The sequence below is a fragment of the Falco rusticolus genome, chromosome 5, assembly GCF_015220075.1.
Source record: "Falco rusticolus isolate bFalRus1 chromosome 5, bFalRus1.pri, whole genome shotgun sequence".
In the NCBI taxonomy this organism is placed as follows: Eukaryota; Metazoa; Chordata; class Aves; order Falconiformes; family Falconidae; genus Falco; species Falco rusticolus.
The window spans coordinates 79,285,342-79,489,127 of NC_051191.1; the positions used below are offsets into that span (position 1 = coordinate 79,285,342).

The following is a 203,786-nucleotide window of genomic DNA, read 5'->3' on the forward strand; positions in this document are numbered from 1 at the left end:
ATAACAAATGAAGTAGAGCATCTGTCTCCCAAGAGGAACATGCATCATCTTAGAAAATAAGCTGCAGCATGGGAAATCTATTACTGATGAATGTAATCTTCTTTACTGGATGATGAAGTTGTGGAATTTTTTTTATTATTATTATTTAAGGCACCATGTAATCAACATTAGAAAATGGCTTAAGCAGCAGTGCCCCCAAAGTCAAGCCACAGCACAGAGCCAATTGATTTACTTGCCACAAATATTGTCACTTGAAGACACACATTTGCTGTTGGTCCCCAGAGAGGAACCAAAGATTAAGTACAGTCTTTGTATAAAGTTCCTTCAGTTTTGAGATTCATTCCTTTTGTGAAAAGGCCCGTGACATGCCAGTTTTGGCCATTGAAAAGTGGATGCAAGATACCTGTTTGCTATGGTGCTCTCTTCATCTGGGCAGGTAGCCAGGATCTCTCTTGTGGGGGGAGGTGAAAAAGGGAAAGACGATTTCTGACGTGTCAAGAGCTGCTGCTTTGAAAGTTGTTCAGTTTTGGTTTTGTGAAGCACATTTCCATAACAAAATGGTGGGCATAGTAGATGTGGGGGTTTTCTATTTGTTTTTGTTCTTTAAATAAATCAGCACTTGGTTATGGACAGGAGGGTAGATGAGAAGAAAAGAAGGGGTGGTTTGTTTTGGGAACTGTTATTCATTACCTTTTCCATCACAAGAGCCAGGAGCCATCTGATGATGCTTTTAGGACCCAGGCTGGGGAAAAACAAATGGTGGTCATGCACGTGTTGGTAAACCTGTGACACTCCTTGCTAAAGCATGTGGTGCACACAAAAGCCTTACAAGAGCTCATGAAGCAATTAGCCAACTACCTGGAAGAAAAATCTCTTGAAGGTTACTGACAAATGACATGAGGTTCAGAAGATGCTCTGAGCTAAAAATAGTCAAAGCCTGGGAAGTAACTCAGGGAAACATCACATATGCTTCACGTATTATTACTCTTCCCTAATTGTCTGCTCATGGACCCTGTTGGATATAATATGCTGCACTAGATGGATCCTTGGTCTGAGCCAGTACAGTCATTCCTATGTTTTTATATTCCTCTTGAGGAAGACCAGGAGTGCCACACCACCCAGAAGTGTGGTGTCTGAATGTGGCCACATGGAAATTGGCTGCTTGGGAACTTTTGCTTTCTGAGACATTCCCAAGCCTAGAAGGGGAATGTAACAAACCAGTCTCCACTTCCATTGCTTTCTAGTGCCATGCCAGGCCCGCAGGACTACACAGATGTTCTCTAAACAAAGTGATTCTTAATCAGTGAGAACTTATGGTACTAGTAACCCCTGATCTGATCTTATTTTTGTCAGCTGGTTGGATCCAACGTGTTTCTGGTGGGAAATTCAGAGTGGGAAACAGAATAGTTCCCTTTCCCAAGGACTCTCAACTGCTACAAAATGAGACCCTTTTCATAAGATAACAATGGAGCTCTAAACAGTCTTCCCATTTTGAAGCTGGAGAATGAAATAGCATTGCTGGCATTCAGGGGTTGTCTACACATAGAAATAATTAACTTGCTGCTGGGACAGTAGTTTAAGATTCTAACATGTATTTGCATACACCTGTATAAAAATAGTAATGCCAATATTGCTGTTACCAGGCAAAAAATAGACCATATGCTATGAATACACTTACACAGGAACATCGCTGCATCACTGTCCACACAAAAGGTTGTGCCACAATGTTGTTGCATCAAGGGAGAAAAAAGGAACCCAAAAACACTTCCAGCATGAATTGCTCTGCCCATAGAAAAATCTACTTATAGGCTTAAATGACTTACTGGGGCAGCTAAATTCTTACCTGACTGAAATGGCTGTTTCTGACGTCTTACCGAACCAAGTTCTTTACAGGACCACTGAGGTGTGACCCTGTATGTTTCCACTTGGCTTCCACCTGTGTGCTGCTGTCACAAACCTAATAGCATTTTCAAAGAGATTTGGGAGAGCAGGTGAGGAGTTTGGGCGAAGTCCCAGTGAGCACTGCACAGCCAAAGCCCTCCTTATAGCCTTACCCACAACACTTGCAGGAAAGGGTGTGCCAGGCTGTCACCTGTAAGGAAAGGCTGTAACAAGGAAGCGATAAAGAACAATGGATGCTTTCACTGCCTCTTCAAACAGGACATGGCCAGAGTGATCCTCCATTGCTCCTAAAGAGCTATAAAGCTGCTACAATTCTGCAGGAAAGCACTTTGTCACTTATGCTCCTCACGCTTCCTTGTCCTATAACAGCTGAAAACCAACACATGGTTCGTTGCCAAAAAAAGCATCAGGCTGGAATGTGCCCTTTGAATTTTGAAGCTACTTTTTTGCTTATGAGACTGCTTTTCTCTCTATGCCTGTTTTCATTGCATACTTTCTTGAATAAAAACCAAAAAAGCTGGGAATTTATCAGCAAAATAAGTTGTCTGCTGACGTAGAAGTATGTGAAATAGTTCTCATACTCCAAGCACTTTGGGTTTGGTCACAAATTCTTTTTTACTCTTCCAGTCCTTCCCACCCCATAACTTCTTGCTGCTCCTTAGGAGATGATCTAGTGGTCTCAGTGCAACTTCTGATGGGCAGAAGGTGCCCCCACTGACAAATGTCTCTGCAAGAGTTTCAGTGTTGGTAGCGTCAGTGCAAAATGACATGGACAGACTGCTACACAACTTGGTATTTTTATATTCTCATGCCCATGCAATCAAAACCATTCATGAAAATTCACTGCAGCATCACCCATGGGCAAGAGCTAAGGTGTACAATCTCTGTTTTTCAGTGGTGCAGCTGAGGTGCTGAAAGATAGGTCTTGCTCAGGGTACCACAGAAAGTGCCATTCTAACACTTCCATCTCAAAATGACCCAGGATCGTCTCATCCCACAAAAGACATCCTCAAAGTAGGAATCAACTGCCATCCTAATATGGATGGTGTGTCCTTACAAGGAGTCATGAGGACATGAACTCACTGGCCACATGTGCTGGACCAGCAGAGGACCAACACATTTGGAAGCATTGACCTTTGCATCCTTCACCTTGCTTTATAGAAGCAAGTGGCCAAAATAGGTGTTGTGCAGAGCTGCATCAGGTGCAAATCACTGTCTCTCTTTAATGGGTACACTGAAAGGCAGCTTTTATCTCACAGGGATGTACGAGGCTGATGACTGAATTCAGGGCACTCCTGAGGATGGAGGACTGTGCTGTTGACGGTGGCCAGAGGGTGGTAGCACTGCACAGCTGAAGTGCCACGGCCCTCTGCACCAGGAGGAGGGAGAGGTGGAGAGGGGGAGCCTCTGATGCCGCTGATTACCTGTGGAAGAACAGGCAATGAAGTTGGAATAAGTGGTGGAAGCTTTAATACCGAAAGAGTGTTACTAAAAATAGCCCTTATCTTTTATATGGCTCTTGCCTGATCCCTTTGGCACGTGTGTTACACTGGTTTTCTCCTCTCACTTTTATGCTGGAGGACGCTTCTCTGCCCTCCTCAAACTAAGGTAAAAATAGCTGTGGCTTTGTCATTTCTTGTGAGGAAAAGGAGGAAAAAAGGCAAGGAAAGGTGATTTTTGAAACGAAGAGGAACTTTTACAAAAGCATCTCTTTCTTAGGCCCTAAAAACACTGTACTACCTCAAAAATGTAATCCACCAGTAACGTTGGCAGCTATTCCTGGGCTTCTGCTTTTTCAGATGATGCTCATTTTGGTGTGGCAGCCACAGCCTGTCAGACCTATGGTTTCTGCTCTGTGGCACATAACCATCACCAATAAATGACCCCATGAGGATGGTGGTTACGTGCAGCTTACAGATAATTGTAGGTCCCTTCCAACTGAAATGATTCTATTCTATTCTATTCTACTCTATAAAAGCACTTTGGGAATCTAAGAATACTTGGTGTTGAGAAGGTCTTCTGGAGTATAAGTGTGTCTCCATTTTGTAGTCATAGATACGAATTGTTGACTTAATTTTGCTGAAAGGAGGCAAACTGAGGAAATAACTTGTTTAAGGGCATAGACCACACTAATGCTAGCATCAAGGCTTGGGTGCGAATGTATTTGTGTGTGTGTATATATAGTGGTTTATTTGCCTGTTTAGTATTCCTTAGCTTGTAGTTTAAAGCACAGAAGATCCAAAGCTCACAGCCTCCACCTGTCATTTTGCTTTGCATTTTGTATTCTGGAGCTATAAAAAATAGATTTGGGCAGCTGACATCAGTCATCTCTTCTCTTTTTCTCTCCTATGCCACTGAGAACAATGTGTCCCTGTCTGTCCCCCTCTTATTTCAAGTTGCATTTATCTTAATAGTTTAAACCAGAATAATGCGTTGGCCTTGCTGCATGACCATAGGCAAGTGGCTTCACTGCTCTGAGACTTGGTTTTCCTGTAGGTGAAACAAAGGTAATGATGCTTATCCTGCTCCACGGAAGCTTCCAAGATCTCCAGCTGCTGTGCAAGAGACAATACTGTGATTATAATTGCCCAGGCACTGTAAGACCCCATGTTCAGTGGCGTTTCTTGGTCTGCCCCCTAACATGACAGCTTTCAAACACCACCAGGCACATTCTCACTGGATTTTTTTTCTCCATTTCCACTCCCTTCCCACTGCTCTTTGCTTTCTTGCTGCCTCCCCTCTCTCCCCTAGGCCTCTCTCAAGAAAATCTACCTTCTCTAGTGACCCATTTCCCCACCCTGTTGTTGGGTTCTGGTTTGTCAGCTCCCTTCCCCTTGTAGCTGCTCATATCTGGTTACTTCACCACCATCCCCTTTCCCGCTCCCCTCCTCTGAAATTCTCCCTCAGCCCTGACACTTTCTCTAGAAACAGCCGCGGGCTATTTCTAACCTTCCTTCTTTCATCAAAGTGCTTGAGAAATCAGCTGGCTTTCATTTCTCAGCAGGGAGGCTGCCACACCAGCCCGGTGTGCGGGCTGGGCTGGGAACTGGGAACGGGGAGCTCCTGGTTGGTGATGGTGGCACCACCACTGACTCACCACCTGGCCTTTCTTTGGCAAGCTGCTTGCCCTCTCTCCTCTCCTAGCTTTAAAATAGGAGTGATAATTACACACTTACCTCACATGGGTGTTGTAAAAATTTAATTACCGCTTGTAAGGATCTAAGAGTGAAATGTGTCTTTATCTCTTGTGGTGGTAGCTGTGACCACTAAAATCTGTGCTTAGTTCAGGCTCTGGCATACAAAATTGTCTTCTCCAGGCAGCCAAAGCCTTCCCTCCTTCTGGTCACAAAGGTCCCTGTGCCATAGTCCTCTGACACAGAGGAGCCTCCCTGGCCACAGGCCTTTCCCCCGGATAACAGGCAGGGAGGCTGAATTCCCCCCCAGTCAAGGTCACCTACCCAGCTGCTCCCGCAGTCACTCTCTCCCTCTCTCTCCCCCTGCAATTGCTGGTGAGGCTGCAGCTGAAACAAAATCACGGTCCTCCTGACTGCTTTGTGCATCCTCACCCATTGCCTTGCTCTTTCCTTTCCCTCTGCTAAAGCTGACAGGACTTGTCCAAGCTGCCCTCCCTCCTCCTCCTTCCTGGCTGCCCTCTCAGCCTGCCTCGACTGGCACAACCCCAGACTTGGCCTCCGCTTTCCTTAGGTGCTGGCTGCAAGGACAGGTCTGTCTAGTGAGATGCTGTCCGCCCACGAGGGTGGGAAGGGGCGGTGGACCGCATGTCAGGCGAGCAGCCGTGGCAATGCTGCCATCCCACCACTGCCCAAGTGATGAACTATAGGTTGCGAGGAGAGTGCAAGGCGGTGAGCAACACGTCCAGAGCCCAATCCTCTGTCCTCCCATGCACGTACATGGAGATTCCATCTTCTGATCCTCCAGCACCACCCATGCCCAACACTAAGTAGGAGCAGAAGCACACTCAGATACTGCTTGTTGCACATGAAAAGGACACAAAACCCACTGGGCTGATGTTGCCAAGAACAGAGCTCAAGCTGAAATCAAGAGGAAGGGGTTGGCAGGTCTCCGTATCCACCAGAGACCCATGCAGAGTTGGGCCTGGTAAGGTCCGGCCTTGGCACCCAGGTCCACCCACCTCTGCGCCTCTTCTCAGCCATCTCCCAAGCTAATATTGGGGTCAGCTCAAATTTCCAGGCTTAATTACAGCACTCCCTACATGGACCAAAAAGATTGTCAGTGACTTGGGCTGATGACCACCCCTTTGCTGTGAGCAGGTATCTGTTTGCTCTGATGGAAACTGCAGAACATGCAGCGCCCGAAGCAGCCATGGTTAACACTTCTGGATGCAGAACTGCTTTTGGAAATGGAGGACAACAACAGAAATTAAGGCCATTTTAGATCACAGCAATCTGAATGACCTGTAACTCAATGGGAATAGAAAAGTTAATTTTTTGTAGTCTTGGCCAAAATCTTTGATTTTGGGGTGTATTTGGCAGTTTCTGAGCTAAAGTTATAAAAGGGCTTGAGGATGAAGTAAGACCTGTGAGTGGAAACTGCTGCTCAGCCACCGGGAGGCTACTGCCTATTCATAATGCATGCACTCTAAACTATATCCATAAACGTCAGGCATGATTTAATAGGCTATAAAATCCTACATCATGATGCCACTGGAACTATTGAAAATAAAAGCAGATAAATCACAATTCTGTGCAACAAGCTGTACTCACGCTGCTTTTTTTCATTTGCTGGGGTTTCATTCTGCCATTTGCTGAGCATGCGCTACTCGCCCTCAGCCCTGAGCTGAGTTTCCATTTCCTTTTCCTTTTCCATTCCCAAGCTTGAGTTTCCACATCGGCCCACTGGCTTTGCAGCTGTGTGGTCATGCTGCTGTAAGCCGCTGCCCTGGAGGGTGCTGAACTGGGCAGAAAAGTACTGAGCTTTCACAGGCTTGGAGCAGTAGTACTCTTTCCCCCCCCACCCCCCAGCAATACTGGATAATCATTGTAAGCAGATTGACTGCTGTTGCTCATATAATGTTATTCCTCACATTAGATTATGAGCATTAAATCTACTAGACAATGTTTATCTGGCAGGAAAACAATTTGTGTCACTTTTTACTGCCAGCAAGATATAGAGTTACAGTGACATGGATGACAGAGCATGCACCACAACTCCAAATGGGCACGACAGCTGTAATCCTGTCACCCTGTGGAGAAAATGATGCTGAAGAAGGAGGGAGGGGGTGGTGAGCCTGTGAAAATATTACTAACAGAGAAGACTGGGTTTTGAGAAAAGTTTGCTTCACTTCTGCAGCTGAGGTGAGTGGAGCAGTAAAAACCAGCCATATGCATGCAAAAGGTAAATTAATTTGGACTTATCAGAAACAGAATATGAACTCTGTCCCTTCAGCTTCTCTTATTTATTTATTTTTTGTTCCAAATGTTTTGCAGTAAATGAATATAGCATGATGGTTTTTCTACTCTTACCTTAATTTTCATCATCTACTTAATTTTCCCGGTCTGACTCTTGTAAATACATATGAAATAAGAAGGCAGGTGGGAAGGTGAAAAGGAAGGGAAGGAGGGAGGGTGAGAGGGAGTAAAAAAGAAAGAAAAGAAAAGAAAGAAGAAAAGAAGGAAAGAAAGAGAATAAAGAAATCTTCTAGCACTGAAAATCTGGGGGAGAAGTTTGAAAACACGTACTTTACAAGACAAAATCCAGAGTCGAGATATGAAAATGCAGGTGCATACAATTTAAAGAATTTTCCAAAGTAATTTTTCCCCTCAAAAACTTGTGACTTTGAGGTGAGAGGCAACTGACTCATTATTCTGAATTTATGAGGCTGTCCTATTTTTTTGTAACATTTTTTTGCTTTTCCCCATTTACTGGTGGTTTTGTGCACCCTATGGAGCCCTGCTTGCTCAAGAAATGAGCCGATGCCCACAGAAATCTCTCTGTGGCATCGAGAACCTCGGTCCTGGCTCTGGCTGCGCACATGCATGACTGGTGTAGCTCTGCCCCTGTCACTGCATGTCTTCGGGTGATGCCAGGAAGTTCCTCACATATCTGCAGAGATTTAAATTCCATTTAAACAACCACCCCTGCTAAAGTAGGTCAAGTGGGGAGCTTGCGGTCCAGCCTCTTACCCTAGCTCCTCTGCAACTCCCTGCTACTGATCTTCTTCCAGCAGACTTCCCTCTTACCCCTCTCAGGCTGAGGAGCCACCGTCCCTCCTCTGAAGAGCCTCCAGTACAGCCTGCCTGGCCTTGCCCATCTCCAGCCACAAGCAGAAGTCCCCTGCTTTTAGTCCTTGGCACTTGCATGCCTGGTGGCCCTTCCAGGCATTCTGTCAGGGCAAGATTTTGTAGGGTCAGGGCAAGGACCAGGGCAAGGACCAGAGTCTGGCCAAGCCTCTTTCTCTTTGGTAGTGAGCAAGAGGGTTACTAGCACGAGCTGAGGGGAGAAGCTTCATCTGTGCCTTTGAGGGACCACAAGATGCCATTTTAAGATATCCTTTCCAGGCTCCATCTGCTTGCACCACAGCAAGGGTAACTGAGCTGGCTTTAACCACAGGGATGCACACAGACAGACACACAGATGATATATTCTGTGTATCTTTTCACAGGGCTAAAGGCAGCTGCTGGCACGGCCAAAGGAGGGTGTGCTGTGACCTGCATAGCACAGCAGTGTGGGAAGGGGCACTTCTACAGGGTGGTAGCCCTGGAAACTTTGTTTTGTGGCACCACAGTGTGACCCAAACATTAGAAGAGGTTGGCAGAGACTTGGCTGTGACAGACTTGTGGTGCCATGGTGTTGCTCCATGGTGGTATAAGAGGGGCCCATGGTCCCATGCAGTTTAGTCCAACCTGGTAGTCAGGTTTAGTTATTGCCAGGTTGGTATCACTGGAGCTGGTGCTCCCAGGAGCTTTGTCAGGGCCACTCACTGCCTCATTTTTACCTGCTGCAACTTGGAAGTATGTATCAGGAGTAGCACTGTCAACACGTGTCTGAGCAGTGACTTGTGCAATGAAGTCTGCTTTTCAAACAAGACTATGAACTTGTGTCTCAGAAGAGAATGCACTGGTCTGAACAACAAAGAGGAGTTAAATCAATACAGTCCTCAATCCTCCTTCCCCTTTCTCCTAACAGAACAGTCACAAAGTGGTAGAAAAATATATCTCTTATTTACAGAAGTAATATACTAGATGATTCAAAAAAATCCAGTATATGATGATGTGTGAGGATGACATAGCTTAGAGCATTAAGCATTTTCAGGGTTGGTTTCTTACATGTATTTGCTGCTGGATGAATAGGCGCCATACCTAGGATTTTTGCATTTCCAGTTTGACTGTTGTGGGTTTCTGAAACGGGAAAGCTATGCCAGTGCCTATGTAAATTGTCTAAGTATCTTTATATCAAAATGCCTGTAGCTTTACAGAATGCACTAGTATTGCTATTTTGATTTAAAAAAAAACAAACCAAACAACAACACAACAAAAACCAAACAAACCTTTTACCAAAACCATTATACTGGTGCAAATCCTATTCACAGAGCATTTAGAAGACCACTGAATCTCAAAGAAGCTTAGGCTCTTAGGTGAACAAACAAGAATGCAATTAATACAGACATAGCATTTCTCACCCTAACAGCTCAGACTGAGTTTCATATATATTCCTAAAAAGCCAAGGATTTGGGACTTATACCGCAAGCAACATTAACCTGGCTGAATCTTGGAATAAGGACTTGCTTGACAATTTGAAGTGAAAGCTAACCTTACTGCTAATGATAAGAACCAGCATGACTCATGCACACCAGTGTCATAAAATGCAATTTGGTTTCAGAAACCAAAATGCAATTCGGTAAGGGAAAAAGAACTGTAGTGCTAAATGTGCAATAGGGATCACTTCCACAGCACCTCTGCGCACCAATGCTCATGGCTTTCCTGGTGTGCCCTGAGGACTAAAATCGCTGTTGCATACTAATATCAACATATCCTTGCATGTTCTTGGAATTTACTACTGTCTCCTACTGCATTTTGTCCATTAAGAGCCTGATTCTGTCCCTCAATATGGAAGAAACATCTCTGTTGGGGCTCAGTAATGTCAGCAGACCCATCAAGTCACACCAAGTGCCTATTTGTATCTGCTCAAACATTGGAAGACAAAAATAATACTAGTAATAAAAATGAAGCAAAGAAGTGAGCACTAAATGAGTCAGTTACGTTATGCTGGGGAAAGATAAAGGGAAGGAAAAGAACAGTGGAGAAAAAGTGGAACGAGTTAATGATAACTGGGCACTGGGAACTAATGAGTGCCTTTGCAAATATAAAGAGAAAAGAAAAAATACTACCATGAATAAAGTCTCCTTAATAAAAGTGAAGTCAATGATCATTGCAAATGTCTGAGGCACTGTTCTACACTGCTGAAATTAGAAAACCAGTACACAAAAGAAGAAATGAAAACCTTGGCTTTGGGTGGCTGTAGGTTTCTAAGTGTCTAACTCCTTCAGGAGAAAGGTTCCAACAGCTTTTAGGGGCATATGGAAAAAAACTAGCCTAGCTGTTCAGAAAGTGCAGGTAGGAAGACATTGGGAGTCTCATGGCTGTAGAAGAGGCCCAGGTAACAGAGAATCAGTGGAAGCTGGTATGTGTAGGCACCACTGTGGAGAGAAAATGAAAAGTCCCAACGAAAGGCTGGTTTGCCACCTTTTCTTCAGGGATTGCTCTGTTTTCAGGGACAGACTCTAGACCAGAAAATACAAGCATCCAAAGCCAGGTTTTCGGGCCACTATGAAGAGAAAGACTGTATTTCTGTCTACGGGTTTTCTCATCCTGCTGCTGTTCCCCAACATGCCAGCCATCTCCCTTTCCTGGGAGAGCCCTAAGCAAGGCAGGAACTTGGCTTCACTTCACAGGCCAGAGCACAGTTACCTTTTGCCTAAATTAGTATTGCCACCGTCTATCCGAGCAAAAAGTTAGGGGATTTCTGGCTAGGGTGTGGATGAAAGGTGGCTCTGTGGGATCATAAATCCTGCTTTTAAGTAACGGGTCCTCCCTGGAAATAAGCTGAGCAGTAGCCTTTAGGTGAGAGGGAAGGAAACTAACTGGGAGCCTGTTCAAGGTTTAATATGAGCTAATGGACTTCCTTTCCGCTCTGTGCAATCTCCACGTGGTGTGGATCTAAAGGGGAGCTGACAGCTGGAGAAGCTTTCTCCTCACATTTCCAGAGCAACTGTCCTGCAAGCACAGACCATCCTGCTCACCAGGAGATTTGGTAGCGTTTCTCTTTTCCCACAAAAGCAGCAGCCAAGACCACATGGTCTGAGGTCTCAAGAGATAGAACTGTTGAGAGGAACTGTGAGAAATCAGCCCAGAGAAACACGGGTTTCAGAACCAAGCAGAGAAGCCGACACATTGCAAGGACTTTGGCCGTCCTTGTTCAAAGGGGTCGAAAATGTTCTCCAGTCACTGTAGCCTAGCATCTGGTTAGCATGGTTGAGGCATAGCTGCTTCTGTTGGCACTGGCAGGCAACAGGGTAGAGTGGCATGCATTTTGTCCTGCTGCATTTCCTTCCCTGGCTTTCTTACAGCTTCAATGGGATTGACTTCTGCTGCACTCACGCCTGTGGCCTTCCCTACACAGTCACCATTTCTCTCCCTACCTTTTCTAGTTACCATCCACTGCAATCACATTTAGTAGGAGCAGCAGAAAAAAAGAACAGAAGGAGCTGGAAGAGAACAGCTCTAAACCAGGTTGTGATCTTGGACAGACACTTGCAACCATTCATACTGGTTGAGAGGTCTGCCAAGATGGATCAAGGCCTGTATTTGTAAGGGCAATTAATAAAAGTGGGAGGAAAAGCAGCTACCAGTGACCCCAGAAAGAACAGATGTTGAAAGTCCAGGCAGAAAAATGGGACTCGGGACACATAGCTTCACCACAATCTCTGTGGAGAAAAACAGATTGCAGTTGCACTACAGGAGGGAACACTGAAGAGTAACAGGACCAGATCTGATTCAGGGTGACGGCAGGTGAAAAATTTTGTATGAGCTTCCGAGGCAACTTGGAAACAAACTAAACTGTGATGGGGTTTTTGCTGCATTCACAAAGGATCAGACATATACTTAGAATCATAGCAATCATTTAGGTTAGAAAAGACCCTTAAGATTGTTCTCAAATGCAGGCATCCACGGGCTGAGGAGATGATGACCCAGTTGGACGGGAAGCAGAGAAGACCAATGACAATGACCAAGTGGCTGCAGGGACTGTCTAATGAGAAGAGAGAAAGAATGTCAAAGGCTAGGAAAAGAAGCAATACCTGGGTGCAAGGCACAAACAGCCAGAAAGGAGACAAATTGCTTAGGGGAGTACAATACATGGTTATAACCAGGAGTAATTGGGTGAAACTGGAAAAATGAAAATACAGGCCAAATATCTGCCTGACCATGGGACTTGTTGGACCATGAAATAGTCTCCAAAGGAAAAAGGTGGAAGCCCCATTATCTGAGGCATTTACAATGAAAGTGGACAGAGCAATCAGGCATGTGCTGTAAATCCTCTACCAGCAGGGGAGCAGAGTAGATGACCTAACAGGTCTTTTCCATCTCTGATTTCTACATTTAATATAAGGAGTCACAAGCCCCCCCCTCCAACTTGCCATGAGATGCAGAATAAAGATTCAGCACTTGGGGAACAGCAGTGGTAATCATGCAGGTAGAAAGGGAAACCGTCATAGCGAGGAAGCAGAGAGAATAATAGGGGAGAGCGCGGCACTGTAAAAGCAATAGAGATGCAATGACTCTACTCCAGCAGTTCAGCCACACTGAGGGAAGACAGGTAAGTATGAATCCTTTATTACCGAGTTGGTGCTTTATTAGAAAAGGGTCGTTGGTTGCTAGGCTGAGAGGGCATAGTCCCTTTCCTCCCTCTTCCACATTTAGTTTCAGGGACTGGCCAAAACGAAGCTGGAAGAGGCTGCAGGGAGTCAGATGGTCCAGGTTTGCAAAACGGCCTGCTGCAGCCCACCAAGGGATGCTGGCTGGGAGATCCCTGCGGTCTTGCATCTTGGCCATGCAGGGGAAGGTGCGCTGCATTTAATGCAAGCCTGCCACAGTTAAGCAGATGCCATGTAACCTAAGCAAAGGCTTGCTTTAAAACATCGTGGTAGGATTCCCTCGGCTGCTATTTTCAGTAGCACTGAATCCCTTAATAGGAGCCTCTTTATCCCAAGGCACAGCATCCTCAGGGTGGGCTCCAGAGGCACCTCCACCTTGCAGCGACACGGGTACAAGCAGGGCTGTGCTCTCAGGCACGTTTGGGACTTGCAATAAAGTAGGTGCAACCAAAAATCAGCCGGGGCATCCAAAACTGTCTTTAAAATAGACAAAGAGACGTTTAGATGAAGAGACGGCCGGGTTATTTTTTGCCGTTTCCTCCCTCTTTTCACTCCCATCACAAGGGCCAGGGCTGTACTCAGTCCTGGGGCTCCAGGAGCTGGAGGGTAGAGGAGAACTGCGTAATACCATTGCAGCTGGCAGTAACACGCCTCGTAGTATGTATCCCATACGTTGCGGGCCCCCTGAACCTCTGTGCTGGTGCGACCCACTCCGGCGTCTAAGCACAAGCCGTGCCGCCGAGGCTTCCCCCGCCGGCGGGCAGGGGGCTTCCGCCGGGGCGGCCGCCCTCGGGGCTGCAGGGCCGGAGCACCAGGCCACGGGGCGGGGGCGACCGCCCCCCCGGTCCCTTCGGCCGCACAGTCACAGGCGGGGGCTCTGCGGGGGGGGGGGGGGGGGGGGGGCGGGAAGCGCACAGGCCGGCGGTGCCCCCCGCCCCGGACTTCCCGTGCCCCGCGGTAACCCGAGCCTCATTTCCTGGTCGAGGCTCTTAAAGGGGCAGCCCCAGCGGTAGAACAAAGGCCATTGTGCTGCCCGCGGGCCGCTGCTGCGCCCCCCGCCGTGGCGGTGGTGGTGGTGGTGGTGGCGGCGGCGGCGGCGCCCCCCCCCCCGCGGCTCAGCCCGGCGCTGAAGGCCGCTACCGGCGCGCGACGTTTAAAGGGCCCGCGCGACCCCGCCCCGGCACCCCGCGAAGTCAAGTGACACTGAATAAGGCGAAGCGACCCGGCTGCGCCCCGCCAGCCTCCCTCCGCCGTGCGCGGCCCGCCCCGGCACCCGAGGGCGCCGGCAGCTCGCCGCACTCCCGGCCCGGCCGCGGAGGCGGGGGGGGGGGGGGGGGGGGGCGCGCGCGCGCGCAGGCGAGGCGGCGACGGCCGTTGGTGCCGGCGGGCAGCTGCTGCGGCGCGGCCCCTTTAAGGGGCGGCGCGGGGTGCCGGGAACCCACGTCAGTTTCGGCCCCGAAACTCCGGATCAATGAGCGGCGCGGGGCGGGGCGCAACGCCCGGCCAGGCCCGGCCCGGCCCCGCCGCCTTTCGGTTTCTCTCTTCCAGGAAGGAAAACACCGGCGGGCAGCGGGGCCGCGCCGGAGGCGCTCGCCCCTCCCGCCGCCTCGCGCCGGCACCCCCGCCCCTCCCCCCGCGCCGCCTCCCCCTGCTCCCTGTGCCGCGCGCGCGCGCACCGGCTCGCAGGCGGGCTCGCGCGGGCAGAGCGCGCGCCGTCACACGCGCGCGAACACACGCACAGAGCCACAGGCGCGCGCGGGGGGGGCGGGAGCGGGGGGGGGGGCGGCGTGTGGGAGCGATCGCGCGCCCTCGGAGGAGCGGCGGCGGCGGCGCTGAGGAGGGGACTCGGGCGGCGGGGCGCCTCCCCCGGGCAGCTTCGCGGGCCGCGCCGCGCCCGCCGCCTAGGCGATGGTGGCGGCACCAACTTCCCCTTGAGGGGACGGGCCGAGTCGGGCCGTGCCGCCGGGCCGGGAGAGGAGCGGAAAGTGGGGAAAGCCCGAGAACTTCCTGTCCGCCTCCGCCGCGTCCCTCCTGAGAGATGTCTGAGGCTCCTGCTCAGTGTTGCATCAAGGTAAAGCCCCGACCCTGCCTGCCCGGCCCCTGTCACCGCGGGACGCGCCCGCCGGCGCCTCGGGGCGGCGGGCGCTGTGCTTTGCCCAGGGTTATTTGGGTGAAAATAACTGTTTCTTCCTCTTCCCCCATCTCCGCGTGAAGGGCGGCACCACGGGGGTCGGGGTCGCACTACGCTTGCGGGGCGCGCAGCCCCCGGCCGTGACAAGCAGGAGCGCGGAGCCGGCGCGGGCGGGGGGAGGCGGGAGGCGGCCGCCGGGACGCGGCTCCGGTCGGTTGTCAGCGCCGTGCGCCTGCCCCGGGCGACACGCACCGCAAAGCCGCCACGGCCGGGGCTTCGCGGCGTGGCTGTTGGCGGCAGGAGCCGGCGGCTCGCCCGGTGCTCCCACGGCGCCCCGGAGACCGGCCCGGCCCGGCCCGGCCTGGCCGCCCGCCGGGCTGTGCGCGGTCCTTCGCCAGCAACTTCACAGAAAGTTTCCTGCCGTCGGGGAGATGCGGCCGCCGCTGCTTCCACCAGCAGTGCGTTGTGGGGCTTTCTTCTTATTGTTGCCTTTTTTTTATATATATATATGTATATCTCCATATTCTTATGATTTATTTTTAGCCGCTGCCGTTTACTGGCATCGCTTGCCTGTCAGCAGGTAGGGGAGCCCGGGCTGCGTAGCGCGGTGCTGCGCTGCCAGGGCCTGGGGGATGCATTTCTCTGTGGCTCGGCCTGTTGCAGAAGGGGTTGCCCTGTCACGTTTCTCATCTTAAGTGGAGGCAGCGTGAAGCTGAGACAATGGAAACAAAATTGAGTTTCCTTTTTTGTCTAGACCCTTCCTATCTAGCAGCCTGCTAGAAACAGTGCTTTCTTCTCTCCTTCCCTCACCTCTCGGCTTTGTTGAATCGTGAGTTTTCTTCAGGGGTTGATTTACTTTGTTGCCAGCCAGGAATCTCCCTTCTGCTTAGACTAACTCTGGCCAAGTAGGAGTGCTTTAGCGGTTGTCTCTCCCTGCCTGGAAGGAAAAGGTGACTTCCAGACTCTCTCTAGGGGGAAGAGCCTGGAATAAACACTTATTCAGCTTAGAAGTATGACGCTTTTTTGTTTGCTTGTCCCATGTATGTGTGTGTATGTTCATGGTGTGAGTCTTGCCTTCTATACAGTGCGACCATAATTTGAAAACTTCGGGGTGCATTTTCTCCTGCCGTGTTAAATGCGATCAGGCTTGTGTCCCATGAAGTCTCCTGGCTTAGAAAGTCTAGTTTGACTTTTCATAACACAGATGGCCAAACTGGATAATGGGATATTGTATGTGCATTACAGCACGGCAAAATGCTAATGCAGGCAAAAAGTGTACAATTAGAACTAAGCAGATCTCTATAAATATATATAAAATGAAATACAACTACTGTTATTGCTAGTGTGGAAAGTTAGGATGTGTTCTCTGAACAGAACAACACGAATGTCACGAAAAAGTAGAGTCATATGAGTTGTGTTTCCTTGTTTTCAACATGTCATTTTGAAAATATGAGGCTTACTTCTGCTCTTACTGAAGTCAGCAACAGCACTACAGTTGATTTCAGGAACAGTAAAACTGGTCCTTACCTAACCTCACTAAGGTATGTTATGGAATCATTACTGTAAGGGAGCAGCTATATAGCAGGAGAGACAAGCAAACTTCTGTTTGAGTCTTGAAATGATTAAATGCCAAATTTCCATTACATTTAGACAGATAATGGGAAACTATTTTTTTTTAACTGACCGATTACAAACATCATGGTCTGAATTTATTTTTATTTTTTAATGTGTAGTTTGTTTACATGCTGACGCTTGCAGTTATCTTTGTTGGAGGACAGAAACTACTGTTAATTGGCTTCGCTGTTGATGATTATTTTAATAGTTTCAAAAATAGAAAGTACATATTTTCAGACAGAAATGTGAATTTCAAATGCTATTGTTTCTTCACCAGTCAAACCATTCTGGGTAACTTTCTTTTCAGTTTTTCTAACTACCATTGGTTTTTGGACACTTGTTTCAACTAGGCAAAGTTAAAGGTGGTTGCAATCAGCAGCTGCATTTTAAGAGGAGTTGTTTAAACGGTAGTGTGATCATGCAAGTACGACTGATTATTTCTTCAGTGTGCCAGTCTGGTTCACAGCGTGGAGTGTAAGGTTGAGGCAGAGGAGCAAGCTCTCTCTACACTGTACTCCAACTTACTGCAAAGCTGCTGTGTTATTCTGAAAAGTAGCCAAGTATTGTGCTGTGAGGGTATTGCAGAGTTCCATTAGGAGCCTGTGAACTGGAAGCAGTGGTGCTGGTGGATGTATTTTTGTGTTATTTTTTTTTTCCTCCTCCAATACGGGGCAAGGGTGCATGCAGTAAGTGCCACAGCAACTGAGGTGATGAACCATGGAAAGCTTCAGTGGAGGGAGTGAAGGCTAGTGCTTTGTTTATGCCTGAGCTGCTCAGTGCACAGTCTCCCTACCTCACCTTGTTAGAGAAACACTCGAATAAGATTCAGGAAAACTGTGAAGAGGTTGAAGTTTTGGTATATATTTAAACTACTGGTAATCAATATAAACTTGCAGCAATGTCTTGGTTCATGTCAAGTACTTATCGGTATGTATGTGCAATTATATATTGATATGTGTTTGTTTTGCGGCAAGTATGTGTGCTTACTTACATTAACTCTTTCTCTGAGAGAGGAGAAAGATAATCCTAATTTCCTGATCTTGCCAACGTTTGGGTGTGTGCTTGCCTGGCTGATGGCAAGCAGACCCGGTAACTCCCAACTGTGCTGTTGTGGCAAGGAAGTTAAGTGTGTGCGTAAAGACTCTAAAGCTGCAGAGAGAAGTCATTGCTGGGTTTTAGAAAACAAGATCTTGAGAGAGGAGAATGAAGGCTGGACCCTCAGAGTTTGCTACAGCTTAGGACATCAATGTGTTCTCTGTGTGAACCGATAGGTTTCAGGCTTGTGGTGGGCTCCAGCCTGAGAGGGCCTGAGGGCCTTGGCTCCAGGGTGGTCTGGGAATGGACGTCTGGTGTGGTTGTCATATTTCGACATTTTTTTGTCCCAGCTGTTGGGATGTCTATGTTGGTAGTAAACCTGTTCTTCTGATTCTGAGCCATAGTAGTTAGCTGATCATATTTCTGTAAGTACTGCCACAATGCTGGCATTTGTTACAGTATTGGCAAGTGATTCTTCAGGCCTTACCTCTCCTCCTCCAGGTGGGAGAAATGAGGCACAGGAAGAGTGTAAACATCTTGGCAAAAGCTTACAGGAGAGCAGAAGCTCAAAGGGAGACAGGACTAGCAGTTTAAACACAGGTGATGATTTCTGTGATTAATTAAGGTCCGTGTGGTGATGAGTTCCCTTTCTAAAACCTCACCTGAAGCCTTCTGATTGTGAGGATCTCCCTGTTTTTTTTCTTGAAATTAGAATACCTTGAGAATATTGCCTTGGTGTCATATGGAGGCTCAAAATTCAGTGGGCAAATAGTTATGAACGTTGCAGTTTGTTTATTTTCCTTTTTATAAGTCTGGCACTTTCAGTTGCTTAGTCTGGTTTACCATGCAACCATACAAACAATTGTGCTGGCACAAGTGTGGAGCTGTGGGGGAACTAAACCTGGGAATATGGTGGTGGTGGTGGTGGAGGATCAGCTGCTGCAAACCTCACAGACCAGGGCTTCTCCAAGGCCAGGCTTCCTTGTGTGTGCCTGGCAGATGCTTGAGCTGAGAGAGCTTTCTACGGACAGCACTGAAAGTCATGGAGCCTTCCTGTGAGTCAGGCTGCACAACTGACTCCAGTGGAGATTTTATGCAGCCTTGCGCTGGCGGATGCGAGAGCTTTCTCTTGCAGTGAACTGTATGGTGGCCGTTGTGATTGCATGGGCACTGCAGGAGTCAGCACAGAACCCTGTAGCTCAAGGACTGGTCTCGCTGGTGCTTGTTTTGGATTCAAGGATGTACTTTGTAATCATTTTATAAAGAGGAAGAGGAAAAAGACTGATCGTATAAGCCGAAGGGCAAGGAATGAGCATAGCATTTGAGCTTTCAATCTTAACTGGCTTCCCCAGATTTACTCAGTTTTTAAGTAGGGCTTTATATCTCCCAATACTTCATTGATGCTGTTGTTGCAAAGAGCTCTTTCCCACCGAAGGCTTCCCATGCTGGGGGACTGTTCAGCACCACACAGCCAAATTCCTGTTACCCTTAACCAAGGCTGAGTATCTGTTAGTGAAGAGTGTGTTTCTTAATGTTTATTAGCAAACTTGTGTACTAGGAGGAGGATCCTTCTTCTCTTAGTGTCAATGACAAAACTCTCATTAAGTGTGGTGGGTGTAGGATTGAATGGTGGAAGACCAGTGTTTAGATGTACACACTATTTAACACCTGATTAATCACTTAACTCCTTGGCACCAGCTAAATTGAATCCCTCTGAAGCAAAATTTTACTAACACTGTCCCAATTAAACACTGGTCATTAGTATTCACTGTGTCATTACAGGTGAAGTCAGTTTCCTGGGAGGCAACCCATTAAAACAGCAGTCTGAATCTGAAATGCCCCAATTAAACAGAGGATACTTTAATGGTAATTTACATGTATATTGCACCTTGCATCTCAAAGTGCCTTTTGGAGGGAGGTGGCTAAGCAGTGCTCTGCTGATAGAAGTGATGATAAGTAGGAGGTGAAGTCTTGTACAGTTAACACAGAAGTGATGTTTCTGCCTCTTAGAAAAGTTATCTGATCCTTGAGTGCTTGCCTTCTGAAGTCTTCTGACAAAAGTTTTCCTAATAACCTACTTACCGAGAGAAAGGAGAGGTAAAGCACCTGTGTTTTTGGCCAGTAGTGTGGTTCTGACCTATAGTCCAAAAACTGGCTACTTTGGGAGTTTTTTTGCATGCAATTATTTTGCATGTGTTTGTGGTTCATTGCCTTCAGCTGGGCATCCCCTGAGTGACAGCAATTCAAAAGCCAGTGCTTCTGAAAATGTTGGCTTCGGCCTTTGCTTTTCCTATCTGTGAAACAGGCATAAAATAATAATGAACTTACCTCTGCAGGGCAGTAGCGAGGCTTAGTATTTGTAACGCAGCATGGGAACAAATTGTGTTTATTACAGAAATCAGTGACGGCGTGATCTGATTCATTCCTGGCTTTTTAGTTCGCATGGTGTTTGAGAGCATGGGGGGTGATTGTTGTTTGGCTGTTGGCTTTTTTTGGTAGGGGCCACCTAGCTGGAGAGAGCAAGATATGGCTCCCCTGTGTCCCGATGGCAGGGTCAGCCACACACAGGCAGGGTGGTGTTTCTGTGCCCACAGCCCACATTGAACACGGCTTTGGGAGGGGTGGGCGCGTGGTGCAGGTGTAGCTGTTCTGCCACAATCCCACTTCTGGCCCGGGGCAGGAGCACCTGGCAGGGATGGCAGCCAGATGTGGCTGCCACAGCAATCCCTGCTGCCTTTCCCTGACTGCCACCCTTCCCAGGGCTCCCTGAAGCTGAATGCAGAGCAGGCTGCACACTCAGTTGTCCCACATGGTTTTTTGGTTTGCTGCCTTTTTTTTTTTTTTTTTTGGTGGGGATAGGAGAGCATCACTCTCTGCTAGATCAGATACACCTTCATCATCTGACAAGGGGGGACTTGCTCACAAAGGCAGTGGTTGGTGGTCAGCTGCTAGCATTGTCACTTAATTTTTAGGTCGCGATGTGTCCCTGTGCCTCCTGAGGGAAGGAGGCTGCCCGGGACAGCCCACAGGTGGGGTGTTCCTTTAGACAGTTGTGAAGAAGCCAAACTGAGCCCAGGTACATGCTCGGGTTCAGGCTGAGCAGAGATCTGACAGGCCACCAAAACTTCTCTGCCTTTATCTGTAGAGTTGCAGCAATTGATTCCTGCCATCATGGGTTATTTTTTTAGGTCTACAGCCTAAGCCAGATTTAGACCATATTGGTTCTGGTGTCACTGAGTTGTCTTCAGGCAATGTTTTGTTGGAGCACAGAGGACAGCTGCTCTCTTTATCTACTACTTCAGTAACAAATGGAACTTAAGGCTAAACTATACTGATTCCACCACCACCACCCCTCAAAAAAAAAAAAAAAAAAGCCACTGCTGGCAGGAAAATAAATGCAGAAAACTCCAGCTGAAGTTGAACTTGTTTATGCAATGTCTGGAGCAGCGATAAATAAAGGATTTTGAAAGTAGTTAAATTTTTCACTGATGGATGCTATAGCTTCTCTTCTATAATGCTACTGAGCTCCAAAGTGAACTGGGTATAGCAATTAAGGAAAGCTATAAGTGATTCTTCCTCTAAACGATTTTCCAAAGGTTATTCCTTGTTAGGCCACATGCAGTTTCTTTGCTTCAGTGTCGTTCTTGTACAGTTTATAAATACTGTCCTGGTTAAGGCAGTCTGAACAGAAAATGAGTATGAAAGAGAGAGAAGAGATTTTTACTGTGGTGTTTGTGTTGGTGTTCTGTGGAATGTTTGCACATAGAAATAAATAGCATTGTAAATCACCTTAAAGATGTGTGTAATGCCAGGAGTAGCACTGGGTGTGACTGCAAGAGTTAAGTATTAGTACAACTCCACAAAAATACTTTGAATGTGACAACTGAGCTTTACATGTTAAACTATTAACAGCTGGCTAGTATTAAATCCAGAATTTGGATGTTTAATTTTAAAATAAAAATAACTGTGGTTAAAAATAGGAACAACGGGTGATTTCTTGCTGTGTTTTCTTTTTTTCTTTCTTATTTTTTTCTTTTTGTGTAGTGGTGGTTTTTTTTTTTCTTTTGGGGGGTGTGTGTGTTAGCTTCTTTGTAGGTATGTTTTGGTTTGTTTTGTGTTTTTTTTCCTAGCTAGCTCAGGTAGGGTCTGATCAAGCTGGGAAATTATTTGTTTTGAAAAGTCTTGAGAGTTTAATGTGGAGGAAACCAGCTGGCATCCAGTAAGGAATATCCTTAAAACTGATGGAAAGCAGCAGAGAGTGAGATTCTTTATGTAGTTTGAATTTCAAGAGAATATGGATGAAGTGATTTTTCCATTATGTCTTCAGTGGGATCCTCCAAAACATCTATTAACAGAAACTAGGAATGTTTTCTAAATGGTATAGGATTCTGTGGAAATCCAAGAGCTTGGAGTTCTACCAGATAAATGAAATGTTTAGTAAAAGTGCCAGAGATAGTAGTACTAGAATCCAGAGACAGATTTATCCAGTTAGTAGGGCCACAACAAGGCATTGATATCTGCAAACTGTGTTTTCCTTTTCTCTCCCTTTTTTTCCTTAAAAAGACTTCATATCAAAGTGGTTTCCATCATTGATGGAGCACTGTGAAGCTCTGCTGATGTACTCGGAGGTCAAATGGAGCAAACCCAGCATTACAGAAATATTGGGGAGCTCCTTCCCACTTTCTAGGAACTCATCTGAGGTCTGTGTTGGCATTCCTCTCACGACAGAAGTAATCCTTTTTTTCTCGGGTGGATCAGGACTGGAGATTGTTGTTTCACCATATTCCCTCTTGAACAGTGAGTTCTCATCTTCCTACCTGCCCTATGCTTTAAAACACAGCAAAGCCAAGCTTTTTCAAACCTGTCCAGGAATCGAAGTGAGAGGTGGTAGGGTGCAAGGAACCAGAGGCTCTGGGATGAGGGTGTTGGTTCCAGTTATCACTGGAGGCTACTGGAAAAAATCTTCCCTGGCAGATGGGTCTTCCTTTCCGCATCCCTGAGAAGCTGCTTGGATATTTCCAGTGGGCATATTGCCACTGTGCAAGACCAGCTACACTTGAAGCCTGCAGAGCAATTGGGCTACCCCCCATGGCACTGATGGGCCATTGTCACCTGTGCCACTGTCTTTCTACTGTGGCGACTCTGGTGCCAGCAGCCTTACCCCAGTTCCAGAGGACCAGCTCCCTCTGGTTTAGAGCACTGCTGTGCTGGGTTGGGCAGCCTGGTATAGGCACGTGTAGGTGCCAGGTGCCTGACTGGGGCTGTGCTGTGACTGTGGGGTGACGGACCTGCCATCTCCCTGGGGCTGAGGGAATGAAGGGCTGAATTGTTTTCACAGAGCGATGAGGATGCATTCGTTCCTAAGTCCCAGGGTGCCAGGAAGGGCACCAGGTTGCAGGAGCAGGAGTCCTGATGGATGTAGAAAATATTTCTCGGTTGGCAGCCTGAGTGGTTCTGTCACTGTCAAATGGCTTGAGCAAATGGGTTCTTTGGAAGAGGGCTTGGGGAAGACTGTGGGAGCGGCTTCCAGGGGAGGAAGGTTATGGGCTATAAAATATTTCATGGCATGTGGCCTGAGATATGTATCGCATGTTGTACAGTAAACACTGGGCTCAAGCACACAGGCAGTGGTGTCTTAGCAAGCTACCTCACACCAGCTGAGTCATCAGAGCCATCCGTGACTGACCGTGCGCTGGCTTTTATTACCTCCCAACTGGGACAAATTACAACTTCTTTTAAACCTCAAGGAAAGAGAAGAGTGAATTAATAGTGTATGCACAGCCAATTAGCACAGCCAACTAAACTGTGTTGATGGGCAGTGGCAGAGTTTTGCAGGCTTGGAGAAGTGGGCAAAGAGCGCAGTATTTATTTTTTTTTTTTCCTCTTGGTAGTTTTGGTTGTGGCTTTTGCATGGCTCTTCTGCTTAACAGAAACAGTGAGGTCTCCTTCACCTGTTCGGTCTTGTTTGCTGATGGACCTCCCAGAACTGCTCTGGCAGCTGGAATCGTGTTTTGGGAAATGATTTGGTTGGTGAATGAAAGAGAAAACTGAGCTCAGTTTTCATTTTGGGGTGAAATAGGCAAATAAAATTGGTGGAAAAGGAGTGGGGAGTAAAACAGAAATCTGTATATTGTAGTTTGAATCAATGGTGTGTATCAGTTCTGATTATAGCGTGTTTTCCTGACTACTAGGAGGGTTTGTAGTGGCACCAAAAAAGATACAGGAATGACCTGTGAAGTTGTTTGGGGAAACTTCCATAGGAAGAGAAGCTAGATTGCTGAGGACTCTGGCTCAGAAAGGAGACTGCTGAGGGAAGTATAACAGAAATCTATAAAATCACACAGTAGTATAGTATGGGGAACAGTTATTTCTGATAGTACCAAACTAGAGCAGGCAATATAATTGCCAGACAGCAAGACTGAAGCAAGTATTACTTCCATCTGTGTTAAATTATGGAACTCACTGCTGCAGGATGCTGTGGAGGCTAAAAGTACAAACAGATTTAAAAAAGAGGGTAGAAGAATATGGGGAAGATATTAAATCTAGCAGCCTGTATGGGGGTGGGGGGGAAATCCTATAATGACACGGGGGAAAGATTGCTTTTTCTGTCTGTTAAGCCTTTCCTGAAACAGAGACTTCTTGTCTTTTGGGAACAAGATCCCAGGCAAGATAGACTTGCTCTGATGATGTATAGGCATTCAGATGCTTCAATTTAAAATTTTGCACCCTGGAAGGCTGGTCTCAAGTGCTTATTAGTCTCCTCCGGATTGTTTCCTAAGTCTCAGCCCCAGCAGTCTTAATTTCAAGAACACTGGTTAATTGTAAGTGGGAAGAGAGCTAAGGAAGAATTTGTGTCTGTGATTCAGAGAGATTTGTGAAGTCTGGATTGCTAGAACTAGCAAGAGATTGGCTTTGTTGCTTTAATTACCCAGATTCAAATGAAAGGGGAAAACCTTCAGGGAACACATGGAAGAGGAATTACAGAGCAGCATTTGAAAAAGGGAAGTTTTTTGGTTATGGGGAAGAGACATTGTTTGCTTCCAGAAGCCAAATGTGGGTTGACCTATGCTTTTCCAAAGGTCTCCCAGTTCCCATTATCACCCATGTGAAATGTGTTCCTGCAGCATTAACTCTTTTTCACATGTGATAAATGGTGTCCCAACCAGAGCTTGCAGCCACAGGTATAAGAGTTGCTGCTTTCACTGCCTGGCCAAATGTTGCAAGCGGTCACTGAAGGGTCTCACTCGCTAAGAAATGCTGTCATTTGTACAGACCTTGCATCATGCTTTGGTTTTGACTTATTTATTTTCTTTTTAATGGCAAACAGAAGAATGGATGTACAAAATCAATTCCGATATTGTTTTGCATATGTACTTTTTATTTTTCCTAAAGAGAGAGTGATTGAGTGTTGGATAAACATTAAAACATACTGATGTGCAACTAAATATGGCCTTTAATCTAAATTTAGTTCTCCTTTCTGCTAATCTATATGATGTCCACAAGTATCTATTTAAGTAATTGGATAGCCTTATATGGATTTAGTTAGGTTTTTATTTTGGAAAACAACAAGTTACTTTTATTTGCTGGATGATTGATTTAATTTTTTTTTTATTTTATATGCTGTTTATGATAGACTGCACTTGGCTTTGCAGTGAAATGCAATTGCATGTGGAGTCTTCCCCATCAAAACCCTGAGCATTAGAAGTACTTCTTAAAAAAATTTTATAACTGTAAATGAAAAGGAAATATCTGGTACATTTTGGGGTAATATTACTTAATAAATAACAACCTTTTTATTAAATGAAATATGATATTTTTTAATTGCATTGATTGTTTCTTGTCATGCTGATCTAATATTAGTAGATTTTGCTCCCTCACCCCTCATTTTTATTTGTTGACTGGAGGAAGAAAACAAGCTTCCTGTTTCTGCAACTCCAAAGTATTTCCCAACTTTGGGTAAACTAGTCATTGTAATAAACTAATTGACTAAACTGAAAGAAGAAAATAGTCTCTCTGTATCTGTTGCCAAAAGTGGGCTTGGCTCTTTGGCAGGCTGAGGCTCTAGGTGTATAATAGTGTGTTCCACTCATTGGAGTGGTAGGACTTCCTTTTATGCTTTGGCACAAAATTTTGTACTTGGGATTTATCTTTAGTGGTGAGACCCATCTTTAGCCATGGAGGGCTGGAGCTATGGAAAATCAGCTGACATGAGGGGTATTTCTCCAGTTTAGCGTGAAGGTTTGGCTTTGCAAACAAGAGGGGAAGCTGCTGTAGATCCAGAACAAGCCTCCTGGTTCCAAATGAAACCAAAACACTTAATGTACTAGTGCTCCTGGAAAGGAAGGGCTCTGAAAAAACAGGTTTTAACTTGTGTCCTTTAATAGAGGTGTCTGTATGCTTTCTAAGATACTCAAAAGTCTCTATTAGCTCAATGTTTTAATAGGTTTGTTGTTACAGCTCCCTGGGAGGCAGGGAACTAGGATAGCCCTGCTTCACAGATGGGGAGTGTAGCAGCTTCATGTAGTCTCTTGGTACCTATAGCTGCAGCAAAATAATGCTTTGCTCTCCAAAAGTGGTCTCCTTGGGCCCTTTGCTGCCTACCTGCGATGCTCTCTCACTATTTGCTTAGCAGATGATACTGTGCTTAGGCTGGCCTGTCCCATCACTCACACTTGCCCTTCCTCCTTGCTGGAGTGAGAACCTTGTGGTCCTACTGTGTGTCCCTAGAAGGTGAAGAATTACGTCACCATAACTTCAGCTAGTCCAGTTATAAGGTGAACTTAAATACTGATGGAAGAGAAGGCTGGTTCCCTTCAGTCTAGACTTGAGTTTAAGTCCCTGTCCATTTTTCATCAGTGATGTGTAGAGCACTCTGTCATATCCAAAATACTCATTCATATGGGCCTTGACCCCCTTTTTTGTTGAAAGAGAGGAAAAAACCCTCCCCCAAACAAAAACTGAAGTTCTATCACTTTCTTCACCTCAATTGGAAAATAAACATAGGTAGACCCAGGTTGTCAGCAGGTAGTTGGCACAGAAAGTGTGAAAGCTGTGGACTGAAGACACAGATAGCTCATTCAATGATTTGCATGCAAAGGACACTGAGCAGCTGGCCTGGAGTAAGGCTTAGATTTAGAGCGTGTTTAAATTTAAGCATTACAGTGAGAACAGGTATATTTAGTTTTTCATCTTCTAAAGAGAAAAAACCCACAACAAATCCCAAAATGAATTAAGGGAATTAATTAGTGGAGGTGATTAGAATGATAACTGTTGGGGATGGAGTAGGTTCCATTTTTGGGTTGCTTTCTGTGTGACACCTGAGAAGCAGAGCCAGCCTGAACAGCTTTGGTCAGCAAAAATTTTTTTGCCCACTGTTCGAATTCCTGGCTTGCAAAAATTAATGGCTTGGTTGGTAGCTGTGCTTCTGGAAATAACATAATTACATATACTTTGAAAATAGAGTTGGAGCTTCAGTCTTCATGTCAACCAAAGTTCCAAGAGTAGACTGCTCGCAGCCCATCCACCTTCACAGCCATTTACACACAAAAATCTAAAGATGTTCAGCACTGCTGCAAGATGCAAGCTTTGACGTGGGGTGGCTCTGCACACCTATGTAGATAGGGAGCTCTTTGGACCAAACAGATCTGGTATCTCTATTTCTGTACACCTACTCTAAGCTATGGGACTGGAGGTTAGTGGGGGAAGGAAAACAGGAGCCAGGGAAGTAGGGTGGGATTGAGAGTGACGGAATTAAAAATGAGTGCCATGGCAGCAACTGCAAGCAGGTAGGCCCATTGCAGACTCCTGTGGAAATACTAAAAATTTGCTTTAGAAGGTCATGAGAGGCAGAGACAGGGAGAAGCTGAATTGGGAAGGGTTGTATCTCCTCATATGGGAGCAGCAAAGATTAGATGAAAGCGTGTGGCAGTTTTAAACAAGGGGAAGTATGTTTTGACAGGACATACAGTGAGGTTACCAAACTTACTGCCAGGAGTGGTAATGTAGGGCTAAACAGACAATTAGTTTCAAAAGACAGTTCATGCTAGATGGATTCGTTTGGGACCATTGACTATAAAGATACAGCTGCTGGCCTTGGGTCCGAAAGCCCTTAACCTGTGGATTGCTGGTGGAGCGTGCAAGGCAGAGTTTATTCCTTGTGCTCCTACTCTGCGCATTTCCTGCTGGGTGGGGCTGGAGATGTGGTACTAGCTTAGGCAGACCTTTGGGCTGACCAGAACTACTGTGTTTTTCCATTTTCATTTAGGGCCTTCATACTTTGGTGCTGGACTCTGTACAGATGCCTCTGACAAGTGGAAAAAAAACAGTTGAGAAAACCTCTCGTGTGAATCAGGCCTTCTGCTCTGTTTCTTGATCTTGTTGGGATGTTTCCTCAGCAGAGGTAACCAGACCATCTGAAATTCACGCAGTCAATGTTCTTCAGGTTATGAAGTGAATTGTGAATTGTGTTTGGAAAAATTCTTGGGGATTTTCCTGTCCTTGACTCTCCTCTTAGGCTGTGACGCCATTTATTGGCCTAAAGTGCCCTGACCTATTTTATTTCTCTAGGTTTTTCCCAAGATTTGGCTGACAGAGGGTGGAAAAAACAATTAAATTCTGAGATAATTCAAATGCTACGTGCTGTGTCAGCCACACCTTTTCTGATGGCTGATAAGAGACAAATGAACACAGTTCCTTGCAAGGCAAGGATGCATTTGTTTGGATGGCACAAACACGTAACTGCATGACTGTGGCTGATGAACAGGTGTTATACAGTACAAGGACAATTCCAGCACTTCCATTAATTTATTCCATCAGCATGCCTGAAACCTGCTTTGGAGTGACTATCTTGATTTGATAGTTCAATCTCTTTGCCTTTCAATCCCTGACTCTTCTTTTCAAGTTCCTAATAGCTGAGAAAATTGAAGAGGAAGTGTTGTTTACTGGGAGCCTAGGCTTCATTTTTCTACACAAAACGATTAAGAAATGAGTAAGCTGACAGACAGGACCTTCTTGTGGGACCCTGTGTACACCAAATGTTTTCCTTCAGTGCAAGTTGAGCTATTTCTCAAACCATGCTTGTCCTGTGCTATTGCATTTAGTGACCCATTAGAACTAGAAAGATGAGCTGGCTAAAAGGGAATTAAAAAAACCCACTTGCAAATGCTTGTGTGTCCTTTACCAAGCCCTACATCTAGAATGGTGTCCTACAGTAGGCAGAAACCATAGGAGCTTGCTGTCATGTGGTGTGTACTTGCCTGTCTTTAGGCTGAACTTAGTTCTGATGTCTGATGGTCACTTTTAACTGCTTCCTGAGGTCCTGTCCTACTGCACCAGCTTGGATTGTCTGTCCCTCTGGGGGCACGCTCTTCCTTAGCTGTTTCCAAGTGCTGACTATAGAGCCTGAATGTCTGAAGATATACCCACTACCAACACAGTAAAAGAGGAGCAGAAATTCCCAAAAGACGCTGAGAGCTGAAGGAATTCTGTTTTCCCAGTGTTAAACACAAGGAAGTTAATTTTATCATTCCATGCAAAAGTGAATTAAAATATGTCCATGTACCACAAGCAGAGCCTGGACATGCACTTTCCTACTGCAAGCACAGCAGTAATACGATGTTGTGACCAAGGAGTGTATTATTTGCCCAGGTTTTGTAGGTCATCTTTAATTTCTTACTTACTGATATCCTAGCTGTTTGCACTCAACTGCTTAATTCCTGAATTTACCACTCAGGCTTCATGGTGCTACAGGAATGGGTGGTGGTATGCCATCTGTGGACAAATGAACAGTTAACAATGCGCTCTTGAATGCAGCCCTCATTTTAGGCTGATGAAGCCGGGCTTGATTTTCCCCCATCTCCAAATGGATAGCCTATTTGTTCATGCAGTCACCATGCTGTGTTTTCCTTCAGGTTTGTACCTCAAATTTTACCTTGCCTTTCACATGTTTGAAGCCGCAGTCCTTAAAAGTAGGGGTGACAAGGCTACTGGGAAAACACAGCCCTTGGAGATTGCAAAGTCTGTTTGTTCTTCAAGTCACTTGAAACAGGAGCTAAATGATATGCTTGGTTTTAGAAAGCAGCAGTATTCTATCTGATCTTGTCCTTCCAGTGGAAAAAAAGGCGAGGGTTTGATAATCTATATGGCAGTACAGTGGTAAACTTGGAGTGATTTAGACCGTTAATGGAAAGTACTTTAACTTTGATTTTTTAACAGTGTGTCAGATGAAAGGATAATCTTAGCCTGTCTGATTTCCCCTTGCTGCTGGCTTGCATAGCATCTGCCTAAAATGAAAAGGCAGCACATAGATCCCAGTGTGCAAAAGTAGCAGGCTGCTCGTGTGGCCAGGTCGTTAACTTCCTTCCCTCCATTTCTCAATCTCAGGTCTCGCTGTTGTCCATTGTTAATTATTCTGGCTGTGGGCTCATTAAAAAGCCCTGAACACCAAGCATTTTTCCAGGCACAAGTAATTTGTGCTTAGATGTTTGTTTTTCCCATGGCTAACTAGTGTCTAGCCTCCTCCTATTGGCCTCTTACTTGTATGCTCTGTCATTTCCCTTTTCACAGGGTAAGGGTATTCTCCCTAAACTCTGCTCTATTTTTTACTGTAAAGAGCACGCAGGAGATTGTGGACTATATTGTCAGGCTATGTCATAACGTATTTTCTTTTGAAGTACAGTGGGGTTTGGCATCGTAAGAGGTGAGGCTCTTTAAGCATGATATGAAGAAGAGTCCTGCTCTAGATACAGTGGTTGAGGCTAGTGAAAATTGTGGCTTGAGCAGGAGTTCTGGGTTTTCATCCTATGTTGAGCCTGCTAGTTCCTGAATTCTTCTGTGGTGTAGCTGTCCAATGCTATCATGCTGTCCTTCCCTGCCTCTGGCAGTGTCTCTGAAGGATTATTTGCCCATATCCAACTCTGGGCTGACTTGAAGCTGTTTTTTTTTCCATAGGTTTTTAACCATTCTTTAAAGGCACTACGCAGGTGCACTATTGTTATTTTGCTGAAGTAGCTTGATGAGATTCTTAATTCAGGATAAGGTGGTAGCACCCTGAAAGATCTTGTCCCACCCTTCCCCTTCCCCACCTCCTGTGGCCTGGCACAAATGTTAGGGCAGACATGTGCTTGATAGGGCAGCAGATCTGGATTAAAATGGACAGCTTGTGCTAGTGCAAGGCAGAGCATGGTGTGGAGGTGGGAAATAGCAGCTGGGAACACGAGGAGGGCAGGGCACGTTTTTTCACTGGCGGTGCCAGTTGATCTGGGATTAAAGCATCGATGAAACTCACAATAAAGCTTTGGCCAGATCTTTGTTACCTGACATCAGAACTAAAGCTTTTAAAGATTCATGCCTGCTTTCTTTACTAGAACTGTCCCTTTAGGCTAGATAGAGTAGCTACAGGAAAAGTGGTCACTGATACAGGAAGAAAAACATTGTGGTTCTTGTGCTGAAAAGCCATCCCTCCTTTTCTTATGCCAGCAGACACCTAGGGTCTGAAACAGCACGGTTTGCTCTTCTAGTGTGAAGGGTAGAGCTGTTGCCTGGAGGTATGAATGAGCCTTCTGGTATCAGCGTGAGGCCCCGCTGTTGTCATCTGTGGACTTCCAACCGTGCTATGACTTGCTTTGCCCTTTTGAACACACCTTGGCTGTAATGTTTAGGTTTAATTGTAGGAGAAGGCTACTTTAATAAATGCAGGCACTTGCACATACTGAGTTTTCAGAGATAGACTGAGAACACTGAATGCCAACCCCCTCACTTTCATTGCAAATTTATGCTGTTCTGTACCACTGATGCTGACAGACGGTCTGGACCTGTTTAACCATGCAGCAAAGCATGAAGCCTCTCTGGGTCAGGGGAGGAAGTTTGTCCCATGTGCCTAATCTAGAGGTCATTTCAGAGTTTCAATTATCTATTAAAATTGCGTCCTTGAAACATGCAAACACAGAAGTGATATGTTCAGTCCATAAGTGCTAGCTCTCTATAAGCCACATGCACTGCAGCTTTCCGGGTAACTTGCTATATATGCCCTGTATTGGATTTGGTGTGAAAGGTATTTGTGGCATCCTTTCTAGAGAAAACTGGGCCATAGATCTTTATTTTTCTTATCTCTTTTATGCTGGCCTTGCGACACTGTTATAAAAATATACCAACCTGGTACATATAGTCATTATCCTGGACCAGGAGGATAGGCTTGGGTTAAAGGTCCTGTATGGAGATGCAGGAGGCTTTCGTGCAGTCCCTGCTCTGTCACTGCATTCTCTGTGACCTTGAAGTCTGTTGATGTGATTGCCTTTCTGTAAAGCATTAATGCCTAGTAAAACTGAGTCAGATCACTGGTGGAAACTGCTTGTGCCTCTGTAATACAAATAATTAATAATGATCTTGCCCTAACCACTTGCTGGTATGATTAATATTGCAGAATTATTGGCAGTAGGACCCAGGGTTTAACAGTACCAGGGTATGATTTTTGGATAGTTCGCTTTTTTTTTTGGTCTGTTTTGAATTCTATCTGAATAACTCCTAAAGATGCCACTGTGTTGGTTGATGCATAAAAGGAGGTTTGAACCATGTCTAGGATAATCAACTTAAAATTTAATGAAAATTAATATTAAAATCTGCACAGTTTAGAACTGCTGAGCTATCAGTTTGGTATTACCCCAATGTTGGCAATTTGGGTAGATTTTAGTGAAATGGTTCAGGTCATGGTGAAGACCTGAAAAATTCTCCCTCCTCCAAAGTTACTTGAAAAACTAAAGAAACTTTTCCAGCTAAAGGGGGAAAGAAGTCACTCTTCAAGACCCAACCATTTACCAGAGATTGTAAGAGAATTGTGTTTTATTGGACCTGATCTCTATGCTCCACTGAGTTCAAGAGGATTTGGCTGAAGCCTATAGTGATATAACTGAGCAAGAGATAACGGATAAAGGAAAACTCATTATTAGTCAGTGGCACTGGCCATAATGAAAGCTAGTCAAGAAACAGATTTTTGTCATGTGGGTAACATCACTACTTTTAATTCATTTTCTGAAAGTTCAAACATGAGGGAAAAATGATGTCTTCAGTTTAAAAAACCCCCACCAACAAACCCTGGTGAGTTTCCTACGGATTTGTTAACAGCAAGGTCAGGGGGTTTTTGTCTGTTTGTTTTTGGGTTTTAAATTACTATTATTTTTTATTTTGAGGTATTCTCATATGAAGCAGAATGATTCAGCATTTCAGAACTCTATTCTTTTGTTTTTTCCTGACTCAGCTTGAGGAAGTTGACTGAAACAACACCTTTTCCCTCAGAACACAGACAACATGTTTTATAATAATAACTTCTGATTAGCAGATGATGACAACAGCAACAAAAATAGGAAAATGATGGTAAGAAGTAGCACTTTTTTTTTTTTTTTCCAGGCCAGAGGGACTGTTAAGAAGCCATGAATGGAGTCCGTTGCATCTCTTTAACCAGTGTGTTACATCTTATCTGACACCTGCATGACAGGCAGGTGACAAACCCCCCAGATGTTTTTGTTCATGACCCGCCCACCCAGATACCTGGCCATATCCCATGTCCTGTCTCAAGTAGCACTGGTGAGTGCGTGAAGCTGTGCAGACTCTGTATCTCTTGAGGCTGCATGATGTCTCTGCCTGACAGGGCAGCCTGGTCAGAGAGGGAGGCAACTCACTGACTGTTCTTGCTCCCAGACAGAGGGTAACATTCATGCTGTTGCTTCTCTGCAGCTGCAAGAGGTGGCTTGCTGTCTGATTACCTGTCTCTTCCCCTGTACCCACTCAAGACTTTGCAACTTGAGGCTCAACAGATTTTAAGGCTGACCTTACTTGGATGAGTCATCTGTCTTTGATGTGTGTGCACCGCTGATGGGAGAGAAAGGAGGCAGGGATGCTTGCTGTCTGTGATACAAGACTGCTTTCCACTGCCCTGTCTCAGTGCATCAGATGGAGGCATCTTTTCCTCCCGAGCCTCTGCGCTGCCTGCAAGTTGGATAGCTAACTGGGCTCACATACTGAGGAAGGGTTTGTAGTTCCACCACTACAAACAGTAAAACAAACAAACAAAAATAATTCAGAACGTCTCTGGCAAATATGAAATTGGTGCAGGATCTACTTCGTTAGTTCGGTTGACTGCTATCCACCTGTCTTCCATTCATCTGGTTATTATTTTATTTTCAGTTCCGTGTGTGTGCTGTGATTGAAAGAAATCTCTATTTGTTGTTAAATCCCTTTCAGATTTATTTAAAGTGCTTGGCTGTCCTGCTTTTGTCTCTTGTCCCATCTCAGAGATCTGATTTCCTCTTTCTGCTACCACCCCTCACCAAACACTTTGCACCATAAAAAGGTATCTTAAGTACCAAGGTAGACTAGTAGTACTGTAGACCTGTTCAGCATGGACTGATATCAGACTGTGAAGAGGTCCCAAGCTGAACATTTTTTTGTTTTGTTTAAATTAAAAAAGGAAAGGAGCCTTAGTTAGAACACTTCCCTATGCATAGATAGCCATTAACTCTTGGAATATTGTAATTACCAGAGAACACTCCTAAATATCTGAAAGTGAGATAATTTTTTTTTTGGTGGAAATGAATTACATAAGAATGGAAATTCTTGATTTAGAAATGTAGCTTCTACACTAATCCTGATGAATAGCTGCCCACTGCCCCCCCTGTTTCTCTGCAATAAGTCCTGCCAGTGCTGCTGTGTCACTGGTAGTGTGGACTCTCAGCTCAGTTAAGGGACAGCAGCTCTGACCCGACAGTCAGCACCCAGGGATTCCTTCCTTCCTTTTCTTTTTTTTTTTTGGCTGAAATGGTCAAAGTTTACCACTTTGCTTGAGAACAGGCACTTTCCAAGCTGCAGCAGCTGTTTTTACAGAATCTACGTTCCTCTTAGGTTATGTGAGCAATGGGACAGAGAATTTTGGAGCTGCCCCTGCTGGGCTTTCTTAACTTTGGATCCATTCTTGCATTAGATCAGCTCAAGCAATGCTATTGTGCAGTTTTTACTCAGGACCAGTACAGCAGACAAGGAAAGGTGTGTGTATGTGTGTGGGAGGTTGTTTTCAGCCCTGTAAATAATAGTCTCCAAATCTTCACAGGTCACTTTCTTTCCTCTCCCATTACTCCCAAAGATTGTTCCTGCATGTTTTACTGGTGCGATGAGGTTTCCTTTGGAAGTTAGGTGCCAATTTGAGCTTCACTCAGAAGCTTCATGAAAAGGTGGTTGAAATGCTGGGGGAGGGAACTGCCTCTGAGCATCTTCCCTCGCCTGCGGGGCATCCCTGTGGAGAACTTTGGGTTCTTAAATGCCTTGAGAAAGATCAGGAGGATAGGTTCCTGGAAGAGTTTTTTTTTTTCCCTGGGGGACCCCTGAGAAATTTAACTTGCACTTGTAGCCACTTTGTGGTGAGTACAAATGCACCTCGCTCTGCACTTCTTGGAACTGGGTCTTACTCACCACTTAGATCTGAAGTAGTGCTGTTGCATGTTTTTGTGTACCCCCCCTGACTCCCACAGTCCTTTGGTTGTGGTGGATTTTTGGCCATCTGTGGTTTGAAGCAGTTGCTGAGGGCTCTGTGTGTGTATGTGTGTATAGGAATAGCAGATTAGAAAATGAGAGGTTGAGAGCCTCAAACAGCTTCCTGAAAGTGTGGGAGCCAGGGAAAGGAAATCTTTTGAAGCTATATCAGTGCTTTACACAGACAAGAATAGCAGACAGAGTGTATTGACAGAGCAATCTGAGGATAAATGTGGCCATGTAGCAAAGTGTTAGTGCTGTAAAAATCACCACTGTCCACTAGTGAAACAAATTCTTCCAGCATGAATACAGTTTTACCAGTATGGTTGGGTCCTCAGTACGCACTTGTGATGGCACAGCTATGTTAGTCAGACCTGATGGACATCGTAGGTCTGTGTGTGTCTGCAGTGTACGTGCAGCCCTTGTAAAAATTATGGAGGCGGTGTGAGGAACAACTTGGATCACATCTTGTGACATGCACTGCCCCTGGGAGGAGAGACAAGATAGCTGGGTATTCTCCTATTGCAGATCTGTAATGTATATGGTTCATGCTAGATACTGGTCCATTGGTGCTTGGATCCTTCCTCCAGCTCCTATAAGGTCTGTCCTGAGAAGGATTGAACTCCTTGCCTAAAGCCTGTAGTGGGTGGTAACCAGGCCTTAGGTCCTTGGGGAAACTTTTGTTTCATGATTCAGTTACTGTTTCCAAGGGCTTTATAAAGCAAATCAGTGTAATTTCCTCTGTTTTTCTAATGGGGAAACTGAGGTAGAGGGGAGCAATGGTGAAAAGGGAACAGCTTATTTAACATCTGCCATCCCAAAATAGAAATAGCAACCTGTTTTGTTCTAGCCTGGTACTTTAGGTGCTTGTTCAACAACACATTTAAGCACATGCTTAATGATAAGTATGGCAATAGCTCCCTTACCGTTCCCTCTTTTCAGAGCAGCAGGAACAGTACTGCTTACTGAACCCAAGTGGCAGGGCCATTCCCACTTATGCCAACCCATTAGCATATTGGCCAAGCTGCCAGTCAGTAGAGAGCTGGTGTAAAGGATGTCAGCATCTGGCCTGAAGAACCTGTGCTAACATTAAGGATGCAGGAGATGGAGCAAAGAGTCATCTTTACAGTAAGGAAGTGTTACCAGTTGAGTTGCAGGAGATGGACACAAACTTGGCCTGACAGTTGTTTTTTGGATAGAAATGATGGGAAAAGAAACTCCTAAACCTCCAGGTGGGCTCAGAGCAGTCACACAGGCAGCAGGGTTGCCAAGGAAACACTTCCATGCAGCAGTGTACTGGCCCCATTAGTCATGCATTGAGCACTTAAGCAATGTAGTGCCTCTGTTTAAAAAAAATAACAACCTAAACCAAAAAGAAACCCCAAACCAAATGAGCAATGACTGTTCCAGTACAATGACTGTTCCAATACATCCGCTTGCCTGTCTTCAAAGAGAGCTTCAGTCTTCGCAATTGTCCTGGCATAAAATGTTTCATGATTATGCCAAGAGGCAGACTTAGGTCAGCGTTGGAAGCTGCTTTAATGAACTCCAAAGTTTGACAACCAACCTAGCTTTTGTAAGAGCAGCAATTTATTGTTGCCAAGAAAATTACCTTTTCCAGGATCTCAACTCAGGAGCTGTTTGGAGGGTAGTGGGATTACTGTGCCTAGAAAGTGTTACAACTCCATTTGCTGCTTGAGTTCTTCTCATATATAACATGAGACACTGTTGTTTTGGGTTTTTGTCTCTGTAGGCCAGCCTCAGTTCAGTATATCCCTCTGGGCATTTTGATCATCTTGGGGTCTTTGCCATTGATTTCGGAAGGATATGATTTGGAACTTTCACCTGGGTTGGATTTTCTCAGTGAGGTTCTTTATGAGAGAATGAGTTTCAGGATCATATCTCAGGAATTTGTGTACTTTTGTTTCTTTCCATCTATAGATCCAGGATTTTTCAGAGTGTTGCAATCTTAGCATCAGGACTTAATCCATTCTGATTAGAAGCAATGGGAATTTCCATTACTAATTGCCACTGACATAAATTCCAGCTCATAAATTTGGGAGCAAAATGTATGTTGCCTGTCTAATTGTTATATGCTACATTAAGTGCAATGTATATTATATACATCATAATGTTATGTGCATATGTGCTGTTGCCTGTTACATTTACTTTTAAGTAATGTTACTTTCTAAAATTAGAGACTACTGTATGCTCTCTGAAGAGTTAGTCTGAAGTGGATTTTTTGTTCAGGCCTGCAGACAGCTGGATTTTCTTATGGTTGAGTCCTTGAGCTCCCTGTGAGCTTCTCACCTATGCCTCAGTATCCCCTTTGTGTTGGGGAGGGTGGGAGAGGGAGAGAGAGATACATGGATGCTGCTCTATGACTTTGTAGCACTGGGAGGCTTTAACTTTGCTGCTGCCTGTACAGCGTGCAGCAGTCTTCAAGCATCTTGTTCCACAGAAGGCAAGCACAAGCTTGTAGCAAGGATGGGCTGGTTTTATCTGCATGTTTCAAACTCCACAGGCAACTTAGTTTACATAGAGGAGCAAATTCTATGAAGGATGGAAGGGGGTGAATTGGTGTCTAAAGATGGGTGAAAGAGAAGACTGATACGTAGAATGAGGAGAGGACTTGGTCACTGCCATAAGGGTACTGTCAAATTGGGTAGCACTGGGTTAAAATCTAATTCCATAGCCAGAAGAATTATTTAAATAACATCTACATAGTGATTTATTAAATGGTTAAATGATTTATTAAAGTGTATTAAATGGTTATTAGAAAGCTAAAGCCATAATACATGGAATGTTTTCTCATTTTCCTCTTTCGTTTTGGGAGATGCATAGGGCAGACGGAACTGATGGTTCAGAAAGGGTTTGCTCATCTCTGCAGCATCTTAGAAGGTCATAATTAGCCACTAACAGAGCTTAGCTGAAGAAAAAGGAACATACTCCCCCCCTCTTAGAAACTTGCAATTTGTGATGCAAACTCGGGGGGGGGCATATATAACAGTACTGAAATGTCTTTAGCTCACCCAGGTAATTGCCATCCATGAGATTTTGCTAAACTTTTGCAACCAGATTAGCAGAATTGTGCAAAACTTGTGTGATCTAAGATTTTGTGATTTAGGCTTGGGTCTTGCAAACATCTACAGAGATTCTGGACCTGCACTTAGTTTTGGCCAAATATAGGTTTAGCATCTTGATGGTTTGAGGGTGAAATAATTGAAAACTTTTATGTTTACAGTGATGATCATAGCTAAAAGACTAAAACAACAGCTCTTGATCTGAACATTCCCAAATTTGGAAGTCTGAAATCCACATCTGGTTAGAATTTTTAGATGGAAAGATTTTATCCTTAAAAAAAAAATATCACTGATGCTTAAACTTAAGCAGCCACAGAATAAATCCCTAAGGAAAGACAAAATGTTTGAAGTGATTTTTTTTTTGTTGTTGTTGTTTGGAAGAAATTGATTGCAGTGCTTGTCACTTTGATGTCCTTAATTCACACTACTAATTTCATATTGCTCAAGTTAAAGAAGAGGATGGTGGATTAAAGCAAGGTATGTATCATGGTTGAACATACTTTGAGACTTTCTCTTGGACCGCCTGTCAGTGAGAAAGTTAGGGGTTAATGATTTGCTGTGTCTGCTCTTGATGTATAGATGTAGTCTTCACACACCAAGAACAGTTTTACAAATGCACATGGGTCCCACTGGATTTGGTGGGATTACTCACGTGTTTGAATGCCTGAAGCCTTGCAGCTCGGTTTTATATGATTTTTTTTTTTTAGAATCCTTTTAAAAAATACACAGAAATTAGGCAATTTCCTTTATACAGTGCCTCAGCCAAAGCCCACTGAAGTCATTGGGAAGACTCCCACTGTTTTTTAGCTGGCATGCAGATCTGTCCTGTATTCCTTATGGCCTAGTCTACTGGGTGTGGGTATGGGGGTGTATAACCATCTTGGTTCTTCTACAATGGCTATCCTGTTGCAGCTGAGTTACCACGGAGTAGATTGCTTACATTACTGGCAGCATAATCATTCTGGAACAAAAATACTTTGATTCCAGCATTGTCTCTATTTGGGAAGCTACTCCAGAATAAAAATTGGGCAGTGGCTTCATCTACAATAGCTGTGCTACTTGATTGCTTTCTGTAGGCAAGTTGTTTTAAACAGAGGTGAAAGGCAGTAATGTGAATCCCTTTTTACATCAGCACAACCTGTCTGCTGTGAATTTCTGCTGAGCTGTAGTTACCCTAGTTATTCTAAGACAAAACAAAACATACAACCCCCCTAAACCCAAGTGTAGACAAGCCCTTACTTTAGACTCCAGCCAAACTCCTGATCCTGCAATCAGATCCGTGTAGGTGGACCTCTGTGCCTATGACTTCAGCAGGACTCTCTATATGTGCAGATACCCACCTACACAGATCTGATGACAGGATTTTGGCCCCACACTAGTCAGAGGGCACAAGTGTTGCCCTTTGTTTAGGGATGAACACAAGGGAAATGTGGGTTATTACCCAGGCAGTTCAAAGCATTGGAAGTGTGCTACCCTTGAGATCCCTGAGCAAACCTACCCACTCTCACATTTTGATGGGAGCCCGATTTATGGAGATGTTGATAAGCAATCTGGAGGAAAAGCTTTATCATTGCCTTTTTGTACTAGTACAGATGAAGCAAAACACTCAAATTAACTCTTTTTGCAGTGTGTGTATGGATCCTGTGAATGGACTTGAAGCAGACTCCATGGCTGAGATTTTTGTTTCCATGTTTGGTGCCTGAACCCATGGGTCTAACAAGAAGACCTGTAGGCCTAAGCATTTTAAGCTCATTTTCAAAGCTGCTACATTACTCTTGTCTGTTTAGCTGTTCCTGTAACATTCTAACAGCTCTATTAATTGTAAGTACTGGCTAATATGTTACACATATGCACATACAGTGTTAATTCCACACATTTAACAAGGTGGTTTTTAGAAATTTACTTACATGATGATATATTAACTTTAAAGCATGTACTTCAGAAATAAAGGAGTTTAACTAACAGCAACAAAAAAAGTTAAAGTGAGATTTACTCAGTCTCTTTCTGTGTAGTACATAAATTCATGCACAAATACGGAGTTTGCAGGAGGAGACTGGTTAGTGTTTTTGGTTTTTTTTAATTAATTGGATGAGAATGTGATGCATGTTCTTGCATGTGTGTAGCATATTTATTACAAAGAAATAGAACTGGTATTAAGTGGCATTTCCCATGAAAAATGTCCAAAGATAAGATTATTTTTTTTAGGTAGATTTTCCTTGTAATAATAAAAAAAAAAGTTTTTATATCTAGTTTCACAAGAAACACATTTTTCCGTAAATACAAGGACCTATTTTCTTAAGCACAAACAGAAAATCAGCCATTTATCTGTATTGCTTCCCATCTTCAGATCTCTGCTCTGTCCTTAACTGTTGAGTGTCCTCAGCTCTCATCAATTAAAATAGATATGGAAGCTTATCAGCATGTCACTGGATTGGACTCAGAGAAATCCAGTTGATGACCTGGTTAGACGTGATGTTCTGGCTGCAATTAATCCAGACTGAAGAGGTGCTGCCTCAAGTACTTATCACAGTATTATTTATCTCTTCCACCTCCACCCCACCTGCCTACAAAGGCTCTTATTCGCTCACCTTTGCCTCTGTAGTTGCTGCCTAATCCATTTCTAGCAATTTTTTTCCTTAATGTATTCTGGATATCAGTTTTTTAAATTTATTTTAAATTTGCACTTAAAAAGTTGTCATTTTCTTTAAATGGTGAAACTGGGAAGTTGAAAATCCTATCTTGGTAGAATTTACCTCCCACTGGTCCTGGGGTCTGTCATGGTTTCCTGAACCAAATTTTCCCTGTATCCAAAGCTATTTTCTTAGTGGCATCTACATACTGAGGTAAAGATGTTGATTAAAAAGCAAAGCCTTGTTCTGTTTTAAAAATAGCAGAGAATCTATTTTTCCATTATAGGGAAATATGAAAAGCAGATGGTAGGAATTTTTGGCAGTGGGAGTTACTTTATTTGTTAGTGGAAAAGAGCTTGTTCTGGAGAGGGTAGGGTGTGGGGTGTGTGTGTGGAGGATGATGTGGTTTGCATGCTCTGGTGCTGCAGAGCTGTCCCAGATGTATCTTGACCCATGCTGCGAGCAAAGCTTGAAGTAGTTCAGAGAAGATGTCTAGGCAAGGTGTGCTGGGCAGCAGCCTGCCGTCTTGGGTTGGGCTTGTCCAAGCAAAAGCCAGCCCAGACCTCGCTCTCTGTGGAGCCTCCATCTTTTTCTACTTCCTTCAGAAGCAGGAGCCCCTTCACTGTATAGCTGCTTGGGCACAGGCTGAGTGCATACTCCCTCTTTCCAAATGCACCTGCCATGCTTTGGTGTCAATACATGTGGCATGACCATGTGTGGGTGATGGTGGGAGAGAGCTGGGCCACTTTCCTTGGCACTGCTGCTGGCTGGAGAGGTGAACTTGGAAATATGCTTCACTTGGTTTTTGCATTAATAAGGTGGGTGTAAAATGTGGGTCTCCTTTGAAAGGTGCTGTATGGAGAAGGCAGCAATGCAGCTGATGTGATACATTGTGGCTGGCTGTGCATGTGTGCCTGAAATCTGCCCAGGACTTCAGAACCTAATTGGTGTAAAAGGGATATTTTGCTGGGAGCCGCGGCTTTCTCACACCCATAGAGAAAAGCGAAGCATGCAGGGTGAAGCTAGTGTAACAAGTATGGTGATGGTTGCCCTTCTGCTGGCTGGGCATGTGGGGCAATTCCTTGTGCCTGGCCTCACATCACCACCCCTGGCCTTGCCAGTGCGGTCTCTTAGCATTTCTAGTACAGGGTTTGCCTTGCAGCAGAGTTCCCTCATTCGGGGGGGGGGGGGGGGGGCAAAGAGACTCCCCTCCCTCATAATCTAAACCCTGCTGTGAACTTAGTGCTGGCACATGGCTTAGTTTGAGCTGCGCAGCTGAGGTGCCATTCCTGTCTGCCTGTAGGCCGGGTTTCAGGTTCAGGTAATTGAAATTATCCCTTAGCAGCTTTAATCAGCAGGTGGTTCATTGCCATGATGTATTTTGTGATCCCAGTGTTGCTCGGGCTGACCTGCTGCCACCCATCTGCTGGCTTGATTGGGCAGAGTTACCACCCTGGGTCAGGAGGTCTTCCCTTCAAACCTGGGCTCCTCTGCCTCTCCAGCTATTATGCGTGCACTCTGTATGTTAACGTTCCTCACCCTCTATCATGAGCCATGCAACATCTGCTCAGTTCAGTTTTCATCCCCCTACTAGCTAGTGAGGAAGTGACTGTGCTTTGCAAGATGGTGGGGGACGGAAGGGAGGAAAAGCGCTAAAGCAAAAATGGGCTTGTGAGCCTGGTGGTGCAAAGCATCCCTTCTTTCAGGCCCTCTCTTTTATACTAAATTTAACTACTGTTGCAAATGAGCAGGCTCGTGCTCAGTAGCAGCATGCACTTTGTAAACTGTCTCTGTTTCCTGCCGATTTCATGTTTTGCTAGGAAGGACACAGCACAAGACTTGAGATGGGATTAAGCAATGAGCATGGGCATTAGTGGAATGACTGTAGTGAGAGATGGGCTTGTTCTCTCCCTCAGCTCTGTCCAAGGGGAAGTAGCTGTGACCTATCATGTAACGACAGACTTTTCCTTTAGTGCTGGAGCCATTCTCTTGTGCCATGCTTTAGTTGCCTCCCAAAATTGCCTGGTGCTGAAGATTTATTAAGGGCTTCATGATCTGATGTTTGTGGTTTGACAGAAGCAGCTGACAGTGCTTTAAAAGGAAATATGTTGTAATATTCCCTCCACAGAGCCACTGATGAGAAACTCTGGACAAGATTTTTACTTGACAAAATTCTGCTTTGACATAGTTGAGAGAGTCAGGAGATTTCTCCTGTGGTTTTTCATTACAAATGATGTCATCACGAGAGCAGCACCTTTTGCATCTTGAGGATCTGCCTGTCCCTGCTGATAATTCCCCACCTAAAATCTTAACTTACGTGGGTCACATTAGATGCACTTCAGCAGCAGCAGGCTGTGAAAGAGAAGTGTGAACAACCATCTCCACGGTAAGGAGATTAAGAAGAGTCAAAGTTTGTTTAATCTATGGTTCAAGTACTTTTATAGGGACAAAATCATGTCCAAGTTGTCTGGAAGCCTGTTTTCTGCATGAAACTTGAAGAAAATGAGGCCAAAGTTCAAGTAGACTTTGGGGGCTTTGCAGTACTGAAGGAGATCTGTTGCATCAGTGTAAGTAAAATTTAACTGAAGAAATAATTTATGGGTTGTTTTTTTCCTGTAAGTTCCTCCCCACCCCCCTCCCCGCCATTGGCTTTGGAAGTCTTTAAATAAAGGTTTGTATTTCTGAATTCTAGCTGAATGACAGCAATGAAACAGTGTATGACATCTACTGTTTGGACAATCATCCTTAAGGTGCTCATACATCACCTAGAATAATCAGGTACAGATTTTTTTTATATAGACTTGAATTTTTCTGAAAATTGAGATGACATTTTGGCCAAAGTTTGTATAGATGCAGGAGAGAATCATAACCTCAAGTGCAGTGCAAGAGCAGAGAGGATCCATGTGGCCTTACCCCTTCTGCTCTCAAAGCTCAGTCAGGCCCTGCTCCTCAGTCATCAAAGCTTATTTAGGCTTTTGCTATCCACACTGGTGTGGCAAATAATAGCTAGCATGGAGAACTATGCCTTCACCTTCTGTATATGTTTAGAAATTAGTCCTGGCTCTCTGAGTGATGCTTTACCTACTCTTGGCCCAGATTTGGTGTCTGTGTGTGTGAGTGTAAGTGAACAAAGCTTACCACCACCCTACCACCCTCCCCTGCCTTTTCTTTGGAACAACAGTTTCTGAAATTGATAGGTAGAAAAAGATACAAAGGAAAAGACAGGCAAATAGTCGTGTGGGTGCTAATGTTTTAATGACAGAAATTGCCTGTCTAAATCTGTGTCAGGGAACAAAGCACTTGTATAGTGATGAGGGTAATCCCAGTTGCAGATTGGCTGCCAGGAGTTTAGGAGTAATCTGTGGATACGGGGAAGGGGAAGGTAGATATTTTAAATGTATACATAGTATGTGAAAACACAGATGTATCACTTGTGCTAGATTTTTTGGAGTTGAGGAGCATGGTGTGGGGTATTTTTGTTGTCATTTTTGAATACTGATGTAGATTGCATGCCTTAAATGACATCCTTTAGTAGAAAAAAAACCATCTTGAGAGATTGACCACTAAAATTTTGTCACTGCTCTGGCAGTATACCTTGGAACTCCAGTTTCCCCACTACTCTCCCTCCTGTTCATATGCACATCCTTTACCTCCACTAGAGTGTTGCTTTCTCCTTGAGCTTAAGTGGTTTAAACTCAAGTTATGAAAATAGTAGAGAGTGAACAACCCTAGTTACATTAACTCTGCAGCTGCTGATGCAGTCACTGTGTGTAGCTAATCAAATGCTTTTGTTTAACCTGAGGGTCACTTTTGCTTTGGTTTGAACCCCCAGTAGCTTCAGGTAAGCCCCTGGACTTTGCTCTGGAGCAGATAAGGAGCACTCATGCATTGTCTTCTGTCTAGTTTGCTTCAGGTTTGTAACTAATGGTGGCAGGGTGGTAAGGAGCAGAAATTAAATCCTGCAATTGTTTAGTAAACCCTGAGTTTTGACTAGATGGGTATTTGTGGTCCAGTAGAAATTGAAATGAAGAGATAACATTTGACTCCTATTAATTAACACAGTTGTAAAATGTACTAGCCCACGTTTGCTTCAGAGAGACTGCTTTGGGTGATTTCCATAAGTTGAAACACCACTTTTGAGACCAGCAGCATGCTATGTTTGGTGCATGATTTGTGTGGTGTTTTTTCTTATGTACAGAGGTAAGTTAGTTTGTATTAATACAAGACAACACCCCACCCCACCCAGATGACCCCTAGCATGGCAATGAGTTTTATTGCAAGATTAGCATTGAGTTGTGTCTCTGCAAAGAATGGGGCAGCTTTGTTTCAGGTGCAGCTAATTTTAATGGATCCACAATGACCAAAAGAAATTTCCCATTTTTATGGTTTATGGTTTAATCAGAAGGACCAGTTTTGCTAGGGTGTGAGGGTGGAATAAAATGTTCTTATTTTAGAAAAAAAGACTTGATTTATTCATTGTATTAACAGGCAGCTGTAGGTCTTCTCAATAGTGAACACAAACATACTTTGGTCTCTGTTCTGTAAGACTTGCTGAGGTATTTGGATTTGCAGTTGTTGTGTCTGAAGTTGGCACACCTAGTGCCCTTAGAACTCTGTGTTTCCATAGAGAGGGGGCAAAAAACCCCTACCACCTTTAATAAAAAAGTTTTTATAGTTAAACCTTGAAGTTAAGAGTCATCGCTGCTTCTGCAGACCAGGGAGTCTGTGGAGTTTCCTCCCACTTACTCTCACGGGTGTCTTGTGTTTTCTTTCCACCCTCATCAGTGAGATCTGATTCTTTTCTGTGTTCTCCGCTATATCTGGGGCTGTCAGTGTTTCCCATTTTTCCTATGCGCTAGTGAATTTGTGCCCCTAAATTCTCACCTGTCTTTTAGTAACAGGCTTCTTCATTCTCTCCCCAAAGTAGGAACTCTGGGTACATCTAATAATAATATTTTCTGTTGTGCCAAGGGTGCTATATGCACCTTCCGACAGGGTTGATCCATTTTTTTTTCATTTGTTCTGTAATTACAGGCTTAGCTATGGCAAGGGGTATTGTCGTGCTGCAATATATCACAGATGATGTCACCAGCCAGCTATTGCAAATAATAGGGGCAGGTATTTCTGCTCACTAAAGATACCAGTATCTCCATTTCCCGCTTCTGCAATTTCCAGTGTTCATCAAAACCTGTAGTTCCTGGTGTCAGTAGGAATGTGCATGTTTGCTCATAGATATTTTTTTTTTTTAAGATCAGTTTATGCAACATCAAAGTTCTTGCATTTATTTTTACACACTTCCAAGTTGAGATTGATGTGAGGGGTCCCTGTGAGGCGAGGCTTGCCCAGCAGCCGCCCGTCGCAGGGCCCGGCCCAGCCGCTTGGCCGCGGCACCCTGAGGAAAACCTGCTTCAGGACGGGTGAAACACCACGGAGACAACGAGGTGTGAGGGAAAGAAATGTGAGGAAGGGCCCTGGGAGCACAGAGGGCAGGGAAGGAGGGAGCTGCAGGCCTGGGATTGCCCTGCAGCCCCCGGAGAGGAGGCCTGTTCCCCCTGAGGGGCCGCAGGCCACGGCGGGCGCTGGCGCTGGGGCAGGGCAGAACCCCCGTCCCCGGCGCCACCCAGAGGGGGCAGAGGAGGTGAGTGATGCGAGAAAATGTAGTGAAAAACCTAAAACTACAGGCAGGAATTGTAGATAACAGGAACCATCAACAGGCAGGCAGGAGCCTTGCTGGGTGCGAAGAAGGTCTGGGGCTCAGCCCACTCAGCACTTCAGAAGGGACAGTTAGTACAGATGCAGATGAGCTCCACAAAAATGTAGATCAGTAGCCTTCTGACAAGGATGTGCTAATTGCTAAAAGAAAAAGTACTGAAGTGCTAAGACTCAAGGGCACTAGGATAAAATAATTGTGGTACTGGGAGATCACGACCTCCTACTCAAATGCACCCTCCCCCCAAGAGAGTGAATCCTCCGCTTGGGGAGCATGCCCAGTAAATTTAAAATGAACTGTACCTTTAAATTGAAGCAAGAAAGCAATTTAACCAGTACTTAGTTAGTAGGTGTAGACTTTGGGCAGAACTAACCAACTTAACCAACTTCACTGTATAGATATGTATTGTGAGTACAAGTAGGTGTGCAAGTTAGGAGGAGTGAACCCCCTTGGACCTGGTGCCGCAATAAACATACCTGCTTTATAACTTATCCTGAGTTATAGAGTTTAATTCTGCACGTCAAGATGACTTTCAGCACAAGTTCCTGATTATTACTATAAATTTTGACATTAAGGTTAAAGTAGCAATGGCAGTATGTAATACGCATATATAAGTGTATGTGCATATGTGTGTGCATGTGTTGAAAGACAGAAGAGCTTTGCCTGGGAGCCTGTCTACTCTTCCACCTATATCAACTAATCTAACAAAAAGCTTTAGGGTTCTGTACAAATGAGGCTACTCTGCTTTTAGATGTGTTAGTATCTTTAATATTTCCTGCCTGGGGCCTTGGGTCATTGTGTTTTTATTGCTAGGATTCTAGTCTGGATGGGGACATGAAGATGAGAAGCTTTTGGAGTAAATAAATAAATGCAGTTTTCTGTGGCAGTTTAGAGTTATGTAATTTTAGCGCTGGATTAGCAGGCAAGAGGCAAGTGGAGTCATTGCTGGTTGTGTGATGATTGCAGTTTATTGTGTGAATATCATGCCATCATGCATACGGCGTGCACCGTTCTGTCTCATTCAGATTGGATTCTCCTGGTGTGAAGAACCATGCCTGCCATTAGTGGGCTGTCTGAATGTCTGAGCCTAAAAGTGGCTCAAGCATGCATGCTGTGGAGGAGGAGCCTGTGTAGGATGGCTGCACTATACCCGTGAAGTCTGATCCACACAAGTTATAAACATCTAGGCTGTTATGAGAGATCCTTCCTCACACTCCCAAGTGGTTACGAATGTAGATATTACTATTGAACCCCTCCAGGGTGGCCACAGAGGGAGCTGGACCAGCTTAGACAGCTTACAGCCATAGGGGATGGTGTTTCTGTTGGGCTTGCAGGGTCAGGAGGGCTGGCTGTTCTCATTTAAGATTATTTTAAGGGTTCCTGTACAGCTGCCTTTCTGATGTAACTGGAACCTTGTGAATGATTATTTTTTTTTATTTTCAGGTGTGTAAGCAGTGGTGCCCATTTACTTGTGCAGTAAGTTTGTAAATCCCTCAGAAATTGTTTTTAAATCACTTTGGGATCCTTGTGCCTGACAGGCAGATCCTGTATAAGTACATCGCCCAGCCCTGCTGAGGCAAGGCAGCCCTGTGAAGCCCAAGCCTTCGGGAGCAAAACTAGTTGCCAGAGAAGCAGGTGTGTCAGCTCAAAGTGGCCCTTTGGGAGCAGCTGTAAGCTCGAACTTTGCCCATTTATTTGCTCAAGGTTTTATCTCATCCTTTATTATACAGCCCGGTGGAAATGAATATTTACCATGTCAGTTAAACCAGGACCATCTGAGTGGCAGGCTCCATGTGTACTGCGTGGCCTCGCGGGTGAAAGAGTGGAGTGATACGTGAGTGTCAGAGGGGAAGGCCATGCTTTCTGTGCCATTGGAGAAGACAGGGACACCTGAGTAAACAGCGGGCACCCAGGGCTGTGTGGGTAGGGTGACTGGTTTGGTATACTCGATTGATTCCCTATCGCTGCCCCCCCCCCCCCCTTTTTTTTTTCTCATGCCCATAGAATTTTTGTTCTGTGAGGAAATTCTGACATCAGAGCAAGACAAGAGTGCTCTGAATGGAAGGCTAAACTTGCATGTTATTTTTCATTTTGCTTCAGGATTTTGAATGTGGATAGCAAAATTAATACTGAAACATATATTTCTTCTGAATTGAAGACTAAATGTTCCACTTGGAAAGTGTAGGACCACAGTGTGCTGCTGTGCTTGAGACAAGTTATTCTGAAAAAAACCCAGCAAACCTCAACATTAAAAAAACCCTGTGTAGAAATTGAAAGGGCTATTTTTGGTGCAATGTGTTGATTCTTAGCAAGATTGTGTGTATTGAGGGAAATGTTTACTATAAAATTTGTTACCACTTCTGGTCTTCTGATCCCTGGCAGCGGACTTACAGCCAGGCAGTTGCAATTGATGATCATTATTTTTTGTCTGGTGCGTTATAGGAGGATAAAGCAGCATAATTTTCTCGGATTGGAAACTGTTTGGTGTTTGAGATAAGGCTTCCATATCCACATACAGTAGCCCAGCCTTGGTTGGGAATTAAGCATGTGTACATAGGGGAAGCCAGGTAAATGCTCAGAAGACCTGCTCCCTGTTCCTGGCTCTGCCTACCTTGAGCAGTTCGTTTGACTGCTCTGTGCTTCAGTTTCTCATTTTATCTGCCACAGAACTTACCTGTTCAGATGTTAGAACAATTTGAAATGGGACTGCCTCTCACTATTCAAAACAGCTGCTTTACCTCAACACAGTCTTAATAATAAACATAAACAACTATGGTCTTTGGATGTTCAAAATAAATTTAGGAAGATTCTAGTTAATTTTTTATTTTTCAGCTGTGTTACCAAGGGATTGATCTTTGGACCTATATAACCAAACTTTTTCCTTATTTCCTTTCTGTTATTCTGCCTTTCGAAGGACTTTGTGGAAAAGAAAGCAGAATAAAAATCTCACAACCGGTTTGGCAGGTCCTGTATAAACAGGAGAAATGCCAGGAAAACTCTCATGTCTTTGTTGCCAGGTTTTTTTTTTTTTATATATATATATATTTTTTTTTAAATTCCAGTTAATTTTCCCCTAATGGAAGCCTCAGCCATCACTATGTGTGAGCAGGACCGTGGGGAAGGTCATGTGGTGGAAGGGGCTGGAGGATGCTTGCTAGAAGGAACATGTGTGTCCTCAAATACTGGGAATGTTCCTATTCTTGGGCAATTGTCCCAGTCACCTTCTTGGCTGTAGGAACAGAACTGTTTTGTCATGCTTCCTGTAAGCAGGTTGGTTGGGTGGTTTTTTTTCTATTCCCCCATCTCCTCTGACAGTCTCACAGCTCAGCTCGAGTGTTAAACACACCCTGCTTGATTAGAGGGGGGTGATTGATGCCCCCCTGTTTTGCTTTGCTTGTGCCAGCAGAAAACTATGCTGGTTTTTAAGGCCATTTAGCAGTGAGCTGGGTTGGTAAGGAGACCTGCCTTCCTAACTGGATCTGTGCCGTTGTGTAACTGTGGGAAGGGTTGGAGTGCCTCTGTCCCTGATTCTTATGGCAGAGGAGGGATGTGTTTCTGGAACGGGTTCACAGCTTTCTTCTGATGCAGGCCATCTCTGCTACCACTTGTGAGTCAAAGGATTTCAGTCAGTGCTTTGACAAGGAGGAGCATTAGAAATCAAAAATGCTCATGGGGAGAGTGTTTAAAATCGGTGCTAAAATGCAAAGTGGAATGATGTCTTCTCATAGCTTTTGCATGATGACTATATCATTTTACTTCTCTCTTGTAGCTCATCCTGCTGTTTCCAGAGCAGCAATATAATCTCAGAAACACGGCCATATGGGTAGAGTGGCGAAATGGGAAGTAGGCAACTTGCTGCTTCTTCCTACATCTCTGTTCCCAATTGTAAAAGAGGATTTAAAAAGATCCTCTGGTGCTTCTCAACCTTGACTGTTTTGGCTTTGAGCTCTTCAGGGCAGTCCTCTGCTCGGTGGTTCTGCAGTGTCTTGGACAATGGCCCTGTGGTTCAGCTTGCCTGTGAGTGCCATCACTATATAAATGTCAAGGCCTAACGGCTGGGTTCAGATCCCGATAGAGTTCTGAGGAGAGAATATTTTCTAAGGTGTTGAAGTAGGTTTTCGTGCACCCTGTGCTCCTGATGGGCTAACCACCTAATTTGCATATGTTTTGGTCCCTTCATGTGTAAAGCTATAATAATCCTTCTCCTCATTGCAGGAAAGTGGTAAAGGTATTACAGGAAATACTGAAATAGTGTAATAATGAGGACTGTGGACGAGCCTTCAGATTGAGTCAAGACAGGCCCAGGACTAGCACTTCACACTTTTTCTTAAAGGTGGCTGCAGTTTGCTCCATCAGCTGGCTCAGTTCCCAAGCTTGTCATTTATATAGTGAGGCAATATTTGCAGCTCATAAGCAGCCTTATGGTAAGGATGGAGTGGCTCTCACTAGTGTCCATTCAGCTGTGAACCAGCAATGCATAGCTGTGAAAACAAGCCAAAGATAACCAAAGTGAAACTTCAGCACTTCTCTTCTGCCAGGAGCAATATCACAACCAGTGCTTTGGGATTATGAGCTAAAACAAAATAATAATTTGAGGAAGAACAAAAAGTGATGCAAAGGTTGAAAGGAACAATTAAAACAATTGGGGAACTTAACAAACAGGAAAAACTATGGCAGAAGGAGAGCAGCTAAACTGGGATTTTTTGTACTTAGCCATCCCAGGGCTTGACAGACCTGTGGGATCAGCATTATCCCATTGCCCTGTTGATACAACCAAGGCAATGAGGGCTGTGGTAAACGCCACAGCTTGTTTTGGAGAATCAGTAGCAGGTCTGGGAACAGACTTCTGTCCTTCTCACCATTTCTCTTCAAATCACTTCCATGGAGCTCCCCCACACACCCTCCACGTGCTTTGTGGTGTGGCATCTGCCACCCAGCCCTATACAGCAGCACTATGCAGGGGGTGATCCACTTCTTGTTCCCCTGCTGAGTACTGGGAGTGCCGCTGGAATTTCCAGAGTGAAGGAATAAGGGCTGTGTGGGATGTACCCTGTCACATGGACAGGACATACCTGGAAGGCATCTCTTGTTTTCAGAGCAGTTGGGAAAGGTTTGCTAATAGCTCTCCTTACACAACAGAATATTCATCCGCTTAGTTCATTACTTACTAGCTCCAGGCAGGGACATTGCAGATTTGTTAATGGTAATGGCCAAATCATTAGAGTGTGCAGCATTAATGGAGGAGAAAGCATTTAATAAAGAGCCATCACTTGACCCTGTCATTGTCCCTGGAATACAGTCAAATTCAGGCTCTGCTCTCCTCTCACCTATCCTTTCTTAAAAGGATCGCTTGCTCGGAAGCATCACCTTTTCAAACACATGTGAAAGCTCATCTTTTCTTGAGTCAGATATACTGTACCATGACCGGCTGTTTCTGTACAAACTTATTTAAAAAGTCTCCTTAAAGTTCTGCCAATCCCAATGGTTCTGTGCTGGAAGGACCACGTTTTGTATAGCAAATAACATCTTTCTGTGCCTCAAGCTATCCCCCAGGTGGCTTGTTTACTTTTTCTAAGTAATGTTTTGTGTCTGATGCACTGATCAGCAAGAAGTTCAGTTTCTTATCATTTGCATTCTCAGACCCATAGGTTGCTAACCGGAAAGACCCTCCAAAAGCTGCTAAATCGTTAAATACATTGTAAAAGAAACCCAACCCCGACTCTTGTACAGGTTCACCTGTCTGTAGGTTTTATTTCTTTTCATGTAACTCTGTTTCCTTCAGTGTTTTAATCACAGCTTCTTACTAGCTTGTCCTTCTGCGGTATGTCTTCCAGATTATCTTGCCTTCCCTCTGTTTCTTTTTTTCTTTCCTTTTGGTTGTTGGGCTGTATCTATCATATCTCTTTCCATCTCTGTAGTTCCTTTATTCCTTCCTTACAAGCTAGACCTTCTGACTCTTGTAAAAATTGTCTGACCTGCATATATAGATGTGTGTGTATATATGATGCAGAATGAAGAGCCTGAAATATGCAGGTTTCAGTATTCCAAGTGAAATCCTATCAGCTGTTTTTTATATACTTTCCTTTGTCAGCTAGAGTTTCCTTTTTTAGTCACACTGTTCTCATGTTGTGCACGTTAAAAAGTAAGTGGCTGGAGTAGGTGAAAGATAGTGTGAGAGGAAGATCGTAATTTGATGTTTCTTCCATATCCAGTTTCTGTACAATAGACAAGGTCAGTGCAAGTATGGTCCTTTTTAGGAACTCCCTCTGCATTTAATATGCTGGGAGTCAAATAACCTGAGTCGTTCTCATATTTTTATAGTGGCAAATATCCATCACCACTTGTTTCTGGACTAGCCTATTAAGACAGTCTTTGAGAATGAGTATTTTGTTTGGCCGTCTTTCTCTCTTTGTGGATTCTGTTCAGTTTTCCTGGGCACCCAAGTGGATCTGCCCATTTTTTCACCAACAGCCCTTATTATAGCTATTCTTTTCCTGGGATGGCCTAGATTCCCTCTGGAAAGTTGCCTTTACCTACTTAGAGTTGTTGAACAAGGGGATATAGCACACTCCCTGGCATGCTGTGTATGCTGAGTTACTTTTATGCCACTTGAACCTTTAGGAGCAGCAACTGTAATGTGTAGGGTTAGACCCTGTCATGGCACCCCCAGGCTTATCTGTGTATTTGGTAGATCCTTTTTCATGGAAAGTCTGCCAGAAGTCTGAAGTGTGATGAAATGCTGTCATGAAAATGCAGTGGTGCTTTGTATGCCAATAGTATTCTGTTTTGATGGTGAGGAAAGTCGTAAAGATGTCACCCATGCAAGGTTAAACTATTGTCTCACAGGATAACAAGTAGGTACACCAGTTCTCTGGTCTGAGTGGTCTTCCAGTGCCAGAACTCAAGCCTGCAATCAGGGCTGTCTTCTCAGTGCCTCCAGCAGTAGTTAACTTTTCTTTGTAGAGGAGAGAAGTTCTCATGCTTATCAGGATAGGCACCTATGTGATCACACATAAAGAACTTTTTTCTGGTTTGTTAAAGCAGCTGTTTTTTGGATGTGTCTGTAGTTTTAAATGGTAACAGATATAGGATAATTATGCATGTCATGATGCGATTTGTTTCCAAAGAGGTATATATACATACTGTTCACCCTCAGGTTCAAACTGATTTTGTGTAGATAAGGGAAGAGGGTAAACTTGAGTGATTGAACTGGAGAAGACAAAGATGTGAACTTTTACTTCCACTAATGTAAATCAGGACCAGAACCATTTTTTTTTTTAAAATCACTGGAGAATTTTGCAGGTATAGATGGGAGCAGAGTCCAGGTGTGCAATGGGACCAAGAAGGGTCATTTCTTATGTTTTTAAATTCTATTTTTGAAGTGTGTATTTCAGAGTGTTGTAGCTCAGGAATTTTGTTTCCATCAGTGACTGAGGATTAAAAGAAGCTATGACTTTCATGTGAATTACTCTCCCATGATTTTTCCACTACTTAACTGATGGGCATGTAGATAATCCATGGCAGTGAATGAATTGACCTTGTCCATGTGACAGTTCTGACCTGTGGTTTGTGCTATGGAAACATTTGATATCCCTTGCTGTGAAGGATCCTGTTCATGGTAATTGTAGCTTCAGTAAAAATGTTCAGAAACAACCCTTGTAGAAAGAGCAGAAATTCTGATTGTCCTTGGAAATGTGTTTGAATACATAGTAACATTGCAGCTTGCCAGTATATTGACAGCTCCATGATGCAACCAAGTGAAAAGGTTTGTGCTGCCATGTCAGCCCTGAGATGCTGAGGAGGAGCTCCAGGATTCTTCTTTCCCTTAACATGTGAGAGGGCAGCTCCCTGTACACCATGTTTCCCCTTGGTTTTCCCGTCTCAGTTTCATGGCCTCCAGAAACTCCAGAAATTTTGCACTGACGTGAGCGTATGACTCCAATAACGGGCATTCAGGGTGAATTCCCACGCATACAGGCAGAGTTGTACAACCACCGTATGTTACAGAGACGAGGCTTCCCAGCACTCCCTGTTTTAGAAAAGAGAACACGAAAAATATGCAGTGAAGTATCTCTGACACGCAGCTGTCTAAGCCTGGAAAGTCTTTCTCTGTTGCCTTCCCTGCTGCTTACTCGCTGGCTACAGTACTTAAAAACCTATGGGGTTTTTTTCTAGCTGTGCAATAAACTCTTTGAGTCTTATGTTTTACTTTGTGCTAAGCGAGTGTGCTAACAAAATCATGATGTAGGTGCAAAAGGAGATGCCCTGTGGATCAGAGCGGTGGCCCACCTTCCTCCATGCCCTGCTTAAATGGAGGTCAATAGCAAGTTCTCCAGAGGAGTGTTGCAGTGACAACCCCACAACGCAGATTTTGGAGTTGCATGTGGAAAGGAGCCAAGGACAGACAGTTTCTTAACATCAGGCAGTTGAATCTGTGATTGTCTTCTGCCTTGAAGTAGTGTAGGTTAGGTGGGCCAAGTCCCAGCTTTACTGCCACCTTTTGGAGCCTTGCTTCAGAAGGGTGGTTGGAAGAGTCTTTCACATCAAATAGATATGTCTTTACTCCCGTTTTGCCATGATTCCACTGCCAAATTCTGAACCAGAATCTGTCTCCCATATATATTTTTTGCTGCCTAGCTGGGTTATCTATGGATAACATTCTTTATTATTAATATAAATGACTAATCCTTTCATGAATCTTACTAAGCTTTTTGCCTTAATATTGTCCTGTAGTTTTACCTGATACTATCTTCCAACAGCCTGTTTCTATTCCCCCATTAGCAGTGACCTCAGTGCAGAAATACTTTTTGAGCATGTGGTTCAGCTAGTTTTTTGCTTCATTTATATTTGCTAATTTGAGGTATTTTGCAGTGCTTAGACAATAATGCAACTGTATCATGGCATTTTCAACAACAACATTGACCTCTGCAAGCTGCCTTTTCACAACACTCAAGTGCATCAGTATTGCTGTCTGTACAATTTTAGTTTAATTAGAACAGTGGCTGTAATAATTTTGGGAGAAGCATGAACTTACCCACTGTCTCCTTTCCCTTTCCCTTTTGTGATGAACTGTTGCACTTCGATGTGTGTTTCTTATTTGCTTGAGTAAGGATTGAGATGTGAGAGGCTAGCCATCTCCTGCCCCTGTGCCAGGAGGTTCGTCAGAGGCAGGCTGGAGGGAGGAGGCAGGGAGGAACTGAACTTCACAAAATCACGAAGGTCACTGAGACAATCTCTGCTCTCTATGCGCAGGAAATGAGATGTTAATCTTTTCCCAGTGCTGCTTTGCATAAGGTCCATTCCAGAGAGCTGTGTTTGTTTTAATTTCTCTAATTACTGATAGTGTGCTGATTATGCTGCTATAGATTTGACGTGAATTGCTGTATTAATGGGATTAAAAATGAGAAGTCTGCCATGGAAATTAAGAAGACGACAGCAGCTGGGGGAAGGGAGGGAAGTGGAGAGTTTAATTCATACCCCGGTACTGCAGAGCTCCTCTACTTTGCTTTTTCTGGAGCCTGATCCTTTGTCCCTGGCAGAAGGTGGAGTATGCAAGCTGTAACATTGACCAAAATCCCAAAACATTTTAATTGTGTATCCAGTGCCATACAGTCTCTTAAGGGCTCTGATTTCCCCCCTCCTTCCTGTAACTCATCTCATAGTGGTCTCTTGGACTTTCATATCCAGCTATAGTATTGCATACAAAACACTGGTGAACACCGTCTTCCTTTCCTTTGGTCTTCCCCTCGCTTGTTTCCCTAATGATTAACTTACTTGAATCTTCGGCTGTTGTCCCCTGTGCTACTCTGTGGCTGGTTTGCTGGCATTGCCCGGCTGAGTGCCCAGACATGCAGGGCCTTCTGAATCTTTCCTGCAAGAGCCTCATTCCCCCTCAATAACCCTTTCTCTAAGGCCATTTCCCCTGCTCTGCCATACATAAGGTACCTACCCCTAGGAGGATCCTCAGCAGCAAAACCAGCCAAACAGCCCCCCCTGCCCCGACTCCCCACAGCTCCTGGTCCCTTGGCTTGTCTTTCCACTTCCCGTGCCTCAGTGTGCTTGCTGAAAGAGATAGCAGCTCTGGTCCCGTGTGCTTGCAAGAGATGAATGTCCTCCATGATTCGCAGTATACAGTGTTGTGTCCAGCTTTCACAGTCCTGAGAGCTACAACCATGTATTTCAGACCTTGATTTACACAGGCCAAGGACATGTTTCTCGGGGATTGTTAAGCCTAGGGCTTCCTCAGAAATCTACAAGGGCACCAGAACATGTGCCCCACTTGCTAGTGCTGCCCCCTTTGAGTGGACATCCCACAGGCGAGGAGCTGGAGCAGGGTGATGGGATGATACCCAGGGAGCTAGAGGCTTCCCTTAAAGCAGTGTCTTGCTGCCACAGTCCTGTGAGTAAGCAAGGATGTCCTGTGAGGTAACTCTGCCTTTACTTCTAACTGTGGGCTTCCCAGTAGTTATCACAGCAGAAATTACTCTATCTCCACCTTGCAGTAACACCTGCTTCTCTGGGGAGCAAGAGGGGTCTGGGCTATTTGGAGAAGCAAAGGTGAACAGCAAATGCAACAGGGCAGGCATGGAGTGGCACACATACACCAGCAGCCTGGGGGGCAAATACATGTCAGCTTTTACTCTTGGTGAATTTCACCCTGTGTGGTATCATTATATGGGGTATAGCAGTAAGTTTTTATGCAGTGATAAGTCAGATAGATGCCTTTTCTGTCCAGCACAGGGTATTTGCACACCACCTTGGCTGTTTTGGTTTCCTGAAAACTGCTGCATAGGTAATGCATTTCTTTGCTTTATCAATTAAAAAAAGTTGTAGTATACTGCCTATCCAACTACTAAAGTAGTCATGTCATTGGGACAATTTGAGGGCTTGCTTAGCATGCTTTCTTACATATTGTATTATCATTTCTGCAAAAACATGTATTTCCTTCGTTCCTGCCATCTGAGTGAAGTTAGTAAAGGGACAAAAAAACTATCAGACTGTAAGCTGGAGAACATTCACGATGAAGGCTGCTGCTTTGGAGTTTGGAAGAGTGTGATTTTAACAAAAATGTGAAGCTGTTTTTACTTGCAGCCTCACTTATCCTCAACTGTTAAGACTTTTTTTAAAAAAATGGCTATAAATTTAATTTTGCAATTTTGAAAATGTTTTTTATCATTATTCTTATTTTAGCAATAGAAATTATTTGTGTTCCTGACAGAATTTTCTAACTGTTCAGGTAGGTTTTGTCTGTGAAGGATCTACCCCAGTTCTTCAAACTGAAATCTGTGTGTGCTTTGATGACATTAGGAGTCTAGTCAGCTGTTATCTACATTCCTACTAGATAATCATGATCAATATATCTTCTGAGTTACCTGCCTTTTTTAGACAGGATGATCTAAGTCTTTCTCAGCACCTGGATGTTGAGTATTGTGTACTTTTCTAGTACAAAGAGAAGAAAACCATAGCTTGTCTTGATTCTTAGCCATGTGTTTCAATCTGTCCCTGCTAGATCGGGGAGGTGAAAGTGTGCCCCACTCTTAGCAGACCTCGGTGATTGTCTAGATGGCACTGTTGGAGCACCAGCCACTAGTGCTCTCCAGGGAGGGTCTGTGTAAAGGTTTACTTAATGCATCTCTTCCTTTATTGTAGTCAAGGTGAAATACCATGGTGAAACTTTCCTGACTCACTGGAAGCTGAAGAAGCCTTTAAAAATGATGACAGCAAGCAATATGCCAACTGTTTTATCCACCTCATTGTGGCTACTGGCAAAATACTAGGGAGCTGTTATTTTGAAGTTGCTTGTACGTGGCAGTTTTTTGGGCCAGAGCGTTTGGTTACTTGTGGGTTTAAATGTTTATAGAGTCCCCTGGAAGGCAGCATTCTGGAACGTGGTACTGGCAATCTCTTTCCTAGCACTCATCACCAATAATCTCAAAGGACCACACCAAATGTGTATTGGTTTAGCCTCTTTTACCAGGAGACTGAACTGAAGTAAGGCAGTTGGCTCAAGTACACGCAAGGTTCATGCTGGTTCTGCTACCAGCGCTACCTATCCTTCCTCCAAAGCTGTTGCTTGAACAGCCCTGCCATTGAATGATCTATTCTTGGCCTTAATGCAAAAGGAATTATTAGATGGACTGTTTAGGAAATTCTTTCAGAAAAATTCTTAGTAGATGGAGTGTCTGGTTGCATAACCTTAGAAGCATGAGATAACAGCCATGTTTTTGTTTGATAGATCCCATAGAGAGAAGCACTAGGCAGTTCTGGAATTGTGAAGATTAAAGCAAATCTGTTCTCCGTAGTGTGAGCACAACAGGTACCTCCTGGTCGTGTGACTCTAAAAAGCCTCAAAATGCTTGGAGGAGGGAAGGTGACCTTGTGTGTTCTTGCATCCGTGTAGGCCAAGAGTTGCGTGTAGCTGAAGCACAGAGCTATGGTAGGTTGTAGAACTGGACTGATGTTTTCAGTTCTGCTTCCAGCCATGTTACTGACTCATGCTGCAAACAGAAATGAAGCTCATTTTTCCACAAGCCTGGTGCCTTGACCTCCCTGTGCCATTACCATTCCACACCTTTTGGAAATCTGGCCAGGACAGTTACAAGGGCAACGCTTTCAGGATGCACTTGTTAAATGTATTGCCCTTGAGAGGCACATGCTGTCCTTTTTCAAGACAGCTTAACTCTGAAATTACTTAGCTCATTTGAGCTTTGCTCTTTCTGTAACTCAAGTTGTCTGTGTGTCTAATAAAAAGAAAAAGACTTAACTAATGTCTGTAAATTGCTTTGATATTTGGGTTAAAGGTGCTGGGAAAAAAGGCAGGATTATTAAGAGAGGGCATTTCAAAGGCTCTAGTAGGAGTCGGATACCTAACTCCCCTTTGTGCCTTGTAAAATGTGTTCTGCAAATACTACCAATTCACACATTACTGTGGGCATCCAAGGTGTATGGAAAAAAGTAACTGCATTTCCGCAACTTCTTTTTGGTTTTTACTGTCCTGTTCTTATGAATACTAGGAAACAATGAATCAAATGTATTTATTTAGAACAGTAAATCTCAATGAAGCTGCCTTGGTATAAATCAAGCTACTGTATGCCTTTAGGAGGTTGATCAGTGTGGAGAGAAAGGCAGCAGGTATTGAAGGCATAATGTCTTCATTTGATACAGCCCCTCCTGGGTGTTGAGGGAAGTGTGTGTTCTGGATTTGATTTTGTCTTCTGCTTGCACTTTCCTCCTGCTGTTGGCCAGTGAGAAGACCCTTTGAAGCCACTGTGACCTGAGGTTGGGTTGTATCCTGTGTTCTTCGGGAGGAAAGAAAAGGACTTCAGATCTCCCATGTATCCTCTAGTCCCTGTTTGCAGAGGCAGGCATCTGTGTGGCTGTGTTTCAGAAGTGTTCCTCTTTTTATAAATTCTCATTCAATAAAACAAGCAGCTGTAGTGTGGTTCGATTATCTGAGCTGTGGATCATAGCAGGAAATGCTAGGAAGTGGCTGGTCTCATTGCGAATCGCTGTTATTATGCACCAATGGTGAGAAGGTGCAAATGGGCAATGAGATTGCAGAATGGGCAGGGACAGTGGCACCTTGCAGGAACGTGAAGCGTAGTCAGCTGTTTTGGGTCAGGGAAGGAGTTGCGTAAGGTGAAAGCAGAATGATGTTTTGTAGCTCCACAGGTGCATCTTTCACCGTGTCTCAATGAACACCCCTGCTTGTTAACTAAGAAAAACTAAATTCAGATGAGCTAATGGATTTCTGTTGCCTGGACAGTGATGAGTAGCAAGAAACTGACTGAACGCAGTAAGATGTTAAAGGGCTTTGTGGGAGACTGGGACATGAGGTTGAACAATTTCTGGTTAAAAAGTACTGAGCTGAAAGCCATGGAGGCTGTAATTGCAGAAATAACATAGTGATGGTGGAGTGAACCAGGCCTGTCTTCCCACCCGTCTAAACCCAGAATAGTTAGAACAGTTAATTCTCTACATGTCATCAGTCTTCCCTGCCATGACTGTCAGCAGTGGCGGCTATAGCGTAGTGGTGGGACTCCAGATGCTGAGGCAAGACTTCTGGTTCTATGTGAGCTCCTGAGCAGTAAGCTGATAGCAGCACCTTCTCCAGAGTGAACTGGGCTTTCTTTGAAGTGGTGGCTGAGAGATGCAAGACTTTCATGGTGCTCCATGTCCCATTTCTTTTTGGACTTGTCACCTAGTCAGCCTGAAAAGTTTTCTGCTTTGGTACATTTAGTAGGTATTTACTCATGTTGTACAGACCTTTCTTTCCCTTTGGTGGTCACGGTGCTAATGTAAGTTCTGTAGGTGCCACTGTTGGCCTCAGTCTAGTTCCCTGCTGCATGACCATAAGAATGTTGTAGTTTGTAATGGAATTAACTATCTTCTCTTGCTCCAGTAACGAATTTGTCTTTTCCATTTGACAGATATCAGGGTCAGGGTGGGGTACTCTTTTGCAATATACTCTTGCACAGGTACTCTTTTGCAAATGCTCAGAAATGAAGGTAGCTCTTTTTGCTTCTGGTATGTATGTGGATGTAAATCTGTGCTGTTTGCACTGCCATCGTTAAATGTCAGCAGCACAGTTTTGGGCAGTAACATGCATTGCCTTCTAGGAAGCATATGATAATGATTTTTTTTAATGATCCTGTAAAGTTGTGGCTGTGTATATTTACAAAGGGTATAATTTGTGCTGTGATTGGAGTACAGGCTCAGAATATGGAAGAATTTTCCCATCAGATCAAATGAAATTTCAGTCTTAAATTTCTTGGCAGACGTTTTCAGAAATAAAAATCTAACAGTGACAATTATTAAATTCATGCAACATTAACAAATTGCCCTTTAACTCTATTTGACTGTCCTTGTGTAGCTGCTTTCTGTATGCTGACTTACTTGGTTGCAAGTTAAACTACTTCAAAGAAAGTGCTAATAACTAGTTTAGACAAGAAAAAAAAAGTACTGCATTACTCAAGGGTAAATAGAGTAGGTTTTAGTGATAGAGTATGGTTTTCTGCAGCAAGAAAACTAATTCCTTAGTGTCTTTTAAAATGCTATGAAGGAGTAAAGCATTAAATACTTGATAAATGTACTCACATCGTGACTGATCTGTTAGCATAAGATTAAGTGGTTTTGGCACTTTCTGTAATGGTACTCATGCACATATCCTGGAATTGCTGTCAAGATTTTCAGTGACATAAAAACCTCAGTCTCCCCACTTGTGTGTCATTTCCCTTTCCTCCCTCAGCAAATTTCTGAGAAGACCCTTGGAAACTTCATGGAACTTTTGAAAATGAAACTTACTCCCCTAAAAGCTGTTCGGACCCTGGCTGCAGCACTGGGCAGCACGTCGCCTGTGCAGCGCTTGCCTGCAAGTGTGCTGTGCTCCGTGGCTCCCCGAGCAGCCGGGTGCATTGCTAGTGCTGCTCACCCCCACCACCGCGCACACTTCCTTCCTTCCACCCACTTCCCCCACCCCTGCCTTGTTTCACACCTCTGTTTGTTCCAAAGTTCACGTTGTCCTTTTTCTCTGCCTCCCCACTCCCCGCTTTCTTTTTAACAGCAGGAAAGAATTTCGTACACACCTCCAGTGAGCCCGGTACCAAATTACACTTCCTCGTCACCACTACATGTCCCAGTGCCTCCAGCGATCAGGATGGAGGAAGACACGATCAGACTGCCAGCACACCTGCGTGAGTGTCAGCGTGGAAGCTTCTTACGTTCTTGGATCGAGGAGGGTGCGGGGTGGGATGAGGAGGTGTTTCTATTTTTATGGAAGAGATCAGGGAAGCCCCTGGCTTTAGACTTTATTAAAAAAAAACACAACAAAACACAAAAAAAAACCACAAAAAACCCAAAACATAAAAGCTCTAGCTGATTTGATTTTTCTAAATATTATTTTTAACCAAAGAAAATTACTTTTAAATACAGTACATTATATCACCCACCCACCCCATCCCCTGCACCCCTTGTCAAGGATTTGGCTTATTTCTCATGACAGGCACAAATGTGGAGGTTTTGTTTTGATGGGAAGTGTTATGTTTCTTTCCATGGTATAGGAATTGCTCAGCAATATGCTGACACAAGGTCAGAGTTTCACAAACTGTGGCAAGTGGGGTACATTTGTGCTGTGTGTATTTTTCAGGTTGTTACAGGTCTCAATATTAAGTACTTGTAGTGCCCAGGCTCTCTACTACAGAGCGTGTGTGCTGACAGAGGCAGTGGGAAAGGAGGAAGAATGAGCTTAGCTGTGCACAAAAGGATGCTGCAAAGGAGGAAGGGCATATCACTGACATTGGAACAAAAACTGGAGCTGGGGGCAAGGCGAGAGCCAGGAGCTTCCTTGCTGAGACAATTCAATGTTTGAGGAATAGGAAAGGCCAAGGGCTGTTGGCCAGCAAGATGTGAATTAGTGAGATAGGATGGAGGACAAGGAAAATGGGAATTTTCCTTTTTGGAGGGGAAGCAGTTCCGATATAAATTGAGAGGGTTGAAGTAAACTTCTGTCAGGTGTTGCATTCCTAGGGTACTTGAGCTACATACAACAAGCAACAAAGCCAGGAGCAAATGTAACTGTGTGTTGCTATCTGACAAACAGGTTTGGGATTTCTGAGGGACGGGAAAGGTCCATGTTTATCACAAAGTGTTCTCATTCCTTTCCTTAGCTGTCTTCCAGGCACACTCTTCTTCTGGATGCAAACTGGCCTCCCAGTGCTTCTGTAATCCCATGCTCGCTCCCTTGCTGGCCACTGAGATGTTCTGCCCCAAGGTCACTTGTTGCCCATGCTGTGTTCTGCATGGTTCTGTTTTCATCTGCTGCTGCCTCTTGTTCTCTTCTGCCTGTGCTGCAGTATAGCCCACGTTATACCTTTTCTGTGCTTTCTGATGGGAACGAGAGCTGGTGCTGCAACATTTCTGGCCATGTCTGGTTGCTGCCTGAGTATTCACGAGTTCCCATACCCTGCTTGCCTGTGCATGTGGCTGCTGGCCTGTTTCCCCAGCCTGGGGAGGACTTGTTGCCACACTTAGCAAAGCATAGAAATGCTGTGTCAAAACTTAAAGACACAAAAAACCCAACACAGAAGCAGTTCTTTTCCCCACTGGCACTTTCAATCCCCTGAGATGATTTTTTTTTTTCTCTTTGCATTAGTTGATACTATTTACTTCTGTGGGAGCCACTGTCTGTCCTCTCCACAGCTAGAATCGTGGCTGGCTTTCCAGCTACTTACTGCCTTCCCCACTGGGTCTGGCATATGGACAAGGCAGGAAGGCATAGACCCTGGATACTGAAAGGGGTGAAGGTGTGTGTTTACTACCTGCTTCCTTCCCATCAGCTAGTCAGCATGCTAGGTAGTGTGAAGTTTATGCAGCTTCCTCTCAGTGAAGACTTTTTATCCAATATTTTTAGGTGTGATTCAACCTTTCACCTTAGTTGTTATTTTTTTTTTCGTTATCTTTTGATTGGCACATTTTTAAACTTGCAAGGAGGCTTCTTTCCCATTAGTATTTCCATACCAGCTTGACTTGGAGTGTGAAAACATGGATGATTAATCATTAAATATCTATGGAATAGTTTTTCACAAAGTTAGTGTCTCAGGTCATAAACAACACAGAGCACATTTACATAGCCTTACTAGTTGTAGTCCCTGTCAGTACAGTATTTTTTAGCTGAGTATGCAGTCAATATTGACCCAAACACTGTCACCAGTCAACTGGTGTTAGAACAGCCAACACTGTTAGAACCACTCTTCAAAGTATATAGATTCATAGTTAGGCCAGAAGGGACTAGTATAAATTCCTAAAACAATCTTTGATGTAACTTGACTTACAGAACTTCACACAGTAACTTGTCTTGTGTTTAGGTCCAGTAACTGAGCTACAACACGTTATGCAGAAAGATTTCTGCTCTTTCTGTAAAGACTTCAGTGATGGGGAGGATATAAGGTCTCTAGATGTTCTTTCAATGCTTAATTATCCTCCTTATTTGCCTTTTTTTTTAAGTGCCCTATTTATAGTTTGAATTAGTCAAGCTTCAGTTTCCAACTATTAGATCTCATTATCTCCTTTCCTGCTAAATATTGTCAAAAGACTACTCCTGATAAAGGTGCTTTTAGATAAAGACGCTTCTTAACCATTTCTTAGCTAAACTGGATAGGAGGAGAGGTTCTGAAGGCTGTCAGTCTTCCTGTAAAGCTTCCTAATTTCAGATTCTTTTTGTACCATCTCTGTGAACTGTTTCCAGCTTCAGACATCTTTCTGGAAGTGAGGATAAGAGAACTGAAGATCACATTCCAGGAGTAGTTTTCCTAGTACCAGGTATAGAAATAATAAAGCGTCTTTTGGATCTCAGGTAATGAGGTTTAAGACATATTAACATGGGATTTTGCAGTTCCTGCGTGGACCCCTTGCATTTTATTTTATTTTTTTTAGAGATGTGTCTCAGAGACAACTTTGATCCTAAATCCAGACTACCTTAGAAGTCAGGTGAAATAGCTAATTTCTTGTTCAGGCTGTGATACTGTGTGTGAAGATTTGGATTTAGAGCCACAAAGTCTGAGGGTTTTCTAGATCTGAGATTTTGTTTGGTTCTAGCCTTATTGTTGTTTTTGTTGAGCAGGAGAAGCATTCAACCCTCACTCATTCCACTGCAACGGGGAGATATGGTAAGTTTCTCCAGTCACACACAGAGCTGATAGCTTGTCAGGTCTCCACTCATTCTCTGTTTCCATGACTTTCTGATGGCATTTATGAAAATAAAGTCAGCGTTCAGTCCAAACTCGTAGATCTTCATTTCTGCTAGCTTGTAAGTTCAGGAGATGCGCTCCAGGTGCAGATGAAAACAGCAGTTGTCCCAGGCAAAGATAGAACTAGAGAGAAATGTTTCAGATGGAACATGAAGTGCACTCTGTGGATTTAGACAGTGTTTTATGCCTTCCTATTAGAAATTTCACTGTTTCTAATGTTTAAGAGCACTCTGAAGGTGCTAACAGCCAGTAGTGTCAGGACAATTAGTAGAGCAATTTCCTTTGGTGCAATAAATTATTTCTCACTGTTTGGTGAGCAAATGGGTCTTGACTATACTGAGGTGATTTCATCCAGAGACTGGAAAAGGGAGAAGTGCAAAGTTTTAGAAAGGTGGAATGCAAATCCCTCTTGGCTACAAGTATGCAGTGGAGGACTGCTTCTCTTTGGTCGACATAGCTAGAAATATGTAGCGAACCCCCTTTTTCTTGGGGTGTTGTGAAGTTACTTTCCCCTTCTCACACAGCCTTTCTTATATTAATTAGCTGCTTTCTTCCCAGCCTGCCCTGTTCCTGTAGTATCGAAGTACAATCAGTCTTAACTTTAAAGCTCTGGCATAGTGAGAATAATTTTCTGATAATACACATCTTTCTCTGACACTGCATTTGTCTGTAAGGGAATTTTGAACCATACTTTTAAACATACTTATTTGCCTAACAACTACTGCATGCCTAGTAACTGAGTATTGGGGGCATTGTAAACAAACTATCAGTAGGGAGCTGGAGAATATGCTTTCCTCTATTTTAGATATGTAGTCAGAAAGTACAGTGATCTCCAGTTCGCTCTTTGTCCCTTGTGTGTATGTTGTGGTAGCTTTGGAGCGTATCTGATCTTCACTAGACTACGCTAATGTCAGATGGAAGGAGTATTTGAAAAATGGAGATATTTACCAAGATGAGCAAGTTCAGCTCTCACATACAGCTCTGCCCTTGGTGCCTTCTGTGACCTTGGGCATCTTTTTTTAGTTTCCCCACCGTAAAATATAAAAACCCATGAGTGAAGAGACTGAAAAGTTTTGAAAAGTAGTGCAGTGACTGCCCAGGTATTGTGATAATGAAGAATGCTGAGACTGATGGAAGCTTACTCCATATTACCATGGAAAGAAAGTTTGTTTTGGTGCTGGGGTTGTTGTGGTTGGGTGGTTGTTTTTTTTTGAGGGGTGGGGGTAATTTTTTTTTGTTGTTGTTTTTATTAAAACCAATCTTTTTGTCTGTCTGGTACAGCTTCATTAATTACTCATTGTGTACTATGGCCAATACCTTGTGGTAAAAAGATCTTGGGACTGGGTAGAGGATATAGCATTTAAGAGATGGATATGAGGACCCTTCCCTGTGTCTATTAATATACTCTGAATCAGAGAGAAAATAGCTTTTTCCTTTTTTGTAACATGCAAGATGAAAATAAGGTGGTTTGTCTTCTACAACGGCAACTAAATATGTGCTAAAGGCTTCATGGTTTTCTTTGTCTCCTTCAACATAAAACTTCTTCAACAAGAGACACAGAAATAATCAGTACTGAAAAAGGACTTCTTGCAAGCCCTGATCCTGTGCAGCAGCATTCCCTCTTGCACGTTTCTGTCAGTTTGTACAGTCTGATTTTTATCTCTGAAGGGCATCTTCCCTTGGGAACACGTGTGTGTTTGTTTAGGGAGATGGACCTCATGGACAAAGATTTCACAGTGTTTTCTATTGATACAAGCATGAACAAGAGTTCATTTCTTCCTCTGAACTAATTACTCTTCTTTCTTTACTGTTGGCATCCTTCATATGCCTGCAGCCCATTATCATAGCAAGGCACGCTGCACATACTTTTCTGTACACAAGAAGCAATTATTCATGGCAGCAACTAATTTTTCTTGCTGTTGCTTTTTTCTGAACCCCCAGCAGCCTGCACTGATATTTAGAGTAAAATGACACACTCTAGATGTCAGGGTACATGCATCTCCTCATAGGGAAGAACTTTTACATGGGGACTGCAGTGTCATCGACTTGACTGCACTCCCCTTTTGGGGGCTTATGGTGGTGGCAGTGGTGGTGAAAGCTAAAGACCTATTTGTAAAATTGTTTGATTACTTTCTGTTTCAAATGTAGGCTTAGGTTCTGTTCTTTGGTTTTCCACTGTGCAATGTGTTCCAGGCCACAGATGATTTTGATGAACCTCTGAGTATCCAGATCTGATCACACACAGCTAGTGAGATCACATTTTTTGTTTTGTCCTTACTGTCTGTTCTAGTGCCCTCATTAAGGAGGCCAGAAGTGAAATTTGTTTTCTGCAATGATGATATTAAAAGTTTTTAAAGAGTGTTTCATAGGAATCTTTCTGCATGTCTATTCATATTGGTGTTTGATACTCTGATTTGGTGGGGACCAGTCCTGTAGCTTTGTATTGAGTCAACATCTTTGTGACCCTACCTGTACCACATTGTGCAAAAAAGCCCTTTGTATAACCCCCAACTGTGGATGTGAATGTAGAGCAGGCCAGACAGTTGGGCTCTCACTTGGGCAGGTTCTTTAAACTAAGGTATTTATCAGACTTGAAAGCAGTTTATTACAAGTTTCTTTCTCCTGATAGCATATTGTTGCTTATATGCATCATTTGTGTTTTAAGGGCACCAGTTTTCTTTCTTTCTGTCTGTCTGTCTGTCTTTCTGTCTTTAAAGGAAAAGGAATGCAGGAAACAATTAAGAGAAGGAGGAGGAAACAACACTGTCAGGGTTGCCAAGGATCCATTTTTTCTGTATAGTGTTTATTAATTATGCTGCTCCTTTTATTAATCCTTTGGCACCTGTTAATTATTCTACAATTTTGGCTAGCAGCTGGAAAGCCACTTTGAAGCATCAAGCATATTGTTATTTAGTTACTAGAATATTCAATGCATTGAACTGAAAATATGTTGTGAGACGGGAAGAAAAGCCCTTCACCCTAAGTCACATTTAGAGCAGCAAGCAATAAAAATATTTGCTTTGGAAGGATCTCTGTGGAACAAAATTGACTGACGCACATACAGGGAAAATAAAATAAAAGCTGCATAAGACAAAGGGACTGTGAGAAGTGGCCAGAGTATCAAATTAATGACTCTGAGACTAATCCTGGTCCCACTGAAATGAGTGCTTAAATTCCCACTGATTTTAGTGGGATCTAGACTGGCCTCTTTTTCAGATTGTTGGCTCCTTCCAGTCACCTCTTTGGTCTTCTCTGATATTATGGCCACTTAAGCCTTGTTCCTCCCTGTTACTGTCCTTTATGTACTTGCCTTTCCTCCTAATCTGCTTTTCACCTTAAACTTCATTCTGTCTCTGGGTAGCTAGTCCTTTCCTAACCACTACAAACCCACTACCAAAAAAAATAAAATAACCCAGAACAGTGGCACTGCTTGCTAGCACCTGACTGCAGTATTTAATCTTCTTGATGTTGCATCTTCATCTTCCACCATAGGTTTTTCTTGCATGTTTCTATTGCGAGCTATCCAGGGCAGGGCAGATCTGCTTTCTCTGTTCAACTGTGCCTCATGGTCTTTCAGTTCATAACTTGTAATAATCTGTTGACATCTGGGACTGTGGAAATCCCATCCATCCATCCTATCAGCCTCAGTACTGGACCATATTTCAGTCAACCCTGGTGAAGTGACTGGGCCTGGTTCTTTCATGATTGTGAGTTACATCCAGTTGTTAGGCAAATGGGATGAAAATCACATGCCAAGGAGACATCAATTATGCCTGCTTCTTACCTGAGGTAGGCTCTTCCACAGGCAGCCTCAGGTGTTCATCTGGATTTAACTGCTTGACTCCAGCCTGCCTCCTGAGTCTCAGGCCAGCTTTGAAGCAATCATATGGACAGGCAGTTTGGATGGGTGGGAAGCCCAGTTTCAGATTCACTCTTGTACCATGACTGGGCACAATATAGTTGCTGCTATTTTACTTGAAAGTGCTTTGCCTGGAATATGTTGAACTGAGGCGAGTGAAACCTCATTACTGATCCAGCTGGGAAAGCTGTGGCCTTTGGATCAGGGAAATCCAGCTTTGTATTTTTCTGGCCATGGTGTTTGTACATCACCTGTGGAAAACTGAGCCCCTTGTCACTGGGTTTGCATCTGGATGACTCAGGGGCCACCTCAGTTGTCATCCTTGATGTAAACAGCTGGTGAGTTGAACTCTAGATTTGTTAGCTCCTAACTGCTGTCTGGTGACTGTGGCAGAGGCATCCAGGTTAAGTGTGTAAAAACTTGTAAAGGGCCAGTGCTCTGAGCTGGTTTCTGCTTCTTGAGAGAGTATTTTAGAGTCAGGTGCTCTGGTTTTTTGTTTGTTTTGCCTTTTTTTTTTTTTTTTTAATGTACCTGGTTATTACCCAGACAGTGTTAACACAGAGGTTTCTTGCACCGACAGTCCCCAGTGGAAGTGTGTAGAAGGATGAGATTCTTCCTGCCCTGGTGAGAACTTGAAAAGCAGTCCTGAGGTGGAAGGGCGAGAGACCTGTGCTTCAGGGTACAGGTAGCTGGGAGTGTCAAGAGTCCCAGTGGTGGTAAGCCAGTCTTTTACCTGCCTGGAAAGCTTCACTTAAGGGTTTTAAATCTTCAAAACACAAATTTGCCTCTATTCAGAGGGGAAAGGGAGCCATGTCACTTTAATCTGGGATTCAAGCTGATCCCTTGTGGAATTCCCCTGGAAAGTATGGGGAGGAATAAGAAGCAAAAGCAGCAGGACATTTATGGTATTGCTGGGTTTGAAGCATTTTTAGCTTTGTCTTAAAGGGATGCTGTCAAATCAGTGAACCTAAAATTAGCTTGCTTTTCTCTTTCCATCCCAAATGTGTCTGTTTAATTTCCCATTTGTGTTATGTTATAAATGCTTCCATGTTTTTTCTTTTTAAGAAATAAAATTAATGTAAAGAACCCAGCATTCATAAATAGCCCTACAATTAAAGAAAACACAGAAGAGAAACTGTGTGTAAGCCATGACTAACAACTCCACAATAACAAACCATTGTGTGGTGAGCGCCTTGCAGCAGAACACAAGTGTGGTAGAAACCCCTGTGGAAACAGCATAGCATACATGTGATGTCCACTCCCTTAATAAAAAAGAGCTGAGTCTCTAAACATTGGAAGAGAGCACCACTGTCCAGCCTTGAGGGAGCACATCTTGTGTGAGTAGAAACCTGCTGCAGCTTCAACGTACCAAGAATTAATGTAATAGGTCATGTCATGTGTATGCATACACACAGAGAAACCAATTATTTGATGCCCTTTATGAGAGGCTGGATTTCTTTCTGTACTTGTATGTCTTCTTTTTCCCGTGTTGACACTCCTTCTGGTGCTTAACAAATACAGCCTGACAATATCTCCATTAAACGGAATTTTACACCCATTTTACAGCTTGAGCAGAAGAACTAAATGATTTGTGAGTTCGTTGAAGAAATTTTTGGTAAAATGATTCTATCCAGGTTTAGTGACCCAGTCCAACACCTCAGCCAAGAGCCTCTTCTCAAGATTATTTTCCAAAGATACTTGGGAGGGGGAAGCACTTGTGCATCAGCCCTTCCACTGTTGTGGATGCTTATGTGCTGTCTGTCTTTTATGGGAGGAATATGTCTGAATGTGCTCACTCCTCATGTAAACTGTTTTGTGCAGGACTAGCACGCTGTTATTAATGTAGCAGTGATCCTTGTTCAAGAAGGTATGAGTTATTTATATATTTACTAGTCATATGATTGGTGAAATTGTGAGTTAATAACAGTCTCCATTGATTGGCTTTCTAGAGTCAAAGCATTAGGATACTTGCTCAGTTCCAAATCTTTGTTTATGAGTCTTTATGCATAAAAATCATACCTCAGGAACAGCCCTAAGCACCCTGTTTTATTTAGTGCATATGCCTGCCTAGTTTTGATCTCCATATATTTTTGTATCCTACTGAAAATTGTGTCCATTCTGCACTGGCAGCATGATCAAGTGGCTCTATGGTAATTATACAGACCAGAAAATGAAAATGTTAAATTACGCCATGACAAGTTAAAATGAAATTAACATCTCTTATGATTAACCAACATATTCTTCCTGCCTTCAGAGTCCACAGGCATAGTTTGGGGTGTTCTGCAATATGGAGAGGTAGGATGAGGGACTTGGTGGCAAAATTCCAAAGTTATGGGTGTTGATTTGGAAGCAGTGCAAGTCTTGCTATTTGAGGGTTTATTGAGTAGATCCTCATAGACAGAGATTCACTATCCAAGTCCCAGAGTTAGTTGTAGCACTGGATCCCACGTGCTGCAAAAACTGGAAGCAATATTCTACCCATGGCCAACATGGCCTTTGTGCTGTCCTGGCACTGTGGCATGCAGAAGGGGATGGTATCGGAGTACAGGCTTTTGGCATTACATATACCCTCCTCAAAGGAAGAGTGGTAGTTTCACTGGCTTTTGGACTATGCATCACTGGACATGCCCTTGGGGTGGAGGAGGAAGCAGGGAATTGGGTGACAGGAGTTCAGCTGGGAGGGTCTGACAACTATACTGACCACAGCGAAGATCTTCTCTGAAGTCCTGGTCTGAACAAACGAGTTTGAGTCAGCTCTTTTCCAGAGTGACACATTTTGCAAATGCTTTCTGGTAAGGATAAGCTCTAGGAAGACGCTTATTTCAGGGGAAAATAGTGTAATTTCATTACCAGCACTGTAGTATCTCAACATCCAGTAAAGAAGGTTTATTTTCTTAACTTATCAATATGTTCTCAGCATTCTCCCTCTTTCAGTTCTCTAGAAGCATTTTTTTATGTTTCCCTCAGGTGTCTTAAAGCTTCTTGTTTGCAGAACAAACCTCCCAGAGGGGCTGTGGCCTGGCCAGAGCACTGACATTTTATTTTAAACCCACCAGCAGCAAAAAGACAGAATATTTTTTGAAGGGAAATTTCCTTTTTGGGTTTTTGTATCCCTGAAAGAATTTCCGATGTAGGCAGACAGTAATTCCCAGCTACATACTTCCTGATAAGGAAACAGCTCCAATAAATACAGCTATAAATAGCTACCTTTTTATTTTTTAAAAATGTAGGGAGATTTGTTTAGCCTTTCTTTCAACAGTTTGAAATAAAGGGACAGTGTAGAATAAGAATCTTAGGTTTGGCATCCATTGGCTCTTTGGGTGAATAAATTAAGATTTTAATCTGCATCTGTATGTTTAATTGTGTAAAGTTTCGATGTCTGTTTATTTCTGCTCATCATTCTGCCCATACTGTAAAAGGAAAAGCCACCTCCTTTTTAATATGGTATAGGTAAATCGCATTTTACTTTCCTCATGAGAGAAAAGGATTACCTGCTTTAAGCAGAACTCGTAATGTTTTTGCTATGTGCCTATATTTTAGCGCTTCTGTATATATAGTTTTAGGTGCTTTGTCATCTCAGTAAGTAGCATGATCTTCAATTGCAGTTTTTCATGTTTACTGTGGATATGCTGTAGCAAATTCATAGTTAGACATAAATTTCCTTTTTTCTAAAAGTAACTTGCTGGGACAATTTTGTGCAGTTAGTTTATAAACCTGAACTTTCTGTGTTCTCCCCACTTTTTCTGGTTCTGTGTCATGTATTTTTAATGCCATGCCTTTCACTTTGGACTCTTGCTAAAATTCTATTTGCCGGTCCTGCTTTCTTTGTTCTTTTAACAATGCCAAATACACAGTACCTTAAGAAAAACAAATAATTGTCTACCTACACAAAAATGTATAGGTATTAATAAATATGGTGCAAGGGTTAGTGTGACAATGTCTTTGCAGGTTAGATTTCAGGCCAGCTGTACCTGTTATTCAGATTGCAATTGAGAATATATTCCTGTACACTGGCTTGATTGTTTTATAGAGGATGAGTCTTCTTCATGAATCACCTTGATCAGCACTTGGACTATAGTTAGATCTTTGTTTCTGTCCTATGGTGGGGAACGATCTGTGGGTCTGCTTGCAGGCTGGCAAGTCCTGCATGGCTGCTGATGGGCAGGTGTCTCCAGCCAATTCCCAGGGTGTGTCTGGGGACGGGCTTCTTCACAGGGGGTGTCAGTGGCTGGGGCGTCCTCTCTTCTCACTTGCTCCTGTAATAAACACTCTCCCTAGTTTTCCTGGGGCGGGTGAGGTGCCTGCAGTGAGCTCCCTGCCATGCAGTGCCAGTTGCGCCATGGCCAAAGCCCCCAGAAGGGCAAGGGTGCAACTTCCTTAGTGCCTGGAGTCAGCGAAGAGTTGAGGCCCAGCAAAGCAGAGAGGAGGTTGAATAATCTCCCTTTTCCTCCTCCTCCCGCTTTTTCTTTCCAGTGATTCCACAGGATCTTATGACTTGTGGCCAAATCCTACCCACAAGGGCACTCAGCTGCTGTGGGCCCCTCCTCTTGGCCCGCTGATTGTGCTCCCAGCTGGCCCAGAGCCAAACAGATTGCACAAGGCTGCAGCTGGTGGAAGATCCCTCCTTGTCCTTATCGTTTGTTGTTTGCTGAAATGCCATGGCAAGGCTCAGTATGTGCCCCTCCTCAAAATGTTGGTTGTGTAGCCCCTGAGCACATCACTTGTACTCTTTCTCTTTGTAGCTACCTGAAGGGGTTTTACCTTCTGCCTCTTGTGCTCCTCTCTTGGCTGCACTGGGAAGGTTGATCTGCACGTGCAGACCTTGCCACAACTCCTCAACAGGCCTGTGGAACATGCACAATTAATACGGTATTAATTAATTATGGGGAGAAGTCGCTGCTGGCACAAGAACCAAGGCTTGCAGCTTAAAGTGAATGCTTTGATGCTGAGCTTTAAAGAACATTTCCATCAACTCAAGCCAGCAGAGAGATTCTGTGATATTTAAACCCTCCCTCCGTACTGAGTCCGGAGCTCACAGTTCTGCCACCCTGCGCACTAACAACAAAAATAGTGGTGGCAGTGGAAGATTCAAAAAGCACGACTAGGGATAGACTCTCCTGAGTAAAATTGCACAAGTCCTAGGTGGAAACACTGGGGCTGAAACAGAAATGTTTTGTCGAGCCAGCTTAATAGATGCTTGCAGTGTGAAAAAAGGCAACCTTCTGGACACATAGAAATTGATAGTTCCCTCACTGACTTCAGCAGCTGCCACTGTTTTATCCAGAATATGTGTGTGTGTGAGCAAGTGTACAGGTTTGTGCTGTGCTTCTACTTACTCAGCCAATGTTTGGGGGAGGAGAGATGAAGGAATGACTGTGCCTCTTCGGTTTTATGCAATACTGTGAATTTCTCCCCTTCTACTTCCTCCTTCTCGGTAGTGCAGAAGGAAGTAGCCCTGCTCCCTGCCGTTCCACAAACCAGTTACTCATTTCAGTTCTGCTGCTTGAGTGGATCCTTGTGTATTTCCTAGTGGGGGAAATCTCCCTTTATGTATATAAGTTCCTCCTTCCTATTCTCTCTTATGTTCTGATTTCTTCCAAGCAATCTGTCTCCTTCAATTTTTAACCTCCTTGCTGGCTTTCGCTTCCTCTCCGTGCTTCAGTGAAGGCGTTTTGTCAGAAAAGCCCCTCTGTACACAGATACGTCTTTGTTCCCTTTTTTTTTTTTTTTTTTCTGTGTCATACTTCTTTGTATCTCACTTCCTTGGAAACTTCCTTAGTAGTCTTATTACCTCTGGGCTTTTAGCTGCATTACTATGGGTAGTCATTACTGTGTTGCTGGGTGTGTAATTGTTTAAGGCACCTTGATCTTTTTATGAGAGGTATTTTTTTTACTGCTCTTTAAATACTAATAGGCAGTGGTGACAAATATCGTTATTAAATACACAGAGCCTGTTTCATCACTCCTTTACAGCTTGCTTGGTGGTTTTTGCTTGTTGAAAGTAAGTGTAACCAAATCGCAGGAGTCATTCTCTCCTTCCAGTTTGTGGTGTTCTCAGGGATGCAATGCATGGTGTGTGGTAGTAGTGAATGGGTCACATGCAGTAGAAATTGTTCAAGGTTTGGTGCAGAATTTCAAGCCTTAGAGCTCAGCAAAACAGGACAAGGGATAGCACTCCATGTCTGTAAGAGCTGGAACATTTACAGTCCTCCAATTTTTACACCCTCTCTCTGTTTTAAAATCATAGAGAACGAAAAACAAGTGGAGGGACTGGGGGTGACAACAGAGGTAACAGTGACAGAGATGAGCATGTTTGTGATGGGCAGACCTGAAGCAGCTGGGCCATTAAAGGAGTCAGTATTTGCTGTTGGCCTCCTGCTGCACCATTATCAGTGTATGCAGTAGTGATGGCTGAATCACAGCAAGTTTGGTGGCTGATTCAGTTCAACAGAACACCCAGAAGTAAATCCAGATGTCTTTCAAATCGGTTGGATATGCAGTGTTGTGATGAACTCTCCATAATTATGATTTTCTTGTGAGAGTGCTGGGAGGATCCAGCCAGTCCAGAATAATCCTGAGAGCACAGTTCCTCACCTGTGACGTTTCTGGTGCTCCATCATTTGCAGTGAGAACATGCATGCACAAAACCCCCCATTTGAAAGGAGAAAATTTATTTCAAAGCTGAGAAGTTTTGGATTTACTTTTTTAAAAATCTGACACACTTCATTTATCTCTGTGTACATGTACATACTCAGATCCTGCAGAAAGGAGGCTTGCTGAGGTACTCAAGTTTTATGCACAGAGACTGTTACTCTTCCTTTTTCTCTTGAAGCTGATTAACACAACATGTTACAACCATTTCTTTTAGGCAGAGTTGTAAAATTACTGCCTATGATCAGAAAAAAGGGATACAGAAGATGGTGGAAGGCTCCTTCCATGCCAGATGCACTACCCAGTAGGCTCGCAATGCTGTCCTCCCCATGTCTCTGCTGAATTAGGCACCAGAGAGTGAGCCTGTGTTTGAGATGAGAAGCCCACAGTCAACAGAATTGTATATGGTTTGAAATCTCTACATTAGCTTAAAACTGTAGATGGGGCTCAATCAGCTGCATTTTATGCTTTCTTACTTCATGCACTCCATGGGCCACTTCCTGAAGACTACTAATCTGAAGGCTAATCCACAGTCTTTGCACCACTTTAGAAACTGAAATAATCAGTGTTATAACCTATTGTGAATAAAGGTAGCTCACACAGATAATTTTATCTTGAAGTGGCTGGGCCTGTACTCTGAAGCATTTTCACAGTACAATTTTGTAAGTCAGTATAATATCAACAGTGTAAAGGCTGCAAAAATACAGTTAGTGGTACAAAATCTGTCTGTTAACCAGCTCTAAATTACACATATGCTTTGTATAATTTGAGCCTCAGGACAGCCGCACTTTAATAGAACCTGACAACTGGAAGAGCAGGGACATCATCTTTCTCTGTATGAATAAAATGCCCAGCGTGTCTTTACCACTTGAAGCTATGGTCATCTACTAAATTAACTGCTCCCAGTGTCGCTCAGGACTGGGATGAAAGTAAGTTGTTCTTGTTTTAATAATACTTTCTCAATTCTTCTCGAGAGACAGCGACTTATTTATACAGGACCACAGCACAGGGAAGTCTCATCCACAAGGGTGTTGTGGTTGTTCAGCAGAAAACAATTACTGATGCGAGTAGCTCATGACTTTTTCTTGTGGTTTTACACTAAAACCTGTGAATGTCCCTTGACTGTAGAGTTAAGCAAAGATATTTGTCAGAAATCAGTCACCAGTCTCAAGTTTGTTCAGCAACTCTGCATTGATTTCATGATTTTGCACCAAAATTGTTAGGAAATTGAAGTTCTAATACAGTCTGGTTGAAGCTCATGGACTTCTAGAGAGGATTCTTAGTACCCTGAGTTTGTTCAAACTCAGTCCCACTCAGGTGTGGTCTCATTCACACTGTCATTTTTAATATGATAGGGGGCCTAGCTAGAACAGACTGCCTCCCCAGTTTTCCCATTCCCAGGAGACTAGAGCGGAGGAATGCACTCTGCAGGTCGAGGAAAAGATAGTTTTGTAAGTTAACGGGTTGGCAGGGAGAATATTATCATGTGGGTATGAAATCATACTTGATATAGAGAAGGTGAACAGCGAATGATTATTCACAGTTCCTCACAGAACAGCAAATCCGGAGATCCAAGATAAATCATTAGGCAACATGTCTAAAGAAACAAGAATGAGGATGCATCACTATGTGAAAGAAGTCATTGCAAGATGTTCTAAGAGCTGAACGTGTTAATGGATCTGGTAAAAAGGAACCAGATAAACCTGTGGAGAGAGGGGTAGGCCATTTGGTCAGTATGGAAACAGTGGCCTGGATGCAACCAACCACAGCTCATGATGTCCTTAAATCACAGATTACCAGAGACTAAGATAAGTAATACATATTATAGGCGAGCTTGCTTAATGTTTCCTTAGTCCTTACACTTTTTGCTTATGCAGCCATTTCTGAAGAAGACACTTGGCTAGACGGGTCGGCGATCTCTTCTAGTATGGTGGCTTTTACATTTTACCCCATCTCATTATCATCTCCAGTGATTTGACAGTAATGTGGATGCCATCCAAGCAGATATATGTTCAGTATGCATATGCAATGCCAGGGGGCTCTTTTAGGTGATAACTAACTCATCAGCTAGAGGCCACGGATAAAAGTTAAGTGGGGGGATTTGCCTTTAAGCAATTCTGACAAAAGTCTCTTTACACAACAGCTGACTGAATCACTGAATGTAATGCCAAGGGCAGCAACAGAAAAAAAAAAAGTCATGTAAATTAGCTGGCGAGGGAACAGGGCAAAGCTATCTGGTGAAGGAGGGAATGGGAGAGGAGGGCAGGCAGCCACCTGCTGGAGCTTCAGCTTCAAGGACCAGATCTTCCCCATCAAGTGTTTGAAAAACAAATTTTGAAGTTGAGACTGAGGGGAAAACGTGGAAGTCTCTCTCCCTAGCGTACAGGCCTCCAGTGGATTGTGGTCACCCCCGTATGCAATTCTGTTATCTCTGCCTAGCGTTTGTTTCTCCCACATGCCCTCAAAGACTCGCTTTCATTTTCCTGCTGTTGTCCAGTCCAAGATCCAGTTTGGCCTGTGCCCTTTCTATGGCCTTGTCTTGTCCATGTAACACAAATTTCAATTCTGCTTCCTCTCTTGCCCCAACCAACAGTTTGGGTTTCTGGGCACAGTCATTAAAAAAAGTTATTATTCAGTATTAACTTGCAGTTTGAAATGGTAAATTAAAAACTAACTGGAGGTCTGGCAGTGTTTCTGATCTGTGTCCCCTTTCCTGAGGTGCTCCATAAAATACTGTCTGTTGTTATTCACTCTGGCCTGGATGTTCTTGGCTCTCTCCCACTTAATGATTCACAAGATGTCTGTGAGATTCATTTTTGTAAATGTGGTTTCCCCCCCCTTCCCTCTGTATATTCTCCCCTCCCTTCTCCTTTACTTGTGAGTCTTCACTGCAAAAGTTCATTAAATAAACCCCATAGTACTTGTAAGGGGCAGAGTGCAGTCTCCGGTGTGCCACTGGAAGACATCTAAGATACGGTGCAAATTTTCCCCCTGATTTCCAAGTAGGGGATTAGAGTAGTGTGGGAAGCTTTTCTACAGTTCCCCCTCCTCTTCCCCTGTTCTTTCTCAATTCTTTATGTGTGCTTCTCTCCTGAATAGAGATTTTTTTTTTTTTCATAGTAAAGCCTCAGCACCTTGCCTCCTCTGAATGCTCCTGACTGGCTTGAGGGAGGGGGAAGCAGGAGAAAAGCTGGGTGTGGCGGGGTCCCTGCACGCTTGTGCGAGGGCAGAGCTGCTGATCCTGGCATGCCGGGTGCAGTAAGCAGGCAGGGGTGTTTGTGGGGCTTGCATGCCAGAGTCTCTTCAAACAGCTCTGCTCAAAGGCATGAGCTGGGCTCACTTCTGAGGGAAATTTCCTTTTTGGGGAAGTTGCTGCAAAGGAATTTCCTGTGTGGGCAGACAGAGCTTCCTGACTTGAAGGCTTCTTGGAAGGGAAACCGTTTCATAATGAAATGATAAATTAAAGACATACCAGCCTGGTTCGCTTCAAAACAGCTATTGAGAGAGCTCAGGCAGTGCACCATTATACTCCCGCGCAGAATGAAAATAAATTGCATCCTGACAGGATTCTCTATAGTGGAGCATATCCTTCCCACCAGCCTTCCTCTTTCTACATCTCGCTTTCCCTCCTCCTTTCCCTCTCCCCTGCTATTTGCTGCCCTCTCGTCTATCTTTTGCAGCCCCCTCTAACCAACCAGCAAAGGAGCATGATGCTGGAGATGGTTTTCTAATGTAGTCCTTTCTCCATGGAGCAGGTGGCTCTGGTTTAAGCCCTGCTATGCTGGCCAGCACAGTGAGGGCCCTGGATGTAAGACATAGAAATGGCATGTGGCTGCCATGAAAACTGGGTGCCGTGGTTGTGGCAAGGAGAAATTAGGGTTATCAGCAGTTTAAGTCAGTGCCTATAATAAGGAATGTCTTGGTGTGGTCATGAAAATAGCTGGGAGGAAGGGTTGCAGATATCTATTTCCTGTTAAATAAGAGGAAAAAAGGACCTTTGCTCCATCCCAGCCAAGACACAATGGAGGGAGGGCATCCCCAGAGAGCTTAGGCTGTTACAGCTGAGTTTTCAATAGGCACAAACTGGCTAATATTACTTCCCTGCTCTGCACCATCAGAATCAGTTGAAAAGTGAAGGCAAGCACTTGTGGGTGTCTGTGCTCTAAGGGATGCCTATAGCTGTGAGCTCAGGTGAACTGGGTGAAGAGCTTTGATTAGACTTCTTGGGTTGCTGAACACATTGTGCGTGCAGATGAAGGATATGATTTCAGATGGCATGGAGGTAGGGGGAACAAAGAAGCAAGAGTTTCATGTCACCTTTCTCTGTTTCAACTATATAATCTGGAAACTTGGTGGGTGAATCTGCTCACAATACCTAGTTCCACAAAGTGATCTGATGTGTGCTGCTACAAGTGTGGCATCAGCATTTTCTTTTCTCCCTTGAGAGCAGGCCTTTATTCCTTGCCTCCTATTCGGCTGGCAATTAATGGTGCTTTAATTCTTTGCAAGAGTCCCCTGAATTGGTGTGTGTTATGTGTCTTTTTCTGCCAAGGAGGCCTTATCCCTTTCCATTGCTTAGGAAGTTTCTTAGTTCTGAAACACTTAAATCACTGGCAGAACATTGCATGTTTTGTAATGAGTGTTGCAGTTTTGGGAAGTTTTTCTTAAAAAATGCATCTGCTGAAGTCACATGACAATGAAAGAATTTGAGTTTTTATTTGTGTTTTTTAAAGCAAGTTTCTGGCCTGTATAAAGAAATGCTAGAAAAGGTGATTCACAGGGCTCAGAAGTCAGGTACGAAGAACCCAAAGAAAAATTTGTATATGTGTGATTGTATGTATATGATACATTTTTATAGCTTTGGCAGTTTTTACTTTCTCTTTGTTGAAGGTGTGTTGCCTCATTTTCAGATTCTTGGGATTGGTAGTCCTGGAGATATTCAAGAAACAGGACTCCAGTATTAATTTGGGAAGTTACCTTGTAATAACAGTGTGTAATGATTCCTCATATTGTACAGATACACAGTGTAAAGTATGAAATGTAGAACTTTGCTCATTGTGATTGGCATACCACACCACAGCACACGGCCACGATGCATGACAGCACCGTGAAGGCAGATCTGACTATGTTGTGGTAAGGGCTGTCTTACAGCTGTCTGAAGGGACAGTGCTGCTGCTTAAATGAAAGTCAGGAAGGATGTGTCCCGAGAAGCCTGTACTAGGGACATGCCAGCCTCAGAGCTACAGTGTACAGGAGGTCCTCAGAGAAACAGACTTCTTCTGTATGGTACTAGACTCTTACTCATTCAAGTATATGAAACAGTTCCTAGCAGAAAGATCCTGACCATGGCTTGCATTTTTACCTAAACTGGTGAAAATTGTGTGGAAATACTCAAATGGCAACACTAAATATGGTTGTAAGTAGTACTGATCTTAAGAAGACACTTTCTGTAGTCAAGGTATGAACAGTATGGCAATACCTATTTTGTTTTGAATCTATTTTGTAAGACACCTGGTAACTTTTACTTGCAGTGCTATTGCTTGTAGAGGGAGAGATGGAGTTGAGGATGGTCTCTCAGAAACAGCTTCTGTGCCAGATACAGTGACTGTTCAGCCTGAAAGGGCTTAGAGGCTAAAATGTTAACATTTGCCTAACGTGGATGATATACCTCGGATGGAGCCTTGTGTGGGATATTTGACAGGCTTACTGCACAGCCTGTTTCACTTTGAGTTGTGAGGCACCAGAAATGTACTAGGCAATCTGACTACAAGAGTGAATAAACACTGGGCTCAGGACTTTGATGCTGTCACCACCTTTTGATAGCATTAAACTGATGATTAAAATCAACGTACCACATAGTGTTTGCATAAGTTGCTCCTCTTTCTGCCCATGCTAATGTATTTTGTTCAGCTGATCTCCACCTAAAGAAATGTCATTGCATTTTCTTTATTGCCTGCCTCTTTCTTAGGCTAGGGTGATGTGTGCCTCTCTCTGTCTGTGCTTGACAGCCTCAACCAGTTCTGGGATTTGCCATCCCACCTTCCCAAACTGTTAACTCCCAATATCTCATCTTTCCCTCCAGAAAAGATGGAGCTCATTTCTGTCGCCTTTTTTTTTTTTTCTGCAAAAACTAAACAGAATTACTTCTGATCTACTCAGAAATAAAACCTAGGTAACATCCTGCAATGTTGGCAGCCATAGCCATGCCAGGAGGAAATATGAGTGGGAGCACAATTGTTGAACTGCACACAGGACAGAACAGTTCCACCAAGTTTATTTTTGGTAACAGAAGTTTGCGTTGCTAATCAGATGCCACTCCAAGCTCACTATTCAGCTTAATGGTAGTGAGTTCCAGTAAACTGTGGGTGGGAGGACACTTAATTTGTGCTGGTTTTTATTGCTTTAAACGCACACAGTGTTTTTTCTTGGCACGATATCAAAAGAGTGCTGGAAGGAAATGAGGTAGAAAAAGGACATGAAAATCACAACTGCATGACTGATCTCTAAGGGTATTGTTCCTACTTCCACGTGGAAAGCCCAGAGATTCCTAGTAGATGTTCTTGCTGGGTTGGCAGAAGATGGAAATCTTGTATTTCACTTCTGGCAATAGTTAGTCAATAGGGATTTCTCTAATCAGCTAAAAACTAGCAGTGATGGAGTTTAAATAAATTGTAGGCAATTATTCCTATCATAGGAATCGCTTCTGCAATGCAAGGTCTTTGAGGACAAAGGAAAGACTGGAGAGCTGAGGTAGGATGCATCTTACTACCCTTGCTCTTGCAGGTGATGTTCTAGGCCTTATCTTGAGCTCTGTCCTTCCATGTAACATGTATTTCTTCTTGAAATGAGAAAGCTGGAGGTGGTGAGAGGTATAGCGCATCCCCACTCTGGAACAGTTCATTTCATTATATGCGTGTATGCTTTGGTGGAATTACTGCGACTTATCTTGTGAGACAATTAGGTCTCGCACATAGGAGGTTGGCATTCAGCCTCCATTTTCCTTTCATCAAGCTAAGTTTCAGTCTTCTGAATTACACTGACTCCGACCACTCTAAATCTGCTTGCGGGGTGCTTATACCAATTATTTGCAGGCATTTCTCTCACTACACTCTCTGCTTCTCCTACGGTGCTGCATGAAGTATGTGCAGTGTTTTTGAAAGCTCAGCAGATTTGGTCTTGGAAAGGTTGGGGAAGGAATATGCAAGCCAAAGATCATTTCAAAGTAGCCATTCTTTGTGTTCTTTTACTACTCTGACTTGCAGGCTGTCGGGAGAGTAACTGGTGTTTTATCAAACTGGATCTCACCCTGATCATTTGAAATGCTTCCTTTTTCACCTAACTGTAGTTTACAATCACAGATCTATTGCAGCAAGAAATGTTAACAGGAAAGAACTGTAAACACTCCAACTGTGTTTGACTTCCTCTAAATATCTATATGTTTGTGTTGAGGGAGTTATTCAATTACGAATAAAATAAAGCTTTCCAGTCAGCCCTGGGAGAGCCTAACTTTGAGATAGGTTCCTCTCTTGGGGATCCAGAGGGAGGGAGAATTACGTCTGCAGCAATGCTAGTTGGTATGTTGCCCAAGCTGTCACTATGGCAGCATTTCAACATGGCATCAGAGACAGCTCTACACCAGCTGCGTTTGCTTCCCATGAGAAAGTGGATTGGCATGGAGAACTCTGAGGTTGAAAGTGAAAATTATGGACGAGTTTCCTCTCTTGCACAATCCCTATTTGGGGTTTTCAATTTCTATGCCTGATTGTATACAAAAATGCTTAACTCCTTAACTGCTGAAATATGTAATGATTTTCCCCAGAAAATCTGTCTCAGTATTTAAACAAATGTTACTCAAGGGAAAGGGTAAAAAATGCACATACCTCACATTGCTAAAACATGGATAAGAGTGAATCAGTGTGCTACTTTTTTTAGTAGCGAAGACTTGAATTAAAATTGAGCATAATGCACAGATAAGATAGACAAAGTCAGACTCTTCATAATCTCTAGTAATTTATGTATTTTTTCAGTGCTGCTCTTTTAATTTTTTCCAGGGCAGGTGACAATCAGTGTATAGCTGAGCAAGACATATTGACAGTAGGTTTACTTTTTCAATTATGTTTCAAAGCCTTCTTGGAAGTAGTTTAAAAGACTCCCTGAAATCCACAAACTAGAATTTGAAAAGGGAATATTTGTCCTTTTCACAGAACATGTTTAGTTCAGCAGCCACAGGACTGTAGGAGGATGGCAGGAGTTGTCGTAGGCTCATGCTGATGAGCAGTCTCAAAACACATACAGACTGAGAGCTGGAATACTTGAAACGATAATCATCTGAATTTCCCTTGTCTTTTTTACACGTGTCAGAGATTCAACTCTGCCCAACTATACTAATGTGACCATAAGTGTCTAGTTTAAATGTTTTTGGGGATGGATGCCTTTCTGAAGCAGGTGAAGAGGGGTGCTCTCTGTCTTCATGCTGACACTAATTGCTTATACCTGTGAAAAACTGTAAGAGACACAAGGTGGTACTTTTCTTAGGGAAATTTCCTTTCTAAGGAAGTTAGTCATATAAAATAATAATTATTATTTTTAAATTCAGTATGAGTTGAGGGAGTGCCCTGATTGCACGTTTCCTGGAAAAGGCCATTGGTGACGTACCATTGACTAATGAAAACTCGTCGATTAGAAGTAGCTTGTTTCTGTTAACTGTTTGAAAAAGTAAGAGTATTTTAAAAGTACAGTTTTTCAACATTTCCTTGTTCTTTCTTTTTTTAACCCACCGTCAGTTGGCCTGTTTACCTCATTAGCAGCTACAGATTCATGGGCCTGATTGGAAAATACTGAACTATTCTGATACAACAGAATAAGTAAAATCAAAGCCTTCTTGCCATCATGTTGCCAGTAATGCGGCTGAGCAGCTTAATGCCACAACCTAAAATGCAGGAAGGAAGAGGAGAAGCACAAAGAGGGGACAACAAGCACGACAGCAGATCAGTCACTTTTCTCATGAAAATCAGGATGATGCTTTACCTGTTGGTGAGTGGCAGCCCTCAGAGAGCTCTCTAGTACCTACCTAGGGGTTAAGGATGGAGTTTTGTGTCTGTGTGAGTAATTCTGGGAAGGAAAAGAGGAGTGGTAGAATTGAACTTCTGCATTCCATCGCTACTAATTCAGGTTTTTCTAGCATGTGTAAAATCAATGTCCAGGAGATCTGGGAGCGGATGAGCCAGAACTTCTAAATACCATTTTAGCTGTTATGTCTAAGACTCTGGGAATTGTGTTGCTTATGCTCAGAAGAGCATGACTTGCGACTGCAATTTGTTCAACTTAGTGACCTCCAAGCCTTACTGGAAGTCAACTTAAAAAAAAAGTAGATAAACACCCCCCACTCCCCACGCCCCCCAAGAGATTTTTCAGTTTTAAAATCATCATCATGCAACATTTTGTTTTGAGTTTAACTCCAACAATATAAACATGACAAAATTATGCAAACAAGGAAATTTCCATGGGCTGAATTGCACAACTTCAAGAAACAGTCTGAGTTACTAAATAAACGTAAGTGCTGATGTCTTAACATTGAAGGGCTGTGCACTCTCTGTAGCTGTTGAAGCAGAGAGAATAAATACACCTTTCTTCTCCCCTGTTCATTGACTGAACACACAAGTGGATATGAATAGTATCTGGCTAAGTGTGCAATGCCAAACCACAGGGGTTGTTTGGAGTGCTAGTGCATGAGATTTAGCATTCAGGCAAAGAAGTAGCACTAAGAGGGAGATACGAGCAATGCTACTATAGATTTTAAAGCTATGCAGTAAGAGTCTACAGTTTCCTAGTGCATTACAGATTTTCCTTTGTAGGATTCTGTATGGTCTGTGACAACAGCTAGCTCTGGGTTATAATAAGAATTGCCAACTTCACCATGAAGATTTCTGTGAAAGAAATCAGGCACCAACACAGGCACCAACCCGGCAGTGATCTGCATTTCAGCTTTCAGCAACATGCTGGACTTAAATCAAATAACCTTATGTTCTCACCTAGAAACTTGCCCACCAGGCTATATCCTAGGTATGCTCCCATAAATGAACTGCTAGGCTGTATTGTTGTACTGGTGTTTCCACTGTAGAAATTCACATCAGACCCTGTCATGCATATTATGCCTGTAAGGGCACAATACCTTTTTCATCTCTCAGTACTATAGCTATCATTATTACAAGGTTGCTCGACTATGGCAGGGATGAGCCTTACAGGAATTAAGATAGTTAAGTGATTAAGGTAAGTAAAAACTCAGTACTAGGCTCTGACTTAGCATGAATGAAAACCAAAACCAGTAAGGGCCATGAACAAATTTATGTGCGATATGTAAGGTGTACAGTTGTCAGAGGAGTGAGATTCTAGAAGAGTCATCCTGCAGGATTAATGGCTGAAGCAGCCTAAGCAACTGATGGAGCTGGTACTATTTTAAACAGGATTATTATAGAGAGGATTCAATTTGGGGATACTTTCTGAAGGGTGATGCACTTAGAGGTCCTTTATAAACCAGTGCCTTGTGGCCTTAAAACTCTGTATGCTGCTTGCACAAATCTGGAGTTCTCAGAGAACTCTCCCAAGTCAAGATTTATGAAGGTGCCTGAGATGTGTGCAGAACCTGAGATTTATTGACTTTCCTGTGGTTATCACATGCCTCAAAAACCCTTGTCCCATGCAGACTGTAGGTGTGTATATTTGTGGAAGGGATTAGACTTGAGACCAAGACGATGAGAGAGAGGTGAGATGAACAAAGGGATTACATGTGGAGTTAGGGAGTGATAGAGTAGGTGCTTTCTGTGAAACCAAGATGGGGGAGGGTAGGAAAAATATCTCCAGTCTGCTCTGTGAAAAAAGAAAAACGAGGATCTGGGCATAAGTTACCTGCATTGGGACAGAAGAGTGGTATATTTTGGCATCACGTGATTTGCAAATATGTGCAAAACACATTATTCCAGCAGAAGTCGATTTTCTGAAAGCTTAGTCAATTAATATGAATGAATCAATATACTCTTACATTTTATTGGGTGATAATCAACTGGTGAGACTCATCAGCAGAATGACAGATGTGTTTTCTTCATCTGACTGTCAAACAGAGAGTTTATGTGTTATTCTTCACTTATGTGAGTTTGCCCAAGGCTTGCGTTATTGGTAAGAACTGTCCCATTTGCTGTATTTAATGATCTACAGGTTATCAAGCCTTCTGCAATCCTTTACTGGCTGTGACACTTTATTATGTGATGCTACTTACTTTCCCTATCTAGAAAAAGGTCCTTTGCAAAGGATAAACACATTAATTCTTAGAAAATATTTTGAAATCCGCTGATGAAAGGTGCTTCTTTCCACTATCTCCAGAGTATTAGCAATAATTCTGTCTGAAGAAAATGGAAGAATAGCGAATATGGGTCAAAAGGCATTGACAATTAGGAGTTCATATAACAGGCCTGCCTTAGTGTGAAAGAGCTGAGACCATTTGAGGAAGGGTAAACTGAATGCAGGAGCATGCCTTTGCACTGAGCAATGCTGAGAGAAGCTGGAGCCCCCAGAATATCTTATCTCACCACATCTGTGTTTCCAAAGTCTGCCCTAGATGGATGGCAAGTCTGTAGCATACAACAATAACTTGAGAGAATATAGTGAACAAATTGTGATCCAGGGAGGTATTTCCTCATTTGTAGTTATCAGGACTTTGAAGGTAGCTACGTTGTTGTTGACAGCTTAATTCTGCTCCATGGTCCATCCCAAAATGGTCACAAGAGCCTGCGTATACTGACAAACATGATGGCTGCATTTTGGAAAATGTTCTGGCACAATTACTGTAAGCAAGACTAGTTAGCTTGGGTTTTTTTTACCTCTAGTGGTGAATGTACACACTGGGAACTTCAGAAAGAGTAGCTTCGACATTGTTTCCTGTGTGGGATCTTGTTTTAAATTTCTCTTCAAGCACATAAAAACAAATGCAGATTTTGTATTTTCCACAGGGTTTCTGTACTATGAAAGGCAATATAATCTTAATTCAGTTTAAGAGGCACTGATTTGACTGTGTTTGATGTAAAGATGGTTTCAATCTTACTGTCATTTGAGAAGGACAGCAACTGAACAGATCTGTAGCAATGCAGAACTTCCGTAAAAGGAAAAAGAATTAAGTTTGGATAGTTGAGATCAGTGTCAGTATTTATCTTTTGTCTTATTTTAAAGGCCTTGACATATATAACACTTAATTCCTTCCCTTTTGTTACCTCTCATTATTGGTACTTTACTGACCTGGGTGGTTTCTGTCAGTCATAGACTTCCAACTATTTACTTTCCAGCTAAATATAAAGATGACTACTACACGTGTAAGTATAAAGAGATAGCTATTAAAATAAAGTAGCCGTCTGAAGAGCCAAGTTCTTTGGCAGTGCCACACAGGTGTTTTCAACTTCAGAAGACTGACTGAGGTAGGAACGACATAAAGTTGTTGCTAGTTAAGGACTGTCTGGTGGTTTTAAGTGACACTCTACAGAACCAGTCCAGTAATGCACAAAAATTTCCAGCTTGGCTAAGCCGTTGTAAGTGAAGGACCTAAGTTTTTCATAGTCCAGGTATCTTCAGGAGCTTTAGAAAACAATGAAACAGTGTTGCTGGGGTTGGTTCAGAGCCAGTATTTCCAGTCAGCTCTTTCCCATGAGGTGCTCTGGTGTTTTTAAGGTTATGGGGAAATTAGGAAGTTCAGTCTGAGCCTACTGCTCCTGTGGCCCTGGTTGTCCTGAACCAGGACACGCTTCATCATATTCTACGCTTGTTGTGAGAGAACCAAGGTACCGAAACTGCAATCTCCTTTGCAGAGATAATAAAGAAGATGGATGAGGGAATCTCAGGCTGCACTGGAGAAATTGTTCTGGTGAGATGATCCATATCCTTTGACTTTAAGCCTCTCACGCAGCCATAGCCGGGGACACTGAACAACTTTAGCTGTATAAGCTCTGGCTGCAAGACCTGAAGCTGCTTTTTCAACAGCTTTTTCTGACTTACCGCTCCCCCTGCAAACACACCAGAATGTAAACATGTTTGAAAGGCGGGGTTCCTTGTTCTATAGTCCTCCTATCTGCTGAGGTTTTGGGTTTTTTAACTTTGTTATTCTGACCTTTTGATTGGTATAGGCTTTGTTTGCTCAGCACCACACCAACTCCACTTCTCCAAAACCCACAAGATGGCCTAGCAGATGGGGTATAAAACCCATGTAATGTACATCACAGACCCACTAAACATTGATTTTTATTCCACTCATGGATCAGTCTAGGGGGAGAAGGGGGGTGAGGGCAGTGAGAAGGGAGAACAAGCTGGCTCAGGGGAACACTAATAGATTTGGTTTGAGTCCAAATCATGCTGGAAGTGATTGCAAATAAACACTTGGTGGTGATTCAGTGTCTTCTGTGAAATGATCGGATGGTCTCTGTCCTGTCCTCAGTGAAGAACTGTCCATGCGCATCCATCTTCTGTCATTAAACCAACTGTAGGTGTAGCTCTGAGCTCAGGGCTAATCTGCCAGGCCCAAGGGAATTGGAGAGCAAAACAGGTTCTCACGGCTCCAGGTGGCCTCTCTGTGTCAGGGTTATCCCATGCCTGAGGCAAAGTCATGTGGTTCTTTTCTAGTCTACATGGTAGAGGCCTTGCTGGCCGTGACACTCTTCAGAGCTGGTGCTTCATGCTTCCCAAAGCACTGACTTCCCCACTGATACGGAGGTGTCATGGAGAGTGATAGAGAAAACTTAACTGAATGATGCAGTATCAGAAGGGGGAGGGAAGCCAAGAAAAACCCACTTGTCAGCTGAACAAATTAAAAAATTAGAAAAGTCAGCATTTTGTCAGTCACTCCACCCCCTGGCATTTCATTCATGGTTAGGAGTTTAATCATCAGTAAAACAATAATAACAAAACATGTACAAGGAGTCCAGCCATCAACTATCATAATTCTCTTCAACACAGCAAGACGCTCTTCAACAAATAACCATTAAGAGATTAAGCCTCTTTGATGAATAAATGGTTTGGTATGCCGAAGGCAATTTGTTTGACATTATTTTTGCAGAATTAAGGAGTTGAAGACCTTGACAACATGCTAATTGTCTATACCTGGCATAGAGGCAATATTAAAGCCTTGGTAATACTCTATGCCATTGACAAATGTAGCGTTCACAGGAGATTGTTTGCTAATTTAGTTCTTGGTCTGGCTGCTAATTAAAGCGAGTGAGCGTATATTATGATGATGCCTTTCATTCCAAGATCCCCAAATACCATTTTTGCTGAGGGTCTTCCAAACCCCATACAGTCCCCCAGAGGAAGGCAGTATTAGTGTTATTATTGTTGTCCATTTCAGGAAGGGGAAAATGGAGGCTGCACTTTCCCCAGATACTGTTAAACCAGGGCAATGTAGTGCCACTGCCGAAAAATGCCAGTCCTGCCTCCCATTGCTCTGGCTGTTCTTCCCACCTGCATGCTGGCCGCTGCCAGAATTTCTTTTTCTGCTGTGTAAATATTCAGACTGAGAAATTCCTCTGGGTTGTTGGGAGAAAATAGTTTGGTTTTGGTTTTTGGGGGTTTTTTTGTTTTGTTTTGTTTTGTTTTTACCTTGGCCATTTCCTTGATCAGACTGCTTATAGCTACTTGAACACTAACAAGGTTTCAAGGGAGCTGTATGAAAACTGGAACATGAGGCGGGAGTAGGTAGGACTGATTTATTGTGGCAGTGCCACTTTAAACCAGCCTAAAGTGCTCATAAAACTGTGGCCCAAGATACAGTTAAATAGCCTGTTTAAGGGCTTGCACACACCACTCTCGTGGGCTTCCCTAAGTCAGCTTTAGTCTAGTGAGCTAGCATGTACAGGGTCCCGGGCAAACTGAGTCTCTTGCTGCTGCATCTGAATTGTAGCCAGCCTGGCTGGACCGCACTGGCTGGAGCTGAAGCAATGAGTACAGAGCAGAGATGTCATCAGTAGTGCAAGATGCAGAATCCAGTAATCCTCATCTGTCTTCTCCAAAACAGTGAAAGCATACTCCCCACAGCCTGATAATAGTACTTAATCGGTTATGACGTTTTCCTCTTCTTTTTAAAACACTTGATTTATGGGTGTGAAGCCTCTACTCCTCAAAAGTAAGAGCAGCCAGGGGAAAAAAAGGGACAAGGAAGCAATTTTCCTGAAGCTTATCTCCTGGCAAGGCACAATTTTCAAGCAGGGAGAAGTCCTGTAAAGATGTTCACATATGCCAAAGCTCCTTGAGCTTTTGCCTTAGCCTAAATCTCACAGGACACGCAGACTGTGGTTAGTTGTCCTCTCAGAGGAACTTGGTATTAAATTGTAAATTCCATACACATAAAGAAGAAAAAAAGAAGTGAGGCTGAGAGAGATACCTCTTTTCATAAAAAAAACCATGAGTCTTCGTTATTTCCTCTCCGTGCTTTCTGAAATACTTGTAATCTAAAAATCATGGAAGCTGAGGTCATCCCAAGGAAAGTTAGAATAAACATGACTGGAAAAAGCCCCTTGGGAAGACATCTCAATCTCTTGCTGCTGCACAATTGTAAAAGCCTTCCTTCTTGTTTCTGCAGTTGAATAGGTATCTATAAAGTACACATTTCAGAAGAATGAGGCAACTTCACTTTCTTAGAAGCGTGATGGGGGATCAAAAGAAGTCAAGTGGCAATAAACTCTGTCAGTGATTTGCTTTACTATATATCTGTCCAGCATCTCCTTTTTTTTTTTTTTTCTTTTTTAAAGTGTACTGCAGGAAAAAAGCCTGCTACTTTGCTTTATTCAGGCAAGGTCCTTGTTATGCTGCATTGTAAATGCATTGGCTGGTGCACGTGTGAACGGTCTGTGTATGGGTGTGTGCATGGGCATGTTTAACACTGAACATTGCATCTCAGTGTTCTGACTTTTGCTTGATGCAAAGCGAATAATGTCACATCCCTCTAAGCTGGATGAAGAGGCAGACACCACACACCTGTCCAGCACAGGACATGTCCTCTGCAGCTTGTCAAAGGCAGCTCATCCAAACTTCAGGAGTTTATATCCCTGGTGCTGGTCATCACTTTACAGTCAACCTCACCCAAGCTTCTGCCACACAGATGAAGGACATTATGATGTTTAACTGAAGAGCTGACCCCTGTGCTGTGGATCCTGAAGGTTCTGGCTTTTACCCTTACATGTACTACAAGGGAGGCTGCATACCTCCTCTACTGGTGTGATTATTGCCACTTTTTGGTTTAGATAAGAGTAACAGCTTTTAGAAAGCAGAGAACAGACAGCTGAGGTTACAACTTTGAGCTTACAGCAAGGAACTTATTTCCAAGTGATGTCCTTCAGTGTAGCTCATCTGTTGGGAGAGCTGGGTCTGGGAGGGGCTGGAGGATGTGGACATTTCTCCTATGCCCACCTAGGACTGTCAGAAGATGACTGCACTGAGCTCAAGTATTGCTGTGGGTAGGATGGTGTTAGGAATAAAAAAGTAGGGCAAGGGAGCCCTGTTAGCAGCAGGCTTCTGTAGCTCCCTGCTATCCATCTGGGGTTTACAGCTAGTGAAGGCTCCTGATTATGACTGTCTGGAGGACAGGTCAGTAGCTGTCTTGTCTCACCTGTCTGTCCTCTCCTGCTCCTTCACTCTAAACCACATCCAAGTCCTTGGCAAAATTCTGTTAGGAGCAGAGAAGAAAAAGCTATAGTATTTTCCTCATACCAGGCCTGCTTCCTGGTGGTTTTCTTAGGAAGGCACATTTTGGTGGTCACAGGCTGTAATGTCCTAGATTACTGTGCCCCACTCTGAGAGTGCTTCTTGCAACAAAACCCCTGCTCACAGCTCTAAGCACATTTAATTATTTCTCAGATTTTGTTCAGCAGCACTGTTCTTATAAAGTGGTTATGATTGTTAATGGCAAGCTTTGACCATTAGGACTTCAGTTTAAACACCAGGAGGCTTGTTTTTCTGAAACAAGAATGAGGTGCTGAATGAGGTCACTCTACCAATAACTCTTCTTGTGTATTGATTGTCTGATTGATTGATTATCAGCAGCAGCTGATAAATAAGTGAGAAGGATTTTGTTGCGATGTAGATCACAGCAGGTCTCAGAGTCAGTCAGCAATTTTTTGTCAGTGGGAAGGAGTGAAGGGGTTATCGGTATATGCACCTAATATGTCCATGTTCTCTGTTTACAGCTGGGTGTGCTGACTGAATTCTTTAGGTCAGTGTGTGTGTGTATACATCTGCTTCATCAAGCATTGGTGATTTGCAGAAATTTGTTGCTGCCTACTGTAGATTTTAGAAGACGGATCTTGATCAAATAGCCAGTCATTATCCTGGCTACCTGATGCATTTCATCTATACTATGCACTATGCCTACTTCACAGACTGCAGTTACCCCCATGCTACTTGGCACTATATTTCTCTCTTTCTCTGTATTTACTTGCAAATGGGTGTGTTTCACTATATATTTAAAACTCAGTGCCTTTATGTCTCACTGTCTGAGAATGGGAGAGGAAGATAGTGAGCTGCCAATGAGGAAATAGTGTCTGAAAGCTAGAAGAATGGAAATAGTGAGAAGCCAGGCACATTTTTAGAGAGATGTAATGGGGAAAACAAAATTCTATTACAAATCTAAATGTCCCTAAGAGTCTTGGAACCCCAAATGGAAACTAGCCCCAGGTACTTGCTTATGTACAAATGATCTATATATCAAATTCCAAGTCCCCTACGGATTGCACAGTGCCCACGTCAAGTTTTTTCGGAATGCATAAGTGTAATGACTTTTACTGGATAGGGTGTAACACTGGCACTTTCAACATAACAAATGGTCTGTTCCAGAGAGCGAATATTCCAGGAAATGGTGCAATTGTATATTCAAAGTATAATAAAGGGATCACTACAGCTTTTAGGGCATTGTTAGATGTTCAGGACAATATGTAAGCCCTGAACTCACCAAAATTGTTATCCAGCTGGCAGTGGATGCCATGGGCTGAATCTATCTTGTAGGACAGCTCTCTGTCACACTGTCTTCCTTGGAAATGGGAAATGTCTTCTGTAGTACCTTCTGTTTTAACTGTCTGACACTTTCTAGAGCGTTGAATGGCTGAGTATTTGCAGAGCAAGCTACAGCCATCACCCTGACGTGGGAAAGTAGTTGAGGTCTGGATGCTGCGGTGATACTTGCATAGTCCATCAGGGGCTTGATTGGTTACTCCCCAAAGAGACTTTGTCTTGCAGCAAGGTTAGCTCTAAAGTCTCTCAGTTGCTTGGGGTTTTTTCCTGATTTTCTTTCTTTTTCTTTTTTCTTTTTTTTTTTCCTTTTTCTTTTTGCAAAGATCTTCTCCAAAGCAAATCACCTCTAAAAAATAAGATGACTTGTTCTTTATTCTTAGTGATCTGTTTTCATTAGAGACTAAAGAAAAATCTTCGGCTCTGAACCTGCATGCTAGAACTTGCTGATCTTGACTGACCGGATCTAATGTTTGATATTTGGATGTAACATTTCTGTTGGTGGCATAGAAACACATCATTTGTTCTGCCCTAGCCTCCCAGATATGCCGACAGCATTCTGGACTGCATTAGGTAGACCTTTGCTAGCAGGTCGAGGGAGGCGATCCTTCCCCTCTGCTCAGTGCTGGTGAGACCATATCTGGAGTGCTGTGTCCATTCCTGAGCTCCTCAGTATGACAGAGACATGGCCATGCTGGAGGAAGTCCAGTGAAGGGCCCTGGCACTGCTTAAGGGACTGGAGCATCTATCATGTGAGGAGAGGCTGAGAGAGCTACAGCTGTTCAGCCTCAAGAAGAGAAGTCTTGGAGGTATCTTGTCATTGTGTATAAATATTTGATGGAAAAGAGTAGAGAAAGAGTCAGGCTCTTCTCAGTGGTGTACAGTGAGAGTGGCACAAACTGAAATACAAAATACTGTCTTTACACATAAGAAAATTTTATTTACTGAGAGGATGATCAAACATTGCAACAGGCTACCCAGAAAGGTTCTGGAATCTCTACTTTTAAAAATACTCAAAAGCCAACTGGATGTGGTCCTGAGCAACCTGCTCTGGCTGACCCTGTTGTGAACAGGGGTTAGACTCAGAGGGGATCTCTGAAGGTGCCTTCCAACCTCAACTACTGTGTGATTCTGTGATATGTGCAGGCTGATGAACCCTGAAAAAAGCTTATAGTAAGGAACCTCATGCTGCTGTTGACTGTTATCCTTAGTCTGCTGGGAGGTTAAAATATAAACCAAGCAAAAGGAGCTGAAATAGGGAGAAGAGGACTGGATGGGACTGTAATTGCTAATGGAGTTTCAGAACAATCTTGAATCACAAGCATTCACTAAATTATTTGAAAACCTAGTTTACAGAAGTTCATCTATTACTTTTATTTTCCTGGTTCTGTCTTTTAGATGGGATAGTAAGCTCTAACTCTCTCTCCTCTTGCCATTTAAGAAAAATTGTAGGCTGAAGTAGTGTCAAATTAGAACTTTAAGGGATAATGAGTCATATTTACGAAGGTATTTAGGATCACAGAATAATTAAAGTTGGAAGGGACCTCAGGAGGTCTCTATTCCAACCTCATGCTAAAAGCAGGGTCAGCTATGAGGCCAGACAAGGTCCCTCAGTGCTGTATCAAGTTGAGTCTTTTAAACCTCCAAGGACGGAGATTGCACAATGTCCCTTGGCAACCTGTCCCAGTGCTTGAGTGTCCTCATGGTGAAAAAGATTTTCCAGTCTGAATCTTTTGCTCTTCCACCTGTTTTTTTTACTAGGTGAATGAAAGTAGCAAGTATGTGCCTTTGGGGGTTTTCAGGAGCGTGTAAGCAAATCTAAATCTCTTACTCTCCGGGGCGCTTCTAGAAGTCTCCCTGGGCCTTTATTTTGAAGCATAGAGATGCATCTGAAAATTTTACCCGATGTCTCCTGGGCTTTATAACTTCAAGAATTTGGAAGCTTGAAACTGAAATCTCTTCCCTTTCCAAAATTTTGTTACCTTTCTTGTGTTTATGAGCAATGATGTAGGATTTGGAGAAGCTTTGACTGCAGGAGGGTGTGTCTGGTGAAATATACTGGAGCATTTCTTTTTGAGTTTTTCCTTCTCTTGACTTTGCTGATGTTAATAATGATTAGGTAAGATCAGAATTAGGGCCATAATCAGATGAAGTTTGCAAAGAGAGGAGAGATTCAGAATTCCTTTCAATTGCTTAGTACATTTCTAGGAAGCTGCATCACTAAAGTGTTTTTAAAAGGCAAAGAAAAGTTGCATGTGTAATCTTAAAAATATTACATCTGTGTATATCAAATAGGGGTTTTTCTGAATAATGCTTAAGGTAGAAAACCTTACAAATCAGCTCCTGTAGCATATATTTTCTTGTGTGACAGAGGCTAATTTGGTCGTGCTTGTTACCCTAATCATAACTGCTTTCTCTTTTTGCAGCAGTGTTTGCTTTTGCTCTGTCCGTTTCTTGTTGTTCTTAAGAACAGATATTTGCCAAAACAAATGTGAGTGAGTGATAAAAGCCAAGAGGAATGTCTGTTGGACCACAGGAAATTTCCTGTGCAGGAAGAGATCTTGGGAACTTCCTGTGGAGCAGAGCATTGTGGGTCAGTTGGCAGAAGTCCCTTTACCACAGCTGCAATTAACTAGAATAGGGTGGAAAATAGTCAGCACTGCCTTTTGCAGTCATACAGTTCAAGAGAAGAGCCTGAACTAGATACTTTTAAAAAACCACTGTATGAGCAAATGTTAAATCAGAGTTGTGGGTTTGCAGATGATTGCTCTCATAACCAAAAAACAAGCAAATAAGAATGGTGCAGAGTTACAGGTTACCTCTGCTCATGCTCCCATACTTTGTGTCCACCTTAGAGACTAAATTGGCGTACATAGGAGTATCGCAAGGTTTGAAGCTGCTAGAAGGAGACCTCTTCAGGCTTGCTCCCTGAGAATGAAATGTGTCTTTGGTCCCTGCATTTTGTACACCACGATAGCCTGTTACCTTGCAGGACTTAGGAGACATTGCTAGTCAGCCTGCTAGCTGACTCTCCTACCTACAACTCTGCAGCAGGGTTTTCCCATGTCAGTACTGTCTGTGCATCTTCCACGAGGCTTCCCACTGGGTACTTCCCAGGCAAGTTCAAATCTTCAAGTGAGCCATATCCCATGTTTTGTATTAAATCTGCCTGATGCCATAAACTTGACTGCCAGATGTTCAGCATGGAAGACCCTTATTTTTGGGTCATCTTTATTTTATTTTTGTCTCTAGCAGGCATGCATCTTTTTTCACACCTCTCTGAGATGACACTTGCAGGGGGCAGGGGAACTGCTTCTGGAGAGAGGAGTGAAGACACAAAAACTGAAGAGGGGTATGGGATACTAACATAAAATAAATGTCCAGTAAAAAAGGAGGGGAGAGGCAACCGGATAATAGGGGGAAACATGTGTAGTTCAAAGGGCAAAAAGACAAGGGGAGAGAAAGAAAAAGACACCAGAAGCACCGATTTTATAAAAGGGAAAACTGGACAGTCTGGAGACAAATGTATTTTTTCTAACAGTATGTACAGAGCATAATTAGATTCTAACATGAGGCAGGATTTGTGGGGAAGGGGGTGTCAAACCGATTATTAGGTGCTGGCAAAGTGAGCTTGATATGGACACTTGGCAGTACATCCTAGACTTCAGTCCCAACTTCATCTGTGAAGACAGTCACAAGCCCTCCATGTGTACTCAGTCCTTGGCCTCGCTGGAGAAGGCACCACAGAAAAGGCCGCTGAAATGATGCTTGAGATTCTGGTCTGTGCTCTCTGCAGCCCTGTGTTACATGGAGCGTTAAGGCTGTTGACTCTCTTTGGAAAGGTCCAACAGCAGATGACTGTAACATGGGACCTTCAGCCTTGTGAGCCAGACTTCAGCATAATGGTCTCACCTGGTTATTTGTAAGCTCCAGCCTCTCGGGTAGCATGGCTGTCCTTATGGAGTTTGGGTCCTGTCAGCTAGCATCCTTGCCCATGCTGCTTCAGCATTTGTGTGGGGTTTTTTCTTACAGCTGTATGTGTGTGCACTTTTCTTCTGTACCAGGGAACTCTTTGTTTGCTTACTAAGTGCTTCCCCACAGGAAATTTCCTGTGATGGAAAACTGTGGGGAAGCTTCCTGTCAGACAAGATGCTGCGGGGGGCAGATAACAGAGACACTCGAGCCCGCAGACCACAGCAGCTGAGGCGGCCTTGTCACCTGGTGCTTTCTGCCAGAGAAGGTTGGGTGGCAGGAAGAGTCAGCCGCTTTTTTGAGTGATCTGGGGTGATAGGACAGGGTAACCACTTGCTGGAAAACCCACGACTGCTGTTGACTGGTGAAGTCTTTACTAAGGCTGGGCACTGCAGTTTGGTCTTGTTGAACCGAGGTCCCTGAAAGCTCTGGATTAATTTTTATTGCAAGGGACTCCTTGTGGATCAGCTAGGTCAGCATTTTTCAGGCTCTGAAGAAGGCCTGTAGTTAAGTGTCCCATTGTGAGCTGGGTACCAAGTGTGGCTCTGAAGCTTACAACCAGCTGAGGAAAAAGCCATTGCCTCATGGAAGAACCCCACCTTTTGATAGCGTTTCCCATCTCCTAACAGTTCTTTCCTGAAGAGGGAGGATCCTGCAGCCATACCATTTTTGAGCCCATGGCTGTCCTTGGCAGTCTGTAGAGAACCGCTTTGTCTTGCTTACTGCGATTTGCTTTTACATTGGTACAAAAAGAATGGTCTGGCTGTCTACAGATGGCACCCCAGGCTCCAGCAGAGACCTGTCGTCATTTTGGACAGGGATTATGGCTTGGTAAGACTGAAGCTTGGTGGTTCTCCCAGGAACTGTGGCCTGGGACTGTGCAACAGTGGTTCAGTCAGTCCAAAGCTGACAGTACAAAACTTACTTGGGGAAAAGCACAGCGGTGCAAGAGAGCTCTTCAGTCGAAGGCACACAATGTCAATGGTCATCGTATTGCCTATGTGGTTAGGTGGGACCTTAGAAAGAACACTGAGGCCAATAAGGTACCTGAAAATTACCTACATCATTCCACAACTCTTGCCATTTAGCCTTGTGGTGCCTCAGATTCCTCATACTAATGCCATGATGCTAGTGCTTCTTTCTGCCCCCATGGACATCTCCTTTGTCAAGATCAGTGATGGCCAACTATATGAGGAGGTAGCACTTCAGAATTGTCAGTCTGTCAGCACAGAGGTGTGCCTGCCCCATAAACAATCCTTGGAGCTTCCCTGTCACCAAACTACCCTCTGCTCTCCACAGTGTCTTCTTTCAACTCAGATTTTTTCCTCTGCCACTGCAATACCTTAGCTTTCCATGCTGTCTGCTGTATTCATCTGTACCATGCAATGATTTTTACAGTTGCCCCCACAAAGTTGCTGGCTCCTGGTAACATTCCTGAAACCTCATTTTTGGTAGTACTGTCATCTTCATTTTGTGATCAGTTGCCTAAATATTGCCTACACAATGGGGCTGCTTGTTTGCGTGTAATTCTTGTATGTTTATCTGTGCCAGGAGCTTATGGCAATTTTTTGCCAAAAGATGGGAGAGAGAATAATCTTCCAGACATTTTGACCTGAATGTTCCTGTTTTTCTTCAGAGCTCAGCCTCTTGAATCTGGTGAAGGCACTTTATTTGTTTCATTGCTTTTGTGTTTGTGTTATTTTAGAGATTCAGGTTGAGATCAAATTAAATTGAACTATGAAGTTCTGAAGGAACTTCCTGAGGTCCGCTCCCCCTAGATTAGGAAAGGCAAATGTCTTAAGCTTTTAGTTTTCATTACAGCATAATTTCGATGCAACCTTCATTCAACCAGCAGTAACTGTTTCAGTTTGATTAATGGACTTGACTTATAAATATGTACAGGCTGGCCAGCTGGCTGTCACTTCTTGGCTGATAGGGGACCCCAAATTACAAGCACTGCTTCTCAGCTATGGGACAGACAGGAGTGAGGCGCTGCTTTCAGTCTCCTGGTAGGGCAAAGAAACAGCTTCAGGGTTATACGTAGGCATGAGTCCATATGCTGTGTAACCTGCCATAGATTGAAGGCACCTGGGAAAAATGACAAGCTCTTTTTGTTTTGCACCACTTGTTTTTCAGGTTTCCAGGCATTTCCCATGATAAGAACTTGGTTTTGATAATTCTACAAGTTTTTTACTTTTTAACTGCTGTGGCTGACAACTTCTTTGCCAGGACAGAGAACAACACATCAGTGTGGAACTCTCAAAATGTCTGGTGCCCTAAGATCTGGAACAGACTTGAAGGAAGAGAGGTGGTCTCTCCTGTGCTATGGATACCCCAGTGCTGGGCTGTGCAGATGGGAAGGGAGTCTACCTGTCCACAGGCAATAATGAGAAGAGCTCAAACCTAAGGGGCAGGAGAAGAGCCTGGAGCAAGGAGGTTGGTCAGGGAGACTGACATTGCGCACTGGCACAATTGGAAGTGGAGAGAGAAGGACATGAAGTCAAGCTAGGAGGATGGGTTTCTTAATCTTGCCCTTCCTCTGCTGTCACATACATCTGCTGCACAACCTGCTGGGAAAATGAGTCGGTTGTGGCAAGGTGTCTCATGGCTTCCTGCCTGTGTTGGTTCCTATAACAAATGGCAGTATATTCCTGCTGCTATCAGTTGCCCCTTTAGCAAAAAACAGCAAAGGTCTGTATGTTGGACCTAAAAGTGCTAGCCCTGCTGCTGACCCATGCAGGTTTCATTATGGTAGAATTTCTGAGGTTTTTTTTCACCACTACTGATACTTTAAAGAAAAGGGGGGAAATTACACTCAATATGTATATTCTGCATTACAGCTACTAAGGTTGTAAAGGTGAGGGAATGTCAGAATTAACATTGCCTGTGTGAACATTGATCCTTCAATTACATGAGTTTTGCATATGCATCAACACATGCAACATCTTGTAAAGTGTGGACTCCAAGGGACTGCATGAGTAACTACTAAATACTGATAAAGAGGAAAGGGGATAAACCTTAGTCAGTAGAGAGGATAACTGCAGGAGAAAGCTATTAAGTCTGCAGGGACTCTAGGTCTGCTTGTTGGTATCTCAGGAGTAGTGCTTTTGCAGCTCACAGGTTGTCCGTAACCACATCAGCTTTGGTAACTACAGCTGTGCTGGAATGGTTGTCTTGAAGCATGTGAGAGTTTCTTCCTGGCTGCATTCAGTACGTGTGGGTTTGCTAGGTCTGAAGTGGTTTGTACCAAATCACATAGAAGGCCTGTGGCTGAACTTGGGGTTTCCTGGTCCCTTGACCAGTGTCTTCCTTGCTAGAAGCTTCTTCCTTTTGCAGCAGTGCACAGACCTACCTTCCCTTCCATTCATATTCAGTATCCCTATGGCAAATAACTCGGCTGTTTACATGGGATAGTAGGAAAGTATTTATTATATTTTTAGCAGTCTGTAATGTAATTTAGCAGATGGAAAAAATGAGAAGGAGAGCCAGCTTTCTGCAGACCACCAATATGTGCTTTGTAGGCTGGAGCTGGGAGATTGGTAAGCTAAACTAACTGAGGTAGTGCAAAGGTTGCTGAACAGATACACATACTATCAAGCTGGAAGTGCAGTCATGAGAAGACCTGCAGTTAAAACCACTCAAATCAAGAGTAAGCTCTTCCACTGACTGTAGTAGGCTTTGAGTTAAACCCCATTAGGTCCTAAGATGTTTAGTTCGGAGATCTGCATAGTATGGTATGTGTTTGTAAAGTGTGTTTGTCATGTTGTGGAGGTAATAGGTAATACATAAACCTCACCATGTACTTGAACAAACTGAGTAAGTCTGCTACAGAAAGTCAGCATAAAGCACTGTATTGTTCGTTCCCAAAATGTAATTTGTTTTAATAATTTATAACTCAAATAGTACACTAGGAAAGATATAATATATTGGGCAAACATAATAAAGTATTGGGAAAATTTTAGAGTTCAATACAGATCGGCTATTAAATATTTTCAGTGAAGTAAAGTGAAACAGCTCAATGCTGCAAAAAATGATCCAACTGGCAGATTAGTAAACTGAAAATTAACACTTAATTTGTAAATATAAGTAGTGAAGTTCAGAAGTTAAGTCATTAATAGAGCTCATCTGTCGGTAAACTTTCCTGACATTAATTTTTAATAGTATAAAAGCAGCTGGTTTTGAAACAAAATTCTTCTTAGAAGAGGTCAACACAATAAAATTTTTACTGTTATTTCCAAAATATTCTAAGTTTTAAAAAAAGAGCTTTTAGCAATGATTATCAAACTGATCCTCATAACAATTATGGAAAACTTGGCTTACCCCAAAACTTGGCTTACCCCAAAACTCAAAATAGACATTTCAGTAAGTGTTGTGAAACCAAAGCACCAAAAAGTGGTTGCATCTTGAATGCAGTGCATTAATAGCAACTTTGAAATATTGCACTTTTTTTCCTTTCTTATTTTTTCAGTGGATCTGATTTTGTACCAGTCTCCTGAGTGCTATGAACTCTTTGGTTTTTTTCTTTTTCCCTCTGCCTGCGGAGACCAAGATGATGCCTCCTATAGCAAAATCTATGACGTTACCCTAATGTTACCCCATCGCTTCTGTTTTGTTTAGCTTTCCTGAGCTGAAGATTTGGGAAGTATACCAATAAACTCCATCCTCTTAATAGCTCTGCACAGAGATTACAATCTAAGAAAACTCTGGACAAAAATATCATTTCTCTGCTGTTTGTGTGCATTACCAAGCACACCAGGGTCCTGGTTTATGATTACAACTGAGACACCACAATTATACAGAATAATAATGCAGGCCTATTGAATTGAACGATGAAGATAAATTGATTTCGGTTAGGACAGTACCTCCTGGCCCTTCATATGGACTAGGGCCTCATTGTGTGAGCTGCTGTAGTTAGTGAAATAACTGTGTTCTGTCTTTCTGTACAAGCAGGGCGTAAGGCCTACTGATTTATAGATTCTAGGTATTTTTAAGCTTCTATGAAAAACAAAGTGAGGACTTGTGCTGAGAACTTCAAAATGTGACAAAATTTCAGCATAATCCTTCCCAGAAGAAAAAATGTGGAATTAAAGGGATACCCTGCCCATGTTAGAAATACGTATTTTTTAAGAAAACTTAAACAAGAGAAAGACTCTTTCAGCCCTTTCTTTCCCTGGATGGCAGTTATCCAAGCGAGACATCCCACTAAAATCACTGGAACTGCTTGTGTAAGTAAATGCTCACAAGAATATGGGTTAAACTGTGCAATCCTCAGTGTCTTGTTTATTCCTTCAGTGTCATATTTACTTAAATTCAGGCACTTCGGTATTCATCTTGCTTTCCACTATTCATGAGGGTTGCTTTGCAATTTTACATTTATCTCAGTTTTGACAATACAAGTATGGATATCACTTATACTTTTGTTTATAATTGCTTTTAGTTTGAATAAATTTCAATTGTTTCATTTAAACAAATAAAATTAGGATGCTCTCATTTAAAAGCAGAAAGAACACCCACAGCCATTTTGACTGAATGTGAAGAGAAGGCAGCATTCTTTTTGCACCAACAGCACAATTTTTCTTTATTTAACATTGTGCAAATAAGAATAGAGTTACCAAAATGTATCCTAGGTCTTTACAAGAAATAAAAATAAATCAGTAAGTGTATAATGGAATGAATATTGGGATTAACTATAGATAAGGTTTTCCTAGGGCTTCTCTGACACATGGAGAAATGCCTGAGAACTGAAGTGGAGAGAGAAGGAAAAAGAAGAGAAAAAAATATATGCAAAGCCACTTGGGTAGAGTTATGCAAATGACCTTATCAGGGCAAGCAAAAGGCTTCTCCATTGTGCCTGCCAATTAGGAAACAGCAGCTATGGACATACTCAACTCCCTCTTACTGAGGAGATGCAGCTTTAGCCTGTGATGTTGGCAACCACACCGTGAAAGGAGATTAAAAATTGTCTCCTCTTTTATGTCTTTTTAAGAGGTTGGCAGAGATGCTATATGAATCCTGGACAGGGCAAGCACCCTGATAGTATCCCAGTACCATTTTTTCAATTTCGTATGGATTCCAGCAAACCAAGAGAGCAAAGAAGACACTAGGTTTTGACAGGGCTACAGAAATAGTCCCAGATATTTTTTGAAGGCACTGATGTCTCTTCATCCTGAGTCCCATTCTGAAGAGAGAAGGGAAAAAGAAACACTTTCTGCTGTTCAGCCCAACTCAGCCTGCCTGGTTCAGGTGTGCTGGTCTTTTTTTTCTTACCTCTTATGATTAAATTAACTCTCACAGCTGGTCAAGCTGGAGGGAAACACAGGAAAGCAGCATCTAGTCTTAGATTTTCCAAACACTGAAGTGTGTCGAGATTTATGAAGTGGTTTTGGTAATTAACACAGAAGGAAGACATTATATTCTAAATTAGTAACATGAACCTTCTGATATTATGGGAAAATTTTCTCTCCCTTTTGGTGCCTTAAATACTGTTCTTAGCACTGCAGCTAAATTGTCAAGATTACCACTGATTTCCACAGGAGTTGCAGATACGTTTTTCAGGATTGAAAACCAGTGTTTTCAAAACCATGAGCAGGCATTAACTGGTCACTCATTTAACATTCAGCTGGGTTGAATAAGTTCATGGTCAATATAATGTGTTCATGAGGATTTTTAATAGCTAGGGTTTGACTGGGCCTGAATGGTCTGGAGGCAGTCGGAAAGGATGGTCAGGTGAATGGGTCAGCTGAAGTATTAGGCTCAGGACTGGGTGCACACCCTGAGGGTGCATCCAGTGTGTTAATGCTGCTTTATGCAAGGCGCTGCTTCCCAGGATTGAAAGGCAACCATGTGAGTAGCAGTACTTAAGCAAGAAGGCAAAGACTGAAAAACCAGTGTGATCTTTCTGCATCCTAAAATTGTGTCTTTCTCTCCAAACCTTGTGTCTTTCTATCCTTATCCCCATAGTGAGAGAGAGAATGTCCTGTGTGGAAGAACAGGATTTAGTGGAGGCTAATGGAGTTGCCAGAAATGTGTGTGCATTGCAGCTGCCAGAATGCAGGGCTGCAGGACCAGCCAGCCCTGGTGGGAAGCTGCAGAGGGAGGCATTCCTCATGTACCCAACAAAAGCTCTGAGCCTTGAAGGTCCTTGTTACATGGAGATGCAGGCTGTGCAAGAAAATCAACTCAGGCCTTCAAAATGAGCTCTCTAGAGAGAGAACTAGAAAGTTCGATGCAGAGGAGCTGTGCTCCCTGTCCCAGGCAGGGTCAACATTGTGTCTGCTTCTGTGAACAGTACAGGCTGAGGGCTGCCTTTGTTTATGTATCTTTGGCAAAACCAAAAACAACAGAAAATGAACTATGTCTCAAGAAATGCTGGTACTTCATGTGCAGCTTTGGGTTAAGTTCTCTGCTGATTTCCCCTCTGCCGTGATAATTCCTTTTGTGGGCACAAAACTGAAGAGACAGCAAGATGCCCAGATACGCAGAAAAATCTCAGTGTGCATTGTCTTAGACTCTTCGGCTTTACTAATGCATGCCTCAACCTGTTCTTCTAGATCCTTTCTTTGTTGTAGGTTTTCAAAATCTTGTTTTCTTCAAGACTAGTTCCTATATAGAGTATTTAATGCCCCTTACTGAGAACAACCTGTTTCCCAGTATCATTTCTCCAGGTTAGTGATTGTTATAATTGCCTCAAGGATGCCGTTTAGCAATGAAGGAGAGGCAGTGAAGCAACACTTGTTCTGCATGCCAGCCCTTCTCTTACACACAGAGGCTCACTTATAGTTCTGGGAAAGAAGGGGGGAAAACAGAATAACAGTGCTGTGATTTTTTTTTTTGTTTTGTTCAGTGCACACTGCTCACTCCTTGTTTTCTTTCTGATAACACCAAGGTATTTATGTGCAAACAAAAGACTGCTCTTGCCGAATCAGCCTCCTCCTCCTCCTACCTGATTCCATCAGCAGAGTTGCAAAAGTGACTGTGAGAGCACTAAATGAATAAGGGTGAGGTTGGACTGACAAAAGAAATCTTCTCTTCACATGGTATGCACACCTCAGGGGTAGTGGGGGGAAGAGGAAATCTAGAAAAAGTTCAAAACAAGGCATCAACAAAACATCTTGTCAAGTGAAGTAGTGTTTCAGCACCTAGATTAACGAATTTAGTCAGAGCAGGGAAGAGTCAATGTTGAACAGGACCAACCTAACAGTTGCCCATTCCAGTGCTTCAGAGGAAGGTGTAAGAAAGAAATGCTGTAATCTGTTAAGGAATAAACAAGCCCACAAAGAAACCTTTTTCTGAATTTCCATTATTTGGTTATCCAAACACCTGAATAACAAGGATGTAAATCTTTTCTGAAATTGCATTCATATCCTCAGAAACTCTGCACGGTGTCACACACGGAGGACTGTGTTTTCATGAACATACAGTATTTGAGTCCATATGCTGTATGTTTATTATCTGCCAGAATGGTGTGAGACATCTAAAGTCTGCAGATTTTTTCAGGGTTTCACAGGAAAATTTTTGGCACTTTGCATTCCCTAATGTCATTTTGTGTGAAATTGCTGAAGAAGACTTCTGCCCCCCTCCTCAAATTGACAATGTGCCCATGTCTGCATTTCTGTACCATGCTGTCAGTGCTAAGACAGTTGACCCCAGTCATGTGAAAAAATCAAAATCACGTTAATAAGGAAGGCATTTCAGAAAAGTAGTCTTCCACTTGTAGCGTATTAAGAAGAAAGACCTGGAATGTCAAATTGGTTTGCACTGACAACATGTATCTGTTAGCTTAGGAATTTCTGTAATGTAGGCATTAGAAAAACAGGCACGAAGGGAAAATTTAGGGCAACTTGAAAAGTTTAAAAGGTATCCTTTCTTCAAAACATAGTTCGCTGTCCTTCCCTAACGTGCGTGTTCACTTCCTACTTTCTTGTTTCTCAAGTCTGTCTTTCTATTTGCCCTACTCCCTGCCATCTCCTGCTCGTACACACGCAGTCTTTGATCCTGAGAGGTTTATAAGCTATGCAGTCCTGCTGCAGTCTGGATTTGACTCCTGTGCTCTAGTTACCAGGAAACTTCCCTTCCTCTGATCTAATACTGAATAGCATTTAAAAAAAATTGCTATTGCTGGTACAGTTGGCAAAAACAGCTTTCATGGGTACTTAATTTGTGACAGTCGGCTTAACCAAAGAGAGGATATCCAGGCAGGTGTGTCTTAGTAGGACAGCAGATACCACATCAGGGATGGCCAGGTTCAGACAAGTCCAGGCGCATGACCAGTAGGTCCAAATGGTGGATTTTTAAAAAGGTGTTACGTCTTGTGCAAGTTGGTTGTGAATCAATCTTCCCAGGAAAGCAGAAACTTGAGATGATTTGGAAGTCGCGATACAAAAGAATGAAGCTAAACTGGTTTGGACTTTGTAAACCAAGCAAGTCTTGAAGCATTGGAAGAACAGAAAGAGAAATTACTACTTTATAGAGACACCTCTGTTGCATTCCTGATTTTAGCATGATTGTGATTGTTTGAGTTTTTGTGAATAGAAATTGTGTGAACAGATATACCTATAAATCTGGATTTCTGCAACAGAAAAGATATGTAATTTGACAAGTGTCCTTCACAGAGCTGGCCAAAATTTGCCAAAATACATAGGAGCACTACTATGAAAATTTTAATTAGACAAGTTGATGAAAAAGTATTTCAACTACATTTTCACAGTATCCTCTTAGTAAAGAGTGTATGGGGGTTCCAGTAGTTTCAGCTGGTTCCTAGGAGACCAGCATCGTGTGCACACCATCATGCTGCTCACTTTGCTTGTACATTCAGTCTTTTCCCTCTCCTATCTATGTTGTAATGTCTTCCAGGCAGGGACTCCTTATTCGATGTTTTATACCATCTGGCACAACTGTCAGCCATGTAAGAAAGCCATTAGGAGTTATAAATATTTCTGAAGGTGGTACCAGTTAATTCTCTCTCACAATACTTAAACTAAGAAAAATAAGGTTGCTACCCCTCCCCCCTTCAAAAGAGGGGGCACTTTTAGTGGGACTGAAAGGGGTAACTCTTTCACCCCTCCCTGCTGTCACAGCTCCACAGCTGATCCCACCTCAGCTCTGGGACTCCCAGCTGCAACGCACAATGTCCCTCTCAAGAGACAGAGATCCCCTTTCCCCCGGCACATCTGCAGCAGTTTGTTGACGATAGCAAGCACAGGGATGGCCACCCTTCCTGTGGGAAAGGAAGGGTGGAAAGGACAGCACAAGGTAGCTCCAGTGATGTTGAGGTCTTTAGGTGTCTAGTGTACTAGTGACCTAGCACAATAGGTTTACAGAGTATTAATCTGAGAATCTGAGATGGTGTCAGTTACCCATCATTACTAGTTATGCAGTCTCCCTCACGCACCTTTACCTTTGCAAGAAACCTGTCTCACCCATTTGTTTTCCTTTTCATTCAAAGCTTGATTCTTTACTGGAAATGCGTAGGTAAATTATTTGCCTCTATTGACACTGCAGTAATTTTTCCAACCCTGGAAGCGAGCCTTTCTTGGTGACATCATCAAGATTAAACTCAAGTAATACAGTGAGCCCATGCATTTTCCAGTGACATGACATGTTCTGTAACAATACTAGCTGAAGCATTTCTTCCTTTCTCTGTCACCACATCCAGCTGTTACTCTTTTTGCAATTTGCCACCTCCCTGCCAGTTGTGTTGACCTAACAATTGTGCTCTTAATCAGCTCAGAAAGCTGATCTGGCAGAAACTGATGTACATATATATACTTAAATACAAATTATCTCTCTCATCAAGATCACAGCATAGCTCCTTCACCAGCTGCACTGGCACATCAAAGGGGTGGACAAAAACCAATACTAAGTCAGCTTATTGTGTGAGCTGTGGCCTGCAAGGAGCTGGTTTGAAGGACAGTATAGTGATTGCAGGCATCCCAGTGCTAAGACAGAAATTACTTTGTTCTGGTTCCTTCATAACAGGCGGAATAATAGAAAGGGATTCCAATATACCCAGTTCAGGAGTGGGGATATTTCCCTCAAGCACAGGACTCCTGCAAGACACCTGTGAAGCCAGAGGGGAGAAACTAAAAGTGTGTATTTCCAAGACCTGAGGCTGTCACAGAGAGGTAGCTGTAGCTCAAGTGTGCCTCTCTGCTGCAGTCGGAGGTGAGTTGGTGTCGCAGCTGCCCGGGAATTTGCCAGAGCCATAGTACCCACAGACCTCAGCATGAACTATCTGCCGTAGCGTCAGATAGACTGTGCTGAACACGCAGCGTATGCTCAGGCCCTTGTTGTGGTTGGCACATCAGGAAGCTAGTTCAGAGGGCATCCCAGGGATGACTGCAAGTGCTGCAGCCGTGACTGCAGGATGCTCATGTCTTTGAGACACGCAGCACAGCATCCTAGCACCAATCTGACAAGCTCCCAAACAGGATCTTGCCTGCTGTCCCAATTAAAAAAGTTGATTTTTAATTCCTTGGACAATATTTTCAAGTGGCCCCAAACAGAAGTAATACCTCAACCTCATAATGCTTGCATAGAAATAGTAAGTGGAAGCCAGTGTTTTGGGGGCCTAATATGAGAAGTTAGTGGGTGTGCTGACTAGCTTCAGAGCAAGCAGGAGTTAAACCCTGGAGAGGAAGCAATTCTCAAGCTGCAGCAAAGATAATCATGATAATTTATCATCTGATAATCAAAGAGCACACACTTAATTTGTTCTCATTATCAATGTATTTCAAGCAGAAGTACCTTAGTACGAGAAGCCTTTCTGTGCACAAGTTGCAGTGGAAGGGTAAAGGGCCCCATGTAAATAGAATGTAGTTACTTCTCTTGTTTGAGTAATGTATTGTAGTGTAGTTTGGCATCCATCTCAGTGGCCTCTCTGTCCCCCTGGATGTGGAGTAGAACCCCAGGGATCTAAAGCTGTTGTTTTAAGCACTTGACCTTTCTCTAGGACAGCAGCGTCTTCTTGGAGAAATGACTGACAGTTTGTAAGAGCTGCAGGGATTTGGTTCATTAAGGAACCATCAAGAAATGAAGCTAAATCTGGAGGTTTTAATCATGTCAGAACTCTGGTTTGCAGCATCTTGGGAGCGGGAAATGTCTGCAGCATGCTAAGAGTGGGGTTTTACTTCCAAAGCCCAAGATGTGGTTCAGAACTGAGTACGGCATGCAGTCTCCAGAGCTGTAATTTGCACCGTATCCCCCAGTTATTTAATATTTAATGTCACCTGAAGGCAGGTCTTCACATAAAGCACAGAACTCCTCATATACTGGTGGATTGAAGCAGGCTTTTATAGCCCTCCTGAATTAGGAATCTGAAGGAGAATGCCTGCATAAGCAAGAGACAGGTCCAAAAGTGAAATCAGTTACAGTAGAAGTATGACATGCTTTTACCACATGCTGGTGGTAAAATTTTCTCTACACTGATTTGCTTAATGGTTACAGTCAAAAGTAAGCCATGGTTCTGGCTGTGCTGCCAAAACCTGCTTTTACAGTAGCAGCACAAGTGCAGCTGCAGCTCACAAGGCTTGAAACCCCAGTGCAGAAGAGGCCAACGGATGACATCTTGCTGTCACGGTGTAGACTGTTCTGTAGTGGAGCTGGCCTCACGTTCCCTGGAAACAGCCTGGAAAACACGCTTTTTCTATACACGCTCACCCCTCCCCAGCTCTCACAATCACAGTTGAGTTGGGAAACAAAGTCCCAGCCAAAATTCCTGAAGGGAAAGGGACCCAACTTCTTCAGGATGTCAGCCTCTGAGAACAAAATCTCCTTGTGAGAAGAAAGCAGCTTCTTAATACAGGAGGATTACTATTGCTATGTTGTTGGTGGTGTTTTGTTGGCATGTGAAACTGAGATTTCAAAACTTTCCACTTGATTCAGCTGTACAAAAAGGACTTCTTAAACTCGCTCTTCCAAAACAGTAGAATCACCTCTAGATTTGCAGCCACTGGAAGATTGAGGTGACCTAGCTGATGATAGGTTAAAGTGTTAAGTTGCTGAAAGACACCATCTTCATTTTAGCAGCTGCATTCATCGCAGCTAGCAACTATTTCTTCAGAGTTTCACATCTTTCTGGAGTGTTGATCAGGTACCTAAAACCAGAGCTTTCAGTTCCATCACCAGCATTACTGCCCCATACTGTAAGCATGGTAATAATCTGAGCACTCCACTGTACAGCAATTAGGCAGCAGGCAAAAGACTTAAGTAAAACCATATGTAGGTCAAGACTACCAAGATCAATTTATTTCTACTTACTTACAAATCTTCAACACCTCAGCCAGGGATCAAGGCCACATTGTGTTAAAAGAAAGAAGCGGCATGTATTGACAGTTCATTCTAATACAGGTTTGTTGTTTGGGGTTTTTTTACCTTAAAATTACTGTTGCTAGGATGCACCAATTAAGTGACACAAGAATTGGGAAGGAAAAGCAGATGTTAAGGATGTAAAGATACTCTGGATTTGTCCACTTGTAAAGAGGAGCAGAATGTAGTTCCTGGATTCAGTCCCTCCTATAAGAGATTCAGTGTATGGGCAGGTATCCAATGACTTTGTGCCTCACATCTATAAAACAGATATAACAATCTAATCCGTTTGTAGTTGAAAGGCACTGTATAGTGTAAATGTGCAAGTATTACTAATAGTAGTATCAGCAGTGGCCATATCCAATACAGGAAAACTGTAAAGAATGTTTGTTAGACCTGAATTTTGACCTGGATTAAGATAAATTGGTTTGAAACAATGAAGAGCTGCCAAGAAGAAAATTAAGTTTTTATAATCTCCTTGACTTCTGCTTATAAAACTGCTTGCTTCTGTCAGTGTTGTCTTTTGAGCTAGCTAACCCATGCCATTGTCAGAGCACAGCTAGTTTTGTTTAGGATATAGTTTTTGCACATACAAGGAAAAAAGCAACAGAAGACATTTATTTCAGCTCCTTTTGGAAGGGAGCAGTAGGAAAGCAATGTCTGCTCCATGGAAAATGGCCAAAAAATTGGTTGAGAAGAAGTCAGGAGTGGATTAAGACTATAACTGGGAGCAGATCCAAACTAACATTTCCCTGTTCCCCATCCCGCTGCCAGCTGCTTGTGTTGCACAGGCTGCTCTGGTAGGAATCCCATGGTCACCTGCCCTCTCTGCCTATAGGCACAACATGAGCAAAGAGGGGGGTCGTCTGGGACCCAAGCAAGTCCTTTCCTGAGTGCAGCAACTGCAGTAGCAGCCGAACGGCTGCAGTTAGCTGAATGGTATTGTGCTGTCCACAGCTCACTGACTCACTGTTACGCTCTGGCCTTCTCTGAATGTGGTGCCCAGATGCAAAAAGCCAGCCTTCACTCTGCCCTGGAAGGAGAGCTCTTGTCAGGCTTCTAGGAAGGTTTTGCAAATAACACAAAAGGAAGCTGGAGCCATTCTGCACGGCTTTTGAAAGATATTGGACATGGCTCATGGAATGAATGCCTAGAAAACAGGTTGGTCTTTTCATCACCTCTGCGGTTGCTTGCTTCTTTGGCTGATAGCTTTTCCCTTCCAGACCTTCAAAGCCTGGCCACTTCAGCATGCATACCAGCACCATTTATCTAGACTGGTTTGCCCCATCCTGGGTGAATTCTCTTTTCAGGCCACAAACTGCCTGCCAGCAGCAGGTAGACTGCTCCAGCATTATAACATTTTCTGTGACTGATCCCAAAACAGGGCAGCTCACAGAGGAAAGAGGGCTGCATCCGAAGGTCTGCTTTTTCTGCAAGTGAACTCTGGATGATGCAGGTGGAAACAGAAAGGAGAGAGGCAGCTGCTATGGGTCAAATACTGATGTCAGTTACAAGAAATGCAGCACAACTGGCCACGTTAAATGACTGGGGTTGAACTTGAGGCTTTATTCTGACATCAGGTACAACTCTTAAGGACTTCAGGAACTGGTCTGCAGTGTCAGGGACTTTTCTGATTGTTGCTAGGGTAGGGGGTCTTAGGCATAGCTGAGTAATTTTGTGTAAGAGTGTTACTTCATTTACTAATTTGCATCTGCAAAGAAAAGGGTTCGGCTGCAGAGTGAGAAAGAATATGTTCTTCACATTCAATTCTGTAGAGTGTGGCCTTTCCTCCCTCCTTTCCCCCTTGCACAGACTTCAAATTTTGTGGGGTTTTTGTACTGGTGACTTCATCTGCCGTCATTAATCAGCAAGCTGTCTCATCCCAGCCAGCTAATTTAGAGTCCTGCTTGTGCATTTGATCAGCAAATGCAAACCATGTGTAATGTCAGCAGGTCAGGGGAGGTGATGGAACATGGGATTTTCACCTCAGTTCCAGAAAGGGCCATAGTTGCTTCCAGGAAGCTGAGCTTGGCACTGGGTGTGGGGAATTGAAAAGATTTATTTCCCTGTATGAGAGCTTAGAGGTTGATCATTCTAATTGAGCATTTTCCAATCAATATGTTTCTTACTGGCTTTCCAAAGGCTGCATTAGAAAAGCAATTTTATTTATTTTATGACCCTGAAGCCCTAAGGGATTTGGGTGTGTCAACTTTCCAGGGTCTCTTTACAGTGAAGGGCTGGATCACAGGGCACCACGCTAGCAAAATCAGCATGGTAGAAACCATGCCCAGTGCTTCACTAGGTTTGTTTCTGTAGACGTTCGCATACACTGGGGCCCCAGAGCAGACTTCGTGCACAGAGCATTACCTGCACTTGTGCTCTACCTCTAATACCCTCTTCAACAGGACAGCAGGAGACATAAGCCTATGCCTTTTATTTCAGATTACTACTAAAAAAGCCGTTTCACCCTCTGTTCCCAGCAGTATAGGAAGCTTCCGAAAGCCTTGTCATTCTGATTACAGGCAGTTTCAGACCTTTTTAAAGGGCACACAGACCTTACTGGGATCTCTCTTCCTGCCCATTGCATGACTCCTCTGTTCCCTATCCAGTCGTTTTTTCCTTAACAAGACCTATAAAGGCACATTTTCATCTGCTGCCATCCATTTCCCTTGTACCAGTTTGTACTCACCTCCCAAATAATTCTCTCTGAGGATTAGCCAGGATTAACCTTTTCCTCCTTTTCTACCTTTGCTTATCTCTGGGCCTCAAAGCTGCAGAGCCAGCACTCTGCTGTAGGGTGAGGCAGTTTCTGTGGCCCAGCAGCAATGAATGGCCACTGCTTCTCCACTACATGAGTCACCTGCCCTCTCTGCCTATAAGCACAACATGAGCAAAGAGGGGGGTCGTCTGGGACCTGCTGGAAAGAGCAGGTGGTCAGGCACATCACTGAACTCCAGATCTCTGTCCCTTACTTGTAACAGCAGGAGCACAGACCAGCAGAGATACAGGATTTATCCTGTGGTAAGGCTGCATCTTCCACATGTATGCCAACCCAAGAGCAGCCCCAGGAGGCAGTTGTTTAGGCTGTCCATCTGCATGGGGATAGCTAAGCATGCCACAGCTCTGCTACCCATTGCCCCGCTCTGAGGAATTGAAAAGGCTTCTTGAGAAAGCAAGGTCCTTAATCTTCCTGCCTTTCCCAGCCATAGCAGAGGCAGTCCTAAAGAGCTGCTGAGCACCCTGTGGGTGGGAGCCTACCAGCGCTGGTAGCTATGGGGAAGGCACATGTGGTAAGAGATCGGTGCAGCAGCTCCGGCAGACACAACATAAAATTCCTGCCTCAGGACAACCTTAGAACCCAGCCTGGGTTTTAATTTGAAACCCCCTTCAGCCTGATGGGCACACTGCTGTTGAACTCAGCTCAGCCCTTCCTGGGGAGCAGCATGTTGTGGTTTGTGCTGTCAGGATTGAGCACAATGTCAGAACAAGGCCCCTGGTCTGCAGCAACAATCAATACCTCTGAACAGGGAACCAGGGAGCAGCAGAGACAGCACCATGGGAGTATTGAACCATAGTCATTTGAAGCAGCTGTGCAGCATTTTGCACTTTCAAAGCATTTCAGATATTAAATGGCCAAGCCTCATGACACTTCTCTGCATTTTGGTAATCTAGCTTTCCAAACAAAGAAGGGAGACAGAAGGAGAGGGCTTTTAAAAAGTTGCCTGGGTGAAAGATTTTAACCTGATCGTATGTTTTTCCTCCAGACCGTGTTGCCTTTAAACAGCAATGAAGAGAAAAACACAACTTCATGCCCCCCTTCTGCTTGACATATACACCATCATATGCAGAACCACATATTCTGCTTTATGGAGGGATTTTGTTAATTAATTAATAATAATATAATAATAATAATTAATAATAAGAAAGAGAGCTTCAGTTCCTAAAGAGCTAGTTGATAGCAGATGTTCAAGACTTCTGAACTTTTCCAGCATCATTTTCCGACTAAAGTACTCTGTCCCATAGTCAGGGATGACGTGCCTGATGCTGCCAATCATGATGCATCTGTCCCTGGGTGTTTGGCAACCAGCTGCTGATTTGCATGCACTGGCCCCTTTGCTGTTTGCCCTACTACTGTGCTAAGCAGTTTTCGGTGTGGGAGTGAGAACAATTCTGAAAGCTGGGATAAATGAGAGGTCTGTCTTTACCCGCTTCTTGCCTCATCATCCTGCCTGCCAGGCAGCCAGGCGTAAGGATGGTGTGCCTGGCTGAAGTGGAACAAAAAGTTAGACGAAACTTACTGTGAATGCTGTTTCTGTCATACATGTGGCTGCATCCTCATATCGAAACTAAAACGGAACAGCAGCTCTCAGTGGTACTGTACATCACACTTTGCATTGGATTTGTGTCTTCAGATTGTTCCAAAATGAGTCAAGGTGAAAACAGCCTACAGTACCTTATACTTAACGTTTTAGATTTATCTGTTACATACACCATTCATGGCAAGTCATACTGTAAAATTCATACCCTGTCTTCCAGAGCAAAGGAGGAGATGCTGAATACAATTGCTTTGCAAGATTAAAGTGTTGTTACATCTCTTAAAAAAAAACGTTGTAACCCCACCAGAAGTTTGTGGTCAGATGCAAATACTGTTGGCTGTGTATTTTTCTGTGCAGAACGTTATACTAGGTGAGCGAGCATGCTGTTTTTCCAACCTCAAAGCCTGACCATGCTTAAGTTTCCTGAGGGGCTCCCTGTCAAAAGGAGGTGAACTCTAGAGACCATCAGCTTAAACTCCTCTTCAGCAGACCAATACATTCTGTTGCGTGTGTGAGTGCACTATGTGTGTAAGTGCTTGAACATACTTAAACAAGTTTACTGGCTACTTCAAGGTGTAAATTACCCCATCAGCCCCTCTTCAATGTACTTGGTTTTTCTTCCCAAGAACAGAAAGGAACAGAGAGTAGATTTCTTCTGCAGTCCAGATGGTTATCAGATTGTACCCTGGAGCATGAGAATTGATTGCTCTTACAATTTATAAGGTAGCTAGTGTAACAGGTGTTAGAAACAGGACTTCAGGTGAGGAATAAGTAACAGAAGTAGATAATCTATTGAGACACCAGTGCACCAGCCTGCAGCATTAGGAAGGTGAGCACGAATTTTTCTCCCTGTTTAATGCATATGAGGCTGTCAGATTATAAACGTGTCTATAAATTACTGTATTTTACTGTGCTGGAGGTGGTGCTTGAAAGCTGACAGAAGACAGACTAGAGAATACGCTGGATCTTGCAGGGCCGGATTGTGATGATTTGCATGGCTTTGTCTAACCTGCTTTCAGCTATTGAGTTCAATAAGTTTTTGTTTACTTTTACACTACACAAATAGGGAGACCAAGATTGGAAAGCTTGCCAGATTTTGCCAGCAGAGCAATGGTAGAGATGGGAGCAGAGCCAGGTCCTGCTCCCAGGTCAAAATTCACACTCTGAAGTCCGTGGCAATGCTGGCCACCGAGAGGGCAGACTCAGAGAAAGGCAGCATGCCCCCTGTCTGATCTACACCTACTGAAAGCACCAAAGCCTTCCCACTGATTTCAGCAGTTGGTTCAGCAGGCAAAACTCTGTCCTTATTTTGTAACACAGCACTTGTTTTCCTCACTTTATTCTGCTTGGTAAATATCTTTGTTAGTTGAAGACAACGCTGTTAGCTTTCACAGAAAATAAAACTGGAGAGATTAAAAGAGACCATTTTCCTCCACTGTGGGCACAACAATAAAAGAGAGGATGAAGAGGGGAAAAATAAGAAACAGCATCCAAAAAAGAAAAATTGTATAAGCAGGATTAGTTTTTCTTTCATGGAGAGTATAGGAAAGCATTTTCAGGACCTACTGATAGCTAGATGTGCTGTGCTGTAAAATCCCTTCAGCTGCAAAGCCAACCCTCTCATGCCCTTGTTTTCACAAAACCAACTGCTTCTTTTTAAGAAAGGGCAAAGAATGTGGGATACAAGTTTAGTAAATGCTGTACTGCACATGAAAGAATTATTTTTTGAACAGTGGTTTCTGAAGTACTTTCAGCAACACCAGTCTGCACTCCCAGAAAAGCCTCCTGCGACTGAACTGGTTCAGCTCACATCGGCATGCAGTGGAGGCAGGCAGCTAAAGAGGGTTTTTCAGAGAAAGTAACTTCCCAGGAAAGCGGCTGGGCAGGGAGGGAGGGAAATGAGAGAAGCAGCAATCCATCTATGGAAAGCAGTTAACATTTTACGGCACTTTCTATCTTCCAAACACAATGTAAGTATTTAATTATGGTATCACCCCATGGGTGGAGAGATGTGGCGCATCCACCCACTCATTTTAGCAATAGCCAAACTGAATTAGAAGGGCTGCTTTTGCTGATTCTCAGTAACTAGAAGCCAAGTGGTCCTAGGTTGTACAACTTTGCGGCTTTTCTCACAAGCTTCGGAGATCCTGCTGAAACCCAGAGACCTGATTTGCAGTGTGAAATGCTGGGTCAGTCTCAGAGTTGCTGGCACAGCACACATGGCTTGTCCCTGTCTGTGTAGCTTATTTGGCTGTTCTGGGTCTAGCACCAATCAATCCCTTTAGACGTGGTACTTTTGTGTTAGTTGGACGGAAGGCGCAAATACACTGTCACCAGTACCTGGGAAACATTGATCCATGTTTGTACAGGGAATGATTTATTTATTATGTGATCTATAAGGGAGCGTGCACCTCACGTGAAGCTGTCATATAGCTCTATCCATGTCGGCCTGATTTTTCCAGTGATGTTTTGTTTCATACCACATCTTGTGAAGTGCACATCAGAGGTTCAGTTAGATTTCCACATGACAGTACTCCTTTGGGCAATTTATTACTTGCATGGCATGGCAAAGAGGGAGGCAAAGGAAACCACTCATGAGCATTTCAAGCACTCCTCAGATAGTCTTTTAAACCCTTTGATACAATGTGGTCTGGCTGCATCATGTCTTGACTTCTTTCTCTTTTAGCTGCAGTCATTGTGCATGCTGCCCAGCAGCAGCCTGTGGTCTGGAGTGTGTTTTCTGCAGGAATAGCTCCGTATTCAGCAAAAGATGAACCTCACTAGCATTTTAGATGACAGTTTCCATGTCCCTGAGCAGAGCTACACCTCACTCCTGTTCTTTCAAAAAGAAAGGTCCTACAGACAACTCTGACCCCAGTAATCAGACACTAATTCAATAGGGGGAAGAGAATTTAAGTCCTTCATAAATAAATAAATGCTACTTCTTGTTTCTGTGTGGCACATAATACAGTGCTACAGGGGCAGTTGAAAGCCAATGGAAATTCTTGCTGCTGCCATGCAGACGTCCCTTCCTTAGGTCAGCTCTGACCCTTTCTCAGGCTCGATCTCAATTCCTTTTCCAACTAATATTCAGTTCTGCATACAGCTGTGGCTCTGGGACTTTCCAAAGCCAGTGTCTGGGAATCTGAGGTAGCAGCAGAATGCAGTTCACTGCATGTGACCTCTTGCTAAAACACAGAAAAGGGTTGCCTATCTGTTAAAGAAGTAAGAACCAAAACAAAACAGTGACACAACTCTCTCAGCTTTCTTCAGTGCTTGGTAGGAGAAGGGTAATTGGATCTCAAAGAATGGTGTGCCAGGAACAAAATTTCTTCCCATGTGCAGCATACATTCAGCCAGGTGCAATATGAGGAAGGGAGGTTCGTCTTCCTCTGAAGCATAAGGTATTAGTCCCTGCCAGAGGCTGTGTACCTGAGATCTGATCAGATATGGCAAATTTTATGTTCCTACACACAGTGTGAAGCTTTCATTTCTACACAACGCATTGTAGCAAATCAAACAATGAGTCATCTCACAAGGAGGGAAAGAAAAGAAAGCTTTTTATCTCCCGGTGGACAGGAGATAATCTCTCTACCTGGGTATAAACAGCTCTTCACCGTGCTGCCTTCTCTCCAGGGGAAGGAACTATTTTAGATTTGTCTGTAAAACAGATATTGAATTGTCACACCTCCCAAGCCTCTCTGCCTGGGCCCAATAAAGGTAGTAGGCAAAAGGTCTTTGACTTTCACGGTAACTTGGTTGGGCCCCCGTGAGTAAACATGGTAGTCTAGGCTGTATATGCTGCACGAGCTGGCTGGGAGGATGGAAGTGCCAGATTCTCCTTGGAGCCCTGAAAAATCTGTGCCCAAACCAAACATACCTGCTATTTTACTATAAAATGGCATACCACCCTTATGTGGACGGAGTTACGCTGGTAGTATTTTATCACTATACAGGAAACACAAGCTAAGGCAGTGCTAAAGGTGCCACAGCCTCAGCACTTATTTTCCCCTCCAGTGTGGGAATAACATCTGCTAGCGTAACAGCATGTGCAGGAGGGGTGGGCCAGTCTGAATACAACTTTTTTAACTGTACCCATACTGATAACCACTTACAGACGCACTGTTACAGAGGCTGTGTTAAGCAGCCCTCTTTACAGACCCCAGCCACCTAGAGGGAAGTACAGCCACAGCTCTCTTGCATCTGGTTGCATGTTCATTATTCTTGATCAATGACTTTACAAGGGGCATGAAGAGAAAGCATGGCTCTCTTCCATGAAAGGATACACACCGAGGATGGATGGTGCCAAGGGCTTTGCCTCCTGCCTGCTCTGCACCTCAGAAGGAGCAGCTGGAGGAAATTCCCATTTCACAGTGGAAACCTGGAATGAAATAATGTCCTAGAAGCTTTTTTCACGATTCTGAGGCAGTTTTTGTTTCTCAGTATTACTGTCACAGATAAACCAAGGTGCCTAAGCTAATGAAGTATTTCACAGTCCAGTGCCTAGAGTAATTCTCTGTCAACGTGACATTCCTCTCCTATACCTTCCCCTGAGACTTTGCACATTATGGTGTGTGGAGAAAGTAGGATTCACTAACGTTTGCCTATATTCCCATGCCTCGTCTCAATTTGGTAACACAGTCATGGTCTCTTCCTGCCACAGGTTTGCAGCCCGTTTACTGGAGCAGGGATGATGTGGCACAGTGGCTCAGGTGGGCGGAGAAGGAGTTTTCCTTGAGGCCGATTGAGAGCAACACTTTTGAGATGAACGGCAAGGCTCTGCTGCTCCTGACCAAAGAGGACTTTCGATACAGGTCTCCTCATTCAGGTGAGGATTACTTACAGAAGTTGTGACTGAAAAGGGAGAGGAAGCTGCAACAAAATCTGGAGAGGGTCAGAAGAGGAAACTCGTATTTGCTGTGGTGGACTGGGCAAGGGGAGGAGAGGGTGGACAGAGATGCTTGTATGAGGCAAGGACAAAATAGACAAGGAGGGAATGAAGTCCTGATACACCTGAGTTGTTGTAGGCAAATTTGAATGCAAATCCAAACGCAAACATCCAGCCTGTTTCTGGTTAAAACTCCCTGCAGAGCTCCCAGAAAGCAAGCTTCTCTGGCAGCAGTTTGTGACTTCCAGCTCTTCCCTGTAACAGCTTATCTTTTCACAGACAGAACTACAGCAGCAAGTTAATCAAGTGCTCCAGCCTCTTTAAGAAGCCCATATTAGCATTTTGCCTCACAGTTGGCTTGGCTGACTTGCTGCTAGAAGTGACTGCAAAACTCCTCCCTGGGGGACCTTTCCTCTAACAGCCCCTGTGGGCTTTGCTTTATTTTACCATATCCTCTCACGTGCTGGAGGCCAGCCCAAGGCACAGCAGACAGGTGTGTGGATCAGTCTGCCTATTGCTCAAATTATGTCTTCATTTATTCACAAAGAAGATTTAGAAATATGTATGTTGCCTGCCTGTATTTATATCCCCTGCGGTCTGTCTGCTCCAGTTTTACAGCTAGAGTAAGCCTCTGCCCTCCTTTGTCAGGGATGTTTAACTAAATATGAGTTGTGAGCTTTTCTTTTGTGACCATACAAGGTATTCCTGTTAAATATAAAGGCTCGTAATTCAGTCACCATAGGTGATCAAAGAGTTTGGACCAAGTGGTGACAGAATTGCTGTGAGAAGGCTTTCACTGCAAGGCTCACTAGGTGCTGAAGTACAGCTGGTGCTGCCTGGATCCAGCTGATAAACAAGCCATGGCACTAATTCTGCATCAAGCTGCTTGGCTACTCCCTTGAATGCACCCCCACAGCCATCCTCCTGCAGCATCTGCCTCACAAACTGTGGCTTATATTTAGTGTATACGAAGTTTTTTAAGCATGTGCTTCAAATCCAGGACTAATTTTGCATGGAAGGAGATGCCAAACATTCATGTCTATTGCCAGTGTAATACCGTAGTGAAAACTGATGCCTACAAACGTCTGCTTTTTAAATTCTGGTACACCACTTTGAATCATTTAATTAAAAATTAGCCCTGCTTAAGGAAAAAGGAGTACTGAAAGTGTAGATGTGGGCAAGGACTATAAGGGTCACCTTTATGTATCTTGTCTGCAACGCCCCTTATCATTCCAGTGCCTTGCTGCCTGCAAGTTATGCCCCTGCTTTTCCCCTTGTGTGCTGTGAGGGCACTTGAAATGAGTAGGATTAAGATGTTTGTAGGCTGGAAATAGAGCGTTCCCAGAGAAGAGCCTCTGGCTTGCAAAGCCTCACTTTATGCAGAAGGTTAAGCTCTTACTTAACTAAATTTGAAATGCAATAACCAAACTAAAGGCCTCCTCCCTTGCTTTTTCTCTCCTCCTTCTCTCCAGTTATTTACCACTGATAATAATAATTTTAGAGCATATCTGAGTCAGTCCCAAAAATTTCAGATGACTGTAGGTAAAGGGACATTCCTGCAACATTGCCCAGAAATTAACTGTACGTGAAATTTAAGAGCTATGAAATAATGTTTGGCATAGAGGTATTAAGTTTTTAAAGATCATAGCTACATAAAATGTGATCCTTTTCCCTCATGGTTAAACCGAGAGAGCTGCATCCACTCCCCCCAGTGGTCCTAGCCATAAAGTAGGCTTACAGCCCCACAGCTATTCTCCTGTTTAGGGCTGGCCAGGGAAGGGAGGGAGAGATTGAAAAACGCTTTTCACTTTAGCATTACTGCATCTGGGTGGTGCAGAAGCATAACTCTTTTGTTAGGTAAAAAGAAGGCATCCAGCTTTAAGGGTGTTTTCAGTAGTCTGTCAGGCCAAATCAAAAGAGGTGCAAATTTGCTACCTTATTGCTTGGAGTGTTACAGTACTAGTTATGATTATGCCACTATTGCATTCAAAGATGCAAATTACGCGGTAAAATCACTTTTTAGCCTTTCATGTACTAAACATGGAAAAGGTAACTGGGTTCTCAAGGCTTTGTTTTTAATTAGATTTTCAGGTATTGCAGTCACCTATTAAAAATGCCCTAAAGTCACCGCTGAGACAGTAAAAGCAGCCAAGATGCTAAAAATAAAGCTGAACTATGGAAAGCAGGATGGCTTTAACTGTGTCATGTGAAGACACTAAACTTGCCCACAGATAGAGCATTGGCAGTTTATGGAGGCAAGGGACAAACAGCATACAGCTTACAATCTCATAGAAGTAACTACTAAAAAAAACCCCACACTCTTGAGAAAAGTCTTTCAGAAAATCCAAGGTTTCCTATGTGAAACTTCACTAAGTTCCTTCTCAGGTAATGTTATTGCTGCAACCTGTTCCTCTGTAATATGAGGAACATAATAAACAGGAAAGAGCAAGCAGAATTAGAAGTCGATAGACTTCCTACCCTGTGTTGTACATTTTCACTTTGAGATGTGCAAACAGTTACATCAGGCAAAATGTATACGTACCTGTGTGTTTCGTGTAGATGTTGTTGGAGGAATGGCATCGGTACAAGAGGCAATACATAAAAAGACACAAAATAAGCAGTTAGTCCACTGGTCTTCTAGATAACTGCAGTGATGTGTTCCACTGAGAAAAGATACAGCAATTCTGGTGCCAGGGAATGGGGGTGGGGGGAGCGAGGAACAGCCTGCCTGCAGCCCAAAAAGAAGCATCTTGATCAATTCATGCAAAAGCTTGGTGCAATACAATTTGCTGCAGATGTTTCTGTGGAAGAGTGATACAATAGCGACTCACAGACTGTATTCACCCATACCAAGTTCACTGTGTTTTGTTCCTTAGTCTGCATCATATGCATCGTATCTGTGGTCTAATACTGCCTGTTGAAGTGAGCTCCGTACAGATTCTAGTAGCTGGAAATAACTAGCTTTTCAGGGGTCCCACCCATGACACCAAGAGTGGCATACACAAGCTCCTAAGGCACCTATAGCACTGGAGTACCGCCAGGGTGTTGTCACCAGAGCAAGGGTGTTCAGGACACTTAAATCTCTCAATTATTTTCAAGTCTTTGAGTCCGTCCCAAAGTAACTTCTCAAAGTGAGAGTTCTTCCTTCTGTGGGTTTCCTAGAATGGAGTATCTTAGTAGCACACTGCCTCTGGCTTGAGACACCAATAAAGAGGCTTTAGAGCATCTTCTATCTCCTCCCCCCATAAAGCCTAAATTGTTCAGTAATTGAAGAAGAGCACCATCTTTGCTCCCGGCAGCTCACTGCATAAATCATGGGCTCTACATTTAAGAATACTGTGTCCTAAGGTGTCTGTCTAAAAATCTGAGTCTGTGAGAAGGTGAGACACTGAATGAACTACTGCTTGTAAAGCTTTGGAGCTGTTGGATGGGCAGTCATGTAGCCTGAAAAAAACCTCTGTATTGGGGTAATAAAAGACATGTGTTATCATTCTCCCATTTTTCCACAGTCACACAGAGGAGTAATGTACAGCTTTTCTTTTTTCTTTTTTTCCTTTCAGGGAAGAACCTTGCAAAGCAGTGACATGTAGGATTTTACTGCAAGCATTTTTGGGTCTGAGAATAGCACCCAGGAGCCATGAATTCATGCATCAGATGGCTAAATGAGTCTTCTCAGCAATATGTAGGTTTTCATTTCCTTTTTCCTGCTGTTTGTCTTTCAGGTGATGTTTTGTATGAACTCCTTCAGCATATCCTGAAGCAAAGGAAAACCCGTATGCTCTTCACACCTTTCTTCCACTCTGGGAACTCTATCCATGCTCAGCCAGAGGTCATATTACACCAGAATCACGATGAAGGTAACTGTCTCATTCTTGTGGGAGCTGCCATTATAGAGGCGAGTAGGGTAAGGCTGTGAGGAATTATGTCATTTTCTGGCTCCAAAGTTACATAAGTAAAGCTACTCTCCTCCCTTTGTCTCCATAGCTTTAGAACAGCCAACTGGTCTAGGGAGTCAACTGTGCATTCTCTATTTATCTGCTATTATTTTGCCCTGTTCCCAAAGTTATGCCAGATGCAGTTTAAAAAAATACCGGAAAGTTTTATTGACCCTGTTGATTAATTTTTCATCACTCCTAATTACGTAGACAAAGATGTTTCATGGACTTGTAGTGTCCTGGAGTTGCAACTAGATACAATTCTTTGCAGAGCAAGGGAGTAAGCAGCCTCAGAGAGGAACATCTAACTCAAAGTCAGTTCAACTGACAGTCTGTCACCGCATCATGCCAGAGTTCCTAGCACTGAGCACATCACCTTGCTTAGGTTTTGAGCTGATTGAACAATTCATGTTGAAAGAAAGTTTCTTCTGCAGGTTTTCTCTCATTTTTACTAACAGAATTACTTGCTTAGCCTTCTAGTAGTGTCCACACATACCATACCTGTCAGAGGTGGTGAAGAAAAAATAGCTATGTTTGTGGGATTGCAGATTTGGGCTTCTTCTAGTCATTATTAATACAGATTGAAATGTAAGTCTACCTCCTTCAATGGAAAATTGAGGGTTTCTTTTCTTTAAAAATATACACACTAAAGTACTTTTTGGTTTTCTCCAATAACAGAAAAAAATAAAGCCTAAGCCTTTTAAAAGGTCCTCTGCATGAAATGATTAGGCAAAATTCACTTTCTCAATTAAAAAAAAATATAGGGGAAAGTCGTGTTATTCCCTTTTTAAGTAAACAGAAGACAAGAGAAGAGAGTTAGGACATTGCCCTAGTCTCAGCTAACTGGAGAAAAGATGCACAAAGTATTTCAAGGTTCATCATGGTGTTGCAAAAGAAGATTCAGGGGTACTGTCAGACCTGTACAAGTTGCCTGTGACCAGCCTGAGCAAGCCAGAATCAAATGGCACCAGCAAAACTCTTGAGACTAAGCCAAGAGCAGGACAGCAGCAGGTAGGATAAGGACACTCCAAAGCATTTCCACACAGCTGTGTAAATATTTCAGATTAGAAGAGCGTGCTACAGGTCAGGATGAGGTTGAATTGGCAGAGTTGTGCAAGAGGCGGTTGCCCAGTGTATTAGGCTAAGCGCTTTAAAGAGTCCATTATTAAAATCTCCATTTTTTCCTGAAGATTGGCATTCACCCGGAAGTGTGCCCTTTCTAAATTTCAAACAGAAATACTGGCTATCCTCTCAGACACCCCTACATGAAAGATATGGAGCAACCTCCACTCGAGAGGATTTCACAGGGATGTTGATTTGGCCTTTCATGTGCGTATCTGAAAACATAAGTCCTTTTCAATCTAGTCCAACTTCTGTCAGAACACAGGATGATTAAGAAACAGCTTTGATTTCTTCCTCACTCTGGCTGCTGATAGTGCCATTGTTCTTGCTTAGAGAACTCTGTGCTATTACTTAAAACTTTTCTTTATAATGACAAAGTGAGTTAATCCAGAACCAGATGAGACCAACATTTACATCAGTGGCTTTTTACTAGCTTAAGCAAAATGGGTTTGAGTGAAATCAGTTGATAGTGGTCCAGAATACCTCCAAAGTGCATTGAAATTGGCTTGGAATCTGCCCTGTGGGCATCGGTCTCTGTCTCTGTAAAGGGATGAGCAATGGAGAGAGAATTACCTACATCTCCAGTGGTCCTTCTGACTCAGCACTGAGTCATTTGATGGGATGCCATACAGGAAGCTTACACTGTTGTTCCCTGCACTTCTTTTGTGGGTAAGCAGAGTGCCAATCTTTGGGATTGTTACGCCAGCAATTGCTCACTCCCAGAGTGAGTGCAGCCCCACCCATCACTATATGGATCACATAGGTCAGCGATTTTCCTGGCACCTGAATTTCCTTTCACAGTTTTCCCTTCAAGAAAAGAGTGTTGGTCACTCGGAACAAAGAGCCAGACTGATGAGTGAATCTATTCCTGCAGGAAGTGATATACCATATGTGCTCAACTTATAGTCATCAGATGTGCCAAGGAATGGATGTGATGAGGATATTACTCTGTTCAGGGTCATTCATGGCAGTGGAACTGCTTGGAGCTGAGTTTGAATCGTTTTATGGTAAATGACAATTTCAGCCTTGAGGGGATTCTTTAGTTCAGTATTTAAAGAGAAAGATCTTAGAGGAAAGTGAACAGTACTGTGTATCCATTTGTGGTTTTTCTTCTTGCTGCTTTTTAAAGAGTTCCTTGGTCCCTACCTTCTTTCCACCCTGTCCTGGTTCAGGATCACTGTGGTTTGAGAACAGGTAGATAGGTCTGCTTCTGTTTGGAGCTTGTTAGAGCCAGCTAATGCTCTCAGAGAGCTTGGTGGAAAGCACAGCAAGGCATTCCTTCCTGCTTTCAAGATTGCTGCTCCTCACAGCCTCACACTTTAAATAACTAAGACAAACAATACAATATTCTGGTCTGTATTTATAGGCCAGGAATGAGTGCAGTGCATTTGAATGTACGGTGATGGGGCGGGGGGGGGGGGGAGGTCTGTAGAAGATAGGATGCTGAGTAAAACTGGGTGTTTGGTTTTCTTTCTATTGTGGCAAAGAAAGGTGACTTTAAGAAAAGACGTCCACAGAGGTAGGTCCAGTTGTAAGTTATTTGGTCTTTGACCTTCACATCATTTGGGCTATCGCACATTAGCTGGCCACATTGTATTTAAAGCTGTTTGGGCTTAAACAAGAACAATATATAGCTCTGTAATTTCATGTCCTCCAGCTGTTTCATTGTGAGTATCTAAACAGCTCCACAAATGCATTTTTCTTGTCTGGGATCACAGTTGTGTGAAATAAGTGTTCTGGAGCCATGTAGTTTCTGACTAAAATTTCAGGTTTTCCAGTAGATTTTAGTGTCCTTGTATAGATGAACAGCCCATTGATTAGGCAAAAGAGTTGGTGCTATGTCATTGCCTGGCACTACATTTTCTCAGGACTAGAGCTTTTCTTGTTCAGGCCTTTCCCTGGGTAAGTGCTGGTCCTTCTCCTGATGCCTGCTTGGGTTCCAGGGCAGCAGGAGCCCCTGGGTCTTCACCTTGACAGGGTCCTCAACAAATATCACTGCCTTGACAAGAGTGCAAGAGAATCATTAAAGAGGATCAGAGCAAATGGAGTGAACAAACAGGCAGCCACAAATACGCAGCTACTTGTTTCAGCTGTTGACATGTACCCAGCAGTTTCCTCCTCTTATCATCCAAGACTTTCAACAAACAGCACTGAAATTTGATCTTTGTTTTTCAGATAAAAACCTGTTAGTCATTGCACTCTGGTGGTATTTTCCTCTTTGTCAGTAATTTCCCAAGTCAAAATTGATGGCCTTAGCTAAGCTGAAAGTTTGCACTGTTCGTGTCAAGCATTTCATCTTGTGAGAGGATTGTTAGTACCTAAAGACACTGACCTGGAGCTGCGATTTATCTCCCCCCTGCTGTTAAGGATCACAACTGGGGAAGTATGCTCATGCAAAAGTGATGCTAGAAACCCTCCTGCTGAAATGAGTGCTTACATGGGACAACCCATCAGTAGACAGCACAGACGAAATAAAACAAGGTGAAAATACCCTTATGAAGATGGATAAACTTTAGCTAGTGTTTCACAAAGAGCTTCCTACCAGTGGGTTTTTTTCAGATAACCCAGTCCATATTTCAGAGAAAGGTATCCTCTACCTTGACCCAAGCCTCTACCATCTAAAACTTACTACCCAGTATTTTCCTGGACACATTTTCCCTTTCTGTCTCTGCTGTCTGTCTACCTTACAGTGCTCATCTTGGTACGATAATAGGAACCACATGCAGAGACATGAATGGCACAAGATAAGTTTCAAAGCATTTGCACAGGAACACAGTTAGTACAGCTGAATCAGATCTTACTTTCTTCACGTGTGTTCCCAGTCAGCTTCTCAAAATGCGATTTCTCTTTTAACACATTTCCCCAGGCACTACCGTTACATGGTGGTGGAGGGAGATTGTTTTCATGGTACTGATTTAATTCTGTGTAGTAATCACTATCTGCATTTACATGGCGTTTTTCTGGCATCTGTAGGTCACACAAATAAAAACATTTCCAAGCTGACAGCAGTACCCAATAAGCCCAGCTAGCAGTCTGACAGTTAGATCCTCACATCATGATCACAATATCGACAGTCTGTATTTTTCTTTTTTTTTCTCCACAGATAGCTTTGTCCAGAGACCTTCAAGACCATCCACAGAAACAGTCCACCACAACCCCCCAACCATTGAACTGTTGCATCGTTCTAGATCACCCATCACCAACAACCACCGTCCATCACCAGATCCCGATCAGCGGCCACTGAAGTCCCCTATGGACAACACTATCCGTCACCTCTCCCCAACTGACAGGGTGCCGGGGACAAGGCATCAGCAAGAGAATAACCACCAGGAGTCCTACCCTCTCTCAGTGTCCCCGATAGAAAACAACCACTACCCACCTCCTTCTGAGGTGCTTCAGAAGCCCTCCAGCCCTCGCCAGGAAAACACCAGGGTCATCCAGCTGATGCCCAGCCCTATCATGCATCCTTTGATACTGAACCCCAGGCACTCGGATTTCAAACCACCAAGGTTGTCTGAGGATGGGCTGCACAGGGAGGTAAAGCCAATCAACCTGTCCCACCGAGAAGAGTTAGCTTATATGAACCACATCATGGTGTCCGTATCCTCTCCTGAGGACCATGCGATGCCAATTGGAAGAATAGCAGGTAGGTGACATTCTCTAGGCTACACCAAAGTTGATGCTCTTCATTCATAACTAACCTTGCTGTATGTTAAGAGCTTCTCATTTCCTTTTGCTACTCACAAGAGTTTACGGGCATTCTGCAAGTTTCACCACGTCTGTGGTTTAGACAGTTAAATGTGATTAAACCAGTTTCATGGCAGGTAAGCAAAGGTGCAGAGTGACTTGCTTGTGACCACAGAATGCGTAATTGGTATTGAAACATTTATGTTCTGACAGTCACTGCCTCTCACTCATTAGCAATCCATTTGTTTCCCAAGATACCTATCTCCAAAGCCTTGTCCTGCAAAGAGGTAATTTTCCAAGAGATGCGCTCACATTAGTGTCCAGTTCCGTGGAAAGGAAGAAACCCTCTGTTAGTGGCCTTTGAGATAATGCAGTGTCAAACTGCTATTATGGAGATGGCAAGACCGATGAATTATCACCTTGGAGCCCTACTTCGTGGGCTTTCCTCTGCTTCTCACACTAGGATTGTCCCTTTTTACGGAAACAAGGTTGCTTTTGTCCCACGCAAACCACAGGCATTGTCTCACTTTTGATATCGTAAGTAACTGACAACATCACAACAGCTGAATCAGGAAGCTGAGGTTACAGAAGTGTTTTTTGTACTTAAAAGGGAACTCTAAATAGATAGGGAGAGTGGGAAGGGGAATCCAGCCACTTCAGAAATATCTGAATGCCCCAGTAACCAATTTCTTTTGAAAGGTGTTAATATACACCACACCCAAAAACATTCCATGCATTTATATGAGCAGCAAGCTGACATGATACTCAGCTCCTGTGGGGTATAACATGTCCACAGAGGTACATTTTATTCTTTTCTGTCCTTATATGCCTTAAATTTATTACAGATGAAGTGCTGCCTCAGCTTTAATGAGGAGGATTTACTGTTTTCTTAAGACTTAACCATTTAAATTCAAAAGGTACATATATCACTGTCTAGTCAATCATCGAGCATGAGGGTCATGATCCATTCATGTAATAGAGAGATGGGTTACAGAAATTAATCTTTTGACATTTTTTTCTGGCCGACATTTGTCTCTTTCCTTTTGATTTTTATTACCCACACTATTCTGAGCGAATTAAGAAATACACTTAATGTTTTATCATGGTTGCATCACTGGGAGATTTCTTTTCCATAAAGTACTATTGGGGATCGGGGGGGGGTGTTAATTTTTTTTTTTTTTCAGAAGGAAACATTCTCTAAGCATAAAGACTGAAAAGAATATAAGAAAAAATATGGGGAGCAGGTGGTGGTACAATTTTTTATTTTAAACCCAGGAGTTTTCTTACATAATTGGGAATCTTTGGTTTCTGCATGTTGTGCACTGGGCCCAGTGACATCAGCCCTGTAATCAGTACTCTCACGTCTTTTCCATCCCTATGTTGTTTGCGTGGCAACAGAGCCCAAGCCCATGGATATTTGGGCCTATGTTGTGGTTTAACCCCAGCTGACAACTAAGTACCATGCAGCCACTCGCTCCCCTCCCTGCCCCCCACCCCAGCAAATATGTGTAGGAGTTTAAACTGTTACACACAAGGCTGTATTTCCATGCTTAGCCACTTTCACTTGCACTCTGGTGGCTTTGCTTAGAGCCATCGGCATGTCTTCAGGAGCTGGTGAATTATTTCATGCCAAAAAGACCTGAAGTGTACTTAAGAATTCAGTTCAGATCAGGGCAGTGTTCTGTGGCAAAAGGTCAGGGGATTACATAGTTGGTGGTTGCTAGCATCTTAATTTCTACTGATAAGTTTGCCAGTGTACTTCCATCAGTGCCCCATGTCCTCTAATTGTAAATGCCAACAAGCCTCACTTGCTGTACAGGCATAAACTAGTGCTATTCTGGTTGGTTGTAGTGGCTCCTGAACTGTAGCTGGACCCTATAAAGAGCTCACAGCCAATTTAAACGTGACAAAACCCAGATTACTACCAAAAATGTAGACAGTCCATGACTCATGCCTGAAGTCAACTTCATCAGTGCTATTGAATTCAATGGCAGCATACTTAGACCCCCTAGAGAGAAAGTACGTACCTTTCTACCTGCTTCCCACCCATCTCACAGTCTTCGATTTAGAGCTGTTGCCATTAAGTGATTTCATTTTAAGACCATCTCTTTCTTATGTCAGCATAAATCTGTTTTCCACCTGAGTGTCCTTGTCTTCACTGACAGTACTATAGTTAACGTGGAGGCTTTTGTCCAACCATGGCTTGCCACTTTAATTTGAAAGAGACTATGAAAATTACAACACTTGGTTCTTGAACTGCAAATATACATCAGTACAGATTTATTGTTAAAAAAATATTTTTACAGATCGCTGGCATTATTTCCATTTTATGGATGAGGAAGGCTGACGAGTTGAGTAATGAAAAGATTTACCAATAGCCCAGTGCCAGAGCTAAGTACTTATCTGTTTACACTGGTGAGAAGAGAGCCTTGACTTTCTACTGGCTTAACCATTTGCATGCAGGTGATTTTCAGGGGAGATAGTGTTCAGGAGCCAGCTACCAGGGAAGACCCATGGGCTGCTGACTAAAACATTGGGCTGAGCTCCAAAACATGTTCTATTCCCAGCTCAGATATTTTAAATTGTAAGAGGAGTTCTTCCGGGACTTCAGGTACCTTACAGCCTCATAAACCTGTTTACTTGTAGATAGAGTCTGCTTTTAAATGCAGCATGCAATTACTTGGTGCTGGGAAAGAAAACAATGTTTCTGCAGTGATGTTGCTGCTATCCACAAACACTTTGTTTTCAGGAGGTGGATCAATAGAGCTCTGGACTTCCTGTCAGACAAAATAATGACCTGTACTCACCGGCTGACTAATCTTTCCTACCTTTTTGTGTAATATCATTTCACAAAATATTAATTTTACTGGTAAAGCACTTTCCCTTTTACAGCAAAGAATTTCAGGTTGAAGGTCTTACTCTTTTCCTCTAAGGCCATTTTACACTTCTCTAGCAAATGAAGAGGCATAAAGTCTCTTTATGTTACTCATTAAGGTCCCATATATTATTCTGCAGTGCTAGAGCTGATTTTTAAAAATATGTTTAGCTATCTTCTCAATACAATATGCACGAGTCTCTTCTATAACTTTGTTAGAACTAGAGGTCATTATGTTGGGATGATCCAAAGGCAGACCTGCATGCCCTGTAAATACACCAGGCAAGGGTAAAGCTAACTCAAGCATCAATAGTCATCTAGCTCCGACAGCACTTAAAAAATATTAAAAATACCTGAGAAAGGGAGTTGAGCAGAGTGGTGTAATGGACCATTTTCCCCGCTGGAACTGCTAATTCAAAGCAGTAACAGTGTTGGTAGTCAGCTCCTAACTTGGGCTGTAGCAAACAGGCAGTCTATCTGGCTTACTTTTAGCTCTGAATTTTTAAAATAGGCCATCTTTGTTCCCCCCAGATAGCCTCCAAGGGTTTCACTCTGTGGGGAGAAAAAATACACTTTTTCTTTCTTTTTTTTTTTTTTTTTAATGCAGTTGCAGTTTCGATCAAGAGAGACACCTGAAGTTAGCTCTGCAGAATGGAAAGTCCAGTCCCCCGCACCTCTGACTGGGAGGGTTTTGTTATCGAACATTTTAAGACCTTGATATCTCATAAGAGGTACTTCCCCAGGGTACAAGGAGAGGCAGGGGTTATTGCATTGGCGGGCATTTGTAGCATGTCATGGTTGAGGCATGCACTGCAGCCCTGGTGGAACCACAGCCACCAGTAACCCTCCCTGCAGCCATCCTGAAGTTCTGTCCCCACAGCTTTCCTTGGAAGCTCTGCTGTTGACTTCAGCCAAGGCAGTTTTTCACCACAAACCTTTATTTAGGTGTCAAAAATGTCCTTTTTTTCAGATATCCATGTCCACCGCAGCTTGTTAGCATGCAGGAAAATGGGAACTGACATATTAGATCTCATCAGAAACCTGTCAGTGGCCTAAAGGAAGACACAGGAATCCCTGCAAGAGGCAGTTACGGGACTACAACAGGGTTGGTTTTGTCCTAACTTTTATCACATAGAGGTTGGCTTAGAAACATCCAAATTAATTAATCTCATTACATGCTGGTATTTACCTCACTTTTGATTCAGTCATTTAAAACTCAGTAGTACAATTCTGGATGTTTCTCGTGAGGGGAAGTAGATTGCTGAGCAGGTTCCTGGAATTTCCAGCTCGCAGTGTCTTCTTCTGTAGTAGCTCTCTGAGACTGAAAGGGTTGATCACTAATCCACAGGAAATGCTGGCACTGAAACTTTGGGATACAGATAAAACTGTCCCTTTACCCAAGCGTTGTCCAGTACAGATACTAACCAGAAGACTGCCTGGGAGTGAAAGGCAGAGTGTCGCAGAGCAGTGGGAGGTGCAGCTGGATTCCCCCCAGGGGCTCCCTGTCCTGTCGGAGTTGAGACCCAATAAAACCCATTAAGCTCCAGGTTCACTCTGTACGTGTCTGGGGCAGACCTACCCATTCATACAAGCAGCTTGAAAGGATGAGTGTTGCTATTCTTCCACAGAGCTCCGCCCTGCCTATTGCTTTTGATTCTGCTCTGCATTTGGTGGGGGCGAAATCTAAAGGCAGGTGAGTCTTGTGCCTGTTGTTGTCTACTGGTATGCTGTTCTTATCAGCTGGGTTACCTCAGCAACTGGGCTGTATCTGACTTTATGAGCTGCCAGATTTGTTTCCTCCCCTTCATAAGTCTGAGGCAAAGCTAGGTAATGTTTAAACTGTTCAGAGGCACATTGTCTACTACTGTATCGGTTTGGCCCATAAAACTATTGTCTGCTGTTGGAATGAGGACAAGCAAGATTCCTACCCTCCCAAAGTCATGAAAGAGATCTACCTCCAGCTTTGCTTCTGACTTGTCTCAGCCTCTCGGTGTGCCACACATCCAGAGGGTACAGGGGCATAGCATGAACCCCGCAGATTTGTAGCAAGACACTTAACAAGTGACTTCTCAATAAAAACAGTCTGATGGCCAAAACTGAAAAGGCAGTCCTCTGCTAAGAGCGCATCAGCTATGAATGACTCACATGCTACTGAAATCTACAAAAGAGCACTTAGGATGGATGTAGGCTATGGGCTAAGTCTGAGCATGGGGAGCTCTCTAAGGACAACTCAGAGTAGTTGAGTTGGGTTGTTTTGTGTGGGGAGAGAGGTTGGAGTAGGAACAGGATCAGGGTTTCTCTTCACCCTTTGTTTTAAAAACTTAATCACTTCTCATAAACTTGCATGGGAAGGGAAAAGACAGGAGGAATTAGCTAAGTGAATTTTTCACAGAATGCTTGAAAGAAGTGCAAATCAACCGATACTTTTTCTTTACTTCGGGGTTGAGCTGGAAAGCTTCTTTTAAAGGAGGATAAAAACTCAGCTGATTGAGCTATTATATTTGTAACAGCAGACATTTAGAACTTAAACATCACAAGACACCAAACTTCAAACCATAGCACCTTGGTCAGCAGTATCTCCCCAATTTATCTGCTAGTGCCAGAGCCCCAGTACCCACGTTTGCTCCAGATGTGTCAGTGAGACATTTACGGCTGTGTAGGATGACCTTTTTAACTGATACACCAGCAAAATCCTATGTGCAAGTGCAGTTATACCACATTAGTTTATTTTCCTTTCTGTACAAAACAGACATAGTTACTATGCAATGGCATATGCTGGGTGGGAGGGAGAGAGGGAGAAGGGATGGGAAAGGATGCAAAGAACAGTTATGCCTATATAGTAAAGGCAGTAAAAACTAACAACTATGCACAACTTAGAAGTTAAAAGTTTTGCAGCAGCTGATACTGTTAGCCCTCACAGAAGGGCTGGAAAAAAATATGGAGAAGATGATGCTGCGTACTATTGAAAGGCATTCAAAGAATAATGCAATCATCAAGCACAGTCAACATGGGTTCACAAAAGGAAAGTCCTGTTTAATGAATTTGATATCCTTCTATGATAAGGTCACCTGCCTAGTGGGTGAAGGGAAGGCAGGGGATGTAGTTTTTGTGGATTTTAGTAAGGTTTTTGGTACTGTCCCTCACAGCATCCCTCTGGAGAAGTTGTCCAGCTGTGGGATGAGCAAGTTCACAGTGTGCTGGCTGAAGAACTGGCTGAAGGGCAGAGCTCAAAGGGCTGTAGTGAATGGGGCTACATTTGGCTGGAGGCCGGTCACCAGCAGTGTTCCTCAGGCCTCAGTTCTAGGGCCAGTGCTGTTCAATACACTTATCAACTATCTGGATGCAGGAGTTGAATGCACCATTAGCAAGTTTGCTGATGATACCAAACTGGGAGATGCTGGTGCCTCTCTTTGGGGACAAGACACCTTGCAGAGGGATCTAGATAGTTTGAAGCACTAGGCTATGATTAGTGGAATGAAATTTAACAAGTCAAAATGCCGGATTCTGCACCTAGGACAGAGTAATGCTGGGCACAGATGTGAGCTGGGAGAGGAGTAGCTGGAGAGCAGCCCTGCAGAAAGGGACCTGGGGACCTGGGGGTGCTGGTTGACACAGGCTCAACATGAGTGAGCCAGCAGTGTGCCCTGGCAGCCAAGAGGGCAAACCACATCTGGGGGGCATCAAACCAGCATAACCAGCTGGTCAAAAAAGGTGATTATCCTGCTGTGTTCAGCAAGGCCTCGCCTTGAGTACTGTGTGTAGTTCTGGGCCTCATGGTTTAAGAAGGATGTGAAGGTCCTTGAATGCGTCCAGAGGAGGGCAACACAGCTGGTGAAAGGGCTGGAAGGAATGTCTTGTGAGGAGCAGTTAAGAACCTTGGGTTTGGTTGGTTTGGAGAAAAGGAGGCTGAGGGGTGACCTTACTGCTCTCTACAGCTTCCTGGGGAGGGGGAGTGGGGAGGGAGGTGCTGATCTCTTCTCCCTGGGATCCAGTGACAAGGTGCATGGGAATGGTTCAAAGCTGCACCAGGGAAGGTTTCATCTAGACATTCTTTACCAAGAGGCTGGTCAAACACTAGAACAGGCATTTGGAAATGCCCTTAATAATGTGCTTTAACTTTTGGTCAGCCCTGAAGTGGTCAGGCAGTTGGACTAGTGATCGTTGTGGGTCCCTTCCAACTGAAATAGTCCTGTTCTATTCTGTTGCAGGGGATGCAGCTTCCTGTTCCATTTAATTTTTAGTGTTTGAAATACAGTAGTATCTATAGGCTCTATTGTGCTATAGTCCCTGCCCCAAAGAGCTTACTGTCCAAACAGGCAAGGTAAATTTAAAGAAAGGCCAGCACACAAAGGTGAAAGGTGTTGGAAAGAGAGAGCTATACTGCATAGAAAATAATGCAGTACAGTGTATCAGTAGACACCATCTGACCAGCCCCTCACTCAAAATTGTAGGTTAAATTTACTTCCAGATTTTAATGACTAATAACACCTCTTGTTATGTTATAATGCCTTACATTTACATGTTCCACTTTGTTAAAAAATGTATTATCCAATTTAAAATTGGAGCAACCAATATCTTGCATTACTGGTCAGCCTGGTATTTCCATGGGGTTTTTCTTCACTGGATGTCTCACCATGACAGCATCCCAAGCTAGCTGTAAACTGGAGAGGCTGGGTATATAATTTACACTGAGCTATCTGCTGCTGCTTTGGTCTGTTGCAGCATTTAAAGCTAGTCATAATGTTTCTGTGATACAGCCACTTCTGTTTCAATGTTGCAGTCACATCCTCCAAGCAAAAACAAAATCTGCCCAACTGTGGCCATCTACTAGGGCAATATCTCAGATTCCTGAACCCACATCAGTCTGGTCTTTTTTGTTGTTGTTGGTTGTGAATTCTCTACATGCATAAGGCAGTGAGCATGAGTGTTAGTAGTAAAAAGGCTTGAACTTAATTCCCTTATATTGTCATTTGGTGGTTGTTGAGTGACTATTCCAGAATGACGATACTGCTTTGTAATTAGAAACCTTCTTAAAGAAATTCACTTATGTGGACAGGAATGTCCCACAGACCTGCTGTGGCACTTGATATTGGCAAGAGCCTACACCAGTCAGGTTCTCTGTGTGCACCAGCCCTCAAGCATACTATCCTTCCAGTGATGTGCATCACTGTTTCATTCATTACTATTCCCCTTTCCAAAGCAAAATCACCACAAGCTTCACTGTGGTGAATTCTTCTCTAAACTGAAAATGATTGCTGTATCCTCCTTTGGGGAGGATGAGTGCTGGCAAACTAAGCTGCAGAGGCTTAGCTTTTGTTGTATGCACAGACTTTGGGGGCAACTGTGGCAAGACAGTGTCAGCAGCTGAACAGTTACAAGTTATAGCCTGGCAGGCTGTGGAAACCGAAACAGTGGTTCACTTCAGCATGGTCAGTTGTAAGTGGTGGGGGTTCAGCACCTGCTTTTCAGGCAGCAGACCCTCCTTTCTATAGGGCAGCAGCTCATACAGACAGATTGGAGCCTTGAAACAGCCTGAGAAACTTGGTGTAGGCATGGCCTGTCACTCCCATTTGGATATGGCAATGATAATGTCACTGGCCTTGTTTAATGCCCTTGCAGCCATGTACACTTTTACATTTGCAGTACATTGCCACATTTATTTCAAGCCCCTTGTGGAAAGCCAGACTATTATAAAGAGTCTAAAGTATGGATGAGAGTCAAGCTCCTAGACTTCATATTCACAGAAGTTTTCATTATAACCTTGAGAGTCATCTTAACACAGCATTAACAATTAATTTCAGCATGAAAGTGTGCCTTCCCTGCCAATTTAACTAATGACACTTAAGCAATAGCTGAATGGCAATAGCTTGGATAGGTGGTTGCAGATTTTCTGTGAAGTGTCTTGCTTTATAGCTGCCTCCATCCTTACTGCACAGTTACAGGAGCAGAAATTGTGGTTGGGGCTTGTTCAGGTCCACTCAGAAGGCAAGACTGACCAAGCCAGAGGAAAGCTCAGTCATTTAGATTTCATCCTTCTCATTACTGTCCTGCAGCATCTACATGCCATGGCTAGACAGATGTCATAAATGGGTTCAGAACACCCTCTGCCTCCATTGGGGTCAGCAGGATGTTAAACACTTTTTAAAAAAACTTGCCTTTTAATGAAAACTTGCCCTTATTTTCCCTGTATATTGCACGCTTTCTTCAGGCTAGTTGTGTCAGCAATTCAGATTTTCTTCTACAAAGCAAACTTGCATCACTTTGAACCTGTTTAGTTAAACGAGGAAAATAACACTGTAATGTCGACAGTGTTGACACTGCACATCACTCTCTTCGGAGACAGGCCTATTTAAGTCTGGCTTTAATGCTAATCACTTAGAAATGGCATACAAAAGCTTGCATCACTTTGTGTTAATTCAAATTACCTTTAAACTGCTAAGAGTACTGTTTTCCATCTCGGCTGAGGGAACGGAAGGACAGAGTTTGGCTATAGCTAAATGTGGAGATTTAACCCCAAGAAGGGGAGGTCACATTTCAGTTTCCTGCAGGTGACCTATCAGAAGTCACAAGTTTACGGTTTATGAAGTCTCTTCAGGGGGAATTTCCTGGGAACGCACCAGAAGCCACATCCTCCAGCCATGCTCACACCTCTCAGAGCATTCTAGGCTTTCTGGTGGAGCACAGAAGTGAGGTTCTTGGGCAGCAGTCTGCTACAGACAATTATTTTGTGCTCTCAAAAAAACCCTAGAAGTCTAAACCTGAGGGTGAACTGAGCTAATGTCAGAAGATTCTGGAGATTCTCACCTTGTGGGGTCAAAAATTATTACTCTTGTTGGGAATGCCTTTGCTGTAGTTAAGTCACTCCTGCTTTTGCCCAGTTCTCTGAAGTACAAGTCAGAAGATAAAGCTTCATCCTTTATTCTTCAATTCCCATAATTAAAGTGTTTGGCCAGTTTTCTGATGCCTGCATGGTTGTGAGGTGGTTGTAGGATGCACACATGAACAGGCGGAGGTTGAATTTATTTCCCTTTTCCTAGTCATTACCCTTCATGATCAAGAAAGGGGAGGAAAAGCCACAGGAGGATCAGAGGCAGATTTCTTTAGCAAGATAAATGGAAGAGTGCTGTCTGCCATTATGGTGGAGCAGGAAAAAAACAACACTTGAAACCAATATCGGAAATAGTCCGTTTGGTGGGGATGGGGGGATGGAGCAGGGGAACAAGACAGGAGGAAATAAAAGTCATTTTTTAATAGAACAGACTTCAGCTTGCAAAGTCTTTATCTGTCGAACTGTCTCTGGCCCATCCATTACATATTCTTTGTAATTTAAGTGCTCTTTTCTACAACCACATGAGGAATATTAACCTTTTGGATCCTCCTTCCCTATACAACTTTTTATTGCCAAAGACAGATCTTGGCCTCATCTTGCTGTGTTACTTCTACAACCTCACAGAACAACTGTTTACAGCGTGACAGTCTCAGGTTTCTGCTGTCCTTCTGCCTGATCTCCCACTGGTGTTTGTGTACAAGAAAGAAGCAACATACAACTGTTGTATAATGTGATCGGGCAACCTTTTTACTCAGGCCCAGCCTGAATTTGCTGAGCTGAACAAATAGTTGTCTGTCAAAAGGTTTCTCCACAAGAAACATTCAGCTTACCATCCTGCTTCCAACAGCAGCCAACATTCATGGAAAGAAATCTCTTTTCTCTCAGTAACCTGGATGTGGATTACCATAGAGGGATGAGCAGGACTGCTCCATCTCAGGATCAGTGCTCCCACAGTCCTCAGAGCCATTTAACTCCTTAATCGTGAGACTTAGTTACTTTTTTCTTGTAGTTTTGTCTGCTAAAATAAGTATGTCATGGAATTAGATAGATACTGAGGCTGGATTGCGTCTCAACACAGCAGTAATTCTACTGTAGCATGTCTGTCTTTCTCAGTGTGCTGTCTGTTGGTTTCCCAATTCATTTTTTGCCATGGGAAAGGTTTTCAGCAAGAATGCAGGAGCTGATGTGATAAGGTCCAGTAACGTCTTTCCTCTCCTTTGCACCAGATTTATTTTTCCTCCATGTCCATTTGTGTGATGACAGCAAGTTAACTGAGTAGTTCTAACCATACTTCTGAAACACATTACAGTATCAGCCAGCCTGATGAACTTCATTCACAAGTTAGATAGTCCGAAGGTCCATTTGACTTGTCCAGAAAGTTCTGCCCATTGCACAGTTTAGGATGTGGTTAAAATGCAATTAGAGCTCATCTCCCTGACAAGTCTAAACCAAGTCAGGACTTAGGAGTTCTCTCCCAGTCTTTTTTATTTTCTGTACAACAGCCATTAACCTTTGTAATTTCTTGGTTCTGCCTACAGTTTAAACAAATCCAGATGCCCCAAAATAGTGTTGTCTTCTTAGAGACTTAATGACCTTCTCCAACAAGGGCAATGATCACAGACAGCAGGCTAAAGGTCCACAGGACCTTCTAGCCTCTCCCTCCTTCCTCCTTGTCTTCACCTGCTCTGCCAGTATAGTCTTGCCACCTTCTTTGTGATGGCTTTAGCATTCACTAGCTCTTCCTCTACACAGATTTGGCTCTCAAATAGCAGAAAGCTGGCTGGTGGTTTGTGTTCTTCTGTTTAAGTGATTTAATTTGGCTTATGGAGAAATATAACAGAGCCAGCACAACGTAAGCGGCAGGATGAAGGGAGGATGCAATGGAAGGGAGATCGGGACCTTCTTCTTGCAGCAGCTATGGCCAGCTGAATTTTACCAGTTCATCATTTTGATACCGTAAGCATCACCATATTATCTATTCTAACCACACTTCATGTGTGAATACAGAAACCAGAGTAGAGAGGGCTCCTAGAAAAGCTCCCTTCATCAGCCTCAGTTGTGAACAGCCATTGCTTGCTTCACTGTGAACAAATGCAGCTGAAGCACAAATCACCTTGTAAAAGAAAGGGGCCTAAGCTTGGGAGAACTCTTCAGCTGGTAGAAATCACAGAACCATTTAAGTCAAATGATATCATGCTGGAGAAATTTTAGGCTAACCTACTCAGCAAGGGGTAAGGCCTCAGCTGATGTCAGAGGGAGTGTGACAACGTTACTTTGGCATGATCTCTTCCTCTGTGAAGCCATGTTAGCTTCCAAGTCAGTCATCAGCCAGACCAAATGCATTTTATATAATGATCTTCAGTGCAAGATGTGGGTGGGTCTCGCAAAACGTTTCTGTGGTTAAGACAGCATTTTGGTGTTTGATACATGAAGAGAGCCAGCTCTGCTTCTGCGCCGTGGGCCTCACTGAAACAACAGGGGTCTGAGGTGCAGTGTGTGCTTTAGGAAATATTGCAGTGCAGGGGAATGTTATATCCTGAACAAAAGATGTCATTAGCATGTATAAGCCTGTACTGTTAACAGCATTATTGAGTGTAAGGAAGCAGATACAAGACCTCCCACTAGTGCAACATCAAGACCACCGTGGCCAAACGATACTAGAGAAGTCATTCATAATGGCTGGACAAGTGTCAAAATACAAGAAACCTAAGATCCATAACATTAAATTCATAGATCATTCTGAGATGGTATATAAATTCTAAGGGATGTGTGTATTACTATCATATAGTCATTAGGAAGTATTTATATGCCAGTGTTCTTTACATGTATATTCAGAAGACTGTGCCTATTGTCCTAAATGGTATTTGAAATGAAGAATCTATAATACATGCTTCCAGTCATACAGTGTCTATATGACTGTCACAATATTACAGGCTCCCCTTTTTTTTAACATTACCAAAGCAGTGCTGTCAGTGTGGGCAGTAAACAGAGCTTTTCAGCCAGAGAGGAGAAATTGGTTTACCATGCCAAGGAGGAGTGGCTGAGGTTTGGGCACTTGCTGCCATGTGAAAGGTGAGGTTAAAACTAGAGCAAAGACACAAGCTTACTGCGATCAGTGGAGTTTAAAGCCAGCAGCTGGTGTTTATGGGAGAGATTTCTTCCTACTCCTCAGACCCCAACTGCTCTGTCCCCTCTCCCCCACCCTCTCCAGAGCTGTGCAGCTGCCTGTTTCTTTCATGCCTAGTGTCAACCCTGGCAGCCAAGTGGTAGCCAGGAGACTGAGTGGGGTGGCAACACCCAAGGCTTTACTCTAGCCCTGCCAGCCTTGGGGCTGTTCAGTACATGGATGTTATTAGCAGGAATGTGAAACTGCTGCCTCTTGCACATGTAGGGCAGTGCTTGTGGGGGACATTTTGAGAGCCAGCTAAGTACTGTACACCTTATGACTACGTTGTGCATAACTATAAAAATCCCTTTAGAAACATTAACTGGAGGAAGAAATTTGTAGCCATGCCATTCCATTCGAAGGTACGGTTTGCCCTAATTCCCAGCTAATTATGTAGTTCAGTCTTGTCCAGTAGTACAGCTGAAAAAATGGTGGCATATGGAAAGGCCAGCTTTTAGGAGCCCTTCCACATTGCTGGGAGCCATTCACCACCTTCCCTCTTGGACTAGGTTGTTTGATACCACATCTCCTTAAAGCCTCTCAGTCCCAGCTCTCTCCATAGCTAAGTCCCTTTACCTTCAGACTGTACAAAGTCCAACCATCTGAGTTCACTTTAAAAAAAAAGTACGTGTGTGTGTTAGGGGGAAATGATGTTTCCTTGTGCTATGGAGACATAGTTGTTTTCTAAGTAAGCTTATTTTAGCCAAAAGGCAGGAAATTGCAGCATGCCCAAACAATTTAGGTACCAGCCCTGACTCAACTCCCCTGTTGAATCTCCCACACTTACAAACTTGCTTGGCCTCAGCAACATCCATGTGCTTTCTTGCCGTCACTCACTACCCAACACGCCCTGTAGAGAGTCCCCCCATGTGACTGCTCCTTTGGAGGCCTTCTGACAGCCAAGGAAGTGATTTAGTCTTCATGGAGAAGATTTCCCTCAAACAAGTGATTTACACTTAGAAAACAACCATTCACGTACAAGTTGTCTGCGTTCCTCCATCCTTCGTGAAAATACATGCAACAGTTTTGACCTTCCTGGAGGATGCAACTTCCTGTATTGTCCTCATCAGCCTTCTGTGGAGGTGCCTCTTTTCACAGTGGAGAAGCTTCTTTTAATAGCATTTTCTAGCATTGCCTCTTCTTGGGTTTTCACCAGTTTCATAGGCTTGCAATATCCTGCAAATGAGCTCTACTATACTCCAAATTCATGACACCGAGTTATCAAGTAGTGTCTGACCTATATTCTCTGTTGTCCTGTTAAAGATGGTCTCTACTGGCCTAATAATGGTAGATTATTTAGTTGCTGCTCCTCTGTCAGTCAGGGACAACCCTCCAGAACCTCGTGTTTTTTCACCATGCAGTCCATGGAGAAAGATGCCCAGGGTGTAATTTGTTTATGGTTAAAACAAAAAAAAATGCCTAAGTGCCCAAGTTCCTGGAGGTCTCCCGTGTGAAACTTGAAAGAAGGCAAACTGATTTAGATACTCTGCAAACAGAGCTCGTACATTTAACTAAATTGTGCTGCTAAGTATCAGCTGGTCCATGATAACTAACAGTGTGCACGCTCAGCAGAGGTGAAAAGAAATGCAGTGAGCATGAGTCTTTTCTACTGGTTTTTAAAGGTAATGCTTTTGATTTCCTGCTTGCAGTGGCTTGAGACACAGTTGCTACAATTGCGTTGATGCATGCCATCTTGTTACATTATTGCAAGTCAGTCATGTATCTGAACTTGCTGATCGACAACTGTAGCTTTTAGGGACGAGTTTTTAAGTGGTTGTAGGAGCCAAGCAGAATTTTCAAGAATATTCAACTTTCTTGTTGAAGCAGAGGTCTAAGATACTTGGGTGGTTGGGGTTTTTTTTGCAAATTCCACCAGCCTAGTAAATACCTCTGCAAGTCTGAGCAGCTCAGTCAGTTTAGAACATGGGATGGGGCCCTTGATCACTTAGGACTTTTCTTGAGAAGATCTCAAGATGCAGATCTGAGTTCTCCTCATTTGAGCAGTATTTATGTTCAAGCTTAGCCTGAAACCCGTCTAAAACTGAGGTGAACAACAAAAACCAAATCAGGACTTGAATCCTACCTCTTCTCAAAGTCTGAAGCTCTGTTGTTAGTCCAATAATTTGCCACCCAGACATCTTGGGCTGAATTTTGTGTGCTTTCTTTTTTGTGTGTGTGAAGGAGGGGGGCACAGTGTGTGTGGGGGAGGTAATGACAGCCAATTGAAAATAACTAAAGCCATTCGGTTCAACCAGCATTTACTTGCTGTCCACACTGAGGTAAATGTGCAGCCCTGGCACAGTATGATGACATTGCATGTGCAATTCCAGTCAGCTGTCAAGGAGCCATTAGCTCCTTGAAACTCTTCCAGGGGCCGCTGTAGAAAGGATATTAGGGGTCTACCATCCCCATCAGTAAGAGTTGCATTTATACACTTGGAAATCTTCTAGAGCATAGTTACAGCAGTGTACTACTCACTAAAAATAACATTGCATGCTGCAAATTTTGAGGTGAAAGTAAAGTGTAGGGTAAATCTTACCTCTGCAGAATTGTAAATATTAGCTGTAAGTTACTATAATCAGAGGGTGTCTGCCTCAGGCTGCCACATTCCAGAATATGACAGAGCCTGACATTGACTTGCCTCTGCGGGAGCGCCATCCCTCCAGCTGACCCCGAGGAGAGCCACTCCTGCCAGGACTAGCAGTAGTGGCACAAGCAAAACCAAGTGACTGACACTGGGATGCCAGATCCCTGCAGCACTCTTCCAGTGGGGCCAGACACCAACCAACCACCTCAGCAAGCTTCAAGCACAGTCAAAGCGCTGGTTCAACAACAGATCCACACATCCTTCCTCTCTTCCCTCAGGTTTCTAATAAATTCCTGCCTTGGCCAAAAAGTGTCACTTTTTTCTTGATGAATTTCAGCCAAGTGCATGCTTTCTTATTTGAAACTGCTCCCACCAAGACAGACCTTTTTTGCAGGTGAGGTGGAGCCAGCCTGAGCCCACCACAGGTGTTTAGCCCTGTACTGCCCACTGATGGCTGTGGTAAATGATTCCCTGCTGACCTAGGGAATCACATCACCTTTACAGTGATATTAATGAAGGACTGCATGTAAACAAAGCATGGAGATCTTTGGGAAAAGCCCTTCTGAAACAGTGAATTCAGCATGAACCATTGACCTAGACTATGCAGGTTTTGTTAAAGTTATCACAGGTTACACAGGATGATGGAAAAAAATGGTAGTTTTTGGAACACAGCAGAATTACCAACTCTGATCAATTGGTAAAATATTTCTTGGGGAGTCAGAGCTAGAGGAATTGAATGAAAAAATCAAAAAAAAAGACAGTTAAAGTTTTTGTTTGTTTCTTGTTTGTTTTGTTGTGTTTTTTTTAATTGAGCTTCTTGCACTAAAGAAGCATTTTCTATACAGCCTTTCATTGGAAGAGTTCTGGAATGAATTGCACGTGTGTCAAGGAACCACTTACATGGGCCCTTACTACCCTGTTCTCTAAGCACCTCCCGCATTATTAAAAGGCCCAAACCAACAGAGCAATATAATTTCCCTTCCCTTGTTCCTTATAAACAAAATCTCTAAAAGAAGGTTTTTACTAATATGTGCGTGTCTAAAAGACTTAAGTGTGTGTGTGTGTGTGCAAAATTATTGATGGAAAGGCGATGGAAGAACTGGGGTTTGTTTATTTGTGAGAGGATATACAACAGAAATTAAAGCAGTAGCCTGAGACTTCCAATTTGATGCTCTTCTACAGACCTCCCGTGTAGTCCAGGGGAAGTCACTTGTGCCTGGAGCTGCAAAAGAGGTTAGCCACAGCAGTGTTTGGCATTGCAGTGTTTAATTGCAGCCAGCTACCTGCTTGGTATCCATAGCCGTGGAGTTAGTGGCTGGGTGAGGGGAAAAGGGAAAGGAAGACGTCTCTGCATCTGTGTGCCAAGAAGGGGCCCGTCCGTATAGGCTGGCCATTGGCAAATGCATGCAGAGGAGAATTATTTTCTGTCTTTGTCCCAGCTGCAGGTACCTTCTTCTGGGTGAGAGGGAGGAAGCTATCACTGAACAAGATTTGTATCCAGGAATGAAAAAAAATGGAAATTGGTTTCCTTTTTTAAAGTTAAACCCAGAAAAAAAATGAAATGGGAATGGACATTTTTGTGTGAAAAATGTTGATGTACATAATTTTTTTCCAGCCAACAAATCTGCCACTTTCCTTTCACATTCCTCCTTTTGTAGATGTCATGGTGACCATTATCAAGGTGACCATTGGGGAAGGTTTCAGCTAGAACGGAAACCTGCAATTTTTGCCAGATGTCATCCCTTCAAAACGCATTGCCTTGTTCTCCGTAGGTGGTAGGGAGAGTCTGTAGTAAGGGCACTGGCAGACTAAGCTCTGGCTTTCGAGACAGTACATGTTCCAGAGATACTCTTTACAGTTCGAAAATGGGAAATACCATCAATACTGTTAATATCACTAATCATTTCAGGTGTGCTCATTAAATGTGTTATTCATTTCCCTTTTCAAAAAGCATTTTATATTATCATACCAAACATGTCATCATCACCACTGTAACACATACCAACCCCAAACAGACAGGAATAGAAAGACAGGCTGACAAGAACCATTTTAGCACCTAGCTAGAGGTCTTTGGTTGCCTGCCCTTTAGCCACTCTAACAAGCCATCTCTCAGAGACTGGTTTTGCTTTCAAAGTGAAATGCAACCATACGGCCATCTTAGGGATCTGGACAGTTGAGCTATAAAAATCCTGTTGTTTCTGACAGCAGCAGAGCCCCTAACTCTGTGCAGTTCGCTTTCTGTATTTCATAGTTGCCAGTTACTATGCTGTGCTGCGCACACACACACTGCAAGCAGGAAGCAGGAATAGCTCAGCTCTTGGCTTGGTAGGTCTCAAGAGACAGCCATGAAACTGAAAAACACTAAACTAAAACCTAAGTATCTGTTAGACCTTTAATTAGCGACCTAAGGAGTGTTTGCCAAGAGGAAATTTGAATTCAATTATCCAAATAGAAAGTATTTAACCTCTCAATAGCACTCAAGTAATTATCATACTTGGGGTTTTTTTTCAGGAACTTTGAAAAGTAAAACAAAAAGCAAATTCAAAAATGGTAGAAGGTGTCAGTTTTATATCACAGGGAGCATACAAAGGAAAGCTGTAATATTGCCCATGCTTTAGACCCCTCATGTTTGCACAGAAAGAGGTAGCCTCAAGCAGGGAGAGCAGGTTGCAGGATTCTTGATTTCCCCACTGAAACAGCCAGCACCAGCAGTAGGGCCAACAGCGGTAGTTTTATGTGCATCAGTACAACAATAAACACACAACTAAAATCAGCAGGTCATCTCATGCAGCTTTTAATGTGATCAAGTCGCTCAGTCAGTGTCAGAAGGACTAGGATGCATTAGAAGAGGCTTCCTTCTAATGTATATTCCAGTATGTTTTGCAAACATTTGTCGATACCAACCAAGCCATTTGCATTTCAGATTGCAGCAGCTGTTTCAGCCCTGATCCCAACTGTCCTTTCACTACACATCCACACTAAAGTTTCCAGCATTAATCTCAAGGAAAAAAGTCAATGTTTTCTTGCCTTTCTCTTCACAGACTGTAGGTTGCTTTGGGATTATGTTTATCAGCTGCTTTCTGACAGCCGGTACGAAAATTTCATCCGATGGGAAGATAAGGAATCCAAAATATTCCGGATAGTGGATCCCAACGGGCTGGCCCGGCTGTGGGGAAACCACAAGGTAAGGAAGCAATGCACTTTTCCTCCTGCGGCGCTTCACCTCTTGTAACATCACAGGATTCACTTATAAACAGAATGAAAAGGAAGAAAGTGTGTGCATATAAACTGTTGCTGGAAAGTTGTAATCTTTCATTCTACGCATATTAGAAATATAAAGCATCCAGCCTCAAGCACTAAACCCTACCTTTCATATAGAAAACCTGTTGGTTTGGTTTAAAGGCATTGAGTTATAAGTGCATTTCATTATAAAATTATAGGGAGTGCAAGAATTAGTGGTCCTTCTCTCTCAAGGCATCTCATTTCTTCCCGAAACCTGATAGTAAGGATGTTCTGGTTAGATGTGGTCTACAAGAAGCTGTATACTACACCTTGGCAGGAGCTATCTGTCTGTGTTCTATCTGCACCAGCATTCAGATTTCACACCTGCCCTGTGACGGACACCAAATGCTGCAGGATTATGTATTTCCTTTTAAGGGGGTAATTCTGCTTTGTTCTCTGCAAAGCAGTTACTGATTTTTGCAGTTTGGGGCTGAGTTAGGTATAGATAGATCTATATGAGTATATTCATACGAATATATGGGTAGCCAGCATGGATTTGCAGAATGGAGACCATGCTTGACCACCAACATACCTGTCTACTATGAAATTATGAGCTCAGTGGATGCAGGGAGAACAATGGATGTTTATCTTGATATTAGAAAGGCTTTTGAGACTGTATCCCATAATATCCTCACAGACAAACTAATTAAGTATGATCTAGACAAGAATATAGTGAGGTAGACTGAAAACTGGGTGAATTGCTGGGCTGAAAAGATTGTGATCAATGGCACGAAATCCAGTCACTAGTGATGTTACCCCAGGGATTGAATTTGGGGCCAATACTGTAACACGTTCATTAACGAACTGGATGATGGGACAGAGCACACCCTCAGCAAGTTCTCAGACAATACAAAACTGTGAGGTGCTGATACACCCTCTGGTACTGATACACCAGAGGGTTGTGCTGCCATCCAGAGGGATGTGGACATGAAAAATGACCTAACACAAATTTCATGAAACTTAATAAGGGGCAAGGTAAAGAAGTCTGCCTGGAGAGGAGTGACCTGGGAAAATGTGGGGCTTTACATTGCCCCTTGTTATGTTTCATGAGACCCCAGGTGTGGGACGGTTATACTAGGAAGATGGTCAGACAGTGGAGCACGTTGCCCAGAGGAGCCTTCATTCTTGGAGATGTTCAAAACTGAACTGGACAGTCCTGAGCAGGTGTCTCTGGTTGACCCTGCTTTGAGCAGAGGGGCTGGACTAGGTGATCTCCAGAGGTGACTTCCAGCCTCAGCTGTTCTGTGGTTCTGTATATGAGTATACATAACCTATACTCTTGATAAGTTCAAGATTTTCTCATAGGAGTCATTGCTTACAAGAACATCTGTCCTAGAGATCTTGGGCTGCAACACTGGGAGTGGAGAGTTCTGCCATTACCCAACCTCCAAGCTATTCTAAAACTGAAGCTACTTCAGACCACTAGCCACTTGGGAAACACAGTGGCCTTTTAGCATATAAGAAAGGGAAAAAGCACACATGGTATTTCAGGGGGCTTCCCAATGAGTGGAGTCTAGATTTTGCAGGAAAAACATCATTAGTGTTTAATTGTCACAGAAGACCTTTTATGTACCCTCCCTCAGCAGACCTGTGGTGGGCAAGCAGAGGAGGTCTGCTCTTAGAGAGCATTTTAGACAGGTGAATTGGTCTCATTTAATAAAGTCAGGTCAACACTACAGCCTTCTGCCAGATCTTGGACTGCCAGAGCTGTGCCAAGCCAAACTCCTGACATGGAGGCTCGCAGAGCAAAAGCGTGCCTCTGCTGGTTTGGCGCGTTTTGCCCATGGCAAAGCGGCTGCTTTATGCTCGTGCAGGCATGGCTTTGCCAGTATAGTTGTCTTTCTGCGGGGAGTTTTTTTGCCAGGATAGTAAACCAGTGCTCCTTGTACCAGCAAAATGCTCTTCATGTAGATGTAGCCTAAGGGACTGATGCTGCTAACCCAAGCCAGTACTGTGGGGGCTGCCCACATACAGCTCTGCCCGCGCACATCACTTCTGCCTTGTGACACTCAGCTTCAGCAGAGCCATGTCAGTCACATTGCAGTACTCTGGCTATGGCCTTTAGGGTCTGCAGCTCCCAAAATGAAGGGGAGGCTCTGTCATAGAAGCAGAAGTACAACCTAATGGGCTTCTTGATTTACACTTGTATAACAAGAGGAGAAACAGGCACTCAATCACCACAGTGCATTGTAAGCATTAACTAGTTAGTGGAGGGGAATCCCAGAGGAACAGTGTTCTTAGTAAGGATTTCTGACAGATTCAGCCTATTAGCCACTCTTCTTAGGCTTTTGCAAAAGGTGGTTTCAGTAAGAACAGGTCTGTCACATCCCACTTGGCATGAGAATCTCCATCTAATGTCTCCTCTTGTGGTCGATGAAGCCTTTGTTATCTGTGATCCAAGAAACTGTAGAAAAATCTCACTTGGAATTTTTGTTAAACTTTCTTGCTTAAATTGCCCTGAATGGAGACCCATAAAAATTTGGTGATGAGGGCTGGAGGGGCAGGATGGGCCTGCAAACAGCATTAGACTGGAACATCTAATTTCTTGAACAGATTTGGTTACTTTAGCTGGCTGTGATAGTTCTGCAACTCCTTTGGGGGCTTAGGAAGGTTTTAATGAATCATGTCACCACATTTTTCCTTTTTCTTTTGAAAAAAACAGAACAGAACAAATATGACTTATGAGAAAATGTCCAGAGCCCTACGCCACTACTACAAACTAAATATTATCCGGAAGGAGCCAGGACAAAGGCTTTTGTTCAGGTAATTTTTTTCTTTTCTTTGCCATTCCTTTCTACAGACAATTAGTTTTCGAAGATGGAGGATGGAATTGTGTGTGGGATACTTCATTGCCACAGCTATAATACAGGTGACAATGGGCATACATTTGCAAAAGCTGTCTACACCAGCGCTTCCTAGCTATCAAGGCAACTGCACCAATTTACGAAAATAGTGGCGTTTCAATGATCAGTGGAGTCAATAGAAGTCTTTTCACTCCTTTGAAGCAGGCTGCGCCGTTGTTTAAGACCTTAGACAGATGATTCATGATCTTACCCAAACTGCTGGAAAACCCACTCCAAGCTGACTTCACAAACAGAGCTGCCAGTGAAAGCTAAGCAGGGATCAGGCATTTCCTCAAGTGCATCAGCATCACGAAAGAGAAGTGCTGATAACCACGTCTTCAGCGGTGCTGCTTTCAAGGGAGAGAAGGACCTGGAAGACCTGTTCGTAAAACCTAACACATCACATTGGATGATACAACCAAGAATTTAGGAAATAGTGCCTGAAACAGTGTTACAGCAAGGAGTTACTTCCACAAACTTGAGTGTGGCTGGTAGAGAGCAAGAGCACTCCAGCTCTCTTCAGACAAGACCAGCAAATCCTAGTGCATACGTTTGACCCACAGAGCACTGGACTCAGACCAAAGATTGCTTTGATGTCAGTGGTCTGGACCTAGTAATGTGCTTGGAAGTGATATCAATAGGAAGGCAGCCTTGGAGTTTGTTTTCTTAAATAGCTAACAGAACTGCATTAGCACTCAAACTATCTACAGCTGAAAAGGTTTCTGTGGAATGTCTTGTTTATGTCAGCTCTTAGAAGGAGACTTAGATGGGGGAAGGAAAGTGAAGGGAAGAAGGAATTACAGGCAAAATCAACTGCATGATTTTAGATTTTTTTTAAAATTTTTTGAAAGTTAAAATAAGGTTGCTCCATGAGCAGCAGTACCAAGGGAACCTCAGTTGCTATGGCCTTGTGGGAAGACCATGCTTTCCTGGGGGAATTCTGTGATGCTGAACAGTGAATGTACTTATCTTGGAGCCTCTTTTTCAGGGGGGGCACAAACAAAAGAGGAATCCATCTCTTCTCAACCAGGCTGCCTATTTTTTCAAAACTGTAGAAACCTGATACCCTTGGAGACCTCAATTCCTCTGTCAGACTTGCCTAAAATTGACCAACAGATTCAGAGGTCACTAGGGAGCATAAAACATGAGCATATAAACCTCATTTCCTTCGGAAACTGGGAAAAAACAACAAAGCATTTTTTGCACAATTCCCAATAAAAACTTATTGATGTTGTTTTCTTAGACCTATTTATATCTGAAGAGAAAAAGAACAGCTGCAAAAAATCAAGCCATTAATATGCCTTTCTTGGCTTTTTCTTGCAAGCACAGAAATAATAGGAAGTGTGACTCTGTAAGTAACATGCAGGCAGTTGTCATCTGCAGATATCTATACAGAGCTTTAAGTAAAATGGAGTCAGAGAAGGATTTCTAATAGGTTGCCTGAGTGTCCTCTGCAACAAATGAGGTTACAGACACTGTTTCTTCATTAGCTTGTAGTTCTGGGTTGTTTTCTTAAAATTTAATCAAATGCTATTACAAATACCCATGCTTGGAGTTCCTTGACATGACTTAAAACACAGACCAGAAAGAATACCCAAAGTACTGCAGTACGGTTCACATCAGCCCATCTCCCACATGGTTTAGGAAACGGAGCAGACAGAAGGTAGGGAAGGCAGTGGGATCACTCTGTTTTGATTTCATCCTCATGCAAGATCAACAAGACAAGCAGGGTTTAAATCAGGGCACAGTCTGGCCCGTAGGCTTTGATGCGATTTCACTGTGTAGCCAGGGACTGATTCACCACTTCTGTATGCTAGTTTTTCACCACTGTAACACCATTTGTATCAGCAGCGTTCTTCCAGCATACAAATGGGAGTGACACAGCAGTGAGTCACAGCCTTTTTTTTTTTCCCTAAATGCATATGTGCACATGATTTCCAAAATTAGAAAGAGTGGCAAAAGGTTAGCTCCAGACTGTGCTATGCATTTGCTGAGAGACTTCATATTTTTCAGATGGAAAGCCCTCAGCTTTATAACCTCAGAGGCAGAAGAGGAGGCAAATCTGGCTCATTAGCTTCAGCAGTGATTTTTCTGGGTCAGTGATAGTAACGAGGCTCCTGTCAGTTGGTTTTGTTTTCACTGGGGCAAGGATACTGAGCATATCATCAACCTGAAATAAAATCAGCTCCTCTGATTAACACATTTTGTACTGCTCAATGTTAGCCAGTACATCGTTAATGAAAGACTGAAATTTTTTGTAACACTTACAGCATAAACATCTTTCATCCTAATTTCTCCAGATGTACTTAGGAGTTACGAAAGTGAGTTGTATTTAAACTAGGATTTCATCCTTCCTATGTGACTCTCTCCCTATGCCATTAAATTCAAAAAGAAAGCAGAGCTTTTCCATGCGATCTCTGTGCTGTAGTACACAAAAGCATCCTGGCAAAGATCAAGGCTGCAGACTTGATCTACAGGCTGGTGGATGTCCTTTCCCATTTCCTACTGCTGCCGTGCCTCCTCAGAGGCAGTTTCTGTTTCTAGCCCCCTGCAGACTTAACTGCATCAGGACATTAGTGCTGGGAGCTGTGGCATTCATTTGCAGAGGTTGCTGCTTCATTACAATTATGCTTACTGCAATCACACAGGAAGAGACTGTCTTTGTTCACAGTTCCCTAGCCCAAAAAACTTTCTTTCAGGGCTTTTTCCATTTCCCAGAACTTGTTCTGACTTGGTCCTTGGCTTTTTCTTTTTTACTTTGATGTTTCATACTCCTCTTCGCTCACCTACACAGACACCTGCACAAACCAGTAGCCCTCTGCCTCTCCACACCTTGCAAGTGCTTTTGCTTTGAAATAAGCTAACCATAAAGATCTTTAATGTTTCTGTCACCAGACACCATAAATGAGTGTACCTGTGGCATACTGTCATCTTACATGACAACAGCAAACAACATGAGGGAGAAGAATATATCATTATATTATAGAGATATAGATATATTGTATATATCATTCTTTGGAAAAGACTGTGGGGTTTGGTTCAAATTTAGACATTCAAGGAGCGGGGGTAAAGGCCTGGGTGGTTTTTTTTTTTGTTTCTTTACAAGGTATGGAGGAGGGAAGAAACCAGTAGGCTGGGGAGAAGCTGGGAAGTACTAAGGCACTGGGAGGATACAGCAAATATGATTTTTGGAGCTGTAGAGCTCAGGGGCCTCAACATCTTTATAAAGGTAAAAGCTGAGACCACTGGGAAATCTGCTTGTTTCTCTGTTTTGCAGGTTCATGAAGACCCCAGATGAGATTATGAGTGGCCGAACAGACCGCCTCGAGCACCTTGAATCCCAGGAACTGGATGAACAAATATACCAAGAAGATGAGTGCTGAAGGGGGCTGGTGCATCACCTCTGTGGGTCCATGGGAGAAACATCTTGCCCGGATGACTGGCACAATTTGGGAGGGGAAGCAACAACACAGAAGCAGTACTTGGGGTTGCCGCTTAGCTTGAAGACCACACAGGACCTGAATCACCTTAACAAAACAAACTTTAACAGGCAGAAGTGGTGCTGGCAGAAAAGTAAACAGGAAAAAGCCTGGACTTATGCACTACTTCACTGTTCTTACAAAGTCTCCCTTGAGTTCTTTCTTTTCGGTTTGTTTCAGTTTTGGGGTTTTTTTGTTGTTTTTTTTTTTTTTCCCTAATAAACATGCAGTTTGACTTTCCTTATCTCACATAGGACAAGACATCAGATTATGCTTTTTTTTCTGGAAGGCTTTCCTATGGAAATAGAGTGCTCTTATTTTCTGTGCAAGTCTCATGACATAACACTGCATAAAACAATAGCAACACAGAAGGGATTTGCTCAAGGGTTCCAGTTTGCTCGGATCAATTTACATGTGCTGCCACTGGGAAATGTGCAGAAGCTACCAAATACCACACATACCTGTCAAATGAAGAGGAGTCACCCTTCACGTGTAGGCTGGGATATCATCCCAGCATAGCTCGGGCTTGTGAGTCCTGCAAGTGGCTATTAACTGCTGGAATATGGACCAAAACCAATCACCTAAGTGCTCCGGGGAGGAGAAAAATAAATGTGACAAACCTCTGCAATAGACTGATGTTGACGTTTTCCCTCCCTCTAGCAAAGAAGTGATAGAATGGAGCAGGGGGAGGGAGGGCGGAGACAAGTACATATATATATGTGTATATATATAAACATTTCATATATATATGTATATATATGTAACCCCCACAATATATCCACAACGCAGAATTTCAGCTCGAAGCTTTCTATACAAAGGCAAAGGCTGAAGCATCTGTAATTACAAAAGGGAGGAGTGTTTCTTATACCTGCTAGCAGTTTTGGGGTGAAAGGTGAAGGGCTGATCCTTACATTGTAGGGAGAAAGTAAAAGGACCGATCACATGGTTTGTGTTACTCAGAAACCTCTCCAGGATCATTTTGTGCTGCTGGAGAGGTAGATGAGTCACCAATCTGAAAACTGATGGTAGAGAACTAGAGACCAAATAGCTATACTTATGTCTTGTAATTGATTTTGGCTTTGTTTTGGGATTTGTTTTTTTTATGCCTCCCACTACCCTCCCCGCCCTCCACAGCTCTGCCATCAAGGGAGCTTGTCTCAGCTTCCCCGTTTTTAACATTATTTAAAAGACAAGAAAAAAGAAACCCTACAGCTGTGTTGCTTTCTTGGTTTTTGGTTTTCTGGTTGCAGGGTGCCCCATTTTTTACACCCCTGATTTGGTTTGCTGCACTGAGGGTGTTTTGCATGAGGCAAAGAGCTATGCCTAGTTTGGTCACAGGAAGCCCACCAGTCCTTAATGCCCAATACAAGAGAAACTACTGGCCCTTTTCATTTCACATTGCTTGGACCACCATGACAGGAAAGTCTGTGGCATCCAGATGTCCCGCAATCCATCATCAGTGGTCCTTTCAATGGAAGGAAGACCTAGCAGCAGAAATGATGTTTGCAAAAATCAAATTTTGATTGCAAAATCAAAAAGAGTTGATGTATAGAGAAACTGCAGGAATCACACAGTGTCTGGAAGAAAGCACATCCACATCAGTTCATTAAAAACAGAAAGCATATTTATGGGAACAGGTATACTAGAAATGGGAAAAATCAGTGGGCTAATCTAATCCATTTAAGCCAAAAAACAAGGTACATTCCCATGATAGAGCTTTTATCAGCTATTAAGCCAGCAAAACATTTGATCTTGCCTCATATGTAACAAGAGGGTTATCCAGGAAAAAATGGCACTCGGCAATGCATAGTGTTCCCTATGTTTAAACAGAGATAGTCCAGTCTCACAAAAGACTTAATACTGAGTCACAGGTCGTAGAAGGAATGGCTTTAAGGGTGCGGATAGGCATCATACAACGAGATTTTTTCAGAGCCAGTATCTGATGAGGCATGACAGGGTGTACATCTCTCCCTAAGCTTTTCCCAGCCACGTGGTTTTTATTAAGGTATAGTCAATACGTTACAAGTCCCAGCACACCACATACTTAACTATTCCTGCCTCAAGAGGAAAGACACGGGAATGTGTATCAGAAATAGAAGCAGATGACCCGCCACCTGTCTCTGTTGTGACTCTGAAGTCCTTGGAGCTCATGAGGTGTGAGACTGGGAGGGCTTCAGTGGTCACGGATCTGAAACCAAAGGTTCCTTGAGACTAAGGGGCCAAGGAGTCACTCTGCTCTGTCACCCTGCTCAATGTCACCCAAGTTGCAACTGTGTCTCGGGAGCTGGGATGAAGAGGTGAATATGAATGACAGATGAGGTGTGATCGGAAGTATCAAATGTAAAGAAAGGCTCTTGCCGGTTTCTTGTGTTTCTTGGAGTGTTCAGTTGTAGAAAGAAACCAAGATTGTGCAGAGAACAATTCATATCCTTTACTGCTCTGGTCTTGATGACTGCATAACTGCATTGTTTTCTTTTGCCTGCTGCAGTTACTGTTAGGAGATGGTGAGGGAAAAATAAGACAATAGGGACCTTCTGTATAAAATGCTCTGATGACCCACAGGTTTTTGTCACGACCAAGGTGCATGCTGTGAGGACCAGAGAGAATCCACCAGTATAAGCTCATATGCTCACTGGGTATGCTAGCAAACAGCTCATCCTCAGCACTGGGTAAGACAGGAAGAAGCAAATAATCCTGAAATCACACATGTTGTCCCATAGGGAAATTTTCTAGGGGAAATTTTGGTAGAGGAAATGTTCACCTTTATGAAAAATGCAATCACTTCCACCTGCAGAATCTACGACAAAGGAAAAAAAATATTTGGTGGCTATTGGAAACTCTTCCAGTTGACACATAAAGCACGTCTTAAGACAACTTATTCTCCATCACAACCACAGAGAAGAAGTCGTCTCAAAGCTCATGCTATCTGGAATGAAAATAGCCTCTGAACTTGGAGCAGGCAGATCCCACAGAGGCCCTTCCCTGCTGGCGCTGTCTCCTGCCAGGTCTGCGTGGTGCAGCAGCGCGTGGTGCAGGTGACACTGCAGCTGCCAGAACTGCAGCGGCTTATGACCTGTTGTGGGAGCTGCAGGATTTGAACTGCTCCTGGGGTCTTGGATGCAAGTTTATCAGCTATAACTAAAAATAAAAAAATAAAACCAGGCTGGAGCAGCTGCAGTAGGCAGATTCCCATCTACCTCACATCCAAATGGCAGATACAGCAAGTGCACACAGCATTAACGTACTGAGCTACAGGAACACTTGGCTGCCCATCTGGGCTAGCAAAGGTATCGCTGTCTTTCCACCAACACTGACACCTGCTTTCCCTCTGCAGTTTCTGATTTCCCAGAGTAGAATTTGCCAGCAGCAAAGCAGCCAAACTCTGCCCTTGCCACCAAAGTCAGTGGGAAAAGGGAGAAAGAGTCCCATCCCTGGAGACATGCAGAAGCCATCTGGTTGTGGTCCTGGGCACCTGGCCCTGGGTGGCCCTGCTTGAGCGGGGTGGTTGGAGCAGGGGACCTCCAGAGGCCCCTTACAACATCAACACCCAGCAAAGGAGCTTCACACTGTGCAGGTCAGTGGGACCTTCATTGCCATCAGGTTGCTACAAGTCTGAACAAGCCACAAGCCGGTCAGGTAGGGCACGCTGCAGTTCTGCAGCAGAACATTTCCTTGGTTTAAGTTAGAACCTTTTGACTGCCTCTCCACCCGAAGAACACTACTGTGGCCCTTTCTGTGAACACTAATTTGCTGCCACCCTCTGCAGATTTCAAACTCCACGCATGCATTCTCCAGATCTCTTTGTCAGACTGCAACCGTGTGCAAATCCAGAATGCATCAGTTTGAGGTCTTTTTTTTAAATAAAAGTCTAGTCTGTTTTTATTGATGACGGCTTTTTGGTTTTTTAAGGTGTGGGGCTAAGGGACTGAATCAAATGAATGTAACAAAACAAAAACAAACAAAAAAGCCTATTCTCAGGGCCAGTGAGTTGCAAATAATTTTTAAAATGCCTGTAATTACATCATCTCAATAAAAAAAATTTAATATAAAAGTGGGAATGCCAAATTTTGTTGGTGCAATCATTGCTACAAGGTCCTTTCTTTTTGAAAACGATGGTACCAAAGTATCTACAGCATATAGCTGCTGTTTTCAATCAGGAAAAGAAATCTGCAGGCTTCCCATGCCCAGACATGTATGAACAGTGCCTGGATCTTCCCTGGGAAGCGTTATTTGGAAAAGTTAAGGCTGTCCCTTGGAGTATCGACTTTGCTGCCTGCCCTGAGAGATGAGCAGAGCACACCACCAGTGCCTGCATGGGTGTGCCTGGTTCTTCCTTCTCTTGGAGAGGCTACAGAAGCAAAAAAGAAACAAAAAAAATGAGGTGACACAGTGACTGCTGCATCTTTTTTATCCTGCTAAACAGGCCAGGTCAAGGAGTTTGAGAGCAAGAGGTTTTCCTGGAGTAGTCATCTTTGCAAACCAGTCTAGAAATCCTGCTGCTAATGTGCTGACCTTCCAGCTTAGGGGGACCTTATTTTACTGTGTTCACCCCTAACCAGGCAAGGCACAGGGACATCAATGCCACGAGGCGCTGGGTGCTTAGGGGACAGAAAGACGCAACTTGCTCACTGCTGCCTGTCACTCCCTACGGCAGTCCTTGTCGCCTGTGGAGGGGGGTTACTAGTGCTTGTGACTCTGTGAGGCTTTTGGAGGGTTTCCTAAAGCGCTGCTCCAGAGAGGTGCCACCAAACGCCATGGCAAACACACCCGGTCAGCAGCACATAGGCCACATCTAGTGCTCTCTGGTGGGAGCAATTCACGGCAGGTTCAATCATTTGGATCCCAGCTATGGCTCAGGATGACCCCAGGATAATCTGGCTGATCTGTGAGTTACCCTCACTGCTGCTCCTTGCTCCATATTTGTTTTTGGTTTTCTTTCACTGTTGTTTCTAAACCGCAAGGCAAAGGAGTAAGCAGTAAACAAACCCCTCTCTGAACCAAAACATCAAGGAAAAAAGTGTGTTGATGCGTAATTCAGTCCCTTCAGGCCATTTCCCTATATTTTAGAGGAAATAGATGTATCCTACACCCTCTCACAACTTTCTGCGCACTCTGAACAGTAGCAAAAGCTGCAGGTTGAAGGCACACAGAGGAAGTTAGTGGGTTTGGTTGTCGCTCCAGTGAGGATTAGTCTCAGCTCAAGAACTAATCTTGAGTCCAGAGAGATATTAGAGAACATCCTTTGCAGGCTGCAGGACAGAAGAGACCCAGCAGTGCATGCCCAATACATCTTCCTCTCCCATTTAGAAAATGAATTCAGCTGTAAATGAAAGCCACCAGGCCGACACCAGCATGGGCATCATGGGTGACACACCTTTGCAGAGTACAGCTACCACAGGCATGGCAGCGCACACCTCCTCCGTACCGCTCCCCAGGGCTGACCCGGAGAGCTTTTGGAAGGCTGTCAAAGACCTCAAGGACTGTCCATGCACCCCTGGCACTTACAGCGGCTGCTGGTGAGGTGCTGGCAGCAGCAGTTTTGAATTATGTAGAAACCCATTTTAAAGAAAGGTTTTCACTTCTCCCAGATGAGGCTCCACCTGCGAGGCACAGGCAGAGCAGCACACGCCTTTTTTCCCCGCAGAGGCTTAAACTGATTCAGATAATCCTGACTTCAGTTTGCAACCCAAGCAGCTTCCAAGCAGTGCGGAAAGAACCTCTTATGGAAGGGGTGAGGGCAAGAGGAGAGAGAGGAGGCACTACCACGGTATGAAGGCAAAAAACAAGCGTGCTTCATTAATCACCTGAAAGGAAGGATTGGTGTGTTGGTGTAAATATTCTAATAGCACAGGACCAGGTGGATCTACCGCATGTCTCTCCGTACCAGATTCCCATGCACCCAGGGATTGACCCTGGGCACCACCTTGCCCAGTTCTGCAGACAGGAGCATCCCTTCTCACTCCATGCAAAGCCCAGCATTACTGGAAGTCATGCCAAATTATACCCACCTGACAGGGGAAAGGTGCCCTACTTCATCAGCTGCTTCAGAAGAAATGGCTGAACGCACAGTGCCACCCTGCCAGACCTGCAAGGAGGAGGAGGCTGGGGAGGTAGGAAGGAAAGGGATGAAGCCCAGTTCAAGCTTTCCTCTCACTGGACAGTCTCCTAAGAGCCCAAAAGACAGTCAGGCAATGCTGGAGGATGAGCTTCCCAGCAACTACTTCCAAAAGAGGCAAGGATATGAGGTGCCATGCCAAGAAATCAGTGCCAGGGCAGCTGCAACTCCAGCACAAAATGTAAGACAGGACTGCACCCACTGGTGAACAAAATCACATCAGTTCCTTCATTATAGGTGTTCCTGCCTGTTTACCCCACCCAACTGAAAAATTCCATGTCATTTTGCAGCCAAGGCAGGAAAAGAGGGGCAAGAGCCTGTCTTCCCACCTTCATCCCTCCAGTCTGCTCTTTCCTCACCTTGCTGCCTTAAGAAAAGGGGAGTGGGATGTGGATGCTCAGCAGCCAGCGGTCCCCTATATGGAGAGACGTCGGTGTGCCATGCACAGCAGCGTGTGCCTCGCTGCCAAGGCATGGGGGCCCGTCCCACAGCAGCCCCCTTGCTTGGCCCAAGCTGGGTCCAACAGTGGCAATGCAACTAGTGAATGAAACAACCTTTTTCCTCCTCCCCTGTGGCAGGGATAATAATGTTGTATCCCTGTTGTAACAGCCCTCATTTGCTCAAAAGGACAGCACTAACAGTGCTTAACGACTATCTTCCACAGCTGGTAGTCATAAGCTGGGCAACCTGTTTGTTATTGACCAGCTGTCTGCCCACCACGTGCCCCTGGTCAGATTGCCCACCGAACTTAGGTTGTGTGTAAAGGTTCACTCTTCAGGACACCGATTTCTTCTTGTGATTCATGTCAGACTGAGGCAGGCTAAACGTGCAGATGGGAAAAAAATATTTGGCAATTGCTACAGAGGATCAGAGCGGTGCACACGTTTACTTCAACATTGTCCATTTGTCAATAAGAGCGAGAGCATGCATCTCTGCCAGCCTCAGCAGAGCATCAGCATATTCCAGCACAGGAACCAGGCTGAGATACCAAACTACCACCAGGCAGACCCTCTTTTTGCAACTGTACTGAGCTGGCTCCCACAGACTGCAACCAACGTTTAGGGGCAAAAAAGAAACCATCATGCCCTCCCATAAGACAATAGAGGTCATTATGACCAATATGATCGGTTGTAAAACCTGCAGGGACACATCAATCTTTCTGCCTCCTGCAAACACCTGTGCATAAAAGTTTCTCAGCATCTCGAAGCGCTGGAGAACAGCCGCAACAGGAAGAACAATAACTGTTCAGGAATTAGAATTGATCTCCTGCCGCCTGATAAACACTGTTAGCCTGAGGTTGTTGACTTGAAGCCAAGCTCTGCTAAACAGACAGTTTTCAAGTCAACTCTTCACGGTGTTTGACAAGGTAAAGGGAAGGAACTGGAGTGAAGACAGCTCGAACAAAGCAGGTATTGTTTCCCATGGGCTCCACAGAGTTTTAAGCACGTGACCCATCAGAAGAAAGTGAGGAAAAGAAGCAGGGATGGCATGAAAGCTGAGACGAGTAAAGTCAATTTGGATGATCGCAAAGATGAAAGCTGGGAGTGTTCACCACATGCCTTCCCAAGGGCAGGGCCAAGGTCAGTAGCTTTTCGCTTGGCTAATGTATGCTTGCAGGATATGAACCAGCCTCTGTTCAAAGACCTGCAGAACGAGGACTCCACTTCCTCTGTACCAAAGGTTAATCATCCCCTGCACTAAAACCTGTCCCTTCCTTTCCATTTAACTGTATCTTAATTCCACTTCCAATCATAGCTCTCATTACACATTCCTTCACTAAATTCTGTAAACCACAGTATTCCCACCTGTGCACGAAGATCCTTACTGACTGCAATCAGTGCAACTCATGCTTCCCCACCCCACCCCACCCCCACCCCCAAGTAAATAAGCAGAATGCAAGGGATCAACTGAAGCTCTGCTGTAAGCAGCTGCCTGGAGGGGCTATTCCTGGCTCAGAGAGCTGCAGGACGCAGCCACACTTGTTTCTTGGAGTCCTGTCTGGGCCACTCCTGCAGGAAAGGTTCCAGAGGGCACGTCAGTCTCTTGGGAACTGGCTGATGTGAAACAGAAAGGGAAAAGGGAGAAATCCACACCAAGGTGCCACTTTGGTCCCACGGGAGCCAGGGTAACCCAACAGCCATGCTTCTTCCAACTCTCCACCTAGAGTGGAGGATTTTCTCCCCATCTGGGCAGGACCCTGGGGAGATTGCCTGCAAATCCAGTAACAAATACATCAGCAAAAGAGGCTGCCTGTTTCCTTATTTTTTTTAAAAATGTTCTTAGTGTTGGTGATTGCTCTTGGGAACATGCTGTCTCACAGACAAAGGTTTCTTCCTCTTCACATGCCTCCCCAGCTCACATCCCAGTTCACTCCTAAAAATTCAGGGGAATCAGCAAGGAAGAATAATTAACAGGCAACCAAATTTCACATGGCCAGGACTTCACCCGATGTACAATTCACATAGTCCAACCCACTGCTGAAGTTTCCTCAGCATTACACAGAACAGGAGGAAAACAGGCCAGGCAGATCTGTCGTTCCAGAGCTAACAATTTCATGCACAAAGCAATACCTTTGCTCTGCTAAAGCCAATGGAAATTAGGGCTGTATAAAATCTGTGCAACACAGAGATCTGAGCAGTGTTCACCAAAAATGTCCTACCCAGGAGAAATTTAGGGTTTGCAACAAAAATAAAACTTAACCCCCACAGCAACCTCCCAAACCAAGACAATTCCCACCCTGGTGTGAAAAACAACAGTTTGTTTTGGTGGTAATTTGCAGAGACCTGGAGACAGTGCTGACATCCATCAGCTCCCAACACGAATGAAATGGCAGCACAAAATCAGCTTCAGACCCAGTTATCAAGGACTTAGGCATCAAATCAAATCCAACATGTCAAATCAAGTGTTTTCCAATTAGAAGAGTTTCATTAGAAATGTTTTCACACCAGAAGACATCTGGTGTGCAAAAAAGAAACACTTCATAAAATTAAGCCAAGTCCATCTCAAGACATAGGAACATACAGCTCAATTTCCAAAAGGACCAATTAACCCACAGTTTTCACTGAAGTCAACAGTGACCACTGGGTTTGCATTTGGAAATTGGACCGCCCCTTTACAGTGCTACATCCATTGATTCTTTAGTTGCACACACTATTAAAGGTACCTTGCATTGCTCTTTCTAAATGGCTCAAATCTACCAGCTTTGCAGAGTTCTCCGTGCCTAATGTCAAGGCCCTGCCACACCTACATGCTCAGACAGCCTCTTTGCTGCCCTGCACCCCATCTTCGCAGGAGCCTGGCTTAGAGAGCGGTGCTCAGTGGTGCAAGGGATTGGGCAAGTGACAGCCCTTGGAAAACTTCAGTGCAAGGGTCTGTCTCCACAGAGGAAGGGCAGGAGTAAAGCATAAGCACCATTTGAGATACCCAAGACGTGCACAGGCCTGGTGGGACATGCAGGAGATACGCATCTGTTTTCCCAAACACTTCTGTTTTGGGAAGCGCAGATGATGAAGACACACTAATGATGGAGGACAGAGCCACCCTTTTACCTTTGTGGCAGACGACCCAATAGAGACCTTCTTAGGTGATATTTGAGAGAAGTTGCCTTGGGATGAACTCAGCTTTCATGCTCCAGACCATCACAAAAGGATTGGGGGGGGTCCCCTAAGCACAGCACCTGCAGCCGAAGCAGACGTCTGCAGCATGGGAAGGGGGGGACAGAGAGACGCCCGATTCCTGCTGAAAAGCAAACAACAGAGCATGGCTACGGGTGTGAGAGGCCGATTGCAAAAGGGTAAATATTTATCTGAGAGAATTTTAGAAAGAAGGAAACCTTTTTCATTTGGTTGTAAGTCTTTCAGGAAATTATTCATTTTTCCAATGAAAACATTTTCTTTAAACTCAAAACAACTGTTTTTCTCCTGGGTTTTGTTTACAAAAGAAGGAAGAGTTTCAGCTCTGCCCTTCTTCATCCATCCTCCACAAAATGTCACGAAGCCTCACATCTTGGGTAAAATACTTTTTTTGAAAGGAAAAAAAAAAAAAAAAGGAAAGTGTTGTGAGGCTTCGCTGAGCAGCTGTAGCTGCTGCTGCAGAGAGGATGGCAGAGGGATCCTGCTCCTCTCCACCTGCTGGAGATGGGTACGAGGTTTATTTGTAATGAGCTCGTTAGAGGTCAAAGGCTGACTGCCAGAAAAGCAAAGGGGAAAAAACAATTGATTCACATCTTCAAGAGCCATTAAGCAGTCCCAGTCAGAAAATGAGCATTTTCTGTCTCCACTTCACTCCTACTTTTTCCACCTTGATACTTTCTATTAAGAAAGACAGGCGCCTTTTGTGGGCCCCAGCCACGTGGGGTCTGTGTGCAATGAGTGAGCGATTTCCAGTCCACAAAATAACATCCTGTCATCTTTTTCTCTTTTATCTCCCATTTCACAGCCGTGTTGCCAACATACCTAGGAAGCCACAAAAAAATTCACAGGCCTTGTGCTATGACTGAGGGCTGGTAACCTGGTCTGTTGCTAAGCCCAGCTTTCCCAGGGCATCTGTTCCTCAGAGGTGACATCTGCCCCTGTCCTCCACTGGGACTCAAACCAAGAGGTGCTACCCCCTGCTTCGCAGATTATCTCAGCTGCTGTAGTAATAACATGACCAATCAGGCAAACTATTTGATTGCAATTTAAATCTTACAAATGTTGAAACAAAACAAAATTGAATATAAATCACAGGCCATGGATGCAGGAACTTTAGGTCCTCGAGCACATAGGCCACCTTTTGCATCCATGAAAATTAACAGTGTCTTAACATGCAACCAAATTGAGAACATACCACAGTAACTTCATCTGAATACAGGAATGAATGGCCCTACGTGGGAAAGAAGAGGTATCAGCCCACCAGCAAGCCTTGAGTTGTTACAAACCAGCAGGAGACAACATACTGCTTCCAGGAGCAGCTGCAGAAAGGAGAGGCGAACACAGCTGCGACTGAGGCTAACTGGGGGGGGGGGGGGGGCGGGGGATGAAAGGACAAAAATATGGTGGAGAACCAGCTTCCCAGCTGTAACTGCTCCTGTGACCAAACCTCTGGAGCAGGCAATGCAGCCTGGCTTGCCCTAATTGACAGCAAGAAGCCTCTCTCCCATATCTTCAGCCACAAATGTTAGTCTGGTAAACCCAGGGTCTCCCATGTGTTCCCACCACCCTCCTGGTGCCAGCACCAGCCCTTTGGCAGCCACCACACACACTGACCTATGTAAAAATAACCTGGATAGAAAGAAGAGGCTGGTTTTCAGCTGCTTCAGCTCCACAGTCTGACTCACCACCCAACTGCGCAAACAGCAACGTTGCTGCAAGATGGACAGTGGAACAGGCATCTCAAAGTGGGACAAGGAGATTTCAGTCTGCTTAAAGCAATAGGGAAATCACAGCCCACCTAGCTCCCCACTTGGGCCAGCTCTTTGTAGCCATCTGCTTCCCTGGAGCTCCATATTGCCATTTTCTTTGTGTTTGCTGACATCTAACCACCTGTCCCTACCCAACACAGCTCCACAGCAATTTACTTTTGAGCAAACCAGGCTGGAAAACAGAATTCCCGGGGCATGGCACAGCCTTTACATACTGTGGAACAGCAAAGCTCGTGGCTGTCCTGCTGTCTGAGCAGGTGCAGGCAGCTGGCTGATGTGCTTCAAAAGAGCTTGTATATGCACGTCTCTTTGAGGCTTTCAGCTGTAGCCCTCACTGTTTATTTTCTCCCTTTCAGTTATGCCCCCTCCACAATTGTTCTTTGCAACCAGCTGAGAGTGGCCAACAAACGTAACAGGTCTGCTTCAAAAGAACCTATAGCTCCTCTGTCCAGGAGGACATGCCTTTCATGGCTGGGCAGAGGAATGAGAGCGGAGCAGAGGAACACCAAAGACACAAGCAGTAGCACGAGGCACTCCCGTGGTTCCTATGGGAAGCCCCAGTTCCCATGGCCAGACCCTGCTATCCTTCACAGGTGCTGCCCCTTTACTCGTCAGGGAGCACCACACCTCCCCAGACAAAGCTGTTGCCTTCCACCAGTGGTCTCCTGTGGCAAGACCACCCTACATGTAGGCTTTAGAGAGAAGCCCCATCTTTTTCTAGATAAACATCTGCCAGAAAGAGAGTTCACTTCAGTGCAAGTTACATCTGATTATCCAAAACGCATCTCAGTCTCCTGGCTGCTTCCTTGGCACTGCGACACGCACTTCCCGCACCCTTCAAAAACCAGCCCTTTTGTCTTGGATAAGGAGTTGGCCACAGAAGTAACCACCTCCACCCAAGACTGCTGTAATTCCTAGGCTCTGAAATCCCCAGGATATTAACTTGTCAGCTCCCGCCACTGTTTTGATCTTCATAGCCTCAGTGAAGACGAGCTGGGGGAAGATGATGGGTGTTGCAAGCTAGATGGGTGTTGCTCTGCTCACAGAGGCAGCGGGTACTTTCCTAATGGCCCCAGTTGCCTCTGAGCAATTCCCCCTCCCCTTGAACACTTCTGGTCCTTTGCTGTGTGGTGAAGTCCAAGAAAAACACCAAGGGGATTTTGGGGGCTTCAGTTTTGTCGTTTAGCATCATGTGAGGAGCTCCCATTGCCACAACCTCATGCCAGAGCTGCCTCCAGAAATCCCCTGAGCGTGCCCACTGGCTCGTGTGGGCAGCATGCAGGCAGCAGGGCCACGCACCACTGACGCCTCTGGCCTGAGCGTTTCTCCTGCTGCACACCCCAGCCCCTCCTGGATTTGACTTGTTCAAGCACAAGAATAATCGCTTTTCCAAGCCAACAATGCAACCAAGTAGTCCTGGCTCCTGGTCCTTCTGCTCTGTTTCTTTCCCTAAACGTATCAAGTTCATTAATTTAATTTAACCCTGGAGGCTGCTTAGGGTTTTTTTGCACCTTTGCACAGATATTACACTAGGTGTGCAGACCTTTACTTGCATTTATAGTCAACAACTTCACCCTCCTCTTCTGAGCCCTGCAGAAAAGCACAAGCGCTTGCCAAAGACAAATTGTTTTCGTTCTCTTCCCTCCCCCTACAAGGAGGTGAGAAGGATATTGCAATAGGTGTTGTACTCCCCACCCACATTTTTTTCTCAGTGCCAAACATATTGCATCAGGAACAATTAGAAAATTTTTCTTTGTGTGGGCCCTTAGACGATACATAAAATGCAGAAACATTTTTCTTCTTATAAACAAACAAAACAAAAAACCACCTCCCGCATGATCTTTGGACTAGCTTTCAGGGAACCGGTTCACCTGACAAGGTGAGGAACCCTACTAGTGGGATAGCTACAGCCGCAGATGCAGAGCAGATCTCCCAGCCTTAGGAAGGGAGAAAAGGATGCTCAGGGGCTGTTTATTCCATCAGGGGGACAAAGATGCAAGGAGTTTTTTGAAAGTTACAGCTGCACATGCTCACTGCAAAAGGAGACTGTGGAAAATACAGCCTAGGTCTGCAACAACTTCTGCTTCTGCCAGTGCTGGTGTGTGGCTTCCCAAAGCACCTTCCAGGAACCAGGGCCCTGTAAGTCAGTGTGATAAACTGGCACAGCGAGAATGAAACCAGATTGACATTAATCAAACACCTGACCCGAGATGGGAACCACAGCATTCATTACCACCATCGCACGCAGAGGCACAGGCTCAGCAGACACCAGCATAGGAGCCCAGCTAAGATCAGTGCGCAGCACTCACCACACGGACTGGAAGCAGTGACAGTTCATGCCCAGGCGTTCAGGCAGGTGCAGGCAGTGCCCTTCCAAAGCAACACCCTCAGCTAAAAGAGATGTTTCATCTGTGATCCGAGCTGTGTCTTGGGATGTACGGTCCAGACAAAGAAGAGTGCATGCATAATCCTCTGTAAGCAGTTGCAGTAAATATTTCAAACAGTGGCTTAATTTTGTTTCATGCAGTTGTTTTTAAGGCCGGTTGGTACTCAGGCCTGTCTGGCACACCTGTACAGAGCATACACGAGCTGCCACTGCCACCTGTCCACATACAGCAGGACTTCCCAGGAGTTTCAATTACCGGCAGCTGAACTGCAGGGGTGGAAGTTCATACTCTCGAGGTCTAACTGGAGCCAGTAACTCCAGTGGCATGGGGCTGTGGGCTGGGTGTGGACTGCCAGGGACTGCAGGGGGAGTGGGGTGCATTGGCTAGGTGCTGGAGATGAGGCAGAGAGGCAACGCCGCCGAGCCCCAGCTCTCTCCAGGACCCCACAGCAGATTCACATCTGCTGTCCTGACCGAGGTCAGGTTTTCTTCAGGATCAAATACGTTCCGGAGCTATGGCTGTGACGAGGTGGAGCTGAGCAGGACAGGAGCCCTCGCTCACTCGCTGCTCATGTGCCTCCACCTCCGTCCCCCAGCCCAGGGCCGAGCCCAGCAGCCTTCCCGCCCGAGCTGCTGTGCCTGCGCCTGAGCGTCCGTCCCACCTGGCCAAGGCGCCTCCGGGGTCCCGCGCTTCCCCAGCACCAGCGGGCCCCTGCCCAGCACTGCCGGCGGCACAGCGGTGGACCCATCTAGTACAGTGGGTTATCACTTTCTCTCCTCTGACACAAAGTCAGAGGCTCCCCACCTTGCTGCCAGCAACCCTAACCACATCACAAACGAGGAGGAATCTACAGAAGTATTCAAAACATCTGGATGTTGTGCCACCGCCGCAATTAAATCCACGCTCACTTTCTCACACAGCGCCTGGAGGGAAACCGACTGCACGGCGGGGCAGAGGAGGACATGCCGTGGTAATCCTGGCTTCCTCGCAGCCCAGCTCCGTGTTGCAACCTCTGAAACCATCCTTAGCGGCGGGCCTTGCCCCGGGAGCCTGGCCCACCCTCTCTGGAAGACCAGCCATACCAGACACGGCTCGTGCCCATGAGGGACTGCAAGGCTCAGGGCTGCCTCCCCTCGTGCCTGCCTCAAGCTGCTTCTTTGGAGCTGAGGCAGAGCAGCGCTGAGGAGGGCTGGGGAAGGGGTAAGTCCTCCTGGGCATGGCCAGCAGGTCTGTGCTTTAAGAGAGGGCTGCACCACGCCAGGCTCCTCTCCCCTGCCCAGATGAGTCCCCTGCTGCAGAGCTGTGGCTGCTGCCGCCAGGAGCCATGGGCAGGCAACCCACCGTGGGCTTGGGCAAGCGAGGAGAGCAGCACAGCTGAGGTGCTTCAAGCGCTCTCCCCCTTGCAGCCTGCCAGAACAGGTCCACCAGCTCCTTCCTTCCTTGTGCAAACTCCCCCAGCCACCTGCCTGGGGCCAGCAGCACCCCCCGTGGAAAGTTTCTCATGGATCTCGTTTCCACCAGAACTAAGGGAGTTTGCTACAGCACAACGGCACTGCAGCAGCGCCTCGACTTTGGTGGCAACTTAGAGGGTGAGGGGGGTTTCCAGCAGCCCTCTGGGTGTGTTGCCTGGGTCCCTGCTGCTTGTGCTGCCTGTGTGCGGTGCGGCTGGCTTGAGGAAACAGCAGGGCTGTCCCATGCCCAGACTTTCCAACCCGCCTGCTGCAGGCTCCCGCCTTGAACTGGCCAAAATAAATCTGCTTGGAAAGAGCCCATCACCAACAACACCACCCACTTTTATTTTCTGCTTCAGAAACACGACAGAAAAGAAACTGCAAAAGGGGCATGTAATTAATTGCGTTTCAATGCCTGATCTTTTCTATCAGCGGCACCAAATTTCCAGTGAGGGAGTCAAGGAGAATAATAATGCTGCTCTGAAGCCAGGGAAGAGATTCCTGCTGGAGGGCTGCACAGGAGCTCCCCAGCACTCGTGCTGCCTGTTACCCACGAACAAAATGCCAAGCCAGCATCCAAACATAGCTTGCATTCTCTCCCAGTCTCTCACCCTTAGGCTGCCATTGCTTTCAATGCCTTTGGACAAGGCACATACTCTCCATTATCTTTTCAGCAGAAGCTTCTAGTTTATGTGCAGCCCACAAATACCTTTTTGTTCCAGCTGATTTCATTACTTGGTAGAAATACGCTCTTTGCAGCATGGGTAAGCTTGGCGTTACATGGATGTGTGGTGCCTAATAAAACAGGGCCCTGCTTACTCACTGGAGTTCCTAGAAGTTCATTCAATAGAAATAAAGAACAATTTGGCAACTTGGCTACCAGGCTACAGGCTGCCGGCCAGTTTGCAAATCAGCAACCAACTAGATGAGACTAAAATCCTCTGCCTGGGTTCAGCTGGATGAACTGTTTTTGCGAATACTGTATTTTTGGGGAAAATGGAATTTCAGATGGACTAACAAGAACTGCAAGTTCAGGTCAAGTGAAGCAAGTGGTTCCAGCTGAAAAAAAGCAGGAAAAAAATTTTATAGCACTGAAAAAGTTTATTCTGGCATGCTCAAAAATTATTTGTTCCAGAAATGACAAATGGAAACTTTTTGATTTTTTCACTTCAGGATGGAAATTTTCATTTAAAGATTGAGCTATATTTCTAAAAGAAAGATATTAAGCAACAGGATTAAGGAGAAGACCATATCACTTTTGCTTATGCATAGCATTTCAAGATAATAAATATTTTGGTTTCTTTTTTCATTTTTCTAGGGGAAAAAAATCCTGATCTTGCCTTGAACCAGCACTTCTCCCAAAAACATTCACCTTGGCCACTGTGCAAAAAAATTATCACCTCTCCACTGGCTTTTTCAACACTAGGAAACAGCTCATAGCATGTCTTCAAGGTAAGTACTTTCAGTGTGGACAACCAGGACCACAGAGAATTGACTTAATATGTTCAGGGATGCAGGGTGGACAAGGAGAGTCAGAAGTAAACTCTAGGGACTTTTAATCTGCATTTCCTGTCAATAATACAGGAAGTGTTGCTGTCACTGACCAGGATGCCTTTTTTCTCTTGCTAAATGACACCCAGGGTCCATTTGAGGAACATTACAGTCACAGTATTGTCAACATGGGAAAATGAAACGCAGAGAGATTTTTGAGCTGCCTTTGCACAACAAGCAGCCTGCAAATTTGGGGCGCCTGTGTTTTTGGCTGCCTGAGTTCAGATACCCGCAGCCTGATTTGCATGAGCATTATGCACCCAGAACTCCTACCGAGATCAAAAAAACAACTCGATGCCTCTGCGAAAACAGGTTGCTGGCATCCAAAAATGGAGGGACGCAAACTCAGCGCATTTTTCCAAAATCTGGGTCCACACCCCTCGTCTGAGGTGGCCGCTGAGTCAAATGCAGAGTTCAGCCTCAGCAGTTCCTGGCAGAATCCAAACAAATTTCTACCTCTACAAAAATCCAGCAAAACCCCTCTTACAATTTTGGAGGCCGTGCAGTGTCCTCTGCTCTCTGCTTTTTTTTAATCATGCCAATTTGAGGCATTTCTTCTAGAGCCTAGAAACACTAAAATTGCTCCACACTCACTATGGGCCACCTATATGTGCTTACACATACACAAGCACAAAAGCAGTCAGTTTAGAGCAGACACCACGAGGCTTTGCTGAAGATCAGCTGTGCACTGAAGTTGAACAAGGAGCCCGTTTTGTCTGTGGGCTTTCACCGTGCTGCCAGGTGGGTGCTGCCCGTGCTCAGCAGCCCTGGAGTTATCACGGTCTGTGTGCTCACCACCCCTCTGTCACAAAAAGCCACAGCAAATGGAGGTAAATGTAGACAATGTGCCACCAGTCTCTGGCCAAAAGAAAAAAAGAAAGAAGATTTAGAAACACCTCCTGCTTTTCCAGGAGCAAGGTGGACTCCAGAATGTTCTGCACCGTCTGTACCTACTACCTGTGGGGTTTTGCTTGTTGGTTGTTTTTTTTTTTTTTTTTCAAGTGGATGGAGGCGTCTGTATTTGGCTCGGAAAAGCAGCATACATTGCCAGAGTTCGGCAAGGGCGATGTCATGCCCAGGTAGTTAGCCTAACAACAGCTGGGCTCCATCCAGCTGTGGCAGGACTGCTGGGTGGTTGCTTTCATGTATTTCACGTTTCATGTTCATCACCCTGGCATCTGAGCAGTTTGCATCTTGGTTGAGCTAAGGTTTAACCACAAGAACTCTCTCCTTGTGAGGAGGGGGGAGGGCGAGAGGCTGAGTGCTTTACAGAGGGTGGGGTACAGAAATGAGCTGAGCAGATTTCATCTAGCCTGGTTTTTGACTCTGATCTTCATCAAACGCAGCTCGATAGGCAGGCAAATCTGCTGCAGCCTGCGGAAAGGCAGTGTGGCGGGGTCATCGCACCGGGATGGCAGCGCCCAGGGGAGCTGTGCCAGGCTGGCTCCAGCCACAGGTGCCAGCAGTGCCGGAGAGGGACCATTTCTGAAGAGGCTCAGCAGATTTGCACCCTTTGCCTTTGTCACAGGCAGCATTTAAAGTCACGCTTCCCTGTGGAGGAGGAACTACAGACAGAAAGCCAGGAGAGGGTGTTAAGAAGAGAAATCTAATCATTTATAAAAAGCAGCTTAACCCTGGTGGCCACAGGTACTCTGACAATCTGTTCTGGGCAAGAATTGTATTTCCTGTGAGCTCTTTCACTTATGTCAGTCTGTGTTTCAAATCAGCTTTGACACAACCTCGGTGACAAAGGCTTTGAAGTCTGAACTAAATGTGCTACAGAGATCATTATTCATAACCACTCAGATGGAGAGGGAATATTTTCCTTTTGAAAGGTCCTGCCAAACCTGTCCTGTGCTTTGTTTGCTTTCAGAGGCACCGTGGTCATTCTTTGGGAGGAAAGAGAATGGAGGAAAGAAAGGGCAATAACAGGCTGGCAGGGAACAGCCTTCAAAAATCACTGATGAAAAATTCACTAATTAGGAAAGTGTGGGGACCACCCCAGCTGGAAACCGCTGCTTCACGTGGACTCCATCTAAAGGACCTCTGTGCAGAACCTTCCCCAGGGAGCAGTCCTGGGCCCAGCTCTGCGCCACCTTGGTATGCTCTGTTTTACTGAGAGTTAAGCTGATGTACTTTGTAGGTCAGTGGTTCTATTTGCAGTGGCAAGGTGCAACCCAAACAGCCAGTGTTTACTTACTTGGAGAGCAGAAATCCAAGTGAGTCCCTGGGGACAGCAGTAATCATCCAGGATTTTACAGTACAGGGATTGGCAGGGTTGGGGCTGCATGCATACATCTCCAGAAATGCTTTGAAGATATGTAATTTTTACATGGGAGTTATGAGAACGAGTTTTGGCTAAAGTTCTGTGTAATAGTCATTTCAAACGCCCCGGGGCCTGACCTGCTCCCACTAAAATCCCTGGAAAGACTCCAAGGCAGCAAGCTGAGACCCTTGCTCTCTGTGCCTACTCTTAGTGCCTTCCTCCTCTTCGTTTGTCCTCCACTTATTAATGCTTCCCCCCTGCCCCCACCCCCTTTCTGGATATTTCTATTGCTGAGCTCCACTAAGCCTTCCTCTGGCACAGTGTCAATCCTTATAACATTGTCAGTGTTTGTTTTCTGAGCACATTCTCTTCTCTGGATTTTTCTCTCTTTAGGGTCTTCCCTCAAGACTTTTAGTGTCGCCACTGGCCCTTCTCTCCCAGACTCCCATCTGGTGTCACTTCAAATGCATCTTTCCTTCATGGTGGCTTCCACCTACCTGCCTGCTTACAAACACTTCTCTGATAGACAGCATATTGCCTCCTGCTGCTCTCTTCTCCTCTTTTCCTTCAGCGCCTCTTCTGTATTTATCTTTTCTCCACTTCCACCTCTTAAGTTCATTTCTGCCTCAGGATCTCTGCATCCTTCCCACTACCTCATCTCGTGTCCTGTTTTCCCTTTCCTAGCCACATCACCCTAGCCTCCTCACCTCCATCTCCCATCACTTTCTCTCCTCCTCACCCCCCCACATCAGCACCTGCCTTCCTTTGTTACACACCTAATTCCCCAGCACTTTATTCCTCAGAGAAGGAGCTGGACACGGAGAAGAAGGGGAAGGAGCCTCAGGGGGATACATTTATTACCTAAGTTAGATAAATAAGCTTCCTATGCAGTTGGTGGAGAAGTGTAGGGCAACTTAGGAGGTTTATTGGATGTTGTCTTCCTTTATTGACTCTGCAGGGAGCCTAACTCTCTCCACCTAATTTAGTAGCCTGGAATTAATGAAGGCACATGAATATCCTCCGCACAGTCTCACTTTTGTTTAGGCCGATGTGAAGGAGAGAGGGAAGGACAAGGTATCAAAGCACAAGGAAGCTATTTGCCAGCAACCAGGCAGCCTCAGCCCCTGGCGTACCTGGTAGATACTGGTGGGGCATGGGCAGTGGCAGCTTTTCAGACATCTAAAGGAGAGGAAAATGGTTTTGCAGCTGTCTGGGGGACTGCACCCCAGCCAGAATAGGGCTTTGGGCTGTGAGAGCCAGGTCACCTTTGAAAAAGGGCCTTGGGGGATAATCTGTTAGAGGAGAAGGCCAGGTCAGCTGACTCCAGAGGGACATGAAAGGCAGAGGTTGAGAGGAGTCATCCAGCAGGAGGAAGCAAAGGGATGAGCAATGTGGTGGTCAAAGCAACCAGCCAAAAAAGAAGGGTTTAGCACCGTGTTGTTAGGAGGCTTGAGAGGATCAGTGTCGCAGGCACCCAGGCTACTGCAACAGCAGTGAAGGAAGGTGGCGATACCAAGGGCTCATGTCTAGGTTTTCCTTGTGTTGGCTGACAGACAAGGAGACACTGGATTTGAGAGATGATGCAGGCAGAAACCCCAGGAATGGAAAACAGCCTGGATACTGGAGTCCAGTGAGACAGCTGAATCAAAGATTAACAGCTTGCTACTTCAATTCCCCACTCTGGGGACCTCCCCAGACCATCTGCGCACCTGGGTATACCTCTAATATTTCCTCTGCTGTATTTCCTATGTCCCCACCAGGTCCTGGGCTACAGCTGCTTTTGTAACACTTAGTATGTGTTCACCGAGGACAGAGCTGAACAGTGTAAGACACTGCATCTGCTTCAGGGTCATAAAATATTGCTCCAAACAGGATACTGGTTAGGAACCTGTTCTCTAGCTTCCCATATTTTTTCACATTGTTTGCCTTGACAAGCCCACTGAAAAGCCGCAAGCATTTGGGTAAGTGAAAAGGAATATTAATCTGGGACAACACCACGGTGGGAGGACAGAGGGGAAGGAAGCTCAAAAGCTATGCACCCTTTCACAGATGATGTCTTTATTCTTACTGCGATTTCTTTAGATGAGTTCGAAGGCTATTAGATAATATTCTTCCACCATAGCCAAATAACCTGTTTTGAACTGACCAAACCCACCCCTATCCTTTACTGACAACCACTTGCAGCTCCTTTCATTTCACCCATGTAGAAGTGGAAGCATTTGGGTTTTTTGTTGGTTTTTTTTTTTTTTTTTTAATGAAGGAGAACACAACCCACCCGCCCCACCCCCTATCCAGGTTTTTCCCAAAGATCTGACAGCACACTGAGCACAAAGGGTGGTGGGAGCACTCTCAATACTTCACTGGTGAATAAACATGGGAATTTTCCAAGCCAATTAAGAACTATGACGTGCAAGAAGACAAATATCATGGAAACTATGGACATTTCAGCAGACAATCAGTCTTTGCTCTGAGAAAAAAAACAAACAAAACAAGATTCTTGAAGGTTTCCCAGGTTAAGTGTTTTTCCTCCTTCGCTGCTGTTTTCCCTCCCCCTCAGCAATGGTACACAAGCACCTTGCTTTCTCAAAGCACAAAGCCTTTGGAAGAGGACAATGCATCCAAAGTGACTCCAGAATGAAACAAGAAAAGCCTTTCAGCACAAGGACTGGGGGAGGCAGGGGCAGAATGAAAAGCAGGAATGCCCTGTGAGAGATTGGAGGAGAAGCTGCTTTGAACAGGCTGAGAGAAGGAGCCCTCGCCCTCTCTGAGGCTTTCTCAATGTAGCTGCAAAGCTGCTCTCTGACTTCCAGCCCTGCGACTTTTCAGTCCAGCCTTGCTGTTTATAACCAGTACACAAAGCCCTTATCTTCCAAGCACAGCTTTAGATTATAGAGAGGGCATGCTGTCAAGAGAGACTGTCAAGGCTAATGAACATGGGGTTAAACCAGCGCTGTGGCAATGGGGCACCACTCAAGGAGCTGCTCCGCAGCAAGGCTGGGGTTTCAGCACATCCAGACACGCATTTGTATCTCTTTTTCCCCTCTCCCTGGTTAGCTCCTGTTGCTCTGAAGCGACAGCTTGACCACCTGATCTCCAAATACCAAATATCGAGGCAACAATAAAGTCATTGGAGCCCTCGGGAGCACAGTGCTTGCTGTACCCCTGCAGCCACGATTGCCTGGTGGGACCACGAAGCACTAGCACGGATGGGAGGCACATGCTTTTCAAAACATTGTGGCTGTAAACTGGTTTTGGTGTGTGCATATCTTTGTGTTGTCTTTTTGTATGGACACAAGGACTTTCAAGCATTCCAGTTAAGCAACCAGGGCAAGTCACATTCTGGCAGCCAATTTTGACGGCAAATGTAAGCGGCTCACATAACTCACGTGGGAACTTATAAAAGCCATGTGCCTCCACCGAGAACACGGGGCTTCTTCCCAATGCATTAAAGGAGCACCCCACTGAGATAACACCCACACATTTAATATGACAGCCTTCTGCCCCATGTTTTGGCATTATCCAGCCAGAAAGCAAGAATTTCCATCAAAAATGTTGCTTATTCAGAGAAAAAGCCTCCCACTCCTCTGTGCTCTTAAGGTCACTGCTTCACAGCATGGATTAGGAAAGGTAAAGTCGGTAGAGTGGAAAAAAGAGCAACCTGAGAATAAATTAGTCTATCATCACTATAAATGGAAGGCAGCCTAAGACTGTTGAATGTGGAAATCACAAACATCCTGGTACATATTTTTCCGTTCATATCATACATTCAGACAAATTGAAAGTGATCTTTTGTATCATACTTCCCCTGCCTATCCAATGCAGTCATTTCCTCTAATAAACTTCCTAGTGCTTTGTGTGGTCAAGTGTTAGGTGTCCCCAAGGATGAAGTTTCCACCACTTCCTTGCAAGGCATTGCACATCTATCCATCAAGGAGTTTCTTGATAGTCAGTTAAATGTTCCTTTTCTCAGAGCACTTCCATTACTCCTGATTATCGCCTTGCCTACAGCCTTAAGGAAATCTTCACTTATTCACAGACAACCTCCACGCACACCCCTTTTTTTTTTTTTTTCTTGTTGTTGTTGCTGTTCTTGAATCCCCTCCAACATGCCTCTGTCTGCCTAGAAGTGCAGTACTCAGGACTCCGGGCAGTATTCCACATGCTCTACCTTCCCACATGTAAGAGGGTGCCTTCCCACACATTGCCCACTTCTGCAGTTTGAGAAATATCATTTCCAATCAGCTAGCCACTATCATTCCTCCATCTCCTCAACACAATTTATTCCTGCTGCATATTTGAGTTTCAAGTTGTTTTTCTCCAGTTTGCATTTTTCCAAGTTGGAACTTGTATTGTTATTTTCCACCCATTCTTTAATCTCTCTTGAATTGCTTCATATCACTTTCCTGTCTATAAGGGTGTTTACAGCCTTTCCCAGTGCAGCACTGAAGTATCTTTCACTTCTTGTAAAAAAAAGTATATATACACAAAGCATCAGAACACCTAGATACCTGCAATGAATGACTACATTTGTGCAATGCCCAAGATCTATCTCTATCCCCCCCCTACTGCTCTGCTTGTTTTCTTAAACTCAAGCTGCCACTAAAGGGCTCACAAGTTGTTTAAGAAAATGCATCCCAACTCCAAGCCACAGCACTCATCACCCACAGACCTCACTGAAGTGCTTCTTGCTCTCTTTTGTGTGGGGAAGCCACTGCCATCCCCACTAAGGCTGCCATTATAACAGCATAAGGACACTCATGTCGATAGAACTAATTTCCATACATTTACAATACCAAGATTAGGAATAAAAACTCTGTTCCCCACAGAACACGTTTAGTCAGTCTGAATTCATCACTGAACCCTGTGGTATATGATTACAGACCCGCTCCACACCAGCCTGCTGCCAGAACACCACGTTGCCACAGTCTAGTCCTGGTGTTGCAGGCTGGCCTTGACCTCGTGTCCAAGATGACCATCTGGGGCTAATCTGAATGGGGATGGTGTGAATCTCACACCTGATGACAGGAGCCGAGACTCCTCGAAGGAGAGGTGACCCGTGTGGCTGCACAGAGCCTGCACACTAACCTCCACAGCCTCTGTGCACGTGTGTGCGGCGCTTGCCGCAGCGCCAGCCATGCAAAGCACTCAAGGTGACATCAGACCAGCTTACTTGCCACCAGTCTCCCTAGAGAGTGCTTTCATCTCTTAAAACATATAGGTAACCTCAGTCATGTCACATTCCTTTTGGGATTAGTATTTTGAGGTCTTCTGAGCATCTCTGCCAACAGATGACACTGACTATTAAAGCATTCAGTGAAGCAGATTGCATATTCATTTCTGCCTTCCTAGAACACCAGCTTACCAATAAAAGGACTTTCTGTCACCTGTAAACAGAGGGCTCAGCCAGGCTGGCACACCTTCGTGCTCAGCAACTTAACTGTAGAGACCATGCCTCAGAATAATTACAATGCTAGGTCTCTGGCCTGAAAACCATCCATGTATTACTTCACGCAAACAAGTGGTACCTTTAAAGTGACATTACACACAGGCACAGAGCAAAGCACGTGCTTAGTGTGACTATGGTGCAATTTGTCAGCTGTATGTGTATACTCAAACTAGCTTTACATTTGGTTCCTGCTAGCCGTGTAGAAGTGGCAATGCAGTGATGAGATGCTAATAGAATACCTGGGTGGCAGGGAGATCCACATGGCCATGTGCCCGCAGATTCGCAGCGTGGCCTCTTCAGAGCCACCCCCAAAACCACGCCAACCGGCAGCCCAGTCAGAGCAGATGTACCCTACCTCTGTGGTCACCATCTGGCTGCAGCTAGGGGAGGTCCATAGGTAGCTTCAGAGTGGTCCAGGAGATGCAGCTCCATTTTAGTGTTCACAGCAGTACACTTCCAGTGGAAAATATCCAGATACTTCCCCATTTAAGTTAAAACTGCTGCCTGAAATAGATCTGTACTTGTGTCACAGATTACAGTAAGAACCCCTGGGTAGGAGAACAAAGTAAGAGTTTTCTGAGTACATAGTTTCAGAGGTAGCCACGTCCCCAGCTGGCAGACACAGAGGGATTTTTGCTGCTTTGCCCTGCAGTGGCCTATTTGATGAGCACCGTGACTTGTAGCTTGCCACCTGCCTCGCCTTTATCACCTGCCAGGGTTCTGTGAACATCACCTTGGCAATTATTCTTCAGAAGGAAGCACAAAATAGTGGCTTTATTGATTTTTATTCTTTTTTTCCTTCTTGTGGGAAGAGAGGTACACGTGTAAAGAAGGCATCTCAGTAAAACACATATACTCCCTTCTGTTTGTTGTTAGCGGCACAAGTCTTGGAGCCTGGAGGAACCTGGGCTCCAGGAAGCTCTCATGGTGTGCCTCCTCATGGCCAGCTGAACAGCTTTTTGCAGCGAGATGGCCAGTGCCAGCAGCAAGTTCAGAAATGAAACCACTTTCAGCTCAGTTTCAGTCACACTGAGAAAAAGGATCCTAAGGATCAGATCAGATTTACAGGCGAGCAAAATAGGAGCCAGCTTTCTCCTTCCCTCCTTCCCTTTCCCCAGGGCCACCAGGGCTTTCCTCAGGCTCCTGTCCTGCTGTCCCTGCTTTCACACTGTTTTCTTGCAGGTGACCTCTGCTGTGCACTTGCTGGCTGAGGTGTAGATGGAGCAGCTTCAGTGCTTTTCTCCCCAGCTGAGTTTGCCACCCCATGGGGCCTGGGAAAGCAATCCTTGCTGACTGTGAAGCAGTCACGTGCTTCTGGGGGACTGGTTTTGCGCTGGAGGTGGTAGGGTTGCTTGCTCATTTACTACTTTCTTGTCTTTTCCTCTTCTTTTTCCGTTTCCTATTTATCTTTCCTTCCAGAACCCTTAAAACTGCAACTCCCCACCAGTGGAGGCCTCTGGCTCTGGAGTAGGGCATAACAACCAAAGAGTAATGTTATCAAACAGTTTAGAGCCAGGGCTGAGGAGGAACAGCAGGGAGAGGTCTATATGGAAGCAAACTAAATACAGACACCCAGGCTGGGACTCGGATGGGACAGTACCTGCAGACTTGTGCCCGTATGCTTTTTGCCTTCCCCACCCCCCCTCAGTAAAAAAGAAAATTGCCAGGAAATACTTTGTTACCACATGTGGGCAAAGCAACAACAGCTTGCACCCATGCGGGAAAACCTTCGGCAGCTCAGCACCTCCCGGCACCAGCCCTGGCAGCACTGGCAGAGCGCACAGTACCACCTACTGCTTGATGGGATCACTGCCTGCAACGGCTTTGGCAGCCTGTCCTTGGAGGCCTCCTGTCCACGCTCTGATCCAGTCCGACACGGCTTAACGTCTGACAGGATCACAGCTCAGGGACACACATGCCCGCAGGCAAATAATCACGCAAGAGGCTGCGACACGGCAGTGCCGAGAATGAACCTAACCACCAAGCCTGCCTTGGGTGCAGCTCTCTGTCATCCTGCAGCTCCCAGAATTAATGAACTTAGCAGTGCAACGTGAGGGGCGTGTAAGCGGGATCATTCATACCCACCTCACATCTGCAATGAGACGGATCAGAGCAACACGCTGTGCGGAGGTGCTTGTGCCCATCTGCCAGCCTGCCTGTGACAGGCAGCGTGGAGACCGACAGCACACCAGCCTAAAGGGACCAAGGGTGAACCGGGAGACCGAGGCAAAATGGAAGACAGCACATTAACAATGCAGCGCTGATCTTCCCTAGCAGCCTTTGCTGCTGATTTATAGAGCCAGCACGATTCATTTATCCAGGCTACCTTCATTTTATTGTTATTAATTGTTACGAGTTTCTTTGGCAGGGATGGGGAAGCTTGTCTGATTAAAAATAGCTTTGGGGACGGCAGCTGGCAGAGTCACAATGAGAGAAGGATCCAGCTCCAGATCTTTTTTCAAAGAACGTGTTCTTAGCAAGTAATTGGGTGCAATCAAGTGCAGAGATAAATAGTAGCACTTCCCAAGGTGTAGCTCAAGGCTCTGATCCTGCCAGTGGCTGTTTGCTGGCTGACATTCAGAAAGGCCAAAGACCTGCCCAGGTCTCTGCAGACTTTCTGGCAGGACCGGTGCCCAACTGCTTTGCAAGGCTGGAGAGAAGAGATTTTTCTACACAGACCCGGATGCCTTAGCAGGGTGGCCTTTTGGTTGTGCAAAACACATCTCAACAGTATCAAAAGCATGTAGTACTGAAGGCTGAGAATCTGGTTCCTTGAATGTGTGTGCATCTTCACTCTCTGTGGCTGACACGTGTGTTTCTGCAGGGCCCTCATCCGCACATTCCAAGCAGCTTTCTCACTTTGTATTCTGCATTCAAGCAAGTTTCCACAACCAAAAAAGAAAATTAGCAGCAGGCTGAAGAACCGACACTCTAACTGAACAGCAAGCGTGCTGACAGCAGGAACTATACTTTTCTCTTTTACTCATTTTTGATGTCCACTGACCTGTTTGTTGCAGATCCTCACTCTCCATTTCCAGTTCATGCCAGTACACACTGGATCTCCACCTGAACGCAAATCTGAGCTTGTCTCTATGTCACAGACATTTTGATTTCCTCTGCCTGATCTACCAGTGTGATGTTGCAAGGATGGCTCTCAAGGAGTTCCAGCTAGCTGGTGCTTCAACTACAGGAGAGCCGTGTTAGTAGGTTTTGGCCAGCAGGATCCAAGACCCTTGCTGCGGGACTGAGCAAGCCAGCTTTCCAGCATCCAAGTGCTCACCCCAGCATCCAGCTTCACTTCCAGCCAAGCCAGAGAGCAGCAGGACATCTGGAGAGCTGCCCTCATTGGTAGACTTTGAACTTCTCATGGAGGTCTCTGCTGCCACCGCCACCCACCAGCTCTCTGAAGCGTTTGCTTCTTGCGGCTCTTGGGCGCATGAAAATAGCGTTACACTGCCCCACAGATCAGGAGGGCTGGCCTACCTTTCATATGTCACTTTCTCATGTACTTCTGTGCTCACTACCAGGAAACTTTGGCAGTCTGTGTAGCTCCTTCTTTGGAAAATATCTCACACTGTGTTATTAGGTGAAAATGGCCTCTGGAACAGCTAAAAAAACCCGAAGCGTTTGCCCACACATCCTATTTGCAGGAGGAAAGAGCCTCGCTGCTGCTTGCTTTTTTTTTTTTTTTTTTTTTTCTTTCACCCTGGTACATATGATGAAAACATCTGAAACTGTTAGCACTTATATAGGCAGATTTGGCAGCCTTTTGAGATTTAGTTGGACTGTGACACACAATTTAATTCTGGAGCTTGCTTGCTTGCTTCCTGAATATGCACTCTGTAATCAGACAAAGTTTTAGCAGCCCCGACAGAAAGCGCGGCCGCTGCGGTTAGTCGGTGCTGACAACAGACAGGTGCTCGCTGCTGTAAACCAATACAGCTACACTGAAATCAATAAACCACAACGATTTATACTTGCTGAAGTTCCGGCCCCGTATTTTGATGATTTTTTTTTTTTTTTTTTACTGTTTTCTTTTCTTCCTTTGCCGCTTTAGCACATTTGCTCACGGTTGCCTCGACCGAGCACAGCACATCATGCCCGGGACGGGCTGAGCCCTCAGCCAGAGCAGACAGTGCCATCTACTGAAACCTGGATTTTCCATGACGGGTTCCTCCCCCCGCCCCACATCCCCCCACCCCCCCCGCCCCAGCTTCCTCCAGGGCCTGGGATACACTTCCAAAAGACACAAAAGAGCAGGATAGAGGATTTAAGTTGTTTATAAGGCCATCACCCCTATTTTAACAGACAAAACCTCGGGGAGCAGGGAAAGAAAGGGATTTGTTTTCCAGGTTTTTAGTCTGCCTTAAGCAGAAAGATACTCAAAGAGAGCAAAAAGTCCCGGCTTGAAAAACATTTCCTTTTAAACGGCATGATATGCCTTTAAGGGGAAGGTAGCAGGCAATGATCCATCTTCACCACATACAGACTTGCCTTGTTCTTCCATTTCTGGCTGAGTGATAAAACGTTAAATGTCATTTCCTGTATCAGTGGTTAACCGCTAGATGCTGGATCAGAGATTTACCAGAAGTGCAATATTCAAAAGTGGACCTGCTGCTTTCAATAACCCTTTCTTGCACCCTGTGGGAACCATTTAACCTTTGAGAGAGAGAAGAAAAATAAAAACAAACAACAAAACCAAACAAAAACACCCTGCATTTGGGTAGGGGGGTAAGTCTTGAGCTTTGTGCCAATGGCTCGCAGCTCGTACAGGCAGTCATCAGAATAACTCCTTCCCCGGCCTCAGCCTGGCACTCCACTGAGGCTTGTGAGAAAGTGAGGCAACTGCTGGGGTTGTTTCTGAGCCCTTGGTTCTATCATCAGCAACTGGAGACCAGGCACCAGGGGACGTGGCTGTTTGCTTTGCACTGATTTTCTTCCTCTAAAAGCCAGCATATTTAGCAAATGGACTGATACTGGAATCCAAAATATGTACTCCCTACCAGCCCTTACTTTCCATTTATTTTACACTGCAGAGGTAAGCAGTTTATCTGCCCAGGCTGTATTCATTTTATTACCATCATCACAGTCAGTTATGGGGTTGAGGGGATTAAAAATAATTTCAGGAAGAACAGCTGGGAGAGTTGGGAGCAGATAAGGAAATTTCAGTTGAAGCTACATTTCCAAAGGCTGAATCTTGAACATGTGGTTGTGCAATTGCCTGTGCAAATAGAGAGTTATTTTCCTAATTACATAATATTTGTAAAGCACTCGGAATGTAAAATGGCTAAGCACACATCGAGAAATACTAGTTAGAGAAAGTTGCGGCCAAGTAGTGGTGACGAGCATCTAGAAGTAGTAGAAGCAAGTCTTTTGGACATACACCTGATGTCTAAACTGCCTATGCATGGCTCTCAGTTGCAGTAACACCTCTTGCTTTACCCTCCAGCCCCTGTATCATCGCAGTATCCCTGCTCTCAAAAAGCTCAAGCAACTCAGCTCAGTTGGAGAACGCCCTTTTTCAGGGTGGGGAATGGCTCTGCCTCTGCTGCATGCACGTGCCTAGCACGACAGAGCCCTTGTCCCTGAAGGCAGTCTGCAGGCAGTATTGCAAGTCGAATAATAAATAGTAGTAACCTCAGAGCCGAGGTACCTCACTCCTTTCTTCCTCAGCCAACAGGAAACCTCCACATCTCTTCTGTCATTGCTACTTACTCATTTGCACTGCAGCAGCACCCAGCTGACTCAGTCGTGAATCTGAACCCAGCCATGCTAGGTGCTGTGCAAAACACTCTGTGGCCACACGGTCCCTCTCTCACAGAGCTGATGCTCTCAGACGTGAAAGAGAAAAGCTCCCAGCATCCCCAGCCAGGCACAGCTTGACCACTGGTACCCGCATCCTATGGGGAGTTTAGTTCCTGAAACACGTACAAAAAGGAGGCAATAGGAATTGTACAACTTGGACCCTGGGCTTCCCAGGCAAAAGAGGCCAGAGAACAGTATTTGCACAGCGCAGCTCATGTTGCTCTTGAGAAGTAACCACCAGCTACTGAGCCGTGATAAACAAAGCAGCACTGAGCCCACAGAAGAGGCTTTCTGTGCAGCTCAGGGAAAAACTGGAATGGTGGAAGATCCAAGAAGATTCCCCCAAAAGGCAACGTGTTTTTTTCTTCACTCCAAAAGTCACAGGAAATCTCCAGATTACTCATCCTTTCCCAGGAACCCTGGCTGGAAAAAAACCAAGGGGCCTCACTATTTTCCTACAAACACACACACACACATGCACACTCACAAAGGAGCCCTGCAAAGACCTTAACACCAGCTGTGCTTGCCCTTGCCAAAACTTCCTGAATCCACCCCCGTTTACCCTAGCTTGCCAAGCAATGCAAATATTTGAGAGGCCACCTCGTTTCCGCAGCGTCTGATGTAAAAATCCGCATCGAATCCAAGCGGTAAAGGCTGTGACTCACAGCTACTCAGCAGCCAGAAGTCCTGTCAGGCAGGCCAAGCTTTTATATAGCAGGAGGTCACTGGAACACACTCTGGCTCACCTCTCTCATCGATCAAAAGAGTGCAACCACTTAGAAACATCTCCTGCTTGCCTTCCCTTTTTAAAGTCAAATGCTAAGAAGCTGCTTCCTAGTAGGCAGAGAACAGGATGACACAGATATGGCCTCTGAGGGAAACAAAATGAAGTTTTGTCTCAGCGACTGCTTAAATTTACAGCACAAATGAGTTCTACCATGTAACCCAGAGACTGCAGCCAAGAGAAACTTGAGTCAGAAGACCTGATTTCAGTTCCTGCCTCCGCTACTGCCCTGCTGTTTGATCTTGGGTTAGTCACTTAACCGCTCCTGGAAATAAAGTCCTCCTCTGATGACTACTGCTTGGGAACAGCCTGGACATCGCCAAGAACGTGAAAGAGCCAGGTGACATCTGCAGCCTAGTCCCAGACCGGGGAGAAAATAGCAGCATGTCACTGCAAGGTCTACATGGAAAGCAAGGGATGAGGAAGGAGTGAGGCAGGAACTAGCGCTTTGACAGCTATCGAGGTGTTAAAAAAGAATTAACAAAATGGAGACACACGACACATCTCCCCCCACATACATTGGGAATGTAGAGCTTCTGGGCTTTCAATATGCTGCATAAGCAAGACATGCCTCATCACAGAATCCCCCAGGAGTTAACTTGACTTTCATGCTTTAAGGGTCAAATCTCTGACCACATCAGCAATCCCACACATTCAGGAACTGCGAATCAGGGCTTCAGAAGTTGCAAGCCCGACTTCAACTTCCAAAAGTTTCCAAAGCATGCCCTTGCATAATTTTTTTTTTTTTTTTTAATATATGAGCACCCGGATTATTTTTGTATTTAATTGACTCCAGAAGCTGGAACTAATGATCTGTTTGGCAGGGCATGTAATATTCAGGATAATATGGCCCCCCTTCAGTCTTCACATTTGTAAAGCTTTTTCTGCTGCTCTGTAGTTCCGTGATGGACCACACCTACTGCAGAGAGGAAATAATTCCTGACTAACTAAAGGCTAAGAAAAGACATAATCTATTGAGATTTTTTTTTTTTCTTCTTTTAGGTCTCGTTTATACCTCAGGATTGTACTGGATTTAAGTCAGTTCATGGCAGACCGAGGACTCACAAATTCATTAAACCATGTCAAAACAAATGTCTCAATTTTAAGAACACCTTAAAATGCATTTAGCCTTGACCAGGAGTGATAAATTTAGCCCTGGACACCTACATTTTCATACATAACCTTTCAAGGTGGTTCCTTTACCCTTCAAAAGCACACCTTGCTTGCTTGCACACAGCTCCAAGCTTGACTTCCCTCTGCTCACATCCAAATGAACTACACAGATGTGTCTCACTGGGTGAATGCGCTGAAACTGGTTCAAAGTGGTCTCACAGCTGCTTAGCTGAATTCTGATCCAGCTGCCCTTCTCCTTGCCTTCGCATCTGTCTTTCCAAATCTCCCCTCACATCTGCAGGAAGGGGTTGCATTGCCATTCAAAGATGTACAGGGGCTGAGGCCAAGGAACCCAAGAGAAATCCAAGGTGAGGTTGCCACATCCTTCCAGCTATCACAAGAAAACATCCCTTTGAGTTGGCTTTAAGCAGTAAATAAAGGAAAGAAAACCCTCCTTGTCCAGAGGCTGCTTCCACAGGTATAGTCATAACAACCCCTTCAGGAAGAACAGGGAAAATCTGACACCACCATGTTTATTCATTAAGACTTACCCTTGTGTTGATGTTCTCCTGCAAGGCCTCATGCTGAGCCATGGTGGTTTCTTCCATCCAGCAAAAAGGAGCAGTAGTAAGCAGCCTGGGGGTATGCCTCCTCCGTTATAGTTGCATATGCTGCTACAGCATGGAAACTGTAGGTCTATAGTGTTTGGATCTCCAAGGCTTTCAACACATGACAGAAAACTGGAGGGCAAAACATAGGCTTAAAAGACCCATCTCCATGGGTCTGCAGGAAGTCTAAAGCGTAGTTCTGGTCATCCCTGGAATGGAAATTGGTTTCTTCATCGCCGTTTTCTGATGTCAATAGCATTAAAAGATGACAGGTTTGCTGTCTTGAAGTTATTAAACTAGGGGATTGAAATGAGTGATATTTCCCTGAATGAGGTACAGCTGAGTTATGCTTGACAAGCACATTAATAAATTCTTCAACTTGACAAAGGAAGGTAAAGATAGCATTATGGGGGAGATGCAGAGCTAGGTACATCTTGCAGAAAAGACTCAAAATTGAGAGCTTATACTTTCAGAGATTCCGAGCATTTTCACGTCCAATGATACTCTCTATAAAGGGCAACATCAGTTGTAGAAGAATGAAGCTGGGTTAATTAGCATTGATAACATACAGCTGTGGGCTGGCTTCAGGGGCAGCCGGTTGGTCGATGTAGATAAGGTGCAGCTGTGGCTGGTTCTGCTAAGTGGTTGAGAGCCAACGACGAGAGAGCAGCTGAGGAAGAGAAGGTGAGAGAGGAAGAAGCAGTGAGAAGAGGGAGAATACATGCCCTGGATGGGGCAAAAGGAGGAGAAGGCAGTAGAGGGCCTGGCATGAAGAGTATGTTGGTATGAGATGGTAAAAGACCTTGTTGCAGCTTGATAGTTTGGAGAGGGCAGTTTTTTCATTTAAATCCAAATTTTTCTTTGTTGCTGCAGACCATGCTTTGCAGCAAGTCCATTCTTACCACTGTGCATGTATCTATTCAACTAGTAGTTTGTAGAGCTCTGTAGGCTGTGACCTAAGCAGACAAAAATGTGCTGAAACGTAAACTAACATATTTAGTAGGGTTGTAACACAAAAGAGTTACAGAGGTTATTGTAGTTTTGCAGATATGGACACAACAGAGGAGCAGCTCCTTCCATGGTATTGCAAACCCTTAGGGCGTACGCATTATGAATTGGCTCCAAAAGCTATGAGACAAAAATAATTCCCATAATATTTCTTTTTTTATTTGCCTTCTACAGTTTACATTTCCAAGATTTTGTCTTTAAGTACAAGGGTTATGAGTTTACATTAAAAAATATAGTGGAAGTTTAATCGGGTGATTTCAGGAACAATGGTTTAATGGGGAATAAAAACTTACAGTCTTTCCAGTATGTAGCTCATACAAGATAACCACCGATACTTTAAAAATAGTGTTGATTGCAAGTAAATCCCAGGATAACCTAGGGACAGATGCCAGCAGCACGCTGCAAGAGATGGGTAGGTTGTTGGGCAGAGACAAAAAGGCGGTAAAAATTGGCAGGGTCTGGGAGAAGGTGTTGTCCTGGGCAAAACTGGATGGGTTCTAATGGCAGGGGCTGTGTGGGAGGAGGCTGTGAACTGCTCTGGGCCACTCATAGCTGCCTCCTGTGGTTTTCAAAGAGATGGGACTGTCCCACAGTGAGCCAAAACTCTAACCAAAGGAGCATGTGGTGCCTCCACTCAAGCATACTTAAGAGTGAATGGCAGCCATTAGGAAAGGAGTTAAGTGGGGAGGTGTGTTTGGAGACAGGCGAAGAGATGCAGGAAAAACGTAGAGAGGACGTGAGGACATATGTGAAGAGAAGCATTAGGAGAATGTGGAGGGAGACAATGTTGGGGGCATGGCTGAGGATGCATCCTTCAAGAAGGCAACCCACACTGTGGCAGGGACACCCCTGAGAGACTGCAGCCTGTGAAGGTCCCACACCAGGGCAGCAACATTGGGAAGCCCAGAGGAACACTCACTAGGAAGCAAAGAGCAGCTGATAAAAAACATGAAGCACACAACCCTGGCATCCTGTGCCACCGCTCATCTCATCAAAAGGACTGGGAGGGACTGCGTGTAACCTGGGGTGAAAACAAGAGGACCTGAGCCTCGGAAGCAGGGAGGAAAGGTGAATGCTGCCATCCTGCTGGTGAATGACAACAGGGTGGGACTTTTTTTCCCCATTCCTTAAACAAATAGCACATGGTTTATCCACCTCATAGCTTATTACAAGAGCTGTAAAACTGTTTCATCTTGCTTCCTGCCTCGAGCTGGTGCAAAACACAATCATCTTTCTTTCTAGGTCTCATCCTCTAAATTTGGTGAGGCCAAGCAGCTATTCCCTTATAAGGTTCATTTTGCAACTACCCACTTCTTGCAATGCCTCCCTGCCTTCCAGCTGTTTTCTTTTCCTGAAGTTTCCTACGTCTTTCCAGAAAATAGGGTAAAGTCTCCAAGTAGCTTTGTTTCTTTAAGTTTGTCACTTACTCCCTCATAGACCTGGAATTATAAACAGCTGTCTACAAAAACACAATTGCTTCTAGAGTAACCAATGTTAAGGACGCCCGGAGAGGGTTACGACTTCAGCCCGCATACAGGGAGAGAGACAGGGGTGCCGGAAACAAAGATCCTGTTTCAGTGCAGATTATCCCAGCGTGAACAATAGAGGGACATATGGGATGTACAGCCAATTCCTTATAAAGACAACGCCTCTTGGTTTATTCAGGAAGCTCCAGAAAACCAAAAAAAAAATAAAAAAATAAAATAGTAATAATAAAAAAGAAACACAGCAAAGCAGGTCCCCCGCTGTGCCCCCAGGTACCTGGCCGTGTGACAGAAGGAAAAGCTATACAGAGCCACCTATGCAGATGTCCACAGAGCTTGCCAAGGAGCAGATGCCTTGGGCAGTGAATTATCTTCTATGGCTTGGCCTCTGGGGCTGTATGACTGCCATCCAAAAATGCCGAGATGAGGGGAGAGGGTCACTGGCATCAAGCACTAGTCAGAGTAGCACCTGGCCACTATCAGCTGTTTCAGTAAGAAGTGCTATTGCATTAACCCAGCTGGTGCTCAGGAGTTAAGATTTTCCAGACTTGTGCATAAGCAAGAGAAAAGCATAAAGGATATTTCTGTTAGCAAAAATTAGCTCTAAATAAAAGCCAAAGCTACTTCCCTGCAAACTTTCAGGAATGTCCTGTGGAGAAAGACAACTGCTAAATGAGAAACATGATTGACTGTTACGTGTGAATGCTTTCAAGGTTTAACTTCTGTGTAACTGTTTAAATGAGCATATTCATTTGGACTTGGATTTTTCCTACCAGTGCACTGATGACTCTGGCCAAGTGATACTCAGTGGTTCCCATCTGCCAATACCCACATGTCCTCGACATTCCAATTAGCAAAAACAGAGCCTGCTCTATTACTCCTGTCTGCCCAAGGAGAGCTCTTTCCTAGGTCAGGCAGCCACAACTGCTATATTACAAACTAGAAAACAGAGGATTCCAACTCAAAAATTATTTTAACAAAATCTCAGCAACAAACTTTATCTGGATTAAAAAGCAAAGTCTATTGTCTGCATTCACTCTTTAAAAACTCTTTATATTTTCACTCACACAACAAAGCACTTAATCACCTGCAAAAAGTATTCCCAACGTGAACTGCGGGCTCGTAGATAGATCTCTAGCAAACTATTTTTCTGAAACAAATGGGCATGCGTTTGTTTTGCATGCAGGAAAAACAGGCAGGCAGATGAACACGTATGCCCCCCACCCCCTTTCCACTCATTCATTTTAGAGAATCTTCGAAATTATATGATTATAATGGAAACAGAAACCAAGTAAATTCTGAACTGTGATGTTGTGGGACTCTGGATGCAGGTTTCGTCAAAGTATCTACCACAATGCAACTGCCTCATGATAAAGATGACTCCAGCCTTGGATGAAACTCGGCACTGTCTGCAGAACTGCTGTTTTCCTTATGTTTAGACAGGCCATACAGTGTGTTGCAAAGAGAAGAAACATCTGTTTTCATCTTATAATCTAGTAAGAAAGGAAGAACAAAAGCAACATCTTCACAAGAATCAACAGGGCACCTTTCCCCTCTCTCTGTCTTCACAATCCATCTGTATATTGCTGCAGGAAGGAGAGAAGGGAAAGGGAAGTGGAAAAGACTTCTCCATTTAATGGTGCAGCACTAGAAAAACAATCCAGGAATAGAATGGCCATATTTTAAATACTGACATGTTTGGGCTTTTTGGTTTGAGGTGTTTTTTATCTTTTCTTTTCTTTTCTTTTCTTTTCTTTTCTTTTCTTTTCTTTTCTTTTCTTTTCTTTTCTTTTCTTTTCTTTTCTTTTCTTTTCTTTTCTCTTTTCTTTTCTTTTCTCTTTATTTTCTTTTCTTTTCTTCTTTCCTTATGTACAAATGTATGTATGTATGTATTTATTTATTTCAGTAAGAAGAGTTGTGAGTATGTATCATTGACTTTGTGAATGTATGTTGCTATTGCCACTACCAGCTCCTTCACTTATAGCTCGCGAAGTAAATCCAGAAATGTCTAAGTGTGGAAGATTATATCCAAAACATTCATGTCAAGTGCCCTCAGGGCATCTTTTGACACACAAGTTTCCAGCAGCAGTTTTAGCTGATGTGGACACTGTGTTCCCTCCTTGCCCACGCTGTTTGTTCCTGTGCCCTGGCCAAGTCCTCTGTTTTGCTTATTCAAGTTTCTGGAGCAAGGAATTGATCCAACTGCAAACTAGCATTCCCTCTCCTCCCCCCTTTTTTTTCTGGCTCTCAGCTGGATCTGATCACTGAAATCCTTCACTATGCAATCTCACAAAGGGTAGTGCCAGCAAGTGGGAGTGGGAGGCAAGGAGTGGGTTGCTCCTCTCGGTGGTAGGGACACCAGTCGGACTAATGGTGAAACTAGAGCACAGGAAGACATGAACCACCACTCAGAGCAAGAGAAAAACCAGCGCTCATCGCTTGCCTCACACTGCTGGACATCCCGCTCTGGGCAGACACCCATCAGGTTCTATATGGCAGGGGAACGGCATCACATGAACGCTCAGAGCAAGGTCAAACTGTTTGGAAATGGACCGGCGCTGGACACATCCCATCCCCGTGGTGGCACTCCACAACCCTCCGGCAAAGATGCGGGAAGGCCACGCGCAGCGCCGGGCTGTGCTGGGGCTGCACAGACCCCTCCAGGCCTGCTCCTCCACACGGCTTTCCTGCCCCACCACCTGCAGGGAGGGTCCTGTATGTTTTGGTGACTGGTAACTGCTCCAGCTTGGTAGAAACTGACTGGTGAGGGGGGGTGAGGAAGACAGAACTTGATCCTAGGAAAACTGTGGCGTGAGGCTTTACAGTAAATGGGCAACACAACAGGGAAGCACGAGGCCTGAAGAGGCAGCAGGTAATGGCAGCCACAGCCAGGGCTGCGAGCAGGAGCCGAGGGGTGGCAGAGCAGGCTGTGGGTAGGCACACTCGTCAAAAAAGGAGACGTTTTCTTTCTGATGAAGAAAAAAAAAAAAAAAAGGCAAACACTTGTCCTCCCCTTTCTCTCCCTCTCCCAATAGCAAACAGCATCAGAGGGAAAGTCTGTCCTCCTAGAACAGACCCGCCATGCAGACAGGCCCTCCCACACATTCCCCACCGGTTTGGAACCGATGCAACCCGGTTTGGCAGCGACACGCGGTGGTTTTCAGCGGTCCCCAGGCGGGCGGGGGGCAGCACCGGTGTGAAGGGGTCGCGGCAGGTGTGCCCCGTGCTGTGGGGGGTTACCAGCAACCCGCCTGCACCCGCAGGTGGCCGGCACCCCCCCGAGCCTGCCCGCTCCCCACAGACCCTGCGGCCTCGAGTGCCCCTCACAGGCACCGCGGCTCCTCCGAGCCAGCACCGGGCTGCGGAGCAGCAGCACCCCGGGGTGGGGGCGTGTGTGCCTGACTGGCCGCTCGTCCCGCCCGGCTGCCACCCGCCGTGCCGGACAGCGAATCCTGCTGAAAGCCCCGCCGCAGCCGCCCGGCGAGGCCCGGCGCGGGGCCCTGTGCCGGCAGGCCCGGCTGGCGGCGCGCTCCCTCGGGGCCCGGGCCGAGGCCCCCGCGCCCGCCGCGGATCACGCCACCATGGCGCCACCTGGCGGCGCCGCCGCGGAAAGGGGAGGCCCCGCGGGGGGGGGGGGGGGGGGCTCTCCCCAGTACATTAAAAATAAAAAATCAATTTTAAAAAGTTAAAACATAATTTAAAAATTAAAAAAATATATAAACAAATCCTGGAGACCCTAAGCCCCAGCTTTGACCGAGCCCTCCTGACAAAAGCGGCCGCGTCCCCTCAGCGAGCGGTGACGCAAGGGGGACGCTGGGGCCGAGACTCCCACCAGCCGCATGGCGGAATACGAAGCGCCGCCAGCGCCGTGTGACACCCCGGGCCGCGGGGGCAGCCCCGAGGAAAGGGTCTCCCCGCCGCCCTTCCCCCTCGGGGCGCTGAAGCCGCAGGCGCGGGGCGGCCCCTCAGCCGGCAGCCCGCCGGGGGGAGAGGGGACACGGGTGTCACCCCGCTGCCGGGGGCGGGGGGTCGAAGATCCTGATGTTTTAAATCTTAAAACGCACGGTTTTGAACGGGACTCAATTCCAAGACAATTATTTCCACCTTTCAGCTTCTCCTGCTTTGCAACAGCAGCAATAGCCTCACCTCCTGCCCAGAAGCACTGAACCCTGCAGGAGTCACTTCTCCAGACCACCTCGTCCCCAGGAACGCCACCCAGCTTTACCTGGTACTCTTGCGTTTGCAACAGCGAGGTACTGCCCACATTATTATCCAGTTAAGGATTTCATTTTTCTAAAATGTGGCTTAAACCCACGGTGCTTAAAGCTTGGTGTCTCTTCGGACCCATCTGTAGGCAGCTACGGAGTTTCCTAAGCTGAGCTCTTGGCTGTAGATGAGACTTCAGCAGAAGGACCACATTAATTCCTGCCTGTGGTGGCACCTAAGTAGATGCTCCAGACTTGGGGATGATGAGGACATTTGCAGCTCCCATGTAAGTAAGACAGGGGGTTGCTGCGGGTCTGAGAGCGACTGCAAAGGCTGTGGGTGCAATTCAGCTTCCCAAGGTGGTGCTCGCACAGAAGGCACGGATCTGTTGCCCTGCTGTCTGCACAAGGCTAGTGTCTAGCGCACCATGCTGCAAGTCACGGTGAAAAACAAGGGAAATAGAGCTTATTTAGCAAGAATTTATGAAGAGAGAGAAACATTGGGTTGCATCCTGGGCTCTGTCCAGGAATGAAATCAGTTTTGAAGATGCTCATAATAGGGCATAGGTAAGGGAGGTTGCAGGACAAGGTTATCTTACCATTTTCTGGAGAAGTGATTGTTTCTTCATTTGTCTCTGTGCCGCTCTCCTCTGGATTTCTGGGACAGGTATGAAAGAAAAGGGAAGTGATTGAATTTCCTCAGGCACCGGTGCTTCATGACATCAAAATGATAATTCACTCAGAGCAGACCGATTCTGCTTTGGAAATTTGCCTGACTTTGCCTTTCAAACATCTTTGATCAGCAGCCAAATGGTTAATGTTACATTTAAGAATTGCTGGGCATCCAAATTCACACTTATCAAGAAATAAGAACCATTCACAATGCTCCATGCTCGATTGCTGCAACAGCTACTGGGGAAGATTTTGTGTGTTTTTTAAGAAGAAAAAAATATTTGTTAAGCTACACCCCATTCAGAAACTGACTGCCTTGTTCTCATTAACAGTGGTACTGAGATCTTGGAAGATGCCAACAGGCAGTGCTAGAGCTGGTTTGTCAGTGGGGGAAGAAGGGGAAATTCCCAGTGAACTCTGCATCAAGAAAAGGATGAGAAATATAATGGTTCATTAATGTCCAGGTTGTCCATATGGAGTTTGTAAGGGGAAAATCAATTTTTACTTGTCAAATTATTGGCCACTGTATCTAATAAAGTAGTAAAAGATGCTATTTGTCATGTAGCCCTTGGGCTGTGGTTAGGGCTAGCAGGCCAGCAGCTTTCCTCATTCCCACAGTAACCAGCCCTGCTCTGCTGTAGGGAGCTGCGGCAGAGGTAACAGAAAATGTGTTGGGGAGACAGTACTGTGTCTGTCTCCGATATGCTGTGTGACCTCTCTGAACGCATTCCACACCTCCTTTTGGTCTCGTCTGCGAAGGTTTTGCGTCCAGGATCGCTGGTTGCTAAGGGAGGTGGTAAGGTGCTCGGTAAGCACTCATGGACACTGCATCACTACAACAGTGGCAAGATCAAAATCACCGTGCTGACTCTAAATAAAACAATGCTATGTGGTGTACACTTTTTGTCCGGCTATTAAACAGGCAGCAATTTGGGTTCAGTTTGGTTTCCTTCCTCCACTCACCACTCCCTCCCCCAGGTCCCTCATATGATCCTCCCTTCTGTCACAAATGGGCTGAATCCATCTTACTATTCCAAAAGGTTTACTAGGCAGAACATATAAGGCACTAGGGGAAATGCTGTCATTAGAAAACCATTGCTGTCAGTCTTACTGGCACAGAAATGTCTATTGACAGAGCAGGCAAGCAGCAGCTGGGACTGTGCTTGGATGTGGGGAACCAGGTGTTCCTCCTCCTCCTGAGATGAAGAAATGCAACAGAAGATCTTAGTCAGGCTGCAGTGACTGTAGTCCAAATCAGAGCTATTAGCAAGCTGCTCTTTTCTCTCTGCTGTGATGCAAGTACAAAAGTAAGTCTGTTCCTAGCTCCAAATTGAAGAGGTTGATATTTAAAAACAAAAGGCTCAGTGACTGTGAGGAAGGGGGCCTGCGCCTTTAAAACCAGGTATGGAGGAAGCTACAGCTCATTACTTTATTTTTATAGCCATTACTATTTTCTGGGTTGTTTAACAGCATGCAGATGTTTGAAGGGCCTATTCAGCCTTCGGCAAATAAAATGTTTTTTTCTTTGCCAGTGATTGCAAGATTTTCAGAAAAGGACAAGCGTCCTCCCATGTGTGTGGACAGCATTAAGCACATGATAAATTTTACTTTAATATAAATGATCGGTATGAAAACCAGTAGCAGCCCAATTTGGTTAAAAGCATTGTTCTTACTGACAAATTCTAGATGCTCATGGCCCAAAGAGGTGAATTTTAAATATTTAATAGTGAATGTTTGAACCTTATTTCTTTAACATCCGAAGCTGGATTGAGCCATGCTTCTATAGGACATGAGGATAAATTACTCTAACCATAAAAGCGATGCTTATTTAAAACCTGGATTTATTTTTTTATCTAAAGAATCCATTATAAAGCTAATCTCAGGCAGCTTTCAGAAAATCTTTTCAACATTTTCATCATCTCTATTCAGTGAGTGGAACTTGTTGCACATCTCTATTTTTGACCACCTCTTAAGAAAACAAAACAAAACCCCACCAAAATTGTACAACCCACTGAGAAACAGTGACACCTAGAAATCCTAGGAGCTGTCACTTCTGAAAAAAAATTAAAATGTAATATTCTCCTTACATATAGACACACAAATTTCTGTTTAAAATAGTTGAAAGTCACTTTGAAATTAAAATAATTCTCACCATATCTATCAAGAGGTTTGAGTTCAGCGCAGGATTAACTTACACCTGTAATTCTACTAATTAAGTAAGTTGGAAAGTCTTCCTCTAATAACTAATTAGGACCCTAATTTCTCTTTTCAGTTTGTTGAGCACTGAAGACTGTAAGTTACTTCTGAAAGTGAGATTTCACGTCTTGAACACATACAAAGGTAAAAACACCCAGCACCATTTCTCCAAAAAAACCCAAACCCTTAATCTCAGCAGTACATATCCCTTCTCACCCTGAAGATGAAATGTAATTAATGTACCAAAAAAAGAAGCAGCAACAAGGCACAGCACCTTTGGCCTTAGAATGGGAATTGGGACAAAAGAAAAACAGAGCTTCTATGTTTTTGCTTATTCAATATCTTGTTTTCTCCCAGCTTGGGATGGAGAGCGGAAGACAATATTTCATTGGCTAAAATATTTCAGGTCAAAGCAAAACTAAGTATATTACTGAACTGCATTTCTGCATTGCTATGCTTTGCCCCATATAGCCCCCCTATATCTCCTGACCAGCCCAGCCAGAGGGGAGAGGCTGTTCTCCATGGAATCAAAACCAGGGCACAAAATGGGACTGAAACTACAACTCCCGTGAAGCAAAGCAAGGCAGTTATACATCAGTGTGATTGAAAACATATGTCTGAACGTATGTTAATCTAAAGAGATAAAATACAACAATTTGGTTTTGGGGGGGAAAAGACATTTCAATTCCATATCCCACTTCAAGGATTGTTTTCAGGTATTCAGCAAAGCTGAAATAATTTCAGTGGGAAACCTCTTACCAACTTTTATGGGGAATAAGGTGTTACAAGTGTTCTGTGTTGGTATCTAGGTAAATAGTTTCATTAAATAACCCTCAGAAAGAGCCTTAGATCCAGTTTTAAAGGACAGTAAACCAAGTTCTAATGTTCAGTAAAGGCTTCCTTTTTCCCTATTGAGTGACCAGAGGTTCCAAACATTGTCACAGACATAGGTTCTTCCTTGCCATCACCTACTTTTTAAGAGTTTCCAGCTGGAAAAAAGTGTAGAGGACAGCACTGTTTCCAGGAGGGACTATACCTCAGGTCTCAGACCCACTTACCTTTTCAGGAGGCTCTGCTGTTTTCTGCAGGGGTCTGCCCAAGCCCAGTGATCCACCCACTTAAATTCATTTACAGAATGAAGGTCCTCATGGTAGCAAGGAGTTTTGGAGATTTACAGCACTACAGGAATGCTAAGTCTTATGATTAATGGACTAAGAAGTGCCAGAGAAGTAGGAAGACTGGAAAGCCAGTATCTCTGTCCCAGAGGAAAAGGCCCTTATGCACACAGATGGTTGGTTTTAACTTAAATGGAAAAAGCAGCTTTTATTGTTAATGTTAAGAAAAAGGTAGTAAGTCCCAAAGGACTGCACAAAATGGGTATCCCAAAATTCAGAAACCATGCTTCTTCCTCAGGAAGTCAAGGATTTTATTCCACATATTCCTTTGGGAATCATTATCCTAATTTGACACAAAATGATAAATTCCTTAATCTTTTAATTATCGAGGCTTATAGATCTGCCATCTGTGTTATCCACCAAGGCTTTTTCCACCCACTAATAGCTGTGCAAAGCACAGCAGTTCAGCTCATTTTGGGGTGCTTTTTATTCTGATACAGTGTTTCTCTGACTGGAAATCTTGCTAAAATACTGCTCTTCTGGAGAAATCCTGATAAAGAATTTATTCCGTTTGACCTGTGAGGATAACTAAACAACACAGACTGTAACTGCAACTGTGTCAGCCTCTGAGCGTCTTGGTTCATATGGTTTCATTCAGCTTGTGGTTTCCAGTCGCATCCTTCCCACTCAAAAACATTTTTGCCTTCACAACTATTAGCTGCAGTGAGTCAAGTGTGTAAGAACACTGTACGTATTTCCTACCTGAAGCTCATGAAAGTTTTCTGTTCTGCAAAGGAGAAAAAAAAAATCCCTACACATACTTAGACAGGGATGTGTTCATACCGCTTCAAATGTCGGTAGCAAACAGGAGGAATTACGACTTTCCCATGGGCTGAGGTACACGACAGCCAGTGAGTTTGCCTCTGCCATCTGAGCTGTGGTAACTGCTCATCCATCTCAGCTGCACATCTAAGCAAATCTTTTTATCCACAGGTGTGAAGAACACTCTTAGAAAGTTACTGAAACTCCTTCAGTGAGTATGAAGTAATTAAACATTAAATGGAATCACAGAATTAATCATAGAATGGTTTGGGTTAGGATGGAAGAGACCTTTAAAGATGACCTAGTCCAACCCCCCTGCCATGGACAGGGACACTGTCCACTAGACCAGGTTGCTCAAAGCCCCGTCCAACGTGGCCTTGAACACTTCTAGGGATGGGGCATCCACAGCTTCTCTGGGCAACCTGTTCCAGTGCCTCACCGCCCTCATCATAAAAAATGTTTTCCTTATATCCTATCTAAATCTACCCTTTTTCAGTTTAAAACCATTGTCCCTCAGCTCTCTCAGCCTTTCTTCACAGGGGAGGTGCTCCAGCTCTCTGACCATCTTTGTGGCCCTCCTCTGGGCTCACTCCAACAAGTCCATGTCTTTCCTGTGCTGAGGGCCCCAGAGCTGGACCAGCACTCCAGGTGAGGTCTCAGCAGAGCAAAGCAGAGGGGCAGAATCACCTCCCTCTACCTGTTGGCCTCAGCAGTGCAATGTAAATATGCAGAAGTATGCAGAAAAGGAATATACAGCTGCAGATAACACAGGCACCTGAAACAACTCAGCGACATTAGGAAAATACTCTTCTGTTGGGTACGTGATTTGTGGCAGCACTACTATGGTACAACATGCACATCCCCAGATGTGTATGATGATGTTTGCCAGAACCACAAAACTGCTGAGGGAATAAATCCACCCGTCTGGTGAAGGATCTGTACATCACTTTATTTCCATGCAGGCTTATGGGGCCTGCACTGGCCCTTCCCAAGCTGAATTTCACCCCAGCCTGAGGCTTTGCTCACCTTTAGAATGAGCTCTGAGTCCAACACAGGTCACAGCTTCTCCGCTGCACACTCCCAGAGCTGTCACGGCTATGGTCAGTTTTACCAAGGTGTCGCGCTGAACGAGGTACACCAGTGGCTGGTTTGTACTGACTCACTGCCTTAAGATGGTCTTTGGTTTTATTAGGTATCGGGCTTTGTTCTGCAGGGTTGATGCCAAAGGCTACTGGTCCAACGATAATTCAAGTGTGAAAATACTTTCCAGAAACAGCTGTATATGATTTTTTAGTCTACGCCTACCTCATATTTCACTATTAATCCAGAAACTTAAACACAGAAAATAAAGGGATTAAGTAAAACTTGCTTGGGGGGATTTTTGGCTCAGTGGCTCTTAGGCAAACTCTACTTACTGTCTCATTGAAAGGGCTGGGAGAAAAGAGGACAATACTCAAACCCTGCCATGTTATGCTGATTCCCAGGCTCTGGAACATCCCCTTGGCACTTAGGGCAGATCACAACCCACAGCAGCCTAAGCCAAGCTGGTTTAAGGATGGGGTAGTGGGAGACTGGAAAGAGTGTCTTTACCTTATACCACTTGAACTGTGCTGAGCTGCCAGTCAGGAACTGGACTAGAAGTGGCTGTAAATAACAAGAAAAATAAAAGGACGTGGATTTTTCCTGTTCTGTGTACCCGAAGAAATACAGTCCAGAATTACTTTTCTACTGACAGCTTCATAGCACAACCTGAAGACCTAGAGGGTGCTTGGGCACCACCAGAGCAGGCTGCTTCACAGGGGAAAGGGAGCCAGGAGCTGAGGGTGACAGCAAGCAGCCCAGAGCAGCAACCTCAAGGGCACAGGGCAGCCCCACAGTACCTGTGCAAGGCGAGCAGAGCAGGTTCAGTGATCCTAACTGAGCACAGCCAAGAGCCTCGCAATTCCCAGAGACATTTGCAGGGAGGAGGCGGGTGCAAGGCAAAGCCAGCGGGTCAGGGTCTGGATCAGCAGGCACAGGCAGAGCTGCAGGACCAAGGGTGAGGGTCTGGGTTGAGATGCAACCCCTGAGCAAAGAGGGGAGGCTCCTAGCAAGGCATCCCACCCTGGCTCTTTCCCTGGTGTCTGGTGCAGTGTGACAAGCCACACCACCTGGAGCACCAGTGCCAAGCCGCACGGAGGAGTAGGGGGAAGCGAGAGGGTTGAAAGAGGGGTGCAGCAGTACCTCTTTGACCACAAACTTCACTCTGACCCCACGCCACCCCCAGCTCCATTGCAACACACAGTAAGAAGAAGAGGCAAAACTATTTTGAAAAAAGCTGCATCATGGTAACTTAAAATAAAAATTGTTTTCCATCTAAACCAAATGAGCAAGGGTAGCAGCACTGCTCAGAAACAGATCTTAACACCCGGTGTGGTTTTGTGCAAGGTCCCTTTCCACATTTCTAGGAAATTTTCTGGGTTTGCACAGTTATATGTGCCAGGAATGAAACACGGCCATCCTTCGGTTCCTTGGTCTTCTCTAAGGCTCAGCCTCTGTTTTACAGACACAAGCACCAACTTGCTAATCTCAGGCAAAAGAGCCGAAGACCTGTACGCCTTGTGGGTCGCATTCTTTTCCAGCGGTGGCATCATCAGAATCCGATCTCATCCCAGCCTGGCGGGGACACGGGAATGTCACCCCTAGAACACTCCAGGGCAGCTGTCCCAGGTCACCCCTAGCACACCCCGGGTTAGCTGTCCCAGGTCACCCCTAGGTAGCCCAGGGCAGCTGTCCCAGGTCACCCCTAGCACACCCCGGGTTAGGTGTCCCAGGCCGCGGCGGCGGTTCCCCCCCGGCCGGAGCGGGCAGCGCGGGGGCCGCCGCCGGGTGTCGCTGCCCGACGCCTTTTCCCCGCCCGCCCCGCACCCGCCGCGGGGTCCCGCTGCCGCCTGCAGCCCCCGCCCGCCCCTTCCCGGGGCAGCGCTTCCAGGGGCGCTGCTGGCCAGGGCACCCCGCCTCAGGTGCAGCCACTGCCACCCCATACCTCGGGGCTGGCGATCCCCGCTGCTGAGGCGTCCCGCCCCCGTGATGCGCAGGCAGACAGCCCGCACTCCGTGGCTGCAGCGGGTGATACCCGAAAGGATGCGGGTTTGTCAGCGGATGGTGCGCGGTGACCCCCGGGGGCAGGACCCGGTATGCCCAGCTTGTGCAGGCACTTCGGGCCGCCAGCGCTGCCGAAAACTCCCTTAATTCACGACTCTTTCCTGAAGTTCGGCTGACGGCTGGGGGGACGACTCTGCCTCGTTTGACCAGTCTTTATTTTCCTCTCTCCTACCCTTCTGTGGTGGAAGGAGCCTGTTACTAGTTGCCACAGCCAGAAAAACATCCTTTAGGTGGGATGACCTGGTCATGTTATCCTCTGCTGTTTCAAACTTGCAAGGCAAGAACTAATTAAATACCAAAATTCCTTTACATCTTTTCATCTCAGAATGGATGAATGTTTAAGTTACTTCTGGTGGGGGGAAAAAAAAACCCCAAACCCCAAGTTTTTCCATCTCTCAAACCAGGCTTTTTTCTCTGATTTATTTTTCCCTCCTGGAAACAACTAGTTTTTCTCAGCAAAGATCACAAGCTCTTCCTAGTTTTTGAGGGGAAACTTCTTATACTTTTTGGCTCAGTACATATCGTAAAAATCAGTCCTCACAGGCACTCTGAAAGGCAGTGGAAACAGTGGTTTTATTTTAAAGTGTCCTTTCACAGACTTCGCAAATCAAAGGTTGAGATATCAAGGATTTTAGGCTGGAAAGTAAGTAGAAACAAAACTGAAACTAGCTTATGACTGACCTAAATTTGCCCAAGGTGGGAAATGGAAAAAAAGCCCGTAAAGCAGCTTATCTGCTTTGGAGAACTGCATGAGTCAACATCAAGTGTTTGGCTGGGTTAGCTAAAGGTAAATGAGACAGTTAAAAAGGGGCTGGAGGATTTAGATAAGATAGGTGGCAACAGAAAAGGTAAGAAACCTAAGAAGATAATGTAAGAGGTTTCCAGGAAATTAAAATCCATAATACAAAATCCATAATACAAGCAAGATAGAAAACCTAGTTTGGGTCTTAATGTGAGAAAAATCCTGAAGGGACTGAGAACTGAAAGAGAAACCAAATGTGACCCTCCTGTATAGCAGGGAATTATATCACCATTATTCAGAATGTTTGCTCTTCTATCCAGTTTCAGGAAAGGCCAGTAAAACAAATTTTCCTTGGCAGACAGCGCAGTGGGAGGAAAATGGAGAAGCACAATGAAGCAAAAATAATTAAAGCACATAAAAATATATTGTACTGTATCTATGAGAGTTTCCCTTTTACATACATCTTGCCTCCTCTGGGACTGCTTTCAGTTTTGTTTTTTTGAAAAAGCTACTGCGAAAATGAAAAAAGGAGTCCTGGTCAGGCTGAGCCTTCCCTTACACCCGCATCTGCCCAGGCTGGCTGTAACACACTTTGAAATATCCCTGTTCCTAATATTGCTCCGTAATGGACAAAGTCTCCATCCATTTCAGGATCCCAGAGCTCCAGCCAAGGCAGAAAACTGGCTACAGCTCTTCCTGAGTGCAGCCAGGGCTGACAACTTACAAACATGGACTGCCACATTCCTTCCTCAATACCACCAGGGATTTAAAAGAATCCCAGTATTTTGATTTCTCAGCAGTTTAAAATCATGCCCAGAACAGCTACTCTCAAGGCTATAGGGATATTCTGAGGTGGAAAATGGCAGAAACTGATGGAAGTAATGGATTGGGTGAGTAGCTGTATGTCAGAGGAGGTCATTCATGGGTAGTGATGCTGCCTCGATCAAATAAAGTCAAATAAAACCAAAGTTTAGCTTTGCCAGTTTATTTCAGAAGTTATGCAGGGCTATACATCTAGCTCTGGTTATAAGGTCAACACAAGTGCTGAGTGGAAAATGGCCAATTTTTGCCTGTTCTATCATGATATAACACAGAACAACAATTGGAATAGAACAGATCAAATGGAGCAGAGTCAATGTTAGTTTTCCCTCAATCCTCTCACTTTCTGTCTAGTGGTATAAAATACAAAATCCCACTTTTAAAGGGGTGGTTGTTTAGGTCTTTTTTCATGCTTCCAGCAGGCTACACTTCCCTTTTCTGGGCCTCAACTACTACCTTTTTTCCCCCTCTTAGTCTTGCAGAAAGTATATTCTGCACTGGGATATGGCGTATGTTTGAAAAGAAAATGAAAATTGAAGTTTTTGCAGTCCGGGG

The 203,786-nt window shown here is 44.4% G+C and overlaps 1 protein-coding gene across 4 annotated transcripts; it reads left to right on the forward strand.

Annotated features, from left to right (window-relative positions):
* Positions 1–14,591: 14,591 nt before the first annotated feature.
* ETV6 (ETS variant transcription factor 6) lies at positions 14,592–154,727 on the forward strand. Of its 4 annotated transcripts, XM_037388239.1 has the most exons (9): positions 14,592–14,885; positions 32,994–33,170; positions 62,094–62,223; positions 120,068–120,232; positions 124,015–124,149; positions 128,453–128,995; positions 147,535–147,677; positions 150,438–150,538; positions 153,896–154,727. In XM_037388239.1, the coding sequence occupies exons 2-9, from the start codon at positions 33,102–33,104 to the stop codon at positions 153,999–154,001; spliced, it is 1,392 nt and encodes a 463-aa protein (XP_037244136.1). In that variant the 5' UTR covers positions 14,592–14,885; positions 32,994–33,101; the 3' UTR covers positions 154,002–154,727. The 4 variants fall into 4 exon arrangements, with proteins under 4 accessions (XP_037244136.1, XP_037244138.1, XP_037244137.1 ...); XM_037388241.1 differs by lacking the exon at positions 32,994–33,170 and having other exon boundaries at positions 14,593–14,885; positions 62,097–62,223; XM_037388240.1 differs by lacking the exon at positions 32,994–33,170 and having other exon boundaries at positions 14,594–14,885.
* The last annotated feature ends 49,059 nt before the right edge of the window (positions 154,728–203,786 follow it).

Coding starts and splice junctions, on each gene's coding strand:
- ETV6 (XM_037388239.1), top strand. CDS start 33,102: ATGTTTTTGTTCATGACCCGCCCACCCAGATACCTGGCCATATCCCAT. Junction 124,150..128,452: donor ACACCAGAATCACGATGAAG/GTAACTGTCTCA, acceptor TTTTCTCCACAG/ATAGCTTTGTCCAGAGACCT. Junction 150,539..153,895: donor GGACAAAGGCTTTTGTTCAG/GTAATTTTTTTC, acceptor TCTGTTTTGCAG/GTTCATGAAGACCCCAGATG.